The sequence below is a fragment of the Aulonocara sp. 'chitande type north' Nkhata Bay genome, linkage group LG9 (genome assembly GCF_057382095.1).
Source record: "Aulonocara sp. 'chitande type north' Nkhata Bay isolate Kocher_YH1m ecotype deep benthic linkage group LG9, A_spYH_male_GT1.1, whole genome shotgun sequence".
Taxonomy (NCBI): Eukaryota; Metazoa; Chordata; class Actinopteri; order Cichliformes; family Cichlidae; genus Aulonocara; species Aulonocara sp. 'chitande type north' Nkhata Bay.
The window spans coordinates 32,141,941-32,406,830 of record NC_141352.1 but is presented as its reverse complement, the minus strand read 5'-3'; the positions used below and the strand labels follow the sequence as shown (position 1 = coordinate 32,406,830).

At 41.4% G+C, this 264,890-nt stretch overlaps 3 protein-coding genes across 15 annotated transcripts in view; 1 reads left to right on the top strand and 2 right to left on the bottom strand.

Annotated features, from left to right (window-relative positions):
* The first annotated feature begins 2,463 nt into the window (after positions 1-2,463).
* Positions 2,464-92,703, top strand: vav3a (vav guanine nucleotide exchange factor 3a). Of its 2 annotated transcripts, XM_086307001.1 has the most exons (28): positions 2,464-2,932; positions 19,560-19,676; positions 45,127-45,185; positions 45,351-45,416; positions 48,034-48,142; positions 49,105-49,206; positions 50,359-50,427; positions 51,169-51,272; positions 51,580-51,679; positions 51,951-52,046; positions 54,294-54,362; positions 55,387-55,473; positions 55,560-55,645; positions 57,020-57,152; positions 62,504-62,613; positions 68,715-68,816; positions 71,169-71,260; positions 73,109-73,131; positions 73,845-73,863; positions 77,023-77,153; positions 78,644-78,709; positions 79,311-79,345; positions 79,460-79,576; positions 81,852-81,939; positions 82,332-82,461; positions 88,504-88,584; positions 89,768-89,919; positions 91,625-92,703. In XM_086307001.1, exons 1-28 carry the CDS (start codon positions 2,726-2,728, stop codon positions 91,667-91,669), a joined length of 2,595 nt encoding a protein of 864 aa, XP_086163127.1. In that variant the 5' UTR covers positions 2,464-2,725; the 3' UTR covers positions 91,670-92,703. The 2 variants fall into 2 exon arrangements, with proteins under 2 accessions (XP_086163127.1, XP_086163128.1); XM_086307002.1 differs by lacking the exon at positions 88,504-88,584 and having other exon boundaries at positions 2,465-2,932.
* Positions 92,704-123,656: 30,953 nt separating this feature from the next.
* ntng1a (netrin g1a) lies at positions 123,657-255,322 on the bottom strand. Of its 12 annotated transcripts, none has more exons than XM_086306990.1 (9): positions 252,302-253,093; positions 240,349-241,020; positions 187,146-187,789; positions 157,354-157,526; positions 142,988-143,014; positions 138,699-138,743; positions 137,680-137,739; positions 132,253-132,387; positions 123,657-124,193 (listed from the first exon to the last, which is right to left on the bottom strand). In XM_086306990.1, exons 2-9 carry the CDS (start codon positions 240,598-240,600, stop codon positions 123,937-123,939), a joined length of 1,593 nt encoding a protein of 530 aa, XP_086163116.1. In that variant the 5' UTR covers positions 240,601-241,020; positions 252,302-253,093; the 3' UTR covers positions 123,657-123,936. The 12 variants fall into 12 exon arrangements, with proteins under 12 accessions (XP_086163116.1, XP_086163117.1, XP_086163115.1 ...); XM_086306991.1 differs by having other exon boundaries at positions 137,680-137,736; XM_086306989.1 differs by lacking the exons at positions 137,680-137,739; positions 138,699-138,743; positions 252,302-253,093 and adding exons at positions 135,912-136,079; positions 254,849-255,322.
* An 8,826-nt stretch (positions 255,323-264,148) lies between these two features.
* The window catches only part of prmt6 (protein arginine methyltransferase 6), a 1,409-nt gene continuing 667 nt past the window's right edge, over positions 264,149-264,890 (bottom strand). Inside the window, exon 1 of the mRNA XM_086306987.1 lies at positions 264,149-264,890. This exon is cut by the window's right edge and continues 667 nt beyond it. Within this exon, the coding sequence (XP_086163113.1) occupies positions 264,427-264,890 (464 nt within the window). The 3' untranslated portion in view covers positions 264,149-264,426.

Sequence of the window (264,890 nt, the reverse complement as noted above, 5' to 3'; positions counted from 1 at the left end):
CCTCCATTACACTTTAAACTCTTGTGTGTTTACCCACAGTCCCCATGGACACTAATCAGAGGTATGCTGATAATTGTCATGGCTGTCCACTCTGGGAGAGGAAGCTGAAACAGGAGAAGGGTGCAGAGAGGTCCGCCAGCATCCGGCTGCTAGCCATCTCTCCGGTCATCTGTGCTATGCCAGCCATGGCATCCAGAGTGAAGCCTGTGGAAGACAAAGCTGGATGCTCACAACCAAACCGCACAACCTCCCTCCATATTTAATCACACTAAATCTAAATCCAATGTGGATAAACAAACGAGCAGGCATTCCTGTTCCAACCCTGACATTCATCCAAGTCCAAATCTGCACAAATAAGAGGAGAAGAAGCGGAGATGAGGAGATGAGGAGCTGAGATGCGGGGTGGGGATCACAGAAGTGTTTACAACCGCAAAATGCTGGAGACTAATCTTCACAGCATTGTTTGCACGGACCCCATGTGTTCAGTCATTTCATGGAAATAGACTCGGCAGTATTCATCTGCACGCATTCTTTGCATTGCATTTATATATATATATACATATATATTTATGAGTGGTTATCTGCTTTAGTGCACTGAGAATCTTACTGAAAACGAAATTAAACTGGAAGACGTGCGTCTCATCTCTTCTCATCTTCTCTAATTTCTGGGCCCACTCTGAGAGCAGCCTCATGTAGCCCTGTTAATGAGATTACCAGCACTTTCTTCTTAGGGGATTGTATTAACTTTCACATGCTGGACTCTCACATTCCAGTCGCTGTTATGTAATTCATACAGTTTTTGCAATGGGCAGGTAGATCGCTCCACTTTTTAAATCTTTCTGTAGCAGTATATAGTTCTGCTATTAACTTTTCAGGCTTTTTTTGTCTCCTCTGCAGACTTTCTGTTGTGTATTGTTTTTTATTGTGCTAGCACACCAACAGGAATCAATAAAAGTAGTCTAATTTCTCACACAGGTGCACTCTCCTGCTCCACATTCATGCCTGGAGCTTAATTGCATTGCTCAACAACATCATGCCAGCCACATGGGATGGAGTCTAGGTGTGTGTTGGGCCAAATAACTGTGTAAGGCTACCCAATAATCTCAAACGTGGTAAAAGATGAAAAGGCAGCTCGCACGTGCTGTACTACCCCACATCCTTTCCATTTCCATTACCAAGCAGTTCAGTACACTTGATCTGATGCATGTAAGTCTGAAGAGTCAGCGACTAGCGTTCTAGTCTAAATCTAGTCAATTTTTCTTTCTTTCCCCACACAGAACCAATAAAAAATGAATCCATCTTCAGATAGAACCATGTGTTGGCTCAGTCATGCCACTCTTTTGGAAGAAATAGCAGACTGCAGCATACATTCGCCTTTTCCACTATTATATCAAAATGATCATTAAACATGAACTCTAAAAACAAGCCAATCTGTACTGTTTTATGGTAAAGATCACTGGGTTGTTCAGTTGTTTATGGTGTTTATTTAGTGACTGTTTGAAGCTTTATTAGGATGGAAGTAGATGCAAAAACAGAAGTATTTGTTTCATAATCAGGTAATGCAGGTTCCATAATAATTCATGTTCCTGGAATGGTTTCATCTGATAAGGAATAAATAACAAAAACATAAGAAAATACTTTCCAGGATGACAAAGTCAGACAAAAAGCGTGAGTTCTCCTTTCCTACAGATGACAAATCAGCGGCAGCGCCGTTGAAATCTTCCTGGTTAAAAGTTGAGTGCGCAGCGTGTCTCCAGCATATTGAACATCAGCAAATAAGGCACATCTGCCTTCTTGTGCATTCACTCATGCAGGATTTCTTCTTCAAACGCCCTCGATGCATCACTGAACAGGAGCGTGTGGCCACCCTTGACTGCAGAAAATACAAAGCAGACACATGCAGACAAAATGCTTCAGTTCAATACTGTCCTGGCGTGGAAGGTGATGGGAAAGGATCAGCAGGGGCGCACCACATAGTAGTACACCACATACTTAATGCAACAGATATAACTGCTGTAAAACACTCCACTGTGGCTTATCTCAAAAGAGGGTACAAATAGATATTAAGCAAAAAAAGTATTTAAATAATATCACATTTTATGGGAAGCAAAAATGCATGTGTGCTAAGTGGAATGAAAGTGGGTTCCGTGTCTCACGCAGATATTCATTTAGTGTGTGTAATCATTAAAGCATTTAAGCAGCACCTCCCATTACTCTGTCTGTGCAGCTGGAATATTTGCAGTTTGTAGTTCTGATACTTGACGGTGAACAGGAGTTTAAAATGCTTTAGCGCCTGTGTGTATTTAGTGTAAGTGTTACTGTATGCTTTATGTGGTTATTTCTTGCATTGCAATAGACGCATCTCCACGAGCCTATGGGTGGCAAGCGGAAGAGGTGAAGAGCTGGGTGAGGGGGAGGGAAGAGAGTCATAGAGAGATGGAGAGAGAGCGTGAGTGAGTGAGAGAGGGAGCGAGGGAGGGAGAGAGAGAGATAGGAAGGGTGCAGGGTGCGCTCCATCCACAGCCTCTCTCACTGTGTCGGACTGTCATCCCTGGAGCAGTCGCCTGAATCTCCGCCACCCTGTGCAGCGGTCCTCCTCAGCTTTCATCGGGTTTTTAGAGTTGTAGCATGGATACGATTTAGGCTAACGCGTAAGACACCACCTAACAGTCATTAGTTTCATTTAAAGAAACCTCCTGAAGCTCTCCCGGCCGAAGTCACAATAATGATGGAGTACTGGAGGCAATGCGCGCTGTGGCTGATAAACTGCAAGGTGCTCCCAGCTAACCACCGGGTTACGTGGGACTCTGCTCAGGTATTTGACTTGGCTCAAACCCTCCGGGATGGAGTCCTCCTGTGCCATCTGCTCAACAACCTCAGACCCCAGACCATCAACCTGAAGGAGATCAACCTCCGGCCGCAAATGTCACAGGTAAGAAGCGGACCGCAGACACCTCCTTATTGTCCGTTCCTCCCTTTCGTCGCCGAAACTTGGTCCCGGTTGAGAGGGCCAGACTCCGTTAGAACTGAGCGTCTTTAAAGTTTCACTGCTTTTCGGTAAAAAATGAACTTCTGCTACAACACCATCAAATCTTAACTCGACTGCAGAGCCTTCATTTGTAATTCGGCACAACGTGGTTCACAAATAAAGGCACGGTTTCAACAAATGTCGAACTTTTCCAAAGATCTTGGTTGCCGCCGATCCCCAAACTGTGAGGTTCAGCGGCGGAAAGCGGCACAAAAGCGACGGTGTCAGCTCACGTTTGTTGCCGTGTCGTCAACTTGAGGGCCTTGTCCCTGTGCGAAACGTATGCCGAAGAAAAAAACGTGCTCCTTTCCATTTCAGAGAGCTCATATTCGCTGTTTTACGGAGTGAACAGGTTTGACAGACGGAGGGGGAAATCGCTAAAATATAGGAAAAAATGGACGGACTTTGGTAACCAACTTTGCGCTGCATGAAAGTTGTAGCGTGAGCGAAAACGACCACAAGCTGACTTTCTCAAATTCTGTCACTTCACTTAGTAGCTGGTGGTTGGTGGTTGCTCTACAAGAGACAGGTCAGAAAATAAACATGGGCTCTTCAGCAGGCCTTTTGCGCATGATGTTTGTACACAGGGCATAAGATTAAGCCGTTCTTGTAAACGATGCTAATTAGAGAATTGTTTTTTGTTTTAAAGAAAAGATGATTCAAGATGACAGATAGGAGTGCAGTGCTTTAAAAAAGAAAAGAAAAGAGAAACCAAGCAAAAATGGCTTGTTTGGCTTGCCTAAGGAAGAGTAAGAGTTAACAAAGGCAACCATATAATCTCCTTTGTCTTTAGTTTATGGGATAGATAGATAGACAGATAGATGTGGCCATGTGGCTCTACTTTTATTTTGGTACCATCTGCTTCAATGACAGGACAGCTTGAACCAGGACCAGATTAATATTCACCTTCATAACAGTGAATCTGGGCGTCTGGCGTGGTGACAGCACACACAGTGACATAGCCACTCACCTACTGAGTCTGCAGGCCTGTTGTAGGAGTATTAAGCTGCCTGAATAACACACACAGCCGTGCACACACATTACCGTGTGTTACCTGTAATCGATGCTCTAATGCTCTCATCCACTCCAAACAGGTGATTAAGGTATGATATCTGTACCGTGATGTACTGCACGTCTAAAGGAGAGGAGGGGATTAGGCTTGTTTCCTGGAAAAAAGGCACAGTCGATATGATATGCAGTTACCGCTCGTTCACAATTGAATTGGGAATCCGCTGTTTGAGCTCTGTGTCCGGGTCAAGTGGCCGTTTTAAGAAAGCCTAGAAGATTTTAATGTTATCAGGGGCAGTGGAAGTAATCCTTTTCAAGGATCTGCTTACACAGTCAGTTGTGTAAACCTGATCGGGGCTGTAAGAGAAGCCTATTAGTCCATTTACTGGCAGATGCTACGTTTGAATCAATGTCACTGCTCTAACACAGAGTTATCAGTAGTTGAGTGTTGTCTGTCAGCCGTGACATAATGACATGCTGTGTGTGGAAAGGTTATGAACTGCATTTACGCTCAGTGCCCGGCCTGGCCCGGCCTAGACTAGCTTATTTATAGACAGACTGTGTTTTATGCACGGTTGGATGGCTTACACAAACCGAGTCAGTGATGAAGCCACACTCAAAGGCAAATGAGCATTAGTAGTAGGCTTGAGCACGATCCCATACGTTTACAAAGTCCATTCGGTGATGTTGCCACTGTGTTTTTGTATTTCCCAAATTCAAGTTAAACAGTGTGAAATGGCTTTCTCTGTTAAGTCCGAGGTTTCTAGGTGGGTGTTATTCTGTTGTAATTGCTAACGCAACACACATATTGTAGTTCACCTTTTGTTTTTTGCAGTAGGGTGTGAAGTGCATTACTTCCCATTGGCTGAACAGAATATCTACGAGATCATAGCAGCAGTTATACACCTTTACGACCTCTTTATAGGTTCAGGTACTCGAAGCTTTGGTTCTGCTTACAAGGTATTACTATGAGCAGCGAGTATTTGTTCTCAGGCTGGCATGTCAGTAAAACCATAACTCATAGCTTTTCCTTTCAAGCACATTCACACCACATGAGGCTGGATATAAGCACCCCCAACTCCTCCTACATGCACATAATCGTAAAAAAAAGGGTGACAGAAGCCCCCTTACAACTTTCCTCCCTCTGTCTCCTCTAAGTTAAATTTATGAAACTGAGGGTGGAGCTGCTTCCCTCTTTCACCCTGCATAATTCATGAGGACCGTGGCAGCTACTTTATCATTGGCCAATAATAACACATGGGACGCCACTGTGGCCTCACCCATGGGACCTACGAGAGGGAAAGACAAAGGCAGTGGTAGGACAGGGCTACAAAGGGCCTGTCTAGCCTCCACAGAGGCATCTCAGAGGACATAATGGGACCTGCAGGGCTAGCCTGCTGCGTTGAGGTTGGCTGCTTTAATTAATGTATGATGCTTCAGAATCTCTGGAGAGCTCATGTGCATGATGTCGAAATCAGGGCTGCTTCTCTCTCTGCACCATTAATTGTGTTTAGGTTATTGGTAAGGTCTATATTGTGTTTCATTTCTGTTAGGAAATGGACCATGTCAGGCCATCAGAGACCCAGTAGGTCACTCGGATGTTGGATGAAAAAGCTGTGAAATGATCAAATAAAGTACCTGATGTCTGTATATTTTTTATTTATATAGCACCAAATAACAACAATAGTTGACCAAGATCTTACAATAATGCAGAGAAAACAGCAGCAATCAGACGACTATGATCAAGCATTTGGCGACAGTGGGAAGGAAAAACGTCCTTTTAATAGGAAGAAATTTCTGGCAGACTTAGGGAGGGGCAACAATCTATTGGGGATTCTCAGCTCATACTAATGAAATGAGTTGATGTGTACTGTAGCTTTTTTTCTGGTGAAGGCTACTTTTTTAAAGCTTTGAGTTTAGCATTTTTTCTGTTGCTCTTGGTTCTTGGAGCCTGAAGTGGCCATATTTGGCTAAGAAGTTGGAGGGCTAAGTTAACGCTAATGCTTACTTGGTTAGCAAAGTGCATCCATCAGTTATAGGGAACACAGTCATATATGCATGTTATCAACCTCTTAGGTGGTCTATTGCTACCAACTGGACAGCAAAGAATACTTTTTTATCAGGTAAAGATTCCCGACACAGTGAAAACACCACAAACACGATTATGAGGTCTAGTTCACTGACTCCAGTTAGCTACGGTGAAGCTTTGAAGACAACTGTTGTCTTTGTGGCTGATGTCTCATGTATTTAGGCTTCAATACAATATAAATAAATGAGGTATGTAAAAATGCACCTCTGCTGCAGTTGTCATTAAAGGGAAGTTGTCCAAAAAGAGAGTAAACATACTTATTTCTTAAGCGACGTTGGGCAATGGAAGAGTCTGTGGGGGATGACTTGTTTTTAAGCCTTCTAGAAAACTGCAGTTTATGTTTTGGCACTGGTGTGTAGGCATCATTTTTCAAACTAAGAGGTTGCCCTTTGGTGAAAGGAAAAAAAAAAGATGTCAGTACAATGAACAAAGATTGGTTAAGTAGACATTCGTCTGTTTGTGTGTCTGGAATTGTGCAAACGGCACAGCATTTGCTTTTACCTAGCATCAGTATATCAGTATCAGGACCTAGTGTCAATATAAAGCAAGTTTTTGACCCATTTTGATCAGAGCTTTTACATTGCAGGGACGACCATAATTGTAGTCTAGACACAGCTCAACCACAGCCCAAGCAGCATTCTGGTTTTCTACCCAACAAAGACCACATAATCAGTAGTTGTTTTTGACTCAGTGGAATTCAGGCTTTAGCTTTAAGAGGAACCGTGGATTGCTTGTCATGGTGCAACCAGCAAACCCTCCCTGTGTGAGCTGGTTGCATTTGTCTGAGTGTCTGTCACAGAATGTACTAAAAACACAATAGTGAAAGGATAGGGTAAAGGACAACCAGTGACTGGCTGTGAATTTGCAAAGAACGCCATGAAATTGTTACTGCGTTGGGTTTAAAAGCATATAATTATATCATTTGATTGAAGTTGAAATCTGTCCTTGTGCCCCAAACTTGTCTAGCCTGCTGTTGCGTTCCATGACACAGGATTTTAAACTGCAGCTTCAGAGTGAGCACGCTGCCGCAAAACCAACCAGCTGCTAAAAGTCTGTCAGTCAGACCGGCCGTGAGCTTCAACGTGCACAGGAAATCAGGAAATGGAATAGAGGAAGGAAGTGAAACTAAACATGCCCTCGATCAAGCTCAGACCAAAGAACGCAATTAAGAGAAAAGAAACTTCTCTCTTCACAGTGCACGAAAGAAGAAGAAGAAGAAAAAAAGAATTGTTCTTTATAGAATTGTCTTCAAAGATGTCAAGGCCGAGTCTTCATTTTTGGAAAGCGAAAGTGAGAGAATGACGGCGTGTGAATGACAGTCTGGTCTAATTTTAACACGCCTCAAACAGCAGAGAGGTTTTCAGAGAGCACTGAAGCTGATTAACAGTCAAAAAAAGCAACAGAGGATGCTTTCTTAATTTTTGCGCAGATACCAGCGAAGACCCGATTAACACATTTATGAATTCTATTAATGCGATGCAGACTAGTGTGATGTAATCTATCCATTATACTCTTTAAAACAACTAATAAACAGCAAATGTATTTATTTTTGATCATTTTCCATAATACATTTTGACAGGTGTGTGGTTTCACCTGACCTGGATCTGACTCTTTAAAGGTCTTGTACACATGGTGCGCTTAGAGAATGGTATTATACGCTATACATGGCACATATGTATATTTTATTGGACTCAGACCAAAGTTCTGTGATGCAAATCAAAGAAGCCACTTTCCCACTGTGAGCTCTGTGTACAGCAGGCTTCAAAGACTCAGAGGCTCGCGCTTCAGTTGCAGAACAAAAGTCAGATACAGAGATTTGAGTGGGAGAATGAGAAAGACAGAGAGAGGATGTCTTCATTTTCTTTTCAGTGCCTGTGCAATGAGGCAAGTCATATAAGCTGAGCAAAAGGGGCCTGCATCTACACAACAGATTGCGATCCTGTTTAAAGACGTGTAAGAGGTGCCTCAGATGTCAGCATCTAAATTTGCATTTGCAGGAATGTTTAGAGTAGCAAAGTTGAGGGTTTGGTGTGAAGTATCAGAGTGCAATTACAATGTGTTTATAGAGGAATAAAGCTTAGTGAATGGAATATCTAATGTAGTTTTTAATAAAAAGCAAGGGTATAGACAGGAAGGATGGGGGGAAATGGAGACAGGACAGAATAGTGATATTTCACATAGTGACCTTATATTGATATTGAAACACCAAATATTGATATTTTACTGTGAAAATACTATGAAGAAAAGGGCTAATCTTATGCACTGCAATCCTGAGATAATGTTAGCCAAGCAAACTTAAATCATCTCAACCAAAAAACAAAAGGCTGGACTGCTTACCTGGACAAAGCTTTGTCCTAATCCAGAGCAAGCTAATGGCTCAGTCACACGAGTAAAAATTGAACAAAAAAACTCACTGACAATAGTGTGACATCGGACTGATATCAGACCAATAGATTATTGATATCAGATCGACAGCAGACTAACTCTGCCTTATGACAACATTTATGGCAGGTTTTAGTGACAGTGTTGTGTATGTGTGCTTGACAATTTTATCTTTTTTGACACCGATATTGTACATCAGACAGATATTGACAAAACTGAACTCTGAGGACATTATTTCCAGTAATGAAAAGGTTATAAAATACAACATGTGCTGTTGCAATACTCAGCATATCACAAAATGTTAAATAGTAGCTGTTAGATTCAATGTAAATGCTTTATTTGTGCGTCACAGACTCGCATCTCACAAAGACCTGCTCTGTGGGTTATATGGACACTACGAAGTGTGCTTTTCTTGTTATAACAAGTCTGAAAAGAACTTCTAATGTTTTTGTGGGAGTAAGAAGCTGAAGTTGAGTCTTCTTGCTTATCAAGCACAATGAGGTTTGTGGAGTTTTATACATAGAATCAGAAAGTGTGAGTTTTATATCTGAAAGGATTTAACCTTCTCAGCCAGCTTCCAGTGACGTCACTTTGCTTCTCTGGTATCATATCTCATTAAGGTTTTGCACTGAAGTGTACTTTTTCAGCTTTTCTTCTTCTTTCTGTTGTTATGCAGAAAATTAGCACCAGTGACCGTCCTTAATACTTAATATTCTCATCCTTATTGTATGCGCACTCACACCTGTGAGTCCGCGTTGCATGCTAATTTTGCACACGCGACTAAGCGCATGCTATTAGTATGCAGTATGCAAGGGTTCAGAGACAGCTCATGAGTCCCATGATGACTCCATCTGAGCTGCTGGAGCTCGGCTGCCCTCGTTGGTTCATTTTGAAGCAAAGATTGCACCTGTCAGAGTGTAAACACCACATTACTGCGCTCATGCACGCCACGTTGTTGCAAGGCTCCACGGCCTTCAATTTACAATTCCGGTGCAGTCGCGTTAGTTTGTTCCAGCGTGTCACCCCGATGACGTGCACGTACATGTGCGGCTTTATGTACAGTGACATGGATGTAGACATTTGCAAAGACGCCATTGCGTTGCATCGCACTTGTGCACAGAGCAAACTGACCTTTCTTCCTGTCACCAAGGTAACAAGCCGAACCACAGCCAACCGGTAAAGGCTACGCTCCACGTTAAAACTATATGTAATGTATATGCTGATTTAATTAGGAGCTATTCGCTGGTGGAGAATGTACTTGCAATCAATATTTATTATGTTACTCAGTTGTGGTGCTTTGGATTCAGTTAATCACTGTTGAGTGCTCTGAGAGCTTTAAGAAAGTCAATACTGTCTGTTGTCTTTACTGGCAAACAATCATCATCACAAGTGGCATTCAGTTTTCAAGGAGACCCTCAGCGTACACTATGATTATGAACATTTAAAGAGGCGCATTAGTAAACAACAACTGCAGTTTTACCTTTTTTCCAAGCTCGGAAATGTCAGGATACTATTTGGAAGATAGTCTGGAGCTGCAGATGTACACATTGATGATACCAGCGTACAACCACCAACCACGCTCATAACCTTTTACTGACAGGTTTACTGTTGTAGGAAGCCTGGAGCTGGGAGAGATGGGTGGAAATGAATGGAGCTGCATATATCTGTTGTGCACATGAGGGAGATACATTTTCGTACAAGTGTATGGACCCGGAATAGAAAAACCGTCTGCAGTTCACGAGATTATTGTCTTTTCCTGCAGGGACAGTAATGTGTAAGGTGCCCTGTGCTGACAGTGCGGAGGTGATGGATGGCCTTTGTCTGTCGGAAATGGGAATGTCTGCATTTGTGTAATGGAGACAGAGAGGGGGTGAGTTCCTGAAATAGATTAGGAGCTGTTGTGACTCAATACATGTATAACACAGCACATGCAGGTGATGAGGACAAGGGACAAGGTCAATTAAAGGCCTGAAAGGTCGAATTAAAGGCTCTAATTTGCCAGAAATAAACCTTTGTGGAAGGTGTAAATGGAAAAACGTTCAGTTTATCCTTCTAAATGCGCGTCTTTTCGCAGCGTGGTTCCAAAAATAGGCCCTGCACAAACCCATATCAGTCAAAGCCCACTCGCCTGAATGGGCAGCGGCACACACGCATGCACACGCACGGGTCAGATAGCCATTGACCTCGCTCTGTCAAGTAACACGGCAGAGTTGTTCACATTTTTGAACACAATCTTCCAAGAGGCAGAAAATAAGGGAGAGGAGGAAAGAGGAGGAGAAGGAGGAGGGATGCTGTCTGCTCACCATTCACGCTTCAGTGTTTGCTCATTCAGTGTGTACGTTTTATTTAGCGCTTGACACAGTTTATATTCAACATTCAACTCTCCACTTTCCACAACCCTGACTCCTTTTAATCCTGCCGAGCCGGTCACAGTTGAGTTGAAACTGCTTGACCTGCGTTGCCGCAGCCACGAGGGTTCATATCTCACACAGTAACACTAATTCACTCGGCTTATCGTCAGGGGTGGGGGCAGGGGTAAGCTTTGTGTACATGTGGGGGTCATCTGGGTTCAAACCAGGATTTAATGGAAAATGGCTTCCGAGTCACGTACTGGTGTTGTGGGGGAGGTAGCAGGGTTTTTCCCCTTTTGCCTCTTTGTTGCCACAGAGAGGCTCGGGGAGCTGTACTGTAAGCGTGCGCCTGGCTCTTTTGTGTGGATGTCAGAAATGTCACGAGAAAGACTTCCTGTCATCTTCACTTCTTCCTGTGATTTCTCACTTTAAGAATCGGGGGAGCTGAGCGTGCAGTTTAGAGTGCCATTCACCTTCATGTATGTAAATGTCATCAGGTGACGCTGATGACATTTACATACATGAATTTCAAAACTTTGCCTGGGCAACATGATGGTATTTGAATTACTGATCGTTCTGGCCTTTATTTTTAGGAAACTTTAATGCAATTGTGTGGTTTGGAGCACCTCTTATAAAAATGAAAGACTTGTGGACTTAAGCTTGAATCATTTGTTGTTTAGTTGCACAAAATCCAAAGAGGGCATCAACCATTTGTTTCATAATCTTGGTTGACTGTTTAGTACCAACTCAAAAACACTACAGCAAAGAGTGGAGTTACAGTTACGTCTGTGGCACAAACTCGGTTATTGCGATCAAATACAATGAATTTTCGATCTCACATGTCTTTGAATCAAAGACAGGATCAAGGTCTGCAACCACTTGGAGACCACTTGCAGTCTGCAGAATGACTTTGGTGGTAAAAGGGCAATAAGATGGAGTCAGTCTGATACGAGTTTGTTATTGAATGGGTTGACAACTGCATAAAGCAGCAATTAACAGTGAATAATCCAAAAATTAAAGCCTGTATGTATAAATTCGATGGTTTGCAGTTGCTTGCAAACCTTTGCCAGTCCCTCTGACAGTCTTTACAGTATGTCAAAATTGGACCGTGATTGTTTGGAAATAGATTACCTCCCACAAAGCGACCTGTGCAATCACCTTGCAGTTGAAACTGGTCATCCAGACGAGTGTGTTGCACGCTCCACCTCTGTTTGCTGCAACTACTTGTAATCAGATGCTGAAATGTGAAGAAAAGTAAATCATCAGCCAACCACCGATTTCTTTTGTAGTTTCTTGGGTGGTTGTGGACCTATTTTTACTCTAGTGTGACTGAGGTTTGACTCAGTGATGCTTACTATTCTGTATATTTACAATGAAACATTAACGTTAACATGGCAACTTTTTCTCATAAACAGCTCTTTGGCCGTTTATGAGACATGTACCTAATTTTTCTGTATTTTTTTGCTGTTAGGAAGGTTGTATATGATGCAGAACATCTGCATTGAAAATAACTGGCTGCTTCATCTGTGATTCAGGCTGATCAGATCAATGATCCTAAACAGTCAGCTGAAAGAACCTGTAGAGTGACGGGGGTGTCAATAAAGTGATGTGGTGATCAGAGACTATAGAAAACCAACGACATTCACGAACTTTTAACAGTTTATTTTACCAGATAAACTTTTTTCAATTTTGAGGGAAGGGAGTGAAGTGACTACCAATGAGAGCGAAGGATGTAGTTGATTAGATATGACAGGGTGGTAAAAACATTAGTGGGTTACCTAGGCGACGGGAACATGGACCATCTGCTCGTGACCAACCATCATCGACAGAGTGATTAATAATGACAAAGGTTCATGTTTCTGCCATCATAAATTACCCTTTTTAAATTACACACTTTTCCATTCTTAGTTCAAAATGAGTGTTTAGCTTGAGTCATTCAGCTGGGAAAAATCTGCACATTCTCATTTTCTCTCACTCTCGTTGATACCATAATGCTTGTCCGTCACAATTACTCTGCATACTGAATGGAAGGATTAGCTGGAGCACCACGTAGAGCTCCTGGACACACAGATGACTTTTAAAGCTCGCCACGTCCAAAGGGAGTGGGAACCAATGAGCCTAGTCACATATGAAAAAAAAAAAAGCTGTTGATGAAGAGGTGGTAAAGAAGTTGTCGTTAACTAGCAGGGAATATTCAGAGTCACGAGTGAATGGGAGAATAATGGGGAATGAGACACTGCGTTGAATTTTATTGTAAAGCAAAAGCTGTGCAGTTTTAGTGCACTTTAAAAAACGGGGTTATTGCTTTACACCAGAAAGAAAAGCTGCTGAATGCTCGCTGATAATATTCTGTGAGGCTGAGTAAGATGATGAGCGTCTGGCTGGCTAGGCTGCCTGTTGTGATGATCCCAAGCCCAGGCGGAGAGAGAAAGGAGTGTTTTTGACAGTGTCAGCAGACCTCTGCCTGCCTCCCACCTCCCGTTTCCTGGTTACACAGCTGACAAAAGCTCCTACATGACATGGATGTGACCCGAGCGCTTGGATAGTGATATCTCACCCACCGGTTATGACTTAAGAGTCTTGGCAAAAGAGCTCCACAGATCAGGCCTGCGCACATGATGTAATTCACACCGGATACAATATCTGAGTGATGGAAAGTGGCAAGACAGTCAAACACAATACACCTAATGTATATATCTCCTCTACATTTCATGGTTTCCTCTTTGTTGTCCCATTTTGCTGTCAGCAAGCAGATGACATTTGGGGAGCTCTTACCTGAGAATTTGAATTCTTTGCACAAAGCTTTGGGTCCCTCTGCAAAATATGCTTTGTAATTAATTGATCATAAACAAGGTTCATGTGGGGCGATGGCCAAACGTCTGGCTGTATTTCATTGTGTATATCTATGAGAGAATGAGACCAGGATTTCATTAAGCAACACAATCCACACAGGGCCCATAAAAGGCTCCGGCTTGTTGCTATGGAACTTAGGTTTGTATCAAGGAATACATGAGCAGAAACTGGAGACTTACTGTGGATACAGGGACAGGGGACAAAAACACTACATTGATATACAGGATTTTTTCTCTTTGACTTCCACATGGTTGGTCTCAGAAATGAAATGCACTTGTAAGATTTTAAGCCCACCATACATCAGTCTTGTACTGTATAAACTATGCATTTTATCCAAACCTAACTGGCGCGTGTTTGGAGCTCCCTGCTGAGACTTCACAGCCTAATCTGTCTTTAAATCCTTGTTCTCCACAATGAAGCTGTTTGCTGTTTTCACTGAAGTACAGAAATAGGTGCATGAACATCGTTGGATGCATCTGCCTTGGATGCTGTGCAGTTTCAGTAGGAACATATTTGAATTGAAGGCTTTTAAATAAAGCTACTGCTCGTCCTATTTCGTAAATACACGACAAAAACAAGCGTGTTTGATAAGGGTCGCTGCAGGGGACACCGTGTCACAACGTCACGTCATAAGTTTTACTTGCAAAATAGAGTAAAATCTGTTTTTGGGACTGGATGTGAGAGACATAAAACCCCAAAGATACTGCAAATGTTAACCCTGTTTTAACAGCATTTTAAAGACGTTTTCAGTTCAACCAGGCTTAGTTGGGGTCTGAAAAGGAAAAGACATAAAAGAAAAGCATCAAATAAATAAGACAAAGTACAAACTTCGAACAAGCCCTTATTTAGACTTATTTAGCAGGAAATCTTTGTAGAGCCTAGAACGTAATCTACACAAGTGGTCGACATCATTGCTTTAATCTTTTGGCGGTGCATTATTTGTTAATTACCTTGTACTCCTGTCCTGGTGTTTTATATGCAGTACCAGCCAAAAGTAACAATCAACCTGCTGGGATTTTTAAAAAGCCTTTGTTGTAGTCAGTTTTTTTAGAGGCTAACATATTTCATCCTCAAGGTTTTTCACTTTGTACATTACCTCAATTGATACAAGACAGACTAGTGACAATTGTGAAGTCACAATCGAACAGGACATTGACGATAGTTGCGGACTGTAGCGTCCTGATGTGTAGTTACATTGCACATAGTTTACGCTGTAGGTTGCGGTAAAGGTTTTCAGAGTTTTACGGTCTAGATATAGCTAGCAACGATCTAGCTTTCCAGCCAGAGGATCGATCCCCAGTGAGTGTAGTAGTAAAGGAAGTCTGTAATCTCAGGGGACTCTGTTTACTTAAACTATTTAATTCTTGGATCTTTCTGAAACATCTTTTTAGTTCATCTTCTCTACGCACTTAGCTTCCACCTGCAAGCTAATGTTAGCTTGCGTGTGGGTTAGCCACAGATGCTAAAACCACTTTAAACTGGGATATTCTGAAGCTCTAAGTTTTTTTGGACTTCATGGGTTGAGCTGCTGATTTGTGAATCTTTTCTCACATTAGGGATTTTGGCCATGCAATTGTCTCCAGCTCTCAAGTCTGTTTTTTGAGCTGTTTTGACGTTATGGCAAGGCACAATCTCTCCTTGTGCTTGCTGGATGAGGCTGCTGCCACTGGGAAATGCAGTTTGGTTGATGTTCTTGGTGTCTAAGGTTTAAGTGGGTCGCCTCGTCATGTTAACATCCGCGTGAATGCGGAAGATCGCACTGAAACATGACTGATGTTATTCACCCCACCTGTCAGTGGTCTTAATGTTATGGCTGACTGGTGAATATCAGACTTTCTCTTAATAGCAAATTCAGATTTTTTGAAATTTTCTTTTAGAACTCACTCTCTCATTGGCCTGGACATGGAGTCTGGATTCATATGTACGCACACACACGCATGCACACACTTACACATAAGGCCCTTCGATTCTTGCGCCCCAGAGAGTCACTATTGCAGAACAAAAGCTGCCAGTGGAACAGTTAGCGGTTGCCTCATCCTGCTCCACTCTTGTTAATACAATTCCCTCTTTGCTGTCTTCGGCTCAGTGCAGTAGAGAAGCTGTCTTTCATATAGCATGTCCTCTGTGAAGCTGCTTCCCTTAGATAATATAGTGAGGTCCTTTGGGACTCTCCAGAGACTCCAGGCAGACAAGATGTGCTTGTCTGATAAAAGAAAGTGATGTGTACAAGTGTAAACATTCAATATTATTCACTCAGTGCTTGCTTGCTGCTCTACTCTTATCTGGAGCTCGCTGGCTGGGGGCTTTTCTTTCTCCTGTGAAGCCATCTGTAAAGTGTAATTCAGTTGCGGCAGAGAGGCATTTTATATTTGATGCGTGGACATGCTCCGCACAGACAAATCTGATTCTGCGTCGTACCATGAGAGGGAAGGTGTGTCACGCATAACAGAGTAACTCTGGGCTGCTTTGCATCCTTTCCCGTGCTCCTAGTTTTCTGAGGCGACACTGACTCAATTAGTTTACCAAAAGTTGCCATACATGATTGCAGTCAGGCCTAAAGGTATGGACTCATATATGTGGTCTGTTTAGCAAGCAGGAAACAGCGAATGAAATCTGTTTCCTGCGAACTTGTTACCCAAGAAGAAAAAGAAGAAGACAGTCTCTTTTAAGATACTCAAATAAAAAACTAAAAAAAAGGACCTATAGAAAGATCGTGGCCTTTAGAAAAACAAGCTGTATTTCTCCTAAAATGCTTCCACGCAATTAAACATGGCTGTCACCTAAAGTAACCGAGTGTTTCTGCCCCTAATTCAGATGCTCCTGAGATTTTTCAGACATTTTACAAAGCTGACGGTGCTGATGGGCAATGAAGTTAGTCTATCTTACTTCACAGCTGCTGATATATACACAGCAGTGCAGTGCTTTCAGTTGTCTACATTCATTGTAGACTCTGATCCCTTTGTCCTGGTTTGACCATAAGTCGTCACTGCTCAAATGCACAAGCTGAAACCACACAGCCATTCCTGTTGTGACTCTGTGTTGGCTGTGATATTGTGTTGTCTTAGTACCTGACGTGTAAGTATTGATTTACTGATAGTTCCATCACGTAAGTGTCATTTTGTCATGTAACACGTCTAATAATGCTCGGATGTAAAACAAACAAACAACCAAAAAAGTGTTCCCAGCAATTTGGTGCATAGTGGTGTGGCCAAAACCAGTACAAAATCAGAACTTTCGGAAACATCTCTTACATCAGCATCCTTTTTTTGTCTTCCATCCTGTATTAACTACGGGAAGGCTAAGATGCTGCATGCTGGTTAAGCCCTGTGTGTTGACATCACCCCCCTTCACTCACTTAGTGCCAGCAGTTCTACGAAAACAGTGTTAAACATCTTTTACTTAATACTTTAGACCTTTCCCCCCCCACCCGTGTTTTTCAGTGGTTCCACATAATATGGATAAACAGTTTCTGGGCTGAACTCCATTAAGATCATTAGCAAAAGTTTCAAGCTGCAGATGAAGCAAAACACTTGCACGCTCAGTAAATGACCTTGTTTATTAGTAGAGTTACTTATTGATCATTTGATTCAATTTTCACGTGTCAACATGCACCCTCAGCTGTAATTAAGCTCTAAGGCTCAGAAAGAGTTTCTTTTCATCTTCATTAGTGTATTTGCATTGTGCTGCTTGCCTGCTAATAACCTTGTTGCCTAGTATGGAAAATAGACGTCTGTGCTCAGCAGAAAAATTACTATAGTGGCAGATTTTGAGGTGAAATCCTCAGATCCTCAGTTTGGTCCTCGGAAGAGACAAATCTCCATTAGGCTGCATCATTAAGAGCCAAATCAAACACGCTATGGTTACACCTTGTGAATAAAAGAGCAGCTGAAAGTAGCTTTAGAGTATTCACATTCAGTCTGTGGTCAGACCAAATCAGCTATTTGCTAATCTGTCATTATCAGACTGAAATATTCAATAAACAAAAGGGTAAAAAAGAGACGGAAGAAACACCCTTCATCCATCTAACTAGTGTTGATTTTGCATAATTTGTCCTCAAGAGGGCACTCCACAGTCTCCCTGTTGGCAACACAACAATGAAACAATGGCGTCAGATGTTACAGATGTCTGTTACGCGTACCGGTGGTGAGGTTTAAAACAACACTTTGTCCATACCTAGTAGAGCCCAACAGATATAGGATTTTTAAGAACAATACCGATATTTGTTGATTTTACAATGTGATATATCGATATATGAGCCAATAATTCTTTTCCATACACATGATACATAAACAGATTTCCTTAGCATTTACTATGTACGATTATTTACTTGTTCACACTCTATCTGACTCTGTTTGAATCAGCTGGTTGTTGTATTTGTGGCGTTCCAAACACGTGTTGCCAACTGGGAAATTGCCCTCTAGTGGACAAAATATACGTATATATATATATATATATATACGTATATAAACTAACCAAAATATGTTGACAGAGGCGTTTCAGGGATTTTGAATCAATCTGAGCTCCAGATGGGTTAATTGTTAATCACGTTAGCCATGATGACGCCGTTAACGCCACATTAACTTGTTATCGCCGAGTAACCCCTTACACGGATTGATCTGCTTGTAACGCGGATTAGCCCATTTTAATGCATTAACGCGGATCAGTCTGCGTCAATGCTGACTAATATATATATAGAGAGATAAATTTATATAGATAAATCTATTGGACAATATAAATGCTGATACTGATAGATTGGCAAATAGCGAATATTAGCTGATAATATTTAAATATTATCTGGCTCCAATAGCTAGTGCCAATACCAATAAATGCTTCTGTTTTCTTCAGTTTTTGTACTTATTTACTTCCAACTTTATATCAGGGACACAATAAACCTTCAGTTTAAAATAAATAACGCTAGTGTAACGTCTTTCAGCTCTTTCTCAAACTATCTTTCAACATTTAGCCACTTTGAAAGTGATTTAACGCAGCACATTGTCCAAAGCTGAAATGGAGGCTGAACATAAACACACCACAACAGTATATATACAGATGTACTTGCCTGTGCGCCCAATATTATCAAATGTACAAGAGTTATGTAGCTATGCATTAATGTTAGTAATGTACTTTTGAATTTGGAAATGCAGCAACTATAACCAGCCAGCTTATATGTTTGGTGATTGTTAATGAGCTGTGTTTGAAGCATTGCTTTTTAAATTGTATTTGAAATAACCAATTTCTCTTGGGATTTTAGCTTTTAATTTGCTCTTGTGCAGCAATTTGCTGAAGATAAACATCACAATCATAACTTTATGGAGGTTTTGACTCAGTTTAGACTGTGAGATCCAGATAATGCAATGACATAATTAGTGTATACACGTGGCATGTGCAGTTAGCCAACTATTCAACTGATGAGTCAATAATAAGGACGTTTCTTAAAATTTCTGTTTCGTTTACATGACGATAGCAGAGACGATGTACTGTATGGGGAGGAGTAACCAAGATCTCGGCCTTTCTCTCCCTGCTCTGTTGAATTATCTTTTCCTTTATTATGTAGTACTTATTTCAACAGCAGATACATCATATTAGTGAAACACGACGCCTTTAAGCACAGCTTCCCCCCTCTCTCAGAGCTGCGGCCCTCCATTGTCTTAAACTGCGTGGCCTGATTTGACAGCGAGAGTGAAAGCTGTCAAGCACTATCCAAAAAGCAGAAACTGTACGGTGATGTCATAAAGACACGCGCACAGACACGCAGCCATTTGGAAAGAAAAGTGAAACATCACGATACTGCCTGTAAATTTACCGTCCTGCCACTGACACATGAACCCTTTCTGTCTCCCCGACACAGTTCCTGTGCCTGAAGAACATCAGGACTTTCCTGGCAGCGTGCAGCGACGTCTTTGGCATGAAGAAAAGCGAGCTCTTTGAGGCCTTTGACCTCTTTGACGTCAGGGACTTTGGAAAGGTAAGGCACGACTGCTACAGGCCCGATAAAGAACGTGACGGAGGCTTTGGCATCGGCAGCCTGCATCCACCCTCGCTGTGTGCGCCAGCTGTCCCCAAAGACTGTTCTGAATTAGTCAAATGTGCTGTTACACCCACTTTTGCCTTTGTCTTTAAGTCACGCAACTTGGAGCTACATTTTTATTAGTCTTTCAGTGATTTCTTTCTTAAAAGGCAGACTTGGTCTTTGTGAGAGCATCTGAAGTGTAATTAGAAGACACCGGTTTTCCCATCACAGGTGCTAATAAATGCAGTCTGAGGCCACAGTTTGGCTTGCTTCACACTCCCAAATCACGAGTAAAGCTGAAGTCAGCAACATGACCCAGCACTTTAATCGCTTCCTCTCATTAAAGTAAAAAAGTCAGCGTGCAGACGTTAAACGGGGGGGTTAAACGTCTGGCCTCCGGTTCGTTACTTTGATAGGGCTCTCAGTCTTCACTCGCAGGGCTGTGGAAGCGTCTGCGGCTCTCCGGCAGCCCTCGGGAAGTCCCCAGGAGGTTAATTTAGAAATACCAGGCTTGAGCAGAAAGAGGGTGCTGCTGCATTTTGGTGCACACGATGTGTTTACAAGATGACAGGGTCATAAATCCAGAGCTTAAAATGTGTGTATGTGAGAGCAAAAGACTGAAAAGCATCGATAGGAATGAAAAGTTACTCTGAAACACTAACTACTGGAGCACTGCGAGCTCACCGGTCAGGTGGCAACACTTGAGAGGAAAAAGTTAAAATGGGGTACTTCAGAAGAGCACAGCAACAACACTCAGTGCTCACCTTGTGTTAGAGTTCAACTCTGTGTTTCAGCTACACTTTCACAGCTCGCTTTGAATTATTGGAACATAATGAAGATCTTCTCCATCTTCTCTCTAGCTTTTGTTTTTAAACTGGTGTACTAAACTGAATTAAGTAGCTGAGAAAATTAAGCCAACCATTCATTAAGTCAGTTATAATTAAAAGATATTTGGACTGAGGCATGTTCCTTTCTTTATTTCCTGGTAGAGCGAAATACAAATACAAATCTGTATCCTTGCTTCTCAGAAACAAACAAATGTTAAGGTTGATTTATGCTTGTAATTGTACATTCTCATATTTTACTATTCAATTGTTAACTCCTGTCCTTCCAATAGGATAAACACAGATTTGTACAGGGCTTCAGTTCTGTGTTAACCAGATACGATTTGGTGGCAGGTCCATGCTAGCTGTTTTGTTTCTAGTCTTTATCCTGGGTTAGCTAGCTACAGCAATGTGAAAGAGAACAGTTTCACAGGATTGTATAAGGTCCTGTGTACCCTTACTGACTCCATAGGAATTAAGAGGTTAAGTAGCAGTCGGGGGCTTCTAATGGACTCGATTAACTGATCATCAGTGAGTGTGAGCACCTCTATAAAGCGGTCTTGGCAGTTTGTTGGTCTGAAGCATTCATACCAAATCATCACCCCTCATTGTGTGTGTTAACACAGTGTCACAATCTTTACAGGAATGGACGTCCCAGTAGAGTCAGAGCCTCATGTTCGTGACAGTACAGTTAGAAAAAGACCGAACAGGGATGGCTTGCTTTGAAAGATGACCAAGAAAAAGCCTCTTCACTCTATAAAGAACATGGCAGCGCAGCTTATGTTTGCAAATCAAAATCTGAACAAGCCTCATGACTTCTGTAACAACATCCTTTGTACGGATGAGACTGAAGTGGCGATATCTGGCCATGATGATGTACAGTGGGGCAAAAAAGTATTTAGTCAGCCACCGATTGTGCAAGTTCCCCCACCTAAAATGATGACAGAGGTCAGTAATTTGCACCAGAGGTACACTTCAACTGTGAGAAACAGAATGTGAAAAAAAAATCCATGAATCCACATGGTAGGATTTGTAAAGAATTTATTCGTAAATCAGGGTGGAAAATAAGTATTTGGTCAATAACAAAAATACAACTCAATACTTTGTAACATAACCTTTGTTGGCAATAACAGAGGTCAAACGTTTACTATAGGTCTTTACCAGGTTTGCACACACAGTAGCTGGTATTTTGGCCCATTCCTCCATGCAGATCTTCTCGAGAGCAGTGATGTTTTGGGGCTGTCGCCGAGCAACACGGACTTTCAACTCCCGCCACAGATTTTCTATGGGGTTGAGGTCTGGAGACTGGCTAGGCCACTCCAGGACTTTCAAATGCTTCTTACGGAGCCACTCCTTTGTTGCCCGGGCGGTGTGTTTTGGATCATTGTCATGTTGGAAGACCCAGCCTCGTTTCATCTTCAAAGTTCTCACTGATGGAAGGAGGTTTTGGCTCAAAATCTCACGATACATGGCCCCATTCATTCTGTCCTTAACACGGATCAGTCGTCCTGTCCCCTTGGCAGAAAAACAGCCCCATAGCATGATGTTTCCACCCCCATGCTTCACAGTAGGTATGGTGTTCTTGGGATGCAACTCAGTATTCTTCTTCCTCCAAACACGACGAGTTGAGTTTATACCAAAAAGTTCTACTTTGGTTTCATCTGACCACATGACATTCTCCCAATCCTCTACTGTATCATCCATGTGCTCTCTGGCAAACTTCAGACGGGCCTGGACATGCACTGGCTTCAGCAGCAGAACACGTCTGGCACTGCGGGATTTGATTCCCTGCCGTTGTAGTGTGTTACTGATGGTGACCTTTGTTACTTTGGTCCCAGCTCTCTGCAGGTCATTCACCAGGTCCCCCCGTGTGGTTCTGGGATCTTTGCTCACCGTTCTCATGATCATTTTGACCCCACGGGATGAGATCTTGCGTGGAGCCCCAGATCGAGGGAGATTATCAGTGGTCTTGTATGTCTTCCATTTTCTGATGATTGCTCCCACAGTTGATTTTTTCACACCAAGCTGCTTGCCTATTGTAGATTCACTCTTCCCAGTCTGGTGCAGGTCTACAATACTTTTCCTGGTGTCCTTCGAAAGCTCTTTGGTCTTGGCCATGGCGGAGTTTGGAGTCTGACTGTTTGAGGCTGTGGACAGGTGTCTTTTATACAGATGATGAGTTCAAACAGGTGCCATTCATACAGGTAACGAGTGGGGGACAGAAAAGCTTCTTACAGAAGACGTTACAGGTCTGTGAGAGCCAGAGATTTTCCTTGTTTGAGGTGACCAAATACTTATTTGCCACCCTGATTTACGAATAAATTCTTTACAAATCCTACCATGTGAATTCATGGATTTTTTTTTCACATTCTGTCTCTCACAGTTGAAGTGTACCTCTGGTGCAAATTACTGACCTCTGTCATCATTTTAAGTGGGGGAACTTGCACAATCGGTGGCTGACTAAATACTTTTTTGCCCCACTGTACAAGCACCACATATGGTAAATGAATGGCCTCAAACCTCAATGAGCCGAGGCGATGCTGTAACGAGTGGGTTGTGTTCCCTCTAGGATAATGTACAAATTCATGTAGAAAACGTCTTGCTACTAAAGGTGGTTCTACCAGCTATTGAATCATGGGATGTTGTTTTTTACAGTACTGTAGAGAGTCCTGTGACTATATTTCACATGACTATATTTGGTTCGAAGCTTTCAAACAGGAAATTAAAATGTTCTCACATAGAAGGATTTACATAGAATTTGCTTTTTTGATATTGGCCACATTAACCCGCTGCTACTATTTATTTGGAAGTAGTACATGAGGTAGAGCTTTTTTTGGTGCATGGTTACAGTTTCAATGGCTTACAGAACCTGTCAGTGAGAGACTGATAGAGTCAGACAGAAAGCAATAAGTTCAGGGTGTTGCTGCTGAAGAATCATTCTGGGGTCTGATTTTGGCCGGATTTTTCTCCACTGGTTTCAGTTGGTGGAGGGAGAACTTCGATGATTCTTGAGTGAATCCCACTTTGCCCTGAGTGACTCTACCATCTCTGAAATTAGACTGGAAGCTGGTTGGTAATCCTCGCTCGGCTGGCTCCGCAGAGGCTAATGGAGCGAGGCGGGCAGGCGATGAGCGAAGCTGCCATTTACGTGACTTTTTCAGTTTTTTTTATTTTATTTTATTTTTTTTGTTGTTTTAAAAATAGCTGCCGGCCTGCTTCTGAATAAAACATCAGCTGGCCTGTTTATTTGAGAGTTTATAGACTTAGATATAGAGTCTGTGCTGGGAATATCTCTGTCTGCTTCAGCAGTCGCACTGTGTAATCTGAAAGGTATTAAAGTCCTTGACTCTGCTACTTTAGAAGCTGGGAAGGAGCATTAAAGGGAGAAATCCTTAGAAAACATGACCAGACTAGGAAAATCAAGGGCGCGTTTAATTTGTAAAACTGCATCTGTCTGACTGCTTTTGAAATTTGAACGCGCCTCGGCACAGCGCCGTGATATCAGCCAGTCACAGAGACAAAAGCAGCAGGTCTGTCTGCAGACCTTTCTGTTCGGTGCAAGAACATCTGGTTTGAACATCTGTCTTGTAGACACATGAGGGCTTGTGGGTTCTGCAGGGAGAACAGAAACTTGGATGTGCAGGCCGTGCACACACTGACACACACCTGGCTGACAGAGAGGAAGAGCGAGAGGGCTCCAGAGTTGATCTGTGTGCGATATTTAGGGCAATAGAGCTGCGATATATCCCCTCACTGTTATATCTGTGGAAGTGTTTGGCAGCGTGGGCGAAGAATCCACAACGTGTGTTTCACTGTAAGGGTTACAGTCATTTTACCATACTGTGTGTCCACTGAATGTATAATAATACAATGCGTAGCTATTACATAGGTGTAATCAGTGTACTGTCTACATCCTGAAGCTTATGTGCCCCAGATGACATCACTAGCCTGATTGTGTTGCACACACACTGAAACAATATTGTTTTGTCTCCAAGCTCTTTTGTGTGCTAAGATGTGCACAAAATGCATGAGCTTTTAAAAAGACCTTTTCCTTACATATCATAGGAAAAATGTGCCATCTTGTGCTTAGTGTGAAAGTTTTACATGTTAGGAAAGTTTTAATGAATGAAAACACATACTGCCATCGTCATCTCTGTCAGTGACTAATTGTCTCATTTCTATTTTATTGCTAATTCCAACTTGTGTTTTTTAAATAGAATCAAAGTGCTGACGGGATCTTTCCATGCTCACACAGTCACATGGTGGGCAGTTTATCCTGGAAACAATGACTCGCTTTTTTTTTTCTCAGCTTCAGTTTTTACACTTCAAGGAAACAAGATCGTGCAACAACCGGTAGCTTAAGAAGTGCTGGCTAGTTGATTTTTGTTTCCAGTCTTTAAAGAGTATTGCGCTGACCAAGCTTTTTTGGTTCTGTGGTCATCTGGATGACTGGTGGATGCTCAGGCCTCCACCCCTGTATAGTAACCCTCCATTATGTACTGTATCCCATTTTCTACAGCTTTGCATGTGCCAGAAGATGCTACACCTGCATATTGTTAGCTGTGTGTCATGTAAATCATCTGGTAATGAGTGACTACTCTTGCATGCTGTTGTTTTCGCAGCTGCGCCCGACTCATTCATCTGCTTCCAGATCCCTGCGTTTTCATTACGCGTTCTAGTTTCATTAATCAGGCAAGGGTTTCCAGGTTTCCACAGTCCTACGGTTACAGTTTGATTTCGTCTTCATATAATATCAGCAAGAGGTTACAACGGAGCAGGTATCCAGTCAGGAATCAACCTCTAACACAGCAATCCCCAACCCCCGGGTCACGGACCCGTTTGGTACCAGGCCGTGAGAGTTGAGGCTCGGGTGTGAAATTTATGGTTTTCAGGGTTTTTATTGTCATTTTTTATCGCTAACCCGGTTTCCCTTCTCCCGTGTGTTATGAATAAATCTTTTTTTTTTGGTACGGGTTTTATTTTGTTGTATTTATCCACGACACCTTAAAGGCCGGTCGGTGAAAATATTGTCAGGCATAAACCGGTCCGTGGCGCAGAAAAGGTTGAGGTCCGTTGCTCTAACAGTGGCTTTCTAGCTTTTCTTTCTTTTTTAAATATAATATGATGCAGGTTGTTTTGGGTTATTTCTTTTTTTTGTTCTTTATGTTTTGGATGGGGTGTCTAAAAGAGGTCTGGACCCTTGAAAGCAACTGTCCTTCTTGGAGGACAGCAGGGAGATAGGGGTTATTGATTGCTGTCTTCCTCCTCAGTTGACTGTGATAAATTTAACTGTGGAAATCCACTAAAGCCTGATGCATCTCCTGACCAGCCACCCCCCCATCATTTCTCCCTCTCTGTCTATTTCCTTTGTCCTTCAGCTGTACTGCTGATCACTGTGGTCAGATATCATATGTCTAATGGATCCTCGGGTTGTATCCCTGCACCACAGGGCTGAGCTGCAGGAACAGTGAGTCGCAACTGCTTCGGAGGCACATTTTAAAGGCTACAATTAGGTTATGATCAGAGTAATTGCTGGTCATTATTTTGTTCTCCGCCCCAGATATGGTAGAGATACCTCACGGGTTGTTGCTAACATCTTTCCAGCATGGCGTTGGAGGTTGGTGGTGTCGTAGGTGTCAGTCGATTAAACCTGCAATTAAACTCTCAGCCTCGCGGAGCAGTGAACCCACCTACAACAGACTAATTAGTCTGGCTTTGAAAGTGTAGCCTTCTCTCCCATCATGGTGTAATGACTTTTCTGCTTTGTGACAACACAACAAAAGGTTACAAAGATGTCAGTAACACAGAAAGGAGCTCGGTTTATGGCTGTTTTGTGTGGTTTTTTTAATGCTAAATGAGGCCTTCAGAGAGAGAAGCCGGTCCAAACCTCTGCAAAAGCAATTAATCAGATTTTATTGGCAGGCGGCTCGAGACCACAGCTTTCTCTGGTGGACATTTCAACGTACAGAATGCATGTGCAAGCCTTAACTTTAAAAATCACTGCATTCCAGTTGCATTGTGCATGCTGGCTGACTGGCACATCTACTTTTAATGGAGCTGCAAAATTTATACTCCTTCCGCTCTTGGTGTGCTGCAGTGACTTTGTGCATGAAGAGAATCTGTTCTTCATCCTCAATCCATAGATCTGTGTACGTGGCTCGCTGTAATTAGCTCAGAGATGCAAGGGTGTCATCCACAAATATCTGAAACTTCACACAGGTGAATGGCTCAAGGACTCTAACATTTTAACCACGAAGGATGCTATCATATCCTACATCCCTTTGAGTTCAGTAGGTGTTCCAGAGAATTCTCCACAGTCTTGTTACCAGAGAAATGTTGGCCATTCAGTGCTTTTTGTAGACCTTGAGTTCCAGCGTGTGTGAAAAAGCTTCCTTGGTTCACTTGCTGTGCACTTGGGTTTAAAGTCAATCCCAAAACAATTTGACAGAACCTGCTGAAAGCTCTGTGGATAATTCATGGACTCCTGGTGACTGACTGCACGGCAGCTGATTTCACTGGAAACACACTTCTCATAACAACTGGCTTCTTCAAGCATGAGCGCGTGCACTCGTGCAAAAAACAGAAAACCCATCACGCACACACACACACCAACTGCCCGAGCCCAGTTGTGTCTTTCTAAAGACCCCCCCCCCCCCGCAGCTCTGCTTGCCGGCTGCAGGCTCTTTGATTGTTTCAGAGTGTGAAAGAAAAAAACTTGATGATTGTGGACATCTGTTGGAGCTCTCCGTGTGAGCTGAGTTGAAGCCTAGCTTGTGGCAACCATCACCTTACTCTGTGCACACACAAACGGAGCTGAAGAGTAGGCTGTCATGGGAACTCGGGATCTTTTGGTTATGGATGTGTGAGCTGAAGACAACATATGCTTAATTTCTTGCTCTGTCCAATTTCTGCATTGCAAATTTTTCCTTGGATTACATTTTTCATTTAGTCAACTCACAGGTGACAAAACATACACAGATTTCTCCAACAACCCTTTCTTTGCTTTTGGTTATACTCCATCCACTATGATCATATTTGACTTTCTTTTAAATATATCAGGGAGGCAACTGAATGTCTGCAATTAAGCTGATTAAGAGAAGAATGGAAGCACGAGGCTCACTGTAATAGCTTTTGTGGACAATTAGATGAAACCGGGGAAGGCCGGCACTCACATGGCCAGAGTGAGGCAGAAGCTAAGACTCATCACCACGGCTACCAGCGTCCTCAAAGAAAAGCTAAAACTTGCCCTCAAACAATAATTCTGTGACATTTGAAAAGCCTCACTGGCCTTCTAACGTTGAATTAGGGAAAAACTTGCCTGATAGTGTAGGTTGTAGTGTTTGCATACGAGTGTGTGAGAGTGCCTCTATATTTGCGTGCATGCTACAGTGACTCCTCCGAAGACTGATTCATCTCAAGTCTCAGTAAGCAGCAGGAAACAGGAAGAGGAAACGGTCACCACAGAACCCCTCTGGGGTTGTTTCTATATTCAAATTTGCCTTCAGGTGTAAGGGTGCATGTGCACTGCTATCTGTCTGCATGTGCTGCATTTTGACTCATGCCTTTAAAATCCAAACCACCCATGGTGGCCCCATGGTGCCAACCAGCCTGTCGAGGCCTACAGTATATTTTGTGTAAGTGTGCTCTGGTGAGCCAGGCCTAGACAATTGGACTCCTCCCCACCACCCCCACCACCACTCTCCACCTCCTCAGTCTTGTTCTGCCACAGGCTCTATCAAGCCCGCACTCTTCCTGTGACCGGGCTCCGGCCCTGGAAGTGGAAGTGTGTGTGTGAATGTGGGAGAGTTTATGACACAGAGAGGAAAAAGAGTGTGCTCTGACTGGAAAACTGGGTGGAAGGGGAATTTATATTTATATTCTTGCCACTTTTGGTCAGTGGTGTGTGTGTGTGTATCTTTGTGTAAAGACATTGTGTTGTATGTCCCTGCCCCATACCAGTTCAAAAGGGAGCCTCCCGTTGAGCATGAAACACATTAACCCTTCAGGTAGTGCTACTGTAAAAAGATTTAAAAGGAGCTCACTACTAAACCGATCCTTCAGTGAAGGTTTTTTTTTACTTATAAAAGCAACACCGTCATTCTAATTCTTTGCGTTTGCATCTCAAATGAGAGTTGTGGCCTTCTTGTCATGTCGATTGACATCAGGAAACAGTAAGAGGCCAACGGCGGTTGTGCTTGCAGCGTTCTTATGGTAAAGGCTTTGTGTGTTAGGCTGCTGTTCGGTATTGAGGTTACCTGGGCGTTTAAACATGGCAGGTATTTTTAGGCCACTGCCGACACCGGGCCAGCCAGAGAGCATGTGAAGCTAAGCCACCGCGGTCAGGAAAGACGACAGAGACTGAAGCGAAGGACTGAAAACCTCCCTCCTCCCCTCTCTGCCCTACATTCTGACAGATTTTCTTCTTACCCCTGCTTCAATATGGACTGTTTCGCTACCTGGAATTACTGACCTACATCGCAGTGTGGCTAAATGCTACAGATGCATTTGAGGGCATTTTTGTTATTTTCTTTTTTCCATTCTTAAGACAATGACGTAAATGTTTGGTTTAACTGTTATTTCGAGCAGTAATGGACTACATTTCATCGGCGGGGATTGCTTCAGTTTTTGACATTAGTTTAGTGTCTTTTCCAACCTTACAAGCAACTTCCATTATCTCTTGTTTTGCGTGAATACCTGTTGGGACCTGGAAATTGTAGCTGGAGATCTGCTCTTAAAATTTGTAGTGGGACGATTGTTGCTTGTACAAACTGGATAATGAGGAGTCTTTTCATCCGGCTGTGAAGGCAACAAAAAACTTGATCTTTCTCTGTTACGTAAAAGTTCATACAATTCATGCAAAATCAAAGATGCTCACATTTTTAAAACAACACATTTTGCTGTTAGATGTCTTAAGCGTGTGGCTCGAGTTCCTGAAGTCTTGTTGCAATACAATTTGTAAGCAACCCCTGGAGACTCAAGAACAGTCAAATTTTGAACAGGACGTCTTATTTTTGCAGTTTGCTAAAAAAAAGAAGACAAAATCCAGATTTCTTGTAATGTTACTGTTCCATCTCTTTTGATCTCATCACTCCGTAGATACAGTTACATTTGTGCAAACTGCCATATCAGACCTTACTGTACCCACATACAGTAAGGTCTGATAGTGGGTCTCAGGATTTCATTCAGCAGTCGGGGTGATGTCGGCCACTACACTGAGGTCAGTGAGACCCTCCAAACCAGTCATTGTGAATGATGCTTCAGGCAGACGTCTCCAGACTCTTTCACGCCTGTCACATTTCCTCAGTGTGAATCTGCTGCCATCAGTGAAAACAACAAGGTGGTGGATCTCCCAGTTCTGGTGTTCCCCGAAAAATGCCAGTTGAGCCATGCAATGCTGGACTGTAAGCACCGATCGCACTTAAACTTACAGTTTGGTGAAAACAAGCATATGAGTGGCCCTGAAGGTCATTTTGTAGGTTTCCTGGCGGACTTCTCCCATTCCAAATACCAGATATACCAGTTCCACTTCTAAGTTAATGCTTCTATCCAGCTCTCCTCATGTAGTGGGTGATCTGGGTATCTCCACGTATGTGCCATCCTGAAGAAGTTGGACTGTCTGTGCCACATGAATGGGCTGCAGGTGTCATCTTAAGCTACCAGCAGTATCAAGGACATTAGTAACAATACAAAAAAGTACTAGGAGGTATCAGTCAGGAGGGAGAAAGAGAGAGCAGCAGTCCTTGGCCACCATATGCAAATCTGTTTCCTTTTTGGAGCTTGTCTAGTTTTTGCCTCTCAGGTGCACCTGTTGTCAGTTAAATGTGCGTCAAAGGAGTTAAAATTGATTCACAAAGGTTGATATTTCCTAACTGGGTAGATATCCAACTGATCAACTGATTAACTGATTAACTGATTAACTGATCAAGCACACACATCCATACATATGCAATAATACTAAGTGCAATAATCCTTTCTGTCATTGTTGTATTTTTACTCAGTTGTATATAGTATTTGTATTTGTATTCTATTTTTATCTTATCGTATATTTATTTTATTTTATTCTACTGTATATAGTATTTTATTTTATTCTATTCTGTACAGTTGTGTACTGTATTTATTCTTATTGTATTCTAATTTTTGCCTCATAACTTTTGCACTGTCCACTTCCTGCTGTGACAAAACAAATTTCCCACGTGTGGGACTAATAAAGGTTATCTTATCTTATCTTATCCTTGCAGTTTAGCTGACCTGGTGCCATACTGTGAGTTTCATGTGTTAATTGACACGAAACTCCACTTTTTTTCAAGTTTTCTGACACAATAAACTCAGATTTCTCCATACTAGCCGTATTTATACACACTATTCATAGACGAAACACCCAAACTCCACTGTGCTGCTTACAGATGAGCGTTGGAGGTGAATTTATTCAGAACGTGAGTTGCCTGTGGTCAGTGTTCTCTTCCAGATGAGCAGCGATTCACCGAGAATGTTTAGATTCTGCATGTTTATTTCGCTCTCTTCAATCCACTTTCTCCCCGCTGTGCAGCCAGTTTCCCCTGGGCGCCCGCTAGCTTCATCTGAATGGAGATGAATGAGGGAGATTTTGTTTTCAAAAAGGGCAATCCCTCGCTGACACATCTTTAAAAACTTTCACCAAAAACCTGTCAAGAGGTGCCGGAGGCAGCATCTGTCATCTCTGCGTCAGAGCTAACGGCACTGAATCACAGGGACGTTTACGTCCTTCTGATTTCGCCGAGATGCTTTTCTGTAATGTAAAGATTGTGCAGAATCGTTGCAGAGGACTGTGTGCGTGTCAACAAAGCTTTTTCCAGATGCAACTGTGGAGAAGGAAGGGGGGGTTGGGGTCTTTTCCTCTTTGTGTTGCTTCGGAGTGGTGGAGGTGGAGTGGGTGGATGCGCTGTCATTCAAAAGTGGGGGCGATTCTAAATAGCTAATCTCCATCCTCCACGCTCTTTGAATTCTATCCCATCGTAGCAACTGCTCCGAGTTATATAATATCCAAAAAAGAGGCAGTTTTGATGAGCTCACATGGGGAGAAGTTTGCGCAGTAAATGAAATAATGCATGAAGGCAGCCGTGTGATTCATCTTACATGAAAAGCTGCAGTTTGGGTTTCTGGGTGAACGTGGTCAAGATTCTGATGGGGATTATAGTAATATAATATTAATCACTGTGTGGTTATTTGATGAGATTTAATCCATAAATCCATCAAAACAATATCCACGAAACAAGAGAAGCAGCTAAAATTGCTTTTGTTGGACATAAGACAGTTTAAGAAACGATGATTTTGGCTTGACTTTAGCGGCAGACATGCAACAGAGGAGTATTCCTTTTGTTTAAACACAATGAAGCGCCCTCATTTAATTAGGAAACGTGTGTTTACTTCAATTAAAATCCTAATAGGATTCAGTAAATTCAACAACAGCCTCCAAATGGACAGTTTTTCATTAGTTTCTAGGGACATGTCATCATAAAAAGAAGCATGATGGAAGATGGCGTGCGTGATGCATTGCAGATCGTGTCTTCGGGGAGGTGTTAATCAATGGAGTCTGATGTGTGCGATTTCTCAAACGGTGCAGCTGTTTTATGTGCACTCGCTTTCTTAGGTTTGACTGTTTAAGCTTCTACTTGTAACAAGGAAGCAGCTCGAAAAATATCCAGTGAGCAGCAGTTCTCTGGGGGAAAATCCCATGTTGTTGCCAGAGGTTAGAGGAGAATGGACAGACTGGAAATGATGGGAAGGGAACAGTAACTTCAACCCAAGATATGCAGATGACCATCTCTGAGCGCACACCATGTCAGACTTGAGGCGGATGGGCCAGAGCAGCAGAAGACCACAGCGAGTGTAACTCCTGTCAGCTAAGAACGGGAACACGAGGCTGTGATTGCTGAGTGAGTTCTCAAAGGTTGCCTGGTCTGACGTTTGGAGGGTAGAGTCAGAATTTGGCATAAACAGATTACACCCTACTATCATTTACTTTCCATTTAAATTCTCAGCCTGGCTTTTGTTCTTGCTCTTTTTTGCATTTCTTTATTCATTTCTCATTTTTCTTCTGCTTTTTTCCACTCAAAACTATGTATAAAATTGAATGTTAACTGCAAATATATGATGAGACCCTAAAAATAACCCTCTACAAACAAGTTTATTAGAGTTGATGTACTCATCAGAAAGCTGCTTTTCTGTAGCTGAGTTCCTCTAAGCCTTCGTAATGGACAGATCAGTGATGTATTTTCCTTTATGGCGTTTAATTATTCAAGCAAAAGTAAAACACCATAACAAGATTGCACACAGCTGCATGACTAATGCGCAGAATCTGCACAGGCTGATTGAAACAGTGCCTTTTTAAGCACTCGTGATTATGATGGTAACTCCTCGGGGTATGCTAAATGATGCTAACCCACTTATGCCATATAGATCTGACAAGCTGGCTATTTGCGGCCAGCGCGTTAGCAACACAGATCCAGAAGTGCCGACACGTTTGTTGCATTATAGAGGATACGAATGTATTTGGTTATTCAGTCTGGCCTTTTTTTGGCTGCAGTTTCAGAGTCAGTTTACGATTTCATCAGTTGGTTTGATGTGTCATGTTATGTACATCAAGAAGAGCTTCCACATTACCATAACTTACATCAGAATTAACTCGGGCTGCTTTCGCAGCTCTACTTTTTCATCTGCACAGGTCTGTCGAACTCATTTTAGTCTGTGAACCACATATAGTTTTGATAACAAATGTGGGCTGAACCAATAATGCGATTACATAACTTCCCTTCTTTGCATACAGAAAAATTACCAATCATATTTTCACAACAATTTTCAAAACATTTGGTGTAGGACAGTGGTGTCCAAATCCAGGCCTCAAAGGCTGCTGTCCTGCAAGTTTTAGATGTGTCCTTGATCCATCACAGCTGATTTAAATGGCTAAATTACCTCCTCAACATGTCTTGAAGTTCTCCAGAGGCCTGGTGATGAACTTATCATTTGATTCAGGTGTGTAGACTCAGGGTGAGACCTGAGGTTTGCCAAGCCTGGCCGAGGAGGCAGCATCGGCCCGCCAAAGGCTCCAATCTGGCCCCTTGGAAGGTTTTGGAGAATGTGAAGGAGGAAATAAACGGCCATTCATATCACACCTAAATAAAAAAGTAATGGATCAACAATTAAATAACAGAACTATCTAGTCTAGTGATTTATGATTTTTACACTGGGTTTTCAGTGCAATGAGCTGTAATTTTACACATGTATTTTTTACAATTTAAGCCCAAAGCAGCATTTCTTTATTATGTGGAAAAACTATAGCACGCCTTAAATGTGTAGTAAAACGTCTTTACACTCTCAGAAAGGGAAGTTTCACTTTACAGGCCTCCTTCATTGCACAGTTTAATTTGACAATCCTGGATGAGATGATTAGCTTTAATCCAGCTTGTTGAATCTTGTATACACTACCCTTGATAATAAGATGACCAATAAAAGGTGGTATATTAATATACGCTTCTGGCCTGACATGAGGAAAGTCTGCATTTACTTTGCTTTTATTGTCTGGAGCCAATATGAAAGGCGTTATTACTTTATACCACCGAGATTTGGATTTATGGTAACATTTCATTGAGGATTTAGCTCATGCCGCTCGACAGTCGACAGTATAATCCGGCGATGACGAAAAGAGGTCGTAAAATACCTGACATGTAAACTAGCACGATGAATAGCTCTGCGAAGTGCAACAAGATTGATAACCCTGATTCAGTCTTTGTTTACCTACATTCAGAGCGGCTGTAAATCAAGAAAAAAGCAGAGCGAAGGATGTGTCTTCTGAAGCTCCCGGCTCTATGTTTCTTCTCTGAACTGGGCGACAGTTTCCTCTTCTGAGTGGTTCCTAAGACTCGGCTCTCTGGTGCACCACAAATCTGTCGACTTTTCTGACCTTCCAGCTCTTAATTACATTCTCCTGGTGTCCCCGGTGGATTCAGCCCCAAATTAAACGACTGAAGTAAAAGCGAATAAAAGTTTGAGTTTTAAATTCAAGTCAATTTGGCCAATGCTGTTAAAAAACAACCCAGCTATTTTATATAAAGCGGTTTACATGTTTCTTTGTTAGTCTGCCAGCTGTGGAGAATCTTTAGCGAGTAACGATCGTTGCTGTTGTCATTCATCAGCGCTCCCGTCGTGCTTCTGCAGTTTGTCAGCCTACATAAAAGCAGCAGACATTCGAGGACGTGTTTGTGTCCCAGTCCTGACCCAAACAGATCTCAAACTTGTTTTCTAATTAATTTGCCTGTGATTCCATTTTCACAGCACTCACTCACATCCCCCGTTTGGGTTCATAATATCCTGTGGGGTGAGACGGGGCAGACTAAAACTGAGGCGCATGCTGAAGCTCTTTGAAGGACGCTGCAGGATCAAAGGCTCTCAAAAAAAAAAAATTGCCGAGGAATGTCCATATGGATTTTCACTGACCGCCTTAGGACGTCGTTTTCAGCACAGACATCCCACTCGAGCTTGCTCTTACACTTTGTTAAGGTTTCTGGCAGTCTTTCAAGTCTCTGCTCGCCAAATGATCCCAACTAGGAGCTGAAATGTGCAGCCTTTAAACACTGTCCTTGTAGCTTCACTTAAAGAAAAGCACTACTAAAACCAGTTTGTATTTTCCCCTCAAAGAGGCTTTGGGGAGATTGTTTTCCCCTCGTTTGCTTCATTTCATCCCCAGTTAACTGCGAGATAGTATTTCAGCAGCGAGGGACTGATATTGTCATGTCAACGTGATGAAACAATGGAGATTGTGCTGCAGATTGGCTCAGGAGTGGGTGGAAGAGATGAGGTTATGTCTTTAGCACGGCTGCTGCAATGAAGTCAATGATAATACCAGCAGTGAACACAATAGCAAGAAGCTCTGGCTTGTGTCGTACTAACTTCGAGTGGGGGGTCCTCCATGAAGGATTCATCTCTGTATGTAGGATCTTAGCCTGCAAGGACTGCTGAGAATCTTTTGTGTAAACATTTTTGTTGAGCATAAAAGTGGATTAAAAAAATAGAGTGGAAATGTAGCCATAAAATATCAAAATGTACCACAGTTTCGCTGCTCAAGGACAGCAAGGACAACCTTAAGACCTCGACACAGTTGACCTGTAAAATCTGCACGAATTATCTGAATGTTAAAAGCATTTTTTAGACTCGCCTGTTCTTTTTTGGCCTTTTTCAACTTCATTCAATCCGGTTGTTCAGTGATGACGCGACGAATCCTACTTCCGGGTCTAAAGTAGTCTGCGTTTAATATGGCTTTTATGTTGTTAACATGTTTAATGCTATGTATTTTCTTCTATTTGATCTCAAAAAGCTCCTAAAACAGTCAGTGATCCCTGTTGACCTCCCTCGGCTTTTATTACCGCTAATCATTTATTTAAGCTCAGTTTTTAAAACCTTAGGATGTAACTACAGCCCAGCCCATGCAGCAGTATATGAATGACTAACTTTGTATTGTAGATGAATTATCTCAGTTGTTCTCCTGGCTGAAGTTTGGTCCTTTTACAGCATCCTGCCATGCGATTACATTTGTTTCTGACCACCGAGAAAACTCACGTTAACTTTTATCGAGTGGAAAAAAAGTTAGCTTGTTTATATTATGCTAACATAGCTATGTCGCTAGCGGTCACGTAGCACATCATTATATACCAGCTAGCCAAACTTCAGTAACCCTACAAATGTCACTGCTGTTTAGTTTTCTGTCTTCATTTATGCTGGAAGTGATAAGAAAGCTGTATGTTTTAATTTGTTTCCAAAACCCCGCAGTCAGGACATGCTATATTGTATTTAGATAGAAGCTAGCGAGCTAACTCCCTGCTAACTTCTAACTCCGTTAAATGTCATAAATTCCGTTTTCATGGATGCCTGGATGTTAAACTCAATTGTTACACCTGGTAGAGCAGAACGCTGATCATTTTATTAAAGATGAAAGACTTTAGACAGTTTTTCAACTCTCAGTAATGCCATAGTGATCGTTTGATATATGGACCTGCAGCGGAGTTTAGACCCAGACACGGCTAGTGACGTCAGACTGAACAACCGGATAGACACAATGAAGAGAGGACAGGAAAGCAGGGGCAAAGACAGAAGACACGCGGCGAAGGACGCAGGTTGGACTCGAACCCGGCCTGGCTGCTCTCAGCCCTTTGGCATGTGATCACCCGCTCAACGCATTGAGCTAAGCTGGCGCCCAGGTTTGCTGCTTTTTAATGCAGCTGTTCACACTTTTTTTTTTTTACTTTTTGGAACTTTTTGGTGCTTTTTCCGAACATCCAATCTGACCAATCAAATGCTGCATTTGGCAATAAGTTTGCTGTGTCTCAAAACACAGAGCAGTACTAATGATGTGGAAATAGTAAAATAAAACTATTTTACCTCAGGCGCACAGCTAGACGCCGCTCCTGGTCAATCAGATCTCTGAAATGATTCCTCTGCCCGCGCAGATGTGGTCCCAGCTCTGCCAGCAAGAACTCAAGCTGCCCCGCTGACATCCTGAAATATGTATGAAAGTTTTCAGTTTTTTGTGGTCAGTTTGCAGTCAGGTTTGTATTCACCGAACACCTTTGAACAGGCTTTGGATGCATGCAGGTAAAGTGTCTTTAGAGCTAAAGGGAAACGGGATGTGAACATATCTGACAAACATTTAGCTTTTTGTTAGCTTTTAAAATAATTTGCACGAATAAACAATGACAGATGCAAAGATTTCTGCTTGCTCTACTAGAAGCCTGAAAAAACTGGTGCTTGCTCTCAAGACATCAGACTGGATAAAATGCTAAAGACTGTCCAAAGAAACGACATTGAACTAGCATTCATATACAGAGATGTGAATCGTTAACAAGATGAAAGACATGAGCAATATTGGCAATATTGATTCTAAATGAGCAAAAACCTTTATTAGTTATATTTATGTACAAAAACATAAAATTTATGACAGAGCCCAGGTTTTAGATGTGCACAGGGGTTTCACTGCATGGCAGGTATTCCCTAAAGAAGAAAGCCAAGGTGTTTCAGTCTTCCACCACGTCATGTTCACTTATGAGGTCTTCCTTGATTTCACGGCGCTCTCTATGTGCATGTATGTGCTGGCGCGTCTGCTTACTGCTGGCCAGTTGTGAGCAGCCTGCTGATTCAGGCACTGTGAAGCTCAGCTGGAGTTAAATAATCTGCCAGAAAAGTGAGGATTTGGCAGATCAGATGTGTGTATTTGGGAACATCACTTGTTTTGTGTTTTTTCACGTTGTGTGAAAACCATGCAAATGTGTGATCACATGTGAAAAACGCTCCCCCACTGATGTGAATGTCAACCATTCAGAGAGGCTGAAGACAAGCATGTGTGTGAGTGAAGGATCTGCTTGTGAGGCTGGGACTACATGTGTGAGCGACTGTGTGTGTGTGTCCTGAGGGGCTGCGGTCCGTGGAGGTTGATGTGATTTACCTGGACAGTGAGGATGACCTTACTTCTAACCTTACTCTGCTGAGAGAAAGAAATGAAGGCAAAACTCAGACGCTTGTTGTTTGTTGTGAATATTTGCTCTAGGATTACACAGAGACTGATGAGCTCAAATTAAGACATGGAGTGAAGCTGCGATGTTAAATTAGCTGTCAGCTATCACACTAATTTCATGCTGGAATACAAGTTCTTGAGCATCAAACAGCCCTCAAACTTACAGATAATTAGTTAATTAGTTATTAATAGCACTTTCAAAATCTTGTTTTGGTAAGGAAAATCCCTGCTTGTTTCCAGTTATCAGCACATCTGTTATTAATTGGAATAGATAGAAACCAAAGCTGTTTTTACTTGGCTAGGCTGTGGGACATTTTCACGATAGATGGAAATAACTAATATGCGAGCATAGGGAGAAACGAGAGAGAAATGCAAGCAAGCTGGTTTAAAAGCTACCACATAGGTACATTACACACACGCACAGAGATACACGCTAAGTGCTAAGTAACTTGATCGACCTCTGTCAGTCAAAGTGGCCATGTCCTCGAGTCCAGTATGAAGGTGGATGAGATAAAAAAAAGCTCTGTTGAGTTGAGCCTAGTCTATAGTGCTCCTCTTGGAAAAACAAATGTGTTTGGCACAATAAAACACCGGGAGAGGTTTAGTAAAGATAAAAAGATTTTTAAAAAGTTACTTTATACCTATTCTGTAAATGTGTTTTGTGATCATCAATGGTATAAAATGTGGATGTAGCATCTGAAGGCCACCAGGTGGCGATAGCTGTGTTTGCAAAAACACTTCCAGTCCTGTGGACGTCAGTGAGAAAACCGCTTCCTGTCTCGACCTAATGAGTTTATGGGCTCAGTCACTCATGTCGGGTCACACTGAGTAACGTCCATGCTGTGTTTCAAATTGGAAGATGATCTAATAATGTGCTAACGGCTAACAACTTGTCAACCACAAGTCTTTTAATAGTGAGCTCGCTGTTTCACGCCCCCTTCTGGCCACACCCACTGCTCATCAAAATAGCACCTTAGAAACCTGTTAGTGACATCACGGCAGCTATGTCCATGTTTTTAATGTTATGAAGTCAGGAGTGTGCGGGGACTGACTCGCTTTTGGAGCCAGTCTCTAGTGACCACTGTCAAACCTGCAGTTATTTAAGAGATCTGATTTTTTGAACTTTTGAGCTAAACTGGTTCCCTGGTTCATTTTTAAGTCCTTGAGTCTGACACTTGATTAAACCTGAAAGTCCCTGCGGTTTGACTCAGAAGCCGTCTCAAAGAGCTGAAGAGGAGGAACTCTGCAGTCTCTGAGGTTTCTGAGACTGCCTCTTGTTGTCATTTAAAAGAAGTTGTTTTTGCCATAGAAATAATGGAAAGCAGTGTTAGCTTGATGCAGAGAATGGCTGTCTAAATGACGCAGGCAGCAAAACACAGGGAAATGGCCGACGTGTGCTGCATTCCAATCAGCTATACATCTGTATATCCAAACACACTAATGATGTATTATGGGCCTTAATGAGCCGTGGCACTGATTGTCAAACACGCTCTCGCTCTCTCTTTCTGTGCCAATCAGGTTTTTATTCTCCCCTTTATATCTGGATTAGATTTTATGCACCAGCTGCATCCGTCAACTGGATGTACTCCCAAACAAGCATACACCCACATCCACGTGTGTGTGTGTGTGTGTGTAGACACAAATAACAATAATAAATCTCACGCCCAACAGCACAGTCACAAAACACAAGAAGCAAACTGAGATCAATTAGTCTAAGTAACACGTGTACTCCACCCCCCATGTCTCACTTACACCTACACCCGATATAAACCAGAGTGCATCGTGTTCACTCTCTCTGTGGTGCCGTTTGATGGCTTTTTCTTCTACATTGTTCCACTTTAACAGTAAATGTTTGATGGGAAAAGCAGTTGAACTGGAAGAGCTTTTTGGTTTTTCTTGCTGAAAATACAAACAAGATTTTTTTTTGGACGTACTGAAAGCTTCTTGCTTTCATTAAAGTTTCATCAAGCGCGGCCTCCGACAGAGGCAGTGGAGAAAAAGCAAACAAAGCGACCGATTGATATGAAAAAAAGACATTTGTGGATGAGACTAACAGAACTTTATAATATTGTTTTGCATGTTTTAGCAGAGCTAGTTAGTTTTTTTGTTTGGGCCAAAAGATAAATCGGAGCTTTAAGTTTCTCCTCTGCTGCAGCGACTCACACACAGAGCATCCTTCACTTTAACACCCTCAAACTCATCCTCTTAGACACAGTCTTTGTGCAGAGAGCAAACCCAAGCTGTTCCAAACACAGGCGGCTTCAAGACAGCGAGCGTCGCAATCGTTGAAATAACTGCTACAGCAGCGAGAGAAGAATGCAGCCGACGCCAACACGCTGCAAGATGCTTTCACACCTGTTTGTTTGGTGTGGTTTAAACTGGCCCCTCAAGTGTTACACCTCTGGTCTGTTTTACACAAGAAAAATCTTAAATGTGGAGTTTGCCAGACAGCTGATCGTGTAGATGGAAGTCTATATGCAAAGCATGTAATATGATGAGCTTCATGTGTTCCACAGTGGTGCCTATTTTTAGCTGGCAATCGGTGATTTAGAAATAAAGAAAAGGAGAAACAGAAAGGAGGAGTAAAAGCAGAGAGCAGGAAACTGGGACAGCGTGCTGGGCTGTGTGTGAAACCAATAAAGCTGTTGACATGTTATACGTTCACAATGCATCAACCATTTGCTTGATCTGCTCTCCGCCACGAGAGGAAGGAAAGGATGAGCGAGGATAAACAAAGAAGAGGCCGTCGATGGAGATCAGAAATAGGCTCCGATTGATCTCCAGGACAGATATATGGGTTACTATTGATCTTCCTCTAAATAGAGCAAACATGGCACTCGTGTCATTACAATCCAACCAGTGGCGTCGCTGTGTGACAGTGATCCAATTTTAAGATTAAATATTAATGCACAAGTCATATCTATCTATCTATCTATCTATCTATCTATCTATCTATCTATCTATCTATCTATCTATCTATCTATCTATCTATCTATCTATCTATCTATCTATCTATCTATCTATCTATCTATCTATCTATCTACATACATACATACATACATACATACATTAGGGCTGCCACGATTACGTCGACTATCAAAATCGTCGACGACTGATTTAATAGTCGACGCGTCGTTTGAAGCTTTGTAAGATCCCAAAAGACGCAGGAATAAGGAGCAGGATTTAAGAGTGTAATAACGGACTGAAACAGAAGATGGCAGCACTGCATGTACAAGGATGCCAGCTGCCGTTAAACCCCGAAGAAGAAGAAGAAGAAGAAGAAGAAGCAGCTGTGTCCCAGAATTCATAGCGCGGCCAACAATGGCGGCAGCTAGTTAGTTTTAATATTACTCTTATTATTCTTTCTGGGTCACAAAATAAACGTTTAACATATTTTCAGGCTTGAATGTAGCTGTGTAAACCTCAAATATCGGCTCAGTTTATCAGGACACCACATATTTTCAAAAGCGCTCCGACGTTTTCAGAGACGTCTGTTACCCACTAGCTCGATAGCTAGCCGGGGGCTAGGTCACTAGCGCGGTGAGAACACCGGACTCCCGGCAAATCGTTTTCAAACCCACCGCCGTCTTTCGCTACTCAGGTTAAATATATATGAGTCACTTAGATAACTTAAAAATGTTGTTGTTTGGCTTTTTTTTTTTTTTTGTATTTTATTTGTTCCTGAGTAAATCGGTTTGTCTGAGATTAAAGTTATAGTTTTTACACAGCTGAATAAACGTCAAGCAGACAGCTGATTATCAGAAGTGTGAGATGCTGGAGAATATACTCCATTGTCCTGTTATATTTTAGATAGCAAGGAGTTTATTAAACTTCACCGAAACAATCTGCAAATTTCATTAAAATTTAATAAACTATCATCTTGTCTTTATTTTTAGTTAGCACCTTAAAAGCTTAAAGCTGTAAGCTAATGATAGTTATATAAGAGCAGATGCTGCTGGTGCAATAAGCTGTAGTTTTACGTCCAGTGGATGATGATCTGATTAGTCGACTAATCGCATAAATAATCGGTGACTAGTCGACTATCAAAATAATCGTTTGTGGCAGCCCTAACATACATACATACATACATACATACATACATACATACATACATGTGTGATTTCTGTGTCAGCCCACCCATGCAGCCTCTGTGTGCTTGTCTTCCATTCTTGTGGGCAGACACATCCTTCATCCTGCTTTAATTGGCCTGATGTGAATCACTTAATCCAGGGGTGCAGCCACAGTCAGACAGGGCAGGCTTATTAGCCTCCATCAAAGGACCTGTGAGCCTTCATCATCTGCTGCTGCAGTACAGTACGTGTCTGCTGCTGAGCCCGTGACCTCTGGACACCAAATCTAACGCTTGATCTTCTGTGTGTGTGTGTTTTTAACTTTGAGTTCTTACAGTAGATGCTGCTTTCACGTAGGATTTCGATGTGTGTTACAGTCTTACATAACATCTTTACTTTGCTGACCAATTAAGTTTTGCACCAAAATCATGCCGTCTTGTAAAAAGTCCCATTTCATTTATGGACATTTTCCTGACATTTCTATTATTAGCGGCGCGACTGCAGATGGATGTAATGCTGGCGAGCCTTCCAAAAGTCTTGTGCAGATGGTCAGTTTAGTTGCGTGTGACTCATGTAGTCAGCGGAGCCAAAACAGCACAGCGCTTCGCAGAACTCGTCCCCTAAAATCGCCTGCCAGCTACAGCTGGAGGGCCTCCAGAAGCTCGCGGCCGAGTCGCAGCATTTGAACATGTTGTACCTGCCAACACGCTCTCCGGATGTCAAGCCCTTCATTCATTATTAGAGAGAAAGAGAGAGCGCTACATCAGCTTTGTCTAATAACTGTACGCATGTCGCCAGCTCTTTATTATCTCATTCGCGGCTCTGTTTAGATCGCAATACCAACATGCATGCCCATTTCTGTATTCATAAAACAAGCAAGAGCACTGCCTAGACTGCATTAAAGCATTAGTGCTGTCTAAAGTCTGAATCCTTATTATCATCCTTCTTTGCTTGATAAAGGGCTAATTATTGTCTAACCTTCACGTACCTGCTTCAGGACTTGCGTCTTCTGTGTGACAACTCTACATCCAGTGTGTGTGTGTGTTTGGATTTTGCCACTAAATTAGTTTTATTAGTGTTCTACCTGTCCAAACCAAATAAAAGAGCGTCTGACAAAAACATGTGTCAGTGCCCTCAGAGCAGTGATCTTAAATAGCTGCGCGGTGCTTGACATACTCTTTTTGTGTTTTGCCTGGATTTTGTCTGTCAAGCTGTCATAGCTTATTTGTGAAGGTTGAGGTGGCTTGCAGGTGTACTTGTAAACAACAACAATAGCACATTCTACACGCATGTTTAGGGTGTGAGGGATTTAGAAGCACCAAGTAGCCCAACAAGCCATTTAATCCCCCCTGACACACACATAAAGACCCCAGTCCTTCACTGGGCAGCTACTTCAGTACTGCTGGTTTGATTTGAAATGCCTCCTTTGCATCCTCCCACTCTTTATTTTGCGCTTTCTCAATGTGTTGCTGCTCGTGACGCATCAGGATTTCACAAGATTTCCATCATCACGTGAAAATGATAAGCAGCAGACGACTCATCTATCAGACATCCTTTCCAGCTGATACTGGTATTAAAAACAACCCACAGTTCTGCACATATGTCACACTCTCTGTCTGTCCTCTCTGTGTGCCTCTTAGAGGCGGGCCGATCGATCCAGATATCGATAGTATTGATACTGACGCTGGTATCGGTCTCAGATCGATACTAGCGTGATGAGATGGATTCATTGTTTCTGTCCTCCAAGTTCACTCTGTAGCCTGCTGATTTATGTTAAACTAATTTTTGGGAAATCAAAAAATATACCTCAAACATGCACTATGAAAAATGTGTTGACTGTCACATTTATTTTATTTATAGCCTATAGCACATTTAAACAACAGAAGTTGAGCCAAAGTGCCGTAGAGACACCCACATTTATATTCCAGGTCCCCAAAACCCCAGACACGAAAAGCTGATGTAGCTGAAAGATGTGTTTTTTTGTGTAAAGTAATTGTGGAAAAAAAATCACAGTGATTCGGTGTCCATTAAAATTAGATCAAATTTTGAAAATCAGTGATGATTCATCACATAAGTCATACCACACTGCTCTACCCTACATGAACTGCCTTGATAGAGTAAAAGTACCGGTATTGTATCGGCAGTACTGGCCCTATGTTTACTTGGTATCGGACTGATACCGAAATCTGCAGTATCGCGCAGCACTAGTGCCTCTGTTTTCAGGAGGGGGGAAGGGAGCCGTGTGATCAGTATTGATCTCAGAAAGCTCCCAGGCAAATTTATCTGTATTATATCTGTGATGTGTTAGCGTGAGTGCAGGCTTGGCCTCAAAAAGGAGGTTTGTGGGCCGTTTGGCAGGTTTCAAAAACGGAGAATAAACAGAGTTCCCCTGTTGAGTTTTGACTCACATAACATATCTACATTCAGCCAGCTGAGTTCTGTGGTAATTAGTCAATCTGGTCTCACACACACACACACACACACACACACACACACACACACACACACACACACACACACACACACACACACACACACAGGTAGAGATGTTTAAACACACTGGAAGCAGCTTTAAATGACATATCACACTAACAGCCTCAGCTGACACACAGTTTACATCACACCTACTGACAGTAGGTCATGTGACACTGCTTTGTTGTTGGTGTACTGCTGCAGCTGTTGACTGGGAGCCAAAGCAATATTTTTTTGTGTGTATTACACTTCTCTTCTCTCTTTCTGTTCCTTGTTTCTTTTCTATTTGATTTAAATATAAAGTGAGTATTTTAGGAGGCAACGCAGTACAAAAATAATTCCACATGAAGATGTAAAAACAACACAGCATATGAACGTGTTCCTGTAAAATATGCCCCAGTTTGTTTGTTGAGCAACACAGAAGTGTTTGAAAATGCTGCCCTCGTGTGTCTGTTATCAGAAATGCACCTTTGTGATGTCCTGAAACGTGTTTTATGTTTCAGGTTATGGACACACTTTCTAAACTCTCCCACACTGTGATTGTACAACAGACTGGAATCAGGTATGTGGAAGTGAAATGTTTTAATACAAAACAATGCATTTCTTTCATTGCATCTTGTGATCTTAGTAGTGAACAATAAAATCTAATGTAATGGATGCATTATACTGCCACTGGAAGCTTGTGAGGTATTTTAATCCTAAAACACGGACTGCTTTCTCCTCTCAGGCCCTTTCCAACAGAGGACAGTGTTGAAGATGAGGACATCTACAACCACCTGGAGGACCTCATAGAGTATGCTCTCCACCCTTTTGTTTCCAGCCATATCCTTAAGAACATTTTAAGATGGATTTCTAATACACATGTTACATTTTAAAAAGTCAGCAACTTTGTGAGTCTTTATGTGCACATGTGTGTGTCATTATGGCACGCTGAGTAAATGTAAAATGAGCATACTCCAACAAAAAGGGGTTTCTGAGCTCTTTTGCAGATGTTTACACGTCTTTCCGGATGTGTGCAGACAGCTTTTGTCAGCATAGCTGCACAAGATGCAGTCATTAAACCTGTCACATGTCAAGATGCAGTCTGGGGTCTGACAGCTCACCGCTGTGATCCCATTGCACCGCAGTCTCTCTACTTTAGTGTTCGGCTTCCTCTTAAAACTCTCCACGCCTGTGAGGATAAAGCTGCCATTTGTTCCCTGGGTGTTGTCTGGAAGGCAGCCATTTTCAGCATCAACTCGCCCCGCTCTTTTCCTTAGTTAGCTACAAGTAGGGTGTGTGGGACTGTGAATTAATCATTTGTTGTTCAAGCCCTGCTCTGCAGACACCTGTTAGCTTAGCAGATTTAAATGACAGATTTTTCTGTCTAAAAATACCCTTTAAAGTTCATAGAGAGGGTGTTAGCTATACTGCGTGCAACCAATGTAGGTCGGTCGGTGTTCGATACCAACTAAAACCAACCTTTTTTTCACCTTTGGAAATAAAGCAGGGACAAAATAATAACATGACATAATCCTCCTCCGTTGCAGACAGAATGTCTGGCACAGTCCCATTCACAGGCCTTCCTCTAAATGCAGCTGTAGGACTATTGACTCTGGCCTATCTGATATGGATTTTTGAATGCATTTTTGTTTAGACTGAATGCGTCAGATGCCAATTCATGGACAGATTTTTTGTCCCTTCTCTGTTTTTCCAGTTCATAGCTCATAACACTGCAGTTTCCTGTCTGTTTCTGATCAGAAATACTGGCACTTGCATGGTAATTGAAGTCAGCAGAGAGCCATAATCCTACAGCAGAAATGCTGTTGGAAACCTTTACAGTGACACAGTGGTTTGGCCTGTGTTTAACGCTGACAGCTCCTACAGAAGGAAGCGGCACACTAAGAGTAGTGACAGCAAAACAGTGGCTTGATAGCAGCCAGCACGGGAGGTTTGATGTGTCAGCCTGGATCTCACTGAACTGAGCCACATTCTCCCATCTGCTCAGCGTTTAGCAGCCATATAACGGACACAACAGAAACACGCGCACGCCGTTCCACACAACAAGAGGTTTCATTTCATTTGGGTTTTTTTTAGCCAAGCATACAATGTTGTTGCCCATCTAGAACCAAAATAAAGCTTTATATGTGCAAAGCATTTAGGATTAAGAGCAAATTCTTCTCTCTCATCACTGGAGATTTCATCTGTTCTAATCTGTTTTAATGTGCAAGGCTAACAAAGTGTTTAAATTCACTGCACTAATTTTTGAAGAGATAGTACAAGTTAAAAGTAATAGTTAAGGGCATTATTTCTCTGTATTCTAGATATCTAGTAATGCCCACTAAAACACTAAAATTGAAATAGACTAGCTTGGCTATTAGCTATGAAGCTTTATGCTAGGCTGTTAGCTATGAGGCCTTATGCTAGGCTGTTAGCTATCAGTCTTTGTACTAGACTATTAACCAAACCTAGCATGAAAAAAATAGTTGTTTTTTTTTACTACTACTTACTACTGTTTCTTAACAAAAGTAACAAAATCCCTCACACAAAAGCTGCTTATAAAACAGGAAGTGCAGCTTAGCATTTACATATTTTGTTTATGATAAAGATGAATTAAAGTAGATTAGATTATTTCTACCTATATCTTCTTTTTACGATAACGTCAAGCTAAGCTGTCTTTCTCTATCATATTGAGACTGAGAAATAGTCTCTCACTCAGAGAAACAAGGTTACAACGTAACCTTATGTTCTGTAGCTCCTTTGTTAGCTTACAGAGGCCCACTTTACCCTCAAGTCCTAAATGAATTTTGACACATTGTCTCGTCTCTGTTTGAGTTATTGCCCTTTACTATAAGACATGACAATAATACATTAGACATGACAATAATACATTAGGTGAAACAGAGCAGCAAACCACAGAGAGAAATATTTTTTTTTCCTTTATGGTCCACCACCTATGCTGTAGATCTCTTATCCTTGACCTCACCTCCTGCTCCTTACCCTAATAAAACATGCTAATTGTTTACGTCCAATTATCCCCTTAGGTTTCTTTGAACTTGGGAACATTTGGTTCTAAAATAAATGTATGAAAAGTAAAGAAGACGCACACAAACACTGAGTCACATCATGTTAGCCCACCTGCTAAGGCTGCAGTAATTGGCTCCGATGTGAGCAGTCAGAACAGGCTGGTGGCGTCACACATAAAAGTCTTTTCTTGTCTGCGTGTTCCTCAGCCACTTTCACAGCAAGGGATTAAGTTTTGTCCCCTTCTAACAAGATTTGTAGTGTGGTATTAAAATCCACATCTGTAAAACCAGAACCGTGTGTGCTTGTCAAGAGAAGTGAAAACCATTTCATCCCACTCACTCAGGATCAAACAGCAGCGTGATGTAATGCAGTGTCACTGCCTTATTCTTTCATTTGTCCTGCAGTGAGAATGGAGTGGAGGATGAGGAGGACCTTTATGACTGTGTGTACGATGACGAAGAAGGCGGCGAGATCTACGAGGACCTGATGAAGACAGAAGCTGTCCCTCCTCCGGTTTGTCCACCTCTGTAACTTCACTTGAAAATGTGTTTTTTTGTTCTTGTTGTCAAAGACTGCAAAGAAAGACTGGTGAAAGAAGTGATGCTACCATCATATCTGACGTCTTAGGCCAGGGGTGAGGAACTCCAGGGCTCAAGGGCAGGTTTTAGATATCACCCTGGGTCAACACACCCTAATCAAATGACTAGTTCATTACCAGGCCTCTGGAAAACTTCAAGACATGTTGAGGACGTAGTGTAGCAATTTAAATCAGCTGTGTTGGATCAAGGACTCATCTAAAACCTGCAGGAGACCAGTCCTTGAGGCCTGGAGTTCCCCCACCCCTGTCTTAGGTGATGGGATCAGACATGGATGGCACTTCCCTACTTGTGTCTCCAAGTGTTCAGCTGACCACATCTTATTTTAAGCTCAATAAATCTTTTATGGGCAGTTTCAGGCAAAATGTAATGCAATGTGTGGTTTGTAAAAGCATTGGGGACAGTATGGAAAAATAACACCACATCCTGCACCGATGGCATATTTTTTTGTAGGTTCTTGTTTGGAAACCATTTAAAACATTAGTCATTGCAATAAAAATGAAATGCTCAGAATGTGGTATCTGTTTGAGAAAATATAGTTTGAGAAATTGAACTTTTTTGAATTCTGAATGGACGTTTGATTATGTGGAGCTGGTCTTCATTGCTTTGTGGTTTCCATGAAACTTGGAATTGAAAATTTACAAAATAAAAATTGGCCTTCTTTTATCTTTCCATCTGAAATATCCTTCAAAAGAGTTCTTCTGAAACTTGGCAAACTTGAACAAAAGCACTGAAAGAAAGTCAGATGAACCTTGGTGCCAAAGCAGATTCTGAATGCCTTTAAAATGCTGTTTAAATTTCAAATATACATTTTTTAAATTTAAGTGATTATTTATCAATGTATCTATTCAAGTGTATAATGTGTGCGTGTGTGCGTAGGCGTTCCAGAAGCAAGCAGAGACTGACATCAGGAGTTGCTGCTTGACAGAGATCAAGCAGACAGAGGAGAAATACACTGAGACCCTGGAGTCTATAGAGAAGGTACACACTGGCTGACTGGTGGTTGTCATTGTGCAGCCCAGGCTTCCTCACATTGCTACGTGCTGACTGAAATTTTAAGCAGGTAATCTCATCTGCATCCCATGCTGAGTTTGTACGCTGGCGATACTTGGAAACATCGTCTCGTTGAAGTAATCAGAATTATAACTGCCAGTTATTGTGATTTGGTTACATCTCAGAAGTAAAAAAGCGGCCCCCGATCACAGGTTTAATGTGACATGACTGAATTAGTTTGAAGCTGCGGGCCCTCCAGAGTTCTCTATTAAACCTGCTGAGCGAGTGTGTCTCAGTTAGCTTGAGTGACGAGTACTTACCCACAAAGCTGTTGTGAAAGAACATAGGATGAAGCGCTTTTGGACATCTTTCACTAATATCCAGGTTGCCAGCACTGTTTCATAAATTGGTGTCAGTCTAACTAACTTTATTTCATTAGGTGGAAGTATTATCGCTCTGTTTCCCTTTACGAAGGATGACTGGAAATCAATTTGGCCTCTTTATCACCTTCAATATGAGAAACTGTGAAACTGTAATGACCTCTTTTCGGGTGTAATGGAAACAAAAAAAAGCGGTGTAACACTCCGCACACCCAGAGAAAGAAGCGAGGTGAAGGATGTATTTATATTTTTGAAATTAGCCGTGAGTAAAATGTAATCCCAGCACTCCTTCCAACAAACGCCCTAACAGAGAGCTCTGAGAGCAGCCGCTCGCCTGTGGATGTGTTCCACCTTACCCGGCACTTTTTACAGGACTGTCTTGGACTACTTGTCTTCTACCTCTTGTGTACGTTCACGTCTGCTAAAAGACCTCGCCTGATTTCCCAGAGGAGCGCCTCAGTAGATGACTTTCGATATGAAGTGGATGGTGGAATTTAGTTTGTGCTCGCCCGCTCCTTTGAAATGTAGAGGTGACTACACTGTGGGAGTTTTCTGAGAGGAAATCATTAAATTGCAAACTCTGAAAATGAGATTATTGTCGTGACCCAGACGCTCCTGCTTGTTTTCGCTGACTGCAGCTCTTTGCAACTTAGCCCTATAATATAATAGCGTCTCACGCAAAATGACTTTCCCACTCTTACTCTAGAGGAACGAGGCTCTTTGTCTTCATTCATTCCCTCTCTGTGTTTCTCTCCTGCAGCACTTTATGATTCCCCTCAACACGTTCTTGTCCCCAGCTGAGATGGAGAAGGTGTTTGTGAATATTCCGGTAAGTCAACGCCTTTGGAAGCGGTCATTGTTGAGGGGGTTGCAAAATTCTCCTTTAAATGGTCTTTTCCCCCACCGACTGTCACAATAGGAGGAATGTAGAAGTGTAAATAATGAAAGGAATGATGGCTTAGCTTCACACCTACATGGCAAAATTCAATAAAAAAAAGATTTTAAACCTTTTTTAAATGTGCATTAAATTAACATTACAAAGAGACTACTACTACTATTTAAGAGCCTTAACTGTCCAAAAACAGGTCACTGTTTTGTGTTGCATGCTAACATGCCAACATACTGACATCAAATATGCTGACTGATTGATTTACGTTCACTGTTTGACTGTGAAATGCTAACAGTGACCAGAAAGTAGCAAGAACACCTCAAGATAATAGCAGTGTCTTTAGTTTTTAGGTAGGTTTGCAGAGGCAACATGATATCAGTTTTGCTGCAGGCCTATACAATAAAAAAAAAAGTTTTTTTTTTAACCTCAATAAACATGAAGCATGAAAATTAAATGAATATAGTTAAAGTCAGAATTTTGGTCAAAGATTCTTATTGTGTGTTGACATATTTGAGGGCGGTACCTCAACATTTAGTGAGCTGTGATGAGCATTTCTAATGATTTTCTTAGTCATAGATCATTAATGGAGTTCTTGGAATGATCTGTAGCTTAGGGGAAAGAAATTGTTAAATGCAGGAGTTTAATGATCAGCACTGAAGATTTGCTCTTGTTGTTGTTCAGGACCTGGTTAAAGTCCACAAGTGTTTACTGCTGGAAATCCAAGATTCAGTCCACCACAGAAGTGCCCAGAACCTTTACCAGATCTTCATCACTTTCAAAGAGAGGTGCACACGGGGAACTTTATCTAAAAACATTGTAGTTTATTGTATTTAGTGTTTTATGTAATCCTTTAACAGTTCTGTAAAGCTCTTATAATTCTTTCTGTACATCCAAGAAGCTGCCAACCTTTATGTATGTGCTGTGTTATGACAGGTTTCTGTGTGTTGTGTAAACAGTGTGTAGGTGTGAACCTATGTATCGCACCTAAGATCATCACTGTGAAGACTGAGAAAACATTTAAAGTCCTACATGTTGTGTTTAGAATTCTTTCCAGTCCTGCTGTAGTTTCTTCACTTGTCAAATCTACCCCAGGTTGTTGATCTATGGGAAATACTGCAGCCATGTGGAGACAGCCATCGCCACCCTCGATGACATCAGCAAAAACAGAGAAGACGTACGCATGAAGCTAGAGGTAAATAGTTTTGTGCTCTTCTTAAAGGATGAGTGAGTGGTTATTGTGCACTGCAGTGGAAGCTGTTTGCTTCCACAGCTTCTCAGGATGGTCAGACTACGCCCTCAAGTGTCTACCTGAGACATTGCCGGTGATGACACTGCAGCTGGAAGCAGAAATTACTCTAAAAAGCTGTGATGCTCGAGTTTGCTTGCATTTACTTCTAGAAAGTAAAATAAAACCATTTTTTCAAAGTGAATTTAGTATTTTATTGATCCTTGTCTTTGTGCAGGAATGCTCAAAAAGAGCCAACTATGGCAAGTTCACACTGAGAGATCTGCTAGTGGTTCCTATGCAGCGAGTCTTGAAGTACCACCTCCTCCTGCAGGTACTGTACTCCGTCCTAGTGCATCCTCGCTTGTAAATCTCAGCCCAAGTTTTCTTGAACAAACCTTTGAACCCTTTGCAGTAAACATTTATAGTGTTTAAAATATGTTTTATTTTTGTATCACGTAGATGACATCAGGCCCTCACACAGCATCTTGCTGTCTGTAGACCATCAGAGTTAATATTTTTTAAACCTGGACTGGCCTATAAATACATTTTAAATGTGTATCCCTGGAGATTAAGATACTTTTCTATGTCTGTGTCATCTTTGCTTTGTGTCACTCACTTTGTTAAATAGGCAGAATGATAAGGCGAGGATGCAGTTTGTGGTATAATGTATGGGATAAAAGAGACATGAAAAGATGCTATAACTCACAAATGATTGCGGATTGTCTAATTGAGCGTCCTCTTATTTCTACCTAAGCTCCTGCTTCACAGCTGCACAGTTACTGTTCTCGTGGATGTCTTTGTAAGTGACAGGGAGCTCACCGAGTTTACAGCTGCATCCCTGTGACCGAGAGAGAGAGAAGTTTGTTTTCTTCTCGATTATAAAATCAGTTTATAAGCAAGTGGACTCCCTGACACTACTCCTTGCAACCACCAGAGGCAGTGTTGACCACATTTTCTCTTTTGCTCCCCTCCTCTTTGCCTTCACTGCTCAGGCTCCGGGGCTCTTCTCTGCTCCTGTAGCTCCTTGATGACTGCGAGTCTCAAACGACCCGCACGTAATTGTCATCTGATGGAGACAATCAAGGAGGCGGTGAGAGAAAATAGATAAAGTGAAGTAGGGACTGAAAGGGAGAGCGGCAGACAGAACAAGATAAATAAGCAGCGAGACGAACAAACAGAAAGGGGAAGTATTATTTTGAACCGCTGGAAGCTCGGCCAGAGTCAGCGACAAGTTACTAATGTGTCACCGAAAACGAAAACATTCCCCATTTGGGCCTTTTTAATCATCCAAAACCTTGCCATCCTTGTCTTTTATAATACATTTTGAATGGACCACATATAATGGCCTGTTGAGTTTTTCAATTATTTTCATTTGGACATATTTGACACATTTCACACAATCCCAGAGACAAACCAGTTGTGTTGCAGGGAAGAGTATGCATAAATGTGTGACAGTTAACAATGTCTCCATCATGCTTTCTCCTCTCTTCATGATAGCTGTGTGTGTGCACGTGTTGAATCTATGAGGAGGGTTTATATAGAAAAGCAATTAATATTATAGTCATCTGTGCGTCTGCAGCTGGATGACAGCAAAGTCGACGCGTGCGCTGCTTCTTTCACTTCGAAGCGCTCATTTACTCCTTTTTTTCAGGCAGAAATGTGCTTATTCCAACAGGGTTCCATAAAAAGCAACAAGAAAGTAGCGCCAAAAATAAAAAAAATATATCTGTAGGAACAAAGTGATTCTGTTTGTGTCAACATGGGCTGAGATCCCCTCGGAACAGCCGGGTAATAGCTAGCTGCAGCGAATAAAGCATCCGCTGAGTTACTTTCCCACACGGTGACAGCCAGAATCTGTACAACTAATGTCTTGTCACTTCCTCTCGCTCCCCGAGTACCTCTCTTAGCTGGTTTCTTTCTCTCTTTTTTTCTCATCAATCTCTTGCTCTTTCATCTTCGCTGCCTCCGCTCATCACGGGCCCCCTCCCGCTGTACCTGCAGCGACACGATTCCCTGAATGAGTCCATCGTGCACGGGCCCCCGATATCAGTGTGACCACACCCTTACTGTGTATCTCGGGGGCTGCGTGGAGGTGGGAGCAAGCCTTGATAAATAGGCCTCTGTCGTCTTGCTAGTGATAATAATGCCCAGGTCGAGCTTGACTGACACCGGGGATTTCAGCAGCGCCGAGCGGACACATATATCTCCCTTAGCGGCTCAGTGTGTGTGGACACAGTGGGTGTGCGCCCGTGTGAAGGACATGCATGGCATCCTTCCTTATCCTCTGCCGCCGAGGTCTAGATGTCTTGTTTACGCTGCGGCGAGGCACCGCCAAGCAATTTCAGATACTTACTTGCGCACACACTCCTGCAATAGATGAGTGCACACATACGCAGTATCTGATTCACTTCCACAGCGGCCGTTTTCCTGTCGTATCTGGAAAGCTAAAGCCTCCAGTCCACGCGTGGCGTGTGGCATGTGTATATCTCTGTAACCCTTGTTTTATGATTCACAGCCTTTCCCTCCTTTTCACATTTTATCTACTTTGTGTTTGTGGTTTGTTTTTTTTGTCCAACAGGAGCTTGTGAAACACACCCACGATGGCACTGAGAAGACGAATTTACGGACCGCCTTAGATGCAATGAAGGTACGTTTTCTTTTCATATGCTCTTATCCTTGGGTGCACTGAAGGTCCAGAACAGGGCCATTCACCCAAAACGTACAAAAACTAATCCTGAAAATGAAAGAGAAATAAGAGTTTTAAAAAGGTAAGTGCAGACAAAGCTACATGGGCTCTTTTGATGAGAAACGATGAGGCTTCAGTATAAGCCTGAACAGTAGGTGGATGAACTGAAGGACCAGATATCTGGTCCTTCAGTTCATCTGCTGTTTCCACTTTCAAAGTAAATGACAATCGGAAGCAGATTGGCTCAAGACTCAAGCCCAGTACTGAATGCAGATGAAGAAATACATACCCCCAACACTAGTTTCACAGAACAACCCATCAAGAGCTAATAAAATGTACAAAAAAAACAGCTCATATCAGAAAATGTTATTTTGATTTTACTTCACATTGTACTCAAAATTCCTTCTGGTAAGAAACACAGGTGCGTTCATGTTTGTTTAGGGTACCTGACATGATAATTGTGTTTTGAGAGCTGAAGGTGGTCGTTAGAAACATGAAGAAAAACATTTCAGAATATAATTGCCTAGTTTGTTCATGTGTTTTGGGGACTCTGGTTCCATTGTAAACAATAAACGCAGCTTTGTTTTGTGTGTTTTGTACCTCAGGGGTCACCATATAATATCTAAAAAAGTTACCATAAAAAGTTCCACTTCATTTCACTTGCTCAACTTTTTGTAACTGCAGATAAATAAAGAAGCCTTCAGTGAATGCAGTGTTTAGTCCTGATTTTGTAACCCTGAAAATCTGTTCAGTAAAGCTGAACGCTCAGCTTAATTAAAGTCAAGTTTATTTCATTGCACAAGATCTTTTTGGAACAGAGAGACATAAAACTGCACATAAAAGAAACAAACTCCTCGGCACAGCTGGATACTCTGTACCGTATGTAAGTAAGTTAAAAGATGCTTCTTTGTTTTCCTTTGTGTGTGCATGTGTGTGTGTGCATGTGTGTGTGTGCGTGTGTGTGTGTGCGTGTGTGTGTGTGTAGGATTTGGCGCAGTATGTTAACGAAGTCAAGAGGGACAACGAGACATTGCGAGAAATAGATCAGTACCAGAAATCCATTGAAAATCTGGTAGGGTACAGCTTTCTTTGAGATAATGACTGACAGCTTTTCAGAATGTCTTTCCTCCAGATAACCTTCATTTTTCTCGCCTGCAGAATCAGCGTCTGAGTAACTACGGGAGACCCAAAGTTGACGGGGAAGTACGGGTGGCCTCGGTGGACAAACGAGCCAAGCAGGACAGGTGAGATGCCGCGAATGGCTGGATGACTGCAGTCGAAATGGAATCAGGTGTTACGCTTGTTGTTTCAGACTAAACCTGTGAGATTTGTGCAAACTGAAGCCAGTGAAGTATTATTACTCAGTTAATACAAAGCACATGCTATGAGCATTTAGCTTATGCTGTTGTTCTTTAGGAGCTTAACAATAACATTGAACCAGTCATATAGATGAAACTGGGCTGGGCGTCTTTTTCCATTAGAGAGATTTTGTATTGTTAGCTACGCCTTGAAACTTAAATTTGCCTGTTAAAATAACAGCCAGCCTGAGAGTTTCTGCAAAGCCATTACAGGAACTGCAGAAGCCGGCTGCTTCCAAATGCACTACTTTACAAAAGTCTCGTGTCACCCCTCATTTCTTTATATTTTGCTTCCAAGGAGCCAGACTTTCTTTTGTCTTGAGTAATAGTTCTCCAGGCCTTGTCACTCAGTCCAGTCCTTGTACCTGAACATTTTCACAGGAATGTTTTTTTGCTTTATTTGTTAAACCACTTAACACTGACCTGCGAACAATTCAAGCATAAAAAGGGCACTTCACCCAAGAGATGAACCAGCGTTGTGTCAACACAAAGCAGACACCCTAGCAAAGAACCAGTTTTAAAAACATGGATTTTTTTCTGATTTCTTTAGTTGATACTGTGAATCAGTTGAGTCGGTCTGACAGACATGAAATAGTATTTCAGTGGCAACAAACTGACTCCCAAAGAGTTGTTAGCTAAAAAGGTGGCATACCTCAGCATGATGTGCAGCATGTCTTTAAAAATAGAGTGGTACCTGCACAAACTACTACCTACAGCACATGAACCGTATCTGAAAATCTTGCAAAAATCTAGAAAGTAAAGGCCTGACACCAGACCTGAAGGATATATCCGGTCCTTTGTCTCATCAGAAATGGTCTCAGTGAAAGGGTGGCTGTCAAGAAGCCATACTTAAGGAGGAGAAACAGGGAGAAGAGGCTGAGATATGCCAGAATACACATATGTCTGTGAAGGTTCTCAGTCATCCAGGTCATCGTAGTCTAAGGAGCTTGGAAAGAAAAGCGTCTGGACTTCTTTAAGTTGCTTGAAGACGTTTCACCTCTCATCCGAGAAGCTTCTTCAGTTCTAATTCACCTGTTTTCACACCTTGGCTCATGTGATTAGGTAGAAGATCATCAAAGAGAGTTCAGTCTGTGTTGAAGAATAAAGGTGGTCATACCAAATATTGACCTTCAAGCTTGTTAGAATCATAAAAATCACTTTTTGCCTTAAATACTGAATTTGACATAACTCCTCGGTGTGAATAACATGAACTATTAAGTGAGATGTGCTTGAATTTACTGGAACATTTTTGGATTGCAGGCACATCTTCCTGTTTGACGCTGCGGTCATTGTTTGTAAGCGGCGAGGAGACAACTACGAGATGAAAGAAGTGATCGACTTGCACCTCTTCAAAGTCACCAACAATCCCACGTCGGACAAAGAGAACCGAAAGGTCTGTGCACACACAGACACGAACAGCCAATAAATATGTCTAAGATGCATTTACTGAATTTGTATCATTATTAAATAGTAAACAATCGTGCTTTAGCTTTAGCTTCTTACTTTAGCTTTGCTGTTGGTGTGAGTGTGTTCACACACACACTGGCATGTCACGTGTAGCTGACAGCAGACAGGTGTAGTGAATCGATATTAATCGAGTTGATGACAAACGTTATGTTACTGCAGGTGTAATAAAAGCTTCCCATGTGTTACACCAAACAAAACAAGAGAGAGAGAGGCCAATAGGGAAATCATTAGAGCTTTCAAATCTTGTCAACTTGCTTGACCACAGCGTGCGCTTAAATGAAAAACTACCGCAAACATATGAAGGAGAACCATTGGTATCGTAGGTGTGAAAATGCCTCCAAACCACAAACCCCTTAATGTTACCTCGCTATGTGAGCTCTCCCACTAACACATGGTGCATTGCTGCTTAGCAAACACAGAATACAGAACTGATGAATCGATCGGCCCCCTTGTGTCAGAGACTGTATCAAGCTTTGTGAGTCTGGACTGAACCAGTATCTGATCCAAATATTGAATTGGTAAATCACTAGCAATGAGCTGAACCTGGATCTATATGGGCATCTGCTGCAGGCGCAACACAGGCACAAAGTGCAGAAATTACAGCTCGTAAAGCAGTGTGGCTCTAATGATTTCAAGAAATCTGAATAAGAAAAGCTTTCACAGAGTGGAAAGCTGAAGGGCCCATAAAGAGCTGATGTGGGATCCTAGTCTAGCTGTCACAGGGCAAGAGGCAGGGTGCACACTGGACAGGTCACCACTCTGTCACAGGGCTAACGCAGAGAGCGAGGCAGCTGCATGCTCACATGCACAACCTTGCACTGTTTCCTGTTAAAAGGGTGTTTTTCCTTCCCACTGTCACCAAGTACCTGCTCACAGGGGGTCATCTGATTATTGTAGGTTCTTTACCTTACAAAATAAAGTGTCTTGAGGCAACTGCTGAACTAAATTGAATGAATAGTGTTGGATGAAGGCACAGAGCGAACATGCAAACTTCACACAGAAAGGCTCCAGCCAGTGGATTCAAACCCAGGCCCTTCTTGGGCATCAGCCATACTTTTCTAAAATCTTTGAACAATAATAATAAAAGTATGTGGTTATAAATAGGGACAAGAGGTAAACGTGATTTTAAATGAGGTTTTTGCAGAGCCAAAATAACACCGGGCTGTTTTGTTGCAGACATTCGGATTTGTCATGTCTCAATAAAACACAGGTAACTGAGAATCTTTGTACGCATGACTCTATACTACATAATGTTAATTAATACTATTAGATGTTAGGTGTACTTATGTTTGACAGGCGTTCAGTGTAAGAAAGAGCTGGCTGTTGAATGACCTCCAGCAGTGTTTAATGGTATTTGAGAAGCAGTTCAATATCAGGTCAGGGAACTGGGAAAGTGAACAAATACATAGAAGAACTGTGCATCACATCACATATACCAATCACTCAGGAGTAATACAGTAAACACAATGGTGCATCAATATTGAGAAGATGTGTTCAGATTTTATTATGTAAAGACATGAGGAATTTTATAATGTTGTAGAACATGGCCAGGTGAGGACCCCCCCACACTGCTCATGAATAAGTCTCTCAGGTGAATTCAGCTAGCATGTACCTGCCAAGGAACATGCTTTTCTACTTTCAGGAAAGATATTGGCATTTCTCAGTCCTTTTTTTCTTTTTGTTTTATCTTTCTTTGGTTCCAAAAGAAGTAACTCTATTCCACTTTTGGCAAGGCCACAGTGGTGATGTTGTACCACAGACACGCGGAAACATTAGCCACAATTCAATCAAGCTGTCAAAAATGAACCAACGCTGGCATTTTATGTCTCTACCAGCCGCACAGGGTTTATTCCTCACAGCTGCACAAAAACAAGCGTGTTAAGCGCTTTAAAAACTGGTTGATTAGGCTGGAGACTGACTTGTGGAAGAAAATGTCAGTCAACTTCTTTGACCTGACACATCACAGCTGACAGAGAAGTATGATTGTGACTAAGTCCCGTTGAAGCCGCACTGATCCGCTTCATTAACTGAATAAGAAAATATGCCCTGAACATTTAGCTTTTAATTTTATGGCGTGTTATCATCTTTCAGAAAGCAATAACCCACTTTAAGCTGTGAGTTACAGTGATTTTATAACAGCTAAAAAGAGCTTTAGATGACATTTAATTTCACCCAGGGCTCCGTGCCATCGAGTCTGTCCTAGCTCGACTTCATTCTACATTGTGGCTTTTCTGCTGCTGTAATAGACGATGTGAAAAAGTAATAAAATAATAACAAAACTTGCTTATTATTGTGCTGTAAAACAAAACAGAACAAAACAACAATCTGATATAACAACCAGTCAGCTATAATGGAGGCAAGTCTTGCACTGTTGAGCCCATTATCGCCTCTTTACGACTGAGTCAGCAAAGCTCCGAAACCGCGTTGGACTCCTGACAAACCAATTAACAGCGCTAGTTCTGCATAATGAGGCGCCATAACAATTTATCAGTTAAATGCGAGTTCACGAAATTGACTCAACTTGCTTCTTCACAGCTATTTTCTAACCACCTGTAACAGCAACCTCTCCGCCCCGGTGCTGCCGTCTGTGCCGCGAGTCCCTGAATGTGCTGCTTAAATAGGTTCTGTGCAAAAAATCTTTCCAGCTCGCGACATAAACAATGAAATAATCAGCTGCAAAGAATCTTTCTTAAATAATTTGGTGCACGCTTATTCCAGCACATGTTTTACATTGTCTTGTTCATTTGCAAGGATCACACTGACACAGTGTCGGACTACAACAGTCTGCCTCCTCCCAGATGGTGTTATCATTAAACCTCGCTTTGGGCCTGACTACACACAAACACACGGTGAATACTAAATGCCAAGTGGGGGAAATATTGCCAATCATGATGAGGAATGATATCTAAGGCGTTCCAAGAAACAGTGATTTGGGTAATAATGATGCTGTAAATAGCAGACATTAGGAAGCTTAGACCCATATGGGTTTATATGGTTATATTTTATGAAACTTACAGCCAACTCTGCGTCATTCACCTCTGACTTGATGGATATAAAGCAGTTTGTTTGATTACATATTTATGTTTGAGATGATGGAGGTGACAGTGGTGTCTGAGGGAAGTGGCAATAAGAACCTCCATCAAACCAGCGGCATTTATGTGCAAGTCATCTGGAGGTAAAAGAGTCTTAAACTCCTTTAACTCATAAGCCAAATGCAAACAACAATAAGAAAACTTTTGCCAAATTACCGTCATTGTGTGAAAGCCAACTTCTCAATGCTATAGCCTACGGTTTTGTAGCAAATAATCAAAGCTCAAATAATTACATGCAGGGCGTCACAAACATTCACAACAACTGTCGCCTCAAGGTGCTTTATATTGTAAGGTAAAGACCATCGATAATACAGAGAAAACCCCAACAACTTGACCACCCCATGTGAGCAAGTGCTGGGCGACAGTGGAAAGGAAAAACTCCCTTTTAACAGGAAGAAACCTCAAGCTAAACCAGGATCAGGGAGTGACCTGTTGGGGGTGGGAAGGACAAAAGATGATCAGGAGGGGGAGCTGGGGTTCAGGAGGCAGCACGGAACTAAAGGGTCGGTTATTTGATCCCTGGCTACGACTAACTGCATCGCTTCCAGTAGATCCAACACGTGTGAATCTTAGACAGAGCACATAAAAAGGCTCTGTGATTGGATTTGTAGCCACAATTTCTTGAGTGCTCAGCTAAAATCAAAAAGTGCTACATTAATACCAGACTAGTACAGAGTTCAAATTAGGCTGGATTATATCTCAAAAAGGTAAATGCTAATGCTAATGCTAATGACGCTTAGCATCTTCTGAGTGTGTAAACAGCTAGTTGTAAGGAAAGATTACTGCTTTACTGTCAACATTACTGTTGGACAATATTCCCTCAATATTGTATCAAGATGTTTTTTAATGAAATTTGCAATATTGCAATTTTTGATAATACAGAAGGTTTTTGTAGTTGCTCCCTTTCTAGATGCTAAATTGTTGTGAGGCTGGGATGCAGCTCTCACTCTCAGACATGTTTGGGCTTGTCTCGTTGTATAAACATGTGAGTGGCTATATCATTAATATCACAGTGTTACATCTTTTTGTCACATAAAAATGCCCAAAACACTGTCAAATAATACAGTATATTGCTTTTCGCAAAAAAATTGCCTATTACATGTTTAATTATAAGTCAGTGTGTTGTAGCTGGCACTTTGCTAATTATCATAGGTGTTTCTGTCTTTAATGGAGTGTTTCCGGGAGTACGGGGGAAAAAATAAAGAGTGAATTTTGAATATGTTTCATGAGTATCGAGTAGATCTACTCATGTATTAATGTAGCAATGACTTTTGAGTACTCATGGGTCTGAACTCCACCACCAGTTAGTCTCTAGCATTTTATAATCTTTCTGAAATACCACAGTTCACTCTCGACATTGATTCACATGACAAAGATATAAGCATGGGTCAAAATAATTGATATTTTGGCAAGATCCACAAAGAAATATTTGACATTATAAGCCTTGGTGTGTAATCCTTTTGAAGGCCAAGCAAAAGCATAGGAACTGACAGAAAGACAGACAAGCACCTCCTGCTTCTCTTTACAAATTGGTAGCTAGATGATATCTTTGCTGAGTGCAAGTGTTGGTGTCCACTGGGAATGCTTCTGTAGAGCGCTGCTTTCCTTTTCTCTTTTCATTCAATAGAGAAGATGAGCCGCTGTGCTTCGCTGACAGCGCTGTGAGTTTGGCTTGTTTTTAGCTTTCAGAGCTGAGTGCTACAAGTTCAAAACCACAACTGCGAGTCATAAAAAGTGCATCTCTCGAGCATCTGTCTTGTAATGTTGTCTAAAAAAACCCCAGATGCCTGTGTTGACACAGAGGCTAATGGACTAATATTTAGCCTTTGAAGTGGATAATGGTAACAGATTACAGGCCTGTTCACTACTTGGGTCTGTGCATGCAGTCTGATGCCTAGCAGTTATATGGCACAGCCACCTCGCACTCATTTTCTCCTTCACGCTCTGCCTCGATGTTTTGTCTCTTTCTGTCATTTCTTCTGCCCTCCAACCCTTCAGCCTTTGTGTTTGCTCTCCCTGAGGCATCCCTCTTTCATTTTGCATCTCTTTGTCTCCATCTGTCTCCCTGCATCCTGTCTCATTCGGCTCTCTCCCGCTCTGTTCGTCTTTCTCCGAAACCCTCCGTTTTTTTATTTGGCATTGTTGCACCTTGTGAGTCAAGTGTTTTTCTTTTTCTCTGTTGCAGTGGTCCTACGGATTCTACCTCACTCATAACCAGGGCCAGAGCGGCTTTGAGTTCTTTTTCAAGACCAAAGACCTGAAAAAGAAGTGGTTGGAACAGTTCAGCATGGCCATGTGAGTGAGCAGCTGCGTCACAACAATGTCAGGACATCAAAATGCCGAGCGCTTTTAGTCCTGTTATTCAAGTTAGGCCACTTGATTTATGAGGAACTTTGTCTCCATCTCCATTTATGAGGAACTTGACACCGTGACACAAAGATGAACAGACGATAGTGTGCGCTAACACGAAACTTTATACTCAGAAAGCTTAACTTGGATGCGTTTCATTAAAACATCAGGTGTCAACCGCATCAACCACCCTTCACCCTGAAATGCATTCATATTTACCCAAAGTGACAAACTGGTTCCAAGAAAGTCAAACTAGTGCTTCACTTGTAGAGCCAAGAAAGAAGACGCAACCAGCTGTATTCTCTGACTCACAATTAGATAATATACTAGGAAGGGCAGTATTACATTATTACATGAAGAAGCAGACTTTATTTTCATATGGAGTCTTATCCCATCACACAGTACACACAGTTACTTTCTTATTTCATTATAATCATTGAAATGCAGCCACACAAGGACACTAGCTGCTGCATACTTCAGTCTAAGTGAAGATGGTTAGGGAGGACTGTGAAGCCCACGTGAAACACGAGTTACAGTAATCTGTATGTAGACCTCTGCATCATTAGTGTAAAAAATGAACAATACATTTAAAATAATAAATTGCACAAAGTGTCAGATATAGCAAAAATTATTAAAACTTACAATTAAAACCCACATGTGCAAATTAATATTTAATTTAATTTAATTTTTTTAGTTTGTCAGAAGGTTAAATAAACAGTTGACATTTAAAAAACAAAGAATTTTATGACATTTACAGTATTTCGTGATTCAGACTTTAAAGTGGGTGTAATAAAATCTCCAATTGGCTGATTCAGATTTTTTGCAGCTTCTCAGATGTAAGATACAGGACTGGATGGATTCAGAGATGTTATGTTTAAAATTCAAATGCTGTTAAACAATAATACCAAGATTGTTAGTAGAAGATGTGATTCGGGGCCAACACAAGAATATCAGATGCAGAGGTGCCGAAAGTACAGATAGCTCTGTACTTAAGTAGAAGTACAGATGCTACTATTGGAAAATACTCCACTAAAATTTGAAGTGCTGATTCAACTTCTTTACTCAAGTAAAAGTGAAAACTTTGAGTATTTTCTCTGCAATCAAAGTAAGAAAGTAAAAAGTAGCTCTTTCGAGGACATTTATACCTGATGTGTTTGTGCAAGGCTAACTGAACCTTGTGGTATATTGATGTAATAATAAATAATATTAGTAGATACATTTCAATTCTAATAAATGTACTCGGCTTGAATCAGTTAAGTAGAAAATGAACAGAGAAAAGGAAAGAAAGTCAAAAATAGCTCTATTTTCTGTTGTGTACTTGCATGTCTTTATCTGTAAACAGGAAAATGAGTAAATCTGGTGATTCATACACAAACAGGATTGCCTGTCATGTGTTACTGTTTAGGCTCAAATCCATTTAATAATGACTCCCCTCAATGTCAAAGCAAAAGTAACGAGCCCGTTTTGAAAATGTAAGGAGTAGAAGTACAGTTATTTGCTTCAAAATGTAGGGAGTGAAAGTAAAAGTACAGACACCTGATCATTCTCCTGAAGTACAATAATGAAGTATTTGTACTTTGTTACTTCCCACCTCTGCTGAGATGGAGTAAAAGTTGAAATCTGTAATTATTCCAATTATTATTCCAATCTGTTATAAAAACTTTTTTTTAAATCACTGAGGTTGTTGTGATTGTTTTGATCGTCAGAACAGCAAAATTAGGCGGTGCCACTGCTGTTAGGTAGATGGGAGACTGCATATAGGAGAGGAGCTGGTGAAGACAGGTAGTTATTGTTATATATTATGACGTGTCTGTCACATAAGTATGATGACAATCTACAGTGACAACTTCACACACTGACTCTTGGCCAAGAACCCCGTCTCAGCATACTTAAACACAAGCAGAACCCCTGCACAGTGATGTGCCTTTTTAGGGCCGATTTTCATTGTGTGAAAGAATAAAATAGAAAAATCCTGCAGAAATCTTCTTGGTATCACTTGACCTTTACTGTTTTAGCTGACTTTTCCTTTTTTGTTGCATTTGGGACTCCAGTTGAACTCTGTTGGAGTCACTGCACGCTGACAAACGATGCTAAAAGGGCCTACCCAGTGCCTTACAATGTGAAACCTGCAGGTCCTGACCAAGCATGAGTGATAGTCCTGCACAATGATGCGATAATGCACAGTGTAACAGCACGGGGCTCAAACATGAAATAAAGCTGTGATTCTGTTAATCAGGATTATTGTAATTTTATTTGTCGAGACCAAGAGGTGCACCAGAATCCCTCTTTCAAAACGGAGAAAGAAAAACACTGAGGGCAGAGGCTTAGACAGGGAAGTATTACAGTGCAGGACAGTGTTATATTTAGTGAAGTTTTGGGCACCAACACTGATGAAATGAATATGACATCTACAGAGCCACAGAGGAGATTATACAGATGTTTTCACACACTAACTGGTTTTCCTCCAGCTGAGTAAACATGTGTAAATATATTACATAAATATACGAAGTATTTGATCAGTGTTAGTGGTGCTGACTTTATGTGAGTATTTATCTGCCAAATCAGACATGCGGCGCTACCTGCTGTGGTGACCCCTTGTGAATAAGTGAGCAGCTGAAAGTGGCTTTAAAGTGTAAAAGACCAACACCCCCTCAGAAGTGTGGAGGGCCACGAGTGCCAAAATGAATTAACTAAATACATAATTAAATATAATTAAATATGTAATTAATTAATTAATTAATTAATTAATATAGTAATTAATAGTAGCAGAGATGACAAAAGTACAGACATTTTCCTCTGTAGGACAGATGCCAACAACTTATGGACACCTCAGTCCTGTTGTTGTGCCAATAAAACAAACAAAGAAAAAATCCTGCCCATGTTAACTCCTGACTATGGCGCATGGTTTTGCCTCTTTTATCTCTTTTTATGCGACATGCTCTGGTGAGTAACACACGAACAGGATTTCCTTTCATGTGTTACTAAATGCTCATAGTGACGTGAAATAATAACTCCCCTCAAACACGTCATGGCCATTGATCAAAGACCACTGATCAATGGCCATGAGTACCATGTCAGTCACAGCATTGTAAGATGGTGAAAGACGTACCCTTAGGCCCCCTCCTCGATTCAGAGGTGGTCTTTCCCTTTTCACATAAATAGCCTCGTTGACTCCGTGCTCAAGCCAGTGTTCCTCCCTGTCCAGGATGTGTACATCCTTGTCACTGAAAGAGTGTCCACTGGTCTGTAGGTGTAAATCACCTTTTGGGAATTACTTACCTGGATGACTGAGCATGCATCAAGACATTTAAATAATAATATATGTATTTATCTCTAATTAATTATTGACAGATTTTAATTTTTTTTGATTTTTTTTTTTAAATTTACTTCATTTTGGCACTCTTGGCCCTTCATACAGAAGCAGTATCAGTTTTATTATCATTAAATAAACATTAGTGTCATTAAATCTGTGGATTACTACATTTTCCTATAGATCGATGGCATAGGGCAGCTGTTATTGTATTAGTTTGTTGTTACACTTCTCACTGTAGTGAGTTGACAACAGTCTGCTTCTCCTGCAGGCTCTGCCTCAATTAAAACATAAAAAATAAAAAAAAACAGACAACAATAGGACAAAATCTGTGAAATAACATCTTCAAGAAGGTATCAGGAAGTGAGGATCAAAAACATGAAGTGATGTGAAACTGAGAAAACTGGAGCTTTGGTTGATTAATATTTGGGGCTCAGCTAACGAGCTATGAGACTTGAGAGGCGTTGCCAAACAGCGACGCGCTCCCACGGCGATGCTTAATAGATGATCTGTGAACAGTTGTTTTCTTACTCGCTGCCTTTGTGTCCAAACCACCCAGAATTTACTGCTTGACTAAGATTTAGCAGCCACGAGAGGTGGTCACACCGTGTATGTACCGAAGCAGGGAAATGAAAATTCAACATAAACCTTTGCTTGAACAGCACACAGTAAGGGCTCTATCCTTGAAGATAAATTCAAATGAAGTCACACTGTGAGTTTATAAGTCTTTAAAATCGAGGCTCAATTTCAAGTCAGGTTTACGCTGCACAATGTTGCACTGGATAGCTTTACAAGCTTCGAATCGAAGAAAAAATGAAGCTGTGCAAATGTTTTTACAATGACACAGTTACAAATTTCATCTATTTTAAATTCTGTATTTTTCAAGCAGACCTCCTTCTTCTGGTACACAATTTCTAGCCAGTGACAGTGTTGACCTCAAAGCTGATGTCTTGGTTGACCCGGGTACAGAAGAGAAGACAGCACTGAAATTCCCCTTTCTGCTATTTTATTCGGTCTCAGCCCTGTTTGTCCTGTTTTCCACTGAGCATGTTGTAGCCCATTACCTTAGTCTGAGATTAAGCACTTGTACATAAAAACCTAAATTCTTATGTAAACACTTATGCCGAAAACAAAGAGATGACCTCTGGAAGATAAATATATGGACAAAGCTGAGACATGTCTTTCTTTTCTTGTTTCCTTTTTGCTTTCCTCTGTACTCCCACCCATGCAACCATGTCCCAAGGGGCCGAGTACACCTCCCGTGTTCACTCCTAGTAGACCTTGGCTGTGTGCTTGCAATTCTCTCCTTCCCACTTCAAAGAAGCGTGTCAGGGAAATGTTGCTGTAGCCATGGAGGAGTTTGTTGGCTGCAATTATAAGTGGGGGGAAAAAATGTACTTTTTTGTTCTTTGAAATTGACATTTTCATCAAAGAGCGCAGCTGATTGGAAAGTGTAACAAATAGGGGAGCAAGCAAGAATTAATTTTCATTCACTAATTGACTGAAGAGTGGTCATTGTATATTATAGTTTGATTTTTGCTAATCAGGTACATCCATAACTTGTAGGCTTAGAGTTAAACAAAAGTTTGTTGTGCAGTACTGTGCAAAAGTCTTGAGCTACCCCTCTTTTTTTAATTCCATGGAGTCGCACTTCTTTATTATTATTTTTTTAAATTGTGATTCCAGACACCTCAGCAAATAATCAATTTTAATGGTATCTTTAGCACTTTGTAACTAGCCTCCTACATGTAACTTGTTCCCATTTTTTTGTTGAATCTATGAAAAATGCCAAAGATTACACAGTTTGACAGGAATAAAACGGTAATTTTGTAACAACAAGCTAATTCCCAAAGAGCTATTAGCCAAAGACTTGCATCTCTGCATGGTGTGCAGTCTACCCTCAAAAAAGTTGAGGAAATTAGACAAGTGGAGAACAAAAAATTAGAGATAGAGGTCTTCCACTTCAGTAGCAAACAGTATCTAAAGAAACAGATAAATAATGTTTAGAAATGTGGAAAAAAACTGAAGTAGGCTGCGCTATGCCAAATTTGATAAGAACATGACTGAAAATCTTTTGCAAAAGATCTTAATTTGAAACTTTTGGTTCAAACTATTGAATGTATGGAGGAGGTCAGTAGTGAGGTACAATAGTTAGTATCTAGAACAATCTGTAGCAATCTGGTGGACGCTCTGTCATGGGTTGAGGCTGTATTCAGGCAGTGGCGCTGGAGGTCTTTCAAAATTGATAGAATTTTGAACTCAGTATTTTCAGATTTTGATCCACCAATACAATACAATGACATCTGGAGAGCCTCTGATTGGCAGTGGCTCAGTTTTTCAGCATAGCAATGATCCCAAACACACTGCCAATACAGTAAAAACATACCAAGATAGAAAAAACACACATAATTGGACACTATCAGCCTTTATACATGTTCGTCCTGACCCAGGGTAACATTTATAAAGAAAACAGAATGTGTTTAGGATTGAGCCCTGGGGGACTCCACGTATGAAGGGGTGCAGATGAGGTTGTTAATATGAATTCTAAGTAAGTGCAATGTATGATGAAAACCAGTGATGCCATCTCATTTCTGTAATCTGTTAGTAAGAACGGAATGATCAGTGGTGTCAAAAGCTGCAGTTTAGCATTACATTAGTGCCCGATGTGCCTGGTTTATACGGAGTAAATTGAGATGTCTGTGAATCTAGTATTTATCGTGCATTGTATCTCTTTTAGATCCAACATTCGGCCAGAGAATGCGACCAACAACCACCATGAATTTCGTATGCACACCTTTGAAAGAATCACCTCCTGCAATTCTTGCCACATGCTGCTTAGGTAAGAGATTGCTATCCCACACACACACACACACACACACACACACACACACACACACACACACACACACACACACACTGTACAAGCAGAACAAAATCTGCTTTGAGGCTATTGGCAGACATAAAGACTGAGGCGCTGTGGACCCTTTCCCTTCAGACAACTGTCAGGATTCCTTTGAAAGACCTCGGCTCTTCCTGTTCCTCTCCAGTGTACCCCTCTTTTTCTCTGCACATGTGCCTTGGCTACACAAAGTTCCTTTTGAATTCACTGAATGGTATCGGCACCCAAAGGACCGCGGCTCATGGTCTCTCTCACAGTGGGAACGACTGAGTGGTCTCACCTTCCACAGACGGTGAAGAAAAATGTCTGTCACACTTCAGCACTTCTTCAAGGCAATGGATGTGGAACGGGGACAAGATTATTGCACTGTGAATATACAGAGCCATGCAGCAGATTCACCAACAGAATAATAAAAATGTCTGAAGTGTATCTTTTCTTTTTTAGGACGCTGGACTGCATCTTTTATCATACCTCAAGTTTTTCCTCTAATAGTTATTCTTCCTTTAGAGTATTGTGTTACGGCTATTGTTCCAGAGCTCTTCATTTATCTCTAGCTGTGTGTATGCATTTGAATGGAGTCACTGAGAAGTCACGTTTATCCTGTGACTGTAAGATTATTTTCTAAAACTTTAAAGTATTTCTTAAACAAGACTGGGATCTACTTTACCTTGTGTAGGGGAGAGTGTGGGTAATTGTAACACACCAAATTCCTCAAAGCAGAAAGAAGCCAGAGTGATTACACTTATTCTGCACATGCTCATTTGCATTCTGTGTCTGCCTGTGGAAGATACAGAGATTACTTTGGCAGAAATTCTCAGGGCCGAAACAAAATTTTGATGTAAGAAAGTCCATTTTTGGATCGACAGCATTTCTCTTCTGCTGCCTAATGTTTAGATGATTGTGAATTTAACCTTGCATCAATTTTATCTGTAGGTTAACGTGAGAGCAGGGGAGCTATTGTAACACTGGCTTCTTTCTGCGACAGACAAAGCGTGATCTCCTCGTGTTTTAATGCTTTACATCTCAGATGTCCCTGGACTGGGACCATGGTGTACCTGTTATTATTGTAGCTGCCACCATTTGTCAAAGGCTGTCACCTTTAGTGAAAAGGCCACCAAACACTAATTTGATTCAAGTGGGTTTGGTGTTAAAAGAGTTGAAATAATGTTGGTGTTTGCTGAGTTGCTCTTATTTGCTCTCCAAATACAAAGTTGCTTTTAAATTTCTCTTTGGTCCAATGATGAGGATAAGAAGGCTTATTGTATTTCAGAATTTAATTTAAATGTTACTCGCAGAGCTCAAGGTTGTTTATTTTTGTCTTACGCTTGTCGCTGATGTTTCTTCAGGTAGAAGGAGGGCTTAAGAGGTTACATTCGCTTTCCTGCTTCGCTCTCCAAATAAGAAAATAAGTCTTTGCTTTCATCTCGTTATGTTTTTTAGAGTTGTCCTTCCATCCTATTCCCATAAACAGTGTGCAGCAGAAACACAGTGAAAAACGTTAGCTTGGACTCAAGCTTAAGGATAAGCACACTTGATTTTAATGATTAAAGGTCAAAGGTCAGGGTGGCCATGAAAATTCTACACCGTGTTTTAGGAACTTGTAAAAAGATAAAATGATACTTTACATCTAAAATGGTCACGAGGAGACCGTGATCATGGTTGGTTGAATGCTGAAGTATCATAGAGCTTACATTCAAGGCCTTGTCTACTGTTAATGCTTCGTGTCAGATCAACCATGTGACCACACACATAAGATCAGCGACTGTTTTATCTGTATATCTCGATGTCCCTCTGGTGGCTTAGCCATCTGCTGAGCAATTGGCATCCTCAATCCATGGACGCTTAAAATAGGTGAGGAAGAAGTTAGTAATTGTAACAAATTTGAAACAATCTGCCCTTCAACTAAACTGGCAACTCCCCCCCAATTGTTTATGAGGCATTTCACTCAACACCCCAAATGTCACAAGTCATGTTGGTGCAAATGGAAGTAAGGTGATCGCCACAGTCCTCAGGGTTACACTATCAAGCTGCCATAAATGTCAAACTTCACAGCACCCCTAAATGAAATGGAAAGGCAGTGCTGCAGCGTCAGTCAGTATAAATTATTTGCACAGGTCGCTTTGCAAACTATACAAACTGACAGAAAAAAAGGCAGCGAACTTTTCCACATGACACTGAATCCTTTGACCGCCTGCAAACACGCAGCTCCGATTATTTTGTTCCTCCACAGGCATTACTGCCCCTGTTTGTGACTGCCATGTATTCTTATGATGAACTTTCCTGTGTCTGCAGGGGCGTCTTTTACCAGGGCTACTGGTGCTCCAAGTGTGGTCTAGGTGCCCATAAAGAATGCCTGGGCCGTTTCGGCTGCTGTGGAAAAACAGGTAAGTTTATTGCACGACCCCAGATCGAGTCTGCAAAACTTCTGCACCACGCGACTCACAGCTGCACGTCACCGAGTGAAATGTTTTTAAGAGGAGACAGTAAATCTAATTGCACGAATAGCACTGCACCTTTATGGCCGCATTAACACGATGACAGATGACGCAAAGTGGCGCATAAAACCTGATGTACGAGTGTCTTGTGACAACTTATGGGCATGGGTGGGATTTGTTGCGGTGCGATTTGAAAAAAGAAAGCGCTGCACTGTGGCATTCTAAACAGGACGAGGGTTTGTTACTTTGCACGTGTCCTTGCGCCTCTGCACCAAGGTCATCCACGTATTCGATCGCTACTGCAGTCGCTCATTCTGAAGCTCACTGTGTGTCATTGCACATATTCCCCAAACCTAATAGTAGTTTTACTGAGGAGTTTAAGAAACTCCTGACTTTGTTATTATGCCCCTGTTGTGTATCTGTCACTCAGCTCCCTGTGCAGAAGCGCTGACAGCTCTGAGAGACATGGAGGGAAAACTTCAGACATGTGGAATCAAACAAAGGCCTTCAGAAACCCAACATGTTGTCCTTTGCGTGCGTGAGTGAGTGCGTGCGTGTCTATGCGTGTGTGTTTGTCTCAAAGTGAGCGCGAAGGGGCGAAAAACTAAATTCACTTTGTTTAAGTTTCTTTTTTAGGTTTTGAGAGTGCACGAAAAAAACTCTGCACAATATTTTTACAAGCAATTTTTACAGCCTGAAACAGCCTGTTGCAATTGCATGAGGGTGTGTTTGTATTCCCCGTGGCAAGCTGCCAGCTCCTGTTGGACCTGGCATCTGTCATGGTGCTATCAGGTCGCAGAGGCAATAACGCCACTGCCAGGCCCACCTGGGCACACTGTGTACCTGAGTAGATTGGGGCGACACCAGTGGCTGGGATGTTGGCTTGAATTCGCCCTCTCATTACTCCACACAGTATTCAACCTCTGCCGGTGCAGGGAATATATGCAGGGCTGTGGACCAGCATTTCATAGCACACTTATATCAAAATATTGTAAGAGATGTGGAACTTTCCTTGCAGAGGATAACTATAAGAAGAAGTGGTCCACTTCTTCTTATAGTTATCCTATATATTAGCTAGCTCTTTATTCTATTTATTTATTTATATCAATACACCAGAGGTTTTGCTACGTGTGCAAACACGCAATCACAGTGAACGAACGTTTTTGTGCTGCCTGAGTGTATCTGTCTGTGCGTGCAAGAGGGAGAGAGATAAGCCATTGTTTACTTGCATTTGTCCCTGTTATCAGCTCACTCGCTGTGATTTTGCATAACAGGTCATAGTTCACTTTAGGAACTGAGGGAGGCGTGCGTATGTGTAAACCCTGCTTGCATGTGCACAGGTGCTTTAGGTACAGAGCGTATATTTGTGGCTTTCTGCCAGTTAGCCCGCCTGTGGAGGTATGCAATAGTTCTGTTTGCACAGGTACCAAAGTGTGTTTGCGTGTGTGCACAGGCATGCGGTTGTGTGCATGCACAGAGGGGTGTAACCCATCCCAGAGGGAGCCAATGAAAGAAACTGGTGGAGCAAAACCCACAGGTCTACCCCCCCACCCACCACACCCCACCTCCTTGCTTGCTCGCTCGCTCCTTCCCTCCCCACCCCCTGCTTCGTTACCTCCTTTATTCTGGCTGTCAGGTAGTGGCAGCGCAGCAAAACAAAGTGAGCCGCGGTCAGACATGAGCGTCCGCCTTCTCCACTAATGAGGGAGTGTTGCCTTGTACCGATGAGTGTGTGCAAGTGTTTGCGTGCACCCGCTAACCCGTCATTCACTATGCCTGTTCTCAAACTTCTTTCAGATTCCGGCTCCGTCAGAACTCAGGTGAGCTTCTGCTATGTGTGTGTGTGTGTGTGTCTGCTGTTTGTCTCCTCTCCAAAGCTTTGCTGCACTTTGAAAACTGCTCTCTCCTGCAGCTATTTGCCAAGGAGACTCCAATTGACTTTAGTTGTTGCAGCCCTGCCTGATGCCAAACTAGAATGTTTGGGGAGATTTTTTTTCGAGTTGTGTGTGCTGCTTCTGAAACTGTTTTGCACTTTACTGCTACAATGCTTACAAGTAACCCCAAGCAGGAAATTAAACTGCTTGCAGCACTTTACTTTAGTAGTATGACAGCAACTGTGGCTGTGGCTGAAACTGTACTTTGTGGCTAAGAGTTTTGTGCACTTTTGAAGTTTGTTTATATCTGGTTCTGATTCAGAAATGCTCTTAAGCACAGGTTTAATTATTTCTGCAACTTTAAAACTTGCTCCTGGAGTCATGAGACATGAGCCTATGCCAGTCTAACCATATAAGGTCTGTATGTGGGGGTTAGCAGGCCAGATTCAATGCAACTTCACACTTAATGTGTAAAGTAGTAAGTTTCATAACTGATTTATTTTTGAAGCGTGTACAAAATGATGCAGGTTGCTTGTTTAGGTGCTTGAGATGGAGAAACTGATGAACTTTGACCCAAAATGCATTTAATGAATACAAAAAAAATGTTGTTAGTCCGTCCCTGTAAGTCTATGTCTAACGATGTTTCTGTATGTTTACAGGGCAAAGATCGAGATCCAGGTAAGAAAATTTCACATCTCCCAACATCCCACTACCTCGCATATGCCATCTGTCCTTACTCAGGAGGGAAATTATTCATCTTAGACAGCTATTGAGATGCACTAATACTGTCTGTCAGCCTGCTGTATACTGTAGGCTGTATAGGCTGAACAAGCTTTGTTTACTAATGTTTCACTTGATGGGTGTCACAACAGTCAAGCTATTGTTGTCGATCTATGTCAACAGTATGATGAACATAAAAAGACCCTTTAAACGCAGACTTTTAGGACTTCACATAACAATCTTTTAAACTTTTGTACTGATGTGAAGATATTTTTCCAACAAACCTATTAATGGATTAGGTAAAAAAGTACAAGAGAAAACAAAAACAAGGAAAAACAAAAAATGCCTGAAAGACAAACACTAAAAATGACTTTGGCATTGTGAAAACAAAACCAAGAACAAAAACAAATGTGTTGCATTTTCATGTATTTGAAGGTACATGTGATAGTGACAAAACCAATGTCAGATACATTTTTGGCGAAAAGACACCAGATTGAAGAGAGGATAAAAGGAGAACAGACAACATAAACAGCATCAATTGAAATAAAAAAATTGCTAGTTCACAGAATATCCAGATAACACTGTTTAATAGCATTTTCCCGATATTATTTTTAGCACCACACAAGTTATCGACTTTTACTAAGATCAACCATGTCACTTCAGTTCCTGTGAGTCCGGACACAACAACTTGTTTTCTCAATAAGGTGACACAGAGTCATCTGAGCACCAGAAATAACATATTCATCCCAGTCCACCACGTAACTGTGCAGAACGTAGCGGGAAAAGAGATGTTATTGACTTGTAAATGTTCTCTAACCAATCAGAGGAGGGATCATTTTACAAAGTAGCTATGTATCAAAATAAGAGATGAATAAGATACTTTGTAACCGTGCAATCATCACACCACACTAAAAATAAAAGATAACCCGTCGGGCTTCAAATAAAACGTCGTAAATGTGAACTATTAGACTACATGCTGGATTAAGATGAGTAAAGGCAGAAAGTGTTCTTGCATCTTCACCAATGTTTCCATCAACGTTTAAACCCAGCATCGTTTGTAGTTCCAGTGTAATTGTAGTTCTGACTGTCATTCACGTCTTGTTCCTTTAGCGTCCCGACCGAGTTGCCATATAAACAAAGACAAAAACAAAAACAACCACGTCGTGTCCTCGTGAGGTTATTTTTAGTCCGTGCTGGGCTTCCTCGTGATTGCGTTCTCCCCCGACTTTACATAACGAGATCACCCAGAAAATATTTCTTAATAATTAAGTGGTTCATCAGGATTGGCAGTAGGTTTGCGTGAAATGCCGCTGGCGTGGTGTCAGCTTGTGTTTTTCCTCGAAGTAGAGGCAACCTTGCTTAGTGAAAGAAGAAGGTGCGCCAGGCAGCTGTTAAGTGGTTTTGCCATTGCAGCTCAGTCTTAATCTATAACTAAAAGAGCCTTGTTAAACTGAAGAAGACCAAACCCAGAATGCATAACTTAGCTAGCAAAGTTACTCCTGCACCTACAGTAAATGTAGCCATTGCACATATGCCTGTCTCCCTCTTTTTGATTTCTGTCTCTCAATCTTTCTGCAAAAGAACATGACTAACAACTGCACCAAGGGGCTCTAATCTCTTATAAACCTGGCTTCAACACTCATTTTTCCACCCCTCCATCCATTATGCTGCAGAAAATCATTTCTGACTGAAGACGCATTAAAATCAATAGGCGTTTGATTGCCCCAGCCCTCGGCGTTTCATAATATTTCAATGCTCCTCTCTTTGTCTATTTTCAAAGGTGCATTAACACGCTGTCCTTGTGTGGATAGGAATGCAATTCATGCCCCCGAGACTCAATTCTCCATGGCCCTGTGTCTTTAGAAGTCCTATTCAGGCAAGATCGCACATGTCAGGCTGCCAGCCACAGTGCTACAGCACTGGAACAGATCCTGAAAGAGAAGCACAACAGATAGAGATGTACAGTATTAGCTTTCAATACAATGTTGTTGACTTCTCTGTTGTTTGCCTGTAGCCCTACGTCTTTCTTCGTGCTATCGCTTTATTATTAATTTATTTTTCTTTATCATAATACTCCAGAACATTATCACCTGATAAGGCAAAGAAAGAAATGCACAGTTCATTTGATTGTGTTGGAAATGATACGAACCTGGGATTTGTTTGCTTGGCATGGGCGGATGCTTCATAACGACAAATTATTCAGTCTCAGTGGATAATAGGATTAATAAGGTATTGAAATCAAATAGTGCCTGCTGACAGCAAATCCAGCTTGATTGTGATGTACTCCACTTTTTAGTGCACGAGTAAACCTTACTGCTGTATATTGGAGTAAATATCTCACCCTGGACTGGTGCAGTTTAATCGAAGAAAAATGTGCGCTCTACATGATTGAATATAGTCGGGAAAATAAGGAAGTGGTTTTTTGGTTTTTTTTGAGCGGTGTTACTGTATTAGTCACATCAAATTACTTTTCATCACATCTCATTAATGCGACAAGATGTGTCTGACTGGAATTCAGTGAAAACTAGCAGAAAACATCATTAAGCAGTAAACAGGGCTCATTGCTGCTTATCTTTTATCTGAGGGCTCGATAGCCTGCCATGCTCCATGGTGTACTGTTGCTTATCTGGAATATGATAATGAATAATGGGTCGAGATGATTTGCAAGGGCAGTGCACTGCTGACAAGAGCTGCATCTGTGTGTGTGTGTGTGTACAAATGTATACTCCTCTCATTACCACCTGTAATGGGGCCATGAATAGTTTAGTAGAACAAAGACTCACTCAGACTCTCAGACTTGAGGTCACGGCATTACTTTTGATCAATTAATTTGTTTGTGTTACATAAAAGTTTCATAAAAATGATCTCACTTTAAAACAGTTGTACCTTGGTCTACAGGATTAATTATAGATCAGTCAGTATAATCAGTATTTTGTTTCCATGACGGCTAATATTTAGGTTTCCAGACTAATTTACCAGACATAGAAATGACCGTCGCTCCCTCTCAGGTTCCAACCACTAATCTGTAGACCTGTATCTAATTTCTATAATATATCGAAAGACACGTTTGTTCACATTTTTCAGACAGTAGTTTCACTCATGCTGTCCATCTTGCAGGTCTGCCCAAGATGCTGGTAATCAGGAACTACTTTGGATCGCCAAGCCCCGCTTCAGGTCCAGCGCTCCACATCCAGACGGGTGACATCATTGAATTAATCTGCGCCGACATTCACAGCCCCTGGTGGCAGGTCAGAGGTCACGCTATCTCTTAATCACTCATTTTGCAGAACTGTAAAATGGACGCGCTGTGTTTAAATCTTCAATTTCCCCCCCCTACTGTCGCTCCATCTAACCTTTATCCCCGCCTAATATTTCATAATGGTTTTAGAATAATATATGATAAGACACAGTTTGTAGCTACGTCCTGTTCATCTACTTCCTCATCGGTCAAATATATGTTTGTGGACGTTTCATGAGTTAAGCAAGCAATTATTATTATGCGAAAGCAGCACATGCGATTTAAGCCTCGCAAGAGGAGGGAAGATAAACAGTTTCTTGAAAAGTCGCAGCAGCGCCATGTAGCAGTCACTTACTCTGTCCACGTGAAGCTGAATAAAAGTCATCATAATAATTATACAAGATGTAAGATTTTTACCTGAGGCGCTCAAAAGGGCGTCTTATTGATGCAAACTATTATTGTATTATAATCAGTTTGGAATCCAACAACTCTTACTGCGGTTCATACAAAACAGACAAAATAGATAAAGAATTCAATTAACTGTGTGTAAAAAGGCTTACTGGAGGCAGCTACGGCCTGGCAGCCAGTATGCATTCAATATCCATCACCTTTGTGGCAAACAGACCGTAATCATTTCTGTTCTGGGCTTGTGTGACAAATAGAATCGATCCCTGTAATTTCATTTCATTCAATAGCAACCATCTGTTTACTCTGTCAATGTTACCGGCTCTAAACATTATCAAACTCTTAGCAGCCATGCAGCAGAAAGCACTGCTTTATGCAAGAGCTGATACAACGTCCTGAGGTGGCAGCGATGACCAGAGCATTGAAAAAAATAGACTTCGCTGCTAGTCTGCCTCCAAGGTGGGCCGCCTCAGACACCTAATTAACACCTAGGACACCCCTAAAACATCAAACTCTGATTGGTGGGGGTGACAGTCAGGAGGCAGCTGATATACAGCTTAGTGGTGCTAAAGCTGTTGGCTTGGTCATTCTTCTGCATCTATATAAATATAATGCGTTCTTCTCCGTAAGAGAGCCGAATTCGTGCATTTATGCTTTACATAGGCAGGTGGATATGCAAAATATCAACGAATGCTTCAGGTACTATAATTATTATAAGCCTCTGTGTCGCACACAGTAAAGTGACAACGCCGCGTGCACTTTTTTTTTGTTTTCTGCACGCCTGCCTTTTTAGCACACGGCGTCACGACTGCGCTGTGTGAGGGAGACGGATGCACTCTGGCTTCCACAAAACTCGTGTTTATTTGGACTGCATCTCCCCACTGTTAGTAAATCAAGACGCTGAGCTTTAAGAGTCTTCGCCATGGGAGGAATAAGGAAGTCATCCTGTTTTATTCCTCATGCCAGGAATTATTTAAACAATAGATAACTGCTGGTGTAAATTTGCACCGCTGCGTTGCAAGGCTAATTGTTCCTGAATTATAGAGATGCAGTCAGCCAGATGTATGTAACGCAATTATCTCTGTGTGGTTTCAGGGCAAAATCCTGTCAACGAAAGAGGTTGGCTTCTTTCCAAGCGATGCTGTGAAGCCTTGCCCCTGCGTAAGTAGCATTTCCTTCCAGTCCTCTTGTAGTTCTAACTCACATTTGGCTACATTTATTCACCAGGCGTGTGGAGATAATTGGGAATTACGCTTATTTTACCTGGCAAAAGTAGAAAAACAACCCACAAGCTTCTATATTTAAAGCACGAGGAGCAGTTCACCACTTAATTTAAGCAAAGTACAAAATGATCTTTTAAGGAACAAGCAATGCTTCATGTTGTTCAGACTAATCCGGAGAAGGAAGGAAGGAAAAATTCCATGCATCTTCACCGACACGAGGGAACTATGAATTGTTTTGCTGGACTGTCATGTTCTGTTTGATAAAATGAAAATCAGACTCTGTCCCAGCTGCCTTAGGAACATGAGGCCTCCAGTAAATAACAAACTGTTATCACCTTATCTCACTGTTGTAAAGATAAGAAGTGCATTAAGCTGTGTTATTGAGGTTGCACAGTGGAAAAGCTTGTGTTTTATAGAGGAGCGATGCACTCGCTTTTAAACAGGCACCAAGATTTTATTGGAGTGGTTTGTCTGCGTTGTGTCTGATAAGTGTCAGCATCGTGAGAATAACAAAAACACGTGTTCGTGTTTTTTTTCAGGTCCCGAAGCCCGTCGATTATTCCTCTCAACCTTGGTAGGTTCACCAAACAGCCCTCCCACTTTGTGCTGTTTTCACCTTCTTTTATCCACATGTAGTCGGAGTTTTAGTCTTTTTTACAACTGGACCTGTTTGGCTGCTGTGCTGTAGGTTTGCAGGCCCTATGGAGAGGCTGCAGGCAGAGGCGGAGCTTATCAACAGAGTCAACAGCACTTACCTGGTGCGCCATCGCAGCAGAGAGTACACAGAGTACGCCATCAGCATTAAGTAAGTCTGCTACTCTGTGCCACTAATAAAAGTTGCTACCTCAGATGCAGATTTGTGACAGAGGACAGTCAAGACTTGATTCTTGGCCCTCAAATATCAAATATCAGATCAAAGCTTTTATTTCCATTAATTTTAATACATTTTAATGTTGAGCTTGTGCAACAAATTACGTGTAATCAGAGTATGTAAAGTCAGCTGGGTATAAAACATTATTTGACTGTAGTGCCGAAACCTCGATTAATTGCTTGAATTTTACATCTTTGTATTAAATGTTGTCGCTTATGAAAGCAGCTTCTAAAAATAGTATCCACAAAAGTAAAAAACAAATAATTCCTTCATATTTTTCTGCAATTTTTGAGTGGGGAGCTTTGTAGTATATAGATTTTATTGTCTTTGTTTTACATGGCAGTGTTTCTTGCCCCACTGTTGTTAGATTCCTCTGATGATGCCTTAAGCCAAGCCACAGTATTGACCAATTGAACTCCCAGCTTTGCTCCATAAGTTGACAGATCGATTTATAGTCCTTTGTAAGGATGATGGGCTTTTCCTCTGAGGTTGAGTCTGTGGTTAACCACAGTGATATGTGTGAGATTTACCAAACCAGATGCCTATCATGGAGCAGCTTCTGGCTTAAGGCACATGTAATAGTATTCATTATGGTTTGACCTAAAACCCACAAAACAGCCTCAGTGGTTTATAATTAGAAGCATACAGCCATTTTAATCTTGGTAAGGAGGAATTAACAAAGCCTTAGGGTGCTGGTGACCGTACTGATCTCTGTAACGTATCTCCGTGCTGTGAAAAGAGTCCCGTCATGTCCTCCTGTGGAGCCTCTGAGCTGGAATGCTTTCCTTAACAAGGAGTAAGCATGCTTCTCAGCAAGCAGTGGACACTACTTTGGACTTAATTTGAGTTTTTTTCCCCTCAAGGAAAGGAGCGCTTTCATGTTCCTTTTACGCTGAAGTCTTAATTGCATGTATGCACACAGACACTGAGCTCTGAGTAGCACAGAAAATGAATAAGACTGTTCAAGGTCATTAAAACCTCCCCATGGAGAGAGGCAGGATATAAAGAGGCACGTGTGGCTATGTGGCAATGACCACTGGAAATTATTACTCTCAAATGAAAATGCCCTCTGCTGCATTTCCTGTTTGTCATAGCAGAGCTGGCACAGGATTGTTTTTGATGATTTTGTCCAAATCGCCATGAGGCCTCGGTTACGTTTGAATTAGGCTGTAGCATTGTACCCTCTTATATTCTCCAGAAATAACACACAGTTCTGCCCGCGGAGAAGAGGGTTGGATTTTTATTTAGCTCTGTATATAAATCATAAACAAGTATTATATTGCTAAAATCTTAAAATCCATAACCACATAATTTCCTCAGGGATTAATAGTTTCCTGTTTCTGATTCTAAAATTTCTGAGCGCATTTTCAAACTGTTACAGGGTTATTTTTTTAACACTAACAGCTAGTACGATTGAAAATGTTTAGCTCTAGTGTGTCACTGTTTGATTTCATTGGATTTCAATTGAATTTTCATGGTTTGACAAAGACATTGAATTGTTATGTTGCTGAGACTAAGATGAAAAGCCCAATATTGTTGACGACTGCGCGCTACACATGTAGCTAAAGCTGAGCACGTTAGCCTAGCTTAGCACAGGCTAGCATAGGATGTGTACCAGTGCTGTGTCACACTTCAGTAAGTGCGCTAAATACAGCAAATCCACCATAAATAGTTACTACACAACTTCAAGTCTTTGGTGTTAGCGTAGCTTTAATAAAAGATGATACAGCAGGTTAATTATTAAGATTTGCTCTCTCTACGGTTTCATCAGTTTATAGAATAAAGTCACTCTTTAAGTTTTGCTGTTTCATCTGTGTTTGCACCAAAAAAGACAATTCTAAAAATACTGAAAGAATCGCATAACCTGAAACAACCGTCATCTGATTTCATGCATTTATGCACAAAAATGTTAAATGGAGTAAAAAATCCCTGATATTGTTGTCAAAGCACCTCTAAAAATGTTTTTTTATTCCTGCAGCCTTAGACCCCTATCAGCCACCCTGTTAATGCAAACACAAACATGCAGCTTTCAGTTACACACATGCGCACACTCGCTCCTGACCACCCATCATTCACATGTCACAAACCTTTGGGATCCTATGCATTACTGCGACGGCCCGGCTCTCCACGGGGGCTAGATGCCGGCCACCGATCGATGGCGGTGATCAGAGAGGGAAATTACACTCATAACTTATTCAATGGCCCACAGGTACAACAACGATGTGAAGCACATAAAGATCCTGACCAAGGAGGGCTCCTTCTACATTGCAGAGAACAAAAAGTTCAGGAGCATAGTAGTGAGTATTTTTCAGTCTTTTATTTTTTTTTTAAACTTCCACCACTGCAGTTCATAAATAAATAATCCTGTTCACTTAATGAAGTGTCAAAAACCTGAATTTTATTTCAGCAATGTGCACAAAAATAGCTATGATTAGAGCCGTGTTTATACTGACCCGAGGGCTTCAGCCTTATAGAGTCCAGAGCATATTGGAAAGGTTTACCATTTATGTGCCAGTTACTGAGGTTTTCAATATAATATTAAGATACTGGTTGCAAAACCAAATTTAAAAGGATATGGTTAAAGGCAACTTTTATTTGCTATAACTGGGGGAAAATAAGAATCCTCTTAAGGACATAAATGTGTTGATATGATTTCAAAATACTTGGATGTGTGTTTGAATGTGTTCAGGAGCTGATTGAGTACTACAAACATCACTCCCTGAGAGAAGGCTTTAGGAGTCTAGACACCACGCTGCAGTTTCCTTACCGAGAAACGGAGAACGCTGCTATGCACCGCTTCAACCGATCCGGTGGCAACAGTGAGTATACCGAGAATGACCTAGAATGGAAATAACGCAATAAACTAAAACACCACATTTTTTCAAATGAAAGCAGTGCGACTGGACCCCAATACATCCTTCATGTTAAAGGCCATCGCAGTCAGAGAGGAGCTAAAGTAAAAATATGATAGTTGTTTGCTTTTGTTTGTCCAGTGGAGACTCCCTCTCAATCGGAGCCTAGTGGCTCTCAGTGTTTTCATTAGCAGATTGTCTATGGATCTTTAATTTCCATGCATTTGAGGGACGACAGCAACCATCATACTAAACACAGCAAACATGGCCATGAATGGTAAATACACTGATTCTTATAGAGCGCTTTTCTACTCTCCCGGAGTACTCAAAGCATTCTATACAACATGCCTCATTCAGCCATTCACACCCACTCATACAAGCACTTCTAAACTCAAGTGCAACCTAAACTACATTCACACACATTCATACTCCGATGAACGCATTGGAGGGCAACTCGGGGTTAGTATCTTGCCCAAGGATATTTGGCATGCAGACTGGGGAAGCCAAGGATCGAACCACCAACCTTCCGATCAGTAGCTGATCTGCTCCACCACCTGAGCCACAGCCACCCAGAAGCAATGGTTGCCTAGTTTTTGCGTCAAAGCAGACTTTAACAGTTGGTTAACCAAAATAGTTAGCAATTAAGTAATTTCATGTGCAGCCATGACTTTTTAAGCCTGAGACATCTGACGGCAGTACATGCCGTCAGCTCACCAGCATCAGTGGACTCACACTGAAGCCAGTCATTCTTTTGATTGTTAAGTTTTTGTTTCATCCGGCAACACGCTGCTATTGCTGTTTCTGCCGATTTCCCGCCATCTCTGCTCTTGTTTTCTCTTCTATTTTCTCATCTGTCATCCTTCACAGCTCTGTTACACACTGCTTCAATTCACACAGGAGGATCTTTTAAGCCCTGAAAGAACTGGATGGCTCTTTAACAACTGTTATAAACAGCCCAGCCTCCTGACTTTAATTGTTTTTGACTCGGCTGTCAAACGGTGGTTGGCGAGTCTACTAAGCATGTCATTAGATTTGATAACAGTCTCTGGCCGATTGCTGAAGATCAAATCAATTTGAATGCCAGGGGAAAAGGGGGGAAACCAGTTAGAACTCTAAATAAGTTTGCACTATTAATCTGACTTAAGTTTAAATGGAATCTATTTCTCGTCACTTTTTAAATCTGTGTTATTTTGGATGATCTATTTAAGAAAAATTTAAATTCAGTACAATTCAGTTTTGATTATCTAGCACCAAATCACAGGTGTAAGGTCAAATATAACCTCAATATAAGAAAGCACTTGGCAATGGCGGGAAGGAAAAACTCCCTTTTAGCAGGAAGAAACGCGCAGCAGAACAAGGCTTATGGAGGGGCGGCCATCAGAGGGGAAAGATGAGAGAAAAAGGAGAGCACAGGGAAACAGGACAAAACAAAAACTACAGGAGAAAAATTTTATCACATGCTGGCGGTGATGAATAAACACTAGGGGAGTGAACAGAGGCGAGTGGAAAGGAGAGACTCGGTTTATCAAAGGAAGTCCTGCAGCAGTCTGAGCATCATAACTAAGAGAGGGTTCAGGGTCACCTGAGCCAGCCTTAACTATAAGCTTTATCAAAAAGGAAACTTTTAAGTCTAATCATAAAAGTAGAGAGTGTCTGTCTCTTGAATCCAAACTAGGAAGCTGAAGTCTCTGCCTCTACCTTTACTTTAAGAACTCTGGAAACTCTACAAACCACAAGTTAAGCCTGTAGTCTGAGAGCAAAGTGGTACTATGAGGTCATCAAGACATAAAATGTTGCAGAAGTTAAAACAGTGTCAGTATAGATGCTAATTTTAGTCCACGAAGGACTTCTGTAGCTGATTCTGTATATTTTTTTAAACAATTTGAACATGTAACATGCGTTATATAATATGATATAATATTAGGACTTTTATTTTTATTATTTTTATTAATTTTTACCCTAATCTATTCGTTATTTTAAGAGTAAAAAAGATTTTTAAAAAATGCTGATAATAAGATAGCATTTCACATGGGAGTAATTGTATCGAATGTGGGATATTTCACATCATTTCACATGCCAGACAGCCGGAAACCTTTAAGCATCCTCACCGGTGACGATTTAAGCAGCAGGATTTCTTTTTCTACCCGTGTCATAATGAAAAAACGTGTGACATCTCAAGACAAAGCAGCTGTTGACAGCAACACTTCTGATAGGTTTGGGGCTGTACAAGAACACAGTGATGATTAAGATTATTTATGTATCCAGCCGCTGCTTTGATTTATAATGAATGAATAAAGGAGAATGCAGTATCCGATAACACGGTTTCTTCTTTGTAATTGAACAATTCGGTTCGACTCAGTTTTATTTATATAGAGCCAATTCACAGCAACAGCGCCTTTATATTGTAAGGTAAAGGTCACACAACATTAGAAAGAAACCCCATCATATGGCCTCCTATGAGCAAGCACTTGGCAACAGTGGTAAGGAAAAACTCCCTTTAAACAGGAAGAAACTTCAAGCAGGCGTGGGGTTTGTAACTGTGAAGAAATGTGTTTTTAGACAAAGACAAACAAAAACAAACAAGCTTTTGTTGTGGGAAAAGCTGGCATGCATAAATCCCTTTATCTTTGACTAGAAATGGAAAAAATTCATTATCTGGGGTTTAAATCCACTCAGTTAACTGTTTGCAATCTTCAAACTGAAGTAGAGAGGGATCCTTGCCTTAAAAACCATAAATGTTTACCCCACGCAAGAAGAAACATAAATATTAAGCTCAGCCCGCCAGGCAAAGCACTACTGCCCATTGACTGCTAAATGGAAAATCAACCAAGTGATCACAGTCAGTGGTAAAATGATGATTTCATTTGATGCCTGCATGCCGCTGCGTGCTTTGGAGAAGTCCCTGGCTTGCAGACGATCACGTTTCAAGCGGCAGAAATGTGAACAGATTGTACTGAGCTGTTTGCTTGTTCTAAAGCGGGGCCTGTTGTTCAAACTCAGCATCAAGACACAAGTTGAGACAGCTCCAATCCAAATTTGTTTTGGAGGGTTGTTGTGGTGTGCCCCTCTGTCTTGTAGGCAGCCTGCTCCCGGTGTGCAGACTTCATTTTTCTCGCTTTCACTTTTAAACGACTCATGTTTTGATTTCTACTTTCCCAAAGCACTGCTGGAAATCTCCCAATTAACGTTTGTGCTTTGTTTTTGTCGACTGCTTCGTAGTTAGAGAAACTGATTGATTGATATTTCCTTTTTTGCCCATCGTTACAAAGGAAGAAATACTGGCGTTTAGTTAGCTGAAATGTATCCGTGGTGTGCAGGTTTCTAACTCTCGTCCTCATCTTGTGGGAAGCCGCAGCGTGTATGTGTGTGTGTGAGTGTGTGTGTGTGAGTGCGCTGTCGGTCTTCCTCCCCTCTATTATTCACCCGGCTCACATTGTGCATTCCGGTGTGGTCCACAAATCAGATTGTGCAAAAATGAAGCATGTAAGATGCAGCTGGTGTTTCGGTGGCTGTTTGAAGTGGAGCGCGATCCCTCTTCATATTGCTCGTACCTAGACACCATTAGGGGTTGCTGAGCTGTCTCTCAGTGCGCTGATTAGTATTCATTTTAAAAACCACTAGAGCCCTGCTCCTCTTACAGCATATCAATAACCCAGGCCAGTTAACTTGCCAGCAGTATTGTTGGGAGCGGCACATTTTTCATAAAGTTTGGGCATTTATCAGTCATTGTGGGGATTAGATTTTCTATTCCCACTGGCTGAAATGTAGGCTCCTGTGCAGAGGTGGCTTTAGAAACCCAAATGAGGGGTAGACTGGGGGCACGCTTTTAAAAGAACGGCAGCAGATTTGAAAAATGAGCAGAAGACTTGAATTTAAAGTGCTCGTTCTGTTCTCGGAAATAATGAACTGTGCATTGGTCATAATTACTTACTGTATGACATACACTATATTGCCAAAAGCATTCACTCCCCCAACCAAATCACTGAATTCAGGTATTCCAGTCACCTCCATGGACACAGATGTATAAATTCAGGCATGCAGACTGCTTCTACAAACATTTGTGAAAGAGTGGGTCTCTCTCAGGAGCTCAGAGAATTCCAGGATGGCCAGTCATAATATTTCATCACTACTAAATATTCCACAGTCAGCTGTTAGTGGTATTATAACAACTCAGCCGTGAAAGTGGTAGGCCATGTAACATCACAGAGCAGGGTGAGTGGATGCTGAGGCGCGTGGTGGACAGAGGTCACCAACGTTCTGCAGACCTCCAAACGTCATGAGGCCTTCAGATTAGCTCAAGAACAGTGCATAGAGAGCTTCAGTGCAGAAGTGCTTTCTGGATGCATCAGAGAGCAACTTGGGGTGGTTGGTCTCTTACCCAAGGATATTTGGCATGCAGAAAAGGCAGCCAGGAATTGAACCACCAACCTTCCGATCAGTACACCTGCTCTACAGCCACCCCGCTCATAAGAGTATGACACAGCTCCATTTAGGCGAGGTTTGTGTCATTTCAGGATTCATGTATGATCATTTTGGTTGTTCTGGATGTTGTTGAATTGCAACACTGCACTCTGCATACTATATGTATGTGGAATACGTTTTCCATGATCCTTTCTTTTTTGGTTGTTTTGTTCACCACAGTTTAACTTTTCTGGACTAAAATAATCACTGGCATCTGTTTAAGTCGACTACATTTATTCTCTGCGGTCTGTTTCTGTACTTTAGCAACACAACTGAGCAAAAAAGAACCCTTTTCATTGTTAGCATTTTACCCTGACTGTTCTCATGCCAAACTTTCTCTGCTTCTTTAGTTACGTTCCAAAAAAAACCCACGAACACCAAGGTGCTAATACTGTCAGGGTTAGAGGTTCTATTTCCCACAGCAAGGCAGTGACACTGCCAACTCTCAGACGTTACTGGAACAGGATCAGTTTCTGTAGCTGCCTCCTCTGCCAATAGGAGACAGACTGGAAGACAGACGGAAATACAAATGCAGTGGTTCTCTGGTGGGTTGTTTTTCAAGCTGTACGCCGAGATAAAGGCACAGTTAGTCTTTGTAAAGAAGAATCTGCGACATTTTCAGGTTCAGAAACAGCCTGCACAAAAGCAATTAGAGCACCCTCGAAAAATCCTGTAATAGTGGAATGTGAAATAAAGAAACGGGGTACATTACCGTGTTTTTTGAGCATCTGCAAGTCGGGGAGAATATTACAGCTACGTCTCCAACTGTGCAAAAATCCCCCTTCGCGCTGTAATTGTGAGTAGACTGCATGTTCTTCTCAATTAAATGCAATAAAGCGAAGATGTCATCCCTCATTAGCGAGGCAGAAGTCCTTTTAGCAAAGTGGAACAAGATATGTCATCGCTTTGTGTCTCAACAACATTTTAGGAGCAGTGCACATTTTTAGGACCTTCAGTGTTTCCTTTAATTCAGCGATGGCAATTAGACAAAGACCCTCTTCTCGCTTTTGCACATTTATAATGGCCGTTTGATAGCTTGTTACTGTGTTTTCTATTCCATATCAAGTGACTGTAGAAGATTTTTGAACGTGAGAGGCTTTTAGAATTCAAAATTCTCACCTTTAGTCATCGACAAATTGCTGCAAGTTTTGATAAATGTTATGGTTTGATCTCATATTTGAGTTTGGGAGAAAAAAGATTAGAATTATAATTATAGTTCCAAAAACACAGTAAATACTTTTAGGGGCACAAATTAATTAACCACCGAACATCAGTGAAAGAGCTGCTTCCAGTGGCTGTGTAGATAAGTCTCACTGGCTCTCCCCCTGTGCCTGTCATCATTTATTTTTCATCAAACTGCGACTGTGTGTTTTTTTTTTTAAATACCTCTGAAAAAGAAAGATCAAATTTTTTTTACAAAACATGCTTTTTTTTCCCTTCTCCTTTGCTTCTCTCTCCTTCCATCCCTACCCATTCCTGCCCTCCTCTACCCCGTCTTGCATCTCTCCACCCCCCTGCCTGGCCTGCACTGCCTCCGCCCTGCCATAGCCCCATTGCTCTGCGGCCTCTCTCTTCTAACTCCTGCCGGCTACAGCTTTGTACCTCCTTCCTCTGCTCCCTTCTGGTCAGGTACAGGTATTGGTTCTCTCTCTCTCTCCCTGTCTTTGCCTGTCACTTTAACACTGGGTCTCTTTCTCTCTTCACCTCGCCTGTTGATGGCTGCTCGGGAACGCTGGCTGTCCGTTTGCGTCACTGCATGAAAATCTGGGCCTTTTCCATCTTTCATGTAGCTTCTCATTGAACCGTCTCACCTCTTATGTAGTTTTGCACACATACATGCCATTCTGTACAAATTGCATGTTTGTACGATGTGTGTCCACATTTTTGCATGTGCCTGCTTGTGTGTGTGTGTGTGAGGTGCACCTTTAAGAAAAAGAGTAGAGTGTGTGAGATGTTTTCCACAGTTGGTATGTGGCTGGGTTTTGTGTGTGCTTGTCCAGGTCTGTCTGTCAAAGTAAAGGTGGAAGTGTCCAAATACACAGAGCTCCTCTATATTAGATATTCTATCCCTACGGCCAGCTTGTAGAGGTCTGACATTCCATTTCCACATGTCAGCTTTGCCCAGTCGGACCACCGGTCAGCGTCTGAAAGGGAAGAGAGCCGGCAGGGTGGGATGGAGCTAGCTAGCCGGCTCCACATGTGTCTCTCACACCGCTGTCTGCTCAGCAGGAGACATGTAGTCTAACACAGACTGCTGTCAGAACCCTGCTAAAGCTAAAGCTATGACTCTAAAGCTATGCACAGCTCTTACACTCAGAGTAGTGAGTTTGTACAAAGTCGCCAGAAGTCAAATTACCTGGCTGAAATTCCAGCTTGATGTACAAAATTGGCAGTTTTTTACATAAAATAGTTCCTTTTGTTCATACTAGATTCTAGCTAGTTTTATGAAGAACAGCTGGCTGAATTTGGCTGCGTAATTAAAACTTTTCCTTCATTATATTTGCTCTGTGGTTTTAGTTTCTTGAATACTTTAGATGAAAGGATCAGAGACGCTGGAATTTTATTGACGCTGTGGGGGAGGGGCGGTGAAGGTCCTTTCTATCTTTGTGTGAAAGGAAGAAAAATAAAATTGGTGTAGTTGTCAAAGTTAGATGTGTGTAACTCCAGGCCTCTCCACCTCTCTGTCCGTATGAGCGTCTACATGTTGCAACCGATGTGTTTGAACTCGTCGTCAGCAAAAACCATGGATGAGCACATTCTCTCTTTTTCGTCCTGTTTTGCATCCCCCTCATTTTCTTTTCTCTTCCTGCAGTGTTTACCCCCAAAGTGATTGGTGTGGCAATAGCGCGGTACGACTTCAGCTCACGCGACACCCGGGAGCTCTCTCTGCAGGAGGGAGACGTGGTTAAGATCTACACCAAGTCGGGAGCTAATGGCTGGTGGAGGGGCGAGGTCAACGGCAGGGTGAGTGGAAACCTTAAGGTGCTCAATGGCAAATTGTGGGAGGGGGGGCTTGGTTTTGCCTTCCAGGATATCATCTTTTTCTAAAATTCCCAAAAATCCCCATGTTGGTGGGCAGCATGCCATTATTCTCCTTTAAAAACAATCAACCTTGATATAAAGTATGTATCTGTCAGTATTGTTTAATCAAGGCACAGAAGTTTGTATTAGCAGTCTTCACTCTGAAATGATTCTAGCTGCTAAATTCTTAAATCCAATTTTGGGTAGCAGTAAAAGCGGGCGTTTTGCAGAAGAAAAATTTGGCAGATATTTTTGTCTGTGGCTACCTGGAAGGGGCTGTTCAGACTCAGTCTATTTTTTCATTAGTCAGTTGTGTGCAGTATTTATGTTTCCACATATCCTGTTGGAAGGATTCATTTGCTGCTCTTACATCACTTAAATGCATACGTTTTTCCAATGCCAGGAGCGCTCTCTAATCAGGTGTTAAATTCTGAGCGAAAAGGCAGGAAATCTGTGCGTCGACTCCCACTCGTGGCTGGAGTTTAGGTCGGCGGCGAGCGGCGGACTGAGTGCGTGCTTGTGTGTAAATAATGTGTTTGTGCTGCGAGTGTGAAGTGAACAGCTGCAGTAAATGGAGCTTTTCACTTTTACTAAGCCTGATGTGTGCACTGATGCCACTCTTAAAAAAACTAAGGAGGGGGAGAAGAGTCTGTGAAGTGCTGCTAGTGTCTCTTTAGGGCAAGCAGCCAGTAAAAACAGTTGGTATTACTTTTGTTGGCTCTTTCTATTTAAAATTCCAATATATCAGTACAATAATATCACATCATTAAAGCAATACAACAGTTTTTTTTTTATTTTACCAAGTTGCTATTGGCCAATCAGTATCTGCATGTATCTCGTCTGGTATGTGCTGATTTAAACAATTTTTCTGAGCATAATGCAGATAAATATGCTATATAGTTTCTTTAAAGTCAGTTACCCCATTATTTTTTCCCTTTGCCACTGACCCACTGTAGACAGATATGTAAAATAATCAGTTGATTATGTGTGGTTTTATGACATGTCATGGGCGTTGACTCACAGTTTAACTACACTTCTCAAAAAATGAAGGAAACCATCACAATAGCACTAAAACAGGAGGATGTAAACACAGACCAGACCTGTGGCGTTTAAAGACGAGGATGACCGTGACAGAAACACTTGATCAGCTCAGTATAACACAAGGCCAAGTGAACACAGCTGCACTGGAGAGGAAACGCCCAAAAAAGGGAATGGTTTTGGAAGTGGTGACGACAAACCGGGGCTTTGTCCTTATCCCTTCTGACTGTTTTTCCCTAGTTTTGCTTTTTGTTAGATTCGTAGCTGCTGACGGCGTTTGATGGTACTTGCAAACCATTCAGGTTGTACTGGTAGTCCAGCTCCTCCAAGATGGCGCATCTATATGTGCTTTTGTTAAAAATGTTTGCTGTGCTTTCCAGCACACACTCATCAGCATGGAGGAGATACCAGGAGGTGAGCTTTAAATGAGGAGAGCTGGACAGGGCAGTAGAAAGGCATCAAAGCAGCAGCAACAGCTCTTTACTGGGTCCTGGTTACATCTGCAAAGTGTCTGAAGTAGCAACAGCTGAAGCAGACTGAGAAAATGATGACTGATGGCGACATTCGACCCCTGTCTGGTTACTAATCTCAGTCTCTTTTCCCCCCTCAGGTGGGCTGGTTTCCATCCACATACGTTGAAGAGTGCGAGGAGTGAAAGGGCCCGCGTGAGGGAAAAAAGAGGAAGATAAAAGAAGAAGGGCAGCGGTGGAGTAAGCAAACCGATCTCATGACAGTGACTGAGTGAGCTTTTGCACCCCCGTCTGCTCCCGCGTTACTTTTCAGAGTGAAGCAGACGGCTTCGCTCACCTCCACGGTGCCCTGTTGCCTAAAACCATCCCGGAAGCCTTTGTACGCTGCAGATGCAGAGATGCACAGTCATTTCTGCTTGACTCTGTGTGGCTAAGCGACTCCACCGACTAGCAGCTTGCCTGTCAGCAGGGCACAGGTCTTCGCCAGACACCCCCAACCCACCCCCTCGCCCTCCTCCTCTCCCCCTCACTTCATCCGTCCATCCATAATTCATCCTCCACTTCCTTCCTCCCTGCCCTAGCCAGCCGCAGCGCCACAACTCCCACCTGTTTCCGCTTGCCAAGTCGGCCGTTGCCTGAACTGTCAGCAGCAGATACTCAAACGCCGCTCTTCCATTCATCCGCTCATCCATTCATCCATCTACACCCCCCCCCCTTATCGCTCTGTGTGGGAATAGAGTCATCTGAGAGTTGGGAGACACTTCAGTTTTCCTTTTTTTCCCCTTTCATCCTCATGTCTGAAGGGATTTCAGTCAGTTTTGACCTTGCCTGCCTGTTTTTTTCCACTAATGCAGGTGGATATTGATGACTTGATGACCCAGATTCATACACACATACGCGCGCGCGTACCACCCACCTCTCCTCTCCCTTCAGATTATTATCGCCGCACACTTGCACACGCACTCTTCCAGGAGATGTAAGAGAGGGATGGTGTTGGATATCATCGCTGCACAGTGCCAGCAATTGATCGCTGTTGTTCCTATTTTCCTTCCACCTCCTACATTCTTTATCTCCAGACCAGCCTCTCATGTTTTTTAGTTGTCTTGGCCGTTAGCGATCCCCACGCTCTTATTGGTGGCAGCTCTGTCAACAAGAGCCCATCCGCCAAGGGTTTATCTTATTGGAGGCATTAGCGGCTCGTCGGGGGTGGTGGTGGCGGTGGAAGGGGGAGGGGACAAACCACGCTACCTGGAAGCCACCTGCTACCTTAGCACTGAACGGCAGAAAAGAAAAGCACATACACAGCCCCAGCCTTGTTCTTCCCCAGTTTATCGTCTCATCGTTTCTTAGCATGTTTTGAGCTGTTGTTCCAGTTTCATCGTGTGCAGGTTTGATAAACACGGCTGATTACGTTCCAGAGGCTGCACTGGTCGACCAGGAGAGGCTATACTAACACCGACACCTGTCTCACAGAAATGGACTAGAAAAAAAATATAAAAAATATATATTTTAAGTAGTCTAGAAGGACTAACGTCATCTTTTAGAAACCTTTCTGTCACGCTTATATCTGCCTTCCCCCACCGCCCTCACCCCGGTTGTGCACAATGCTTCCTTAGTAAGAGTAAAAGCGGATTTTCCCACATTTGAAGGAATAAAAACCTTCACAGAGACGCAAGCTGTGCACGCTTTTAATGTTAACATCAACGGCAGAAAGGAGAAAGGTGCCAGAGGACACAGATCCAACATAGTGATCATGCACGCTGGACATGGAGGACTCCTCAGTAGCTGGCTTTGTGTAGCTTTGTTTAGCAATGAAATATTTGTTGGCTGTAACCTCAAATCATGTCTTTTTTCTATTTTTCAATGTGTACATATTGAAACTTTTATTTAATCGATGGTTGGTGATGTCTTTCCTCACAGTCGCCCTGTCATAGAGCAGTCCACATCGCATGTATTATGTAAGGATGGTCAAAACACTACTTTGAACTAGTCCTTTAATGTCTAGTAAGTTGTTGTTTGTCTGCATTTCTTCATTTTTCCTTCTTTTTTTTTTAACCATGCAGTTCAGCTAAAATATGATCGCATTTGTCATTGGAGCACACTGCAGGGAAGCTTAAGGAGCAGCTTAAGTGGAAACTATGGTGAAATTCTCTTGTAGACGTTGAGTTTTCAGAGTTTGTATTGATTTGAAAGAAACCATCGCTCTTCAGCTAACTCGAGAATCAGCCCGCAGGGCAATCCTTCCAGTCAGAGCTAGCCCTTCCACTGTCACGTCTGCACTGCGGTGATGCCACTGAGTATCACATTTTCTGAATTTAAGTAACGATTTATTATGAAGCAAGCCATTTATATACGCTTAATGGAGCCATTATAGTTGAAAGTCATTAATAACTCCTTGTCAGCGCCGTCTCTCCACGCCTTTTGTGATATGTAGGAGAAATGTGTTTTATATGCAGACGTTTTCTTAAAGAACTAGACCGAAGGATCGCGTTGTCATATGTTTGTGCCGTCTCCCTGCCTACCCGACACACTTTCCTCTGCTCATCAACAGTGTCGTTAAGTGACCACTAGATGGAAGCATTTTAAACACAGCCTAGCAGCCACTTCTCACTCTGCAAAAGTTTGGGCATGACATCATCTGATTAGGAGGTGAACGATATTAAAGGAAACAGCTGGCAGCAGGCTCAGACGTGCTGCTGCGAGCGTGAGAAACAGAGGAAGCTGTGAAAGACAAGCCCAGAGTATCAAAGTACAAAAGGAGGGTTGTTTAAACTGCTCCTTGGGCAGATACCACCATGACTTTTATTTTTTAGACGTGTATTGATCATTTCTGATGTTCGAGAAACTTCTCATCAAGTAAGAGCCTTCAGGACCTCCTGCTCTCCAGCACGACTGCTGTCTCCGAACAGTCAAACATGAGATTTGAGAGTGAGAGAGAGTTGTGCTGCAGAAGGAGCACACCTCTCTCCCGTCTGGGGAGAACTGGAGAGCTGGAGTGGGCTCCTCTAATCGCAGACTCTGGTAATCCACTCCTGCTCTCCCTCCTCCACCCAGATGAACTCTGACAGCGGGGCCATTTACAGCTGCAGGCTTTCCTCTCGTCCAAGTGTGCCTCCAGATTTTTTCTTTTCTTTTTTTTTGTGGGCAGGAGGGACGGGAGGAAGGCTCAAGGGTATCTGTGATCTAATCATTACACCATCTCCTCACCTCAGCGACCCTGCTGCATCCATCTCTCTGTCGGCTCCCCTCTCTCTTGCTCTATCTCACCGTGTCACTCCCCTCCTCTCTCTCCCACTCGCTCTTTACTGCTCTCTTTCCCCATCTATCTTTCATCCAATCTCCGTCTCCTCTGTTTCTCTCTGTATTCCGTCCCTCAACCCGACGCTCTGTAGGCTGTGACCGCCGCTGTGTGTTGGTGGGAGGAGAATCGGAGATTCTGTATTACGAGGAGGCAGAGAGGCTCAATCGGAAAACAAGCCCAGCAAAATGAGGACTAGTTTAATTTTACCGCAAATTAATAGGCTGGGAGAAATGATGCCAGTTAGAGAATGAATTAGAATTTACTCTCGCTATTGTGATCCCCTTGGTGTATGCACAGATTATTTCCATATGCACAGGCACATCCCACGTGGGAAAATCATTTTGACTGAATTCAGGGCTGTGTTGTTGTATTAACCTGAAACACAACTCAAATATGAGGAAAACATGGATTTTTTTTTTTCTTCCTTCTGTTTTTTTTTTTTTTTTAGTCAGTACTTCCTGTGGACTAAAGTTTGCATTGTCTGTGTTCATGCTTTTGTTATTTCAATGAAGCCAAAGATGTATGCTGTACTTACTGTTATGTCTCATAACCACGGTACCCAACCGCTGTGGCCTAACTCTAAAACTGTGCAATCCTGAGTGTGTAGCATATCCCTGTATTGTTGCTGTACTATACTGTAAATGATGTACATAGCACATAATAAAGATATACAGTACACAGCTTCTTCTGATGCACTTGTATTTCATGTCTTTTTTTAATAGATTTTTCTTAATTTTGAGAGATTGTAGTTTGAGTGTCAAGCCCTGGAGCTGAAACAACACAAATGCCAAAAATGTCAGTTCCTCAAATGTCCACATGAGGCTGACTCCAAACGTGAGTCAAATCCAATTGATCCCCACTGTTAAAATGCACATTTTTACAGCACAAATAAAGATGTTTAAAGTCTGATTAAAAATATATTTTTATATCTATTGCATATTTACACCATGACAGCTTTATAGGGGTTGAATTTTTATATATGTCACTCTATATTTAATTTGAATTAAAGTATGCATTATGTGAGGCGTGGTTTCTTTGTATGACAGGTGGATGTCAATCCGGTTGTTCAGTCTGACGTCACTAGCCGTGTCTGGGTCTAAACTCCGCTGCAGGTCCACATATCAAACGATCAGTATGGCATTACTGAGAGTTGAAAAACTGTCTAAAGTCTTTCATCTTTAATAAAATGATCAGCGTTCTGCTCTACCAGGTGTAACAATTGAGTTTAACATCCAGGCATCCATGAAAACGGAATTTATGACATTTAACGGAGTTAGAAGTTAGCAGGGAGTTAGCTCGCTAGCTTCTATCTAAATACAATATAGCATGTCCTAACTGTGGGGTTTTGGAAACAAATTAAAACGTACAGCTCTGCTATCACTTCCAACATAACTGAAGACAGGAAACTAAACAGCAGTGACGTTTGTAGGGTTACTGAAGTTTGGCTAGCTGGTATATAATGATGTGCTACCGCTAGCGACACAGCTATGTTAGCATAATATAAACAAGCTAACTTTTTTTCCACTCGATAAAAGTTAACATGAGTGTTTTCGGTGGTCAGGAACAAATGTAATCGCATGGCAGGATGCTGTAAAAGGACCAAACTTCAGCCAGGAGAACAACTGAGATAATCCATCCACAATATGAGGTTAGTCATTCATATACTGCTGCATGGGCTGGGCTGTAGTTACATCCTAAGGTTTTAAAAACTGAGCTTAAATAAATGATTAGCGGTGATAAAAGCCGAGGGAGGTGAACAGTGATCACTGACTGTTTTAGGAGCTTTTTGGAATTAAATAGAAGAAAATACAAAACATTAAACATGTTAACAACACAAAAGCCATATTAAACGCAGACTACTTTATACCTGGAAGTAGGATTCGTCGCGTCATCACTGAACAACCGGATGCTGCTACCTCTTGATCATGCTTTTTATTTTGTGCAAAATAATGAATAAACGAGGACATGAAACATCCTGTGAACTTCACTATGGTCAGTTTCATCTTTGTTAACTCAGTCAGCCTGGAAGTGACTTTTTTCTTGAAATTAGGAGCTTAAATTGCACAGCTCCCATGCTGTCACTGACGCATTCTGTTGCTGTTTCCTCCACAGGACTTAAATAACCTGCAGCCAGTGGGGTGCTGTTTCTCACCAGCGTATTGGCTAATAAGTGTGAATGAATGTGGGGATAAACAGTGGGTCTTGTTGCTGTGATCATGCTGATAATTATGAGCCGACTTCTAAAGTCTCTACTTCTAAAAATAGTAATAAATGAATACAAAAAAGGTAAACACTACCAGTACTGTGACTGTGCAAAAACACGCAGTGAATAGTTGTATTGGTGTCAAAAACAACAAAAAAAATGTGTACAAAAGTTGTGTGTACAAGCCACAGACCATATGCTTGCTGTGGCTTCTATGTAAAAGTGATCTGAATCAGGTCTTGTTTATTTGGTTGTGCATATGTGGGTGCCCGTGTGTGGGCGGTGGTCTCTTTGGCCATCTGGTGCCTGGTTACCTGCCACTGCTGCTCGGTCTCCAAATGGATCAATAGTGGCGGGCTGTAACAGCCAGTGCCCTTGGCACTGCAGGGGTGGAGAGTGAAGCTGTACTAAATGCCCACCAGGTGGGCTTCGCCTTGGCTGGGCCAGTCTGGATCACGCCGGTCCACTTCCAGCTGAGGTTTAGACCACCAGTGTGACAGATGGCTGCATGACATCACCCTTCTTCGCCACTCTGAAAGAATGTTAGGCCCAACTCTTGGACTGCTGTAGTCGTGCTTGATATGAGATTTTAACGATGAGCAAATATTTGTTTTATGTGCTGCAGGAAACAGGGTGGACTCATTTCTGTCAAAGATAAGACCCAAAGATGCCTGCTCAGTGGAAGTCCATCTTATCCTTTAGAGAGAAATGTTACTTCTCATTTATAATATTAATCCTTTTTGCTGTGTTAGGTTAACACAATGAGGACCAGCCATTCAAAACTCTGCTCAACTACCTGAACTGGTTTCACTTTAGCACTGCAGCCATTTTTCTTTTCTTTTCTTTTTTCAAATCCTTCATAAGAGCTGCCGTGTTTTGACTTCTTCGACTGCACTCCACATATCCCGCTCTATTTCTCACTCTGCCTCGCTCATGCTTTCTCTGGGTTTATTGCTGTCTTTTGGGGCCATGAGGGAGCCATCATCATTGCCAGACGGTATGGCTGCTGTGTATAAATATCAAGCAGCACTCTTTCCCCAATGTTTTCCTGGAGACTATCAGCACTGCATAAACATTGAGGTGCTGTCTACAGAACACACTCAGACAGCTCATCACCATAAAACCACACATACACCTGTCCATTCAGAAAAAAACAGAGCCACACAAACACACGCACGCTTGCTTTCCTTACTGGTTGGAGCCAGTACATTATTGTAGCCTCTAGCTTATTTTCTTACAAATGTTATGTATGCAGTGTTTTTTAAGGAAACATATGTCTGCTGTAGCCCTGCTTGCATGTTAACATGGCTCGGCATTGCTCAGAAACAAAAGCGATTGCATTTATTCCATCTGACACCTGCACGAAATACACTCATGCATACTGTAGTGCACTTTTCAGAGCCTCACTTCTCAGTCTTCGCTGTTATTCACACATGCAATCACAAACAATCTATAGCGCGTGTCCCCCAACGCACACGGCGGTGACAGATGGTAGCGAAAAACTGCCTTCAATAATAACCGCCGTTACAAAACGGTTAAAAATGTATCCTTTCGTCAGCTCAGAGACTCCCTCCAAAATGTATTCGCCACATTACACTTGCTGCATTTAACAGGTTCAGCTCTTTTCTTCTCCGAGCCTCCTTAGAGTCGTAGAGGTGTTTGTCCTTCCAGATCCACGTTCAAGGTCAACCTGAAAGCTTCCCGCGTAGCCGGGAGTGTGGATGTAAATGTACTGAAACACAAATACGAACCTGATAATAAGAATCTTAAGCTGATGCATGCCGTTATATTCTAATACATGTGTCATCACACTCAAGTATTTACAGTGTGATGACGCCCTTTAGTTCGTTCTCCAACATTTCTTTTTCATTGCAAGAAAAACAAGATGAAAACATGCATCACACCTGTGACCTATTCATGCTGTCTGGAGGTTGCTGTAATACAGAGGCAGAAGGTTATATATGATTATATATAGTCGCCTTGAGGTGACTGCTGTCATTGTTGGTCTTGTGCTGTATAAACAAACCTGAACTCAGCTGAATATTGGCCTTCTGTATTATTACAGTTAAAGTTATACTAACTCATTCCAGTGTGTTACCATGGCTACATGACAGCAAATTACCACAGAAAAGCACAATGCTTTTAAAAATATATAAATGAAAAATAAATAATACATGCATGCACTATGCATTTGTGTAAAATGTACTCGTGCACATTCTTGCAGAATACAATCGTTCTCGCCTCAGATCAGAGCAGATTCAGATACAGTCGTGAAAAAGTTTGGAGACTCTCAGCAACAGTACCCTGACTATTGTCAGTGGTCAGAATGTGTAGACACTTCCTGCAAAAAGAAGACATTGATGCCATTGACCGGCCCTTACATTCTCAGACCTGAATCCAATTGCGAACCTCTGGGACATTGCATATAACTGCATTTGACATCCCCTAATAGCACCACAGACTGTCCAGCAGCTCACTAATGATCTGATCTAGATCTGAGAGGAGATTCCTTCATCTACTTCCCTACTGTTTCATGCTATTAGTAGTAATAAGGACACTAGCAAAAAAAAAGCAAAACTCGAGAAAAATCGGTCTGGTGGGATAAGTAGAATTCAATTCAATGTATTTATATAGCACCAAATCACGACAACAGTTGCCTCAAGGCACTTGCTACTGTACAGTAAAGACCCTACAATAATACAGAGAAAACCCCAACAATCAAATGACCTGCTGTGAGGAAGCACTTGGCAATAAAGGGAAGAAAAAACTTCTTTTTAGCAGGAAGAAACGTCCAGCAGAATCAGGCTCAGGGAGGGGCGGCAATCTGTCGCAACTGGCTGGGGCTGAGGGCAAGAAGAGGGGATGGTCTGTGGTCACCACCTGCAAAACCATTCAGTTATGAGGCTTTATGTGGCCTGCTGTCACTTTATTTAACGCTGAAGCCGATAATATAATTTCACAATGGTTTATGCTTCCTAACTGGACTGAATGATATCCCTGAAGTTTCACTGATTGTGCTAAACTGTGATGATCAAGTCATGTTTTAATGGGTTTTTTGAGCAGTGGATTACATTTTCCTCGAGGCGAGCACATCCTGGATGAGCTGTAACACAGAGGACGTCAAGAAGTACAGTTTGGTGTCTTAAGAAGAAATTAGCTATAGAGAAATTAAATGTTTTTATGCCACGGTGTAAACGTGTAAATTTCACTATCAGAAATGGGTATTTTAGCATCTTTAAGGGTTGACTCAATTTGGAGGAAGCCTCTAGTGGCCATTTGTGTCCCTGCAGTTTTTGGAAGCGCTTTGCAACCTGACATCATTTCTTTCAATCATATAGTGCAACCTAACGTGTATGCAGAAAAATTGAGAATAAAATTGTAGTTTGGGTGGATTATATTCATGAAATTCCATTTTAATTATATATTTACAGTGACTGACTCATTTTTATTTGTACGTGATTTTAGAATTTTCTCATGCGATCACCTTTTGACCTTAGCACTTTCACTTACAACAATATAAGATCCCCTAAAACCGAAAACTTTCATATAATTTAGATGAGTAAGAACTTTATTTAAACTTTTATTAGGCTTTCAAAAGTTTTCAAAAATATCAAATAAAAATGTGGATTAAAGGGCAAATATAATTCAGTGCCTCATGCAGTGGCACTGACATAAAAAAAAACATGGGTGTCTTAGATTGGAATATTTACCTCACTACAAATGTGCTATTGCTTCAAGGCACCGCTGGGACACGCAGATACAGAATATATATGTGATGTTAGTTAACAGGCTAGAAAGGGTTGAAGCCGCCTCAGGGCGAATATAAGAGAAATATTAGGAACATTAATTTTAAAGTGTGTAAATGAACTCCAAGTAGCCTTTTATTTTCACTCCAGCGGATTTAAATTTTAAATCAGTGTTTTGACTCATGCACAAGTGCAAGTTCATCACAGCAGAGGTCTCCGGGAGATCCTGGAATTCTTCCGTCCCCTGTGATTTGTACCGGGAGGCTGGAGCTCACAATGATCCACTCCAATTTGGCAGAGGAGATGAGGGAAGGTCTCACTCTGCGTGGTAAGCTACTGTCTCGGTTACATTTCATTTGCCCCTGTCTTCCAACTGCATTAGCCCATCACGCCTTGTAATATTGAAGTGGGACTGGAAGGATTTTCCGGCAGCGTATAACTTGAGTTACAGGATCCTCACCGCTGTAATGAACGCTGCAGACGGGCAGTATGACATGCCATTTGCCTGACATCAATTATCTACATGACTATCACATTTCTAATTTGACATGTTAACCACTTGATTGCAATTACTCCACCGAGATGTTTGGTTCTGAGCAAGTGTGCTGTTTTAATGTGGGGACATTATGGCAGTATCATGAATAAATGTTCAGTTTTTTCCCCCTCCCTATGATTTAGATGCTGCAGAGACACAATTTACTGCTACACTTAGCTAATACCTTAATTCTGTAATGTACTTCTTCAATTACAGGGAAGAAGAAAGAGGATGAATTCAGCTATTTATAGTTGTGTTGTTTTTTTTTAATATGAAAAGCACAGAGCCCTGGAGGCCCTGTTAAAAACATGCTGGTTAACACTTGACACACAAACGCAGCACAAAGCCATCTGTTTCAAGTCACAGATATTTCAATCAACGCTTAAGAATAAGACGATGGGGAAAAAAAGTGATATGGGAGCAAAAAAGAAGTTTTCTGTACTTGAGATCCTCATACTGCAGCCGGTGCACCCAGTTCGATCTCTGATAACAAGAAGTCCCTGTTAGGGCTTTACTTTAGCAACGTTTCACATCTGTGCTGCTGCAAATAATGAAAGGACTCAAAAGCCAGGGAAGAAGGAGAAAAATCGTTTATTGAAAACAAATGTGGCTAATCAGCTAACATTAGAGAGCCGCTTTACATCAATCCATCAGATCATCTTATAACATCATACCAATCAAAGCCTACTTCTAGTGTCCGTTTAAACAGGAGTCGCTGTTGAGAAGAAGGGATTGGCTGCTGGGCTTGCACATGCAGCTCTTTGCTTTGCTAGACGTTCATGAATGCAGCGTCAATACTGCTAATAAAATATTAAAAAGACATATAAGCCCTTATTAAAGTTTTTAATTTGGTAAAACAGAAAAAAAAACCCTTTAAATATGCATCTTAGTTTTGTTTACGTGTATTTTGGCTTATATGACACAGCAGATAGTGAATATATTATAGCATATCTCTCTCAGATTGACTTCTCTTTTTATTGGCTCACTGTTATATCCAGAATTGAATTTAAAATTCTTCTTCTCACATACCAGGGCTTGAGTAATCAGACCACATTTCTTCTTAAACACCTCATAGTCACAGTTGCTATGGTTTAAAAGTAGAATTGGAGGCCGAGTCTTCAGCTTTTAGGCCCCTTTTCTGAGAAACAAGCTCCCAGTTTAGATTTAGGAGACAGACTACTTTTCTACTCATAAGATTAGCTCTAAAACTTTCCTTTTTGATAAAGTCTGTCGCTGGGGCTGGATCAGGTGACTCTGAATCCTCCCTCAGTTATGCTGCAATAGCTTTCTGGGAGGTGCTGCGCCCCCGCTACCCGGCCCTGGATAAGCGGAAGAAGATGGATGTATGGTGTTTATACACCACTCTGCATTTCATCATTAGTTATTATTCATCTCTGGCTCTCTCTCCCACAGTGTATTTTGTCTTGTCTCCCTCCCTTCACCCCCAGCTGGTTGTGACAGATGGCCGCCCTGGAACAGGAAAAAGAAAAACTCCCTCTTCCTGTCAAAAGGGAGTTTTTCCTTCACATTGTCGCCAAGGGCTTGCTCAGAAGGAATGTTGAATTGAACTATAGCATAAAGAAACATGAAAGTCTGAGGATCCTTGATGTTAGATGTAACTTTTAAATGCTCTTTGAGAATCAGTGAGGATGCGTCTTGTCTGACACGCGACTGTGGTTCAGGGTTGTTGATATGATGCACTTACACTTGGTAAGTATATATGTATGCAGACCCCTACCCCCACCTCCCCCACCCCCAAGCCCGTGTGGCAGAGGGATGATGGAGATGTGAGAGGCAGCGCTTCTATTTTGGGGTCTTTGAGTCTAGCTCACGCTTCGCTCTGCCTCTCTCCTTCCCCCCAAACCTCAACTGGCAATTGTGCCATTCACAGCGCACCCATTCCCCAGTGTCCCCTGAAGCACCTCCAGTTGTATTCAGCTCCCATTTGTCATTCCTGGGAATGTGGTGGCGTCAGCAGTTATGCCCCAACCTCAACTGACGGTACCACACCAACAGAACGGGAAAATTTCAGCCCCTGCCTAAGGTCACCCTACTCCCTTATTACAGTTTTATATCTTCAGAGTGATGGATAATGATGATGTTGTTGCCCTATTTCGTCTGCTGTGGTAACCAAGCTCACGCGTGAATTGCTCATTCAGTTGCATTTCATTTATGCGCTGGCTCACTGCTCACAGATGTGTTAGCTCCAGCGGTGCATTTAAAAGCAGACCCAAACTCTGCTTCATACCAATGTGGTTCTGCTAATTGTATGCAAATGTCAGGGCTACCGTCCGTGCATAATTTAAGACGTTTTGTGCACTACAGAGTTTTTAGCAGAAGACTTCTGAGTTAAAAATAGTACAGGTGTAATTAATAACAAGCTGTTTTAGTGAGGCAGCTAAATGGACACCCTACTCATTCAGTTTCTTTCTTCTTGAACTGAGACATGCATTCATTTGTTACTATAAAAATAAAAATGTTGATTAGATTAGGGGTAGACACATTGTAGTATATAATGTGCTTTGATATTGTATGTGTTTATTGTACAAGCTCTGATTGTAACAGGGGTGCAAGAACAGGAGGAAAAGCCAGTTAAGAAAAAATAAAAACAACAACTGCAGCAAAAAATGAGTCCAGACTAGAACAAAGAAAACAAAGTGGCTCTAGTTTAAATTAGAAAAACTATCTTCCTAATTACAAATATATAATAAGCAAAGCACTTAAAGAAAACACAGTTTAAAAGATCTGACAGCAGACACTGCTTTGTGTACCAACACGGAGCCTCATGCGGCAAACTAAAGAGCTGTGGGAAAAAAAAGCTTAATATCTCAACATTTAGATATTGTTGTTGTAAGCAGGGAGCAGAAAATGGAAAAGCGGCTCAGATGGTCTGTGATAGGCTGCGCGATCCCAGATTCACCTGCCAACTGCATGAGGTAGGAGGATGACCTATAACTAGTGCCCACAGAGCCTGAGCAAGCACAGAGGAACAGAGCAGGGCGATGAAGTCATTTTGGCCTGTTGTAGCCACACATGGTATACGCCGTTTGCTCACCATTTTCTTTCTTTTTTTTCACCCCCTATTTTTTGCCAAGCATTTGCCTCACTACACTAAATCCTCTTAAACACAACAGTGGGCGAGCGTGCCATCATTCATAACGCCCAGCCCTGATTCAGAGCGTTTCGAGCCCAAGCTGCCACATTTAGTTGAACTGTACGAAAACAGCCTTGAAGCTCACAAGTTTGGCTGCAGATTTGGATGATAATTCTCTTGGTCCATCACAATGAGAGGCCCAAATTAGCATCTAATAAACAACAATCCTCCATCCATCTTTTCTATTTATCCAGGTCAGGGTCACAGGCGGGCTGGAGCCTGTCATATGGTGGTATAACCTGGACAGGTCACCAGTCTGTTGCAGGCTAAGATGGAAATGCAGACAATCATGCCTAACTCATTATGATTAAAGGAGGAACCCAGAGTTCCTGGAGAGAATTCAGTTACTTTTTATTGTCTCTATATTGTGCTAGATCACAGCAACAGTTGCCTCAATACTTTAAATATGGTAAGGTAAAGACTCTACAGCATTACAGAGAAAACACCAGCAATCAGACAGCACCCTATGAGCAAGCACTTGGCGACATGGAGGAGGAAAAACTCCCTTTTAACAGGAAGAACCCTCCAGCATCACAGATAGGTGTCCATCTTCTGTGATGGGTTGGGGGTGAGGGGAGGGAAGTAAGACCAAAGACACGATGTGGGGAAGAGCGAGAGATTAATAATAACAAATAATTAAAATGCACACAATATCTGCACAGGCTATTTAAACCCAGGTACTTCTTGCTGTGAGGCAGCGGCACTAATCGGCTCACCACCCTAAGCAACAACCAGATATGTTGAAAATTCACACACGAGAAGACGTTTTCCTTAACTGATTAGATTCTGCACACAAACAGTTAGACGTGAGGATCTCTGAATAATGGATCACGGTGGCTACAGAGACAAGATGTTGAGGCCTCCAGTAACTTGTTGAGCAGCTAACGGCGGCCCTCATTTAAAAGGTTGACAGCTCTGCTCTCATCCCTCGCAGCTACAGCGTTCACCTACAGAAACACAAAGGCCCAGCAGCAGCAGCAGCACACACTGTCGACAATCTAATAAATTAAACTCAATTAATTACCGTATTTAGCATAACTCTGGAGTTTAACAAAGGTCTTTGTGGTAGATGTATACATTATAACAATTGTTCATTTTGATGAGCAGGGATTATAAATGAGGCAATTAACGTGCTGTCAGATCGGAGGGGAAAGGGCCTCGCTGCTCATTCTCTGAATCCTTCATTTTTTTTGCATGTAAACTTCAGCCTAGAGTGCAGCGGCGCCAGGCTGTCAGATGGGGGGGCAAGGTGGGTCAGCCGGGCGCTGGAGTGACCGGGACAGCAGTGGACGGTTGACCCCATCAGCTGAGATGCTTCGTCCTTCCATCTTCTCATGTTAACCTGATTTAACTGAACGACGCGCACACACTCGCACACACACTCGCACACACACTCGCACACACACACACGCGCGCGCGCATGCAGGCTGCCAGCGAGTTAGGTCCCCAGGCGAGAACTGGGGCTGCAGAGAGGGGGAACACATTAGCCTAATAAGGGCCATCTGGTGGCCATTCATTAACTTGACCATCCTTGAAGTCCCCGACCCAAAATGTCATTTTTCACTTTGCAGAGAAATCCGTTAGGTGACAAGAAAGAACTTGGGCCAAATTACCGGAGATGGAAAACGGTAAGACAGAGAGCAGAAAAAGAGGTGGGACTGAGGAAGAGCGGCGGAGCCAGCCAGAGTTTGTGGGTAAAAAGAGAGTGACGGGGAGTGGGAGCTCAAGTGAGGCCAGAAAGGGAGGTTAATTAGCAGATACTGTGTACACTGTGGACTCATCCAAAGCATAGCATTAGTGGCACAGTGAAACACTTTCACACCATTAGCCGACTCTTTATTTTTATACATCCATTCAACCGTGCGAGTCTGAGCGGTCGACTTTTTTCTATACAAAAACACAGCGAAATGTACCAGTGAAAATAACACCATGTGAGATCCTGTGAAAAACAGCTTCTGGTGGAAATGTGTCTTTTTGTGGAAGGATTAATGTAAAGACACTGTGACAGATGACTTTGTAGTGTATCTCAGACCTTGACTGACACTCATTTGCTATGATCAGTGATTTTTAAATGAGTGTACGCTCGCACTCGCGAGACGCAACGCCCTCGTGCAACGGGGGGTCTGCGCGGGTTTAATCAAGCTGTCTGAGTCGATGCCTGCGCGGAGAAGCGCCATTCATTCTCAAAGCAAAACATTCTGCAAGGTCATATGCAAATGCTCTTATTATTTCTCACATCTTAAAATGTTTTCAAGTGGTAACGTGAGTCATCTGTATCTTTTTTTTCTTTCCTTTTTAATCCACGGCGTTAGGCGGTCATTTCTTTTCTCTGCATTTCCCAGAGCAGATGCGTGTATTTATGTTCAAGGTTGTTGTTGGTCCTGCAGGTAATATTATGTTTGTAGTGGGACAGTTTCATTAGAGCACACCGAGAGCCTTATTGGAGTAAATTGTTACACATCTCTTCTCTGAGACCTTCCCAGCATGCAAGGACACACAATCTGTCTGTTCAAAATGTCCTTACTGAATCATAATCTCAACACAACTGATGTTTACAGTAACAAATGGTGGGGAGGATAACATTACCCATCCCCGCTCAGCGCTGCTGTCAATACTCTATTATTACATTGTTGTGTACTTGAATGGTTGCTTGAGAGTCAGCTCTTTCTCTTGGCGATCATTATCTAACATTTCTTTAGTTCATGTTCTCAGTAACAGTCGAGCCTTCGCCCTTTTCCTCTGTGCATGTGTAGTGCACTTGTGGCTCCTGTATGCCACACATGTATGTATGAGTTTTGCCGAGGTCTGTATGGACTAGAGTTGTTACGGGCATCAATTAGCTTGTTAACAAGATCAGTACCACAACTTTCTTGACAATATAAAAGCAAATCAAGAAAGTTATCACAATGTGTCAGTAAGGAAGCATCAATGTGTGGTATTGCCAAATACAAAGACAGTGGGAAAGTATGTAAAATTAATTTAAAGGTCTGCGACAGCCTGGCAGCCCATCCAGCAGCCTCTCGCCCTGTGACAGCTGGGATACGCTGCAGCCCTCTGCACTGGATAAACAGAATAAAATGAATGCATAGTTTAAAGTTTTGGAAACTCCAGGACAGTGCGTTGTCAGAAACAAAGTAACACATTACTGTAATCACATTACATTTTCCAGTGATGTGGTAATGTAACACATTACTGTACTGAATTCAGTAACAGTGTCCAACAAACATGTTTTTCCCCACACGTCACACACTGATAATCAGCTGATTTCAGTTCCAGTTTGGGAGGAGGAAAATGGTGGAGCGATACAGATTTAGAGGAGGGACATATGGACGTTACTTTTATTTTATTTATTTTTTTATTTTTACTACACAAAAGGACAAGAGCACAATCAGGACAGAAACAGTTGCATTTCTCTGCTAACACAACTTCAGGTCTTTGAAAGCATCTGCACAGACAGCATGCTAACATAGTGAATTACTTTTAGGAAAAGTAATTTCTCTGTGAATTTCATATTCCCGTGGCAGCATGCTAGGTGCTTGCTCAGATTTGAAGTTTAATTTTTGACTATAGAAACAAGTTTTCGTCCCACACAGAGTGTTCAGCGGATGCTAATGTTTTTGTCACTTTTTAGGGACTCAAACTCAAAGTAATGTCAGTACTTCCAAGCTTTAAACCAGGGGTGGGGAACTCCAGGCCTCAAGGGCCGGTGTCCTGCAAGGTTTTAGATCTCACTCTGGGTCAACACACCTGAATCAAATGCTTAATTGGTTGCCAGGCCTCTGGAGAACTTCAAGACATTTTGAGACGGTAATTTAGGCATTTAAATCAGCTGTGTTGGATCAAGGACACATCTAAAACCTGCAGCACACCGGCCCTTGAGCCATGGAGTTCCCCCACCCCCGCTTTAAACGCTGCACGGTCGCACTCTCTCCCTCACTCCATATTATCCATTGTTGATCAACACACGTCTGTTGCTACCACGGACATCACATGCTTGTACGTCATTGTCATGAGACACTCTCACAACCAAAATCGCATTTAGTAACGTAGCAAGATAGCGTACTAACAGGAAAGGAACAGTAATCTAATTACATTTTTTGCAACAGTAATCCCTTACTTTACTTGTTACCAGAGATGGGCAGTAACACGTGACTTGTAACGTGATACTGCCCATCTCTGGTAATGTCCCCAGCACTAAATATGATAAACACAGCTAGTATGTTAGCAGTTTAAAGGTCTAGCAACCCATCCAGGATGCAGCCCGTCTTGTGCCATATGACGACATGACATTGGTACCTGATTGGTGAGTAGTCGGGGTTAGTTGATTATATAGTAATAAGTAGGGGTGCAACGATACACAAAATTCACGGTTCGGTTCGGTTCGATACTTTGGTGTCACGGTTCGATATTTTTTCGATACAAAAAAATGTTCATGCCTTTTTAATTTGTCATTTATTAAAATTATAAATATATATTTTGACTCAAAAGTACAGTTTTTAAATTTAATGTTGCTGAAACAACAAAGTAATAAAAATAAATAAATCTATCTGATCGAGAAATCGCTCATCTTTGGAAAAGAGAGTTTATTACAGAGAAATGGCTCTTTCCAAAATAAAAGCTATACTATACGCTTCTTCTGGGCTATATTCTCAGCAGCATATTAAACATATCAGGTCCCCATGAGGAGAATCATGTGCTAACGGCTGTCTAAATGACTCGGGTAAAGTTTGTAGCATGCGTGCTTGTTGTTTTTGTCTGCTTCCACTTGTCTTTGCACTAGGATGATGTCGGAGTAAATGTGCAGTCATATTTGTTGTGTTCCCACTAGTGCTGTCAGCGTTAATCTCGTTGAAATGACGTTAACGCCACAACACGGCAAATCTCCGTTAATGAGCTACTGCGGATCGCCCCGTGCGTAGGGCTGGACGGCATCAACACATTAACGAGCTAACTGCGCTAATGCACTAGTTCCCACCAATGTAATTGAGCACTGAGTGGGACATCCGACATACTATTTTACTTTAGTCCATGACGCGCTTACCTTCAGGGTCATACGTCACATGAAAACCAAAATAGTTCCAAACGCCAGATCTGAATGAGGGTGGGGGAGGTTCAATTTGCAATTTGTTGCAAAGAGAGCTTAACTTCTGTCTCGCTAGCTTGCCCTGCGCTCAGTGAATCTGCGTTCGACTACTCCGCCTAGGCTGCACTGTCGAGCGCAGATCCACTGAGCGCTCAACACAGACAGCATCGTCAGAAGGAAAGTTGATAAAATAAATTAAAAATTTTGTATTGTTCGATACATATGCGTACCAAACCGAAAGCACTGTATCGAACGGTTCAATATCGATACGAGTATCGTTGCACCCCTAGTAATAAGGTATAGTTTGACTAGTCAAACTATAACCCATATATATATACAGAGATGGGCAGTAACGCGTTACTTGTAACGCGTTACTTGTAACGCGTTACTGTAATCCGATTACTTTTTTCAAGTAACGAGTAAAGTAAGGGATTACTATTGCAAAAACGGTAATTAGATTACCGTTACTTTCCCGTAGGAACGCTGCGTTACTGCGTTACTAAAACCGTGATTTTTTTTGCGAGAATGTTTCACGACAGTGACGTAAGCGAGTGCGCTGTTAGTGACAACAGTTGTCTGCAGATCAACAATGGATCACATATCGATTGTGGGAGAGAGTATGAGCGTGCAGTGTTTAAAGCGTGGAAGTACTGACCTTACTTTAAGTTTGATTCCATAAAAAGTGACAAAAACATTAGTGTCCATTGTGCGTGGGAAGAAAACTTCTTTTTACAGCGAAAAAAACCCCTAAACTTCCAAGCAAGCACCGAGTGCGCAACGATGTAATGGGAAACTCACAGAGAAAGTCGCGGATTCTTCAACTGACCGCGGCACACCTGCACCAGGGTAAACCTCCGCCTACCCCCAGTCCTGCTTTACAGGTGAAAATAGAGCAACAGGACCGTTGAGTCTTTGACTTTATTTATTTTCTGCTGTGTTTTACTTGCATCTATTTGAAAGAGTGAGTGTAAACACAAAAAATATTTTATTTTATGTGCTGGAATGTGCAGAAAATAGCTTTAAATGTTAAACTAATTTATTCAAGTCAGAGAATGTTGCATATAATTAAACTTTTGCTTGATGCATAAAGTTAAAAGATTAAAACTGATAAAACAAGTTAAAAAAAGAGACTTTTCCATTTGATTACATTTTGTATGATGGATTATGTAGAAAAAAGTAGAATTGGGCTGAAAGATCTATCACTTTATCACCTATTCAGATTGTAAATCGTGTTTTTAAAAAGTAACTAAGTAACTAAGTAATTAATTGCTTTTGAAAATAAGTAATCAGTAAAGTAACGGGATTACAAGTAATCAGTAATTAGTTACTGATTACTTTTTTCAAGTAACTTGACCAACACTGTGTATATATATATATATATATATATATATATATATATATATATATATATATATATATATATATAGGCAGCAGAAACCCAAGAAAGAGGAGGGAGACGAGGAACCATCATGGAAGGACAGGCCCCTGCACGGTATGTACCACCGGCAGATAGAGGAGGTGGCTGATATCCAGAAATCCTACCAGTGGCTGGACAAAGCTGGACTGAAAGACAGCACAGAGGCACTAATCATGGCAGCACAAGAACAAGCTCTGAGCACAAGATCCATAGAGGCTGGGGTCTATCACACCAGGCAAGACCCCAGGTGCAGGCTGTGTAAAGATGCCCCAGAGACAATCCAGCACATAACAGCAGGGTGCAAGATGCTAGCAGGCAAGGCATACATGGAACGCCATAACCAAGTGGCCGGCATAGTGTACAGGAACATCTGTGCCGAGTATAACCTGGAAGTCCCGAGGACAAAATGGGAGATGCCCCCAAGGGTGGTGGAGAATGACCGAGCTAAGATCCTGTGGGACTTCCAGATACAGACGGACAAAATGGTGGTGGCTAACCAACCGGACATAGTGGTGGTAGACAAACAGAAGAAGATGGCCGTAGTGATCGATGTAGCGGTTCCGAATGACAGCAATATCAGGAAGAAGGAACACGAGAAGCTGGAGAAATACCAAGGGCTCAGAGAAGAGCTCGAGAGGATGTGGAGGGTGAAGGTAACGGTGGTCCCCGTGGTAATCGGAGCACTAGGTGCGGTGACTCCCAAGCTAGGCGAGTGGCTCCAGCAGATCCCAGGAACAACATCGGAGATCTCTGTCCAGAAGAGCGCAGTCCTGGGAACAGCTAAGATACTGCGCAGGACCCTCAAGCTCCCAGGCCTCTGGTAGAGGACCCGAGCTTGAAGGATAAACCGCCCGCAGGGGCGTGCTGGGTGTTTATATATATATATAAACAATTTCCCCGCTCGCCCCTGTGGGCGGTCAATCCTCTACCAGAGGCCTGGGAGCTTGAGGGTCATGCACAGTATCTTAGCTGTTCCCAGGACTGCGCTCTTCTGGACAGAGATCTCCGATGTTGTTCCCGGGATCTGCTGGAGCCACTCGCCTAGCTTGGGAGTCACTGCACCTGGTGCTCCGATTACCACTGGGACCACCGTCACCTTCACCCTCCACATCTTCTCGAGCTCTTCTCTGAGCCCTCGGTATTTCTCGAGCTTCTTGTGTTCCTGATGTTGCTGTCATTCCGAACCGCTACATCGATCACTACGGCCGTCTTCCTCTGTTTGTCTACCACCAGTATGTCCGGTTGGTTAGCCACCACCATTTTGTCTGTATCTGGAAGTCCCCCAGGATCTTAGCACCACCACCCTTGGGGGCAGCTTTTGGGCATGTTTTGTTTTTCAGCAGGGCACTAATGTCATACCAAACAGGGAAGACTTCAGTGCAAACTTGCCATGTGTGCCATTATTTCACTCATATGTTTGTGTCCTTGGGGATAAAAAACAGGAAAAAGGTATGTTCTGTTGCTTGCTAATGAAGCTCTTCCTAGGCAACAATCTCAGTTACTGAGTGCATTTGCTCATCAGTGAAACTTGACAAAGGAAAGATTCTCAGCTGACTGGACACAACTTTTAGGTAACTGCAAGAAAAGGAAGCAAGTAAGATGTTTTCCATGAACTTTAAATGAATTTTAAAGATCACAGTGTCCCTCTTATTCATGCTTCTCTGTCACCCGCCTAAACCTTTCAGTTTTCACCACCTACAACCTGCATTCATGGAAACATTTAACTCATATTTTTGCAGAAGTGTCCTGACTTTGTTTTGAGCTGCACAGCCTAGTCCGTCATGTGAAAACAGAGCAGATCCACTAAGGTTAGTGGGTTGCTCAAGGGCACTTTAATTCCAGTGGATGTGAAGCAGAGAGGGATGTTTTCATTTACTTTCCCTGGTTGTAGCAGCTGAGCTGCCAAATAACACACTGTACTATCCAAACCCTGGAGGTTGCCCAGCAGTCCAGTTGCCAGGCCAAGGGACCTTTAGCTATGTTTGTGTCTTTACCATCCAATAACCTGATTTTGTTTGTTTCATTGCCAGAACCTTTGCACGGATACTCCCATCTGTAATGCTGGACCACAATACAGATGATTATGCCATCCTTATTAAAGCTGCAGGGATGCCGACGGTGGAGCAAACTGTATTTACAGCCTCAGAGATGCTATTTTGCTCTCCCAGTAAAAAGAGGATACAGAAATGTTGCCTAATGATGGCACAGATGACCATCTTGGCCCTTATTTATGGTTATCAAGCTCCATGAGGCAACAATCTCTCCCTCAGATCGTTACCTTTTTACTCCCATCTTCCACTACATGGTGTACCTGCAGGAACATCAAAGATAGCTGGAATTAGCCCGCCTCTTTGAAGGCGAACAATACTACAGTCATGTTAATTCTCCTACCCCTGTCTCTTCTCTTTAAAGTGAAAGAAACTTCAGATAGAAATATCAGGATCTGTCAAGCATGGCCTCATTTTTCTCAGGTGCCAGAGAGGAGATAACTGAGCAAGCATGAACTTACATAAGGCATGAAAACATCAAGCCATGGCTGACAATTTCATTCACAAATTGAAACAAACTAAGAAGCAAACAAACAACCCCCCCCACAAAAACAAATAGCCGGTTCCGACACTTCTTTCTTTTCCCCAGCCAGTTTTCTCTTTCCCACTGTGGGATGTTAAAGCCAAAGCTGTGAGTCTCACATGTCTCAAAGTGTCTGCACATCAGGTGTCTTGCCATGAGCATGGCGCCGAATCAGTTCTATTTCTGATGAGACAGATGTCTCTGATCTTATTAGTGTGACACAGACAACACAGAACTCTGACATAACTGGCTTTAAGAGAAGACATGTGAATAATGCCGGTTGCACTGACAAATTACTGTCAAAACAAACCCACACTGAGTGACAGTAATATGACAAATGGCTTTTCACTTACATCTCTGATTCATTTACTTAGTTAGCTATTACACCCAACGATTCTTCTTCGTACGTATCGAGACAAAGATAAAAAAAATACAAACCGGCATGTGGGCTTTGTGACTTTCTGTTTGACCCCGCATTTGTTCAGTCTATCAGTATACATATATAGTGTTGATGCACTTGCGACCACTTGTTTATCCACGGCACACACTACATCTGTGGAAAACAGCCAGTGTGTACTCAGGTTGATACTATACACACTGCAGGGAAGAGCATGACACAGAAAACAAACACAATCTGTTACGTCAAATCTCCGCACTTCTGTATTCAGTCATGTGCTTTATTTTTGACTTTGACACGAGGATACAGCTTAGTGAAGTGGGATGTGAGACTTTGCGCTCAAAAGACCTTATGTAAGTATTTGTAGGGGAGTTGTACGACTCCTAAAAACATACAGTGATAATGACGCGTGCTTCTCTCAGTATGGCTGAAGAAATGTAATGTTTTTCAAAAAACATTCACAGGACAAACGTCTGTTTTATTTTATTTTTTTCTTTTATTGCAGTGGGTTGGGACAGTATTCACAGTGGTCACAACTGAAGAAAGAGTCAAGCTAAGAATCTAGGTGAAAAATAATAAAAATAACTGGGAATATCAAACTAACCTTCATATTTGCGGAAACATCGCTGCACTGGGCTATACCCTATTTTAGTTTGGCCCCTGGCAATACAGCTAGCTTAGCCTGCGTTTCATTGTGTTGCCCAAAACACAGTGAAACTTCAAAAGAGCTGCAGCTGCTGCCCAGAGTCAGTTGCTCCTTACACTACAGGAAACAACAATTAAGCACTAAAGTGATTTACAGCAATCCATAGTATTTTACTCCAAAGACAACGATAACAACAGAAAAGACAGTGAACTTGATCTCAAACAGTTTACAATCAGCACACTCTCCAAACATCAGAAAAAAGTCCCCATCCTTCATACCACACTTGGTACATCCCCCCAGGAACTGAGCTATAAAAGGAGTCCAAAATGGCCTGGACTGGTCTGGCACTTCCTGTGTCCAAACCAAAAAAAGGCTGTGGGTCCAACTGAAAAGCCGCTGTTTCCCAAGCTTCCTTTAACTTGACATGAATGGAAAATGTATTTAATTTAAGGAAATTTGTGAAAGAGATTTTTACAAGGTGAATTGTGACTGTGGGTATTTGCTGTATCGAAAACTCCATACCCCTGGATGCAGAAACGATACCAATAAATACTAAAACTACCATGACAGACATAATGATTGCAAGCTGAATCATGGTCAACTTTGATCGTTAAATCTTTTTTTTAAGTTTTTACAAAACCCAACACCTTAACAAGAAGCAGATTTTATCACAGCAGCCTAACCTTCACTGCTCAGCTGAGGATTTACTCTAACAAAGCCTGTTGTTGAAGATTCAAAGCATATCAGCAGGTTGTGTCATCAAATGAGACACTCATTAATGAATATTCACATGCGCTTTGTTGATTGTTTTCAATGACGCCTGGATATCATAGTTCTTTCCTCGTCTCTTCTCCTTTGATAAAGGATGGTCTTATTACAGCTGTCTCACTGATACACTATATGAAGAAAGATGCAAATATTCGTGACAGAATGGGTCGCTCTGAAGAGTTTCACGAGTTCCAGCACCAGGCTGTAACCGACTGTAATTGCTGCTTCAAGTCATTGTACTGAAAAGTGGAAGCGATCATTTAAAGTTAGAAAGCAAATTCACAGAGTGCAAAAAAAGTCACCAGTGACTCAAAATGTGCAGAGCAAACCTCCTCTGGCATTAACATCAGCACAGCACTGTGTGCCAGGAGCATCATGGCACTGTTTTTAATGGCTGAGCACCTCCTGTAGTTGTAATGTGTAGTGGCCCAGTACTTTTGTCTGTATCCACGTACTTCTGAGTCACTTCACTTAGTTGTGAACCATCCTAAACAAGTGTGACTGTTCGACCGCACCCTAAGAGCAGTCACTACATCTCTACTAAGAGATAACAAGCACAGACAATGTATAGGTGTCTGCAGCACTGCCTACTCTACCTTTATTTCCATTCATGCCCAAGGTGCCGAAATGACATAAACAGCCTCAGTGTGCGTAAAATAAAGTCCTTCTTGTGTCTTTTTTAATGTACAACTAATATGCAGAAAAAATTACACATTACTGTGATTTGGATTTTTGTGTCTCCTCTCATCATAATGTGTACGTGTACTTTAGAATTATTGGTTTCTAGAAATTGAACCGCATTTACCATAATACTCCAGTCTTCATTAATATTCATTTAAAATGAGCCCCAGGCATTCTGTGTTGCCCTCTGATTTTTTTTTTTTTTTCTTTTGGCCTGTCCCGTTTGGCTCTTTTGCCATCAGAATTGTTGTCTAAAGGCAAAGAAAGATGCCCAACGGATTTACTTTACCAAATTGACCATCCCAGCCTTGCCGTAATGGTCCATTTGATTCACCTTTTATTGTTTATTTTATTTTCACTTACTGAATACGGGACAGACTTGACTGGGGGAAAGAAGGGGAGAAAGAAAGAGGGAAAGAGAAACAGCTGAGAAGAGGGATGGGGGAGAAGGGCAAAAACCAACAGAATGAGCAGAAAAAAAAAAGAAATAAAAAATGCATATATCGATCACCTGGATCACCTGCTGAGAAAGAAAAAAGAAAACAAGCAGAAGAGAACAAGAGTAATAGAATAAACAGCATCACAATGATGTAGTTTGTGGGTGTGAGCACCCGTGTGTACACCTGTGAGCATGGACGCGCTTGTTTTTTTAAAAGGTTCCTTCATGTAATGATCTGCTAGAGGGTGTGGGGGGGCCACAGCCCCGTCCTCCAGGGCATGAAGCAGGTATGGAGGAGATCAAAACTCCAGACATCCAGAGGCCCCCAGAACACAAGAGACCAAGGAAGACCAACAGAGGGGCAGCCGCGCCACTGTCCCAGAAAGAGCTGAGGAGAGTCCCAGATGAGGGCTCACTCAGCAGCCGCGGAGCAGAAGCCAGGGGGAGTTGCAGTGACGCGCCCGTGAGCTCCGCCGGCAGCCAGCTGTGCCTGAGTGACCGAGCCCCAGGCCGAGAGGCCGGGGGCACCCCACCTCCGAAGTGGCCCGAGCGAGCCCCAGGCTCCAGGCCCCGATAAGCGGCCGCCAAGGAGTGAGCCGGTGTGCACCTGGACGCGCATCCCCGGACACAAAGAACCACCAACGCACCCTCTGATATTTGTATATGCACCCATAACATTAGCGAGGCATTTCCGGCAGATCCGGGTACATACAGACGATTATTCCTTAGGTGTATTGGAATTCCATTCATGGAATCCCAAGCTATATCTGGCTGTGGTTTCCATTTCCAGGTGCAACCATTCACAGTGCAGAAGAAGCCTGTCACTGCAACATCAAACCTGCTCTAACCATGTGATGGTGGCTTGTGTCACTTCCCCTTCACTCCAGACTCTCCCTGCCATTAGAGCCGTATTTGACATCCATCAACTGTGTTGAGCCACAATGGGAATTCACTCTTTACATTTCAAACACTTCCCCGCGAAAACACATCAGGGGTGTCAAGAATTTTAAAGTTGTGGGAAAAAGTATGAAAAAATAAAAAGTTCCAACCCCGATGGCTTTTCTCCATGCAAAATTCTCACTGCAAGTCGCAATCTCACTTCTCAGTGACTTTGTGTAACATGTGCTGTGTCCCTTTCACAATGAGGGGCCCAAACTAAATTAACTGAGTGGACTGACTGCATATAATTCACAAGACAATGAAGTGAATAACTTTCTTTTTTAGAAGTGCAAAGTGACTTAGTTGTGTTCCTATTGTAGCAAGGGATAAAAATCAGTAAAGCACAATACCACAGATACTAAGACTATACTAATTCAAAACCAGGCTTTTGGTACTGCTGGTTGCACTGGTTCAAAAATATCACTGAATGTGTCGTTCCTCAATCTCTGGCACTCTTCCACAGTGTGTCTTTGACCTGTCTTCCCCCAACTGGTTGTGGCAGATGGCTTCCACTTCCTAAGCTTGGTTTGGTCAGAGGTTTTTCCTGTTAAAAGGGAGTTTTTCCTTCACTGTCACCAAGGCGCTTGCTCAAAGGGGTAAGTTGACTGTTGGGGTTTTGCCTGTTTGTATCTGGGTCTTCAGCTTGCAATATAAAGCACGTCGAGACAACTCTCGTTATGATTTGGTGATATATCAATAAAATTGAATTGAATGGAATTATGACAGTAAAACATTTCCCCGAAGAAAAAAATGGACACAACACTAATACACTGCAGCTATTAAAAATCCTAGATGTGTAACACTTAATCACCAGAAGGGAGACATATTGCTGTGGTAACATCACCGTGGAAACTCTCAGGTGCCCTGGCCTCCAAAGGCATCTGTAGCTTTGAAAAATGGAGCCTTGAAAGTATTCATTAGTCAGCCAAGCAGTGAGATTACCCTGCTAATGCCAGTGTGATTCAGAAATAAATTAAAAAAAAAGATGTGGGACAAAGAAAAAAAAGTTTTCAGCTGTTCAAAAGAATTATTTCTAAAGGAAAATATGGGTATGGAAGACTTTCAGTCCCGTTCTGCAAAGGCCTCCAGCTGAGTAGCAGCTTAGTATCCATTAATGGTCTCACTGTGGAGAAAACCGGGCAATAGAAAAAAAGCAGCGGCCACTCAGCACCCACACTGTAGAAAAAAGAAACACTGATCAATAAGTGCTGCGTGCGGTTCGATAAGTGCATTGATCATCGCGCAAACAAACACATCACAACCATAGCGGGAATAATAGTGCTGGGGCAAAGTAAATTCTTTTCAGCCCGACCTAATGTGAGTGTACTTAGGCTTGTGTTCACCCGCCCTCCAAGCATCAGTCAATGAACATTTGAAGTACAGACACTGATGCTAAAATACACTGAAAAGAAACCAGTTTGACATGTGTGATGTTTCTGTTGATGCCTGCAGGTACTATTCTTTTATCTTAAACAATGTCACGATGCAGTGTTTTTTCTTTTACTGTTAGAAGTCTGCTAGCTAGAGAAACATGCACAGTGCAGTAGTCTCTATGATTATTGTCTAAATATGAATGAATACAAGGTTTATTGCCCCACCCAAATGTTTCTCTCAGACCTGAGCAACACTTTTTGCTCATTGTCTTGGCTCGGCCTTCAGCTTTGGTTTTGTTCAGTCTTACTGCTCTGCAGTTTGCAGCTTTGCATTTCTAAAAACTGACTGTAGGCTGTACTGCTTATCCAACTCCAAACAGCAGAGAAGTTAACAACTAGCTTTAAAACATTGCAAAGCTTTTAGGATTTAATGCATTTTCCTGAAGAATTGGGCCAAAATCCAAAGGAAAACAGCATTTTTTTCTGGCCACATGCTACTTTATGAATGGATGTTCAAAGCTACAAGCTATGGCTTGCTGCAGCTCGGGAGGACGAGCGGGTTATCTGCTAATTTGGAGGCTGGCAGTTTGATTCTTCGTTACTCCAGTTGCATGCCAAAGGAACCCCCAAGTTGCTCCCCGATGCATCCAATGGAGGGTGAATATGTGCAAATGTTAGATAAAAAAGTGCATGGGTGAATCAGACATGTTGTATAAAGTGCATTGAGTGCTCCAGTAGTGTAGAAAAGTGCTGTATAAGAACCAGTAAATTTATAATGTTTGCTGTATTGTTTTAAAAGGAGTAGTATGGTTGTACAGGAAATACAGTTAAATGCATAATTATCTGGACAATTTTCAGAGGTTTTAAAGAAAAGACAACATAGGATTTGATTTTCAAACTGATATATATTATGATGTAATCAATGCAACGGTGTGGTGTTTACTAAAACTCTCGGATGAGTTTGAAGCTTTGTGATTTACACCTCAAGGTCAAGGTCAGAGGTCAGAAGTCAAGTTTTCTGAAAATCGTGTGAATGCAATAACTTGAGGATGAAGTCACCTAGGATTTTCAAGTTGATACCAAAATCTCAGATTAGTTTAAAAGTCTGTGACATTGACTGCAAGGCCAGAAGTCAGAGTTCAAGTTTTCTGAAAATACATTTTTTTCAGAGGATCAAAGGTACTTGGACACACTTTCTGTAATTTCAAATATATATATAAATCGTTTTTAATACATTAAAATCTTTTGTTAGTTAGCTATTGAGATGCTCGGCCTGGGCTTTACTTCTACCTTCAGGTGCTGCTTGTGTGGGGCTCTCTCTGCATTTGGTTTTACTTTACTGGGTTGAGATCAGAGACTAAGGCACTGAAGAATATCTGATTTCTTTGAGTCTGCCTTGTTGCACCGAGACACCTTGAAAAGTCCTTGAAGTTTTGATTTGACACTCACCTTTTTATCTTCGAAAATGTGACAAAAAGGCTCGTCCCCTCTGAGCGTCGGTGGCCTGTGAGTGACACCAGTGGATGTTATATGACAGGAGAATTCTATCTAATTACAGCACTTTCAAAGACATCTATTGCCGTTGCAGCTGAAATGCCTTCGCTGAGTCACAGATTCCCCATAGATAAATTCCACGCTGTTTTTGCTACAGGGCAGAAATAAAAAAAATAACACACCCGTGGCCCCTTTAAACACGTTTTACCAGTCGTTTCCACAAAGCACGTTACAGGGGGAGATAATCCAGTGGTGGTAGATGGCTCGCTTCGAGGTATTTCGGCGATGCTTCATGGTTGGGTCAGGCAACAGCTGCTGGAGGTGAGATATCTAGGATGAAGTCCTCTCCCCAAACGACATCAACTCTATTTTAATTCTCCACGCAGCATGGTGCATTGACACCTGGGCTGAACACATGGTTAAAATTAGGGCCGCTGTAGGAGACCTTGACAAACAAGTGACTTTGACTGAATTCATCAGGGCATCCCTGGAGTCACAAAAGTGTTTTAGGAAAGTTGTATTAGTTTTAATTGTCCATATGGCCTTATTTCATTTTTTCAGATTTCCCTAAAATGGTCTTCCTCATTGTCACATATTGTGCCATCTATAGCGTATTTTATGGTAGCGTCATTGTCTCTAATGTGTTAAACTGAGCTAGATTTGTCTGTGTCTGGAAGGAGCTCAGTGTTTTTAAAAATTCATGCTTTGGAAAAGTAAAATATCACAGCTTAAATAGTGTCTTTTTTATTATATTTTCACAAAGAAATCCCAGCACCCGAACGTAAAAGTTAAAAAAGGCATAAAAGGCTTCACTTTTTCATTTCACTAGATAAAACCACGTTTCGCAGAATAAAAGGTTGTGAATGGAATTTATTCTTGGGATTTGGATGTGAGTTGGTGGCTGTGAGCAAAATCGGAATCAATTAATCGGGCATATACGAGCCAACTTGCCAGGAAGCAAGTATCTGTTGTTTTTGTTATTGATGCATTAGCAGAACAATCAGTGGCCCTAAGTTCTTTTCCTCCCTTTGAGTTAAACTTGGAAAAGAAAAGGAAAGCAAAAAAAAAAAAAAAAGCTGGAGCAATGGCTTGAATATTTTAGGTTATGGATGAACTGTCGAGTGTCTGACAAGACCCACTATATAAACTTTGAACACAGGCTCTCCGGGACACATCGATAGTTGTAAATATTTAATTTGGTGCCTCCGACAATGCATGCCCACTGAAACAAATCTTTACCAGATTGAATTCAAGATAAATAGCACGGAAATATCGCAAAAGCTGATACACAGACTTTTATGCTATCATTTTGTCAGGTTTGCCTCTTTGGGGCTTTCGCTTCACGTATCGCATATTAATTTATTTGAAGTGTCAGCAATTTTAAGAAGTAACAGAAGCTGCGTGCCCCTTTATACTGCGTGTGCAGTTCTAATTAAGATGGGAATGCATTCATGGACATCATAAACACATATTTCTAGTGGTTAAGTTTGACTTTATTTGTATATTACAAAAAGGCAGATTAGTGCGAGACTGTGAATGCATGGATTATAAAAGCAGCCATTATAAAGTACATGAAAGCTTTAAGTGAAAGGCATGATCTATTGTCATGATATCTTTTTGGATTATAAGGCATTTGTGCATGAATAGGTTCTAATCGAACAGCTGCTTTTGTGAAAAAGCAGAACTACACAATATTACTATGTATGCTATATGTACACATCCACACAAACATGTCTCTGTGCAGATTATTATACAGTTATTCTATGCAGGCTGTGCTCTCTTGCAGTCTGGACTGAAATGACTTTACTGCATTTTATTGAAATGTTAATGTAGTCTCAGTATGATTTTTCCAGCTATAATAGAAATTGTGTTTTCTAAAGACCTTCTTTTTAATATATACAGACATCATTTATAGCGAAAAAATAAGAAAACTTGCATATTCCATTTGTCACTTTGATAAAGTCATTAAAGCTAAAATTGTTGTGTTTGTTTGCCGATATTTCTACAATGTGGTTAATTGTCATTATTTCAATTTCCAAACAGCTACTAAATTTGAATGGATGATTTCTGCAGCGATGCTCTTATGATGTGGAAAAAAACAGCGATCGCATCTTTTCTTTCTTAGCATGAACAAAAGATCAACACGGGCTTAATTTTTTAACCTTTTATTCATTTAAATTCTCAAGTGTTAAAGCAAGAACAAAACATTTATAATGTCCTTTGGTGGGATTTTATTACACTTTATTAATACTGTATATGTAAACTGATATTCTTTGATGCCAGCACGTTGCCAATACAAAGGAAAATCAACTGCACAACGAAAAGTAATAAACAGAAAAGGTGAAAAAGGAAGTGAAAATAAAAGAGAAAGAGAGAGAAAAAACAACCCAACTGCTTCTGCATTTGAATGACTTAAATAGATACAGGTTGCCTTTTTTTCAATCACAGTTCGGCAAAGATACAAAAGGACTACATGACTCTCTTTTTTTGTTGTTTTTTTGTTGTTTTGTTTGATCTGTCGAGAAAAGAACTTGCAAATACACTGATGGTTTTCTATGCACTTCTCGTCTGCTCAGGTGAATACTATCCCCTGACCATGACAGTAGGGAGAGTGGTGGCTCTAAGATAGAAAAAGAATCAGACAGCTTCACTGGAGTATCTTTTCGGAAGAGAGGAAAGGGGGACGAGGGATGGGACGGGGGATTCTTACATGTGCATCACTAACATTGGACAAAAGAATCTTTCAACCAACAAGGGTTTTACAGAGTAACGTTCACGAAAGCACAGGTCAGTGGCGGCGTCTGGGGGTGGAACTAGGATCGGAGGGAAGGGAGGGGGATGAACGAGAGGATGAGGCCGAGCTCGAAGGAGAGACAGAAAGATAGAGACAGAGAGGGATCAACGTGGGCAAGGTTTTGTGTGACAATGTGGCAGTCCGGACAGATTTCCTTCTATCCACAATGCACTGACAGCAAAGAATGCGTCCTGGGGTTTTTCACCTCTTTCTGTTTGTTATCACGCTGAAGTGTAACGGGTTTGTTTCTGAGGCCAGTCTTTGCCATTCAGCGGGGACAAGTTTGCTTTTTTTTGTTGTTGTTGTTTGTTTTTTTTTCTTCGGCATCAGTCCAGCCAACATTAACAACGCACAGAAGCATCCCAAAGGGGTCGGCGGCCACCGTCGGCTTGTGCGAGAGCTGATTGGTCGCAGCTGTTGTTGCCGTGGCAATATGAGAAGAAGTGAACGAGTCTGTCATCTTTAGTTATCTCCTCTCAAAATCGAAGGGGGCTCGTGTACTGTACCTGGTATGGCTTTTGGGGGGAGGGAGAGAGGTAGGGTAGGGGTCGGGGTGGGACTCACCATTCTCTGCTCATTTTACTTTTGTTAGGCAAACCCTCAGTTACTCATATTTCTAATAATATCTGTATTTTTTTTTAGAAGTATAGTTTTTCTTTTTAATTATTTCTATATATTCTTTGAAATTAAATGAAAAGCTTCTGCACTCATTTGACTGGCACATTCCCTTTATTGTCAGTGCGAGTGTCCATTGAGTCTGGAGGCGGAGAAGCTCAGAACATTACAGTCCAGAAAGCTCATGGTTGTTCTTTTTTAAATGGTTGTTGATTATCTGAAAGGGGAGGGGGATGAGCTTGGGTTAAGGTGGAGAAGGTGGGAAGTGTGCGACTCCCACCAGGTAATGGGTCACTTTAGAGCACAGCGGGCCGGCAGGAGACCCCTCTCAGCAGAACCGAGCCTAGCAGCAGGAGCAGCAGCAGCCTGGAGGTGGATGGAGGTGTCAGGTGAGCCTGGCCTGAATCTGGGCCCCCACAGCCTCCCAGCTCTGACTCGCAGCGGCGCTTCTCACACAGCAAACCCATATAGCCCGTTGGACAGCTGCAGCGGACGTTGCTGATACACGTCCCACCATTTTGGCAGCGCAGGAGTTCGTTGTCACACACCCGGGCTGCGGTGGAAGCAATGTAAAGACAGGAAAGATGTGTGAGAATTTAACACACAAACACGTGTTTGGGTGACACTTTACTTGAAGTGTGTTCTGGTGCATGAAGGAGATTCTCTTCTCATTAGCTCCCATTATCAAACATCACAGCAGAAGCTTTAAAGATGGCCAATTATGGAATCAAAGACTGACAAAAAGTGTTCTTCAAGTAAAGCGTTGCCACATTTTATTCCATTTTTGATGTCTATGAAATCTTAAATTTGAAAATATGCTTATTTATGGTCTTGATAGTTACAGTACAGTAAATATGGAGACAAGGCTTAGCCCAAAGACTGGGAATTGGGTTATACTGTCCTAATTGTGTAGTCTATAATTTCATGGGTGGTTATTTGCCCATAATCTATACGCCAACACATGCTGCCATTAAATTACAGTAAAGTAAATGTAGTTAGATTCGGTAGCCTAAAACCATTAATCTTCCATGTAGCTAGCATGATCTACAACAGTGTACCTATATGAAACTGCATTCCTCATGAGGGGCTTGGTCTTTATAGCCTCACATATCTAACCCACATTTAAGTTCTTGTTTTATACGGGAACGCTGCCGTATTAAGCATTTTGAGAACCATGCTAGCTGCTGTGCTGGTGGCTACTGCACGGCTAAAACTCATCACTGTTCTTGACAACAAAAACAAGTCTAAAAGCAACCTAACAGAATTTACAATCAGTACACTGCTGAATTAATCACTAACTCATCAACATCCCCTCAAGTCTTTGCATAAGAGAAACTACTGACAATCTGTGCAACCAAATAGTTTTTAAGCTAACTGCGTACTAAATGAAGTAGGGCAACATAACTTCCCTTAATGAATTGTGGGTCGACTCAAGCAAAAGAGTCAGATTTCTTCCACTATGGCCACTCAGACACTAAACATCTCTCACAATGGCCTCCATCTACATTTGCATGTACCAAATCCTGACACTACATGACCCCACACTGGCAAAGCGTGTAGTTTTAGGGAAATGGCTTCTATAACAACTGAAATGCATAATAATTTTAAGTTGTAACATCACCCCTTAATAAGTAAGTTTCATGGGTGCTGGTGGGCAATGCTCTTTGTCTTTGAAACCTTTGAGCACATTCAGATTAGCTGGCACAGCCTGGTTTTGATCCATTTAATGTGCAGAGGCTTAGATCTCTTAATAAACTCAAGAAATCAAATAAGCATATTTTCCAACATGTTCAAGTATTGCTTCAACATTTGGCACATCTTGGATTGTAAAATGCATGAAATATAGATTATATGTCATATCTAATAATTAAATCTAGTAAAATTATAAAATTAAATTAAAGTATTAAATGAAATTGACTATTTTATATAGGAAAATAATTAAATGTGATGTAAAATTTGAACAAAACACGTTTGTAAGACAGCGAAAATGTTGTGTAATGTTGTTGCTTCGAGCTGTGGTAAAGATGTACTGTACACAGAGGCTGAGATTAATCTTAGGCGCTATACAAGTGCTATTAAACTCTAATGAATATATACACATGTAATTAAAAGGTGGTGAACACTGGCTTTATCTTTTAATCACCTCTTAAAGAGTATAATGCCACTCGAAATTAATTTCACAGTCTTTTTTCATCATTATTACTTAAATGACATTTCATATATTCCCCATCAGTTTAACTTTACAGCCTCTAATCTTTAAATAACACCAAATTTCAGATTTCAGGACATTTTTTCAGCATCTAAAAAGACGCGTCTATTTGTTTAATACCAAAACCTTATTCAAGCCCCATCAAATCAGCTACGTTACAGCACAGAAATCCACACTTTCCTCAAAGCCTGCGAGGCTTTCCCCAAACACCACTGACTTTAGACAAACTGAACGTCAGGTGAAAATTGGTGTATATTTAGAGCTGGGACACCGAGGCCACTCTATTCCCAGCGGAGGCAAGCTGTCAAACAAGCTGGAGGCAAACAAAGCTGCGCTGCACAAACTAATAAACCAACAGAGACTGATAAACACAGGGGCCACTTCTGCCCATTTCAGTCCTTTATAGGAGTGGAAAACAATGCGGTGAGCAATCTATGAACTCTATGGGACATAAATATCACAAACAAATATAAGACCTCTCTCCTAATAATCAGGATTGGATGCATGCTGTCTCACAGGAATAGCCAAATAGAGCTTTGATGGGAGCCTTGTTAAGAAACATTGACTGTGCGAATCCTATTTGTGTTTCGTGGGAGAAAAGAGAGCTGCTGTTTGGCTCAGTAAGTTTTGCTCCAGGCCACAGCTCACCAATTACCATGCACAACTACATCCAAATAAGACATCTGAACTCTATCTTTGTTCCCCCTGTTTTGTTTTTTTCATCTGACATATCAATTGCATGACCACCTCAACCACTCAGGAGAAACTACAGTAATGAGTCAATATGAGACTGCAAAACAGACTCTATGGAAAGCCTTTGTTCACTTTGATTGCTCTCTGTGATGAGGCAGCGGCTAAACTTGGTAATTAGATTGTCTCCTCGAGATGACAAGGAAGAGCGATCAAATGTATTAATTAAAGAATCATGAGGCCTTGATATGATCAGTACACAGGAGAGACTCCTTTAATTAGACAATAACCTTTCGTCTCGTCTATCTTATCCTTCCTTGCTGTCACAATAGAATGATAACATGAATTTCTAAGAATATTCAGACTGGCTTTTATTCAGAATGTGCTCTAAATTGATTAGAAAAATAATTGGAAAAAAGACGTCGGACACGGTTGTGAATGCCCACTTTTTTGGACTAAAAATCTCAAACTATCCTAGTCTGATAAGATATGATCACGTCTTTAAAAAGGCACATCTTTAAGGCCAAATCAGACTTGCTATTTGATATAAGCAACGTCGGATTTAGTCTATGTTCAGGAAAGTAATCCATACTTACAGACAACCACTTCCTAACTTGTTGATTAAAGCTTGGAACATTTTGAAGGTGAGATTCGATTAATTTGTCTAAATGTGAGGTAAAAACTACATTTTCAGCAATTTGATTGGTTGTTGATAGGTTAGGCTTCAGTCACACTGGACTTTAGACTAGTCAGTGACCCCCATTGGAAAAATGTGTATCCCTGCTCCAATCAACATGTTTGAAAACATACAGCGTTTACTTACTAAGACAAATAGTCTCGGATTTCACTGTTTCAATTCAGTGTAATTCAGTTGTATTTTTATAGCTTCAAATCACAACAGCAGTTACCTCAAGGTGCTTTATATTGTAAGGAAAAGACCCTATCACCATATAGAGAAAGCCCCCAAAATCAGATGATCGCCCATGAGCAAGGTGACAGTGGGAAGGAAACATTCCCAGGCTCAAGGATGGGAAGTCATCTGCAGCTGCCAGCTGGGGGTGAATGGAAAGGAGGACAGCAGAAAGACTGCTTAGCAAGAAGCTGGCAAGTGTTTGCAGACACCTTTCTCACTCATGTGTTAATAGACCTCTCTGCATTGAATTGTACTTGTTATTAATCTCTGGCTCTCTTCCACAGCTTGTCTTTATCCTGTCTCATGTCTTCCTTCTCTCACCCCAACCGGTTGCGGCAGATGGCCCCACCCCTTCCTGAGCCTGGTTCTTCTGGAGGTTTCTTCCTGTTAAAAGGGAGTTTTTCCTTCCCACTGTCGCCAAAGTGCTTGCTCATAGGGGGTCATGTGATTGGATTGTTGTTTTTTTCTCTGGATGCATTATTGTAGATTCTACCTTACAATATAAAGCGCTTTGAGGCGACTGTTGTTGTGATTGAAAAATTGAATCCAAAACTGAAAATATCATATAGAAGTGCAGCACTGTATACCTCTTTGTGACTGATTTGCGACAGCCAGCAACCTCCCTCACCAACAGGCTGACAAATACATATTGTTGCCTAGCAACCAGCTGGGTACAGAGGGGGAGGCCTGCCTGAATGGGGTTTTTTACAGCAACTACCACCAACCTCCAGCAACCACAAATTTCTCCATAGTGACTGGTGGTTGCTAAGTGTTTTTTTTCTTATTTTCAGAATAATCCCATTAAAATAATTTTAAGAATCTTTCTGTTCAAAGGAAATTTTAGTTCATTCTAAAGGAAATTTTAGGTCATGGCTATTCCCTGGAAGCAGAGTGATTCATCAGCTGAAGGGACTATAAAGACAAATAGATAGTGATGACTTAAAAAAAAACAAAAAAAGGAAAAAAGATCAATAAAATCATCAAGATATAAAAAAAATAATGACAAACAAGAACGATCACGTTCAGTGTTGTAAGATTGAAAACACAGCAGAAGTAGGAACTTCTTGTCCCGCACCTTTATGTGATTTCATTTTCTCACATTAACCATTTTGCATTACTGCACATAAACAGAGCCGGCGCAGGCAGTAAAAGACAAGATTTGTTGTGTTTGCTTTTGATATGAGTGATAATATTTAGAGAAGGGGCCGCTGAACTAGGTGCGCCTGTCTGGGAAAGTGATGTGTTTGACGAGAGATTTAAGTTTTAATTGCATTTTTTCCCCCGCTCTGCATGCAGACAGCGTCTCGTCAACGCACAGAACTCCTGCAGCAGCAGCGGGGATGCAGAAGAAGGTCGAGTTTTCCCATTTCAGCCATAGAATCACTCAGTGGTTTTGGACTGACATTATTCTGGGGGTTTCTCGTTCTCTTTCCTACTTTAGAGGACATTTTGTGAAGTGAAAGCACTGCTATGGGTGCTTTTGTGGCTCATTTGTTGTTGGGGCGATGAATCAAACTCCAGTGAAAAACTTCACATTTGTGTTACTGCCAGAGCAGAAGAGCCTGGAATTTTTTTCAGTGACCAAACAAACAAACAAACAAACAAACAAACAAACAAACAAACAAACAAACAAACAAACAAACAAACAAACAAACAAACAAACAAACAAACAAAACAAACAACCCAAAAAAGAAGAAGAAGAAGAAGAAAAATCAATCTCTAGGGGAAAAAATCTGTAGTCAGGAATATAGCAATACTATGCTATTCTTTTTCTCGATATGAGCATACTAATACAGCCTCTATGACATTTACAGCTAAAAGATCCCCCTTCTTTGGATGTTGCATTCTTTGAAATGCCACCAATACTTTGATCAATGTAGAAAAGTCAGTGCACAAGCAGTAAATTACAACCTCAATACAAAGGAACCTCTTTGCCTTTTATTTGTAGGCAAAAGATATTAAAGCAATCAAAGTATGTTTGTGCTGAAAACATTGAGATATTTGACCTTTTCGGAGACTGTCTTCAAATTCATGTGATGAGAATGTCTCTGAGCTGTTGTTTGAGTGATGTAGGAGAAATTTTATACCAAGTAGTTAAATCTTAAAGACCAAAAAATATTTACATGTTAAGACATTCTGGATTTTTTTGTGTTACTATTTTAATCAGGGAGAAGGTGTAGATGTAATTGAACTTCTTTTCAGACCCACATTACTATGCAAATCCCAGTATTAAACCTTTCATCGTGTCTGGAGCGGATCTTTAACTTTAGCAGCTTTTTAAGTGAAGTATTACTCAGACCTCTTGGATATAGAGTTTGAAGTTTTGAGAGCATACAAACACTTCAAACAGTAATGTTTGTGGATTTTCTGATCACTGCTTCATCTGACAAATACAAACTGATCTGCTCCGTGCTCACTCCCGCTGTGTGTGGCTTCCCATCTGTTTACCTTGGCGCCGCCTCTCTACGAAAAACATTCTTCCGCCGTTTTAAACATTTTCACGTTAATTGCTTTTTTCTGCTTTTGTACCACTCAGCGTTCTCGGTACATCATTAGGTTCGGGTTGTGCGCCTCACGTTGCAGGTCATGCTAGGACGCCTGTCTCTCACCTTTTGTTTGAAGCAGATTTTTTCATGCTGACAGTGCCTTTGCGCTGTACACACAGAATATATTAGTACAGTCACAAAAAACAGCGAATTTTAATGAATGTCTTTCTGTGTCGAGAACTACTAAAAAAAGCAAGTGACTCATTTTACACTGAATTTAAATCACAATGCAGCAGACTTTAAAGCATTCGTTTTCTTAAGTTGGACGCTAACAAACACAGTATAAGCAGCGGGGGTGTCGCTAATTCGCTGTATACTCAATGGGAAACGCTTCTATCTGCTCGTGTTGTATTGATACAGTTCGCATAATGAAATCGTGAAACTTAGTGCATCTCAGAAAGTCGTGACGAGTGCTGTAAGTGGCTCCTTCGGTGAAGCCCTTTACTTTAACCAATCTCATCTCCGTCCACAGCACCACAGATAAAACAGAACATACTGAGCGCACATTGCCTGCCTTGCATGTTGAGTTTGCTGTTGTGAAAAAAGTGATACTTTCCTTATATGGAATCGATTTTTCTCTGTGCTGTTTCAGTTACTCTAACAATATTGTAGGGTCTTTACTTTACAATATGAAGCACCTTGAGGTAACTGTTGTTGTAATGTGAATATTAAGCCATGTGTTTTAAACATGTTCACAATGATATACCTTCTTTTGTTTTTTCACAAAGTTTACACTGTTTATTTATTGGGTGTTTCCCAATAAATTCACTAATTGATAACACGAGATTACACTCTACTTATGCCGATGATCACTTAATATCCACATGAAGAAGCACAGGAATCAGCTTCAGGTCATAAATGTTTTTTTCCCTGCACTTTAATGTTTTAGAATGATATATATTCAGAGATTGACACTTAAACTTTCTAAAATAGTGAAACTATAGTTTCTTATATTTTTCTCTCCAGTCAGTAAAACTCAGACATCAGCCAATCCTAGTCCAAATATTTCGGATACACGAGAATGATGTTGAAACCTGAAGCAAACAGTGGCAATGTAATTCACAGAATTAATATCTAGCGATCAAACTTGTCTAAAAAAGAAAGCTAGAATAAATTACACTACCAAAAATTAATTCTTTAAATTAAAATTTTCCCTTTTTTTGGCTTTTCTGTAGGATGTAATAAAAGTGTGGAGTCGCTGTTTAATCTCAAAATCACGTCCTCGTACTCTATTGAAGTGCCTCGTTTAGGACGCCTTTGTTAGTCGGGACAGAGATTAATGTTGAGCTGCAGGAGGCGGGCAAATAGATGTCACTGTCGTGTTGAAAAGGCCTATTAATCTGAGGTAACTTGATACAAAGATGGGTCGCGGTGGGTGAGCGCCAATTAGAAGCAATTATCACCTGTTCTGACAAAAAAAATTGACGCGAGCCTTTTTAAACCAGCGCTCGACTAGTCAGATAGATCCAAAGAGGCCTAGTAATGCGTGCCTGGAGCATAAACAGTGTTAGCAATGATGTTTTCAGTCTTTAAAGTTCTTTGTCAGAGAGTTAAAATCCATCATCCTGAAGTGTTTACTCTATTTTGTCTACCTCTTGCAGGTTTGTCACTGAGATTTGACTTGAAGGAAACTATGAAAAATTGGTGACATTTGAAAAAAAAAAAAATACATAGGGCATGCACTGCAAAATGAGCAGGGGAAATATAAAGTGTAGACAGTAATAAATGGGCTGGAACTCAAAACGAGAAAATGTTGATGTTGGATGACATTGTCCTGTTGTGGACTGTGAAGGGGTGATGGCTACTCAAACAGATCACAGGCAGCCTGTCAAGCAGTCAATATTGACTCAGCTGTTGTGTTGCTGGTGTGCGACACGCCTGAATAACTGAGTTACCGAGCAGCATGCATCCCGTCATTCCACTGCTTTCTCTCTATTTGAGCCATAAACGGCGCCTGCTGATTCGACGCTGGTAATGCAGCCACAGCGAGTGTGAAATGCAGGTACAGGCTATGAAAGGAATGGCTTCGTATATATCGGGTTAGGTGGTGTTATGTGTTAGCTCTGTGTTTGTCAAGGCAGCTGGGCAGTCTTGCACGTGTGCAGTGTTTTTTTTTTTTGTTTCTTTTTCTTCCAGCCAAAGCTTCAGGAATCACGCAGAGAGAAAAGACATCAGAGAGAGAATAGAAGAGAAAGACACAGCTGAGGGGGAGAACAGTCAGGAGCTGCACGGGGAGGGTTACGGTTCTACTTACATTTGCAGCCATTGTCCCACAAATAGCCGGGCAGACACTCCTGACACTTAGGCCCTGTAGTGCCCTCCTTACATATACAAAATCCTGTGCCATTACAGCGATCATTGACTGAGCCATAGGGATTACAATTACATTCTGGAAAAACAAAACACACATACACACACAGGCTGGAGAAAAAAAGGGTAGTGCTTTGACTTCCCAGCACAAGTCTAGGATTTTCACAGCGTGGTCTGCGGTCCTCGAGCTCTAGCTTAAGAAGGTGCTTGATTATTATAACTGGTAAAAGAATGGGAATAGATTTAAAGACTCATACAGGGAAAAATGCTACCATTTCAACTGTAATGGAGACAGAATGAGTGAGAATGAAGCTGGCTCTAGATACATGAACATTTTCTATTCATTACAACATACTTGTAATTAATATAGCATTAATTTGGCTGTTTTAAAGAACACAGCGTGCAATGAGCAGATATGCAAAGCACTATCAGTAGCTTTGATTTTTTCTTTTTAGATGGACAAAGTGAGCCTATCTGAACATGCTCTTCCAAAATCTGAGTCATTCAAACAGGTAGAGGTAGCAAAAGATGGCAAGAGAAGACAGGAAATGTGATGAGAAGGTAGAGATGGATAATGATATGAAACAAAGATAAAGACTGAATGTTCCAGAGGAATGAGAGAGTACATTGAAATGGGCATTGTAGTAATATGTTCTTTAATTCCCTCTAATTTTTAAATGGCTCTGTAGACTTATTGTTATCCTTTGATAAGAATTTGGCTTCATCTTTAATTGCCTATTACAAACAGAAGACAGCGGTGCTCTGGCTGCAATTTGAACATAAAGCGCTTCATGAAAGCAACACGCCCAGTCTCTAGTGCCTCACACTCAACTGACCTTCCCACTTTTCAGAGCACCTGGAACACTCTGCAGTCAAAGTGACACTTATTTTGACAGTCCCTGACCATCACATTGCACCTTCTGTGTCTGTGCTGGCTGCACGCGGCTGCGCCTGAGTGACATCCAAGGGTCAGGCAAGAGGAGAGAGGTGACAGCAAGTGACAAAGTGGGGGGTCAGCGAGAGAGAGGCAGGGTGACGGCGAGTTTGGCACGCAGTAACGCCTTGGCGACTTTTAATGCCTTGTGACAGGTTTCAGCTGCTGCTCCTGAGGCCATTTCATGTATATGACATATGCACTTGTGTGGCACCTCTGACTGGTGGTGTGACTTCGCTGCAACATTTCCATCAGAACTCTTGTTGCTTGTCAGAATCCCCCCTCAGGACTCACAAATGCACCTGGCACTGAGCGCTGTGAATTCACACTACATGTGCTAGCTAAAAAATTCAACGGGGAACCGAGATACTGCCCTAGGAACCGTAGGAAACGCAATTTTTACACATAGACAAAGTAGATAATGCATTTTATGAATGCCTGCGTAAAAGTCATGAACAAAATAACAGGAACACCAAGTGGAAATGGCCTTTTACCTCAGACATAACCATAAAGGTGGCATTTGCTTCACCAGCAAGTATTTTGGCAATACTGAATACATTTGCTTGTAAGTTCCACCACCAATTTTATGTAGCCTACAGTACTGTGCGAAAGTCACAAGTCACCTCCAAATTTTTTTAATATTTTGCTAGGAAAATGGAGAATAGGTGCAGTGATTATTCAAACATGTAATCATACATGGGAATGAGTATATGGTATAACCATCTTTATTCTTCAACACAGCCTGAACTCTGTTCAGCAATAGTTCTCCAGACTTCCTGAAGGAAATTCAAAGCTCTTCTTTGGAAGTTTGCTAACTTCTATTTCCTTCTCTGTCAAGATGATCCCACGCTGCTTCAATAATGTTGACGTCCGGGGAGGCCAATCCATGACTGATAGCCTCCCACTGCGTGCTTTTTCTATCCAGGCATGCTGTCAGTGTGTTTGGGATCATTGTCATGCTGGAAATTCTTTCTTTCCAGATGCTATTGCATGATGGATCAAAATCTGCTGGAACTTTTCTGCAATTTTTTCAAGATCCCAGACACCACTGGCTGAAATGCAGCTCCAAACCACGACAGAGCTTCTACCATGTTCACAGATGGCTGTAGACATTCAATTTTGTACCACACTCCTGGCCTCCTTCATACATATTGATGATGTCCAAAATTTTTAATTTGGATTCAAGACTGCATCCAACCTGTAGCCACTGATTTTCCGTCCAGTTCTTGTATAATTTGGCAGAACCTCAGCTCCCCCCTTATTATTTACCTTGCTTGATAATGACTTGTTGACAGCCACTTTTCCACTAAGACAAGTTGCGGGTTTGGTCATCAGCAGATCAACTAAAGAGCCAAATCTATCTCTCAGGTCCTGTGTCAGGTGTTTGCTGGAATTGTTTCTTATTTCCTAAGGACATGACTTTCAGGTACTGTTCATCTGCTGCAAATAGTTTTTTTGTAAGTTCTGCCGCTTCTTATATTGTCCTGCTTTCCTAAGATTTTATAAGGGTACACATGATGCACAGACATGCCAAGCTTTTAGCTAATAGCTCTTTGAGAATCTACCTGTTGGTGCAAAAATACTATTTGATATCTGTTAAATTATGTTGTCCTTGGCATTTTATTTTATTTTTTTGTAGATTCCACAACTGGCATCTACTAAGAAAGTGCCTAAAACACAATTTAAATTTGGTTCTTTCCCATTTGTCTGTAATGTTGGACACAACAGTGATTCATCCCGTAGGTTAGGTGCCTTTGAGTGATTCACATGTGTTAAGTGGCTTAACAAAAAAACACTCCTGTGTTTTGCTCACTATTGCTCAAGACCACTTTAAACATAAGAAAATCTGACTCCTGGGAAGCAAAATATTAAAAAATGAGGGGTCACTCAACACTTTGTGGTCTATATGTCATGTCATACAAGGTTTCGAAGGTTACCTTTGGACAAAGCAAGACTAAATGTTATCCTTAATCTATAATGTCCTAAGCTAAGGCAACATGCTTCTGTCTGTACCTTAATAATAAACATAAAGACATAACAGTGCTCTCAGTTTTCTTATCTAACTCAGCTATATCCTAACATTTGAACTGTTTCTCCTTAATGACAGAATTTGTACAGAAAATTGTGACAAGGCACAAACCTGCTAACGTTTCAGATGTAGCTGTTGTGACCATTTCACACTAACCAGTTTCTAATCACCATGCAGCTATTCAGGAGGACATTTATTCCTCAAATTATAGTTTTCTCACCTCGCCCACATGCTAAACCTTGAGAATAGGATCATTTTGGCTTCAATATACACCTTTCAAATAAAACCTAGCTAGCAGCAAGAGATTACAATAAAACACAATATATGAGAGCTAGTAGGTAAAAATAAAGGTATATTTAATAAATGGTAAACTGCTAATTTTAATATGATGCTAAAGACTCCCTTAAGCATCACCTGCTAACACCCAGGCTAACAAGGAGATTTATGAGCAACAACCTTGTGTGAAAGCAGAAGAAGCAAAAGAGGAAGATGACTGGACATGGAAACAGGAGAGTGTATGAGTGATGACGTGTTGGGGATGAAACTGACAATTTCTCTAATGAGGAGTCAGAGACAGGAGGTGAGGTGAAGAGAGTGTGAAAGCGTGGTGGTGGTGAAGGGGCCCGGATGGGGGACTGACCTATGCACACATTTTCATCGTCCAGTTCTGCTGAGGCATTGCGGTAGTAGCCCAGCTTGCATAGCTGGCAGTGCTGGCCCCTAGTGTTGTGCTTACAGCTCACGCAAATGACGGTGTTTAGCAGCTCGATATAGCTGCATCGGTTGGAGTGGCCGAAGCATTCGCAGTCTTGCAAAGAGAGAGCAAGTGTGAAGTGAGGAGAGGGGAGGAGGAGAGAAAAGAAGGAGAAAGAGACGCGGGCGAGAGCGTTGGAATTGTTGCTTTTGCAGCGAGTGCTACGGCGGTGGGGTTAGCAAGTCTGATGGAGGCTCCGTGGCATGCGAGGTTAAAAATGGAGATGGTTTGAGGAGAAGATGTTGGGGGGAATGACAGGTAAGGTTGGTCGTGATTAGTCTCGCATGGGCATGGCCAGAGTTAGAAAAAAACAGAAGTTTCACATAAAACACCACGGCGTTAGTAGAGAGGTCACATCACTTCAAGCACACCACAGCACGAGGCGACAAAGGCTCTGAAATGACAGCACAGAGACACGATCACATCAGGAGCACCGCGCAGCATGAGGCAGGTCAAACCATGAATGAAATGGATGTCTCAGCCGCTGAGAATGGCGTGTGAGGGAATTTAGAGGTTTTTGTGTAAGTCTTAATGTCAGCGGTTATCTGGTCTGAAGAGAGGATGAGATGAAACCTTTGTGTTTTCTTTTAAAACCCTTTGCAATGACTGATGTATTACTTATCTTTAAAACCCTTAATTCATCCAACAAACATTTCTTTAGTTGTTTTTTAGTCCGACCCAACTGAGTTTTCAACAAGCAATCAGCGAGGCAAGTGAGTGTGTGGTGAATTGCAGCTGGGTGGGAAAGTGACATTGCCTACTATGCAGTCATGCTTAATTAGATAAAGCTATATTGAGTCGAAGCTGCTACAATCCATGATACTCACTGGCCGTCCTGCCCTAAGGCTTGCAGGATGGGGCGTGTCCGGCCCCAGCTCTGTTCCAGTGAGGATCAGCCCGTCACTCCGAGTGACCACTGACACCATGTGTCACAGCACAGACAGATGTGACCCTTAAGCCACACTGGCAGCTGCTTGGACAGAATGCCCACTCACAGCTCCACGATAAAGTGGTTAGTGCAGGAGGCTTTTGTCCAAGGGATTGTGTTTATTAAGAATCTGTATTGAGGTCAGTTCTCTCTGTCCAGACACTAATAAACTCGGCACGTCTCGGAAACGAAGGTACAGCAAGTCCAGTTCACACTACCTTTCACCTAAATCAGCAAGTCTTATCCAAATGTAAGCTAAGGTCCTCTACATTAGATGCCTCCCTCTTGCAGGCATACTCTCAGAAGACAAATAATCTCTCCTTTCTAGAAATAGGCTAAGGTTATAAATCATGCACGGCGCGCACAGGGAATAAAAAGTCTCAGGTACATGTTCCCCCCCAAAATAGTTGTAGCCTCAAACACCCACTTTATTTTCAGTGAAAAAAGAAATGATTCCAAGGGACTTTTATAGTGTTTAGAATACGATTCCATAGATGAATGAGTCGTCCAGTGAAAGCCATCAGTCTAGCTCTGAGCTGGAGATACGGATACAGAGTGCTCTAGCACTGGGGTAGTGTCACAAGGGTTGGGGAGGGTTGGCGGGGGGGGGGGGGGGGGGGGGGGGGTAGCTCACAGGTTAGCAGAAACATCAGTTCATACAGGAAGAAGGCTTTGGGTGTCATCTGGGATTGGGTGGGGACAATGTGGGAATTCCAGAGCTCCTACCTCGCTTGCTGTTTGCAACGTGGACAGAAGGGGCAGTGGACAATGCAACTTGAGGAGCTACTAGACAAATTAAAAGAAACAAACAAACAAACAAACAAAAAAAACCCATGATATTGCAATTCAACATAACACATGTAATGCCAGAGAATTAAGGATACCAAGCATCACGCCTAATAAAAATATAACAATAAAAAAAAAGAAAAGAAAGGAAACATACGCAATAAAGATGAATGATGGCATTGAGAAATAAGGAGTGACATTGCCAAGTGAAGCTGGCTGCGTGTAGCAGCATCTGTTACAAATGCCTTCGATTCAACAATTCAAATATTATGGACCCTCTTTTACGCTTCATTTCATTAACAAGTGCTTAGTATAATTCAAAACTGTCTGTGTATGTTTCCCCAGACAGAAACTATACCCTGACAAACTACTCTCCACCTCGGTGGAGGCCAGCCAAGAATTTTCACACTATAAATTTGTGCACAGCTGCGTGGGTAAGGAAACTGGCTAGCAGTGAACACATCAATCCCTCCATTCTTTTACGGCTATAAAGCAAACAGTGGGGAAAAGGAAATAATGGGCCCGGCCTCTGCCATTGTACCAGGTGACATAAGCCCTTGCCACATACATTGTGAGCGCTTGGCTGCAGTCATGGAAACACAGAGCTGAGCGGTTGTGCGCTAGTTGTGAGGTGGATTAAGCTAAGTTGAGCCCAACACTTTCAAAAAAAGACAAAAGTGAAACCTCTCCTGCTTTTCTATCTAATGAGCTAACACGGTGCTGAGAGCTGAGCACCTAACTGAAACAGTGTTAATGTATAAATCAGAGCTGCAGCAACCTCTTGAGCCTCCAGGGTGCGACAGGCTGACTTATAATGTTTTTGGGCTTTTCAAGAAGCCAGGAAAAAGGGAAGGATAGTTTGGGCTACCAAAGAGTCATTTTTGACAACTATACAAACACCTGAAGTAAATGAATCTGCAAAACAAAAACATAATTGTTGCATAATCTTAGATGCCTACCTTCTTTTCGGTTAGCGACACCTAGGGATGACACATTCGGCCGAACTGCGTGCAATTGAGAGAAATCAGGAGTTAATGATGTGTCCTCGTGGGATGCACTTTACAGATCATCTAAAGAGGGGAGACTATGTGGTAGTGGACACAGACAACTGGAGATATGAACATGTCCAGCATGACTCAGATCTGTAAATCAGGAAACAGCACGATGGGGCAGGGCTGACATGGACGGGCAGAGAATGCATCCAAAGAGCCATTAAAAGGACGTCGGAGAGACGTTGTATGTAATTTGTGTGACGTCCATTACCTTGCTGTGCAACTGTATGTTTATGGCAATGGCAATGATGAGTGGGAAAAAAAACTGAAGACAAAAGATCAAGAAAAAAACCCAAACTCAGTTAAACTTAGTATTTAGCTCATGATTTATGCAAGGGACTCTATGTATAGCAAATGAAGACGTTAGGGGGCATTTTGTTTAATTCATCACATTGACTGAGTAATCAATATCTAATTACAGTGTATTTCTGGTGGAGGAATAACAATGAATAAATAATGGCAGGTGTTGGGACTTGGAATGACGGACTGCTGTGGGTAGCATAACCTCATAATTACATACAAGTCAGTATTTCCGTGTCAGGGAAATACTTTGCGGTTGGAAATGGAGAGGACTCAAGCAAAGGGAGGAATACGGATAAGTTTCCTCATCGTGCCCCTTCATCTCTTCACTTGATCTTTCTGTCCTTTCGCTATTGACTCCATGAATCATGCAATCTTGGGTAATTAACATCCAGCGGTGTCTTGGCAAGAAGCCACTTACTCTAACTATGTGTGAATAGAGAATATGACTGCTGTTCACCAAGTGCAATCTTTTAAATAATGACTTTTTTCCCTTGTGAAATAATGGTTTCGAATCTTTTTTCTTTTTTTTTGTAAGTGGGCTGGATTTCAATAAAACATTAGTTTTGAGGTTTGTATGTCTTTACAGAGTGACAGTCGCTTTAAATACCCTCAGTGCTGATTTCAAAACTGCTCGAACAAAAGAAGAATTTGATTCTTCGTGGGGATTCTGTCATCGGTGACGACTTTGACGTCTCCGCTGGGTCTGAGTCACACGAGTCACAGAATGAAATGCTGTTTGAAAATGAGATATTAACAAATAAAGAGCTTTTAAAAAAAAAGCTCTTTTTTGAAATCTACTTTGAAATACTTTGTTCGTGTGATAATCACTTAGCAGTGAAACCGTTTGGTCAAAACAGCTGCAAAAAAAAGGCTCTGCCAGGAACATTTGGAGGGGAAAAAAGGTGAGAACGCTGCACTGTCTAGATCTGTCGAACAGCTGATCTAATTGCTAAAGTATGATGATATTTAATCACAACCTGTTTCCAAAAAAAGTTGTGGTGCTGTGTGAAATGTGTTTCAACATAAAGCACAATCCTTGTCAAATCGTTTACCTGAAAACGGCACAAAGACATTAAAAAAAAATCCAGGTTTGATCATTTTAAATTTGCTGCCAGCATCAAGTAAAGAAGGCTGAGTAAACAAAAGCCTGGAACCTGTGTAGCATCAAAAATAAAACAAAGTAAGACAAAAATATTAAACAACTGTTGAAACATCTCCTAACTAATTGGTTATATTAGCATAAGGTCAGTAACACGACCGATTATCAAAAAGAGCAAGAAAGCCTCTCAGAGGTAGCGATGGAGAGGCGTCTGCTCCTCTGTGTATTACTGGGTGTGCAAACAGTTCAACAACGATTCTCTGTGCTAAATTTGAAAGGGATTTAATAATACACGGTACATAATATCATCAGTAGATTCAGAGAATATTGAGACATCTCTTTACATAATGAACAAGGCTGCGATCTTCTTGGGCCTTCGAACGGCACATTTGGTTCTGGAAATCACTGCATGAGCTCAGGAACACTCAGCAAACACAGTTCAAAGCTGCAAATACAAAAGAGCCACGCTAAAGGAGAAGACAACAAGAAGTAAAGAAAACTGCCCTTTTCTGAACCTGAGCTCATTTAAGATGAGCTGAGGTCAGGCATTTAATGTTATCTGTGCACAGTCCAAAATCCAGCCTTCATGCTGGTAAATGGCTGCTTTGGTGTACACTGGGTACTTTGCAAATTTATAAAGTAATGCTATAAATGTTAAACAATACATATAGGTTCTTAAGCAACAATGCTGGCATTTTTTTTTCTTTAGAGAAGGTTTTGCTCATTTCATGAAGGTAATACAGCTGCAGAAAGTCTCAATGTATTGTCTTTGTACCACTTTCAGTGAAATACAGTTTCAAATCATAACAATAATTTTATTTTCATTTTACACATTTCCCAAACTTGCATTCTTTTGGAAACAGGGTTTCTGTGTTGGCAACTGACGGGATGTAATGCACATCTAGGTTCCATTAATTATTTTGTTATGGGGAATATTCAGGAGTGAAATGAGTGGTGACGGATTTTAATCAATGCCATACTTATAATGAAATGCAATCTTGCAGAGCCAGAATTGTTTTTTAAAATATTAATTTCACTTTAATGGTCTGCATTAGGCAATTCTGCCTGGCTTAATAAACTTGAAATAGAATTGAGGAAAGTCAATAAGGAATTCAATTACCTTCAAAAAACAACATAAAAAGTGCAGGGCTTTGTTTTTTCTCCCCCAAACAGTAGCTTTGTTTCCAATCCTTAAAAAAACAAACCTCAAGGACATCATAACCTTTTCCCCCCTTAGCCTGTTCTTACTTTATTAATAATGCGACTTAACGTTGGTTTGTGTTTGCGCTGAAAATGGCCTCATCCTCTTCAGTGTGCTTAAAAAATAAGACAGTCAGCATGTTTCATTTTTTTGTGTTTTGTTGGTTCTGTGGAAGGCTGCTGCAACAAGACAGCCACTCGTGAGAAATCTAAATCCCCGTGGGCCAATCTGGATGAGAAACGAAGACTTTGGTTTGTCAGAGTGTCCTTTCTACATCGCCCATCCTCCCTCCCCAAAACACACACACGTACACACACACGCACTTATCAGCATGCACACCCGCCCTGTAAAGGATTTGAGGACAGCCGTTGGACATGGTCTGGCCTGGCATTTTGGAAGGGACGGAGAGGATGGATGTGCAGCAGTGAATATGTACGTGTACACAGCATGTATGAAGAGCATGCCCACACACACTAAGCACTAATAATGCCGTGCATGAAGACGAAGCACAATTCGGAGGCAAGCAGTGGAAGACTGTAGTTGGGTTAGGGGGGGGGGTGAAATTGGTCGTCTTGGCCACATGTCCATTTCTGACTCATGACGTCATAGCATCAGACTTTATAACAAGTGTTCACTTACTGAGTAAGCTACCACACTAAAGCCTGATTAATAACCACCCGGGAACAATCCTTACGTCGCTCGCAGCACGTTTTAGGAAACTTGCCCAGAAGTCGTCTTAGCCTTTAAATGATAAAAACAAGACAAGCACGCATGTGTCCTTTGGGGAACCTTGGGTTGGCTTGAGCACACAATTGGATATTAAATGAAAACAATTTACTACTGAGCTTAAAAAGAGCTCACAAATAATTGGAAATATTGAAAAATGCTGTTGATCTTAATTTAACAGGTAACTTCATCAGGAGGAAGCAATTTATTAATCGATCCACTGCCCCGGGAATAGAGGATACTCATGAAGAACAGGGCGATGGGGAAAAAAAAGAAAAAAGATTAAGGCGAACTGAGCCAGGCTGTGAATGCACTTTGACTTGTTCAATACAGTCCTATGTTTCCTGCATCACACAGCCTTCCAGGCAGCGGTAACTTGAGACATGGCACCTCTCTTCCTCCTCCTCCTCCTCCTGAGGGGCTACTGTTTGACGAAGATAATACCAGCCGAGGCGCTTGCGGCTTATATTAAAATGACCTCCTGTGACATTACACTGTCAGAGAGGTCTTGGCACTTTAATAAAGTCTAGATGCCATTTATTTATAATGCATGGGAGAGAAGGAGGGGGGAAAAAAAACAAATGACATTTGCCATGCAGAGCCAGGCAAGTATTATCTGGTCGAGTTGAATCAGGATAAAGTAAATTAATATGCCCACATTATGACAATATAGCCCCCAGCTATGGCTTATCCCTCCCCCTAACCAAAAAAAAAAGGTTAGTCGACAATTGCTGAGTGATTTTTCATAAGATTGGAATCAGAAATGAACACCTGGCAATGGGTTTAGGGGTGTACGGTGAAGAGTGGGACCGTAGGCAAAGCAAAGCATCAAGCAGTCATATTGTTTACTTGTAACTGTTTACTTACTAACTGGACCAATGTTACTAGGAATACCTGCAAGAGAGGAAGAGAAAACAACAATGAATATTAAGGCACATAACACAGACATTAGAAAAAGTTACTTTTGCCATCCGTCCTCACGGGGGACTGACTTCCAGCAGCAACATCCGTGATTCATGCTGCTGAACTCTACCCCTGAAACCACGACATCTAAAGCAATGCCAGCAGTGTGCACCGTGATTTAACGGCATTGCCCGTACCCGTTTATCCTTACGTCTGCTTGGTGTCTCGTGGTTTTCCTCTGTTATTTGTCTTTTGATGTCTTCTGCTGTTGGCAGTGTCAGATAAGGTCACTGCTGCCCTCTCCCACAGCTAAAGGTGCACACCCCTAAATGTCACAAAAATCACTGGAAAACTCATGTCAGGCTCATGACAGTCATGGGATACTTTTGTGATTAGTGAACAGTGCCTGTTTTCATGAGAATTAAGTTGTCAGCACGTATTCCAACACACGCAAATATCAAATGGCATCAACTCAGTCTCTGACACCAAAGGAGGACATATCTTATCCTGTTGCCTAACCGCCCATCCCTCCGCCGTGCAATCTCTTGAGCCAGGCGGCCGCTGAGCAGATAATACAGTCTGTCTCATGCCCACGGTGACCAGATCTCTCCCACACCAGGACACTGGCTGGCTGTGGATCTGAGCACGCTAAGACGTTCACAGGCTTCTTCCGCCGAACCAGCCGCTATCATCTTGGTTTGGGTTTTAATTAGGACCTCAGGACCGAGTGACGCACATTTGTGGCTGCATCAGACAGCACGAAGCAAAGATGCCGAGGACTCTGCCACGTTTCTCAGTTTGCATCGGTATTCCTCAAAGGCACGTGAATGCACCGGCTGTGTATTTTTGGTCAGCGTTTGTCTTCAGAGGAATTTGCTCTCAACTCTACTTTTTCTAATCATCCCTTTAAGGCGAGGCCCTCCCTCCCATTCGCTCTACCCCCTGCCCTCATTAAGGCAGTCTACCCACCAAAACAAACAACCTGCTCGCCATGAAAAGAGAAGCATGCTGTGCAAGAGTACCCATACTTCTTCTAAACAGTAGAAACAGAAATGAAATAAGAAGAGATCTCACTCTCCCTCCAGCTCACATCTCTCCTATCATTCGCTCGCTATCACACCTGCTGCTGAAGAAGCTGAGAAGGCACATGTGCAGGATTTTTGGTGGGGTCTTTCATCTAATGGAGCCGTCACGAAATATCTCCAAGTACTCAGGGGAAACGAGGGTTTCCCGAGTGTGTGTGTTTGTGTTCGTGCACTTTGATCAAACTGCTGTCATTCAATCACTCTTCCTCTGATCTCTGCCTGCCGGTTGTATTTAGGAGCCAAAGCTATGACCTGCTTGATAACCGTGAAGTACAAAAGTCTATGCTGACACATGGAGACAGAGTGTAATGGGTGTCAGACCTCAAGGGGGTGGACAGATGCTAACCCTGAGACAGGAAGGATGAGGCAGAAACCATCAGGATCCCAGTCATTTTCATTGTCACACTCGGATTTGGGAAGTTGGGCTGGATATAATCATTTGCAAATGAAAGCTGCCACCTCACAAAACACAGTGCAACAGAAAAAAATAGTTTTTTTTGTTTTTGTTTTTGTTTTTCCTAAATAGAGGCCAACAAGTATGAAAAAATTGTTGGGAGACGGGCATGCCAGAGGCAGTGTTTCATTAGTCTTCTTTTCACACAGGTCCTGGTTGATCGCTAATCAAAGCCACAGAGAGCAACAGATATGCTGCACATATGTTCATGATACCTAATGTGCAGTGCATGAACAGAGAGCATCACAATGAAGTTATCATATTTTTTTGTACATAGAGATATCCATTAAAATCCACTGCCCCTGTGAAATAAATGTGCATGTAATGAAACCGGATATTCACGAAGAATTTTAGGTCCTTAACTGAACTGTAAAAAAAAAAAAAAAAAGGGGGGGGGGGGGGGGGCTGGTTAAGTAGCTGACAGAGCAATAATACACAAACGTTATCTGCATCTAGTGTGAAAGATTAGCAGGGGGACCCACTATGTTTAATGGAAAAGGATATAAATAAAGAAGCAGAGCTGGTGTGTGTGTGTGTGTGTGTGTGTGTGTGTGTGTGTGTGTGTGTGTGTGTGTGTGTGTGAGAGAGAGAGAGAGAGAGAGATCACTAGGTCTTGTTATTACTGTACAGACTTTCATTAGAGTGCACCACAGAAAGTTTACAATTTAAGTAGAGATATTCTTCATAACAGAGAAAATATTCACTATGAGCTCCACTGTACCAGCTACACAAATGCCAAACAGATCACAGCGGTCTAAAAGCCATGTGTTCATTATGCAGCGTGGTCTGTCCTCCACCCATCCTCAGGTTAAATGTATCTATAAAAACTGTATAAATCATGTTTCGTACAAAGACGTGGTTCACAGTGATCACTCATTTGACAAATTACACTTTGCCACTTCACTGGGCTCAAGGCCATAGAACTTTTTCTCTCAGGTCATAATCTCAGACACCAGTGGCCCGTCATTACAATTATTCAGTGCTTTAGGCACAGCCTGTGGGGTCCTAGCAGATCCATGGATCTGAAGTCAGGTCACTGAAATGATTTTTAACCGCCATCGTTTCCAATTCCCCTTCACCTGCCCGGCCTCGCCATTATGGGCCACTGGCTCCAATCAAATTTTGTCTTATCGCACAGGAAGAGCATTAGGAGCCGCATTTGTTGACTCCATTGATTTTTATGTGTTGCGCAGAGATCGCAGTTCTGAGCTGCTAGGCTGGTGAACATGATCTCCTCGGGCCGTGTGATTCACCGCACATTTGGGGTCAGCACATATGACGCATGTGCAGATCGGTGCATTACAATACAGTGCAGGCCGACTCATGTGGGGCATCAACCGATTTGCAACAAATCTCACTTCACAGTGTGGTTAGAAGTCTCATTGCTTGCTGTTTACTCTATATCGGATGGTTTCCAGCTATGCTGTCAAGCATCCAAGATCTCACTAATGGATTATCAGAAACCCATAATAAAATGTTCTCCCATGGATATTCAGCCTTTAAATCTTTGGCATGCATTCTGTTGCATCACTGAACTGGCTCGTCTGTCATTTATTCAGTGTGTCTGCACATGTGCAGAAAGGGCACTCATCTTAGGAAAATTTCTGCATGCTTTCTAGATTTTACTGTCAAGAGCGTTCGTTAGCATGGGGCTCAGCTGGTGTGTGCTTGCGCGTGTATGACCGTGCGTGTCGCTGTGTTGTTTCTGTCTGTATCACTTCTGTTCTGACCTTCAATGTGTCTCACCTGTTTGCTTTGGCAATACCTGGACTTCCCTGGAAAGGCGCTTATCAGCTGAATTTCCACCGCAGGCAAAGTTGGTAATTACTTTCCGAGGCTGCCATCGTTTTATAGCAATCCATCATCATCTAGAGCTCTTTGGCTATATAGAGCTCAGTGGTGGTGACAGGCATTGCTAACTGGTTAGCAGCGGAAAGACTGCCAAAACACAAGCATACAGCATGCAAGCTGATTGAATTCTTCAGGAGCAAAATTACGTCTTGCTCGGCTTCCCTGCTACGTCTTAAAGCCTTGAAGTCCCCAAGAGCCAAGATGGACAAAGCACAGTTAAGATTTCAGGGATGGAACGAGGTGTGCATCAGTGGCAGCACGAAAAGTGAGAAGGAGGGGGGGAAATCTGGAGATGGAAGAAACAAATATTTGAAAGAAAGATTACCGTCACAGCTGCACAGAGCCGAGATGTGGAAAAGACAGAGTAAACAAGCTTGGTCTCTGGTGGTTGGGGGTGTTGTGGGGGAGAAAAAGAAAGAGAGGGAGAAAGACAGAGTGAGCATGAAACAAAAGAAAGAGATGGAGCGAGCACAGGCAGAGGCAAGAAGAAGAAGGAGGAGAGAAAAAGGTAGCGGGGAAGATGGGCAGCAGGAGAAGCAGAATGACAGGATGCAAAACAACAGCCAATAAGTTTTATAGAGAACAAAGAAGGAGAATGGGGGTAAAATGAAAATTCAAATGAGTGGGTGTTATACATGAGAGCAAAGCTCCTGAATGAATGTGTGTAGATGCATAAACATATGACACTAATTGAAATCACAGTAGAGCTCAGAGATGATGAAAAACCCACATTTAAAACATTTATTGGACCTCACTTAAATTCAAAAGGAAATGACAGACCTTCCTTTTTATCGAGCCACGAAGCTAAACAAAAGAAGAAAACACTAAGCGCTAATTTTCTTTAAATGATATCTTTAACAAATGTACTGTGTGGATTGGTTAGTAAAGCAAAGTCTTACTACTGCAGTTGGTAAAACATCACACAGGATTCATTTTAATGCTTTTTGCAAAAGAACCATTTTTTAAGACGGGTGTTTATATCTGCCCAAATCTGCCCAAGTACAGTAATTGTAAGAAAGAGTGAGCTTTATTCCACGGTGGCACCATCAGTTCCTGAGGGATTTGGTCTTGCTGCTGAAACACATAAATCTCACAGGCAAGGTGTTCTGCGTGAGTGGGATGCTGAGGGTTGGGGGTGGATCTTCTCTTCCAGCTGGGGGTGGGGAATGAATCCTGCTGGAGAAATCCACTGCATGTTCGCGCCTTTCACTGCTTTGATCAAAGGGGATCCATAAACTCCGAGGCTGGCTTTAGCTAAATCTGAACAAGTGCCTCTTAATCCTTCTCTGATAAGCCAATCTATTCATTTTATCAAGATGCAGAATGAACAAATCAGGACTTAATTAATCTGAACGTTAGGCGTCGTTGGATGAAAATGACATTCTCTGAGTGCAAGGAAGTTGCAAAAGTTTAAAAGAAAAGAAGAAAAACTATCTATCATTTCCTCCTTAATACGGCCATTAAAATGTCTAGACACTCGCACCAAAGACTTTCAATTAGCAGTGTCAGTCAAACACATCACACGATGAAAAACCTGCACGCCGGCCCCTCGATAAACCAAAGCATACATGTGTGCCGTGCAACAGTGTGATCGTCATAAAAAGGTAATAGCTACAGGTGACTGGTAGGATATGTTATTATGGCTGCCATAACAGCTATCATCAAACTCAATGACTGAACTTTTACAAGGCTGTCACAGTGCAGCAGAGCCATGCTCCCCTCATAACTTCACTGCTTACATCCCCGTGCTGACACTGGTCACAACCTTCAAAAGCCTTTCTCTTTCCTGTCCCACCAGCTTGTCTTTCACTGGTGATGTTCATCGTTTCTTCCATCTGCATTCGATGAAGACAGAATACAACTATACATGCATGAGTGCATATACTGTAAGGAGATATGAAAGCAATTTGAAATGGATTTGAAGGCAGTGTGAGTAGTGACGCACAAGTACAAAGCTGGTCTTATTTTAAATCTTAAGGAAATTCATATTTGTTTGTGCGACTTCACAGACTACCCGCTTCCTATTGTTCTACTTCCCCATGCTGTCTGCAACAGCTCATTCACTGCTGAACATGTAGCAGCTAAGGATGTATGCTTTTATTTTTAAAAGTGGTTTAGTAATATCCTAAAACAGGTCAGCACTGCAGCCTATCCCAGCTCGTATGTTGTTTCTCTCCAAGTTAAAACTGAGATTAAAACATCTCTTTTTCCAAGCGTGACCTGACCAAGAGAGCAGAAAATATTTTTTTACAGATACAGACACAAACAATATAAGGAGACAAATACAAAACTCACAGCTGCCAGAACTTCCTTCCTGTTAAAAGGGAGTTTTTCCTTCCCACATTCACCATGTGCTTGCTCATAGAGGGTCGTGTTACTGTTGGGGCTTTAACTTAGAATAGAAAATTTGGCGCTATATAAATAAAAATGAATTGAACTGATTTGGAGTATAAATGAGTGTTTAGGTGTTAGTTTAGCTACTGAGAAGAAAATATTGATCACTAAACATATTAACTCAGTTTCTCTTAACTTTCTTTTCACACATGCACAGCTTTGTTTTAATCTAACCACATATATGGATATGTGAGCTTCATGTTAGTTACTTTTAAAAAGTCAGGTCAACAAGCAGTCTTACTAGGTTGGACCTACAGCATGCAGAGTGCACCCAGCCCCATTAGGGTAGACAGAAGGTGACTACTGCACATTTCTCTCATGTGTCTTTGTGAGTTGCTTAGCTCACCGAAAGGGACGGATGTACTGAAGAAATTGCTCAATTATGCATTTTTGCAAATGAGATCGCTCCTTCTCTCCCACTTTGTGCCTATGTGTGATGGGTGGGGGCAGCTGTCTTTCTCACCGTGCAGCACACTTGCACACAGAGAAGCCGTGCTCTTAGCGACATCGGTAGAGTGAACTAAATGTTCAAAAGTGCGATTACACTTCGCTAAAGCTGACGTGCAAGAAGTGCTTTACACATATGGTAAAAGTCACATGTGCACCATGGATCGCTCCATCACTGCTGTGGTGGGTGCGTCTGAATGAAGTGCTGAGGAGCATTAACTGAAAAGTGAGTTACATCAGAATAACAGACTGCTGCCACTTTAACAGACTGATGAAGTCAGGAATGTTACCTACAGATGACCCTGAAACCCTGAAAGTATTTTTTAAACAGAGCAAGGTATTTTCAACATAGAAGTTCTAAACATGCCAATTTCCTTTAGAGATCATAAATCATATCATAAAATTCGCACACAATAACAGAATAATAAAAAAAATTGACCAGGTTCGATGTTATTAGCCTACTGAAAACAGATCTTTTTGTAGACCGATAGCACAAACCAGTGCTGTGAAAACATGTGTTTTAACTTTGTAATGCTTGAAGCTGGTAAAACTGAGGGTTATCTTCCCATTTACATACAGTACAAAAACTTAAGCAGGGGTTTGAGCTGACACTGTCACTGAGAAAGCATTATGCCAATAACTAAAGTTGGGAATTGTAGTCTCAAAGAAGACAGTCACTGGGACCCTGCACGGGAATGAACTGCGAGGTTGCAGACCAAGAAAAACTTCACCTCTGCAGAAAAGTTGCCTTCAAGCCAGACTCAAGCAAGCTAATGACAACCTGCAGACAGATTATGCATACTGAGATGAAACCGTTTGGAGAAAGAAGGGAGAGGCATACAACCCAAAGAACAACATACCCACAGTGAAGCATGGTGGTGGGAGTATTTTGCTGTGGGGATGCTTCAGTATATCTGGAACTGGGAATCATCAAGACCGAAGAAATTACAAAAAAGAATATGTGAAGATTTTGAAAGGAAACCTCAAGCACTCAACAGCAAAATGGTTCTGTCTCATCACTTCCAATGCGACAGCGACCCAAAACATAGATCGGTCCTGGCAAAGTACTACCTTCAGAAGACCAAAGCAAACATTATTGACTGGCCTCCCAAAACCCTGACTTGAATCACAATGAAAATCTTTGGGGTGAACTGTAGGCCAAGATCCAAGCCAGAAGACCATCAAATCTGAGGGAGATTAAGAGATTTGCCAGAGAAGAAAGGGCTGAGGTTGCTCAGGAGACGTGTGTGAGACTTACCGAAGTCTGCAACAATGACTGCAGGCTGCTATCCAGCAAACAGGATACACAGTTTACTATTAACATCAGGGAGGCTAATAATTCTATCCATCTGTATTCCATGTGTGAAAAGAAGTTATCAGGTTTATGTGTTTCTTTCAAAAAAAATTCGAAAAACTTGTATTTTTGACTTCTCAAGTTTATCTTAGATGCATGTACTTTCTCACTGTTTCCCAATATTGTACATACTCTGTATCATACGTTCTCTAAATCAAGAGATCCAGTCTGTAAAGTGACAACAAAATGTGAAGAGTTTTGAAGAAGATGATGCTTCATGAGCATAGAACCATATCACCCCATGAGAGCACTTCGCTCTCACATGCACTAAAGCATATAGTTAGGGCTGGATCAGGTGACCCTGAATCCTCCCTTAGTTATGCTGCAATAGGTGTAGGCTGCTGGGCGATTGCCATGATGCATTGAGTTTTTCCTTTTCAGTCACCTTTCTCACTCAGTATGTGTTAATAGACCTCTGCACTGAATCACACGCTCTCTTCCACAGCATGTGTTTATCCTGTCTTCCTTCTCAAACCCCAGCCAGTCTTGGCAGATGGCCCCGTCCCTTCCTGATCCTGGTTCTGCCGGAGGTTTCTTCCTGTTTAAAGAGAGCTTTTCCTTCCCACTGTTGCCAAAGTGCTTCCTCATAGGGGGGTCATGTGATTGTTGGGTTTTTCTCTGTATGTATTATTGTAGGCTCTACCTTACAATATAAAGCGCTCTGAGGCAACTGTTGTTGTGATTTGGCGCTGTATCATTTTTTTTATTGAACCGAATTGAAATTGAATGAATGGATCTTTGCATACTGACATCATACACATGCAGTACTTGAACTAACTCATTTCTTTAGCACACAAACTGCACAGAGAAACATGGGTTCTCTAAATCAAGTCATCTATTTGAAGTGCATACACAGATTCTGGGTTTAATATAACACAGAGGATATATTTTTACAATCTGAATTCAACTTTTCAGAGGCCACCAGTTTTCTGCCCCCTCCACCGCCAGCTTCTATTTCCCTCAGTGTCCTCAGCCCTACAGTGAAATGAACTGCCATGGTTAATTCTCCAACTGATCTCTCTCCTTCTGTCTCCACAGAGGAAGGAAGCAAGAATGAGTGAGGATGAGAGAAGCATGGGTGGGGTGGCTGGGTGGGTGGGTGTGTGTGAGGGGCTGAGGGGGTGAGAGACGCAGATGAAAAGAGCGAGAAAGACAGAGCCACCCCAGAAGGCTGAGTTAGCTGTGACAGAGAGCGATGCCCACTTCCCCTCCTTCTATCCTTGCCATTCCTTTTTTCATCACTTTCTAAATCCCGCTCTTCTTCTGCGCTCTCAACACAGAGCCATTGTAAGACGACATATCAACGACCCCCCAACCCCACCACCCACACACACACTGCACCCCTCCCCACACCCAGACTCCACACCCTCTCTGAATGATGATTCATCGAGCTCCTTATCGCATCAGACTACTTGATGGGCATAGTAAAAAGAAATTAAATCTTAATTAAATTTTCATCTTTGACAAATTTGTCTCTGCAGAGCTGCCATATGCTCGCTGGGTTTGGGGGAAAACATTGAGAGGGAAGGAGACTTTTGGAATTGGTGTTGAATGGGCTTGAAAATTACAAAACAGCACAAGGTGCATTTTTCTGTCAGCCTTGAGCATTTTCTTTTCTATTCAGGAGGGATAACCTTGCATTCCTATAGATTTTTCACAGCGTTATTACATTATGGATTTTTCTTCCTCCAAGACAAAGTATAATAACGCACTTTATACTCGGACTGTTTTTCATCACTTGCAGGGCAAAGGGAGCATGTGTGCGTGAGTGTGTCCTTGTGTAGTTATGAATGTGTGTATGTTTGTGTGCATGCAGGCCTGGATGATCACCTGTGTGTGTGTGAGTGTCACCTTTTTTAATAATGTGCTGTCAATCTGGGCTCTGGGAATGGGCATTTCACTAACCCTCCCTAAGTCTCATAACGTGGATCCTCTGGGAGGTAGAATAAGTCATCAGTGGCCGGCGGCCGGGAGCCCTCGAGCGCCGCAGAGAAAGGCAGAAATCACAGCGGATGCAATAAGGAGACAGGGTGGAATAAAAGTTGGGCTTTCATATTAATGCCACGGCACTCAAAGTTATAGCCCTGCTGCTCATCACTCTTTCTGGAAATGATGTAAGGGAGTAGTAGTGGCTGCTCTGGAGCCTGTGTTCACGAGGGGCAGTTGATACTCACTGTTTTTGTGCTAATTGTTTTGTTAAATACACTCACAGATCCATCGCCTATTTACACACTGAAGTCTGCTAACAGCAGAAAGTCTAAAGGTGAGACGCAGTACCCGGATCATCTCCCAGCCCCTCATTTCAATGACACTAAACTGCTGTATGAACAGAGTACTTCCCATATTGTGTGTGTACCCCAGGAAGAACACACATTCCTGCCTTTCAGTTTAGGAACAAAATAAACAGCGAGCAGTAAAAGTCTGGGGGGAAAGAGGCCATGAAATGATAATATATTCCATATTTCTCAAGCTCATAGACTGCTGTATTTCTCCTTCTTGGCAAGGGAAGTTTTACTGTAAATTCCAATATTACAAACAGTTGCCTTCATGCAGTTGTATACTTCTTTCCCTGAGGTTTGCTCAGGGCTGCAAGTGAGATTCAACAAACTTTCTTAAACTCACATTTTTAAAATCAATTAATTATGATTAATGTGATGAAGGTGATGATGATCATTTGGCTGCTGGGGGGCAGCGGGAGCAAGCTGAGAACAAAGCATTTTCATTTCATCACCTTACACAGCAAGGAGAGCTTTCAAATGAAGTCATGACTCTGGCCACCTGGTGAACCCAGGACTAATTTTCACTCCTCATTGTTATTTTGTTCCCTTGTCTGCACTGTGGTTTTTTACCAACTGCCGAGGTTTGATGTCAGTTCACTAGTTGGTTCATCCACAAAACTGCATTTGAAAAGCAAAACAAAAAGTATTCAAAAGTGTAAAACAAAGAATTCCTTGTTGTCCTTGCATTAAGTCAGATATAAAACATGGGTCCACACCAGCAAATGTTCTTCAGGCTCTGTGAGAAGAAGATGTGATGTGACGTCATGCCAACGCATTAGACAAAAGGAGGTTGGCCCACTTACTTCAGCTCGAGCAGGAGTAATTGCCTCTGTTCTACATTAGCATCGCAGCTGCAGCTTAACAACATTATTTATTAACTGTAATCCGTGTTGTTTATTAGTGGAAAGCTCGAGCCCACTTCAAAATATAACAATATGAGATTATGCAGTCTGGATGCACAATTTCCCCATTGGCGACATTTGTTAGCATTCTACTTTTTAATTGTGACATTCCTTTGTGTTTCCGAAAACACCTCGGGATCAAAAGTAGAGAAGCCTTCTGCTAAATGCGCATTTCAAAATCGCAGAGAGCCGCCCCAACCTTCGTCCCCCTGACCAACGCCTCCAGCGCTTCCGGTGGATAGCGAGGTTTTCCCAACCCGTTTGAGAGTCACAGTCTCTCCAGCGTATCCTCAGTCTGCTCAAAACATCTCACCTTTGAGACGCCCAGGAGGCATCCCTAGCGAGACGCATTAAAAGTAGCCAGTGGCTACCCCATTGGCTACTTTTAATGCAGAGCAGCAGCGGCTTTACTCTGAGCTCCCCATGAATGACTAAGCTCCTCATCCAATCTCCAAAAATTCCTACCTTACAATGGTGAAGAGGTCTGTATGCCTGAGTGATCCCAGGAGCTGTGCTGTCAGGTCCAACTGGGCCCTACAGTCCTGGTTAAAGGGCCAAACTAATGCGGTCCTACTGACCACTATGAACTCCTTGCATCTTTTGAGCAGGACTGAACAACACAATGCAGCCAAGATGTAATTTTTCAAAAGCATGAAAAAGTAAAGGAGCACACGTGTGTGTTGGTTTGTATTTAGCCTAACGTTACATAACTTTGTAAGCAGCCTGTTCTATTGCAACTTCTCGAAATTCCTGTTTAGTAGAAATAAAAGTTTATAACTAATAAAGTTGTAATGCAGTTTAGAATTTTAAGCAAAATAATCATGTGGTTGCTGAACCTCCCACAGATTTATATAATCAAGAAAAATCAATTTTGCCTGAAGGATGGAAAGAAGTATGAAAAAGGGCACACACTGTTAACGGGAAAACTACAGGCCTGTAAGTCTGACATCTACAGAGGCGATGCAAAACCTCATCAGTACCTTTATTGTTGACAATGCGCCACGTAGAATTTCATCAGCGAGCAGGTGCATTTAGTTTCTTAGGTACACCTGTTTACCTGACAGTAAATCTCTAATTAGCCAATCACATGGTAGCGATTGAGTGCAAGCAGACATGGTCAAATATCAAACTGAGCGTTGGGAATATTGAAGAAAGGTGATTTAAGTGTCTCTGAAAGTGACAGGTTTTTTACTTACCGCCCTGGGCTGGTTGCTAGTTTAGTTTCGTTCTTAAATTAAAGCAAAAAAAGTGATAGAAAACGAGTTTACACAAGAGCTACTAAACTAATCCAAGTGTCAAAGGGCTGTCACCTGTGGACAGGTTAAGAAAGGTTCACAGATACCAGATGATACCACAGTTAAACCTGTGATCCTCTTTTGGAACAACATAGAAGATTTAACATCCTTTAAATAAATTCCACTAATATTGTCCAGTAGTACTTAATAATATGGCCCACGACTAAGAGTGCTGTAATTACATGAAATTTCAATGTATTTTATTGGAAATTACATTGTAATTAATTTACGCGTGGATAGTTAAAGGTAGGCACACTAGAATAAGGAGATAATAAGAAATAATTGCACTGTTAATATTTTATTAGTAATTTTAGGTAGTGCATGAGTAGTTTTAAGTACTGGAACTTCAAGTTTTTTGGGGGGGTTGTTTTTTTGTTTTGTTTTGTTTTGTTTTTGTTTTTTACAAAAAAGGAGACACAAATTACTCTATAAGTAATTTTAAGTGCTGCATAATTTGTTTGGAGTGACTTAACTTTGCTTAAACTTCCAGGTATTTTACAGGAAAGCAGACAATACTTCCCTCAACACTGCTTTTCAAAGTTATGCTTGGACAGTGATGATAAAAGACAACAAAGTTGACTCCATCATTTAAAGATCACACAGTCCTGCAAAGTCTGTTTGTTGTTGCTTTCTTTTTCTTGTAAGTTAGTAAGGGAAAACGGCCCTTATCACATTTATGTGGTAAAATACAAGTTAAATAATAGAGCACCATCATGCATAATGAATATTATATAAAGATGTATACATATTCAAAAAACATACTTGTTAAGTGTTGAGTGTGCTTGCAATATAAGCTGGAGAAATACTGTTTGTTTCTCTGCAAAATTACCAAGAAACTACACAGAACTTCAATTTACTTAAGCAGTAGTTAAACAGTATTATTTGTGTCTCCTGTGAAGCTGGCAGAATTATTGGAACAAGTCTGCCAGAGATCAGTAATATCTTCCCCACTCGCTGTCTGAGGAGGGTGCACAGTATCCTGCGGGACCAACATCACCCTGCGCGCCACCTTTTCCATCTGCTGCCCTCAGGGAGAAGGTACAGGTCTATACAGGCCAGAACATCCAGACTGGCCAACAGCCTGTATCCACAGGCTGTGAGGCTCCTGAACTCTCTGCCCCCCTCTCACGGACAATAACCATATCCAACTTCTTAATAGCAATGAACTGGTCTGCATTGGTGCATCATATCTTTATTCTCTTCCCCCTCCTGCCCCCCCCCCCCTCTTTCTTAAATAGATAACTATCATATCTGATATCATATCTCACAGTACAATAATATTGAATGGGTTGCATTGTTGTATTTTGTCATGTTTCTCAGGTCTTTGTCTGAATTTCTACGAACATTATTGCTAAGGATTGTCTTATTGCATTGGAGTCACACTGGGTTAAATATGTACACTTGGGTTTTAAGGGGTATTTATTATTTTCTTCTTTTTTTTGGGTTGTATGGAAGCCCCAAACGCAATTTCATTGTTCTTGACAATGACAATAAATAAATAAATACTTAAATACTCCTTTCCTGTAAAATACCTAAAGTTACACACTACTTATATTTACCTACAGTATAATTATTTCTTTGTTTCCTGTAAAAACCTGACTTATTATTCCCTTGTTCTAATGTACCTAGCTTTAAATATCTGTAGGTAACTAAAATTACATTGTAATTTCAAGTGTTAATTACAGGGGACTTACACTAGTTTGCTAAAGTGCTACCCACGTTTCTCTAAAAAAAGGGAGAAAAATGATTCTTTTTTTGCACAGGCTGCATCAGCGTATAACGAGCTTCCAGAGGACGTAGTGCAGGTTCTTTCACTTCACTCTAATTAGAGTGGTCGAGAAAAGGACATTTTCTAGAATACAGAGCTGTAGAAGAGAGAACAACATCCTATTTACACTGTGGTCTTTTAACTAGACTGCACTCTGGTCTGGAAACATTTGCTTCAACATAACATCACTAATCATACACACATCTTTTTTGCATGCTGTTAATTGCTTCACTTTGCTTTGAAACGCCACAGCTCAGCATCTCTGAATGCAACGACCGTCTGAACTCTCTAAAAGGACACACAGGATACTGATAATTAGGACTGGACTTTTATCACTTGTCGCTGTAGATGCATTTTTTTAAAAAACTAATTCAACAAATTTTCCATTATTTTGTTGAGATCTATAAGACCTCCTGAAAGTCCTACACTGCCATGTCATCCATCTTTTTAATTAGCCAACACGTCAGAGGTGTGCTTGTGTTCGAGTGTGCGTGTACTCACAGATATTTGCGGTGCCCTTGGGTATGGGCAGGTATGAGCCAGCACTCCACGCTCGCCCCTGGTAGTTCCTCTTACAGCGGCCGCAGTCGGGCCCAGTGGTGTTGTGTTCACACTCACAGCTCAACTTCTCTTTGTCATACACGCAGCTGTTGGCGTGAAGATTGCACTTGCACCTGTCAAAGCAGAGGAGGGGCAGGGTTGAAAGAGGACAGGCACGTCAACATGAGTGAATTTTCCGGTGCTGAATAGAGAACAGACGGCTTTTATTTTGTTGGACAATGCTGCTGAAGGGCAGCATGTCCTTGAATAGCAGTGGCACTGGAACACAGGCAGAGCTGCTAAAACAGTCGCCTTCTCAACTTCAAGAACTGCTAGTTCAAAGAAGGCAGGCGACTGCACGAATGAATCCGGCATCATTATTTCCTCCGCTTTTTTTCTCCCCCTCTCCACTCGGGAAGGTAGCTCGGTTTTAATTGTCCCACTGGAGGATGCGTAATTGTTGTAAGGTCACAGCTGATGGACACGAGAAGATCGAGAGGGAGAGGGGGACAAAGAGGTGCAGGGAGGGCCGAGGAAAACAAGCTAAGTTAAATTGCGAAACAAGCACTTGGAGATTGAAGACGTCGAAAGGCTCACAGCTCCGAAAGATGACGAATACCGAGGAGTTAGCCAGAGGGCGGCGTGGAGCAACAGTATGACTACCTTCTCCATGACAAATTAATATGAGATGAGATCTCAGAAGCACATTTTCAGTTTGGAAAGAGGGATTCCCTCAAGGTGCACTAAATCCTCACTCACATCCTGCTCACTAGAACATCCATTTAACAATAAACTCAGCAGATTCATTTTCTGCTGTGGCTAGATGAGTATTGGGGGGGGGGGGGGGGGGGGGGGGTGTATCTGTTAATTTTATTTATGAGCTTCAGTCAAGCACTTTGAATTTTTAGACCTTTGCTGCAGACAACAACATGACTGAATGTTTCCACATTTCTCAGAGATGAGCTGTGAAAATTTGGTGACAATGCATTCTAACATAGTCTGATTTAAACATGAAGTAGAAGTAGGAGAATATTCCCTGCCCACAAGTAGATTAAAGGATTAAAAAAAATCTTTTATACTCAATGGCTGTCTACATTTCTACTTTCAGGTTCCGCCAGTGTTATGTCGGTTGTTTTGTTATTTTGTCCATTTTCTTTATAGAATCACTACTTTTATTTTGACAGCTAATGCTGAAAAAGGTGGCGCGACACACTCCCCAAAATCATCACCGTCAAGCATAACCGTGTTGTTTTTAAAGAGTACCTGCCATGATCCTGAGCCACTGCCTGCACTGGCTGAAACAGGCATGACTCACCATAGATTAATGGTGTTGTATTTGTTTAGTTTGAGAGAGGAGGAAAAATGCTGAGAGTCAGGTAAAATGCCACTGTTCAAGCCTGTCTCAATCATTTTAAAGTGCAGTTTCATTCAGCATACTGGGAGTGCCTTACAAATGTCTTTTCTTTCTTCTTAAATCAAAGGAAATGTACACAAAAAGAAAGAAAATTTGTGTTTGGTCGATTATTCCTTTGTTGTAAGAACGCTTCTTGGTAATCAATCTTTTACTGTTGGAAAGCCTATTTATTGCTGTGAATGACCACAGCAGACCCGGTGACATCAACATGCTTTGCAGCATTCTTTATTAGCACACACGGTTGCTGTTCACAATGCACACAGTGCTGCAGCTCTCCCGCTGCTCAACATTACCACAACAACCCCAACCACAGGAGACAGTACAATATTTAAGTCGACGGGGCGTGATTGCAGATGCCGTACAGGTGCGTCCGCCTTCCCTGCACGGTACCGCAGGCCCTGCCCGACACAATTGCCCTTTACATGTTATCACATTTGTAAGGAAAATGCATTTGTGGGTTGAGCAACAGAGTTGAGTCGATGAGTTGTACCCATGAAAAACTTGCAAAATCTTCTCTGTCAATGCCAAACAACTTATTCTGATGTAGATGCTTGTTTGGTGTCATTTATTGGATGTCTGGATGATTGAAAGCTGATGAAACAGAGTGGCAGTTTAACAGCTTACTCATTTAATAAAGAGGGGCCTCAGTAACATGTGGAAGAACCACTAAATGCCCACAACAGCCTGGCGCCTCCTCTGCATGCTGGTCACACATTGCTGTGCGGTGGCCAGTGTTGGGAAGGTTACTTTTAAAATGTATTCCATTACAGATTACAGAATATATGCCCCAAAATGTATTCTGTAACGTATTCCGTTACGTTACTCAATGACAGTAACGTATTCTGAATACTTTGGATTACTTAATATATTATCATGCTTTTTACAACAACGTGAATGTACTATTGCTGTGATTTATTACTATTACTGAAGGTCCCAAACCCAAACAGTCCTGACCCGTGACAATATGAAACAGGAAAGTACCGCAGTGTAATCCATTTATTTCAACAAAGTAACTGTATTCTGAAGACCACCTTTTTAAATGGTAACTGTAACGGAATACAGTTACTCATATTTTGTATTTTAAATACATAACGGCGGTACATGTATTCCGTTACTCCCCAACACTGGCGGTGGCATTACATTCTTCAACCAGCATTTGTTGCAAGTGATGTGGTTGTGTTGGTCACACAATAAGCTGTTTGGCATTGGCAGAGAAGATCTAGCATGTTTTTAATGGGTACCACTCATCGACTCAACTCTGCTGCTCAACATACTAAAACATTTTCCTTACAAATGTGGCAAAATTTAAGGGGAAATAAACTGGCCTTTTATCTGTTAGTGAGAAACGTCAGTACCAGCTGGCCTCTCTCACCCTGCCCATCCTGCTTTGCCACATCATGACTCATAAATAAACACAATAACTCCTAAAAGTTTTAAATCACACACTGTCTCTGACCCTGGAAATACACCAACCTGCTGTTCACACCCCTAAATGAAATGCTGCAGAGCTAATGAAGGTATTTAAGACAAACTGCCAAGAACCCCGCGTTTCACTTATAAATGTCACCAGCTGCAAATTATATCATTTACAGCTAATTACCATGAAGTCTGTAAAAAATAAGCCAGCATTGTTATTTGGCTATTTTGTTTTTTTGGGGGTTTTTTGTGGCTAGCTCGCTTCACCATTCCAAGAACACGAGGAGCACACTGTGTGCTTTTGTAATTTAGCAACACTAGCGTAGTCACATTCATTTCAAATATTCCATGCATATCGTATCATTTGAAATCACACAAAAGTTCTGATGTGGGACATCTGTTGTTTTGAGCAAGTGGCACAGAAACTAAAAGATGTGAAAAAGCTTTCTCGATAAGTAATGCTACGGCTTTTATTTCTCGTGATGTCAGGCATATTTTTAATAAGCCGCTGCTACCTTATGCTGGTTGTCTCATTTTCAGGTTACACTGTAGCAAAAGGCTGTGCATAATAATTATGCTGACACCTACAACTTTAGTGTTTCTAAGACAACAAAAGCTTATTTCATGGATCTCCCTATACTTTTTTTTAAACTACAAATGTGAAAGCTCATCCAAAATGGATATGATTAACTGGAAGCATTCAGATCTGACATGCATTACAACCACGTGAAATGAGTCTATTTATTTCCGCCTGATAAATGGGTGCACAATACTATTAATGCTATTAACCCAGGAGTCACCCCTACTGGTGTGCCTAATATAAACCTTCTCGACTTTACTTTCAATCCAGAGGAGTGGTGGCTTCATTCTGACCTTTTCTGGAAAAACTAAGCTCCTCATCATGTCTCCAAAATCATGACCACACAATGATGGAGGTGAAAGGACTATCGAGTCAGGAAAAAGTAAATAAGATATCCAGCTAACTCACCACGAGCAGTGATACCAAACTCCTCAATGCATTTAGAGCCCCAGTGGGGGATAAGCTGCATGAGGAACAGTGGGGGTCTATTGCTTTGTGGACTGGGAAACAATGGCTTGGTGTTGGCACGCTTTTCTTAGTTTTTGTGATATTTTCCTGAATTTTTACTCATGCAATGCATCTGTCAGAAAGCTTTCTGTTGTCTCGGTTCTGTGTTACAGATTAAAAAAGCGTTAAAAAAGAAATAAGAGCAGAAACTCTGTCATTTCACAGTCACCATGTGAGGCCCGTCTAAGAGTCCACTTTGAGCTTTGAGCTTGACTGGGAAATTCTTTTGTTACACTGGCTTAAACGTATCACAGCGTTACCCGGTCGACACTGAGACGTAGCAAAATTGATTGAGAAAAAGTGCCTCGAGTTGAGTTGACGTGCACGCGCAGCTAAAAATCAAGACAAGATCAGAATCGGGTCTCACGGAGTGTCGCTCAGCGCAGCTGCTCCCCACTCTGTTATAAAAATCTGATTTTTACAGTGCGTGTATGTGGAGTGGATAGGCAATGTGGTGTGAAATGACTTCACACAGAGCCCTTTGCGGTTTAACCTTCAGCTTCTTTTAACATCTGCAACATTTTAATCAGCGTCCAGAAGTGATAGTGCCGTCGGCATAATGATGGAGGCCGCCAGTGAGGCCCTGCGGGCCTCATACCCGCCAGTGCTGTTGTGCTTCCAATCAACATCGGCTCCTGAATGCGAACACCAGGGGACTCTCCCTCACTGCTGCACTAGCAACAACATCTTCAGAGAAAGAGCCAAGTAAAATTGTATTTAACAGCAATTTAATAGCAAATCTCCTCCAGGGTTTCCCACGAGTTCGATGTTGTGTCTTCGTTTCCTGTTGGCCCCGCTTTACTTTGAAAGCTCTGTGGCATGTTTTCTCCTACCTTATCATTCTCCTCATTTCTCTCTCCTCCCTCCACCTATTAGTCTGTCATTTTTTTACTTAGCTCCAGTCTCCCCCAATAATAAATATTCATGGACCTAAGGCATCTTTGTTTTTGTGTGGTGCTCTCAAAGTGATATTGCTCAAGGCATTATTGAGTGTACCAGCCACCTGTGAGCTAAAGGTCCTGATATGTATTCACGAAATAACCCATGAGGCTGTGAGCTCAAATTGCTGGACTGGCAAAAAAGAAGAAGAAAAAAAAACAGGATGGAAAAAAACTTTGAAGTTTTGATTCCATTTTGTCCAAGAGAAAGGAGCGAGCATATTCTATCTGAGCAGGGTTTAAAGTTTTCCTTGAAATGTTGGAAATAGAAGATACTGTTGGGCACAAATGTATTTTTTCCCCTTTATTCCGGTGCAGCAGAGCAGCCCGCTGAGACTTAACTTACCTGCAGCAGCTTGTCCATGACCTCTGCAGTAATGGGATTCTGATTGACACTGGGGGTGCCGACGACATATTGGAGCCTTTCCATTGATGACAGCAGCAACAACAAACATAAACAAGGCAACACAAAGCTGTTGTTTTCAGGAAAAACACCCTTATCCCTTCCATTGGTTCAGCCACTATCCGCGTAATTCCTTTTAGCCGAGTTCATTCCCAGCCATCGCTCCATTTTGCTCGTTGCGGCATCAAAGCCAAAAGTATCAGCCACTAATTAATAGTAATTATCCACAATCCAAGCAACAACATCCCTGATGCACAAAGCTGCTGATCCCAACAAATTGAGCAGACTAAACTCAACACGGCCCTTAAGTGGGTTAACTAAGTGAAGCAATTAAATTTCAATCAAACGGCCAGGTGTTTTCATACTCAAGCCAACTGGGTCAAATGCTCGGTTAATAAATGCTTCTTTTAGCGCGTCTGCATTCAGTGTCTGCTGTACATGAGCGACAACACACCAGGGGTCGTAGGGGGGCAGGCGATAGGGTGAGGGGCAGCTGGATCAGAGAACAGTACAGCTTAATGATGTGTGATCAGAATGGAATTGAAAAACAGGAATGGCTGGGAGAAAAGGTCTTGGGGTGTGTGCTTAAGTGTGATTGGTAAATTGTACAATATATTTGTCCCGCATGATCTCATCCCACCCACACACACACACACACACACACACACACACACACACACACACACACACACACACACACACACACACACACACACACACACACACACACGTGCATCTATCGTAATATCCTGCATTGACATGTAAGCTTGCAGCTGCTGTCTGTAGTAAGTTAAAATGGATCAGCCTGCCTGCTAACGTGTTACCTGCTAATTGCCTCTTCTACCTCTTGCCCCCCTGTTCCCGGCCTGCGGTGCATTGTGGGAAGTGGAAGAAGTGAGATTTCAGCAACAGCTCTCCTGGGATGGACCTCAGCCCCCAACCTCCCCCCTAATTATATCCGCCTTCCCCATCGCTCCCTCTCTTCTCACTAGAAAGCAGACGGTTAGAGAAAAGTGCAGGCTGTGAGAAAAATCACGGCAGATTCACCGAACTCCTCGCCTCTTTCGGGTTTAACTTGCACGAGAGAATACATTTACACAGCCGATGAACGAGCAGACCTTACAGATCTGTTAAGTGAATACGTTCTCAGTTTAACCTTACAGGAGCGATGCTGAACATAAAATGCCTTCACACGTCGATTTGAATTCCTCAACACAATACCCAGCTTTAAACAACCCGAGTGCTTGTGACCTCCACGTTTCGATTTGGTGGAAATCTTTTTATTCTTATTTTCTAACATATTAAACATTTATTTCTGTTACCTTCTAGTCTGCTTTTAATTTATTCGCACAGCTGGCAGCAGGAGAGAGCAGGAGACAAAATATCAGTTTCAGAAAATGATGTGAGGCCAGAACGGGCAGTGCAAGCTACAGTCATAACAGCGAGTTGCACTGGCTGGCTGCGCGCCTTACGATAATAAATACTGGACAAGTGATACGCTTAAGGAGGCAATTAAGTCTTGAAGTGGCACACACAGTGGGGAGCCTGTGAACTTAAAATTTGCAGGACTTTTAATTATTTCAGTGCTTGTTTTGGTGAGTGGATGAGCAACTCTTGCTTTCTGTTGCGTAATACTCTCAACATTATTCACTCTAAATATGAAAAAACAACAAGATCTTGCCAGACTAACATAACCTTGACAATAAATACTTCTTTAAACCACTCAATCTATTACAATCCATATGACGCCTAGAAAACTTTACAGTATATTTTACAATTGCTGTGCAAACGTGGTTCTCCTTTTGTCTCATCCACTGAAAATGCAGAAAAGTGTAAATGCGGAGCCTGCCTGCATCAATCAGCCCGAGTCATCCATCTATCGAATCCTCAGCATTACTAATGTATGGGGTTGGACATGCTATCCAAGCAGGAGTCAATCAAGAGGTCTTTACTGCCTGTGACACGCCAGGCCAGTTCAATAGAATCGACATGCTGGGCCTCAGTGATACTGCGCTCAGCTAAAGACTACTGGCTGTGGACCCAGCGACAGCAAACGCACCGCAGAGGCATGAGAAAGCTCCATCATAGGGAAGACACACAGTTTGAGGTGAGGCCAGGTGGAGAAGCGACATTAGCTGATCCTATCATTTCATTGGAGACATTGAAGCCCTGGACAGAAGTAACTCCCTAAAGACGCTGCAGCATTGATCAGTTTGGGTCCGCAGACTGCGAGGGGTGACTGCTTTTGTTTGTGTGTGTGTGTGTGTCAGAGAGAGAGAAAGAGAGAGACAGAGAGGAAGCAAGCATTTGTAACGATGATTTGTAGTGATATAGAGTCAATCTGCAACCATACAACTAAAAAAAAAGCATCAAAAAATAATAAAACACCCCACTTTTCCTTGTTTAGTCTTATCTCACTGCTTCCTACTAACATCACTATCCATTAAACTTTGGCAACACTCTTCTTTGTTATTTAATCCCGGTGTCTGGAGCAGACACTTCACACGGCTACACCCACTAGGGGCCATAATCTGAAACCAGGGTAAGACCCAAAGAGCAGGTGTAATTACAGAAAATGTTGACAGTTTTCCAGAGGGGTTAAGTCTTAGTACACTTTGCTCCTTATCCGGGGTGAGGGTCATTAGTAGCTCAGGTGGTTACTATGTTCGCTTCTTAAAAAAGAAAATCCCCTGAAAGACCTGTAGCGCAATCATCTACAGTGAGCGAAATGAGGGATCGCAGGGCTTCCCGAATGAGCCGGAAGTATAAGAACAAAGTGGGTGTGAGGAGGAGATAATTTGAGCCATACATCAAAATATAACTATCTGACTGACTCTGCTTTGTGATTGCAAATCTACACACAAGGACACTGTATTAGAAGGTATTTCTAGATAAAACTAAAAAAGAAATGAAAGTAGAAAGGGACATTTTTACAAACAACAGCTGAACAGCACAAGCAAAATGCTATTAGGATCACTTTATGGGAGCTGTCCGTTCAGCACCACAGACACACAACCAATGACAACATGAGCTGAAATCTGTAATCGCTCTTTGGTCAGTGGAAATCATGCCAAAGTCGGACTCGAAAAAAATACTCAGAATATTCACAAAAATCTTGCACAATATTATTGTTATAACTATTAGTATTTATTTATTTATTTAGGATTTTTGTTTTCTGATAATAATTAATTTACATGGAAAAAATGTGCAGAAATGTATAAAATTAGATCCAAAAGTAAAAAAACAACAACACCTTTTTTTTTGTCATTTTGCCTCTGTACATTGCACTTGGAATTGTGAGCTGTTTCTCTCCTTCTCCATACTTTATTCTTTCCATCATTCCCATCAACCAGGTTCATCTAGGTTTCATATGTCCAAAGAATCTTTCTCAGAGCTGTGGAGGCTCTTTTAGGTGTCGAACCTTGAGTGTAACCACTGGTCTCCACCTTGTTGTAAACCATCTGTACAGTATTTACATTCATGAAGAAATCGCTTGATACACCTACCACATGAAGGACGTTGATTGCATTGGTGTGGTCTGACCTTCTTTTTTATTTGGGAGGCATGGTGTGGCTAGTACACCTTCCCACTGTGTGCTGTCCACACTTCCATGTGTGTGCGTGCAGAGTTGGAAGTGGGGAAAGCAGCCACAAACCCCAGCACGGAACAGATTCGGCACCAGTGACAATAGATAGGGCATCTATTAAGCCAGACATGATTGAAAAAGCTAGAATGGAAGTGGGTTGCAAAGTGGCTTGTAGATGTGTTGACACTGTGGGCAGTCTAATGTAGCTTAAACAGCTATTGGTTTGCCAATGGTGTACTTGCTGGTGTGGGCTGGCACTGATATAAGAGACCTGCTGGGACTTGGACTACTTGAACTATCTATTAACTACAGTAGCAATCTTGGTTTTCTTTAATTCTGTTATATTTGAAATCTATAAATGGTTTTCACATTCAGATATCCAATCAACCAGTTCTTAAACACACACAATAAATACAGTATATGTTTATAACTTTAAACAGCATATTGCAAAGTGTTAATTATTATTCATTTCCAAATTATCTCAACTGCTCTAAAAGCGAAATCATTTACCAGAGATAAAAGAATATTTATGCTGCCATGGTGGTAATCAGCTGAGAAATAAAATATAAAATATGCTTTGTCTCTAACCCCCATCACCTAACATCACAGTCACCTTCAATCACAGCTGTTAGCCCAAACCATCACTCAGTCATTACCTTGCAAAAAGTTACAGTACCTTCCTAAAGAACTGAAATCTGGAACTTTCCATATGACACTTTTTCTTTGTTTGAATGCATTCTCCTCCTCCTTTGTTAGTTGCAGCTCTATTGTGCATTCCCATTCTGCTTGAAGGCTAAAGCACCTTCAGATGGCAATACATAATGAGCACCTACATTCACTGGCCTCCGCAAAAGATAACTCGCTCAGAATGGCTTTTCATGTTTCAATGATCCCATTATCAGGCAGTTTTTATTCATCACTCCCTGTCGTCTTCAGATCAGAATCAAATATCTTGCTCGGGGAGGTTTTGGATCTTACCACAGAAATGCACACGCCGCTGTTGCTGTGTGTATTTATTTGCGATCGAGGTGATTTTGACAAACAGAAACAGTATGACGACGCTGTCAACAGTTCTCCCTCTGTTAGAAATGCTGTATCTGCTCCAGCTTGTGAGGGGGAAATACAGCCATATGGTGTTTTCTTCACTGACGAGGCTCTCTTCTCATGTCGCCTATGCCGATATGGCTAGCTCGGTGGGAGGTCTGACTGATAAAATGAAGCAAAACTCTTTTTGCTATTTCAGATTATGTACCACTGTAGAACTAATCATCACATTCTTTCAATGAGGTCATAATGAGCGTCTCAGTCGCCTTTAAGTTCTTAGTTTATTAGCATGTTTGTTGCAAAGTCTCACATTTGCTATTTTCAAGTCAGAAAGTCATTATAACAATAACTCTGAGAGACTATTTGGGACTGTCATGTAGCTGTAAGTAGGCGCTGTCTTACAATGATGTGTGGATACTGTTTAAAAGTGCTGCTTTGTGAGCCAACCCTACCAGACAAAACAGTATCTTAGTCCATCCACTTACACCCTGAAAAAAATGTTTTTTGAAATACTTTATTTTTTTAATGTCTTCTGGAAGGATTTTAAAATTCAATACATGCTGCCACTGCATGCATGCGGCATCCCTGCTGCTTGGCCAATCACGCACTAAACATTACTGTTGAGCAGCAACTCAGGTAAATGAATCGAGTCGATATGAATGTATTTCCTAGAGATATGGGGATAAACTGAGATGGGGACGGGGATAAATGGAAACAGGGTGAATTTAATTCAGTGCCAATGAAATTAATTTTTGCAGAGTCGCTTGCAGATAGTGGGAGGAATGGCATAAAAAATAACCTCTAACACATTCACGTTAAAGCAACACAGTGAGTGTTACGAAGCACAAACGGTCAAGGGCTGTGGTTTTAAGTTTTAGACTTGATGGCCCAGCACAGGCCTTTATAACACATAAAATCTGGTCACATCAAATCTAAATTAATTTTTTAAACCATCTAACACAACTACATTTTCTGCACATGCCTGCATGATGATTTACAGTTAAACACAGAAGTGTATTTAAACTTGCCCTTTATTTTTTTCCGAATGTTTTTCCTGATGCAAGTGTCAATAACTGCCCTGTCAATAGCTTCAAAGCGGTTACTGAATCATCAGTGTGGTGGAGGTGGCTGCGAGTGAACGAGAGGTCAATGAGCAGATTAGTCATGAAACCCCGACAGGAGGGCCGATTATGAGGACGACTGCAGCCGAAGAAGAAGGGGAGGAGACATGGTGAAAAAGGCTCTCTCCATTAATGAAATGGGTCACCGCATGAATGTTGAATGCGCTCGGTGGACGGTGTGGAAGAGAAAAATGTCTCTGATATGCCTGGTTTCTGCACTAAGATCCCTTTTCTAGGAAAAAAAACCTGGCTTGAGGATAAGATGGTTTTATGAGAAATCAGATTGAAAAATGTCTGACTGCACACTCAATGACAGTGTCGAGATTTTAATGTAACGCCCGTAAACCCTTTGAGTTTATCATCTGTATGGGAGTATTTATATTTATTCATCAGGCTGGGATTAAAAAATGACTGCATTATCTCTCTTGATATGTGTGCGTGTGTGTATGTGTGCGAATTAGGTAAAATTCCCATTGAACTAGATTTGGATTTACGCAGAACAATAACGGAGAGCTATTGCCTGGCACATTTGCTCACACAAATGCACACGCATATGTATGAAAGACACACCTGGTCTTAATAGTAGAAATCCTGCAAGTGCTGCAATATAAAGAGTACACTATTTGTAAAGACATATATTTTTCAGTCAAAAAAAATCAGTTTTATATATACGCACGGAAATTAACACACGATCCATTTTGTATGACGTGTTAATGTCATCTTTCAAAGTAAAAAAATGAATGTGGCTGCATCCCTGAGAACGAGAAAAGGATTTGTCGAGGCGAGGTGCCTCCTGTCCTCTGTTCTGCTGATATAATCTTTCATGTCACTTGTCGCTTTGCTCCTCATATCTGTGGACTTGGTTGATTTCTCTGGCCTGTGATAAAAAGAACGGATTGGCTCGTGCACCTTCTGTGGGTTCAGTGTCAGTGAAACGGTGGCTTAGCTCTTGATTTTTTTGTGCAAGAAGCTTTGAGTGTACTTCATCCTGTAGTTGGACAGAACTGTGCTCTGCTATTAAATCCGTTGTTTCTACAATTTGTTTTGGTATGCATATAGTAAATATGAGCATCAGCTGTTTTTAGTAAGAAAGAGAATATGTTGATATACACTCACGGGACAATTCATTAAGTGCACCATGCTAAAAGGGGATGGACCCCCTTTTGCTTCATGGCAAACAGATTGAACAAAGTCCTGGAAACAATGAGAGATTTTGGTCCATACTGACTGAAATGAGCACAGAGGTTGCACTGATCATGTCTACATGACTAAATGAACTGACTTGCTGCCATGTGATTGGCTGGTAAGAAATTCATATTAATGAGTGGTCGGACACGTGTACCTAATGAAGTGGTCATTGTGCATATGTTCTAATTCTGACCACTGTGGAAGCTAAATAAGCTAAAAGCTGACTTGACTAAAATGAAATATAATTATCATAAGAAACTGTTTTGCAAAAGTAATGCACTCCCCATGACTGTTCAGAGGTTTGAATGATGTCCTTTGTAGTTTGTTTAAAACCTGAATTACATTTTATGCTTGTGTATTTTATGTATGTCACTACCAGCTGACCCGGGAAAGATTTTTTCATTATAGCAATCCGCTTCAAACATCAGCAATAATTTGAAAGCACTATCTCAAAAGCAAAGATTGAATTTTTTAAATTCTGCTTAAGCTGCAACAACTTCAGATGGGGAACAACAGAAGGCAAACACTTTGCTGTTTGTGTTATTAAAAAAATAAAATAAAAAAGGGGTCTTATGAAAGTCCAGTACAATAGGTTTAAGCTGGATTGTCTTTGGAAAGGGGCTATTCAGCAAACAGAGACTAAGCAGTCAAAATCCATCCTTCTTTCATCCAGTTATTTGTATGTGCAAGTGGTAGGCACTGAAGGGAGAAGACAGAGGAGGTTTGAAAGGGAGTGAAAAGAAGCTGTACTTGGTAAAAGACACGTGGAAATGTTGTGGTCCCACCTGTGCTCCTGATGTCCCAGTGTTTCTGCGGTTTTACCTTTCACTGTGTTTCTTCTCGGTCGCCCGTTTGTCCGCTCTCTCACGGCCCCCCATTTCTCTCCTGCTCCCGACTCACCTGCACACCTGTGACTCATCTACCAGTCAGGCTCCTGCAGTACATATATCACAACTCCACACTCTATTTTCCACCCCATTGTTCAATCGTCCACGTGTTCCTAATGGCTAAACTGTGACTTTTGTTCAGTCTCGCCTCAGATTGTTTAAGCTATGCTGTGCTTACATGTGCTGTATGCCCAGTCTCCCAGTGTTCCCCGTGTCCTGTCTCAACCTGTGAGCTCTAGGCTTCCCCATACCACCCTCCTTTCATTCACAAACAAAACTGTATTAAAGTGTTTTCAAATTTTGCCCGAATGCTGCTTTTAACCCCAAAAGTGTACATACACACAATAGATACAGTTTTTCCTTTTTTCACTTTTCAAGGTCTTTGTAACTGATGTGATTTTTCTGGACTAAGGGATCCAGCAAAAAAAAAAAAAAATATATATATATATATATAGAAAGAAAACCAGTAACTGCTTCAGTAAGGTGATATGGTGGTATTCAGGGTGGGGCATCTTACTAGCATGGTTTAAAGGAATGACAGCTGTAAATCATTAGAAAGATCACCTTTTTGGAGGACGACAAAGCCCCTGTCCTCAGGGCACTGAATGGTTTGATGAGTATGAAAATTATATGGATATGGCCTTCATACTCACCATCGGTCCCTGGGTGGACAGCTCAAACACTTGGTGCCTGCATAATGTAAAACCTTACTGCTCGGTGTGTTTATCAGAGTGTGTGGAGCCTGTGCCAGTGTTGATCCTTAGTGTTTCATTGGAGGACTGTATTCGTGATTTGATCTCTTTGTTACTCAAATAGTAAATCTGGTGATCTGTGTTGTTGTTGAGTTTTTCCTCCCTGTGTGCTTTGACATTGGTCTGCAGTCTAATCCTCAGTCTGTCCTCTCCTGAGGGGTGTAGCATGAGCTTTAGTGAGAGATACTGAGTCTAAGAGTGTGCAGTGTTATAAAGGTGCCCCCTCATTTTTAATTTGTAATTTTTAAGTTGGATGGAAGAGTCATCTTTTCACTTCGCTGTCATCTTTATTTACAGCCCACTTCAAGTTCACCATTTAGGAAATTTGTATGAACCAAATCTATATAAACATATCTAGGTTTATCTAGGTAACTTATTAAGCTGTACATCAGCTCTAAAATTACAACAGCATAAAATGCATGTAGTGCATTGTCACTGGAATTTGCACTCAGCTGATTGTGTAAGAAATGTAAAAATGTCATCTTGCTTATTTCTAATCTGCTTTAAATACTTTTTTTTTCACACTGCTGGTATTGCAGCTACATGGACACAGATTAGAAAATTGATCAGCTACATTTCTCTGCTATTTATCACTGAGAATACCTCGTCAATCAATAAAATTAATTCCACTTTGATCTCGTGACAACCTAAAGCGATTCCCGCGCCTCCTTCGTTACTCTGTGGGGCAGTGTCAGAGCTGAACATTGTGTCTAACCTTTAACATATCAGGACAAGGATACAGGGCTGTGTGCACCTGTCATGTTAGAAATGCACTGAAATAAATCTGTGAATATGAGTTAGGGTATTTATTTTTCTCCTTTTGAAGGCAGACTCTCAAGATTCGGTGGTCAGTTGAATCATTTTGTGCTGAAAGAAAAGACTCAAAAGATGTCAAATCCCCCCTTTTGCGTAAGTGTGCAGTGATCCTGCAGCAGAAAGCCCGAGTTCACAGGAAGTTAATAACCACTGTTTTGATACCTGTTATCTCAGAATTGGGGGTTTCGGTGGTTTTAGGTTACATCCTAAACGTCTTAAATAGGTGAATATGAATGGAATGAGCATGTAATGCTAAAGGTTTTATTCATGGGAAAAATGACTGCTTTGGTAGAGACAAGGTGTTTCATTAAATGCTGCGCTATAGTTCAGATAACATGACATTACTCTCATTAGAAAAATGTATTTTTTAATAATTACATTTACCTTGTAACTGTTATATTGTTACACTTGTTACATTGTAACTGACGTCTTTATTGTAAAGGCAGCAGCTTCCTTTGTCGCCTCCAGAGTTCTGTGACTTGCAGTAATCATCCATCCTTGCTCTCACTAATAGTAACTACAGGTGTCAACAAATCAACCAGGAATGAATTCCTTAAAAAAAACTGAAAATAAGTTAAAATAAAAAAGAATAAAAATGAAAAATGTACCAAGTGCCTTTTATAGCAGTTAATTAAGGCAGCCTTGATTGACGGGGTACATTACTGCTCACAACACTTTGGTCTCACCATCCAAGAATAATCTCCATTTTTGTCCACTGTCACAGAGAACACAGATGTGGTGACACTTTGCCACTAGCTGTATACAGATGACTTCACACAGCTGTGGCCTCTAAATACGATGCACTATGCTCTGCTGTTGCTGCCGCGATATGTTTTCTTCCTGTGGCCTGTGCACTGCCGAATCCTTCAAACTTGCTCTTTCCCTTCTCTGTTTTACCTTCACGGTTCATATGTGTAGTGTTTGGGCAAGTTTTTGCATTTGGGAATATCAGATTAATTGGATGGGAGGTAACTTTCTATATTAATAGTGCTCACAGGGGAACACACCAACGACAGCTGGCTTCAGACTGGTACATGTTAGGTACTGGACCGTCAATACTAAATGCTCCACTCAAGTAGTATTGCTTTCATTACTGACGTTAACAAGAGGTTTAAAAATGGAGATGTCACAGCATGAGCTGCAAGAGAAGAAGACGAGGAATCTGTTGAGTTTTTAAATACTTTACAGGGACAGGTGGCGCTAATAAATCATACCAGGATTTAGTTTGTGCAGGCGTATGTGAGTGTTTGCCTGCTTGCCTCCACCTCTCTGCAGCTGCAGGTTGGTACCAAAGACTCAGATGCTCTTGTCCAAACAACCTTACATCTAGTATGCACAATTTTCAAAGCTCTTACAGCCTTCTGAAGCAGATTCTTCCAGCACAGTAAAGTTTCTGCTCCAACTGATAAAAATTTCTTTTGAGCTCCTCAACCTGGCAATGTCAAGCTGGGAGGGTGTCAGCTAGAGATGAACTAAAGGAGGAGGATCAAAGACACGGAGGTAAAGAAATGGCTAAGACATGAAGTCTGGAGCAACAGGTGATTTGGTGTTGATGGACGGAGGAAGCGAGAGACATAAAGAGGCAACGGCGGCTGTGTGGTAGCTAGCTGAGGGAACACAGATGCGAGATAATAATGTGAGCGAAAGAGGCTTTCTGAGATAAATGAAGGCCCATCAAAAGCATAGCATTTCCTCATGGCTGTCAACCAAGATGTCAATATCTATTTTCCTTTAAGCTATGAAGTGGATCTCAGTCCTCACACCAGAAGTAAACTCGTTGTACTGTAGAGCCATTTAAAGCAGGCTAAAGCTGGGCCAAATAGAAAAAACAAAAATGTCTCCAGAGTGGTGACTATGAACTATCGAGAAGAGGTATGAGTTCATCTGAAAACTTGGGGTCAGTAGGTCAATATTTTACTAGTTACTTTTCAGATTATTTCGACCCCTTAACTCTGTTAAAATAAACCATCTCATAAGTCATTACTTTTTTGTGCTGTCTCCTCCCTTCACCCTCAGCCAGTTGCATCTGGTTTTGTCAGAGGTTTCTTCCTGGTAAAAGGGAGTTTTTTCCTTCCCACTGTCACCAAGTGCTTGCTTAAAGGTCATCTGATTGTTGGGGTTTTCTCCATATTATTGTACCGTCTCTAACTTACATATAAAGCACCTTGAGGTGACTGTTGTTGTGATATGTTGTTTGATAAATCAAACCTAATTTAACTGAATTCTATTGAACTTTTCCTATAATGTGTTTATTCATCATATAAGGAATTCTCCAGTGTGTGGGATAAAAAAAATCTGTGGCATGCTTGGTTTCCTAGCAACATGTATCTGTTATACACATTTTTATTATGTAGTGTGCCACAGCTAGGGAGGTGCGATTGGTAGATGAATATATAGGAGACTGCAGTTAGATAAAAAAATGAATAATTACTGCAGGGCTGAGTGGGTCATGGATGGATGTTGTGGGTCAGGGTGGGTCAGTGTGTGATGGAAGGTGTGGAGAACTGGCGTGTTGCTGGCTGTGTTGTTGGCACAGGAAGTGTAGCTGAACTGAACACAGAGTCCAGAGTGTGGTGAACAAATAAAGAGTGAAATCTGGAGCAGAGTAGCCAGATTTTACAGTATTTCAGGCGTGAGGAGCAGAGGAGGTGGAGGGCTGGAGACTGAGGCAGGGCAGTGTGGACGGTGGATGAGAGAGACTGCAGGTCTTCTACAATAATTAAATTATTACAATGCGTTGTGCTCTCTTGTATCGTTCTACCCATTGTTTATTAGTGTATTTTAAAATATATTTTACCCTTACAATGAACAATGAAAATATCTAAGTTATTTGTAGGACTAATAAAACCACTAATGCCTCATCTTTAATGCTTACTTTGTTAAATCTTTCTTTCAAAATGCCCCCAACTATTAAAGATTTTTTTTTCTGATAAAAAAATATTTTTCTCTCATGCCTTGATGAAGGTCAATAGGACATGTTTGTTGTTAACATGGTTGCAATAAATTGATGAACCTGAGATGTGTCAATTTTTTCTGAATGTGTTTTTTGTGTGCTATTTATTTACTTTTGTGTATTTAACAATAAAAATGAGACTTCTTCCAAAAACTCTTCTTCTTTGTTTCCTTTATTCTGCTTCTTTTTTATTTCAGATTAAATCGAAACACCTCAAATGTATCTTGTGAGTACAACACTGTATATGAAACAGTTAAACTGAGCCGCATCCCAAGCTGCTGCAAGAGTCTGCATTAATATGCTGCAGAATAGTTGAAAATAAAAATAATCAATAGCTTGGAATGAATGAGATGGGCCTATATGTGGAAATAATTTAAATTTAGACACCACAGTATCTTGTAAATGTAACTGAATTGGGTCTATGATTACACTATTTTCTCAGCTCTGGCCTTTGAGTGACAGCCACATCATACTTCCTTTGTCTCTCTTTGATGAGTCTCCCTCCACCGTCATGGACAGAAACATACTCGTACACTAGATATTTTGTCTTACAGCCTCATTACCTCTTGAAATGGCTCACTTAACACATCGTTCTCAACCAACAAAAGGCCGTTGGGTCATTTGATTGCAGCCATCTGTGACCAGGAGATATTTTATTTTGTATTCTTATGATCACAGTTATAATCAGAAGTATCAATCATTAATCATTTACCATTGTTGAACCAGTTGACAGAATAATCTTTGGACCATATCTATGTGAACATTAATCTACACAGATTATCAGTACTCTAATCAGTCTATTGTTGTTCTGTACTATTCATGTTATTTGCTTAAAGCTGTTTCACAGTTCTGTAATCACTCAGAAGCCTGTGGGGCCTGCTGGACCCTGCCTTGGTTCTATGTTCAGTTCTGCACGTACACAGGCCTTGAAAGTACATGCACGCTCTTATACAACACATGAATGTGTACACACACCCTTAGTAAGAATAGGAGGGTTGTCTGAGGACAGTTTTCTGATAGATATACTTTCACAATAGACACGAATAGATATACACACAACACACACTGGTTTTCTCTGAGTGCTGGGCTGAGTGGAAACATCTGGAGGCCTTATAAGGAGAACTTGTGGAGTGAGGGGAACTTCCTGAGTTCTGAGAACTGACTGATACTTATCATGTGACTTGACGTCATCATTGTAATAAAAGCTTTGTGAGATGCTTGCTCGGGGGAGATCGGCTCTAAAAGGCTTGTGATGCTCATCTTCCCCATATGTACATATGTATAATAAAAATCACTATTCTGACATCTACTGAGACCATGCAGTCGTTTGTCTCTTCCTCAAATTCGAACCCTGACAATCTGGTGCCCTCTCCGCGACCATCTTTGACCCTTTGACCCCTGAAGGCCACAGCAGCTGGACTCACAACAACAACTTGAGGATGTCAACAGCGCTGCAAGAAAGCGATCTCATGCAGCAGAGACGGAGAGCACTAAACCTAAAGCCCGTTTCACTACACGGGGGAAATTCCCAGGCTGCGTCAGCTGACAGAGCTGTGACGAGACGCGCATTAAGCCCGGAAGAAAAGGGAGGGTGAGCAAAAGAATGCTGACCTCTGAGAAGAGCCGAACGGAAGAGCTGCAGAAGGCCGTGGAGCAGAGTAAGGACAACATAAACAGACTCCAATCTGACGTGGAAGGAAAAGACTCTGAGGTGTTTGCCCTCAGTAAGAGCTCAAGGCATCAGAACAGAAACTGAGCATGGCTCCGGAGGAGCTGGCTGCTAATTGAACTCATCAGTCAGACTTGGAGTTTCACGTACAGGACTTGTAATCAGGCGGAAGCTTGCTGGAGCAGGAGGTCGTCAGACTTGACGCAAAGCTCCAACAGCAGGAGTAAACCCTGAAAGACCATACAGAAGCAAAAGGGTCAAGGTACAAGGAGAAGATGCAGGTAGCTGCAACAACGGATGAAAACAGACCCTAAGAGGAGGGGAGGACCCTAGGCCATCCTTCAGGCCGCTGGTTTACCTAAACTACAGAACAGGAGGGTGATGAACACAAACATACACCAACACGCGAACACACACTTCTGCATGCGCCGACTTAGAATGAAGAGAAACACACACATGAACACTTATGCACTCGTTGAGGGAGTAAAAACTGATACATACCCATGCACTAAAATCAAAATGTTGATTTAATTTACTAAGAAGTGACACACAATGCTCCAGCTGCTGCAATGAAGAATGCTTTACTGACAAAGGCTCAATGCTGCACACGACAACGTCAAATACAGAATTTGCTATAATAATAAGCCCAGAGGGCATTTGTGTGGTCTGGGGAGCAGAGTCCGGAGCGGTTTGGTTATGAAAACGATGCCTGTGCGAGATATCTGGGGCTTAAGGCCTCGACTCAATTGTTTACTGTACACTAAAAAGAAAAGAAAACACTCTGAGCAGTGGTGCAGAGTGAAAACGAGGAATTAACAGTGTGAGTTTTATTTCAGAGCGCCACGTCATTGTGATGGAGATTTAATAAAGGAGGAACACACGGACAAGGAAGAAGAGAAGGGGGAACAGCCCTTGAGCACGATTGCCTGAGGCATTAAAGTTCTGTACTAAATTCTGGTTTCCAGTGTGAGAAAAAGTCACGCAGTGCCAGTAGTAGAGCTAGGTTGAGTGATGATTCTAAATTACTGTAAGTAAATCATCGTACACCGTTCAAGTTTTATGATAACGGGGATCTAGACTTTGTTGAACCCTAGGCAATTTGAATAGGTAAAATTCGAGTGACCAAGTAGCAGTTGAATAAAAGTCATTGAATAAGTGTGGAAATAAACTGGCAGAATTAAGAGAATTAAAACATTTCAAGAGCTCAAATTACTTAATGGTTCAATTTTGTTTCACGAACGCAAAACATATAGGTTTAGGAATATGAAAAGGTTGAGGTGGTGTTGATTTGACTCTGTGTAGGTTTAGGTTGGTATTTTTATTGATGGGAAGAATATTCAGTGACAAGTCCTAAGACCCGGGCGTCTGCATTTTGTTTTTGTTATTTTTCATTTTATTTTGTTTTATATTTACTGATTTTTGCTTGTGAATCTTTTCTTTAAGCAGATCTGCACATCGGAAATTACAAGCATTACACGTCGGCGAGAAAATTGTTGTAAGTGAGTTTCTCCGCATTGAAATGGGTTCTGGAGGAAACACTTGTGGGGACAATTAGAAACGAGAGTCCCTGTCTAAAAAAGGATTCAGCGAGGTAATCCAAACTCAAGTTCTTGTTTTCTTTTTGAGATGACGTCATTTTGCTGAGTGTGGTAACTAAATGCGACGACAGGTTTCACTATCAGCAAAGAATGGATGAATGGATGAAAGACTGGAAATAAAAACAAACGGACTGACTGGTAAAAGATGACAAGACTTGACCATGACTCAAGGTTAACCACCTCCACCTAGATAGGATAAAAGGGTGGATGAATTTATGTGTGTTTCTTTTTACAGGAGTAGAAGGATGACAAAATATTCGAGGATGAGTAAACCTTTAAATGCCATTTTTGTGTCTTGTGTTGTTTACAGAGGTAACTGCGCAGCGTTACCATTTACATTTTTTTCCCTACAGGGTTACAGTTTTTAATGTTTTTCTTTTACAGGATTTCTGGGCGGATGTGTGAAGAAACGGTGTTTATGGGTTAGGAGTTGGTGATGCTATTACACTGTATTCTGGTGAGAGGGTTGGGGGAGACACACCCTGTCTTGAAAACTGTGATTCTTTTACAGGAAATGTTTTTATAGCACCTATGGAATGAGGATGGCTGACTACGGTCAATGTGCTGCTGATGTTTGCTTTGCTTTGGTGAGAAGGGTGCAGTAGAAAACAGACAAGTGACATGAAAACAAGTAATAATAACAAATAACAAATTTGGGGACAGGTTAACCTAGAGCCCACTAACTGGCCATTAGGGGCTCTCGCTCTCTCTCTCTCTCTCTCTCTCTCTCTCTCTCTTGGAATAACGTTGCCCAAAGGGTGAATAAAGCAAATTGTGGCAATGATAGTGATTTAATGATTGGAGAAACCTGAACATGATACTTGTCTGTTGTGCTGAACCGTTTATTACTCTTATGATTTGCAGGTGGTAAATAAGCTGTTTACTTTAACAGGTTTGCTTTTTAGCTGAATTGCAAAATACAACTAGAACGATTGATTGAGACTAATCGCTACTAACCTGAAACTGAGGAGGTTCTATATAAGGAGGAATTAAAACAGGTATAAAATGCATCTGATCTTTAATTGCAGGTGGGACCGTGAAGATTTTTTGGTACAGATTGCAGGTTGTTGCTCATTATTGAAGTGTGCTCATAAAGGTAAAAGCTATATAGGGGGTCTATCATTTGGTCTGTGTTTTAATAATTTAGGTATGGCAAAATTAAAGGTTTCTAGACAATTTAGGGAACGAGTGAGAAGCATAATTAGATGATCAGAAACTGAGTATTACACTCAAGTTAGAATTAAGAATGCCCAATTTGTTTGAGGTCTGTTGTTCATTTTTATACACACCTTGCAAATGTGCTTATAAGGAGCTGGCACTTAGTCTGTGAAGGTCAAAAGCTTCATCCGACAACGGATCGGATTGATATATTGGTGCTATTGACTTCACGTGCAGAGGGTTAAATGCATGCACGCTTACACACATAAGCATGGCATAGGATTGGAATAAACAAAGTCAACGACATTAGGTTAGGAGAGCCAGCGCAGGAGAGGTGTTGGCTTTCTGTCTCTTGCAGAGAAGGGAACAGACACCAGACGGGGACACGGAGATATGGGGACCCTTCACAGCAACTGGGGTCAAGTGTCATGGCCTTGGGGCTCCTTGATAAGATGGATCCCATAATCACAGCGATAACCAGGAAGGGGTTGGCGAAAACTAGGAACACCAGAGACCAACGTGGTTCGAGAGGCTTTTGGCAAAAAGGGGGACACGGCGGTGACAACGGACAACAAACACACAGATTTGTGTAGCGACTGAAGGGTGGTCTAACCCCGGAAGTCGAAGAAAGAAGAATCCGAGGGCGTTTCTTCACTCCAAGAGGAGGTGGTAAAGGGGCCTGAAGCGTGTCAGGCTGAAACTCGAGTCCGAGGCTAAAAGAACAGCTGGGTTGTGGGAAAATTGGAAAACAACGGAGGCGTTGGGATTGATAAGTGTCATAACGTGTTTGTTTGGTTTGGAAATAAATCCTGGTGTGAGTTGGGCTGGCAAGCCAGCCCAAAGAGGAGGAATGTGACCAGGAGATATTTTATTTTGTATTCTTATGATCACAGTTATAATCAGAAGTATCAATCATTAATCATTTACCATTGTTGAACCAGTTGACAGAATAATCTTTGGACCATATCTATGTGAACATTAATCTACACAGATTATCAGTACTCTAATCAGTCTATTGTTGTTCTGTACTATTCATGTTATTTGCTTAAAGCTGTTTCACAGTTCTGTAATCACTCAGAAGCCTGTGGGGCCTGCTGGACCCTGCCTTGGTTCTATGTTCAGTTCTGCACGTACACAGGCCTTGAAAGTACATGCACGCTCTTATACAACACATGAATGTGTACACACACCCTTAGTAAGAATAGGAGGGTTGTCTGAGGACAGTTTTCTGATAGATATACTTTCACAATAGACACGAATAGATATACACACAACACACACTGGTTTTCTCTGAGTGCTGGGCTGAGTGGAAACATCTGGAGGCCTTATAAGGAGAACTTGTGGAGTGAGGGGAACTTCCTGAGTTCTGAGAACTGACTGATACTTATCATGTGACTTGACGTCATCATTGTAATAAAAGCTTTGTGAGATGCTTGCTCGGGGGAGATCGGCTCTAAAAGGCTTGTGATGCTCATCTTCCCCATATGTACATATGTATAATAAAAATCACTATTCTGACATCTACTGAGACCATGCAGTCGTTTGTCTCTTCCTCAAATTCGAACCCTGACACATCAAACTAACATGTGGTGTGATTTTTTAACAGATGGTGCAAAGTTATCTGGTCCAGTCTCTTGGCCTGTCCTACAAACATGGCATTCTCCCACACAGTGACTAATGTAGAATGCTGGTAAAAAAAAAAATGGATGAAATGCAGAGCACAGCTAGATGTAAATAGATGCTCATGGCGGCAGAGAGTGAGGAAAAGAGACAGAGAGAGACTAAAGAGGGTAGACAAGTGAAATGACTTATTCAAGGGGGAAGTGGGCAGTAAGAAACATGAAATTAGCACAAATAGATTATCTGTCGACTACAGGCAGGCCTAAGAGCAAGCCAAGCACTGTGGAGGGAGAAGGAGCGAGAGAGAGAGCGAAAAAAAAAAAAGCAGATCGACTTCTTGTTTATTCCTGCCTCAGGGGAGTTTCGATGGAGCCATCACTCACCAAATTGCTGATCTGTAGTTGGAACAGCTGTATCCATAGCACACACGGGCTGAACTATACTGCAATTATAATGCAGCAATAGTGCGACCTATGGTCTGTAGGAGAGATGAAGTGTTTAATCCCTTACAGATGGTGTGTTTCTGCATTCCACAGATGAAAAGCTTTCCTTTCATTGCCATTTTTTTTGTAGTATTGTGGATTTGAGCCAAAAAGATAATACAGTAATGACACCGCTATAGCAGCGACAACTCACTCTAAGTGATGTACAATTATTGCAAAACGTGCAGCAATGCAGATTTACAGTGGTTTCAAAGCAATTCATCAAACACAAACAATGCCAAAAACACACACATATTCCTTTGGGTGGGTGGGAATGAAGACTAAATTGTGAAGGCATGATGACGTGATTATATTCTGTGGGCAGTGAGAATGGGCACAGTAATACGATTGCTACAGATCAATTTCATGCCAGTTTTGTTAAAAAAAAATCAATTTTCAGATATGATTTAATATAAGATCAGAAATGATTATAATCCAAATTTTCTTTATTTGGAGTGGAGTGTATTCTTTGCTTATTAATGTAAACTTAAGAATGAACAACCTATTTTTTTTTAACCCAGGTAAATGAAATGAGAAAATAGCACAAGTGTAAAGGACACAGTATACATTAGCCTAATGACTCATACACAGAGCTGAAATGAGACTGTGCTGTTATTTTACAAAGTTTGGATCTGTAATTAATGTCGGCAGACACCCAAAACAATAATATCAATATTGTGTTGAAGCTAAAAGTTGGATCATTGCATCACAAGAAATAATCTTTATCAAAAATATCTTCAGTAGACTTAGTTTATGCAGTATTTGTTTTGAATAGCACTATGTAAATTAGTATACTCACTTACTTATTCACTGATTGTTTACTTGTTACCTTTATTACATGGTGACAGTGTAAGATGGCAGGTGAATTTCAAACTGCAGCATGTATTTGATGTGGTCATGTGGTTTGTTCATCAACAGTACCGCACGGCTATCAGTTTGCTCGTTGTAGTGATTTATTCAAATTGAATGACTCACTGCAGTAAAATCTAACTATTTCCCAAATGCTGCTTAATTTTGGAGAGAGAAGAGAGAGAAGGATCTACTCCGGCTTCCTCCCACAGTCCAAAGACATGCAGTTAGTGGGGATAGGGTAATTGGTTACTCTAAATTGCCCATAGGTGTGAATGTGAGTGTGAATGGTTGCCTGTCTCTATGTATTAGCCCTGCGGCAGACTGGCGACCTGTCCAGGGTGTACTCTGCCTAATCGCCCTAAGACAGCTGGGATAGGCTATAGCCCCCTCGCAACTCTGACAAGGATAAGTGGAAGAGAATGGATGGATGGATGTTTAATTTTGGACACCGAAACCAAATGTTGGTTGTCCAAACTATTGGTCCGTCCCCTGAGCAATCCCACCCAATTCTTCCCAGGTGAATCTCTCAAGGTCTTTCAGAGTTGATGATCTTCTGGCGTGAAATCCTGGTCCTCAGTTCACTTCACAGAATTTCATTGTGATTTAAGTGAGGGCTCCGTGCAGGTCAGTCATGTTTGGTCTTTTGGAGGTAGTTCTTCACCAGGAATGATGTGTGTTTTGGTTCGCTGTAGTGTTGGGAGACTCAGGATGACCTGGATCCAGTGTTGTTGCTGACTGCTTGAGGTTTACTTTTAATATCTTCCCATATCCTTCTTCCTTTGGTGATTCCTTCCATCTTGACGAGATTCCCAGTTCCAGACGTCATGAAGCATAATACTCCCACCACCATGTTTTACGAGGCGGTGTTTTCTGGGTTGTATGCCTCTCCTGTGTCTCTCCAAACAGCATCTCTGTGGCTATAGAGTTTTAGTTTAGTCTCATCTATTCTAAGGATGCACTTCCCTCACCATACCTCACTGTGGCCTGAAGTCATGTCTTCTGCAGAAGAGGAGTTTTTCTTGTTCCACAACCCGGCAGTCCATTCCTGTGCAGACTTCTGGGCCTGTCATCTTTGAGACTACAGTTCTAGACTTGGATAAGCCATTCATTCGTGTCTTGGCAGTTGTTCAGTGGTCATTAGACACACCTCTCACTAATTTATTTTTAAAGTCTTTTGCTTTCTACCACTGTCAGATTTGTTCTGGACGGTGGTGCTCTCTTTATAATTCTTGATAATACTTCAGTCCTGTTGATGACACTGTGACATCTGAAAAGCTGTAATAAATTTATATATCCATGTCCTGCTTTATGAGCATCAAAACTGATTTCTTTAGTTTTTAGCTTGATCCCTTCTTAAGTGACAACTCAAAGCCTAAGCCAATTTATTTATAGTGTGTAAATTAGAAGATAAACCTCACTTTTGGTGCGATTTTACAAGCTTTGAACAAGTTAAAGCAGGTCATTGCACAGGAGTGGTTTGTGCTATGGGTCACTGAAAAATATCAGATTTTCAGTAAGCTAATAATATTGACCCCGCGTTTTTTTTTTCCTTAATTAATTCTGAATAATGAATGATTTGTAAAGAAAACTAAACTAATATGTTTAAAAATTCAAGGTTCTACTGTTAAAAAATCCTTTTGTCCTTATTTTAACTGAACATATTCATCAATAAGTGTACAATGAAAATGATTTTTAGGTAATTCATAGTTTAGGGTCATATGTTAAATGGTTTAAAAAGTAAAAACAAATATATTAAAAATGTAAAAAATCCAATGATCCATTTCCATTTCTGCACATATATGCTCTGGAAATTGAATCACAACTTCCAGGCAGAGGGATAAATTGTTAAAACAAACTTTCTCTTCACTTATCAAATCATTTGCTTAACACAAGCAGGTTGGAAACAGGCTGGAAAAGTAGTTCATGATGGTTCTTAAATGATATTTTATGCACTGACAGTGGGAAAAAGGTTTGTAACAATCTGTTGCCAGATTGGGAGGTTATTTAAATCTCTGGCCTAAAAGGATTGTCCTGGTAGATTTTGGCAATTAAAAACCGTGACGGTGATTAAAAAGAGAAGTGCCAGAAATCCCACCTACAGTTCTTCCTATTAGCTGTATTTTTCTTGATTTGATAGTGGGAAGTGCTTTTGTGGGTATGTGATTGGCACACACACACAAACACACACAAATATATATAAAACTGTTTGATGTATACAGGCCTGAAACAGAAAAACCGATAGCCAGAAAGAGATCTTTTAGTAGCCTGAATCTTCTCCAGCTTTAATTACACTATATTGATCAGAAGCAGGAGGAAGGAAAAGGAAGGGGAGATCGAGTGAAGAGAGGGAGACAGTTGGTGAAACTGTCTCTCTGGCTACGGCTGTAGTTACTGTAAAGCTTGTAAAAAAAGGAGGGGGGCAGGGTGTTTGAGCAATTACTCCAAAGTCATACAGTAGATAATTAGAAAATTCCCCCTAACCCACCACAGTGTCTCTCTGCATACATCCATTTAGCTTAGCTGATACAATGAAACAGTGAGGGTGTCAAATTCATTTAAGTCACCAGCCAAAATGCATTGTTCACATCCATCTCGCAGCTTCATGCTTGGTTTGATTTGAAATTCTCAGCATTGATTTTTCGGTCCCTTGTGCCTTTGGTCTGTTTCTTTCTTGTAATCAGCTATAATAGAATGGTCATGCATGACACTCCTGGCTTCCCTGTAACAACTTTAGCTATATGTTAAAGATGCAAAGAGGACTGCTTCTGCAAAACTGCGCTTCTTCTCTCATTTTTAGGTTGACCTACTTTGGCAAAGAGCTTAGGTTCCTTCCTTTGTTTCTCGCACTGTTGTGGCAAGGGCAGAAAATCTGCAAACTCTCCTACTGTATTTTCCTCCACACCCACTCCTGCTTCTGATCCAGGCGGATGGTAGATGAGTCCAGCACAGTAAAATATGCCAGATTCAACCTCACTGCCCCAGCGAAAACTTTCCTGGCGCGTCTCACAGAACTGTATTCTGGGGGTTAAGGAGCTTATGTCTAGTATACGGCGCATGGAGAAAGGAGCTGAGCAGTGATTCGCCATGGGGGGGGGGGGGGGGGGGGGGGGCGAGCAGAGTGAAGCCTCTCTGTGTAGAGTGTATCTCATTATGGCTGAACTGTGTGTTACCTTTGGTAAACAGTGGGGAATATTTCTTAGTTGAGCGTCACTCTAAAAGCAGCAGGCTGGTAAACGACCACGGCCCAACGGTGCCGCAATGCCATTGCTCAAATATACAGCCCCATAGCGATGTATGAGTTCGGTCATGATTAGTCAGATAGAATAAATAATCTGCTCTTATGACAGCCCTCTTCATTTCACCGTGTGTTAAATGGATGCCACGTCCAACTCTTTTGTGTTAGTAAATTCCCTCCAGTTATTTTTGCTGAATGACCTTCTCAATCACGAGAAAAGTCAAAAATTCAATTTCTGAGAGAAGCATTCATTATCATAGCCTTTGTGCTGAAGGGTACCTGCCCATTTACTGTGCATTAGAGCGATCCATAGTATATTTGTAGGCAATTTCAATAGCATATTAAGCAAATCAACAAATTAGAGAATCATAAGGCATTTGGCAATATAACGTGAATACTATCAGAGCCACACAAACATGCAATGCCACGAGTATGATGAGAATGACGCCATTTCTAAATTCCTATCAAGTGTTGATGCTCATATTCAGAACTTTTGATTTACTTTTCCCCAACAACTACACTGGCTCAAACAATTATTTGATGAGACTGAACAGGACACTGCTGATGTTTATATTTCTAGTCCTCTTTCCAAGTCTGTCTTGAGGCTGAGAAAAGCTGCAACACACGCACTGCTGTGTGCCAGCCCGACTTCAACACTTCCACATATTTCCTCGAATTGTTGTGACGTTCTGCACACTGTGCTTCTGTACAGCTGAGTCTCTCACATGTGAAGAGCAAAACATGAGTAATTAAATCTTCATTCCTCCACCCACACTACCGCATTCACGTCTGTTAAATTGAAAAACTACACGGTGTAAAACAGATCCACTTAAGTCGACGCCTCACTGACTCTTGTAGTATAGCGTCACGAAGCGGGGGAAGCTTTCGTTAACCTTTGCGCTAACACTACAGCGGAGTCTTGTTTTGATGTTATATGACCCTCCAGAGACTTTGTAAATCAAACACTAATTACAGCGTACAGTGACCTGATGGCTGAAATGTTACATCTGATGTGCTCCGTGGGCTAAAAGACAGCTGAGTGAATTCTTGTCTAAAGTAGAGTGCTTCAGCAAACTGTAAGCTGCTTGGTTAATTAAGACATGCTGACAACTGGTGAACTCTGCACAACATTATAGATCCACTGCCTAATTGGAAAGAATGGACAACAGTCAACACATTTTCTTCACTTCTTGGCAGCTGCACTGTAGTTGTAATAATGAATATAGAAAATATAGGAAAAAAATGAAACAGTCGATTCTAAAAGGATCCTTACAATGAATGAGTCAACTCATTGTTAGATTAACCTATATGGGCACCTTTTTTGTTACGCCCCTGCTGGCCGATAACTGATTCACTGCCAATTTATATGAAAATTTGAACTGACTCACTTATCAAAGTTAAGACAAACACTGGACCTAGCTTTTTTAAAGTCCCTTGCAGTCTGAGGCTCATGGGTTGGAACCCCCTTTTCGTTTTTGGTAATCCAGCCTTGAGTCCATCAAACAGTATTTGTACAGATTATTTTATGTCTTACCTGCCCTGAACTTTGATGTCAGAAATGGCATAGAAGTATCTGGACAGGTTGTTCTCGTCCACCATCGTTGCTCCTGTGGCAGGCCGGAGCAGGCGGATTCTCAGATCAGTAATGGTAAAAAAGTCCCTCAGCTTCTTGGTCGTGTCTAGCTGGCCGTAAAGTGAGGCCATGTTGTGGAGCCGGGGTCCAGCAAACAGTGCAAATCGGTCCTTGATCTCAAAGCGTACAGTTTTGTCGTTCTTCCACACGTACCCTCGTGAGTAGTCCTCGGTGCAGATAATGTCCAGCAGGGTATGCTGAGTTAGGTCTTGTACCGTCTTGGGCTCCATGGTGAAGGCGTCCAAGCAATCAGTGGCGTAGAACTGGTAGGGCTGCCAGGTTCGTCCATAATCTAGTGATTTTTCTAGGACCATCTGTTCGGGTCGGCCTGACTCAAAGGTGAGGACAATGTCTTCAGTCAGCTCAATGGTTTTGTTCCAAGATAGAGTGATGTTGACCAGTAGGGGTTTTGGGTACTTCTTCCAGGAGGTGGACTGCCAGAAGGTTGTGGGGTTGCGGCCCTCAGTGTCGAACATCAGCCCTGGGGGGTGGGCGAGCTCTTCAGTGGTGGCGTCACATTCATTGTTACACATGTAAGGGTTTTCCTACATAAGGGGAACAGAGGAAACAAAGAGCAGAAGAGAAAGCAATAAAAATGTTGCTCACAACAACAACTAACAAGAACAAATCAGGCCATTGTCAGAGTTGATTATTCAGAAAACTTTATATAATAGTTGAATTGTAAATGTCATGCAACACCAAGATATTTGGCGATTTTTGAAGACATGAGCTATTCATGAAAGGCAAGCAGGAAAAGAGTGAGGTTGTCTCAGTAGTGGGCATACAATTAGAAGCAGTCAAAGACACACTGATTTGTGTTGCACATTTATCATTTAAGAGTCTGCCAACAACCTATTGCCAGGTGGAACAAAGAGGTGGCCACTAAAATTTGATCACTTGGCAAACCAAATTGTGAAGCTTGTGTAAATAATTAGGTGCATCAAGTAACTACTATTTTTCTCACTGAACCCTTACTATGGCCATTGTTCCCACACAAATATTTAAACATTAAAAAAACACATCCCTTTAATGACATTATGGGCAAAAACAAAAACTATAGCAAGGATTCTAGACTATTTTCCTCAAATAAGGATTTAAGTCCCTGAAGCATGCTTATCAGGGGTTAAAGCAACCCGATATCATGCAAAGTGTATAACAGGCACGCTGGTCCACCGTGTCCATCACGCTATGCCTCTACAAAACGTGAAATGTCCCGCTTGCAGAAGTTGCAGTAAGGTGCAGTAACAGCAGAGGGAAATATTTTAATTCAAGCCAACACGAAAATAATCAAAGGAAAGCATTTAAACAGACATTACATGTATATATATGTATATATTAGGGGTGCAACGATATTCGTATCGATATTGAACCGTTCGATACAGTGCTTTCGGTTCGGTATGCATATGTATCGAACAATACAAAATTTGTAATTTATTTTATCAACTTTCCTTCTGACGATGCTGTCTGTGTTGAGCGCTCAGTGAATCTGCGTTCGACTACTCCGCCTAGGCTGCACTGTCGAGCGCAGATCCACTGAGCGCTCAACACAGACAGCATAGTCAGAAGGAAGAGCGCAGGGCAAGCTAGCGAGAAAGAAGTTAAGCTCTCCTTGCAACATGGCAAATTGAATCTCCCCCACCCTCATTCAGATGTGGCGTTTGGAACTATTTTGGTTTTCATGTGACGTATGACCCTGAAGGTAAGCGCGTCATGGACAAAAGTAAAACAGTATGTTGGATGTGCCACGCAATGCTCAATTACATGGGTGGGAACTAGTGTGTTAGCGCAGTTAGATCGTTAACGTGTTGGCCGTCTAGCCCCATGCACGGGGCGATCAGGGGTAGCTCGTTAATGGAGATTTGCCGTGTTGTGGCGTTAAGGTCATTTCAACGAGATTAACCTGAAAGCACTAGTGGGAACACAACGAATATGACTGCACATTTACGCCGACATCATCCTAGTGCAAAGACAAGTGGAAGCAGACAAAAACGACAAGCATGCTACAAACTTTACCCGAGTCATTTAGACAGCCGTTAGCACATGATTCTCCTTATGGGGACCTGATATGTTTAATATGCTGCTGAGAATATAGCCCAGAAGAAGCGTATAGTATAGCTTTTATTTTGGAAAGAGACATTTCTCTGTAATAAACTCTCTTTTCCAAAGATGAGTGATTCCTCAATCAGATACAGGGCTCGCAATATCGCTAGCCCGACGTCCTGGGGATAGCGATTTTTCCAGTCGGGCTACCAAAATCTATCTCTGCCCTGCCCTTCGGGCTATTGTAGGAAGGAAAAATATATGTCAATGCTTTTGCATTCTTTCGGAAATGTAGCTGGGTAATTATGTCATTGGCATCGGTGAGCCACTGTCAATATGTGGCATATTGAAATCGCGTTTGAATTTGCACTTGTTTTTTGCTTTCACTTTGCAATAGCGCGAACTGTGTATAGAGAGCGACAGCACTGATTGGTGAGTGATGATAATTCCTCTGACATCGTCTTATCAATCGTTAGCTTACTATGCAAACATGACAAGTGAAATCTCCCGCAGCAAGCTTAAACATGTAAGAGGATGCAGAGAATCGCTGAGCGTTATGTGAGTGCGTGTGTAAAAGCAGCAGGATATATATTTGACTACGATGACCTGGATGACTGAGAACCTTCACAGACAGATATATATTTTTGTTCTGCTGAGCCAAATAAGACGGGTCAGGGTGAAGAAGTGACAGCCAAAGAAAAGCTTACCACAAAACGGAAAAGTTATGACAAATCAGACTATAAGGCAAAAAGAAAGTGCAGCTTTATGGTTTCATGGACAAAAGAATTTCTGTGGCTGCGATATGACGAGCTAAATAACCAGGGCTGCACATAAGTGGTCCGCAGGTGCGCATTCGCTGTCAAAATAAAAAACACGCACAAGGGTTAGGTTTAAATTTAAAAACTGTACTTTTGAGTTAAAATATATATTTATAATTTTAATAAATGACAAATTAAAAAGGTATGAACATTTTTTTTTGTATCGAAAAAATATCGAACCGTGACACCAAAGTATCGAACCGAACCGTGAATTTTGTGTATCGTTGCACCCCTAGTATATATATGTATATATATATATATATGCCTAGCCTGCCTAGCTTAATCGTTTCCAGCAATTAAGGACCCTGCAATGTATTTCATACATTTTCTGCACTTCAGCTTCTTGGCTTTAAATATATTATCTCCTTCTGCCGGTAATGCAACTTCTGCATGGGTGTACATTTCAAATTTTGAATAGCCAAATGGACAAGTGACATGAACACGGTGGACTGGCGTGTCTATACACATCTGTACACAGTATGTTGTGATACTGGGTTGGTTAATGTGGACCAGAATTATCCAGAACAGCACCTTTGATTAATTGGTAACAAAATTTCATTAAGCTAGCTAACCTAGCTTAATACATAGTACTGTAAAGAGAGTTCATTTTTTGAGTGCTGCTGTCTGGCATTGTTTCCAGTTGATGTCATGGAGATACTTGCATAGTACTAAGTATGACAACCCATGCTTTTCTTTTGTTTTTGTTTTTTTTGTCACTGTGATTTCATGATTTCATGTCAATAAAGTTGTACTTGTGGAACTTTGTCCTTTAGCTGAGGGCTTTGGCTAACACTAGATCAGCAAGCATATCTGAGAAACATTTAAATTGGCAGGTAACTATAAATTTTTCAAACAACTCAACAAATACTTCTAAACACCAAATGTTTCTGTGCAGTCTGGACCACAGTGTGTCTGCAAACACTGTATTTCCCAGGGAGAAAACAAAATAACAATGTGTGATCAGTTCAGTCTAAGAGATGGAGAAAGACGTCAGTAAGAGAGGACAGGAGAGGAAGAAGAGATTATTTTCAAAGATAAAAACAGCACAGTGACATTTGATAAGTCAGACAGCGTCTATGATGTTTTGCAGAAGTTATATTTTTTTACATTCTGAAAAAACTTGAAAGATAAATTGAAGGGTCCTTGAGTACTCCTTGATGGAGGCTAAATTAATTCGTTTGCAGTACTGTGTAAGGTTTACAATGCTGGGTTGGAGTGGTGCAGAGCAGGCTGTGGTGTTCATGGTCAATGTTATGTTATATTGAAAGCAGCAGACATTTAAGTTTGATCTGATTGGGCTGCTTATATATGTCAGTTAATTCAATTAAATCTACAAGAAGCAGGAGACTTTAGAGCAGCAGCATCCAAGGTCAGCTGATCACATCCTGTATGCAGAGAAAACAAATCTACTTGGAGTTCACTATGCAAATTTGCATTTTTATTCCCTATGTGATTCTTTTCCCTGTGCTGCACCACCACATGGCTATAGCAGATCTTAGGATTCTCCCTGGCAAATGCCACTTTAACCCCTGCTTATATATGGCAGCCATGCCTGGATAAGCTAATGATAAGCTGGGCCATGAAAAATTATTCTTCAGTCTGTAGTGATATGTGGGGAAAATGATCTTGTTCTGTTTTTAACCAGAGCGTTCTCACTCCCGAGGCGTAACATGTCGACGTTTTGTCACGTCCCGCGGCGTTCCTGAGGAACGCGAAAGGAGACCTTCGGCGTTCTTATGGTACGCGGTGGGTTATGGCTGGAATCCAGTGCAATGACGCTCCCGCGGTAATAGACGTTCCAGCCCTGTATTCCAGGCCTAAACCTAACCTTATCCCTAGCCCTAACCATAACCTTATTCCAGACCGTAACCAGGACTTTAATGATGTTAAATAGCGTGTTTCTAAGCGATTTGAAGAAAAAGAGCGAACATGTGTAGGTTCAGTCCAGACGGTTCTCATATTTCCTCTTTTTCCGAGGTCGTCATTTAGGAACGTGGTGGGCAGCCGAAAACGTAATATGGTGACGATTTGTCACCTAGCGTAAAATGTTACGCTTTGGGAGTGAGAACGGGTTGTTTTAACATATAAGAGTTTATGTAAAGATAACAAAATTATATGATAAAAGAAATATCTCCTAAAAAGTGACTTTCTTTTCAGTTTCCTTTGGCCTTCATATTTGTCTGACTTTATTTTTCATTTTCTTTAAAAGATTCATTAAAATCTTGTGGGCAGTTGAATCACTTTTATCAACTTCATTCAAAAAAAAAAAATTATGCACACATAACATATAATTTTCACATCAGAAATTTCTCTTGAGGTTTCCAGAGTTTCTTCACATTCTTTAAATTCATCAAGCTCCTTGCTTGAAAGAGGTCTCTCCAAAAACATTTGTCCGATTTACCACAAATCATTACCAGGCAATGTTCTCTCTCCTTGCTCCCTGGGGGCTCGATCTAGCTGTCAGGGGGAGGAGGCACTCTTCCAAGAGGACCTTTCAAGTGTTACAAGCTCCAATTTATCAGGACAAGATAATCCACTACTTGATTAGGTGGGAGATGTCACCCTGTGTGTGTGAGTGCGTGTGGAAGTGAGTGTGGCGATGTGGTGAGGAAACAGGGACAGGAGCGGGTCTCTGATGTAAGACAGTCTAATGAAGCGGCGAGGCAGAGATCGAGTAAGTTAGAGTGAGAAACAGCTCTATTCACCTAATAAGCTTTGCAAGTTTTTCCTCGTCCTCCAAGGCAAGGTGACAATGAAACAGGGCTCTGTCAGGCCTTCTGACTTTTGGAGGGACCCATTAATATCCTGTCTGGGCTATCCCCTACAGGCTTCTCCCAGTACTGGACAGCGGTGACAGAGGAAGGCAGGCTGGCAGTGGAAAATTCCACTTGGGTTTTATTATACCGACTTAATGGCGGAAGGTTAGGTGTGGCATTAACTGCAGCATCTGGTGCACCGTGCAGCCACAGACAGATGTGTAATAAGTCACATGTGACAGTTATGCATGATTAGGGGGTGGGGGAAGTCTCTAAAAACATACTTGGCATGCAGAATAGCTGTGTTTCTATGGCTTGTTGGGAATGTGTATTTATTGAGAGAGACCTAAAACTGAGCTCATATAAGATTCAAGAAGGAAGAAAATTTGGATTTATTGTTGTAGATTTTCCCGCTGTTTCTAACATAGCAACTAAACTATTTATGCTATTTCCTATTAAATTATGTTTTTAGTTATAATGAATGCTGCTGTTGACATCATACTATGCATTCTTACACTGAGTCATTATCTACTTGCTTTCCTGCAGAATTTAGTTTTTTAATTAGCTCATTGTAGTAAATAGACTCCATCAGACGTGAATGTCATTCTGAACCGAATTCAACACATCAGTCAAGTAAAGACATATTATCAGCAGGATTTTGTACTGAATCTCATCCACGCTACGTCACTTTTTAAACCTTTCACATTGACATTACCTTATAGCCAATCCTTTCTCCTTTTTTCTAAGTGCTCACATAAATAATAATGAATTAATTTGAATTGAATCTATGTAGATATGAGGGTGAAGTGTTCAGCACGGTGGATCTCCAGACACTATGGTGGTCTGGACACTAGAAAAGACCTGAGCATAGACTTCTTGGATGGTCTGTTAGCAAAATTAAGTATGAAGCAAGCCATCATGACTAATCAGTGACTCAAGTCAACTTAGATGAATTGTGTGGCTCATTGCGACCACCCAGTAACAATGGTTATATTTGAGTGTTAGTGGAGATCAAACAGCTATAGAGACCAAAAATGCTGGTTGGCTGTGAATTTGTTCATTTCTGGCATCTGCTCAGTAATGAACTCTGGCTTTGGCACTTTTACATTGGAGTTTGAGGTTTTTGGGGGTGTTTTTCAGCCCCAAAGCTGCCAGTTGATCTTCCCTAGTGTACCAAAATGGCTTGAGCAGGATTTGGCTTTAATACGTCTGAAGAAGCAAATTTCTCATGAATGCCCATCAGCTTATAGTATGCCATGCTATACAAAGTTGAAAGGCACTTGTTTTGGGGTCACATCTGTGACTTACTTGCTTAGGCCAGTGGCTGAAGTAAACAGTCTTAGGATGTCTCTGTGGGAGCAACTATATCATCTCTGAGGTCAACCCTGTTTATTCCTTTAAGTCTAAATAATGCTGATCCAATGATCAGCTATTACTGTAACATCCAAACACACACACACCCAGGCTACTCACACAAAGTGCCGGTACATCACAGTAATCAGACAAAGATGTATCCCTATCGATCCCTGTGGCCGTGCAGCTGAAAATCTGCTGCATGTAGCACCTTGCAGCCCTGACCAGTGGTCCTGCGATCCCCTGAACACGCAGGTTAAAAACCTTTCATTACTGTCTCCTCCGCTTCTCGCCTAACGACAAAATACTGCCTTTATGAAGATCAATAACCACACTGGTCTGCCAGAGAAGAGCAAGGAGATAAAATGCTGAGTATACGCCTTTATGAAGATCAATACTAGATTTCTGTGTTTTACTGTGGGGTAGTGCTAAGGCCTTTACTAGTGAATTAATGGTTTGGCACGCGTTTAACCATCTGACAGGACCCGGCACGACAACAGCAGCATTTTTGTAATTACAAAAGATGTTTCTATTAATCCCAGTGTGATGATAAGTGGCCAAGATGGGGGGCAGCCAGCGGAGATTACAAAGCCAGCGCTGAGATAGCAAGAGCGGAAAGGTCATGCCAAATTGGCACTAATAGAGATGCAGTCAACCCACCCAAAACACACTGGATTATTAGCACTGTGATGCAGTGATATAGTGTGAGAGAGCAGTGGTGTGCATGTGAGTGTGTTTGTGTTTGCAGGTGGGTGTTCATATACCACCAAGTATGTGGTTGTGGGTGGATAATATCAGGAAGCTGCTCTAAATTCCTTTGGTGTTGTCCCCATTATAGTCAAACTGTTCAGGCTAATTTAACCAACCGGCTAGAGGAATAAAAATCAGCAGTGCTGCAACACAGTGGGTAATGAATTAGACTCATCTCATTCAGCTGCACTCAACAGACCAGCGTTATTTGTAGCGTTTAGGTCACAGGGAAGTGTTTGCCTATTTGTTTACAGGCTAAAGGCTTTTAGATATGTTTAAGCAATTTGCCTGTTGTACTCACAGAAGTAACACAAGACACCATTTTGGCTTCAAATTACAGATCCTGGATCTTTTATTGTGACTCGGTAACTGCTACGATTTAGTGAACAATCATCAGGAATTTAAGCAGCTGCAGTTAAAACGTCCTATTAAACTTAACAAAACCAATTATCCTAGAAAAAATAAATATATTCTTAGTTTTATGCAAATTCTCCATGTGTATCTATGCTGTACTATAGTGGAAAAAACAGCATGCTGTTATGATCTCCTGTTAGCATTTTCTCATCACCTGTACAACAAAGGGTCGCATTAACCTTATTTCAAAGGGATCTTTGACCCAAACAGTTGGATACGGAGGCTTCAGCGGATGCATGATGAGCAGACGGGCGAATTCATACACAAAAGAAGAGAAGAGCAGATAAGTTACTGAGGTTTAAAATAAGATATGACCATGCTGGCTGACAGCCTTGGCCTGGCCACACAGTAACCACTGATGGAGGATGGGACCTGAGGGAATATAAATTTACTAACTGCAGACAAGCCATCTTGATAGATGGGCTCACACCAATCAAACCAATCCGCTTGTGTGACAGATGTCTTGGACGTGGAACCCAGATAGCAAATTGAATTCACACTTCATCGATTCGTCTTTCTAACTCGCTCCCTTTTTCTTTTGCTTCCTGTTCTTTGTTTCATGTTCTAAGAAATCTCATTTCAGAGTGGGATCAGTGTTTAAATATAAGAGAAATAAATCAATTTTAATATGTGGCCTGATCTTTTTTTTCTTACTCTTTTAAGAGGAACTTACTGGAGCAGGACCTGTACTACTTCATTAGAAGTAGTACAGAAAAATAAAGCATATTAAATCGATGGGGGGACTTTTCATCAGGTGATCACTGCATATCAGTGTTATTAATCAGTGAATATCTTACAGTTTAGGCGGTACACCTCCAGTGACCTTGCTGATGAAATCACTCCACTCTGAAACCATGCTCTGGTGTGGATACTGTGTCACAGACTTCACGCATCATATCAGTGTAATATCCATGTGTAATTTAGTGTTATAGATGATGGCAGATATGGCAGACATCTATCTAACCAAAACACACGAGCAATCCTTCCTTGCGGGTTCTTGTAACAAACAACAGAGACAAAGACAGATGATGAGTGGCTGCAGTTTATCACTAAGCACACATCAATACCACATCTTCAGAACGCCTGTTTATTTCACTGACCCGCCCTCCAGCCTCTGCAGATTTGATCAAAGGAACCAAAAATGATTTGAAACATTTCTGGACATTAACCATCCATCTGTGGTTTGTATTAGAAAACAGGATATTATATAGCAACGGGATAGTCAAAAACAGTATTGGTGTGGTTGTACTGCCATTTTTCAAGGAATCTAAACATTGTTCTTCTGCATATTCTGCAAAAAATCATGCGGAAATGGAAAAGATGCACCATCATTCTGTATGTGGCAATAAATCTACAATAAAACAAGTAGAGTGGGGCATCAGTTTTACATGAATCAAGAAGCTCCTGTGATTTCTGTGTTAAATGTCTCTAACTTTGTACCATTTGTGGAAATCTTTTTTTTTTTGTTGACAGTGTAGAATTCCTCCCACCTCCGCTGCAGAAATCTATAATCCCTTCCTTATATATATATAAATCTATTTCTCTTCCATGTTTGTACCTCTCTCTCCTCAGCCAGGTGTGTGTATAAGTGTATGTGCATGTGTGTAGGATGTGGGGGTTGGGGGTTAAAGCTATCCCTGCTGCATTAATGAGACCTTGTGTTCCACAATAGATTTCTTCACCCCAACCCAGTGGCTTGATTGAAGCATTGCTCTCTCAATTTCAGTCTCTTTCGCTCGCTCTCTCTCGCTTTCTCTCGCTCTCTCTAGTCATGCCAACACCTTCAGTGGATCCCTCCTCTCCCTCTCCCCGTCTCCCATGGTGATGGGTGGTGCAGACAGAAAGAGGAGCTTAACCTGGACGTGGAATGAATATTGGATGCCAGTGTGACAGATTACAGTGGTAATAGACACCCTGGTCAAATCCTCACAAGGATTACAATCATATTTTCAAATGGCTCAGGGTCGGCCGGAGGTCGTCCAGCCTGGACTGTGGTCAACAACCCAGAGGGAGCCCTAAAATCCCACACTTACACATGCTGAGACAGGTTCCTCTGCCAATTGTGTGTGTAAAGCATGGTTTTGCATATAATGTTAGCTCTGATGTTAATATAAACACTTTTTACTAAACCAGTGCAGCTACTGGTCATTAATCATGCAAAACAAGGAAGATGAAGGCCTTAAACTCTGGAGCAATTAAGGAAAATAAAATAATACATCATAAAGTTTTAGAATAATATATCAAAGCAAAGAGCTTATTTGCTCTTTTTGCTGAGACACTTTTTGGAGTTGGAGCTAGCCGCCGGTTAGCTAAGTTGACCGTAAAGACTGTCAAAATGTGTCTATATGAACCACTAACCTGTATGTGACTATCATATACAACCATCATATACCAGCATACTGAGCTTAGACTCAGCATGAAATGTGCTGAAGCCCTACACAAGCACTGACTGCAGACCACCAGCTCAAAGGGTCCGATAGATGAAATGTGCTGTTTTGTAGCACCACTGGGGGAAATCCAATAGTGATCCAAAAGGCAGTGAGCTGCACCATTCAGCCACCTTAAGCACCACAGCATGGGCCGTCCAGTCGACTGTGGAGGGGTTATGAGGTGAGACGATGTGTAAATGTTCTCCTGTTTCATTCATCGTGATCACTGGCAGCGATTTAGAAGATTCATGAGCCTTAAAACAATAGCGGGGAAAGCCTTCAGCATGCGGCCTCTGCACATTCAGAGGATATAAAAACAATTTTATATTCCATTATCTTTTATATGGCAATGCGGGCCCTACAGGGTGCCACTGCGATATGGTTTGGAGGACAGGACAACACCTCCTGCTTAAAAGATGTTATATTTGTGAGAGCGAGGTAAGTACACCCATTGAGAGCAAGAGCCAAGGAGTGTTTGATGGCTGTAGGTGTACCTTTAACAGAGACAGGTTAATGGCCCGCTACAGTATATTGGCATTGTATTCTGGCACATTTAACACCAAATTAAGAAAATTTATTCATGCAGCACATGAATGTATAGTTCACTGCTTCCTTCCTGTACAGTGAACATGCATTTGAGGAAATTAAGAAGTTGTGCAACATGCAAAAACCAGTTTGCATGTTGCAAAGACAGTTTGTCTCCAGTGCACACGAGGTTACCCCAGGAGTAGCCAACAGTTGCTCCAGCAGGAAACCACTTATGTAGAAGACTTTTAGAATAATTACATATCTGTGAGGTCTTTTCAAAGAGGACCCAGTGGTAACGGCTGTGTGCTGAAATGTAAAAAGAAAAAAGTATGCATCATTTCAAAGCCTAAGCCTTTTCCCCCCAAGTCTATAAAGTGTAATGGAGCATTAATAATGCACAAGTAACTTAACCAAAAATAAGTTTCAAACTTTTTCTGTTTAACTTCTGTCTGGAGCTGGTTAGATTTTATAGATTATATATTATTCCTGGCATATCAAAGTGTGGCTCATGGAGGGAAAACTCTATACAGTGCTGTAGATTTGGTTCTTTTGTAGTAAAAAACTACTAAAAAAATGTTTTGGATGACTGCATTGCTGCCTGCACCAAATCGCAAATGGAGGAAGGTTATTTTTCACTGTCATTCTCGTCTCTTCTTTCATTAAGATGACATTTCTGCAGTGAACTAATACACGAGGGTATAATCGATCCGCTGGCTGCTGCAGTGCTACATCTCTCAATCAAACTGTCTTGTCAGATAAAACGAAGACTTTGGAATTTTTCACGACACATTAGGACCAGAAACCTGTAGACATGATCACCCCTTAACTTCTAGCTGTGAAATCCCTCACGGCTTGACAACACGAAGCTGAGGCTACATCAAAAGCTGTCTACCCCACTCCATCGCCTGTCGCCATTCTTTCTCTCTTGCCATCTCTCAATCTACTGATATTTTTAGTGTTATAATAGTGCTACACATCCTACATGGAGGCCCTCCAGAGAGACATGGATCACTGTCACCTTGACCAAGCTAAGAGTCTAAAGCCCAGCACAGGGAGCTGCCCTGGCTTCCTCCCCGTGGACACGAACCCTGCCTGACTGCAACAATAAGCCTACCTTACAAATTAATTCCAGATCATTTGCCAAAGGCGAATGAGTGGAAAACACAAAGGAATATTTGAGCTATATAGAAAGGCACTGACGTCAGTTACTATTGGTATGGCAAAGAAAAGCATGGGAATTTAGTTTTTGCATCAGCAAATTGTATCACAATGTGTGCTTTAAGTGCATTATTTTAAAGTACACAGAGCTTTTACAGCCATGGAGAAAGTTTAGTAGGATGTGCTACGACGTGATAAGATGAAGTAATTCTTTCATCTTATCGATAAATTGTAGCAGAATTTAGACAACAAACAGAGCACATATAGGTAAAATCCACTCAGAACCAGGAGGTTAAAGAGACGTAAAGCCTCACATCAGGGCCTCGTGTGCACAGTGCGGCCAATTCAATTAACTGACGCGCCACGACAGGAAATAAAAACCTCACGCAAGCTCTGATCTTCCTCCACCACTGCTGCTGTGGCGCTCCTGCTCAGTCCCCGGTCGAGGTGTGTTGCGTGGGTTGCAGCTTAATGCTGTTGCTTTGTTTGCCCATCCAGATTGCAGACTTTTAAATACATTTCAGACCAATGCTTTCTGCCTGCTCCCCTGCTGCTCTGTTAATATGCCCTCAGAGGAAGCTTAAAGGTACAGAAGCTGGTGGGTGACATTGCTGTTTGAAGCAAGTTTCCTGCTGGAGATAATCACTGTGTAATTTCGGAACAGTCCCTGCCAAGCCAGAACACTCACACAAGATTGTGTGAGCGTTTGGGGCTCTCAAGGTATCCTCTTTACGAGAGTTGACTTAATATTGTTAGAAAAAAATGTGACAACCGTAGCCGGTCCTTTTATGGAAGAGATTTCCTTTGCTGCTTTGTTAGCCTGTCATTCAGTTTTCTCTCAGTTTTACTGTGCTACATAGTGTTTTTGTCGCTACTCCCACGTTACTCTTTGACACTAAGTTGGTTGTGTCTGTAATTCTTAATTACTGTGTAATTACTAACCGGGAGGTGCTATTTACACAATATCATTGTAATCTAGTGTAGTTCTTGTTTTCAGTTCACTTTCAGTACAATTCTCGATGTTTTTCGTTCATATATTTTACTTCTGTCCTTTAAGTTTTTTTCATGTAGACAATTTATGGTTTCATTTCCCTTTTTTAACATCAAATTAAGTGAAGCGTTACGCTTGTTTGGTTTCTCTTGCCTGTGTTGGGGGAACCATCCTGTGTGTTTTTGTGTGGTTGCTTGGTTGATTGTAAGACCTGCAAAACGACCTGGTCAAGCCCTTTTGCCAGCAAAGTTGCACAATTATTAGCAATAAAATGGAGCAGAAAAAAGGTTACCAGAGCAATACGATCACAGTTGTGGTCAGAAGTTTACATACACTCATCATGGAGATGAATGTCACTGTAATTTGGGGCTTTTAATTAATTCTTTGTTCTTTTGTAAGGTGGGATGATTGCACAGGATACATCTTTAACAGCTACTTCACAAGTTAATCTTTTAATAAGTAGTGCTTAAGGTTCTATAATGTGTTTTAAATTGACAAGACTCAACTTATGAACTTCTCAGTCATGATCATGATCAACTGGTACATATAGGATTTGTCTGATAGCACGCATTGGATTGATCAGTACTTAAAAATTGAAAAAGTGCAATATCGCTTTAAGCTTCTGGAATGACCTTCCTGACCTCAACCCTGTTGAGAACTTGTGGTCTATGTTTAAAAGGCCGGTTTGTGATAAGATAACAAGAAATTTAAATAAACTTTGTCTGTTTTGTCAAGAAAAGTGGTCAAATACAGTGGGGCAAAAAAGTATTTAGTCAGCCACCGATTGTGCAAGTTCCCCCACTTAAAATGATGACAGAGGTCAGTAATTTGCACCAGAGGTACACGTCAACTGTGAGAGACAGAATGTGAAAAAAAAAAAAATCCATGAATCCACATGGTAGGATTTGTAAAGAATTTATTCGTAAGTTAGGGTGGAAAATAAGTATTTGGTCACCTCAAACAAGGAAAATCTCTGGCTCTCACAGACCTGTAACGTCTTCTGGAAGAAGCTTTTCTGTCCCCCACTCGTTACCTGTATGAATGGCACCTGTTTGAACTCATCATCTGTATAAAAGACACCTGTCCACAGCCTCAAACAGTCAGACTCCAAACTCCGCCATGGCCAAGACCAAAGAGCTTTCGAAGGACACCAGGAAAAGTATTGTAGACCTGCACCAGACTGGGAAGAGTGAATCTACAATAGGCAAGCAGCTTGGTGTGAAAAAATCAACTGTGGGAGCAATCATCAGAAAATGGAAGACATACAAGACCACTGATAATCTCCCTCGATCTGGGGCTCCACGCAAGATCTCATCCCGTGGGGTCAAAATGATCATGAGAACGGTGAGCAAAGATCCCAGAACCACACGGGGGGACCTGGTGAATGACCTGCAGAGAGCTGGGACCAAAGTAACAAAGGTCACCATCAGTAACACACTACAACGGCAGGGAATCAAATCCCGCAGTGCCAGACGTGTTCCGCTGCTGAAGCCAGTGCATGTCCAGGCCCGTCTGAAGTTTGCCAGAGAGCACATGGATGATACAGCAGAGGATTGGGAGAATGTCATGTGGTCAGATGAAACCAAAGTAGAACTTTTTGGTATAAACTCAACTCGTCGTGTTTGGAGGAAGAAGAATACTGAGTTGCATCCCAAGAACACCATACCTACTGTGAAGCATGGGGGTGGAAACATCATGCTATGGGGCTGTTTTTCTGCCAAGGGGACAGGACGACTGATCCGTGTTAAGGACAGAATGAATGGGGCCATGTATCGTGAGATTTTGAGCCAAAACCTCCTTCCATCAGTGAGAACTTTGAAGATGAAACGAGGCTGGGTCTTCCAACATGACAATGATCCAAAACACACCGCCCGGGCAACAAAGGAGTGGCTCCGTAAGAAGCATTTGAAAGTCCTGGAGTGGCCTAGCCAGTCTCCAGACCTCAACCCCATAGAAAATCTGTGGCGGGAGTTGAAAGTCCGTGTTGCTCGGCGACAGCCCCAAAACATCACTGCTCTCGAGAAGATCTGCATGGAGGAATGGGCCAAAATACCAGCTACTGTGTGTGCAAACCTGGTAAAGACCTATAGTAAACGTTTGACCTCTGTTATTGCCAACAAAGGTTATGTTACAAAGTATTGAGTTGTATTTTTGTTATTGACCAAATACTTATTTTCCACCCTAACTTACGAATAAATTCTTTACAAATCCTACCATGTGGATTCATGGATTTTTTTTTCACATTCTGTCTCTCACAGTTGAAGTGTACCTCTGGTGCAAATTACTGACCTCTGTCATCATTTTAGGTGGGGGAACTTGCACAATCGGTGGCTGACTAAATACTTTTTTGCCCCACTGTATCCACCCAGAATCATGCCAGAATCTTGTTGATGGATATCAAAATGTGTGGTCGAAGTGCAAATCTGCTAAAAGACATTTAAGAAAACAATAGTGGGGTGTATATATACATATCTGAGCCATTAGAGAAAATTAACCAAATTCTTGCTTTTTAAAGCCATTAAAGAAGTTTGCTGTACAGTCATTCTTCAATAAAAAAATTCAAAGAAATGATTAAAAGCCCAAAATCACGGTGACATCACGCTGATAACAAGGTATGAAAACTTCTGACCACAGCGTGTGCGTGTGCTTTTTTCTCCTATTGAGTATAAATGTTGTAGAACAAATGTTTACTGTTCTATCATGTGATTAAAAATGACCAGGCTATTGTGTTTACATCGCTATATTTATTTTACCTTTATAGTTCATTCATGCTATCACTGATTTCTACCACTTTAGTCCAGCATAAAATATTTCCACAACTCCTAAATGAAAGGTCACGACACTGTGGCCAGTTGTGACCTTCATATGATGATGGATGCCTAATGGCTATAGGCCGATCTCTGACTTTTGCATCCAGCATCACTATTTATTTTCTTTCACTTATCCAGTAAAAATATGTCCACCTCGACTAGACAGACTGCTACAAACATACATTTGCAGTTACTAGATTATGAATTTGGAGCAGCCCATGTTTTCCTCTGGTGACATTTGAGTCAATGACCTTTGGAAAATTTTGTACCGACACAGATGTGTATGTCAGGATAACCTTTTTGATCTCTGCTTTGAAAATTTGTGTTTACTGTTTCACCGTATTTGTGCAAGGAAATATTTAAGCATAACATATACAGTTGTGGTCAAAAGTTTACATACACTTGTAAAGAATATAATATAATGGCTCTACCGAGTGTCCCGTTATTTCTAAAACTCTAATTTTTCTCTGATAGAGTGATTGGAACAGATACTTCTTTGTCACAAAAAACATTCATGAAGTTTGGTTCTTTTATGACTTTATTATGGGTTAACAGAAAAAAGTGATCACATCTGCTGGGTCAAAAATATACATACAGCAGTGCTAATATTTGGTTACATGTCCCTTAGCCATTTTCACTTCAATTAGGCGCTTTTGGTAGCCATCCACAAGCTTCTGGTTGAATCTTTGACCACTCCTCTTGACAGAATTAGTGCAGTTCAGTTAAATTTGATGGCTTTCTGACATGGACTTGTTTCTTCAGCATTGTTCACATGTTTTCAATGGGGTTTAAGTCAGGACTTTGGGAAGGCCATTCTAAAACCTTTATTCTAGCCTGACTTAGCCATTCCTTTACCACTTTTGATGTGTGTTTGGGATCATTGTCCTGTTGGAACACCCAACTGTGCCCAAGACCCAACCTTCGTGCTGATGATTTTAGGTTATGTTGAAGAATGTGAAGGTAATCCTCCTTCTTCATTGTCCCATTTACTCTCTGTAAAGCACCAGTTCCATTGGCAGCAAAACAGCCCCACAGCATAATACTCCCACCACCATGCTTGATTGTAGGCATGGTGTTCTTGGGGTTAAAGGCCTCACCTTTTCTCCTCCAAACATATCGCTGGGCATTGTGGCCAAAAAGCTCGATTTTTGTTTCGTCTGACCACAGAACTTTCCTCCAGAAGGTCTTATCTTTGTCCATGTGATCAGCAGCAAACTTCAGTCGAACCTTAAGGTGCCGCTTTTGGAACTAGGGCTTCCTTCTTGCACGGCAGCCTCTCAGTCCATGGAGATGCAAAACACGTATGACTGTGGACAATAACACCTGTGTTCCAGCAGCTTCTAATTCTTGGCAGATCTGCTTTTTGGTGATTCTTGGTTGACTCTTCACCCTCCTGACCAATTTTCTCTCAGCAGCAGGTGATAGCTTGCGTTTTCTTCCTGATCTTGGCAGTGACGAAACAGTGCCATGCACTTTATACTTACAAACAATTGTTTGCACTGTTGCTCTTGGGACATGCAGCTGCTTTGAAATGGCCCCAAGTGACTTTCCTGACTTGTTCAAGTTAATAATTCGCTTTTTCAGATCCATGCTAAGCTCCTTTGACTTTCCCATTGTAGCGTTTGTGGGCGTTTGTATCCAATGAGCCCTATTTAACTGGCCTAAGAGAAGTCAGCAGCTGTAGTCACTCATAATCACTCACAAGAAGTTAAGAGGCCATGCTATGAAGCTCAGTTCACTGACAACTTTGTAAGTCACCAAAATTGCTAATTCATGTTGCTGTATGTATATTTTTGACCCAGTAAATGTGATCACTTTTTTCTGTTAACCCATAATAAAGTCATTAAAGAACCAAACTTCATGAATGTTTTTTGTGACAAAGAAGTATCTGTTCCAATCACTCTATCAGAGAAAAATCAGAGTTTTAGAAATAACGGGACACTCGGTAGAGCCATTATATTATATTCTTTACAAGTGTATGTAAACTTTTGACCACAACTGTACATACCATAGCACATTGGTATATATTTGGTGAGAGTATTTCCTTATATTTTTCTTGTCACGGCGTGTGACTTGCTTCCAGATGTGGCAAATGGAGAGGTAGAATTTTAACGTGAAGTGTTTACATGATGTTACATACACATGCTTCTTAATGTTTCTGAGCTGACTCAACCAGTAATACAGAGTCGTGTGAACCTTACAGTAAGCTAAGCTAATTTATTAAAGAGTTACTGAGAATAAGTCATTTGTTGTAACGACCTGCCCCTTGGCTGTACCGACTAATTAACGAGGCTTTAACAAGGTTAAAATCATGGCTATCTGATAGATCATGATTGTTTACACAAAAGCTACCAACATATTTTAGCAAATCATCATAATCGTCTCTAATGGAATTAATAGCTCACTGTTTAATGAGTGCAGATAAACTCTGATCCAAACACTGAGTGACACAAATCAGTAACTTCTAATCAATTACTGATTACTTACCCTGTAGTTGCTTTCCCTTTAACTTTAGGATCACGTCACCATTCACTACTGCGTCTGTGTCCAATCAAGTAAAGTAAACCATCAAAACCGCTATTTGCTCAGTAGCTCCTTTTAAGCATATTGATACTTTGCTATTGCTTACCATTAATAATGTCCTGGATGAGTAATTATTAGTTTCTGATAAATGACTCATTAACTGTTCGGCTGCTTCTGATTTATTTTACATTAATTTTCTATTAGCCAAGCAAGTCCCTGTGTCTGTAAGTGTAAGGTATTGTAAAGTCACATTGGTTATGGATAGAAATAAGTTATGATAATGTAAATGATATGAGTTATTAACATGTTAGCATTGTTTTTAGTCTATTAAGAGGTTTGGAGTCTTGCGTGGCATACAGAGGTTTTTCACTAACACACCTCGTGACGTTGGGTTAAAAGACTGTAAGAAAATCAGGGTTTGGAGTGTTTTCAATTAATTGATATTTGATTCCCCTGCAAATGGCTGCTCTGACCCTCAGACCAAAAACGAGATATTGGCTCTTGGATATATGCCAGAGTCCCCCCCCCCCCCCCCCCCCCCCAGTTCTGTTTTGGAAGTGTTGAAAAAAAAACATTTTCTCCTTATAAAGCTCAAAAACACGAGCGGTGATGAAAACGAACACTGTCAGGGGAAATAGCTTCGCGTCTGGCTTGCTGCCATCGAAGAATAAGCAGAGCAGCGTATTGTCCGTCACATGATTTTTGCTCTGAAAGCTCTTACAGTCGTATAAGTGGCATCACATTTCACTTCTAGTGGAGGCTTTTCAATCAAGCTTCACCCCTCATTAGTGGCTCTACAGACAGCCACAAGAACGTCAAGAATCTATTCCCCTTAATGAGCACTTCTGTGACTCGGTCAGCAGCGGCCAGAGCAGGAGGTAAATTTAGATCCTTATAATTATCTCAAAAGTGGTCTGAGAATGTTCGAGATGTCAAAAATATTTCAATCAGTCATCATCTTACGGATTCACAAGATCTCTTTTCCATTTCTTTCTTTTTTTGCTCAGGCCTTTAGGGTCTCCTATTTTATTTATTTCTTAAAAGTCTGAGCTTTTAAAAGGATGATTAAAATCAATAGCGTGGTAAAGCTCAGCATTCCCAGCGCGGATATTTAACTGTGCAGAGCAGAGCGTAGTTGGGATGCAGCTCCAGGCCTGTGTGTCAGATCACTGAAGGTCTATTTAGTCATTCTACGGGGATACTTTCTTCTTTTTCTTTCCCCCCTTTATTCTCCTTTCTCAGTCTCTTACCCTTCCCGCCATTTTTTTTCTTACCGCAGAATCTCAGAAAATGATTGGCAGATGACTCTTGGGAAAAAGAACTTGGGCCTTTTCCTCTCTCACGGCTCACAGGATCACGACACTCAAACGCACTGACAGGCAAAGTGCGTACACACACACACATGCGCGCGCACACACACAAACGCGCTCTTTTTGAAGGCAAGTCACACAGAACATTGCAGAAAAAAGTAGTGACACACATAAGCACACAGTGGAATTGACTTGGCACTATTCCTATGATCTTTGACAGCTTAGGATATTTGCAAATATGAAAGAAAGTCTTACACTAGACTAAGAATTAATATTTCTGGACAAATCATTTTTATCCTTAATCACAAATTAGTGTGAGCAGTTGTAACCACTAAAAATGTCCGTGCCCCTTTGTAGTCAGCACTTTCAACTTTTGCCATGGGGCTGTTTTTGTAGATGTGGTCTCAGTAGTATGCTATCATGACAAATTCCTCTTTCACAACTATAGAAAACAGCTGTGAACTGTCAACAATAAAAAAGACAGCCACCAGAAACCCCATAAATAACAAATCAAACACCAAAACATGTAGTTGTCCATCATCATACATCATTAAAACAAAATTAAAAGAACCCTTCAGTACTACAAGCAGCAGTGCACCCATGCAAAAGGATCAAGTCTCTAGAAACTTTGCCATACAGAAGTATGGCTCCCTCATCACCATATGAGCTAATAAAAGGCAGCAGTCCATAAAATAAATACATTTAAAAAGTTGAAGGAGAAATGTGAAGGCGTGCAGCCAGCAACAATGAAACACGAGTGTATCCACTTAATTCCACGACCGCAACTTCAAGCACCCATCGCCATTGTAATCACAACCATCAAAAAGGAGTCAAGGGTGCTCTGCCTGCTGATTGTCTCTGAGCTCCTGATGAGCTGCCATTATAAAAGATGAGAGAGACGCTGCAGTGGGTGGAGGGTAGCAGGGTAAGAAAAAAAATCAGAAAAGGAAATCAAAAACTTGAGGGAAATACTACACTAATCAACTCCACTCTGCTGAAATTATAGATGAATTAAGCTCTCTACTAGTGATTAATTAAACCAAGAGATTCAAACTAATGAGACCATACAGAGATATGGGTGTGCTGCATGCATGCTTGTGTGTCTGTAACTGGTGGTATGGCTGGGTGAGGGGGGGGGTGGCCTGTTAAATTTTCTTGTGTACATTTCTGGTACCAAACACTGCAGAAGCACACAGGTTTCAGGCTGCAACCCACTTTGAAGAGGGATTAGCTGCAGTGGCTGATCTTGTGATCGCTGCACACAGGGTGTGCTCATTAAGTAGCCAAAAAACAGGCTTAGAAATATCTGAGAGAAAGGGATATCTGCAAGTAGTGTTTGGGCTTCAGGGAGGAGAAACTCTTTGTTTACACTCAGAGGACATTAAAATGTAAATCTGCTGTATTTTAACAAAAGATTCCTCATAAACGCAAATATTTACTGTTCATGTTGTCCCTAAAAAAGGAAAGAGATTTGATTGAAGAGTAAATTATGTGGTTAGCAGAAGGGGCAATTTCATTTTTTTATGTGAATTGAGGGAAAGCTTTTATATTGATGGCATTTCTTGCATTACATGATAAAAATGTTAAATACTAAACGCACATTTGGGGTGTAATGCAATCCTTCTAGTGGTTAAGTAAATTTAGCAATTATGCATAAACTTATGCGACAGTATCTAACTTCAGCTCATTAGTTTCTCATTTGCTGTCAAGTCCTAGATTAAGGGAGGATAAGTAAATGGAAAAAAAAAAACACCTTTGCAAAACAGCTCAGGCTTAAACCCCCGCTGCCCATCAAATCAATGATCCATAATGACCTCCACAAAAGTCTGAGTGTTAAATTTAATGGTTTTTTTCTGATCTCTCGTCTAAAAAAATGTAAAAATCGGAAAAAAACTTTACCATCTGTAGGTGTTGATGTCCAAATAACGTATTCGTATTCATTTAAATATCAAAAAGTTAAAACTGAACATTGACAGGCGTTTTGCTTCTGCTTCTTCTGAGGTGCTTTTTTAAACTTAGCACAAGTGGAGTATAAGCAGCTTCTCCGCTAATGAGCTGCTTCTCTGATTGGCAGCCCTACAGGGGAAGAGTCACACTAAGTTAGAGCTGATTGGTAGACTTCAGACAAGTCTACTGTCTGACAGATGCTAGAACAAAGTCAAAGTATGTGTATTTATTTAGTACGTGTGTGTGTCTGTCTGTGTGTGCATGTGTTTTAATATAATCCCTAACTCTGTGGGAATTGTGTAACAAACACCATTCAGATTTTCACTAACTGTCCTGGGAATCTGTCACCATCAGCTTTTAGTCCATTTCTTTAGCTCTTTTAAATACAGTAACTGCTAAATTCTTACAGTGTACAATCTGATCTGGGACATAGAATTAAGTAATCTCCCCCAGCTCTACCGTTCCTTGTTTGTAAAGGTGTTAGAAGCAGGTTTTTGTAGACTGGGGTTGTAATATGAAAGAACAGTGCTGACTGCAGGCTCCCATGCCCTATTTTGGTCCTTGACTATTTATGAAATCCTACAGAAATGTAAGCAATTAAAACTGCATTTGTGCAACCACAGACAGATTTCAACGTATATTTTTAAATTCTGAGGATGCCCATTAAAGAAGATGCCGAGGAAATATTTGTGCTGGAGGAATATTTCTTTACTTGGGTTAGAAACACATATGTTGATGTTAAGAAGTTGGATTCCTACATGCACAATATGGCATTTTACCCAAAGCACCACACGTGTGCATTTGCAAGTGACTCATAAATTACTAGGCACAGCCACAAAGAGGGTCATTAATTAATGAAATCAAGCGTATGTGAATGACAGCCTCGAACCTCACATATAATTCATGTGCGCAATTACTTCTAGCATGGGCTTTGATTTATACATTTCTCCTGTGCGTCACAGTGTGTGTACACCAACAAACCCTGGTGGTGCACAGGTGTAATCACAGGTAACACAGAACACCCCAAACCCTTTCTCTCCAAACAAAATAAGCCCTCGATTAACTGCATAACTGAACACCTGTAGCTACAAGTAAAAGATCAAGAGGATCTGTAAATGACTTTCAAATTCTAATAAAGGTTCATTGTATTGTTCTGTCGAGTTAAGTCACACACGAATATTTTGCTATGCTTAATTAAAAAGCTAATTTGTATTTTATGAGCTACACTTGACAGATTGTGTGCCCGGTGTCTATGACTTGACTGTCACTAGAATGAAATCCCAATACAGTGATGATCTCCAGGTCTCAGCTACTGACCATATATTACCATCTGTGGTGTTCTATGTGTAAATGAGGCTGTCTGTGTAGAATAACATGGATGGTGAGATGAACAGGTGAGGTTTATTTTGATAAATACTACAAAACTATCAAATATAGGTGTGCTTCAATGCTGAAATCCTCTTGCTCATCATGGGGAGAAGTAGATTTTCAGAATCAATGTTCTACTTCAGCCCACAGGCTCTATGCTTCCTTATTTTTCTCTGTTCTCCAAAGAAGCCAGGATGGAGACAAATATATGTGGTCTTTGTGGGAACCGACTGCAAGGCATTCTAGTTGGGGGATTTTTCTCCTTTTGAGCAATAAGGGCTAACAAAGTCCTTTTCCTCTGTTTTTGCTGTTTACCTGTTTTAACAATAACTGTGCATTTCCAGCACACAGACAGCAAACTTTTGTAACACACCTCAGTGGTCTGCTATTTTCATTCAGGACAGTATCTATAAACACCGTGGTTGTTTAATTCCCATGCACTTAACGCACAACCACCGTTTCCCTTCTCAGTGTGCTTTTCCTGTTTATTCTCACCCTTGGATTCCTGTTCAGGTATTCTGCACTTCCCTCCACGTCCACACACACCCGGGGCACAAGTAAGATTTTATTTTATTTTTTGCTTGTGACTGACAACAATAATAATACACAGTGAAACTGGGGTGCAGTGTTTTCATCGCCAGCATCTCCTCGCTAAGCAGAAAAATATCCTGCTCTGACTCCTCTATGTGCCTCCTCCCTTTCCCTCCTCCACCACCTCTTCTTTTACCTCTCTCCTCTCTGAAAGTTGATTTCATCTGACGTGACAGAGTTGTGGAAGCCATGGGTGGAGGTGTTACAAATGCTCTGTCACAACGCTAAACATGGCAGGAAGCGAACGCCTCGACAGCTCTCGGATGCAACTTGGGAAACAAGCGACGATGCTCTGCCTTGCCACCGCCTGTTTGACTTCAGCCTTTATCTCTCATTTCAACTACACCGGCAAACTGCTCTGTGCCTACTCTCTTCGGCTGGCCTAGTTTTGTTACTGGCGAGGGAGAACATGCTGGCAGGGAAGAGGTGGCAATGAAAAAGGCAATGGATGCCGAAGGGAAAAATTCCTAGTTCAAATGATGCATACAAGAAGTAAACATAGTTTACTATTAGGCTGAACAGACTATTTGAATGTTTGAAACAATGTTTGTACTAAAACACCATCGACAATTAAGACACATTATCGGATGCAGTGTGCAGAGCAAAGCAAATAACAGCAGATTTTTTATGAGAGAGGGGGGATTGACAGTGTCAACACCACTCAACCTGGCATTTCTTTCAACATAAACAAGGTGTCAGTGGTGCAGTGCAAAACAGAAGATAATGTATATCACGAAGGAAGATCAAACTTCAAGCTTTCCTCTGACTCAACAGTATTGATGGGAATGAGCGCTGGCTGTAATTCAGCCTTCCCTATGGATTTAATCTCTTGGGCGCTGTCATCCCACTGCCTGGATGTGTGGGTTTGTAGATTTGGTGTACTGTATGTACTCACATCAATAATGAGTCAGATTTGGTGATACTGATGATGATATGTAAGTTCCTATTATATCACATTATCATCAGCTGGGGCTAGTGTAAAACCTTTACACACATTTGTATGTGGACATATGATGTTAATGTCCATATGGTCATATATATATATATATATATGGAGAAATCTTTTGGCTGGATTTACTAAACAGGGCAAATTAGCATGTGGGTACAATCTTGCTGATTACAGGTGACTAACAAATATTTTGCTGTTTTTTAAACAAAGGTGCAGTCAGTTCATTTCAATGTCACGAGTCCAATAGAGAAGTGAGATAAAGTTGTTCTGGCATATGGTGTTTTCTTAGGAATTCGAGCGCTATCGGGAGGGCGTTCCCGAGGTGTGTATTGATCAGCAAGGCTAGGCCTGGGCTATAGGTGCTTTTAAATTAGTCAAAAAGTTAGGGGTAACCTCTTCTGGCATATGTCTATGCGGGCCCGTGTGTAAATAGAACATAAATTACCGGTGTGTGTAAATAAAGTGTAAAATAGTGGTATAAACTGTCTGTTGAATTTCTCCTGAGTGTTGAAAAAAGGAAAAACTCTTTTCTGCTCTCTCTGAGAGAGGGGCTGTGTGTGTGAGAGACAGGAAGTGTGCATGCCCATAGAAGGAAAGAGATGAGGTAAACTCTGTGCAGATAGACCGAAGTAAAAAAAAAAAAAAAAAAGGAAAAGGGTCTCTCTCTGTCTCTGTGAGAGAAAAAAGGTGGGGGCCGAGTGAGCCCGCGGGGCCGAGCGGGTCCGCGGGAGCGAGCGTGTATGCTGCATGAGGAAGAAGGGGGTGAGAGGGAGCGAGTGAAAAGAGTAACCGAGTATTTGGTGATTTTTTTATTATTTCAGAGGCTCTGGGTAAGAGTTTTGACTTTAGCTGTGAGAGTTGTGAAAAGAGCAGGTTTTTCTTTTGTTGTAGACTGTGAGTGATTGGTGTTTTTCTGCCTAGTGCTGCGTGGAAGACACCGAAGTGTAGAAATGTTTGTGGTTTATCTTTGTTTGACGTTTTATATAGAGTTGGTTGATTCAGGGTGATTTCTCCCGTTTAAGGGAGGAGTTGCATTGTGGTTATGTTAAAGCTTTGCTGTAGGGGTATGTGTGTGATTTTGTGCTGGCTTCGCATGTTTAAATGGATGCATAGAAGTTTGTCAGTGAGAAATTGTTATGGTGGGGTTTAAAGTTAGTAAAGAGTCAAACAACGCCCACTGTTTTAAAAAGGCCCAAAACATCATAAAAGACACCTCGCATCCTGGCCACTCCCTGTTCGAACTGTTGCCCTAAGGCAGACGGTACAGGGCAAGCAGAGTAAGGACTAATAGACTCATACACAGCTGTTATCCAACTGCAATAACACATCTGAATACTACAAAAATGTCCACCATGCCACTCTTGTGTTAATCTATGCACGGTCTGAAGCATGACTGTGGGAATACTTAGTATGTTAAGTATTCTATCTATTTTATTTATTGAATTTTAGTGTTTTTTTTATATTTGATATTACTAGGGATGATGCAATGATCGGGGACCATTCTTAATGTCGTCGGTCTCATGACAATGACAATAAAGTTTTTGATTTTGATTCTGATTCTGAAATACACCCTCCTCAAGAGTTCAATGATTTAGGCAGTTATGTTTATACAAATACTAAATGTATGTTTAGTGTCTTCATACAGGTGTTTTTTCTTAACCTGGAAGCCTGAGTACGGCAGCAGAAGACAGGCCAAGCTTTGGCTAAAATTCACGGCTGGACACCAGAGTTGTCCTCACCCCTCCCGGTAAAACAAAAAAGAGAGAATGTAGTTTGAGGCAGGTTTTTCTCGCTGAACTGCTCTGGGTGCTGTGTCCCTGAATCTCACCAGTGTTAACCTCTGGCGGAAGACATGGGGAAAAGGAAGAGATGTTCTTGGTAAATCACTGAAACAAATAGAACCACACACAACCAGAGAAAGATATGAGAAGGGTGAGGAACAGACACATGTGCGTGTTAGAGAAATGCCTCGTTTGAGAAAAAGTTAAATTAACCCATATACAGACGCACCCATACATGCAATGAAGAAACAGAACACAACACAACATCATTTTCCTGTTCGCCTGCTTTGTTTTGTTTTTGTTTTTTCTGAAAGCCGAAGCTGACCTGGACTCCTACCCTCCCCTCTACCATCGTTGCCCTCTCCGCGACCATCTTTGACCCTTTGACCCCTGAAGGCCACAGCAGCTGAACTCACAACAACAACTTGAGGATGTCAACAGTGCTGCAAAAGAGCGATCTCATGCAGCAGAGACGGAGAGCACTAAAACCTAACGCCCGTTTCACTACACGGGGGAAATTCCCAGGCTGCGTCAGCTGACAGAGCTGTGACGAGACGCGCATTAAGCCCGGAGGAAAAGGGACGGTGAGCAGAAGAATGCTGACCTCTGAGAAGAGCCGAACAGCAGAGCTGCAGAAGGCCGTGGAGCAAAGTAAGGACAACATAAACAGACTCCAATCTGACGTGGAAGGAAAGACTCTGAGGTTTTTTGCCCTCAGTAAGAGCTTAAGGCATCAGAGCAGAAACTGAGCATGGCTCCGGAGGAGCTGGCTGCTAATGGAACTCATCAGTCAGATGTGGAGTTTCACGTACAGGACTTGTAATCAGGCGGAAGCTTGCTGGAGCAGGAGGTCGTCAGACTTGACGCAAAGCTCCAACAGCAGGAGTAAACCCTGAAAGACCATACAGAAGCAAAAGGGTCAAGGTACAAGGAGAAGATGCAGGCAGCTGCAACAACGGATGAAAACAGACCCAAAGAGGAGGGGAGGACCCTAGGCCATGCGTCAGGCCGCTGGTTTACCTAAACTACAGAACAGGAAGGTGATGAACACAAACATACACCAACACGCGAACACACACTTCTGCATGCGCCGACTTAGAATGAAGAGAAACACACACATGAACACTTATGCACTCGTTGAGGGAGTGAAAACTGATACATACCCATGCACTAAAATCAAAATGTTGATTTAATTTACTAAGAAGTGACACACAATGCCCCAGCTGCTGCAATGAAGAATGCTTTACTGACAAAGGCTCAATGCTGCACACGACAACGTCAAATACAGAATTTGCTATAATAATAAGCCCAGAGGGCATTTGTGTGGTCTGGGGAGCAGAGTCCGGAGCGGTTTGGTTATGAAAATGATGCCTGTGCGAGATATCTGGGGCTTAAGGCCTCGACTTAATTGTTTACTCTACACTAAAAAGAAAAGAAAACACTCTGAGCAGTGGTGCAGAGTGAAAACGAGGAATTAACAGTGTGAGTTTTATTTCAGAGCGCCACGTCATTGTGATGGAGATTTAATAAAGGAGGAACACACGGACAAAGAAGAAGAGAAGGGGGGGCAGCCCTTGAACGCGATTGCCTGAGGCATTAAAGTTCTGTACTAAATTCTGGTTTCCAGTGTGAGAAAAGTCGCGCAGTGCCAGTAGTAGAGCTAGGTTGAGTGATGATTCTAAATTACTGTAAGTAAATCATCGTACACCGTTCAAGTTTCATGATAACGGGGATCTAGACTTTGTTGAACCCTAGGCAATTTGAACAGGTAAAATTCGAGTCACCAAGTAGCAGTTGAATAAAAGTCATTGAATAAGTGTTGAAATAAACTGGCAGAATTAAGAGAATTAAAACATTTCAAGAGCTCAAATTACTTAATGGTTCAATTTTGTTTCACGAACGCAAAACATATAGGTTTAGGAATATGAAAAGGTTGAGGTGGTGTTGATTTGACTCTGTGTAGGTTTAGGTTGGTATTTTTATTGATGGGAAGAATATTCAGTGACAAGTCCTAAGACCCGGGCGTCTGCATTTTGTTTTTGTTATTTTTCATTTTATTTTGTTTTATATTTTGAACAGTGCAGTGTTTTGTTTCTGAATCTTTTCTTTAAGCAGATCTGCATATCGGAAATTACAAGCATTACACGTCGGCGAGAAAATTGTTGTAAGTGAGTTTCTCCGCATTGAAATGGGTTCTGGAGGAAACACTTGTGGGGACAATTAGAAACGAGAGTCCCTGTTTAAAAAAGGATTCAGCGAGGTAATCCAAACTCAAGTTCTTGTTTCTTTTTGAGATGACGTCATTTTGCTGAGTGTGGAAACTAAATGCGACGACAGGTTTCACTATCAGCAAAGAATGGATGAATGGATGAAAGACTGGAAACAAAAACAAACGGACTGACTGGTAAAAGATGACAAGACTTGACCATGACTCAAGGTTAACCACCTCCACCTAGATAGGATAAAAGGGTGGATGAATTTATGTGTGTTTCTTTTTACAGGAGTAGAAGGATGACAAAATATTCGAGGATGAGTGAACCTGTAAATGCCATTTTTGTGTCTTGTGTTGCTTACAGAGGTAACTGCGCAGCGTTACCATTTACATTTTCTTCCCTACAGGGTTACAGTTTTAATGTTTTTCTATTACAGGATTTCTGGGCGGATGTGTGAAGAAACGGTGTTTATGGGTTAGGAGTTGGGGATGCTATTACACTGTATTCTGGTGAGAGTGTTGGGGGAGACACACCCTGTCTTGAAAACTGTGATTCTTTTACAGGAAATGTTTTTATAGCACCTATGGGATGTGGATGCCTGACTACGGTCAATGTGCTGCTAATGTTTGCTTTGCTTTGGTGAGAAGGGTGCAGTAGAAAACAGACAAGTGACATGAAAACAAGTAATAATAACAAATAACAAATTTGGGGACAGTTTGACCTAGAGCCCACTAACTGGCCATTAGGGGCTCTCTCTCTTGGAATAACATTGCCCAAAGGGTGAATAAAGCAAATTGTGGCAATGATAGTGATTTAATGATTGGAGAAACCTGAACATGATACTTGTCTGTTGTGCTGAACCGTTTATTACTCTTATGATTTGCAGGTGGTTGTAAATAAGCTGTTTACTTTAACAGGTTTGCTTTTTAGCTGAATTGCAAAATACAACTAGAACGATTGATTGAGACTAATCGCTACTAACCTGAAACTGAGGAGGTTCTATATAAGGAGGAATTAAAACAGGTATAAAATGCATCTGATCTTTAATTGCAGGTGGGACCATGAAGATTTTTTGGTACAGATTGCAGGTTGTTGCTCATTATTGAAGTGTGCTCATAAAGGTAAAAGCTATATAGGGGGTCTATCATTTGGTCTGTGTTTTAATAATTTAGGTATGGCTAAATTAAAGGTTTCTAGACAATTTAGGGAACGAGTGAGAAGCATAATTAGATGATCAGAAACGGAGTACTACACTCAAGTTAGAATTAAGAATGCCCAATTTGTTTGAGGTCTGTTGTTCATTTTTATACACACATTGCAAATGTGCTTATAAGGAGCTGGCACTTAGTCTGTGAAGGTCAAAAGCTTCATCCGACAACGGATCGGATTGATATATTGGTGCTATTGACTTCACGTGCAGAGGGTTAAATGCATGCACGCTTACACACATAAGCATGGCATAGGATTGGAATAAACAAAGTCAACGACCTTAGGTTAGGAGAGCCAGCGCAGGAGAGGTGTTGGCTTTCTGTCTCTTGCAGAGAAGGGAACAGACGCCAGACGGGGACACGGAGATATGGGGACCCTTCACAGCAACTGGGGTCAAGTGTCATGGCCTTGGGGCTCCTTGATAAGATGGATCCCATAACCACAGCGATAACCAGGAAGGGGTTGGCTAAAACTAGGAACACCAGAGACCAACGTGGTTCGAGAGGCTTTTGGCAAAAAGGGGGACACGGCGGTGACAACGGACAACAAACACACAGATCTGTGTAGCGACTGAAGGGTGGTCTAACCCCGGAAGACGAAGAAAGAAGAATCCGAGGGCGTTTCTTCACTCCAAGAGGAGGTGGTAAAGGGGCCTGAAGCGTGTCAGGCTGAAACTCGAGTCTGAAGCTAAAAGAACAGCTGGGTTGTGGGAAAATTGGAAAACAACGGAGGTGTTCGGATTGATAAGTGTCATAACGTGTTTGTTTGGTTTGGAAATAAATCCTGGTGTGAGTTGGGCTGGCAAGCCAGCCCAAAGAGGAGGAATGTGACCAGGAGATATTTCATTTTGTATTCTTATGATCACAGTTATAATCAGAAGTATCAATCATTAATCATTTACCATTGTTGAACCAGTTGACAGAATAATCTTTGAACCATATCTAGGTTAACATTAATCTACACAGATTATCAGTACTCTAATCAGTCTATTGTTGTTCTGTACTATTCATGTTATTTGCTTAAAGCTGTTTCACAGTTCTGTAATCACTCAGAAGCCTGTGGGGCCTGCTGGACCCTGCCTTGGTTCTATGTTCAGTTCTGCACGTACACAGGCCTTGAAAGTACATGCACGCTCTTATACAACACATGAATGTGTACACACACCCTTAGTAAGAATAGGAGGGTTGTCTGAGGACAGTTTTCTGATAGATATACTTTCACAATAGACACGAATAGATATACACACAACACACACTGGTTTTCTCTGAGTGCTGGGCTGAGTGGAAACATCTGGAGGCCTTATAAGGAGAACTTGTGGAGTGAGGGGAACTTCCTGAGTTCTGAGAACTGACTGATACTTATCATGTGACTTGACGTCATCATTGTAATAAAAGCTTTGTGAGATGCTTGCTCGGGGGAGATCGGCTCTAAAAGGCTTGTGATGCTCATCTTCCCCATATGTACATATGTATAATAAAAATCACTATTCTGACATCTACTGAGACCATGCAGTCGTTTGTCTCTTCCTCAAATTCGAACCCTGACACTGCCAACAGTTATGCAATTTTGAGCAAGGTCACAGAGTAAGCGGTGGTGCCTCCAGAATTTTTTCATATGGGTGGCCATATGGGAACTACTGAAAATATTGGGGTGACACACCAACAGAACAAAAACAGAATTTTTTCTTTTATTGTGCTGTTGTCAAATATAGATTACTTGAAAAATATGTCAAAAAGAAAGAGAGAAAAGAATTATATGTCTAAATAATTCCCTGCTAGTTAATATCACTGAAAATAGGTACATATGAAAACCAAATACATTTTGAAATCCATAATAATCTGTTTTAAGCAGGAATAAATATCAAGTTTGTGTTTCAACTCGATGCCTTCCACAGTCTTGTGCTCACATCTATTTGGATTATTTCCAACATAGGACAGTCTTGTTGGGGGGAGGGCCAGAGGGCCAGTGCCCCCTCTGGCCCTCCCCTTGGTGGAATATCAAAGATGATATTCAGCTGTTGTTTTTTTAAGGTATGCTAACAGGATAGGCACAGTGTGAATTATAATTAGAAAAGCATAAAAATGTAGGCCATAGATGTATATGTTAAATGTAGTCCTGTGGCAGTGACAGACAGAGTAGTTATAATGAAAACAGGCTTCAGTAATTAACAGCCTCTGATCTACGTCTGACTGTGAACCATGCAGAGTCTGTAGCAGTCTTGTATTAAGACAACTATAATCCCTTTAAGGGGAAAAAACAGAAACAAAACATACATGCCTGATTGACAAAAGTTTATTTCTACACTCTGCGGCTGGTGGTGTTAACAGTGTGTGTGTGTGTGTGTGTGTGTGTGTGTGTGTGTGTGTGTGTGTGTGTGTGTGTGATCTAACATACTGCATGCAGCTGAATATGTGTAGGTCCACCAGTTGAAACCTGTTATGTGCTACAGCACAACTCATGGCATCACAATGAAACCCACATGCTCTGTCCATGGTCCTGAAACTATAACAGTCTAATTAGTTCAATATTTCACAGTTAATTTGAGTGTAATAGAATGTTATGAAGGAAAAAAATATGCACTCAACTATAAGAAAGCCTTTTTTTTCTTCTTTCAACCAGACAGTGACACTCTGCTCAAAGTAAGGGCCACAAAGGCATTTCTCTCCAGTGGAGAATCATCTGGCAGAGTTAGGCCTAAAGGTCTGATCACATATCAGACCTTTAGGCCTATCACATGTGATGCTCTGTTCTGATCCGCACAACCCTGCATGCAAGCTGACAGGTTGCTGCTTTGCAGTAGGATAATGTGACATATTTTTGGACAGTGTGTTTCACTATTCCCACAGGCACGCTAATAAAATCTCCTCAGTCAAACATGAACAAAGGTAACCTGTGGCCTTCAAACCTACAGGGGCAAACTGAACACTCAGTGAAATAATAATAATAATAATACTAATAAAAATAAAAAATGTTTCATTTCAATTTTCTTAGGGAAGTTTACACACATCAAAATACTTTGAGCATTTGGTGACATTTACATAGAAGCTTCCAAAGCCAACACCCAGACCTTCTCATTTTAGGCACGTTATCATTGCCAACAGGTTTTCAGTATTATGTAAACTCAGTGACTGTGGAGCACAAAATCAAATTTGTCTTGTAGCATTTGGATGAAGATACAAAATAACAAAAAACAAATCACTGACAGCTAGCAGAAATCTTGGTGTTTTCATATATTACTTAATCCACAAAAAGAAGCCACAGCACACGAGGCTACTTGCACTGACACGCACACTGAAAGCTGTTTCGTTTCACTGGCTCTGCACTGTGTTTCAGTGTGTGTGTGTCTGCCTGCAGTTCCAGACTGAAACCCTTGGAGAGAGTCTGTTGGCAGCTAGAATGAACGGCCAAGCCAAACCTCCTCCCAAATTTAACTTCTTAATAGGAACGTGGCAGCCAATTTATGTGAATTAATAAATCTCCCAAATATCAAGAAAGTCTTGAAAATTAGCCGTGGCACGTGGAAAGAAATGAAAACTGAACTGTTCATGTTCTGGCAGGGGACGTCAACGCATACTGTAGGATCTCCAAGTGGGCAACACAGTTTTCCATAGATCCAACTTTCTCCCAACAATGAAACCCTTTATTTACACTGAATGACCAAAGAATTATCAAATAAAAACATACAAATTTCAAGTCTGATATTTTTGGATTGTAAACTTTCAAAAACTCAAACACTTGGTGACGTTTTTACACTTTACAGGTTCATGAATTGGATGTTTTAAGTGTAAGAGTTTATTCTGATGCTTAACAGACTAGAAGATGGAAAACTATGCTGAGCTGTGCAGAAGCATAGAAAGCAGGCATGCAAAGGATGCTCTATAGAAGTGGTGTGCAGTCCATATATAATACACAGTCAGTGCCATTTACAAAAAGCTTAATGTGCAGTCTCCACACAGATCTATGTGTATGCTAAGTGCTGCCTTTTTTGTTGGATTTTTGTGTATTTTCAGATTAGAAACAAGCTTTTTTTAATAAACCAAAATCAAAGACAATTGGGAAACACACTTTTTTCATTTGCAGGACGTGTAATACACATTTATTGCCACAAAAATAAATCTAAAATCTAATCCTAAAATATGATCAGTTTAATGACAAGACATACAGTTAGCAATGCAGACAATGCATATGACAATACAAAATGTTGATAATTTTGTTCTTTCTTTTTGTTTTCCTCAGTGATGCTGACACAAGCTGGAGAGACCGGACAGATGGCCTGATTCTTAACCCTCGCTCTCCTGCGAGGGATGCTGAGTTATTCATCCAGATATTCAGATGTGGAGTAAAAAAAGAAAGACTTGTGGCTTTATTTTGTGAATTCTGTTACTAAAGGTTTGCAGTTTGTACATCACAGCCTTGATTCAGACATATGTGAGGCTGCATTAAATGAGCTGGAAGCATAGACTCCATTGTAAATCAGGTAAGGAAGAGAAAAAAATGTTTTGTAAAGCAGATGTTTGCAAGAAAAAAGAAAAAGATTAAAATTGTGAATAAAATCAAAAGAGTCTAACAGCTTTATTAAGGAAAGACGAACCAGTGAACAAAAACGACACAGTGAAAGAGAGCGACGAAGAGGAGCGCTACAGAGAAATCCTGGTGTTTTTACCCAAACCTGTAGCTCCTCACAGCAGGATCTCTCTACCAGGGGAGTAGGAAGGGTGTGATCAGCAGCCAGGCTGGCTGTCAATAATTCAGGGTAGTCTGCTCCTCACCTCAGCGTGCTTCACACGAGCCAACTCACATCCAGATCTCAGCTTTAGATCTCTACCTTCAAGAGACTCTGTGAAATTGAGTACATCTATTTAGCCCTCAGCACAGGACCTCTGCACACATCCAAAACACAAGGCACAGGTCACGAACACTGGTTCATCTACTGCAGGTATGGTCTATGGCTAATGGGAGAGTCCAGTGTTTACAGGTTGGTCTGCCTCAGGCCTCCACGTCTTTCAGCAGAATAAAATATTACTGTTTGTCTGTTTCAGAACATTAGCTGATAACTCCACAGGCTCCACTTACGCTGCGTTTTATGGCCAACAATGAGCCTAAATCACTGCCGTAATGCTGGTGTGATTTAACATAATGATTCTTTTGCTATTTTGCATGCAGCTGAGGTCTACAAGCGTTTTGATGCTTAACAGAAATTGATATGACACCCAGCAGCTATGCTGACAGCTCAACTAAGTCCAAATTACTGCATAGTTGTCTTCGCCTTTTTTTAAACTCTGAATGCAAAACCACAACTGTTAGTCATTTAAATGACTGCAAAGCTACAAATCAAACTTTCCTTTGTTAGATATTTCACTGAGCTGTCAAACGGTTCAAAAATATAACTTTATCTGGAGTGTTTTTTCAAAGTTTTTGTCCCCTGTACTCATCTAGCTTGTCCTGACTACTAAGTGGGCAGTGCTTATGCGGGAGATCAAGGCTTCATCATTTCTATAATGAAGAAGATTAAAGCACATATGGTAGAAGACAGTTTGCACCATATACAGTACAAAAGAAAGAGATTAAGCACTGTTCATACGCAGCAAATCCAAACCGAAATACTCAGAACTTTGTTAATGGTGGCAGTAAACTGCTGCAAATGTCAAATCAAACTGCCTGTCAATTTTCAGCAACGCGAACACAACTCGCGCCATGCCTGGCTGCATTCCCTCAGGGTGTACTTTTTTCTTTTTCAGCAGAGGAAAAACAAAGACCATTGTGAGAATATCCACTCGCTAATTTAAAAAGCGAACTAAACAGTGAACATGGCTGACTTGATGACAGCTGTCAGCACGACAAGAGGTATTATCAGGTGGGATTTAAATTGTTGTGCTGGAGGCAGCCAGGCGGTGTCTAGAAGGGATTTGTTTGGGGTGTTTAGTGGCTGTCACTCAAACCTATATCATACTTCTACTAGCCCTTCAAGTAAAAGTTTCTCTTCTGAATATTCATAAAAAAATTATTTTATCATCCATCAAAACTGCTAAAGAAAACACAAAAACCATGCTACAACAAAGTCAACACTGGATTGGTGAAAACTAGCCAAAAATAGAGTAAAGTTTAGTTTTCATGTGTACTATAATTCTTTCAGGTAGCATTCATGGTGGTCACAGAGGGTTAACTAGATTTGTTATGTTAGTTTAACATGTTAAAGTGTAAAGGCGACAACTGGGATCCTCTACCCATAGCACCAAAAAGTGTTGTTTTTAAGTGGAACTAGCAGTTAGAAAGGTGTGCTGTAGCAACATTTGGACAAAGTGATGAAAAATAAAAACCACTAAGGAGTATGTGAGTAGCTGCGGGCTGCTGCACACTGCTGGAGTAGCTTCAGTGTGCTGGCAGTGAGTCTAAGGCTCTCCTGGTTGAGACATCATGCCGCCAAAACAACATTCCCTTATTTGGTGTTTTGATGATGGTTGTGAAGAGCTCTGGAAACCCCAGCATATGGGTTACATCATTTTCACACTTCATAATTCAGCGACTCCTCAAGTCTTAAATATACAACATAAGACAGTCCCACTGTAGGGGTCAAGGGCTCAGATTTTTCCTTTAATAGAAAAAAATAAAAACATTTATAAATTTTTTCCTTTACGTTGTCACTGTTCCATTTTTAATCAGCATGTTCTGTGTTGGCTTTCTTCACAAAGTTGCAGTAGTACATTCTCAACCATTGGCTGCTGCTTAAGCTTCCCAAATATAAAAGACACATAAAAGTTAGCAACTCGGATGCAAGCATGGAACAAAACTATTTTTTCTGGAATCTTTCATATCATATTTAAAACAAAGCGCTCTGTGTTTAAATGTGTTTTTAATGTTTTCTCTTTACCTTCTTTCACCCTGAGTAGGTCTTATCAGCAAATTATTGCTCATTCACACAACAGTAAGAAAACAAGGTGATTGCACAGTTCACCTGGTGGGAGGCAACCTGTCTGCAAACAATTGCAGCTGGATTGTAAATAACTCCTGTCTAATTTATAAATGCAGACAGACTGCCAACATGGAGTCAGATGGAGTTGGTCTGTGCAGAAGAGCGAAATTCATTTATGATACGCTTCTTTGTAACAGGATACTTGACTCAAATGGTTTTCAATTGATTATATCCTGCCTATATTCCCACATAAAGGCAAGGTCATTTTGCACTTCAATCGCCGTCGTGTAGCAACACACTTCAAAGCGTGTCAAAATGAAGATAGCAGCTGATTGCAGGTGGTCACAGCACAGGTCCCCATCTTCTATAAAAGTGAAGACAACAAAATAAGGATTTTGAAAGCTAAGGCAGACACAACTTCCCTCTCCATAGCCAGTGAAATGTACACCTTCAAATGCACAAATGAAGAGTAAATAGGTCCACAAAAAGGTCAAGATTTAGCCTTGATTAAGAGTCTGATCTTGTAGCAGTGCAAAGGCAAAGACACCAAAACGCAGACAAGACTGCACTAAATCACATAAAGGCAACATTTCCTGTTAACCAATCACCCCTTTTCTTCAATTAGACAGCTCCTCCTTTTCTCCAGCTATATCCAGATACACCCATTAATCCAGCTGGTAACCCTTAATATAGAAGAAGTCTATATTTAGCAAATGAAAGATTAGTCTAAAAATATTGGAATTAATTGCTGGATAATTTTGGTAAATGACTGGCATGACACTGCGTGCTCACTGACCCTGCTGCCTAACAATATAAGAACCTGAAAATTATCTCAGTTCTGCACACACGAAACAAGCTAAAAAGGCGGCCTAACAAGGGTAAGCACTGGTGAGCACCATCAACCATATGCCAGCTTCCACCTCCACTTCCCAGCAGGCACTCCCCTCTTGTTGCCGACCCGTTTGCTGACTGCTGCCAACATTTCACTGGCAGAAATCTTCTGCAAGGCATGCATCCAGTCAGCACAACAGTCTAACACCTTTACTTCAGGAGCCAGTCTCCCCCTTTTTTCCCCTCTCTGTACTGATCTAAAATAACAGATTAAACAGTATCTATCACACGGCCGAGCTGGAATGAAATAAGGTGCTTAGGTTTAAAGTACTTTCATAATTAAAACAATTAGACCTACCTATTACACGCTAATATCCCAAACCGCCATGTGAAGCTGTCCTCGATGCACAATGATTTAACAACCCTACCATTTCTTGCCATGGCAGGATTTAACTGCTTTTTTAACTGCTCTCAAGTGCTTTGTCATTGATAATGTATTTCAAATAGCTTCTTGCGCTGAACATATACAGTACATAAAGTCAATATGGCACTCTGCAAGAACTGTCACATTAGAAATAGAGCAGCCCTACAACTTCCAACAAAGAAGATTCAGAGGTGAAATCCAGTAGGCTGGCGCAGCGAGCAGCTTACCCTGTGTTCTTATCTCTTGGCAGAGCAAAGCCGAGTCGCTCAGTGCCACATGGCACCCGGATACACAGTGAGACGCAGCCACACACATCAACAAACACACAAACACACGTTGGCTTTTATGATCTATTCCCCCAAAGCACTTCCGCAGGTTCAAAAGCATCGCTAGCAATAAATCAGGAGCTTGAGCCAGGTTTTGCTTAGTTATATCATTAACATGAGGAGAAAAGCTGTAAATATGGATGTCTTGGTTTTTTGTTTCACCATCAGTTGTGCTTCTTCTTTGTGAGGATCATTTTGATACTTCCTCAACTTAATCATTATTCTATTTCTAGCTCAGACTTAAGACAATGAAGTACTATGATGGATTTAATTTCTCACGACAGCTGCTAAAATTTGGCAACAATAATGTTGCAGAAGAATTCTTGGGCAAAGCTCAAAATACAGGAACCCATACTCACGGCCAATCTTCCATACACTGCCTGATACCGATCCTGATTATAAATCAAATGTTTGCTGTTTAGGAAATTTGGCATCTAAAATCTAAAATGTAAGCAATATTCTCCTAAGGGTTAACGGCTATTAATACCTTGTCTCCAATAATCAAGCAAAAACTGCTTGGTCTTAAACTGGTTTGGGTTAGACTACTTAAGGATGATAAAATACCAACAACAGAATGTAAAATCCTGTATGGTTATCATGTAATATTTGCTAGTTATTGATAAGCACAAAGTCTGGTGGAATTACATGTATTTGCATGTATTTTTCCAGAAACCAAAAATACTGATAAAGTTTTTTTTAAAACTAAAAGATCAATACACTCTTTCAGTTTTTCATTATGGACCTGAATAGATGCACCACATTATCCACAAATTAATATAGTAGTTATAGTATTAGTAGTATATAGAAGAGAATTAAGTCACAACCACAAACCTCCAAATCGCATGGTGGCACCAGATCACAGGTACGGCCTGCAGAACATGCATGCCAGAGGGGCGAGTTAGGCTGCCCACCGTTTGGCAGTGCAAAATGTGAAAAGTAATTATTATTACTAAATATAAAATATCTGGATACATTTTTATAATCATACAATGTAAGTTGTTTACTTATAAAAATGTTACATTTGCTGTTTGTCAAAATTGCAAGATATCTCATGCTGTTCATCATCTGGTTTGTAAACAGGTTAAATTAAATGCTACTTTTCACACAGTTTATTACACCATAGATTTACTGGTCCAGCCTGTCTGAGATCAATTTGAGCTGTACGTCTCCCATGAGCTATGAGTTTCACAACTCTGCACAACACAAGAAGTCAAAGGTTCACCAATATCACTTTCCTCTGCTGCAAACTATTGTGGTGCAGCTCTAACTCAAGGCAATCCATCAAGGCAAACTAAAGTCACACAGCATTTCTGCAAGTGCATATTTACTGTTCACAAACATAATATAATAATAAACGGTAAAACTATATCTCATTTTGTGAGGTAAAATAAGGTTATAAAGTTCTTATTGTGCTAAATACGAGTTTCAACAGCAACACTTTTACCTCTTGTAGTGGCTGAAACTCTTCATCAGGCAGACAGATTAGAGGTAGTGGCTGAATAGGTTCCAACCTCAATTGCACACCAGAGGGAGTATTTAGAGGAGTGTGTAGGGTGGGCGGGGGTACATTAGGGGAGCTAATTAGGATTATTAGCACGGACGTATTTTATTCAGCTGGGACTAAAACAAATTGCTCAGTCGTTGCAGAGCTAAATTGAAAATGACTTCAGAATTACTGACAGCCAAAGTGCACACTCAATTTTTAGAAAAAGAGGGGGGAAAAGCCACAGTGTGAGACACAATGTTGCTACACGCCTGACATGGTGGGAATCGGTGACACTAGCGATGCCATGTGTTAGTCAAAGTGACTGTTATGAAGTCTAGTCAGCAGCTCTAACATGAAAAACAATGATCTTCCAATGAATAAAACATTTTGTGGGACTCCACTAGTGTCGCCCTTATTTAACTTAAACTGACCTCACAATTCATCCACCATCTGAAAGGAGCTGTTGTAACTCCTCTCCCTTTCCAAGTCCAGTTTCTACTGACCGGTTTCCAGTTTTTAAGCTAAGCTAAGCTAACCTATGTAGAGCTGTGGAAGTTAAGCACACAGATATGGGAGGTTTCATTCTTATCTATCATGAAATGTAGAGTTTAATCAAAGTTGTCATTTGGCTCAAGCAGTTTATGAAGACATTGTTCAATTAAAATTCTCTAGGATCAGAAAAGGCAAATATGCATGTATGCTAACTCAGTGACGCTAGAGTTAGCATACAGTCAGCAATGCAGTAACGTAAGAAGGAAAACAGATCTTGTAACTACATAGAAAAAAAATATTAATGTACTGAAAACTAATTTGTAATTGTCTACTTCTCAGTATCTTTTTACTCTCTAAAGTGACAATGGTGATGGCAAGCCAGAAAGCCAGCTAATAATACAGGTAGAAGAAAACCCTTGATGAAATCCAAGGGAATTCAGGCAAGGAGGGGTACTGCAGTCATATCAAACACCAATGCGCCCCGCCACTGTGTTTGCAGCTTGGCGTATTGCCCTCGTGTTTACGGTGGGGGAATAATCTGAAGCGGCGCTGACTGTCGTTGAAAGAGAGCCTTCAATGTGACAACAATGTGTGTCCCAGAGTAACAGTTAATGGCTGGCACCTCTAACTGAATCATTTCATTTAGAGCCTCTGATGTGCAGACAGAGGGGATGTAAAATGCATTTCCATGCCAGCCACTCAATCGCTCACTATCCTTGTGAACATAATGAACAGATTACCGTTTGCACCCTTGTCACATCATGCCTCTGTCACAAGTGTCTGACACCTTGAGGGAGATGCTTTGAATGCATGTCCTCGCAATGCAGATGGCAAGGCCTGAAAAAAAAAAAAGTCAGGAAACTAGTTTGGTAGCCACAGGAAATAAAACAACTTGCTAATTAGAGGAGCAATGGACTGAGGCAGACGGTATTGCCTGAGTTTGAGATGGCTTGGGAGATGGATAGGGTGAAATACCAAGTGTCTATATCCCAGCACCCTTAGGCCAAAGTCCTAGAGACAGCGCAAGTCTACACCCAATTTACCACTTGCTCTCTCTGTCCTGACTCGGGTTAATAAAATGCTAACCATCTCAATATCCGTGACGACATTTTGCTAACTACGTCCCCTCTAGTTAAATTCAGCCTCTCTTGTCCTTTTCTCTCCCACAGAAATATACTCCTGCCTGGGCTTAATCAGGAGGATTGCTTATTAAGGAAAAGCTCTCGGGTACTTCCTAAATTGGGGAGAGAACAGTCTCGCCAGTGCGATAACTGCAGATTTATGTCAGAATTAGGTGTAAATAGCTGCACTGGTTATTCCCCTTCTTTAATTAAGCAAGCACATTTTCCAGGTCTTTGTCTTGTGCGCTGACCACTCCAGTTCCCTCTGCGGGGCAGATGCTAGCTTACAAAGCAACTCGGTCATGTGTAGGAGAGTGCACAGACAAGCCATTATAATGTGCTCCCAAAAGTTCAAATGGCTAAAAACTCCATGACAGCTCATATAGTTTCTTTTTTGGTATTTTTTTTATCATTCTTATATATGTGCTTTTATGGGTCTGATAAGAGAGTTCATAGCCCAGTCGTCACTTCATGTTTCTTACTTTGTTCTCTGTCGTGGTTTCGAACTAGTACTCCAGCCTGATTGAAACTACCAACGGGTAGTTATCCAAAATGATACATGGCGGTAACTGTCAAATTACTTTTCGGAGTCAGATCAAGCTGAGTGCACAAGAAAATAAGGTGAGTGGAATAACACTTTAAAAGACTGCCGACTCTGTACTTTGAAAACAATTCCATCCATTGCTGCTCATCTCTCTGAGTTCTATCTTTATGCTCCACTCTTAATATATGTTCTAACAACCTTTACACTTTCTCTTAGCTGCGACTGTGCTCACATCTGCCAGGGAGAAATATAACTGAGACGAGCACTGGAAAAATGCTCTTATGCAGTTCATGAGGGGGTACTCATCGTTCAGATTCCGCATTCAATTTCCATCACTGATAGTGTTGCTATTGATCTAGAGTTTGCCCTGTGCTCAGTGCGGGCCAGACATAACAGATTTTATGGTTTGGGATCTGTCACTCAATGTAATCCAGGGGTCTTTTTCAAAGCCTGTCCAGGGTGAAGTGCACCGACTCACATTTCCCTCGAACAAGGAGAATGACACTGTTGGCCTAAAAGCTGTCTGAGAAGAGAGAAGTGTTTCATAGGGCGAGTCTAAACAAGCAAGTAGAACTTTGAAAGTGCATAAAATATATCCCCCTTCTTTTTTCTGAGTTAAACAATAACGAATTCTCTTTAATGCATTTTGACTAGATGATGTTATATCAGCCCCTTGTGTTAGCAGATGACTCGGCTTCAATATGCTTTACAACTCCTTATTGCATGTGTTTATACTACAGCTACACTTTGCATGGTTTCTATCCCCATCCATCCATCCATCCATCCATTTCCTTCTTGTATCATAAGGAAATTATTGAGAGTTAAGTTTTCAGAATGAATGAGTGACCTGTATTATTTCAGATGTGCATCTCTTATATTACATTTCCATTAAAATAAACCGTGACACCAAATACAGGACATTGCACCTCAATTTCATTTTTGTGTTAACACAGCGAGAAAACGTTAATCCCCATCTTTTCACCAGTCATTAGTCCAATTAAGAATGAAACAGTGTGGTTTACTAAGGTGTGGTGACAGTATGCCCTCCATCAACTCCATCCACCTCCAAATGACTCTGAGACATGTCCTAATACACAGTAGTGCATTATAGAAAAGACATTACAAGCCAATAAAGGTTAAATAAACACCTACATAACTGAGGATATAACTTTTAAATTGTGCAACTAAACTACAATCAGTGTTGCTATGATGATGCTAATGGTGTTAGTGCAATGGTAGCATAGGAATTTGGCTGAGGGACAAAATTATGTTGCATATAGGTGGAAATTAATCATTTCTGACATGTTGCAGACATGTTGTGCTGCTTTTTAAAACACATATCACTTTGCATTAGTATAGTATACAGCAGCATACATCCCAAAATAGATAGAAAAGCCTTCTGAAATAGTACAATGTGAACTGCAGTTCAAAATTTAGCAAAGTGTGTCTGTACGTACAGACACAAATAGAAGCAAAGTGGCACACACACATACACTAGTCACACAACACAAGGTATTCATTGTGCTGATAAGGGATGGGAGGCCCTGCTGCTTTGAAATGCTGAGTAGAGGAGGGAGAGCGTCTGCCACAACTGTAGGAAGATCTGACCCCCCACGACGGGTAAAAATGAGGGATGGGATCACTGGGACTGCTCTATTCAGAACACACCCCCTTATCTGCTGCAATTAACATTAAAACCCCCCCGAACACAGCTAAATGAAAACATGAGTGCCTCAAAATATGAATGCTACCATATGCCATGCTCGGGGCTCTGTAAACTTCTCTCTATCGGCCTGTGCTCGTGAATGCCATTTGTTATTCAGTTCCCAAAGAGGGAAGGGGGATATTTAGAAAATCAGTGTTCAACCAAGTGAGCTCCGAGGGGAAAGCCACACTAGAGGGTCAAAGAGTCATTTAAAGTCAACGGATCTCTGCAGAAGCCAACCACTGTATCTCCATATATATTCTCCAACCCCTCGCGCACAAAGGAGGAGGAAGAACAGGGACGGCTATAGGACAGGAGGGGGTGTGTGGGTGTTCCAGACCATAATTTTCCTCAACTGATGAACTGTGAAATGCAACAAAAGCCCCCATTACCACAAGAGGGATTTTGAGTCCATGGAGCTATAGGAGAGAAAAGAGGGTTAAAAAAAATGCCTTTGTTAAATAAAATACACGGAGAAAGAAAAGAAAAACGTTCCCGTGTAGCAGAAATCAGACTGTGAGGGCCAACATGGTTGGTATATATTATTTGTGAGGTCTCCGGTCCCTAGAGTATGGTGACCACTTAACTGTGAGAAAACGTGATATTTCTGGGTGACTTGTAGTCAATAGCAAGAACTTTTAAAGATATTCAGAGGCTAAATCTGAGCTATGAGAGATCATCCCTTCCTTGACTTATATTCAATAGCAATTTTCTCGGAATATATCATTTCAGTATCTGGAAACCAAAGCTGAACGAGAGGGAAATATAATGTTTTTGCTTCCCGGGATGAAACGTTAGCCCTTTTCCTATTGACTTTGTTTTATACATGTAAGAGAATATGTTCTGATTTGCTCTTTCACAGTCCAACATGTGAGTTCACATTTAAACAAATTAACGATCCTTCAGCTTCTCCGAGGTTCCTCGCCATAGTTTATGGTGAAGGAGGAAATGTTGTGCTTCAAATTTAAAATAAAAAAATCTACAGAAAACCCTGTGGGAGGCTGGAGCCGAGGGGGCCACCCGTCATCCTGTGATGGCAGTGTAAATGGTGAAGCAACACCGAACGCCTTGATGGAGCCCAGATTTACAAGTCATACACTCACACAGCACAACATCACAGAGCAACACCTGATGTTTTCTGCATACCAACTTTTCGCTAACTTCACTTTGCCAAACTTTTTTCCCCCCTCTCTGGGAGTAGACATTTCCTCCTCTTCACACTTTCAAAAAGTCCTCCCATTTCATTCATGTACAACCAAAAGAAACAAAAACAAAAATAAACAATGACACATTGTAATGATAGGAGGTGGTGTAATATGCCATTGCTCACATTGATCACTAAACCACACCCCCTCAAGTGTTGCTACATCTGCAAAGTTTTCCATTTTCCCATGACACATGCTCAGTTTGTAATAATATTTGCAGCTCTGCTACTTAAAATTCTTGGTAAACAAAACAAAGTCTTTCATTTATTGCGGGTGGCCGTTGTTATGCCTGCTGAAAGTAAAAATATTTTCCGCATACCATGAGGTGGTTTACAACGCAGTATCCAGCGGACTCATTAAAAGGAAAAAAAAATCATTATTTTCTGTCACATGAATTATTCTGCAGTAGTAGACGCTCATAGTAAACATCGCAAAAGTTTTTGAGTAATGGGTGCGTGTACGTGCAATCCAAACGCTCTGGCTTCTGTTTGCTCTAAATACTCAGTTTCAAATAGCTTTTCTTTTATACTCTTGGCTTTGATGATGTCAACAAGAGCAGATCTCCCTATTATGGTCATGTCATGCTCACAGCTCTGGCTGTGAGCTCAGGAGCCTTGCCCACCTGCTGTCCCCACCTTCTGTTCGTTAGAGGCAGCCAATCAGAAAAATGTGGGCTTAGAGGGAGGAGGAAGAAGCTTATTTTAGATGGAGGATGAACTGAGCAGCTGCACTGAGGGCCAGGATTATTTTCAAGTGTGAATCATGCAAAGCTCCTCTAGCAGAGCTCCAGATCAAAAATATGTTAGTAGAAATGAGGATAATAGGTCCCATTTAATATTTCCAAGTGAATGACTGTGAAACAATTTGAGAGTCTGATCAAAGACTGTATCCATAATCAAACCTGGTGCACCTTCCATTGTGTTTTAGTGTCTGCTAGAAAGTACATGAAAATATTCACAATGAAAGAATATATAATAACTATAATAACTTAAAACTAGGTTTGAAAACTCCAAAGATGTTTTTCCATAGCAACTCTGAATTTCTGCTATCAACAGTATCTCCCATTTCAAACATGTCAACTCAGTTTGCAGAACGGCTGGAAATGCACCTCTTCAGGGAATTACAGCATAATAAAATCAACGCTAATCCAATTGATTTGGAAATATTACAGAAGGTACTGTTTGTGTTGTATGTGCGGTTTCACTTGGCAACAAACTCAAACAAATGCATAGCACAACAAAGTAAGTGAATTTAGGCTCTGTATCCAGTGTGAATACAAGGTTCGCACTGCGGTTAACTGGTTACATCAGAAAATTAGCTGTTCTTATTCTTTTGCTAGCCTGCTGTTTCCTGACTCTAGTAATTGCTACTTACATGAGAGGAAACACACTTTGCTGTTGTGTCTTTGTGTCTGGATCCTTGATCATAGCACAAAGATGATGTGGCAACCATACACTCAAAACTCCATGAAGTCATATCAGAAACTGAAATTTAAAACAAAAGTACTGCTATACAAGGCTGAGCCACAACATGCCCATAACAGGAAGTGGGATTTTCTGCCAACACCTGTTTAATGGACTTCTCTTGAGCCTGGTCTGGGCTGGCTGACAAGCCCATGTTCATATTGGTGCTCGAAGGCTCGGGAGAAGGAGCGCTTGGAAATAAGAAAATGATAAAAATTCAGCCGGTGCCCGACGCTCATGCAAAGTTTATAGCACAGGATGTGTCGGACAGAATATGATGAGATCCTCCCCTCACTGCGGTATCTGTAACCTTCACACTGGTCAGCTACAGTGTGGGTGTCTAACAGTTATCTGCTGTCTTAGACAATATTAGATCTATTCTCGCCGTGCCGGCAGTTGAATTCATCAAGCTACAAAATTAAAGATTGAAAGGTTCATATTTGGAGAACACGGGGGAAAAGTGTGCAGGCTGTAGGTTTCAACTCATTAAATATGAATGTTAACACTACATGACTGACATTATAGAAACCCATCTGTTAGTCTGTATAATAACTAAACAGTTCTGTTTACTTAATATCACCCTTTGTAAATAAGGAAGCAGCCAAAAGCAGCTTCTTCATTAGTAAATCCAATTTGTATTTTTCATTATTTATTTATTTATTTTTTAATTATTGTTGCCAGAGAGTCTGGACCGTGCAGCGATTTTGCACTCTGGTCACAGTGGCGGCTCAAATCCTTAAAAAAGGAAAACAAAATAATTTTCTCACAAAAATAAAATACAGTAAAATTTAAAATTTCCTGATTTCTCTGCATAATTGGAGAAATTAGCAATTTTGTCTTTTTCTATGCTCAGACAATGTGAAATCACACAAAGCAGAGATGCTGACAGTCCAAAAGCTTTAAGAAGGGAACAAAAAGTAGGGAACTAAACAAACAAATGTATTTAACACAGTAGTAGCTTGATGGTTTGTTTGAGTTATTCTGGGTTTGACAGTTTCAATATACAATGTATGAAATTATATATTCAAATAAATATGTGTTTTGTTAAACACATGTCTGCCAAAGAGTAATCAAGCTGTGTCATTAAAGTTACAGTGTTAAACAGTAGCCCGGTGTTGTTAAAATCAGTGTGCATGACATTATGTTGCTGATAGAATAATTCAGTTTTTTTAAAATAATGAATGACCTCATGTTATGAGTGTAAAATATTTTTATAGTAACTTTTGGAAGCCTGGCCCACTTGTTATGGAGGATATATCGAGTACATACTTACATACATAAGTATTACTTTACCTACTGATTATATAGAGAATTTCATCTATTTTTTTAGTTGCAGATAAAACAAAAAACTAAATTGAAAAAATATCGAATCTGGTGATTTTCAGTTTACAATGCATCAGTTCATCATATTTCATTAAAGCAATAAATCTAAGCATCAAAATTGATGCAAATGGACTAATTAAAGCACAGTGTATTTAGCAGGCATGTCTGTGGGAATGTGGCTTCAGCTTGTAGCTTGTTGAAACAATAAAGTAAATTTTATGGCTCTTATGTGATGAAAACCGCTCTGCCCATAAAGGAGAGTGTTTGAAGTGTGTCACGTTAAGAAAAAAAATGAATACGCACTATACTGAGTACAACCTTCGCCTCAACTTGTTTGCTAAGGGTTGATTAGGCTAATTAAATCACAGAAAAGAGACAGAATTCCCTTGAGCGCAGATTAAAATCAGCTGTGAAAAATTCTGCTTAAACATCGCCTGCTGGGTAATTATACAAAAATAATAACTCAGGCTTTGTTTGCCACTCCAGATAGCTATCAGTAATCAAACAATGAAACAAAAAGCTATGCTGAAAGAATCTGTGGATTATCCACAGATTTTTTTTTACTCCTATTAGCTTGTTTTGGCAAAAAATTCAAAAAATGCAATAAATGTTTGCCCCTGTTTGGCAAAGATGAAAGACAATACATAAAGTGGATCACACTGATTTAGTCCTCCAGTGTTAAACAGTTCTACTGAATAGAAAATGTTTTTTTATTGGTGTTTAATTGTAACAATGTTCCTGATATCTGACCTTTTTTATACCAATCAGTGCATCTGAAATTCCATCTTTGTGCTTGTTTTTGCAATCTCACCTCACAAAAAAATCCAATATAAACTGTTTATGAGACAGACACAGACAACACTGTAGCCCTGTGAAAAAGCAGCTGTCTCTTTTCTCTCGATATCATCCTCCTCTAACCCTTGCATTGAGCGTTGCAGTATGAAATGAGACATATTGCTGCTGACAGCGCACTCGTTTTCTCAAGGAAATGTCAACATGGAGCCCGTTGGCGGAGTGGGATGGTTGAGGCATGGGAGAGTTAAAACGCTTTGGCTGTCTCAAACCTTTAATCGGGATCAGCTTAGGAAGAGGGGAGATTTGTATACCTCTGAGTAAATCTATGGGGGCTCACAACAACCTTGCCTCCCATTCACTGGTTAACACATCTAGAAAACCTCATCTAAAAGGATGACCAAGATGCAACATTGAATAGCAGGTTATAATGGGAAAAAAAGAGTCGTTGTTACAGAAAAATGAAAGCCTTCCTAGTACTGGCTATAAGCACAAACAAATACTCCTAAGCAGGTTTTGTTCAAGATAACAAATCAATAAGTATAAAAGCACCAACTACTGACCAATCAATACTCTTGGAAATTGGCAGCGCCATTTGTAGAAGATGTTGCAACGCTCGGTGTTCGGATCATGAGGGTCTCTTAGGAGGGCAAGAGTGTTCAGAGAAGGTCTAAACCCTCTGGCTTTCCCTGATGAGCATCAATAAGAGAGCTATAGATTCTCAGCAGAGGGAATTGCCTTTTCATTGTTCTGTAGGTCTTTGTATAGCAATATAATCCTACAACAGAGACTGATTAAAGTACTAGTAAAGTCTTGTATTTTATGTCCTTGAGAGTAAGCCTACTAACCGGGTTGAATTATGTGTTTATATATGCTCTTTTTTTTACTGGGATTTAAACATGTACACAATAAGTCAAACTTTGATTAAAAAAAATAAATATATATCTTGCATATTTGCAGCTTAAGGGGGAAAAAATAAAATACGACATGCTATAAAAAGCTTGATATGGGTATGTTTGCAGGCTTAGAAATGGCAATGGTTAACAAAGTTCACATTTTAAAGCCTATATCAGTTTCTAATGAATTATCCAAATTAGTTACAACGCCATGTGTGGTATACTGTCCTCTGACACAGCATTACAGTCCTTTGATTGAGGCTGAAATGGGGTAAAAAGGCACACACTGCACCACCTCCTAACAATCCCCATAGCTTCCTCATTTAGATGTGATTGGCTATGAAATGTACTGGCCTGCAGGACTCAGGTTTCAGCATTCATCAGCACTTCCTGGTTGTAAATTGATGGCACCGAGAGAAGCATCCAGTACTTGCACGGGAATGCAGAAGGACATCAATGCATGCAAGAGCATGGTTTCCAAACACAGTTTAATTTATATATCCACACCTACTGAGTAGACTCATTTATGTTTAATGCCACGTGCATCAAAGAAGAACAAAACTGTGCGTTACGCTGAACGATCATTTTATAGCCCAAAAAGCTCTGCGGCGAGGTAAATGAAACGCTGATAATTCCCTTGAGTGCTCTTGACTGTGATGCGGCGGCTAGACATAGAGGAAACGCAGCTACTTCTCGGTTTAATCAACCTGTACTGGGAAACAAAGACGTGTCTAAATGCAACATAATTACTTCCATTGGTTTTATAAATATGCAGCTTTTTTATGTTTTTAAGGTTTTCCAAATACACAATCATCAAAGTTAATTGTTTTGCACAAGAACTGGCTTTTTTGGAGATTGCACATTAATTTTGTATGAGCTCAAAGATGCCCTCGTGAACGCTGCACAAACCCGACCATCAGGCTGAGGCTGTGGGAGCCGTCCAGGCTTTTAAAGGCCAGTCTGAGTCTAACTGGAGGGGACCGTGAAAACTCATATGATGGCAGATTCATGTGCCGGAGTTCAGTGAATGCCAGCTTATTGCTAAGGAAAAGGTCACTGGGCTAGAAGGAGAATTAAAAAGTCTTTACTGGGGAGGGTGGTGTGTGTGATGTTGTCTTCCCTTATCTGTGACCCTGGGATGAAGGCCGCAACCCGAGATAACCACGCTCATATAAGCAGCACGCCCTCAAGCTACTGCATCTCTTTCCGTCTCGGTCTCCTCTCGTCAGGCTTCGGTGTCTGTTACCTTCAGCACTCCAGGAAGCAGACACAACGCTTTAAAATACACCCGCCTCTACGAGCGCAAAATCAATTACCAGAGAGATGGAATTCTCCGATAATGCAGCATAATGATAATTGCCCTGGATCTGCCGTGATTTGACTTATGATACAAACCACTATTGGCATTGTAGCAGCGTATTGGCAGCCAGAGTAGCTGAAATATCAATGATAATTGTTCCAATGTTGATTCGGAGCCACGTTACTGCCTGGGGTAAACATAAACCAATTGCACAGAATTGGACTCCATGGTAAGCAGCAGGGGTCATATTTCATTGATGTTTGTGTGATTTGCGATCAGCACAGTGCAGCAAGAGAGAGGAAATGGTTATGTGGGAGCTAACCGCTGCCTGTTTAATTGAAGCACTCCTATCACATCGACTGCCGGAGACACGAGGGCGACAGCGCGGCACAAACTCGCGCTAATTCAATAAGCAATAATCACACTGTTGTTAAGAGGCTGGCATTAATAATCACAAACTCCCTCTCAGTGAGTCTAGAAATAGAACATAGATCAAAAACGGATGGCTGCTCGTCCAGGATTCAGCCAGTTTATCCACAGCATAGCCGCGGCAGGCCGCACAGATACTACGACGCGCTTCAGACTCAGATGTGGATCGCTCGGAGGTCAGGGAGTCACCCGGAGGGGAAAGAAAAGCAGAGGGTGGCTGCATTTTGACAATGACCTCGCAGATATGGAATCCCATGCCCTCTAACTCACTTTGCCTTCAACCAACCTTGGAGTCAGCCAATCACAGGAGTCAGCATTTTTCAAAAGTGCCTCAGAGATGTCGGGCTGAATAATGTGTCCTATGAATAAAACACATTAGCTACAAAACATGCTGAATTATTCACATTTCAGAGCCTCCTTGCCTCCCTACACTCGAGATATTAGTTCTTCAGTCATCATATGCTTCGCACACGGTCCTCGGAGTCTCTGTCTCCCTCACGTTCACTCCTTCTCACTTCTCCGTTGATCATTCTCACTGCCTTTGTCATCTGTGTTTTGTTAATCCCTCTCTGTTTCTCTGTCTCTCCCCTCAGCTGACATTCTGCTGATGGCGAGTGTCTATTTATACTCCCAAAGTTACTACTTTTCCTGGAACATCTCACTATTTATCTAAAGAGCTCTTGAAGCCGTTGAGGAGTACATTTGTTCTGAGAGAATCTTTGATGATTTGGTAACACACGGTGGCCCAAAATGGATTCATCATTCAGCGCTAATCTGAGGCGACCAGCTGTGAGCTTCAGAGCTAAAAGGACCTGAATTAAGGAGGAGGGTGTTTTGCTAATTAAATACTTGACCTAATATGCATCTTTTGCTCATTTCACTTTCAGCTCCATCAGGAATTTGTCATTTTCATGATTGCGATATAATTTGCAGAATCAACACCATCGCTGACACTTGAAAGGGTAAACCAATCAACCAGTCGCTGCTTTGAATTTTGCTTTTTTAAATCAGTCTGATCCCGCAAAACATCCCCATCATTTGCTGGGTAGTTCCTTGTTGAATTTGTTGTGATATTAAATGCTCGTTGGATAATTTTCTAAAATGTGTTTAATTATTTTATTTATTCCAACTCCACTTTAAAGTGTTTTTTGATCATAAAACTGAAAATAAATACAGTAAGAAATCCTGCTGATGCGTACAGTTTGGCCCTGCAGGTCACAGCATTAAAATGTTTATATATGAGAAAACATTTTCCTCACAGAAGAACATCTAACATCTTTTTTCAGAGCTTCCCAAAAAAATAACAAAAGAATAATAAGGAATGCTGCGTGACTGATTAATATGTCTGAACACTGCATGGGTAAAAACATTGTGCATATACCATCATGCACCACACTGTTATATTTTTAGTCCACCTGTGCACTATTTCACCCACCCAGAAACTGTTTGAATTTTTAAGCCACTCACTCATCCACAAACATGGGTGCAACAGCAAAGCTGTGCTGGGACGTCTCTTTACTCTGAAAGCAGAACGACTGAGGAAGCTGTATTTCTATATGAGGCTTTTGTGTGTGCAGAGAAAGAGGTGAGCGCTTGTGTTTTCATTGAAAAGTCACATTATACTGTGTTTTCTGCCGTGTCAACAGCACATCAGACAGTGTTTGCAGTGCACACCAAGAAGCAGCTCTCTAAACAGCAGAACATGACGTCAATGGGCACAAGCCTCTATTTCTTCAGCCACAGTAAGGTATCTGAGTCACACAGGCTTTTGAAAGTGTCTGTCATGGCTGTGGGGTTGAACAAGCCGAGAAGCAACTTGATACACAGGAACAGATAAGAAAGACGCCTTAGGTTGTCTTTTTTTCCCCTACTAGGTGTACAACTTAAAAAAAAAAAGTTTCACTTTTCAGCGTACTCACCAGGGCACAGTACGTCTCTGGAGGGTCTCCACAAGTGATGTTGGGAGGATCTAGAGTCACCTTTAGGTACTGGGTCATATCTGCTGCCTCGGGTTGGCAGGCCATGTAGTCCCAGGTTAAGCCTTCATCTGAATAAACCTGGGACTTGCACACATCGTAATGTCCCCATGCTGCAGCAGGGTAGTGCTGCATGGCTGCCTGGCAAACACCAGTCCACAGTGCCTGCAGCGTCAGCGCAAAGTGGAAACGCATGACTGGCCCTTTCTCAGCTCCTTGTTAAGGAGCCGTATCTCCTTCTGAAGGGTGTACAAACAAGGGATCGCTCTTCGACTTCCACTTACTAAACTTCACTCAAGAAGAGTGAGGAGGCATGCCAAACTCCCTTTCGGTGGAGCACGGATTGCTTTACAAGTGTTTTTCAGTACAATTTCTGTCTCTTTCAGGTTTTCGAGGGGCGGTGGATGATTTGAGGGATGGTGAGGCTACCAGCCCATTGAGAAGATAAGACAGGACCGAGGGAGGGAGGAGGATGGTGGAGGAGAGAAGGAAGAGGAAGAGGGGGGAGGCAAGACGGAGATAGCCCTCTGACACGCTGATAGGAAGATGAGTGACGGGTCTCCTCAGCTTGCCTGGCTGTCAATCATGGTACTCGTCCTGCGTGACGATCTGGCACTGCAGAGAAACAGGAGAAGGAGAAGAAGAGGCGGGGTGAATATATATTTGACAGTGAGAGAACATTAGCTGGGGCCACGTCATGAGTAAAAGGTGTACGTGTGAAAAGAAAGTTGGATGGGTGCGAGAAAAAGGTGCCGTGCTGGTGTTGGTTGTCGATCAAAACACAGAAAATCAGTAAGCGAGGCCACCGGGGTAAACTGGATCCTGCTGCTTTCACGCCAAACCCTCATCACACTCAGCGGTATTAAGCCTACAGTGTTACAGCTTTCCCACAACCACACTCACCTTACACCTCAGTCAACTCAAACACCATACAATGCATGGGAAAAAAGGACAAATAGCATGCAGAACATAACAAAATTTCATGTGTTGTTCATTCATGGAAACCATTCACCTCAGTGCTGCTTTAATCATAAATACTGGACAGTACTCTAAATGGCTGCTTAATGGTTTAAGCTAAATGCAAATTTCAGCTTCTCTTTTTGGTTAGCGCCACTTTGTATCAGTGCTTTATGGGATAATACAGCAAAAAATCAAGTTACAGCAGGGAAAATGTGCAAAAACCTCACATCTATAAAACACAGACATGCGTGTGCACTTTTGTATTGGTGCATATACATGTGCAAACACACCAAAGTTCATATGAAAACAAAAATACCAATAAGTACCAATCGGTTCAGTGTATTGATGCTAAATTTGATCTTACAGATAAAACATTTTGTCCGAGGTATCAAGGACTTGTACTGTGTCAGCTGCACAGGGGGATGGAAAAAATGATATTGTACAGTTGAAATCAATTGTGTAGTGAAAAACCCTGAAGTAATTCAAAAATAAAAGTTGGCAACATCGGGAGTATTACGATACTTTAACAGCTATCATGAGCACTGGAGTCGATGATCCAACAGGGAGTCATGGGAGGCTTTTATGTCCGTGTTGTCATTAATAATATATAAATATTGTTTTTTTCCAGTTCAAGTTTAATTTCTTGATTAAATGTACTCAAACAGAGATTGATTGGTTTTTTTTTTCACTTGCAGGCAATGGTAAGACACATTTTGACTCCCTGATAAAGCTGATGTAACATTTGTAGAAACTGTGAAGGGTGTGAAGGACACAGAGAATAAAGAGGTAATATTATTTATTATCTACCTGATTAATGAAAATCCATTAAAGAAAAAACAAAGAGCCCCATCAAATGCTCCATTAAATGCTCCACTATCTTCACCTGGGAGAGCTCTCCTAGTTGTTACAATCGAGCATAGCATCCGGGGGTCCATAAAAAGCTAGCTCGTCCGGCCCACCATCCATCACTATTCAAAGGTTAGTGTAATGTGTGAAGTACGTGGGAACATTTTCTTGACAATAGCTGGCTGCACTGCACAAACGAATGAGAATTAAAAATCCACTGAAAAAAGGTAAAAGTGACCTTGACCTTGAGCACAATTTGGATGAAGACCCATTGTGTGTAACTTTGATTAAATTCTGATTGGAGCAGCAATTCTTTCAAATTATGGAGAGATGGGCAGACGACAGACATCTCACCACCCTGTAAGCTCATCTGACTGATGCAGCAGAGTTAGAGGTAAAACGGTACGCTTTCTAGCTAGTGCTAAGTCTAAGTATACAACTGTATATGTAAGAATTCTGGGTAATTTGTACGCAGAACATTGCACTCTCTGTTACTACGTTTTTTGTTTGTGGAAGTTTGTTAGCAGATATACCAACTTGTGACCGATCATTAGAAGCCTCCGCAATACAAAAACACTATAGGAAGTTAAAATGTTCTCAGTAAAGGTGCAGCCCCTGTGTGTGTGATCCAATAATTCCAAACATCCTATGGCAAGAATAAAGAGACAAAACTGTTTTCAACATTACAGGTTAGTAATTAATGATGACTGGATAATGAGTCATGGAGCTCCAAAATACTGTATTCATGACATATCACACTTAATCAAGACAACATCCTCAGCCAGGTAGTAGAGGCTTTGACCCACAAACAGGGTTGCTAAATCTTTATGTAACAAGTGCACAGATGAAAAGATGAGATGAAGAGATACTCATGAGATTTGTGAGAATGAATCAAAGCAGTGAAATCAAGACAATGAGCGGAAAGACAGTGAAATACTCATGTGTACTCCAAATTCCTTTCTATGGGTTTGTCTATGCAACCAGAATATTACAAATAAATGTAACAGTTATCTGATCCATACTGATATAAACCAAGTGATTAAAGCTGCCTTAAATGAAGGACGGAGTGAACCGTACTCCACAAAAATGAAGTGGCCACTTTTGAGATTGTCCCACATTTCAGCATTACTAGTTCATGACTGTTCACAAGTTTTAAAGGAGTCTCGCAGATGGTGGATTGTCCATTGCAGGAGCCACAGTCCTATATCACATACAGTGATTTACTTCATAGCGTCTATAGGATCCATTTATAACTGCCAACCATTGTGGGCTATGGCCTCATTTTTTCTTCTGTCTTCAGCCTTCTCTTATTTATTTTTTTCCACATACGCTTTTTATTCCAGTTTTTGTGAATTTAGGTTTCTTTTTTACTTATTTAAAACATCTTTGAAGTAAAGATGTCTCCGACCCACATTTATCTTTATATTTCAAAAAGCAAGCCAGATGACCAAGGTCGTAGGTTATGTGAACATTTCCTGCTTCCTGCCTTCAAGCAGCAGCCCAACTGAGAGTGATTGATGGAGAGCAGACTTGGAGACTGAAGGCTCCTTCTCTGGTCTCTGTTGTGCTGCTTTTTTGCAATATGTGTGCAGCAACAAAACACAGTTTGTAGTCATGCCTGATCACTTTCACCTAACAGACACTAAATTAGGTCTAAGCGATCTCTGATGTTCACTGATGGTGTAGTATTGTTTTAATTGCTAACTTTAATTGCAATTAATTGCAATTAACACAGCCATGTTTAATAAACCCTAAGGGCAATACTATGGGTAAAATTGGATCATGTTATCATACTACAGACACACACACACACATATAGATACACATATATATTTATTTATTTATTTAAGGAGAAGTTGAATAAAAACTAAAGCTCAGAATTATCAAAATGTGCTAAGAAGCAGCTGAGCACAAGCTGTGACAGGATTATAAAAGGAAGTGTAGTGTGAGAGTGTGAGAAAGTCAGTATGTGGAAAGAAATAATACACTTCTATAGAAGCTGAAGTCACATTTAATGGTCTACCTGAAGCCTAAAGATGTGTTCAAATGAGTAGATGAGCATAAGCATAATAGAGACGGAGATGAATGCCCAGATGAAGGGAGTCCACTAAGGACAATGTAAAGACATATTTAGTTCTATTTCACATGCAAATGTAGCAATAAGGCTATTTTTATTTGCCTCTTAAAATGTAAATTGGACGCATTGTACCAAAGTAGGGTAGATATGTGATGCTTCTGTGTTTCACACTGTGGCATTTGGAGTCATTTCAATCCGACTGAATGTAAATCATAATTTTTAGAAACAGTCAAGGTCAGGGGCAAAGACTCAGTAGCATATAAATACACTGTGCAAAGCAGCAGAGGCACAAAGTAGGAAAACATCCATTAATAATGTTGGAAGCCAGATGATATAAGCAGAAATGCAAGGTACCTAAAAACAGGGCAAGATAAGATGAAAAAAATAACTCCAATTGATCACTAAAGCACATATCCCGAGCTTTAGCATTCATTCTAAAAATAAAAAAAAAATCCATTCAAGAATCCAAGAATTAGTGGAAAGAATTTAATTTTGCAGGTAAAATAAGCGAGAAATACAATGTGAAATATAGAGTAAAGTATTGCAGGTCAGTGGGCAGAGGAGGGAGGAAGAGATTTGGGGGCGGGGGGGGGGGGGGGGGGGGGGGCTGAACTGAAGCACCTTAAATGTAAAATGTAAGAATGTCAATGGGGGAGATGTCAGCAGGTGAGGAAGCAGCCAATTATCCAGACGAACTCTTGGCACAGAGCTCCCTGTTCCCATTAAGAGACATAATATTACCGTGTTAAGAAGGAGACTAAAGAGATGGCTGGAAAGTGTCCGTGTGTGTAATAGCGTGTGTGTAATAGCGTGTGTGTAATAGCGTGTGTGTAATAGCGTGTGCGCACGCCTCACGTGCAACCTCTGGATAAAAAGTGGTTCGAGTCATGGGTAATGAGACAACAAGCACGGGCGAGGGCTTCGATAACAAGCAATAGAGATCACAAAAGCTGGGTCATTATTACTCCACTAGCCTGGACACAGCAGCCCCTTCCTCTCATTACTCCCTGCTTATAACCCTCTGTCGCTCCAAGCAGACGAGGTGAGAGCGAGAAAAGGAGAGCAGATGGAAGAAGTGTGGATGTGCATCTTAAGTGAGAAAATGGTTTATTTTAGGGCAGGCTGCTTCCTCCAACCATCGATCAAGGTCTAAGGACATCAGAGGAGGTGCGCTCGGACGAAGCCTGAAAATTCTTCCACGTATAGGAATATATACTGCATCGTATGCACACGGCAAGTAACAGTGGGAGGTCGCTGAATATGAGAGAGGAGCGGACGTAGAAAAAAAAAGTATTATTTTAAAACTCTTTAAAAAATAGCTTTTCTCTTTCAACAGAACTGCATATTGCTCAATTGCCTAGTCATTCAGAAATATGGGATTTAACTACTTTTTAAAAATGTTATTACACTGATGTATTAAGTTGTAATGTACGTTAAAAAAACAATCAAGTCATTAGAAAAAGTTTAAATACGTCACAAGACCTGTCCCAGTTGATGAAAAAATATATTCAGTATGATAAAGAAAAGCCCCACAGCATTTCTTCTGTTAGACGTGGAAACACAAACAGATATGTTATAAATGAGGCTATAACTAATAAAAGTTTGGATCTCACATCTTTATCCTGTTAAGAAATGTCTGAAACAATGATCATTTTAAAGGTTTTCAGTCATTAATCGTTACTTTTTATTTTCAGTCACAAAAAATACAGTCATGGAAATATAAATTCCTATGATCTCATATTGGGAAGAAAGAGTTGCTTTAATTTTTTATTGATTTAATTATGATATTTCTAATTATTAGAGTATTATAAAACCTTTAAATGCAGCTTCATGGAAAAATGGTAAGAACTACAGCTCCATGTCTGTGGGTGCCCCTCAGGTTGCTATGGTATTTATGGGTATGCCTATTTTTATATTATTATCTTTGACATGTATTTTATGTCTATTCTGTGTCATAAAAACAAATATCATATTTTCTATTCAAAAATGTCAAGTGGATGCTGATGTTTACCAAAATAAGATAAAAAAATCTCCACAGTCTGCGATGGGAGTTTACAAACAAAAAATCAACTGAAAAGATAAAAAGGGAAAGATTACAACCAAAAAAATGGAATAACAGGCACTTCAGGTAAGTTTGGACAAGTACTGAAAATAAACCAGTGCACACTGGCTGTAGGGATACAAAGCTACCAACAGAGCACCTTCACACGCTGTAGATGTGCGACACCAAATATGTGCATCATGTTCTTTTCTAGGCTTGAGAGGCAATGCTGAATTCACAGAGTGAATTGGTTTTGGAGTTTTAAACATTTAAACAATCGCACTAATTAGCTTTACCTCCAGATCCTTGACTCTGGCATTGTTGTGACTGAAGGCAAATCGGATTTGTTTCTCAGATCAGGTCTTAAGGGCAGACTGCTGACTTTCGTATTTGCCAGTGATCGGATCAGATTTGCGTATCCAGACAGTACCAGAACCAATCTGCATGAGCTGCTGCGGTAACAACACAAGTGTCAGTAACTGCATTGCTCCACTTGTGACGCAGCTTTCTAAGAAGCCTTCCCTAACAAAGTAGCAGCATATAATTTGCTTTGGCATCTGTTATTCTCCATGTTGCTCTCTATAGCGCTCTGCAAGTGGCAGCATGAATTACACTCAAACTTACATTTCTCATAATTTTTTTTAATTTTTTTCCACAATTCCTAAAATCAATCCAAATAAAATAAAATCTCGATATGGCGAGAAACAGATTTGGGCTGACAAGTCTGACAGTTACGTAGTTGCACATACTTGTATCGCACATTTCTTTTTTTCGTCTAGATTTGTGTCACATTATCATTTTAAACACATTATTAGCTGATCGGAATACAATTCTACGCAAACCCAAACTCCATCTACATCTCTCATTATTTCTTTCTGCTCTGGAAAACCTTTTTTTAGAATGTATTGTCCTTTCATCGTTCTGGTCATTAAGAGCATACATTTTTAAAACTTTAATCATAGGAAACCATATTTCCACGAGTGCTTTTGCTTTTTTAAAGTTAAGAAACCCTGCCACTGTAGCCTCGCACTTTTCATCAGTGTGAAAGAATTGATCAAATTCCAGCATCAACATAAATGGGTTAAACCGAGTTGAAATGAGCATAAAGAAACTTTCAAAAGGTAAAAATATAAACAGCACACACACACACGCACGCACTGTGAAATATACTGAAGGCCAAACATCCTAGTAAAGCAGTGACAAATGGAGCACGTTTTGAATAGCAGTAAGCTTAAAAACATGAACATTAGATTGAGAAATTGAATTATTAAGATTTTTACACATACAGCCATACATTATTTTGCTTCTGCTCTGTTTTGTTAAGTTAAAATAACTGTTTCTTTGTTTCTTCAGCAGGGACGTTGTTTCGATATGACTGTATGTGCAAAAGACCTACTGTGTGGGTCGGAGTGGAGTTGCCATTTAGACTGAAGGTAGACTTTTTAGTGAACATGAGGGGTTTAGGGCAGACCGTGCAAAATAATAAGTCTCAAAAATCTTACATAAGGATTTAAAGAAGTTTTCATTTTCTGAAAAGCAGATTTGTACGGGAGAATGACGCAAAGACCCCAGTAGACTGGAGAGCACAAGTCTGGGAGCTGAACAGATCTTAATTTGCATGCTGAAGAAAAACCCTTTATGACTGTGCAGTTAGTCAAGAAGGTACTCCAGCATGTGTGTGCACAGGTTGCAGTGTCAACAATCAAGAGAAGACTTCTTGCAGATGCTCAGAGGACCTGCTGCAAGATGCAAAACCACGGTAAGCCTCAAAAGCAGAAAGGCCACCTGCAGCTCACATAAACATCCAAAAAGAAAGTTTTGGAGCACAAGCGTATGAAATGAGGGAGCAAGTTTTGTCTAAACGTAGAAAGAAGAAAGACAGGAAAACTAAAAAAATAAGCAGCTCCACCCAGAGCATCAAACATGGAAGTTGCAGCTATTTTGTCTTAAAATGCTTCCGGTGGAACTGATTGTTTCACACATGACACGATGCAGAGGTGCACAAATTCAACTGATGGGTTAAACCTAACTGGAAAATTTGTCATCATCCAGCAAGACTGTTTTCCTAAACAACCAAAGAACATTTTAGAGTAAAGACGAGGTATTTCCTCCACTGGCTGAGAGCAGACACCCCACAGAACCCACGAGCTCAAGGAGATTACAGTGAAGCCCGGAGAGAGCATCAAGCATCTGCTGCTATCTGCGAGACAAAGACTTCAGGCCATCATTTACTGCAAAAGTTTTCACCAAAATGTTATATGTGAGGATTTGCTTTGTCCAAATGAATCCCTGCGCTGTGTCTCCACTCAGTTGTTTCCATAATGACACAAACCCGATGAAATTAAACATATTTAAGGTGTTGGTGCTTTAATGCACAGTTACTATATGTCAACCTGAATGGGTTGAACACAGAGCCTGGAGAACAACAGATGCTTACTACTGGATTGTAAAGAAAAATTACTTCAAGACGTTAAAGCAGTGATTTTAAGGTGGGGCAGAGGAAATAAAAAGCAGCTTTAACTTCTATTAAAGGTCTTTACAGAAGTGTGAGTGTGATTAAAAAAAAATCTTAGAAACAAAAAGTGTTAGTCACTCCGGGGAAAATAGCAACGTATTCAAGAGCCTTGTTCAGGCAGTGTCATAAACCACATACAGTAGAGCAGTTCCTCACAGCCTGTCTGAAACATCAGGGGACTGTAGACATCAACCCGCCAGGCTGCAACCTGCAAGCTTTTATATTTAGACACATGAATCTTTCACAAGGCCCCGTAGAACTGGGATGGGGTTGTTCGGTTGGTGAGGTCACCACCCATCAAAAGCAGCCTTTTCACCCAACTGAACACCTCTCTCTGGGGCTGAGAAACGGCCCTCTGCGTCCTCTTCCATTTCATCCCAGAGGAGCACACGAGCACTGACTGTTTATCCTCATCACAAGGAAAAAGTTACGTGCATGTCCCCAGAGCTGCACTTCACTACTAGTGGGAGTAACTTGTAAACCATGCACATTGTCAAATAAACTAATGAAAGGACGACTCCTTATCAGTTTGTAGTTCTTCCTTTTTTCTCACTCTAGCCCTAAATGTGTACGTCTGAATCTAAATCCAGTGCTTTTGTCCCACTTTAATTCCCCATTCTTCCGCTTTCTAATTTCTGTTTATATTGAAAATTCATTTCTGTTGACCAGTGGTTTGTGTGGGTTCAGCATTTTCTCCTGCGATTGACTGCCAACATTCTCCACTGCTTCGGACAGCATTTCTTTTATTTTTTTTAGTCCGCCTGTGAACAAAAGAGGCCATTTTGTCACCCAACCAAAAAGAACTATCAGGTCATAATCGCTTCCAAACCATCTACAATGGCCCACAGGGGGCAGTACTTACACACCTGCCACATTATAAAGCAATTTGATGAGTAATAATGTCCCAAAATGTAAAAAGTGTCCACTTTAGCTCTAAAGGGTGCACTCAGGACAAGGTGCGGTGGAAAAATTACGAGCTTACAGCTGATATTTGAGCTATTTTCCTGCCTTTCATTTTTAATTTCACACATTTTATGCACTTTCAAGGGCAATTTCTGACCCTGCTTCTGTCCTGTCGCTACCTGCTTTCATCTTTTCTGACTCCACCTGTTTCATATTCCCTACCAGTGCCTTACTATAAGAGAAACAAGAACGCAGGAGTGAGAAGGGGAGAAAGACAGGATGGCAGACAGTCGGAAACAGATGAAAGATAGATAAAGATAGAAGCTGGCTAGGCTTCAGGAAAGAAAAAACCCTCCTGCCTGCTCTCTGCGCGCCGCTCACCAGATTTCTCTGCCTGCTTTTTTTCAGAATCCCTAATCTTGCCTGTTAACAACCTGCCAATAGGGCCGCTGTCCTCATGAATAAACATACGGAGAGTGGAGCATGGCCCTGAAAACATGACAACCAGCGCTCATGTGAGCACGCCTATAATGCGAGTGAGCTTGCCTGCGACTCAGTCCATCACTTAGCACTTTTTTTCCACTTCTGAAAATGTCGCCACCTTCAATTGGCAGGCTTATGATCTTTTAATAATGATGACAGGTAGCAAATGGGTGGAGTGCTGAAAGCTATGAAGAGACTGTGTGGTGGAGATGAGTGGGCTGACTCACAAGAGCTCAGAGTTAAAGCTCCGCTGCGGGGTTAGACAAATAATTTGCCTGTTTTTGTTAACTGGGCTTGCACTGGCCCTTGTTTTCCTCTCCTGGTGTGATAAATGTCTGACGGAACCAGATGCAATAAAAGAACAGAGCCACGAGTTCTGTCAACCTGATGTTCATTCGTTAAGAATTTCAGTTGCTCTTCTCCGAGAAGCTTTCCCACCCTCAGGATAAAAAAAGTGAAAAATGGACAAGATAATAGGCAGTGAAAACTGGATAGTGCTGGCTATCAAAAAGCCATGCTGGAACTCTAAGGTAATCATTCCTTAAACAGGATGTGGCTGCAGTCTGTCTTTGAATCAAGCATCTACTGGAGCCAGACAGGTCAGGCCTCTGAAGGCGCACAAATCCCTGACGGCCAAAGAAGACGTGCTTCACTTGCCTCCACCAGCTGTATCCGCCACCGTCCTCCATCACTCCCTCTTTCCATCCACCCCCACCCCTTCCTCTGAGCTGCTCAAGCTGCCTTGTGTGCTCTGTGTGTGCGGGAGCAGCACTTTTGACAGGGTGACTGTGGCGATGCTGACCCAAGTCGAGCTGAACGCCCTCGGGCGTCAGTTACTCCAGCTGCACATATAGAGCAGCGCGTGGGGCACCCGATGAGACAGTGAGACAAGATCACTCCTACTTGCTCCCTCCCTCCCTCCTCCTTTTCTCTGCTTCCCCTCGCCACCGAGCATGCTTCTCTTTGCGACACAGGAACACCTTATGCATTATTAAAGACACTTTTCCTAAAAAGGCTGCTAGCACATTATTCTGCAACCACAGTGACATGTCTCGATGCTCAAAATGTCCACTTTAGCTCTGAAGAATGTGCTCACCCAGGTAGCTCTCTCAAGCTGACAGTATTGTGAAAAGGTTGGAATAGTCACACAGTTTAAAGCGACAGACGCTTGGAGCACACAAATGATGGCTCAGTGTTACCTACGAGTTTTTGATAGCATTAGATATAAATGACAAAGCACATAAAGCACAAAGTGACTTCAAATCTGATATCAGTCACTCATTTATGCCAAAAACAAGTGTAGCTGATGCTGTGTATGAAGTGTAAACTAAATCCAGAAACCCTCCAATGCACACTGTGATCCTCCAGTCAGAATTTGGATGGAGCCTGAACCAAAGAGCGCTCATGTTTAATGATAATGGTTAAAGGCATCTGCTTAAAACAGCAAGGGGTTTTTTTTAGACTAATTCAAGGTGAAGCAATTCTAGTCTTGAAGATTATAACTATTATTTTAAAAAAAATAGCATAACTGTACTGCCACATACTGCTTTGTGACAGACCTGGTGTCACTCATTGGGCTAGGAAGCATCTTTAAATCACACCAGGAGCTACCAAATGTGCAAAAGTGACCAACACCTAAACCAAATATACCAAAAAAGCTTCTAAATGCAAGAGACAACACAAGGATGCATTAAAGGTGGAGTAACTGCTTGCAGCGTGACACTAATATAATTATACATGGCAGTGAAGCAAGGACGTTGTAATAAGTTCCACAAGGGGGCGCCTCTAAAAAATGACCTGAGGAAATTGTGTCATGTTTTTGGATGAATTCAAGGGCACCTTATTTCTACATGTTAACACGTCTTCTTTGCTTTAAACTTTGTCAAGCTGTCCAGAAACCAAAGCCCAACAGCTGCCTGCCCCATCCTTAGCTGTTTATTGCTGGAGATAAATGCATATAAACCAGACTCACCAACTTCCAGCAATGTTAGAATTTATTAACCGGAGTGTAAAAATTATTCCTCAACGCACAAAAGAAAAAGTAAACTTCACAAGCAAATGGAAAACTCACATTTCTTTGAGTGCCTCTCTGGGAGTCCCGCTGCTCTTTAACGCCGCTCAACAAGTTCAGAGCAGCAGAATGAACATGAACGAAGAATGAAGCTCTTTAAGACGCGCTCCTTAACGGGAACGTGATGAGTACGCACGTCAGTCTCCGAGGAATCGCTGCGCGCACCATCTCTCGCTCTTGTTTCAATCAAGAGGAGGATTTTCCTGCCACTTCAAAACAAATGACTGATCACCGTCCTGAGGGCTCGGTCAGCACCGCGCCTGCTGGAAACGCGGGGGATCTCTGAGCAAGACTCCGGTGCCAAAGTGTCCATCATCCTCTTTTCTGGTGTCATTCCATCACGGTGTCAAACCTGAAGCACAATGATGTCCACGGAAAAGGGAACCCCCCACCCCATCCCATACACACAAACGCACACACACGCAGTACCGCGAAAGAAACTTTGACCTGCTGGCGCGCTTTCCTCCTCTCTGTGATCTGCTTCCTATATTTCCAAAGACTGCTGAGAGCGGATCTCTGCGCGGATCCCGTCCCCACTCTCCCCTTTCTCTCCTTCTCCCTGGCTATGAATAGGTTTCAGCCACTCAACAGGGACATGAATCACAGACAATTAGTCTCGGCTGCTGAGAATATCCGCTCGCATCAACGCATCTTCTCCTGGCCGTTTCCCCAGCAAGGCGCAGCACCAACCGCACAGACGGAGATGACGGGGAAGATAATGCGTTCCGAGGCTCTATTAGATGAGACGCACACTCAGCGTGTTTCCCCCCCACACACACGCATACCTATGGTTTTTCTCCACACCCCTCCAGCCCTTCTCCACTTCGACATACTCCTCCACCCCCCACCCACACCCCTTCTTCACAGACATCAACACGCACAATCCTCTTTCGGGACCCGTTAGCAACTCAGAAGGGAGGGGGATTGTCTGTAGTTGAACCTTGTTTGGTTGAGTTCACACGAGTCGGCTGATCGAGTTAAATTATCCAACAAATGTGGGCGTGAATATAGTCTCAAAGGAATGATTGCATCCGGGCAAAATAGAGGGGGGATCATACTCTTGGTGATTACTACTTAACAGCCATCCGAGCATGTGAGAGGAAAAAAATAGAAGAAAAAAACAATATTTGTGCTTTTGATTTCACATGCAAAGCCATTGTGAAGTGTGAACGTGTTGAAATGCCAGGATCTTATTTATAATTAGATTTATTAGCTATAGTTCTAGTAAAGCGAATTTAATGTGTGTTGTAACTATTCAAAATGGTGCGTAATTGCTCCAAAATCCCTCTGACGCAAATAAAAACAGTGGTACCATACGTTCACTGGTCCCGCCTCGTTAAACGGGCTGTTTTAATTCCAAATACGTGTAAATTGGGACAGATTAGCATAATATAACCAAGACTGAAAAAAAATGGAAATGAACAAATAAGGGCGAAGGCTCCACTGAAAGTGTCTATTTTAAAAATTTAAAACTCAGTTACTGTGGGTGAATACGTCCGTGGGATTACTTAGATATAAATAATACAAAAATCTGTTTATCAGAGTTTAACATTCGAAGTTTAACACCTGTGGGTGAAGAAGCAACGTTGTTTATATTAATTTAAGGATCTCATAACCTACTTTTTAAAAAAAATTATAATAATAATTATTATTATTTAGTTAGCGCCCAGTGTGTTCTGTATTATCACCCCTTAACACAAGGAGCAAGAGAAGACGGGATGTTAAGGAGTCAGGTCATGACACTTGGCGCGCAGGTTAACCTCACAGTAGCTTGACAGCCTTACAGTTGAACGAGTGTCTACAGTCTATCTAGTCTCTAAAGGCCAAGACAGGCCCCTAGTCACCCCCTACCCGAAACCAACCTGTGTTAAGGCTGGTGATGTTCAAGGATGTGGTTAAAAGGAAAGAACAGACACACAGACTTCATAGAAAACGTTCGTTGGGCTTTTTTCTTCTTTTTTAAAATATCGATCAAAGAGCCTGAGAGAAAAAAAAAGTATTTGATGACAAGTGTCTGCCAAGCGTTATTGTAATTTTTAGTTTGACTTTAAAGTGGGAATATCGGCACGCAGCAGTGCTGATTCGTTTCGAGTTAGACGTGGAAATGCTTCCTGCTTTGGTTCTGTGCACCTACAGCGCATCCACGTGTCCTTTAAACAACGTATACAAGTGATTTGGAGCAAGATTTTAAGATAAATCTTTCTGTTCAAAGAAAGTGTGAAACAGCACTTTCTTAGTAGGACAGCGGCATTCAGGCTACACCTGATCTCATACTGGATGTACCACAGAAAAGGTACCGCTTTTTATTAGAGCATCTCTCCGCACGGGAGAGTGTGGTGCCGAATGAAAGCACAGCAAAGAGAACCTGAAAGGTAAAAAAAAAAAATAGCATGTGATCTCAAAATAGTCGCCTTACTTTCTCTTATCACGACGCACCTTTTGGTTGCCCACTTGGCGCGCGTCGTAGCGAAGCTTCAAAAGTTTATGCGCCCCTCCATCCAGCTGGACATCAATTAAAGAAATAAATCGGCTGCCTGAGCCTCTCACCTTGGGCTTCGGTGGTTCATTCCGTCGGTAGCAGCCGGTAATGTAGCCTGTTGCAGACAAATAAATCCGCTTTAAAACGGGACATCTTAGCACGGCGCGAGAACGGCACACTCCGCGACCCGCTTGTCTCTGCCGCTCCCGGGGAATGGAGAGGAGCTCCCAGCACCGACGCAACGTCACTTAGACCTGGACACACAGGTGGAGATTTTTCCAGGAGAAAATCCCACAAAGTAATTGTATCTTTAAATCGTTTGGTTATTAAAAAAAAGAAAAAGAAAGAAAGAAAGATTTAAAAAAAAAAAAAGGAGAGACACAGAGATACCTCGAGTGGCCCCTTAAAAAAAGAAAGAAAAAAAAAGAAGATCCTCGGAGACGGCAGAGTGGCCAGACCCACTGCTCTCAGACACAATGAGGTGGTGAGGCTTTGACAACTGGCTTTCACCTGAAGTTTAATTCTACTGAGTGCAACCATGAACAGAAATATACATATTCTTTAATTTTTAATTTTCTTTTTAATTTTTTTTTTTTTTTTACAATTATATGGCTTTAAGTAGGAAATGCACTGTCTAAATATGTGACAGCATTAAAACTTTGGAAACAGGAGCATCGCTACTGAGTGGGAAAAGAAAAAAGCTCTATGGAAAAACGGCTGGCAGTAATTCTGTTAGTCTTCATTTCGAGCAGCTGCTTCCAGAGAGGTGTTTTGTTTGCTTAAAGTCACGTTGTTAAAAGTCAAAGGTGTACCGTCTGAGTAGACAAACATGTAAAACTTATACTGCTATGCAAAGAGCTGGAACAATGGATTATATAAGCTGTGAATGACAACATATTGCAACACTAGAGGGGTTAAGCAAGTCAATAAACTGATAAATCAAACAGAAGCATGCCGTGAAACAACTCTTGCCTGATTTGTTTTTTTTACTTTTCAAATTGGAGAATATTGCATTATTTGCTCACTTGTCTTGCATCTTTAGCAGTTACAGCTGAGGGAGTGGGCTTCCAAGGCAGCATATGAGTCAGAAACAGAGTTTTCAAGGCTAGAAATCTCAACAATAAGCCAGTTGAGTCACTAAGTTGAGGAAGGAAATTTAGGGAATCTCATTTTAATCACTATTATTCAAGTTTTAATCACCTTTTAGTGATGACAGGGAGTCATAGCTTGCGATGTAAAGCATCTATGTGTCTCTTTGGAGGTGAGACAGTGAGTAAGTGTCAGGACCAACACAGGGCTCACGTCACCGGGTGGGATGCGTTTGGAAAAGACTGAATCAGGTCAGCCTCACCACTATTATGCACCTGCTCCATTCGGACTTTGTGTCAAACGTTTATCGTGCTCCTTTCAGTCGGGCACTAACCCTCCGCTCCAATCTGCTGCCTGCAGACCTCTGCTGCTTATCCAATCCTGCACGGTGTCCTAAACCCATAACCCAACTCACCCAAATTGAAATATCATATTAAGTTATAAAACAATACCTGAGAAGAATTACAGAAAAGCATAATCCAAAAAGTGCATGATTGAAAACGGATTAGTGGGGAACAAGAGGGGGAGGAGGATGTGGCCACACAGTTTGGTGGATTTGTACTTTGCTCACAGGCAAAGAGCTGCCTGCCTCGGGCTGATTGTGAATCAGGGCCATCCCGTTCAGATTTACGTGCCCCTGCGAGTGATTTGGGATTTACTTTCTTAACAGGCGCCATCCAGATCTGTCCTTGTTGTGCGGTGTGTGTCCGTCCATGAAGTCATGCCTCAGTGCCTACAGCTGGATGCTTTTCTGATAGGCAGTCGCTTTCTCTGCTGAGATTTGCAGCTCAGGGGCAGAATAAATACTGTTTCTCATTTAAATAAGTCTACGGTTTTATTACTGTTGAGGAAAAAAATATGTGGACGTGGAACAGCACAGTTATTTTGGGGTTTAGCAGTAGGCACATGGGTCAACGACCCCAGAAAAATGTGGCAGGGGATCAATCACATTACCGACTACAGAAGCAATAACCAGGCAACATCTAGGACTGATGCCTCACTGGCTGAGGATCTAAACCGTTTCTTCGCCCGCTTTGAGACGACCAAGCCCTCAGCTGCCACACCACTTCCACCCGCCCCCAGCACTGGCACACTAACACTTAGGGAGCACCAAGTGAGGTGTGTTCTAAGGTCAGTGAATCCCAGGAAGGCGGCAGGTCCTGATGGAATACATGGAAAGGTTCTCAGAGCATGTGCTGATGAACTGACCGGAGTCTTCACTAAAATCTTCAACCTTTCCTTGTCATCAAACACCGTCCCGCCCTGCCTCAAAACCTCCACCATCATCCCCATCGCCAAGAAGACAGCTGTGGCCAGCCCAAATGACTACAGGCCTGTTGCACTTACGCCTGTAGTGATGAAGTGCTTTGAGAGACTGGTCTGTCAGCACATCAGGGCCGGTCTGCCTCCCACTCTGGACCCCCACCAATTTGCCTACAGGACAAATCGTTCCACCGAGGACGCTATCACCATAGCGCTCCACACTGCGCTGAGTCACCTGGAGCACCGAGGAAGCTATGTGAGAATGCTCTTTCTGGACTTCAGCTCAGCATTCAATCATATCATCCCGGAGATCCTGGTCCAGAAACTGTCTCACCTGGGACTCTCCACCCCCATCTGCCTCTGGATCAAGGACTTCCTGACAAATAGACCACAGTCTGTCAGACTCGGCCCCCACCGGTCCAGCACCATCACACTCAGCACCGGGTCTCCACAAGGATGTGTTTTGAGTCCCCTCCTGTTTACGCTCTACACATCCGACTGCTCCCCTACCCATCTCTCAAACACCATCATAAAGTTCGCGGATGACACCACAGTGGTTGGACTCATCTCAAGGGGGGATGAGTCGGACTACAGAGATGAGGTCAACAGACTGACTGAGTGGTGTTCAGTTAACAACCTCCAACTGAACACCACGAAAACTAAAGAACTTATCTTGGACTTCAGGAAGGGCAGAGCAGACCCGGCCCCACTTTACATTCACGGGAGCTGTGTGGAGAGGGTACACTCCATGAGGTTTCTGGGCGTGCAGATATCTGATGACCTCTCCTGGACTGCAAATACTACAGCGGTGGTTAAAAAGGCCCAGCAGCGTCTCCACTTTCTGAGAGTGCTCAGGAGGAACAACCTGGAGGAGAGGCTGCTGGTGACATTTTACAGAGCCACCATAGAGAGCATCCTAACGTACGGCATAACAACATGGTATGCAGGGTGCTCAGCTGCAGACAGGAAAGTACTGCAGAGGGTCATCAACACAGCCCAGAAGATCACTGGCTGCTCTCTGCCCAGCCTGGAGGTCACTGCAAACTCTCGGTACCTCAGCAGAGCTGGCAATATCATCAAGGACCACTCTCACCCCAGCAACCAACTGTTTGAACTATTACCGTCAGGCCGACGGTACAGGTCACATAAAACCAGGACAAACAGATTCAGGGATAGCTTCTTTCCCAGAGCTATCACCGTAGTAAATAAGCACAAAAACAATTGAACCTATTCCATACCGTCACTGTCATTATATTATGCTGCTATTCATACTGTCATTATATTAATGCTGCTATCCTGTATATATTGTACATACTATTGTTTCAGTACTTACGATTGTTTTTTTTTTGTACTTTTTATATTTTACATTTATATTTATTATTGAAACTTGCACCAAGGGAGTGGCACTCCAATTTCGTTGTACTCTGTACAATGACAATAAAGGCTATTCTATTCTATTCTATTCTATTCTATTCTATTCTATTCTATTCAGTTCCTGTTGCTAATGATAATGATGACAAATGGTCTGGCCTGCTGGGCCCCAGAGAAATGAAGTCCACCACTCTGAGGGCTCTTGCACCAAATTAGCTTTTGTCAATACCATACTCCCAATTTGTCCTCACAGGATATGCTGACAGAAATATTGGTTACAGTAACCGACTGTGGGAATCGAATCCCATTGGCTTATTCACGGTGTCATTAGCATATCAGGATGAATGAGCAGCTACAATAAGATATCGTGTGCCACCAGAATCCAGCTCTGAAAATCAGTGATTTTCCACTTTTTATAGGATTAAATGTAGGATCCACGCTGAACTATAAAGAGTGTTTTGATATGCATGTTAATCTGATCATTAAAAACATCAACAGGGAAAAATTACTTTCTTCCAACACTGACAATTATCTCGAATCAAACCAGATTACTTTACGCAGATTTACATTTTTCTATTTAAGTTTCAAAATGCATAATTCATACTTGTTGATCTCTCAGAGTCGCAGTGACATGTTGAATATGGAGGTGAGCTATTGCCTAGCTTAAGATCCATCACATTTCGAATAGTATTTTATAAAGTGTGAACTGGTTTTACAGATTTCCATTGCGGGTTCTGGTGAAAAGCCTTTTTTATCAAAGTTATTCTGTACGGTTAGGTTAGGTTTCTTTCTTCAGCTGGATTGCTGTTAATACAGATGTCAAACAAAATATATTAATTTTCAGGGTAATAAGAGCATTGTAAACTGAGCTGAGTGGCTCAGATGTGAGGAACTGTACACTGTGTTCTTTCTACAGGCTGACAACTCAAGGACAAAGCCACCATATCACCATAATAACATGTAACATGAAAACCCGTTATATATAATGGGTTCATATATATATATATATATATATATATATATATCCTACTATGCTCTCTTCTACCTCTATATATTTTAAACTTACAATCTAGCAGGGTAGTTTTGCATGATTCACTGTTCAAAAATGTAATAATGCATCATGTGTTGGACCTTAGTGGAACCTCAGTTTATTGCCTCTCCCTTTAAGGTTACAGCTCCAAATAGGTCCATTTTTGTGCGATTGGCTGCCCCTCACAAACAGCTGGTCCGAGGGCCTGCTGAGCTCACAACCACAACTCTGTACCTGAGGACCATCGTAAAGGATATCCTCTCTGTATGACATCAGAAAGAGGCAAAGATAGAAAAAAACAAAAACTTTAGAACTTGAATTTTTAAAGCAGTCTGAAGCCTGAGATTTTGGCACTGTTAGACAGTAGAAAGGCATAATAGTTCCACTTATACAAGATGGTATACTGCATGAGTGCTCTGCATCATGAATCAATTCATGACATGTCCTCAACGGTAGTGGCTACTGGAGTCTATTAAAAAGTATTACTAGTTTGAAGGTGTTTAAATCATCAAATATTTCCAGAATTCCCTTTTTGATGATGCACTATGTATGTTTTTAACTAATATCATACATTTGTTGCACTAATTACAGAGTATAAGTCTAATTGTACGTCCTTTCCCCGTCTCTTTCTACCCTCACCTCCAAACTATAGAGACATTCGAAAACTGTATATTCATAGTCTGTAGGAACACAGTTGGCTTTGACATTAATACACTGAGGGTTTCTTTGCAAACTGTAGACACAGTCAGGAAAGATTCAATAAAGGACCATTTGCTGACAACAGTCAGAGTTTGTTAAAAGGCAGATAGAGGAAACACAATTTTCATCTAATTTTATGGAGAGATGAAATCAAAAATAGACTTGCAAGTTTCAGTGTCGGCGGCATCATAGCACGACACAGGACAGCTCTTTGGCATGAACTGGGAGAGTTTTGGCAACAGAGGAAAGAAGGAACTGAAGCTGCTGGAGAATGCCAAAAAGCTCAGACTGGGTGTTAGAACACGACCTGGGGCATAGAGGCCGGCCAAATCAGCTTTGGAAAAGCTACAAAACAAGAATGAGGATATCTTGCTTGAATCATACAGAAAGATTAGCCGTGATAAATTGTTGTTGATCACAGATGTTTTCTGTCCAACTTAAAGAGGCTCGAGCCAATCCAATTGCAGGGTTGGGAGAAAATCCCAAAATTTCTAATCTGTGTGCCAAACTATTAAATTTGGCTTCTAATAGAGCCAGTGAGTTAATAAAATATATTTCTGGTCTTTTTTGAATCCATATGTAAAAGGCTGTCAGCGTTCTTACAGTTTTGTGTTGGGACATTTTGTTTAAAGCAGTACATTTCAATATTATGACCTCACTGTTTGAACTCTGCACAGTGATTCAACATGGTTTAAGTCTTTTAGATTAAAATAAAGACAGAATTTTTATACTGTGAAATTTTATTATTACAAGAAATAAATCTGTACTAGATTCCTGCATTTTCATTTGCTCATCTTTACAGTGAATAACTGTATCCTGCATTTTAGTAGTACTGATGATTTTGCTACAAAAGTAAACATTTTCATTTCAACACAAATAATTTTGAATACACAGTAATATAATGCTATACGCTAATAACATCACATTTATAGTTAGATAAAATTAAATCTAAAGATGGCTTCATGTTGTGATTCCAGTTCAGCAAGTCCCACTCTGTCCTGTCTCCGTCTCACTCGCCAGACCTCCAGTGAACAATGAGTCTTGAAATCTGTTAGATTAAGCACATTGTCTATTGATTGGCTGTGCGATGCAACCCAAATAATCCCATTTCGAGTTTCAACACTTGTTTCTAATGGTTTCCAAATCATTTCAGGCAGGAATGGATCACAATTAGTTTAGCATTTAGCAGCCGAGAGTGGCCGTGCATGCAAGAGTGCGATTCTGGGCTTAACGGCGGCTGCCTGCGCTGCATTTGACATTTCTATTCTCTGGACACCCTCCTTTGTTCTGCCTCAGGGCTTTTTTTTCAGCTACCTGTGGAAGTCAAGAAGAGAGTGAGTCTCTGTGGGTGTGCATTAGGACAGGTGCAAAAGAAGAATTAAATTTGTGTGGAAAGTGTATGGACACAAATGTAGTTTTTGTGCTGCAAAACGACTCACAAAGACCCACCCAGCTCGCTACCTGTGGTAGAACACAGCCCGTCACAGTGGAAACCCCATCTGACATTTGACTACAATGACCTGATGTGGTCATAACTAAGCCCGCATTTTCTGAAACCAATTTAAGTATAAAATATTACATTTTATACTTAAAATTCTATAAATTAACAGAATCAGATTAGGCTGAATTTTAATTTAAAGAGACTATACAAGACAACAAAGTGTACAAACTTGAGATAGTATCCATCCATCCATCTTCTTGAACAATTCTTTTAAAAATTGCACCACTGCCCATCGCATTTCACCGTGTTTTGTTTCTGATTGCAAACAACCCTTTTGTGACCCTTTTATAGCAGTAATATAAAAGTTTGCCAGTAAAGCAAATGACTGATAAAAGAGCTTAACCAGGTTTGGCCCAGCTCCTATCCACAGACATCAATTTACAACTACAGTATAAAAACTATTTCTTTGCCTGGTTCTGCTTGTAAAGCACATTTGGCAGTAAATACAAATATTAATTCTAATTCTGGATATCTATTTATTAAAGTGCCGTTGCACACTTCATCTTTAGACTTTAACTGACGCGGCTTGTTTTTATAAAGCTCGTACATCTAACTGACCATAAGCTCAGTATGTTACCTTAGTTACATTTCAAGCTGCTCATATCAGTAACTGGATATTATAAATGATGTTTCTGCATCTGCTTCTCCTTTTGTAAAACACACTAAGCAGTCGATTGGAGAAATGATTGAATGTCAGTAAGTTGTCAGACAGAAGATTTTTCCATTGTTATAAAACTGCATATAAGTTTGGCCCAAAATGGGTTGCAAAGAAGAACTGCATATAGCAATATATACAAGATATTAAAATATAAATACAAAAGGACAGCAGGTATTTAGCTACAGCGATTCGGCCTTTTCACTTCTTTTTGAATTGATACACAATGGGATTGATTTGCAGACACTACAGCTCATGATTAATTTTACATACGCTCATTAGACAATGGGTAATGTTTGTATTGATGATGCAGAAACACATGAATGCCAGGTGATAATAGGGCCTGAAAGAACAATCATCAGTGAACACTGTCAGGAATCTGTATTTAACTGTTGCATCAGAGAGGCTGCATGCTCTTACTCCACAAGCTTTGGCTTTAAGTCTTTACAAAAGGTTTAATCAACACATTGTCTCTGATTCAAAGCACCTACAGAAACAGCAGCTCGCCTTTCCAATAATGAGTAGGTGTCATTCCTGCTCCTTGGGCACAGAACCTCTGCCTGTGTCCACTGGTGTCTGGCATGGAGCAGTCTGCATTCATTTGGGAACTTTGGGATATGGATGCAACATGTCCCAGCATCTCCTGTAGAGTTCTGATTGGATGGGGATACGGGAGGTTTAAAAGTCAAGCCAATGCTTTGGGGTCTTTGTCGTGTCTCGCGAGGAGGTATTTTTTCTCTTTAGCACAGCAGCGGGGCACTTTGTTCTGCTGAAGGGAGCTACCCCATTCTGGAGTGTCGTTGCTAAGAACTGCCGTTGTTCAGCAGTGTTAAGGTGAGTGGTGTGTGTCGTGATTGAATGCAATAAAGTTTAATAAAAAAGTGCAATAAAAAGGACTGAGACCCACAAATTAAGAACAAATGAATCTTTTCTCTAAATCTGATTCTGGCCCACTAATCAAAGTTTTGCATTATACCTGAAAACAAGCACTGCAAACTCCGACATAAACAGATGACTTTTTTCTTTCTTCAGTCAATAAATAAGTTACTTTTTGAAACTCCTGCCTGGTAAAGTTTATAAAACTATCATTTCAAACTGTTCAAAAACAGGTATACTGGCAAGATATCTTGTGCTTCTTTATGTAGAATGCTTTAGTAGAATTATAAGTTTTTATTAGGCTGGTGTTTTCTATCAACAGATGACAGTGCAGCCTAGTTTTAAACCAAAATAATGAGCCAATTTGGTACTTCATTAAAAAGTAACTGAACAGCAGCCAAAGTCATGTAGGATGCAGCCTCCTGCCTGACTGCAGCTAGTCCAAGTCAATATATTGGTCTGATGCTCATTTGAATGCAGAATTTTGATGAGATTCCACACAATATAAATGGCCGAGTTTATCAGAATATCAGATGCCTGCAGCATGGTGTTGAATTTAACATTTTATAAACCTGCCTCAGAGCGACTGATTACAAGCAGCTACAAATTCACCTCAAACTCTTCTTTTAGCCAGACTTTCTGAAGGTTTCTTCCTAGTACACACTGATGTATCAAAACTTTTAAATCATCTTAAACATATTGATAAACAACTAATTTTTGAAGGTGTTTTCTACTAAGACAAGAAAAACAAGACATTTGAAGATGTGGGCATAAACAGGCTGTTTTCCTTTTGTATTTCAGGGGCTATTTCATGAATGATTCAATCAATTAATGAATTGTAAAAGAACTAATCAAACATACAAAATTAAAACCCAAACACTAAATAAAGAAAATGTGCTTTTACTTTTTAGACATGCACATGCACAAAAAGGTTAAATTCCTTGGCCAATCTTTATTCTGTGTCTTAATCTGCAGCTGTCCATTCATTTGCTGGGGAGGCCTACTGTGATATTATATTTTTGCCAATATATTATAAAGTGACACCACTGCCTCATTTTCCCAGGAATTTTAAGATCCATGGATAACCATGACACAATAAGAGGACTCGGGCATACAGGTGTGACACATGGTGAATGAAGTGCATTTTGGTGTTGATGGCACGCTATGGCTGAGCCTCAGAGCTCCAATCAGGGATGGAAAAAGTCTTGGACTGTCGCTTCTGCTCTCCTATAGAGTAGTCCACGTGGATACATATATGCCTGGCGTTTTCCTCTGAGGGATACATTCTAACTTCTCCAGTAATCGGTGTGTCCTGCACCACTTCCACCGGAGCGTCCAGGTACAGCACCGCTTGCTTCCAGTGTGTCTCTGGTTTGCACGGAGACGTGGAGAGAACGAGGGGAGCCGTGCTATCCGGGCACGGGAAAGTCACCGTGAAATAAACACAGAATGCGTTCACTGCCGACGAGCCGAACGACTCGCACCTGAACTGGCCCTTCACGGACCGCAGCTCCTCCGGGGTGACCGAGTGCAGGTCGAGCTCGGCGAAGCGGGCCGGGTGGGAGAGTACATCCTCGCAGGTCACAGAGCTAACAGTGATGTCTGAGTTCATGATACATTTCCGGG

Bases quoted from the DNA above. Each gene is read 5' to 3' on its own strand.
- vav3a (XM_086307001.1), top strand. From the start codon at position 2,726: ATGATGGAGTACTGGAGGCAATGCGCGCTGTGGCTGATAAACTGCAAG. The intron at 45,417-48,033 runs GTATGCTCTCCA...TTTGTCCTGCAG, and splicing joins CACCTGGAGGACCTCATAGA to TGAGAATGGAGTGGAGGATG. The intron at 77,154-78,643 runs GTCAGAGGTCAC...GTGTGGTTTCAG, and splicing joins TTCACAGCCCCTGGTGGCAG to GGCAAAATCCTGTCAACGAA.
- ntng1a (XM_086306989.1), bottom strand. From the start codon at position 240,600: ATGCGTTTCCACTTTGCGCTGACGCTGCAGGCACTGTGGACTGGTGTT. The intron at 143,015-157,353 runs GTGAGTACACGC...CCTCTCTTGCAG, and splicing joins CAAGGGCACCGCAAATATCT to GTATTCCTAGTAACATTGGT. The intron at 132,388-135,911 runs GTCAGTCCCCCA...TTGTTTTTCCAG, and splicing joins CGATGAAAATGTGTGCATAG to AATGTAATTGTAATCCCTAT.